At 41.4% G+C, this 220,287-nt stretch overlaps 3 protein-coding genes across 15 annotated transcripts; 1 reads left to right on the top strand and 2 right to left on the bottom strand.

Annotated features, from left to right (window-relative positions):
• Positions 1-7,713: 7,713 nt before the first annotated feature.
• MAPK9 (mitogen-activated protein kinase 9) lies at positions 7,714-57,075 on the bottom strand. 7 transcript variants are annotated; one of them, XM_048860184.2, is made up of 12 exons: positions 56,954-57,075; positions 41,585-41,756; positions 30,313-30,442; positions 25,746-25,804; positions 24,568-24,706; positions 22,960-23,125; positions 21,852-21,923; positions 15,946-16,128; positions 14,522-14,646; positions 13,838-13,901; positions 12,607-12,678; positions 7,714-8,691 (listed from the first exon to the last, which is right to left on the bottom strand). In XM_048860184.2, the coding sequence occupies exons 2-12, from the start codon at positions 41,704-41,706 to the stop codon at positions 8,549-8,551; spliced, it is 1,275 nt and encodes a 424-aa protein (XP_048716141.1). In that variant the 5' UTR covers positions 41,707-41,756; positions 56,954-57,075; the 3' UTR covers positions 7,714-8,548. The 7 variants fall into 7 exon arrangements, with proteins under 7 accessions (XP_048716141.1, XP_048716140.1, XP_048716142.1 ...); XM_048860183.2 differs by lacking the exon at positions 21,852-21,923 and adding an exon at positions 21,441-21,512; XM_048860185.2 differs by lacking the exons at positions 21,852-21,923; positions 56,954-57,075 and adding exons at positions 21,441-21,512; positions 56,564-56,708.
• Positions 57,076-62,202: 5,127 nt separating this feature from the next.
• GFPT2 (glutamine-fructose-6-phosphate transaminase 2) lies at positions 62,203-163,485 on the bottom strand. 3 transcript variants are annotated; one of them, XM_048862436.2, is made up of 20 exons: positions 163,366-163,485; positions 146,243-146,359; positions 77,930-78,037; positions 77,095-77,193; positions 76,023-76,148; positions 74,406-74,464; positions 73,788-73,922; positions 72,725-72,786; positions 70,263-70,342; positions 69,681-69,798; positions 69,072-69,235; positions 68,399-68,494; positions 68,177-68,274; positions 67,658-67,778; positions 67,108-67,265; positions 66,864-66,978; positions 66,022-66,149; positions 65,101-65,268; positions 64,509-64,670; positions 62,203-63,130 (listed from the first exon to the last, which is right to left on the bottom strand). In XM_048862436.2, the coding sequence occupies exons 2-20, from the start codon at positions 146,289-146,291 to the stop codon at positions 63,086-63,088; spliced, it is 2,091 nt and encodes a 696-aa protein (XP_048718393.1). In that variant the 5' UTR covers positions 146,292-146,359; positions 163,366-163,485; the 3' UTR covers positions 62,203-63,085. The 3 variants fall into 3 exon arrangements, with proteins under 3 accessions (XP_048718393.1, XP_074987363.1, XP_074987362.1); XM_075131262.1 differs by lacking the exons at positions 146,243-146,359; positions 163,366-163,485 and adding an exon at positions 91,551-91,722; XM_075131261.1 differs by lacking the exons at positions 146,243-146,359; positions 163,366-163,485 and adding an exon at positions 87,552-87,661.
• A 182-nt stretch (positions 163,486-163,667) lies between these two features.
• Positions 163,668-216,782, top strand: CNOT6 (CCR4-NOT transcription complex subunit 6). Of its 5 annotated transcripts, none has more exons than XM_048862437.2 (13): positions 163,679-163,787; positions 166,122-166,501; positions 194,509-194,622; positions 197,469-197,655; positions 201,240-201,325; positions 202,368-202,472; positions 202,571-202,639; positions 203,359-203,516; positions 203,997-204,151; positions 205,728-205,882; positions 207,048-207,278; positions 209,365-209,567; positions 212,460-216,782. In XM_048862437.2, the coding sequence occupies exons 3-13, from the start codon at positions 194,511-194,513 to the stop codon at positions 212,670-212,672; spliced, it is 1,674 nt and encodes a 557-aa protein (XP_048718394.1). In that variant the 5' UTR covers positions 163,679-163,787; positions 166,122-166,501; positions 194,509-194,510; the 3' UTR covers positions 212,673-216,782. The 5 variants fall into 5 exon arrangements, with proteins under 5 accessions (XP_048718398.1, XP_048718394.1, XP_048718395.1 ...); XM_048862438.2 differs by having other exon boundaries at positions 163,680-163,787; positions 166,127-166,501; XM_048862440.2 differs by having other exon boundaries at positions 163,682-163,787; positions 166,176-166,501.
• Positions 216,783-220,287: the final 3,505 nt, after the last annotated feature.

The raw sequence follows: 220,287 nt of genomic DNA, 5'->3' as shown, positions 1-220,287 counted from the left end.
TGGTGCAAAGGAGCCTCATTGTAAATGACTATAACAGAAACCTCAGCTAGTAAGGTCTATATGGGCTTTCTCCCTTTTTTCCCCTGTGCCAGAGAGGCACAATAGGGTTAGGTTACAGCTCAGGATCTATTTTACTTAACAATTAAAAAAAAAAAAAAAAAAAGGCAGGACAACGATTAGCAAAACTATACGACTTTCATGTGCGAGAGTCGAGCAATTTCAAGTGACATTCTACTTTACAGAACACCAAACTCCAAAATAAAATAATGTAATTTAAATGAAAATCCAGGATTATAACTGGAATGCAGGGTATTGGTTACCAAGTATATGTAACTTCACTTTCATGTGTTAAAGAAATGCTGAACAGTTCTTGTGATTTTTTTCCCCCTGTATGGTAGATTAAATAAATTACCAAAATAAGTGAAACTGGTTGTATTGAATTATTTTGACAAATAAAATATGCAAAATTTTGCATTTTTGGGGGCACAGAATTCCCCCAGGAGTAACCACAATCTGTCTCTCACTGTATATTTTCTATCTGGTAATAATATCCAATTGCTCTTACTATGTCAGGCTGTTCCAATTAATCATGAGAAAACAGTTACAAGCAGTTTCTTTTAAAAATCTCATTCACTGGAGTTCACACTATTAATTTTAGCATTTTAAGAACCACTAGTTAACTGAAATTTACAACTGAATTTTTATCTTACAAAATGACTGGAAGTGTATATTTATCTAGTGCAACAGCCTAGAGTAAACGTGTAACTTCAAAGCAAGAAAACTGAAGACAAAAACCACTGCTGTAGTAAAAAGAAAAGGAGTACTTGTGGCACCTTAGAGACTAACCAATTTATTTGAGCATAAGCTTTCGTGAGCTACAGCTCACTTCATCGGATGGATACTGTGGAAACTGCAGAAGACATTATATACACAGAGACCATGAAACAATACCTCCTCCCACCCCACTCTCCTGCTGGTAATAGCTTATCTAAATGAAACAGGCTTCTCACATTCTTTAAGTTCACATATTTATTTGAAATTTTACAGTGGTTTTAGTATTAATGTTCTAAAATAAGACTTTTGAAAAAAAAAACTTAGAAATCTAAATTTTAGATGAGGCTATAGCTAGCACATTAGCTATTGACAACATTTGTTATGAAAATTCTAGCTTCCTTGAAATCAGTCTGAAAACAAGGAATGACTGCTGTCCATAAAAAATACCTTTTAATTTTCTTGAAATCAAAATCCAGCATGAGACAAAATAGCCACTGCCATTACACAGAACATTTCCCTATTGCACAAGCATCAAGAATGAGATATGGCAATCAAAGCCAAGTTTATTAGGCAGAATAGGCCACTTTATGTATCGATATAGTTAGACTTGAAAGCACATCTCTTCTGAAATCACATACCATACTGTAACTAAAATAAAGGCCATAAACTCTGAACAAGATATATATTAGGGCTTGATGCTATTTTTCGTGATAATTGGTAAACCCATAGGAAGGGCCTATAACACACATTTTGGTGGGAGTGAACACAAATGAAGACTTTTGAAAAAATTCTTAGAGAACAGAAGTTTCAAAATATGATTAGGCAAATGTTAAACATCCACATCATAAACACCTTATACAGAACATCTGCATAAAAATTACACCTGCTAAAACTAAGCAAACACAAACTATTTCATAAATATAAACACATTATGCTCGTGACTGAAATCAGGAAAATCCAGGAAATTCTGTTAAGGCTGATATTTCATCTTCAACTTATTCAGTCATGCTGTAGACTGAATTTCCTGGACTTTACAGTGATTTAACAGCTTTTAGTACAAACTGTCATGTACTTGCATTTGATATCCATTTCTTTTTTGCTTAAAAACTCAGATGAAAACTAGTAAAATCTTTGTAATTTAATCTATAGACCGGAAAGGCATCATTGTACTGGACAAATCAAATTATAGTAACCTTGTGTTCATTTGTCTCTATTTAAGCACATCTCTTACATGAAAGACTAGAACAGCACTTCTGGATCTATCAGTACGTAATATAATTTTGGCATTTTGAGAAAGAGTTATGTATTGATAGAGTTTTGTTTTTAAGTTTTTTATTCATCCAATAAACTAATGGCTCCAAAAAGGCACTAACCTATCATGGAAATGTAAACTACTGTAAGAATTTTTCTTAACTTTATTTGAAAAAGTTGAAAATGCACATTAGCCAGTTTATAGTTTAAGATGCCAGCCATTTGAAAATATATATATCTCAAAAGTGACAACCACATTGCTAATCCGCCAATTTCATTTAAAAAATTAGCACCAATCAAGCATCTGAAATTCACAAAAATATTGCACACATATGACCTTGAAGTTACCATTTTTTTCCTTCAAAGACAGCCGCGAGCACGTGCAGTGTGCTATTATAAAGCGCTATAATTTTAGCTTCGTTTTCATAAATATGGAGAGCAACAAATATTACCATCAATGTTTCAGCTATTATGTCTTTAGCAGGCCATGTGAGAACAAAAAATAAGGTACTAGCTGATTATTGTTCCCGGCTGATGATACTCTAAGCCCCGTTCCCCACTGGAAGGATCAGTGCCTCAGAACAATTTCTTTGGAGCAGAGACTATGCGTGCGTGTGTGTTTGTGCAGCACCTAGCACAATAAAGCCTTGATCCGGATTAGGGTGTATGGACATTACCATAAAACAACAACCCTCCTCTGAAGCATAGCATGCATTAATAGACTCTGGTTTCAATAAAGGACCTAATGTTCTTAGCTGATCCTGCTATTAGAATCAAGAAACTATAATAGCTATATAAACAGTGGCTAGGCAACCATGATGCTAATCAAACCATTTTAGAATTGGGAAATGATGCTTCCTAACTGACATTTTACAGTGCATTAAGTTTTAGCCTATTAAAAAAAGTAAACCCAAATTTTTAAATCTCTGAAAATAGGTTTATGTTTAAAATACAATGCTGATTCAACCTTAATTACAGGATCAAAGAGGAACATCAAGATTTGCAACACGAACAGTTTTAACAGGCAAAACAATATAAAAACAGAAGGTGAAGATGGTGTTTAGAAGAATCCTAAAGTGCTTCAACACTGCAATTAAAACTGTTTTTTGTTGTGCAAAACTGCAAGCACCTTTTCAAAAATTAAGCAGCACGACAGAGTAAAATCTTAAATATTAAATACATCTTCAATATCTGCTTTTTAATTTTGGGACCAAACTAATTTACCATATATTCAGTAAAAGAGCCCAAAAGAGAATCTTCTGTTTTGATTTTGTATTTGATTTTTTAAAAATATGTTTGTTCTGATTACACATCAACACAGCAAGTTTGTGGGATTGAAATCCACAAGCAGAATTATAATTACAAAAATAAATATTGTCATTTTAGAGAAAACAAATACAAAGGTTGGTTGCCTCTCCACTTACCTCTAATACAAATATTAAGAGAAAAGATTGCTTACTTAAAACATATTAACATCATGTAGCTCAAGAGATTTTCAGCATGCATAAGTGGGCATACGAATAAGTTTGATTTGATAGATTTGTGTAATAATGTGTATTTAGAACATCACTATAACTTATGTGATGGACAATCTAAAATATATATAAGATAATGAACCAGAATACATTTACTTCTGCCATACCCGCAATATCAAATTAACTCAAGGACATTCATGGAGAAGTAATGAAACTACCAAGATCAGGGAAAAAGAAAAGGAGTACTTGTGGCACCTTAGAGATTAACAAATTTATTTGAGCATAAGCTTTCATGAGCTACAGCTCACTTCATCGGATGCAAGATCAGGGAATCAGCCATCAGAACATAATTTAAGTCCAAATTCTGCATTTGGACGCAAGTGCACACAACACATTAACTTAAAATGGGAGCCACACATTGCACATCCCAGGAAAGAATCTGGATCCAAGTACCCAGTATCACTAAGTTTAGCATCAAGCCCTGATAAAATCAATTTTATATAGAAAGTAGCATTTACAGACAAAGGCTGCTCAGTGTTTCTTCACTTAAAAGTATTTCCACTCTAAGTTTCACAATTCAAATGAAACACCCCATACAAACTATATTACTGCAAAACTGAACCTATCTGCCAACTTGGTATTAAGTTCAGTAAAGATTTGTCTGCACTTGAGCACCTGAGGAATTTTCTAGGAATTTAAAATGCATGCCATATCAGTACAGTGCACTTCTGCCATATTGAAATGAGTCACTCACTCCACTCTTGGACAATGGACATATAAGTTGTATTTTGAAGTTCTAAACCCCATCCTATTTCTAAAATCATAAGTTTATGACAAGAGTCAAGTAAAACCAGATCCAAAAAGGAAACTGATTTAGCATTAGGCAGAGGTCCATCTAAAAGCTTTCCCTCAGAAAATATTAATAAATTGAAGAAGGAATCATATTTTTTACATAATTTTGAATAAATACCCACATGCTCTTAGGATTTAAAATACCACCACCCCAAAAACAATCTGGTCCCTAACAGGTTTTCATATCTTCACAACCAACTAGTCAACAATTTCTAGTTGAGTCTGAGCTTATCTAGCTTGTATTCTTTGATAAAGAAGTTTAAATCCTTACCAGATATAAGATACAACAAACTTCAAAGGCTTGCATTTCCAGTGGTTAGACTGGTATATTTTATGTGATCTGTGCAGACAAACCTTATTTTGACATAGTGGTTTTTTTTTTTAAGCCGAACAAAATGAAAATATCTTTCATATCAAAGTATTTCCTCAAAGCACAATGTATAGACTGCTCACTCAGCTTTCAAAATGGTTGATTTCTTAGTTTCGTCATGTTTTTGAGGAAAAGTGATATGAGCACAAATGAAATGAAATCAACTTTTTAAAACACACTCCATTTCTGCAATGCCATTCAGTTACTCAGTGTTTACATAATTAAAAGTGATGTTTAAATATAATAATCTGAATATTAACCATTATCCACTTCTCCTTTCAAGTGAGCAGTTAAGTATAAGAACTGTAACTAAGTTTAATCACTTATTTTTAAACATTTCGTAAGTCTGTGTGTGTGAAGCAGTGTTAACTTACATAGAGTTTGTCATACAAAAAGTCAAAATTAATGTTTATAGAATCAATTGGGTTGTTTTTACTTATACAAACACACACTTGAAAACCAAATATTTATAAGTGCAGAAAACTGGTCAACTGTATCACTTCATATATATCAGGGATCGGCAACATTTGGCACGCGGCCCGTCAGGGAAATCCGCTGGCAGGCTGGGACTGTTTGTTTACCTGCAGCGTCCGCAGGTTTGGCCAACTGCGGCTCCCACTGGCCGCGGTTCGCTGTTCGCGGTTCGCTGTTCCAGGCCAATGGAGGCTGAGTGGAATCCAGGATGAACACTGTACACATGCAGGTGAGGCATGCCAAACAGACTAAGCCTAGTGGGGTAAGTTGCTCCTGAATGACAACAGTTGCAACAAAGACGACTTTAGCTTAGTATGTTTTACTTAAAGAGGATGGAAAGCTAAACAAAGATATTGTATAATCTTGAAAAATGACAAGTCCAGCAGGTCGGTCCCAGAAGTTAATCATGGATCTCAAAATATCCAAGAAGAACTTTTACAAACAAGATCAGACCAAGACTGGCAGACAAAAACTTATTAATAAATCATTTATTTTATTACTAAGGTAGCTTAACTGTATTTGCTCTGCAGCAGTACTGTGACATGCAATAAATTCCTATAGAGATTTCAGCCCTTTATACCTCAGGTACAGTGGGAAACTGTTAGGGAACCTTAATGGTAGGTTGCATCATTTTGCACATTTCATCTTATTATTTCAAAGTTCTTTGAAAACATTAAAGCCAAGATTTTCAAAAATAACTAGTGATTCTGGGTATTTAACTTGAGATACCTTAAAGAAGTCTGATTCTCAAAGTCCTGAGCCTCCATCCTTTGAAAATAAGGCTCCTGAAAAGGTATCTCAAATTAGGCACCCAAAAATCACTACTCACTTTTGGAAGTCTTGCATGCAATCAGCTAAGCTAAGCTAAGCTAAGCTAAGCTAAGCTAAGCTATCTCTAGAACAAAACAGCAGTTTTTGGATCAATACACCAGAAAAGCGAGATTTCAATTTTTTTCCCCCCTGAAGTGAATAGGGTGGAAACTAAGCACAAGATAGTTTAAGATCACCAGAGCTTATTCTATATGCTAGGTGTCTTTGAACATTAACACCTCAAAACACCCAGAGATAAAGAGTATGCGCAATTCTATTGTGTAAGAACACAATAAGCATTTTGATCAAAGGTTTGCTCTAATGACAAAATAAGCCAGACAAATTTTGCACATATCACCAGAAACACATGATAAATAATATACCTGTAGTTTTTGAATTAAAACAAAAAACACAAAACTAAAAAACAGTACTTGTGAAAAAAATATCAAAATGAAGATGCTAGATGTGAACTCTAAAGACTTACTACCTACAGCTTTCAGAGCAACAGCCGTGTTAGTCTGTATCCGCAAAAAGAAAAGGAGTACTTGTGGCACCTTAGAGACTAACAAATTTATTTGAGAATAAGCTTTCGTGAGCTACAGCTCACTTCATCGGATGCATCTGATGAAGTGAGCTGTAGCTCACGAAAGCTTATGCTCAAATAAATGTATTAGTCTCTAAGGTGCCACAAGTACTCCTTATCTTTTTCCTACAGCTTATCACTGAGATACTTTTGTACAATTTTCTTGTCAAATTTTTCTGTTCTGATAATTTAATTTGCTGTAGCTTTGAATTTATTTTAAAACATTTATGGGTACACACAGCATTAATAGAAAAACTTCTACCTTTCAGATCATAACCAAGAGCATGCAAAATCATGGGCAATTCTTTTTCCTTTTCCAAACAGCATACTGAACCATTCAGGTCAGTAATATAATTGCTGGTTCAGCGAGAAAGTTGTACAAGTTCTCTTTAAACGTTCGAGACTTCAGTATCTAAATCAACAGCTAAATATAGTGCCACCATGAAAGTAAAATGTTTTGCCTCATCTTTTACATTTTTTCATTACTGTTTTAGTTATAGTTTAACCATACACAAGTACACACATTAAGATCTTTTAGTAAAAGCATTTATTACACTTGTGCGTTCCAAAGCAAACATGCTTTTCTGTTTGCAAATGCACAACAGTATAATATTTGATAACTTAAGCACTATTCTACTGCACACACATTTTCTAACAATTCAAAATATTGTGCAACGGAAGAGGCAATGTCCGTATTATTTATATCTGAAAACTGCACTGATAAACTTCTATTAAAACTGAAGAAGAGCCTCACTGTAAACAGCCTCCCTCTCCTGTGGTACCTTGTTAAAAAATGTAGACAGATTGCTTTTTTAATAAAGAAAGAATTTTGTCTAATTTGGAAGTAGAGCTGAGCTCCATGGATATAAGAAATACTTAAGAAAATCATTTGTCAAATCAGTCAAAAGGCCTATCAAAATTTAGAAGTGTTCACATTGTGGAATGGTTCCATAAACAAAACTAGAAAAAAAAAAAATCTGCAACTATTCCAGGGGTCACCTAGGTTTCAAGTCTCCTCATTGCCTCTTCACTTTATCAGATTTTGCATTTAGACACAAGAAGTGACTAAGGGAGAAGCTTCACAGGACTAATTTTTGTTCTTGAAAGAAAAAGTAGGGAAAGGGTAGTTTCTAAACGTTTTTATTGATAAAAAAGGACCAAAACAATGTATTAGCCAGAAAATAAGGAAATAATTTAGCACTTCACCTTATTTAAAGAGACATGTTGCTTCATCAAGCTAACCCATTCTATCTCCCACTAAAACAACTGAAAGAAGATATTCAGAGAAGCATAGTCACATTCATGGGTAAAATATGAAATGATGGCTATGCTATATGAAGTTCACAAGTTTGTTTCTTCTACAAGAAGATACACAAAATTATTGGGAGGTGAGGAGAGAAAGGGCTCAATAGAAAAACAAAAAAGTGCTATGTGGAAGAACAATTGCCCCTTGAATACAGTACTGATAATTTCCAATATGTAAGGTAACACTCACATACAACATATTGGAGTTAAATAGCGCAAACTTCTATAATCATATTTAAGCAAATTATACGGACACTATACATTCAAAAAACCCACTACAGGGTAATTCTATGCAAAAATGTAATGACCATGTGTGCGTTACAGAAGTCTACTGAATGAGACAGAAGGTCCATGAACTCACTCAGGAGGAGTTATCTGGTACACATGTACTGTAACTGCTCACCTGAAATAGGCTGAAACAAAAAAGCCTATAGTAGTGTCTAAACTGTAAATTTTTCTTCTTTAGACATTGATTTGCTTTCATTCTACAACATTAAGCAGGGAGTCGTATTACAACTGAGTAAAAACACAGGCATTACTTTAGTAGAACATGCAGAACATGGAGTTTCTCTACTTGGTTCCATTAACTTACAAGCAATTCAGGCCAATGGAAACGAGTTTTTTTCCCAGTGTTAAGTCTGCAATCCTGGTTGATCATCGGCATCCTTCAAGGGGTCCTGTCAAGGCATCAAGGCTGCTGTCTGTATCTGAAGCCAATGTTTGCTCAGTTGACATGGATGAAATGTCATTGATAGATGATGACTGGGAAGGACTGGTGCTGCTATTCACTGCTGCATCTGTGCTAAGTAAACCAAGCATAATAAAATCTGAGGCAAGACATTATTGCACATATAGATAATAATGCTTTAGGATTCTTAATATCTCCTTTTCCAGAGTACACAATGCATTAATATTGTATTTATTAAGGGACTATCAAAGTTAACTCAAAATTTGAGCTCACATATCTGTGCAAAATACATGTACCACTGTGTGCCTTTTTCCTCCAAAAAGAATACTGTATCTTTAAAAAAAAAAATACCAGCAGCTCATCACTTCTGAAAAAAATCAGAAGAGCAAACAAGCCTGAGAAGCAGATTTCAGTTTTACATTTCCACAGTAGTGTTATAAATAGTAGGAAACATTGTTCCATGCCCTTCAGATACCTCATTTTGTCATTTTTGTATTTGAATAATTTGTAAGTTTATTCCTTGAGAAGATGGGAAGATCTACATTTCACTCTTAACAGTAATGCTTTTTGCATTACCTATTCATATCAGAAAATTTAATACTCATCAGAACAGTCAAAGCATACAAAAGGTAACCAACACCTCCCAGAATAGGTTGGATTACTAATTTTTTACAGCCACATAACAGAAAACATGGAAACCCCTTTAAGGGGAAACGCTGCTACGCTGGTTACTAAGGTTTGGTACTTTAAAGAGAATGCATTCTGTGATATTTAGTACTCAAGAGAGACCGATGAGTCATGTGACCAGAAAGCGTGTGGGGGTCAGGTGGCTATGCCAGGACTATATAAGAAGCAGCATGAGCTCAGAGTAGAGAGCCTTGTGTGGAGAAAGTATCAGAGGAGACTCCAGAGTTACTTAGGAGGCATCAAAGGAAATGGCCAACAGTAACCTGTAGGGAGCAGGAGTCACTGGGAGGCTCCAGCAACAGAGTCAGACTTAGGACTGTGCGGTCCACAGAGAAAGCAAATGAGATCCTCTACACACTACCCACACCCCAGAGGAAGGAAAGCTGATATCTCTTGCTGGAAGGGACTACATTAGAAGACACTCTCTCAGATTTCTAAACTGCAGTAAAAACATGCATAAGCTACCTAAAATATAATACACTCAAACTGATGATAGATAAGAAACTAGACAAAAATAGTCAAGACGTTTTAAAGTCTATTTCAGGGCTTGTAACTTATGCAGCTCCTTGTGACTATGTCAGAGTTTTAGAGTAAAGAAATGTTATACTGAATCAGGTTAGACTCACCTAAAAATTAAGCTGGAAAAAAGAAAAGTAAGAATCCCTGGAATACCAGCGAACACTGAAAGTTGGGAGGTGGGGAGGTTACTTTCAGTATGGTTGACACATTCTCAGAGCATGGTACTTCATAAAGGCATATCAACTGCTACCAAAAACCCACAAAGAAAGGTGCATCCTCCTCAAATTCCAAAAGAAGTACTGTTGACAAGTGCGACAATAGCTATGAGGAATTCAATTTTAGGGGCAGCACATCAGATACAAGCTTGAATTTAACAGCCTGAACTCTTTCCAGATTACACTAATTCTAATGTAAAACTCGGTATTGGGAAACAGTAAATATTTAACTTGCTAGGATTATGTTGGTTATAATTTTTGAGACACAGGAAGAAGTTAAAGTTTTATTTCAGCCAAAATAGAAGCTACAGAAGATATACTGATTTCCATGATATACATGATTTCCATTTCCATGTGGAGTAAAGTACTATTCAAGGTAAGCAAGCGCACAAGCGTGTGAACTAAAATCTGTGTGAATTAAATTTTTTGTTGGATGAAAAAACAACTCATAGTAGAGAAATACTTAAAGTGTTACTAGAATTTTGCCTCAAAAGTGACACTGGTTTTTCTTTTCTTTTTTTAAATTTCAAGGTATTCAGTATCCAATATGCATCCCAAAGTAAGGTTTAGGGACTTGGTAGGGGATACTGGCATTAACTCTCCAGGAGGAATAGTTGGACAGCCTGTTCTGTTTCCTGAATGTGTTAGAATTAACATTAAGGGTAACCTAACTTTCTTCTTGACAGAAGATTATTGTTAAATTACCTGAGATTTTAGCTTCAAGATTTTCTTAACGTACTCTGTCTGACCGTGGAAATTCTAAAAATATCACTGTATTTACATTGTATGGTAAAAGATACATAGATGTGGAGTAGTTTCTCTTGTGTGTTGGCATCCCCCAGAAAATTGTATTAGTAAATACCTGAAGACAAGATTGATAAATACCTGTATTCTTATTTATACTGAATGAAACTTTTATACTCTGAGGGAACAGTTTCTGTAATTTTGTCAGTATTTTGAACCTACAATATTCCTTTTCCCAATGTTCGTTCTATCAGAGTTCTATATACAATTACATAACTGCTGTACTTGTATTATGCAGTTATTAAAATGTTACACACAAGGAGGAATAATCCCAATGTCATTGAATTACAAGACAACTAGTACTACAAATAAACAAGTTGTGACAAACTATAAAACTAAAGACAAAATTAAATCTAAACATTGCAGCAGGAGATCTTGAGTTACAGTGCCGTCAGCTGAAGAGTACTGGATCCCTGCAGGACAGTTTGCAAGTTTCTAAAGAACAACATTTTGTAGAGCCTGCAGAGTTGTTTTCCATAACATACTTTAATTTATTCCACTTTTCAGCTCAGAGCACATTTTTCACTTGGTCTGGCAGTTTCTTTCAGCTACTAGAATGAGATAAAAACTGCTTCATACCTTTGGAACTCCTTAAATATAAAACCTCCAATAATGTGGGTCTTTACACAAAGATAACATGGGGCATTTCCCTGAACATATTTATTGCAAAATGTAAGGTTCCTCACTGGAGTTCCCTGTGCAGAATATGACCATTTTAGCCTTTTGAATAGACCATAATACTAGCTTCTGAATTTACATGTAAATTTAAATCAAAATAATGTATCCAGCTGAGAAACAGGAGTAAGATAAAGCAAACTCTTTCTAAACCAGAATGGAAGAGCAAATTAAGCTGTTTCCCAGCAAAAACACAAGAGACGACACAATGGGTTTATGAAGAATACAGCCAAATTTGAAGTCTACCTGCTTTTCACATATGCTTTTTCTAGTATCATTTATTAAGGCAAAGGGTAAGGACAATAAATTACTATTTTATTATTTATAAATATAGGAAACTAAGTGAAAAGGATTTACCTGCACTTTCTTTGGCTTGGGATTTAGGATCTGACGAATCACTACCCTAATTAAACAAATTAGTTCCTCAGACCAATAAAAGGATAACAGTGAGTACAACTGACATAGAAAGAAAACAGGGCAAAGGTTCTTCTGCAATTTTTATACTCTGCTAACAAAATCACTACTACCCACCTAACTTAGAAGGCCAAGACAAGAACCCCCACCCAACATCTGAATAGAAGGACTGAAACACTGCTGCAAGTTTCCTCAGTGCATTAGACATTTTTCCAATACAAAACCATTGCAGATACTACCCACTGTACTAAAACCTTTGAGAAGTACAGATCCATTAAACTGTGTTCTATCATACTGCTATCAGTTTAGGAGAGGCCACAAGCACACTGCATTTTCACTTTTAAATGTTTTTAATAACGCCAATGCAAGGTAATAAGGTAATGCCCAGATGTATAACCAAGGACACAGGTTATACCCACAGGTCAGGAGAATGTCTTAGAAAGCAGTGGTTTATAAACAATTTAACCCCAAACAATTATTTTTACCTCTTCCAGTCAGGGAGGAAGAAGAGCAGCACATGCTTCCGCAGCTCACTTCACAGCAAGGCAAATTGACTATGAATCTGGGAGACTGATCAGGATCAAGAGCATTAGACACCAAAACTTTCTGGCATAACTGGATTGTTGATTCTGATTCATGTAATATGAGCGTGTCACCAAACACGTATCAGAGTTGCAGAAAAAATTAAACTATTAAAACCAATGACTAACCTGAGGGCTGATCTTTTACCACACCGTTCTTGCTTCTTTCTTCCCAGTCCATTACTTCTTTGTATATTAATTCTTAAGTAAAAGAGAAAGGGTTGGTAGAGAAAGGTAATATTACAAAAAACTACTTTCAGCCATTTCCTTTTACTCTTTTAAAGGTGTATTTGTAAGTTGTTTAGAGGCACACTTTCCCATGGAACAAACAACTGTTATGATTAATGGACTTTGCAAATTTACTTTAAGAGTTAAAAACAGTTTCAATATTTACTAAAAAGTTAACAGACATTCTAAACACATTAAAGAAAATATAATAATTAACCCATTGTAATAACTTACTGTATGGCTGAACTACATTGAAATTAAACTTTTACAAAGGTCAGAAAAAAGTATGCCAGCTAAAAAACATAATAAAGTAAGTCAGACAACCTGTACTGGAAAAACCTTTGCACTCTTTTCATACCAATATAAATATTTTCATTCATAACTATGATGGAAATTACTTATCTATAAGTTCTTCTCTCTAAAGGTAATATTATGGGCCTGATCCTGTAGCCCTAACTTGTAAAACTAATTCTGCTAATGTGATTGAGACTACTTGATGAGTAAGGACTACCTCTCTTCTTGGTTTCACCACAAGGTTAAGTACACAATGCCATAAATAAGGAATAATTGTTACCAGAACACACAATGCCTTTCATCTTTTTGTGGAAATTACCAACATAGAACCTACTCAACAAAGAAAACGGGTGGCTTAGTAAAAATACACAACTCTGCTAGGCAGGATTCCTGTACTAAAACAGATTTGAGACTAGGTATTGCGGTTTGGAGGGTGGATGGCGTATCTGTTTTGAAGAACTCATGATTAAGAAAAATATAGTAGAGATCCATTATAAACAAACAACCACTTACTTTGGAAGGCTGGTTTCATAAAACAAAAAAAACCACACCACCCACCACACCCACAAAGAGAGCTAACAAAATACAAATAAAACTTGCATTTAGCAAACTACTACTTTCTTCCCTTTCCAAATGTATTGTATACCAAGCTATAATTAACTTCATAATATGACATTTATGATTTGTTGGGTCTTTAATCGTCACATTGCTGCATGCAGTATTGTATAATTAATCTGGTGGGTTCTGATCAGCCATGCAGTGTAGCAGTTACACTACTTTAGTAGTGATGGTTGATAAATTACCACCATCACTGGAATCAGTCATTTTTGGCTGTTACCTTTCCATTCTTCAATGGCATGTTCTCTTTCTTCCAGTTGTGCATCATAGATTTTAGGAGGAGGCTACAAAGAAAATAAGATCTGAAATATAACTGCAGCATTTCATTAGCATAATTAACCATGGTGTCAAAAAAAAAAAAAAAAAAGCAGCTAGTTAAATGTTATTTTTAGTTTCTAATCTCTGGCTGGGTGCCTTGCCAATATCTCCATCCTATCTGTTTTGTAGAGGCGCCTCAGAATTATATGCTCTCAGTTTCAAAACTAAGTAAGCTACTGGAATGATGTACCAAAATTAGATTTGTCAGCTGAAAACTCAATACTAGGTTTAAAGAAATCATGAGGCCTGAAGGAGTCTCAACAAAATTAAATGGTTTTATCCTAAAGCGGATAGGATTAAAAACCTGCCTAAATTACTGTCGCACTGGCAACTATATATCTATGGAGAGGAAATCAGCTGTAGGGGCTGTTTTCAGACCAACAGTAATGCCCCTTCTTGGGCTGTTTTGGAGGTGGTACTTCAATTACTTCAAGCTGCTATCCTCTCAAGATTACATATGTAATCTTTGCTAGCCTGAAAAGTGAGATTTCAACGTCTACTCTTGACCTGACACAAGACACCAACTACTGACTCAAATATGAAGATTAAAATGATACTTTGAGTAGAATTTGTAATGTACACTTACTGCTTCTGCTTCAGCTGGATCATACCAGACCGTGATATATGGATGACGTAAGGCTTCATCTACAGAAATTCGTTTGTCTGGGTCTACTACCAGCATTTTTGATAATAAATCTCTAGCTTGACTTGCTAGAAGGGGGTACGGGAGACAAAAACAGAATTTCAGAAGCTAAAATGCTAAAGTGTAACAAAAAATATATGGTAGAATATATCCTAACAAAAAAAAAACACAAACAAAAATTCCTAAGAAAGTTAATAACTCAAGTAGTTCTATTAGTTAGTTACCTGTAGAATTCTTGGCCTTCAACCTTGTCTCACAATGAACCAAGATTAAACAGGTCTCTTATAAAACTTGTGTGAGAGTTTCATTGAACATTATGCACCAAGATGAAATAGGTGTCCAGTACAACTACACATCTGGCTGTACATATGAAAGTATTAACTCTACTGAGAGAAACTAGTATCTTCAAAAGCCAAATGAAAAAGTTTCTTTTTATTATATTGTTACATATATTTAAAATTAAGGTTACAATGTTTGAAATTAAACATTATTTAATACCATCCAAGTCATGGTCCCACTCTTGCAAATACACCCAAGTAACCTTGCTTGTGCGCCCAGTCTCATTGCAGTACTAGGCCCTGGTTTGTATGGCACTAAAATAATATTTCAAGTATAACAGCATAATCTGAATTTTAAAAATAGGTGTTAATAAAGTTAAAAGAAAGCTTTAGCTCTTGTGACTTATGAAGTCACTAATTCCTTTTGACAGAGTTATTGCTTATGGTGCATTAGATACCTATATCCTTATGGTGGTTTAGCGAGACTACTCACACAAGTGACGTTAATAATACGTATTTGCGGGATTGAGCCCCATATCAATATCAATGTGGTATCACATTGTTATAACAAATTTAAGCTGCCTGCTGCTGAGGCTTTTTAAATATAATTACAGTTGCACAGGGCCAAGAGGTAAATTCAACAGGCATGTCTAATATACTAGTAATTAAGAACAAATAATCTATTTAATCAATACGCAGTTAAAATGAGCATGACAACTACACATGCATATCAATATCAACTAGAGAAAGAGATCCATTTTCATTATAAAATGGCTTTCATAAAAATGTTTTTTTCAGTAAACATTCAAGCCATTTACTGTATCTTAATAGACTGGAATTTTGAGAATAGAATGTATATATTTAATCAAACTATTTTAATGGCAGCAGTAAGACATTTCATGGTGTGCTACCAATGCAGGAGAAAGCAAGGCTACTGCTTTCAGTCTCCTACCTCCTAATGCAATGTAGCGTGATGATATCAGACTATATCACACCAGCATAGTGTCATGTTCGCATTGTCTGCCCTTACTGTATATACTTCAAGTGAACCAATTTAGAAAGACCCCCCCTCCCCTCCAAATATCTTACTTTTTAATTTGTCACGGTCAGATTCCGATGGAAATATCCAATCTGGGAAGAGCTCTTCAAATTTGATACCTGGATATTTCGGTCTGTTTTCTACATAATTCCTCACAGTAGGCTGTAGTTTCTTCATAAAATCTGCTGATGGTGTTCCTAATTGTTCAATAACTTTATTCCATTGATCAATATCTGGATGCTACCTTTAGGAAAAGTAGCTGAAAAATTTCAAATCTGCATTGTGTAAGATATTGCTTATAGAAATGTGCCACAAAGCATTAGTGCGCACTGAAAGTAATGAAAACCTAGACAGTAAGAGCCAAATCTGGATTGTAACATTGTTCTAGCAGCAACAGCATTCTGAGCGGTCATGCAAAGAACAAATTTGATTTCCAAAAATCAGACTTCCAATCCCAATAGTAGGAAGGACTAAAAGTACTGCACAAAGTGTAAATCTCTGTTGAACAGAATCTACTGGCCATTTTTAAACGTGGCACTGACAGGATCCAAAAGGATTGGAGATTGGTGTCCATAATGAAGCACTTTGTTCATGGAGACAGGGATGAGAGAAAGGAAAGACTGGTGCCGAATCTTCTGGACCCAAGAGGTACAACACACCTCACAAATAAAGTTCATAAAGGGCAGGAAAAAGATCAGGACAAACCTGACCAAATAATAACTGCATCACATTCAGAGTGAAGAATTCTGTACAACTTTTCTTCTACTTAAGAAAGTCTGCATCACAGTGATTTTTCATCAGAAAACTGTTTTCTGAGAAGATGGAATGAAAATCCAACTCTACTGAATCATGATGGCTTCTAAAATGTCAAATCTGAATTTTCTATATAAGTGTTTTGTTTTTAACTATCAATTATGGTAGTACCTAACAAGAAGTGACTGTTCTTCAGTCATAGGCTATGGCTACACCACACAGCTTACAGCGGTGCAGCTTGTAGCCACTCTAAGCCAACAGGAGCGAGCTCTCCCATCAATTTAATTAATCCACCCCCAACAAGCGGTGGCAGCTATGTCGGCAGGAGAAGCTCTCCCGTAGACACAGTGCTGTTCACACCAGTGCTTAAGTCAGCATAAGTTACGTCACTCAAGGGGTGACTAAATCACACCCCTGGGTGACATAACTTGTGTCAACTTAAGCTGTAGTATAACCATAGCTTATTAAGAGTTCAAATGTAACTTCACAGGAGGTAACACACTTTTAAGATGCATTTTCCCAACTCTCCCCCTGCCCTCCTTACTATCTAAATGACAACTGTGCATCTCGTCTGCCAAGCAGTCTCATTTATCTGGCTTTTAAAACAGAATTTTGATTAAGAATGTGAATCTCAATTTGTTGCTGTATAAAGAGGATGCTTAAGGAGGAGTTAGGAAAAACAACAACACACAATTTCTATGTTTTATTGGGATTACACTAGAAATTCCATGATTTTTCTACTTATTTATATTGAAAAAAAGTAGAGGAGGGGAAGAACTGAAGCATCTACTCTTCTCTGTACAGTCTGGGGTTCAGATAATATTTGGCAATGTGGCTCTATTAAGTGTTTTATTACATGTTATGAAATAGAAAGCATAACAATGTCTGAAGAGGACTGTATAGATAAGTTATTCTTGTATTATTTCTATCATCATTGACTGTGAAGCAGTTTTTGAGAATTCAGTCCAATATATGAAAAAGGTACATATGCCTGAAGATGCTTGGACAGCAAGTAAATTAATTTATGCAAGGTAGTTTATCTCAAAGATCTGACATTGGAGGAGACATTCTTAGTGACAGAATCACTAATCATTTTCTGAATCAGAGGAATTTGGGATTCTAATGCAGTATTACATATTGCTGAACACCAACTCTGTCAACATTCACAAGTTAGACTTTTAGTTATGTCACATCTAAAGTTTTCTAGAATACCTATTTATGTAGCTGGAGAGTATAACAAAATGGCATGCCTTTGCATAAAAAAAATTCTATTTAGAAATTGTTGTTGGAAGTGCTTAAATTTCAGTTAGTCTGCCAAAAATACAGCCACTACTGAGAACTTTTCATACCTATGATATGCACTGATGCATATTAAAAATATAGACATCTAATGCACAGATTATTCTAATATAATGTATTTTTTTCATGCATTCAAACGGAAAACTGACATCAAAAGCATGGTAAATAAAAAATTACAAAAGTTAACTCTCATGCTAAAACAATGTGCACACAAAAAAAGTTGTTGAACACACACAAAAAATATTGTTCCCACCTGGAAACTGATTTCTGGTAGGGGCTCCACCAAACTACATTCAAAGGGTTGTTTCTCCTCAAAAGTATCACCAAAGTTAGGGCTTGTCTACACTGGCACTTTACAGTGCTGCAACTTTCTCGCACGTTTCAGCGCTGTAAAGTGTCAGTGTAGACAGTGCACCAGCGTTGGGAGCTGTGCTCCCAGCGCTGGTAGCTATTCCCCTCGTGGAGATGGGTTTTTTTTAATAGAGCTGGGAGAGCTCTTTCCCAGTGCTGGTGCCGTGACTACACAGCCACGTTAAAGTGCTGTCATGGCAACGCTGTAACATTGCTAGTGAAGAAATACCCTAAGGATTAATCAGTTAATTGAATAAAACTTCACACCCAGCCCCATCTTTCATAATCCCTACTTCTCTTTCCTTAGACAGTAACAGTCTTAGGAAAATTTAATGACCAACAGTAACCTACCGAAGAACTGAACCGGACCAATGAGTGTTTAACTGGATTTCTCCAAAGGACCACAGCAATGTTGAAAGTAGAAACAAACATTTGTTATGCTCTAGGACTGGGACCACTACAAACCTGGGTTTAATAAGCTATGCCTCGCAGCATTTGAAACACAGACTAGGCAGAAGCTTGATATGTAATGCAAGGTGTGCACAGGATGGTATGTAACAGCCTGGCAGATTTCATCCGCAGAAGCAGATGGCAGCCTCTGGGGCAGAGGCTGTCCTTATCTTACTGATATGAGACTTCACTCCTAGAAGTCCCTGAGTAGATTGTAACACATGGTGAGTTTACCTAGCTATAGTGGATCTATAAGCTCTCTGACTCTTCTTGAAGCTCTGGAGAAAGATAAACAGGGAACTGAGTTTTCCTAAATCCTAACATCTAGAGAAATATTCTAGTCCTCCAAAGTCGTAATTACTTCCAGGAAGACACTGGGTGGACTCTGGTACCTGTTTTCCTCCTCTGCTCCTCACCATTCTGCGTTTGAATTAAGCTGCTTCCTCCTCCCGCTGACTACCTGGGAAGGGGGAGCATTGACAGCACAGAAGATGGAGGAAGGGAGGGAGAAAAAAAAAAATAGTCCTGCTCTCCTTTCTGGTACCTGGCATCATAACAACTAGGAAGAGCAATTGCAAGGAAAGTCCTGCTCAACCCCTGCAATTCTAGAATACAGAATGCACTCTGGCCAGCACCAAGCTGTGTAGGGGTAGCGCATGCTCAACACAGGCAGAATCTTTGGCGAATAAGCCACCAGCCTCTAACAAACGCCTACTGTGCATATGTTAACCATGATTTTCTGAGGCCAAACATGGGTGATTTTTACGCAGACAATCAAAGGCATATCCCTGGCAATAGAGTATCCCTCTGCCAGGGTTCAAGTGCCTGTGCCAAAGGATGGAAGTGCTAGGGATTCTCAATGAAACAGCTGTAAGAATCTAACGAGCAAAAACAATGTATTTTTCTCCAACCTCGTTCTATGAAACTGCTGAACCATTTTAGCTGGAACTTAAAAATATACCTAAGGCAGACACCTGAAATAGAAAATTTCAGCCCAAATGGTTAAAGTTTGACAAAGTTATAAGCAACTAGAAACAGATTCTTAGAACGGAAAACGTGAGGCAACATTAACTATCAGCATAGCTACCAGCAACACCTACAATATAGATAGTACATGCTACATTAAATCTAGATTGGTGGAGCTTTATTTACCCTTCCAGAAGGAAAACTGATTCATTATATACATATTTGACAAGTATGAAAAAAATCCCTTGATTTATTTATGAATAAATTTATGAATAAATCAAGACAGCAATCAGGATAGCCAACGTTAACATGCAAGTGAGAAGATATACAACATACATGAAGAATTGTGTTAGGTTGGTCTGAAGGCTTTGAAGGATAAAACAAATATACAAGGGAAGAAGAGGTGAAAAAAATTGTATATTAATTATTTTGTGCTGTTAAATTAATGCATGTTAAATAGCTGCTGAAGATTAGTGTCATGAATTTAGCATTCAGATTTAAATTTCTGTATTGTTACATATTTATGTTTTTTTATAGGTTTCAGAGGAACAGCCGTGTTAGTCTGTATTCGCAAAAAGAAAAGGAGTACTTGTGGCACCTTAGAGACTAACCAATTTATTTGAGCATGAGCTTTCGTGAGCCACAGCTTCATCTTCATCTGATGAAGTGAGCTGTGGCTCACGAAAGCTCATGCTCAAATAAATTGGTTAGTCTCTAAGGTGCCACAAGTACTCCTTTTGTTTTTTTATAGAGGTTATATTTTCACAGAATCTACTTTATATAGATTAAAAAACTGGGAAAATAAAATTTTATTTATTGATGCAGAACTAGATGTTTCACTTTTCAGTGTTTCATTTTCAGAGTAATTAAAATGGAGAAAAATGTAGTCTCCTTTCCAATTTTGATATTATAAACTGGAAAGAAGTAAATAAGCTATGTTTTATACTTTGCCTGTAGGAAAAGGCTTTGAAATATACTAAATTATTATTAATTTTTTGTACAATATATCTATTGGCAAAGATCATTTAAGTCATCTTAACCAGATGTATTTAATGAGTTAAGAGACCAAGATATCAAGTTTGTAAGAACAAAGTTTTAGAAAAATCCAAGAACAGAAATGTTTCCATAAAATTAAACAAAATTTCAAAAGAAAAAGGTCTTTAATTTTAAATGTACATTCCCCTTCTGCAACATTTGCAACTGAGACACTGCAGCACTGCTGTGTGCTATTATACAAGTACCAAAAAGCAAAAACAAGAACAAAAGAACTAAAAAACCCTAAAAACCAAAGAACTATTGAGAGTAGGATTATTTTCATTGTACAAACACAGAAATGCTGGAAGCAAACAGCATAAATTGTGAAAAGTAAATTTTTCAAGATTTCCTTTTTAATGATTTAACTACTAGAAACACTAGCAAGGAAATTTGCTTTTTAACCTAGCAATATCCTTTTAAAGCTGCAAAATGTGAAGTTGTTAATATGAATAGTAAGCCTTCAAGCAGTAAGAACTACGTTAAATGTTGTCAAGTAAGTAGGAGAAAAAAAAAGAAAGTTCAGCTATTTGGTTAATGACACTAATTTCAAACATTACAATAGATCCATTAAAATATAGTAGTGAAATATTTTGTTTTCTTTTTTATGCTTTTATATACATAAATAGATAAAAATAATTGTGCATCTTTGGTGGATGTGAAAAAGGATTCAAGGATGACTAGGGAAGGATACGATCAGTGCCTTGGAATATCACACAACCTTTCACCAATTCTCCCATGATGCACCCAACTGACCAGATATCAACTGAAAGTAAAAATGAAATGATCAAATTATGAAGTGTCATGAACAAAAGTGGAAAACTTAAAAAAAGCTAAACAAATAAACCTACTATCTACAATAAAAACAGAAGAATGCAGAAAACCAAACTGCTAACAGATGAGTTTCTCAACAGTACAGAACACTGACTTCGCTTTTTTCCTAAGTTTTGCAATTAGACAATAATTCAGTTTTTGTTTTGTAGGCCTTGCGTTTTTTTTTTTAAAACTCCATAAAATGCTTTTCTGATCAGTTCTTAAATCCTTCAATTACTTTTAAATATTTATCATACTTTACAATCCCTGAAACCACTGTGAAGAAGGATACAATCTCTTCCTGGGAACAGGACCTTATGGAGGACCATTTCTGCCATTATGCACCCAACAGACCAGATATCCACTATCATATGTTAGGTGCAACAAGGACAAAAGATTAAAGATTTTTTTTAAATTACAACAAACAGTTTTTTAATTTGTAAAATTTAAACTGCATATTTACGGTTTTACAGATTAGTTTATTATTCTTAATGTTATTTAGAATGTTCTCGTCCAATTCAGGACACATTCTACTACATGCATACTAAACATTTTTTGACCCACACCAATTACTGTACTGTCAAGGGCCCTGTGTATCAGACAGAACCCATCATAACAGCTGACTCAGGAAAATTTTGTGGACCTCTCAGGTTAGAAAGCCACAACGAAGCTTTACACCTCAAAAAAGGTATGCTCCCAGGCCATATAATGCTAATCCAGGCTAAGGAATATGAAGAGAAGGGATGCACTGGGCTGAAGGTCTAGAGTAGAATGCAGGGTATCATCTGAAAACTTTTTTTTAATGAGGGAATGAAATTCAAGGACATTGTCCTTGCTGAAAGTTTTGTTTAAGATACCACTCTGAAACCTGTTAAGATGTATTATTAATACTACAGCGTCCAAAGCGTCTTAGGTGCTACATAGACCTAGGATGGTATAAAGACACTCCCTGGCCCAGAGAGCTTAAATAGACATGACGAAAATGAAGCAACAAATGTGGGGGTGGTAAACAGGGGGAAAGAGAAGACGCCTTAGAGCAAGTTAATTATTTCCTATCGTGGTTCTGCTAGATTTTTAAAATCTATAATTGTCTTATAAACAATGTATTTTTTTTTGAGGATGGAACAACGGTAATAGGACTAAAGAACTATGCGGAGTGCAGCAAGTGAGAATGGAAGGGGACGGGGACAGAGAGAGAAGTAATAGAGAGAAAGGCACCAGGAACAGGACAAAAGCTATTCCTCAAATGTTTAACTCTGTAAATCTCAGTATTCTCATCACCATGTTATACATTACGTTAGCATTAGAGATAGAAGACTTAAAAGTGTACTGCCAGAGAGATTCATCCAAGAGAGCTGCACTTTAGAGAAAAGGTTTAATACTTCATTGCTGCAACTTACCATTCTCTTTGTATCCCATGCCTAGGATAACCTCCGGTGCTCTGTAATACCGTGTTACTACGTATGGTGTCATCATAAAATTAGTACATGCTGTTCTTGCCAGTCCAAAATCAAGGATTTTGAGTGTACAATCTGATTTTACTACTATATTGCTGGGTTTCAAATCCTAAAGAAAAATTATTTCAGTTAACAGAAAGGCTCAACATTCTAAAAGATACCATACGACCTTCCATAAAATCAATGTAAGCCACCACACTGTATTGAACATTAACATCTTAATATACATTTCTTGTGTGCATTCTTTTAGTTAATTTATATACAAATTATATGCACAGAAAAATACTTTGAAAGAGCATTATTAAGATTGCAAAGTCAAGCACTTAAAAGTCAGGAAATGACATAATTAAGGTTGCCCACACAACCTTAATTCAGACCTCTTGTGCATATGCGCTATGAATCACTCTTTAATTACATGATCACATACTACATTTTCCACAGGACCTGCCTCACTCAGTGCAAAGAATGTACCTGCTCTGAGGATGAATCAGGGTTGTGTAGCCAAATTAAGGTTGCATGGGCAATCTTAGTTCAACCATTTCCTAACATTTGAGCATTTGACTTTGCAAACCTAAACTATGCTAAAAAACATTATAGTGTGTGTATAATTTCTTAGGTTTTGAAATCAAACTGAAAAGACAAAAATTCCAGCATGTGACATCATACTGTCACCCACATGGGTCATCACCAGGGTTGGAGCCTTTAGATCTCTACTGCTGAGACCTCTACAGGTAATGGAGTAACCAATACCACCAGTAAGTTGTCATTCTCTATGTGGACCAGCACGAGAGAGGGATGGAACACTTTGCTAGTGGGTTTCACAGATATTTGTTGACAGCAGAGGAACAGTGAGATTAGGGAATCTTGCATTCCATTCTAGAGTTTATAAACTTTCTTTATTGTGTTTTAACAATGAACTTGAAGGAGGAGAGGATGAAGGCAAGAAGTTCCAGGCACATGGTTGCATAGAAGAAATTAAAAGGCAGGAATGGAAGGAACTGGAACCCACAAAGGAGCAGGACTAGTTGTGCAGACTGAGACAGCAAATAGGCCCAACAGAGCTACAGAAAGGCAGGACATCGGCTGTGCAGGGCTTTGAAATTTTGAGCAACCATTTACCGATTTTACCTTGAGTATTAATATGATTGTCGCACGTAATTTTTTAAAAGGCATCATTTTAATACAAATTATTCTCTTGTTTTAGCCATAAGGTTCTTGGAGCATCCTTACTCATGTTCCGTTCCCTATCAATATTAATATCTTGTACTTTATATTTTTCCCTAATTTGTATTTATATTTAGTCTCATTTAACATGGAAAAAAAAAAATCACAGAAAATGCCCTTTTATCATCTGCAGAACTGGTTTGGTTTTTGGAGTTTCATTTATCACATACTTCTGTCTGTCTGTTCTTGAACCAGATATGGTTTTCACATTACTATTAATAATATGAATAAGAAACGGAATACTGATTTACAAGATAACCAAAAGAAGATATAAATGCCACCTTCAAAGACGCATGTTGTCAATGTCACTATCAAAACACTACCTACTCTGTGGATGATACCAGCTGAATGGAGATGTTTGATACCACACAACATCTGGTAGAGAAGGTAGGACATTCTTTCATGATCCAACTCCATATGAATAACCTGGCACAAGTTAGCATCCATCAGTTCCATAACCAAATACCTACAGTATAAAGAATAAAAAAAAATTTTTTTTTCATCTCAGGTATTTTATAACTAACATCAGAGCATATTTTTAAAATAGGACCCCATGCAAGTCACTGAAACATGTGTTGGAATGTTAGTAAAAATACTGAATGTCATAATTTAAGTTGTTTAAAACCACATTCTAAAAACAGTAAAAGTTTGAATAAAAATGAACATATACTCTCTCACAAGAGAGTGGAAATCCATTAAAACCATCAATTCTACCAAACAAAATTTAAGAGCAGGACTGTTAGTTGATGTTGTCTCTCTTAATGTAACCTAGGTACAGATGAAGTTTAAACAGACGTTACACATAGGATAAAGAAATAAACATGTCACATTGAGATTTCCTTTCACTGTGTACTGACTTAACATCAACAAAATTAGGGAAAACATTTTGTGAAATAAAGAACAATGATTAATTTCCAAGTTAATGTGTGATCCTTCTTTATGCCATTCATCATATAAATCCATTCCAAAGCTGCAACACCACCCACATTAGCACCTAGATATCACAGTGATTGGAGCCTCATGAATACTTTGATAGATCTTTTACCACCATATGCAAGGGCTAGGTTAAGAAATGTATTCAGCTTGTCATTGAGGCTGGAGGTACTGGGAGTCTGATGGGCTTGATCTCAGAAAAGCATGTCAGGTTAACCACATTGAGTTATTGGCTTGAAGTGACTTATTTGACTGTCCTTCTTTGTCAAGGAAAACAGCTGTGATAATTACAGATCCATGTGTTGTCAGTAGAGGTGGCAGAGGGCTGATGAAAAGGTAAGCATTCTTTTTACTTTTCCCATTATTTTCTATTACTACACACATATCACAACAACTTTAGTTATAGATTTTCTCAAGGAGCTCACTAACATTTAAAGATTAATTACAGGCCAGAGATTCTATCCTCAGTACCATATTTTTTCACAGCCAGAATAGTTGTAAGAAAGCACAGAATACGCCTCTATATTCAGGACAATGTTTATCAAGAAAAATTTAAGAACTACAGTACTTACACATCTTGAAATTCTTCCAGTGACTTCTGTGGTGTGAATACATTTAACAAACTAATTATCTATAAAGAAAAATAAAACATGAAGAAACCTTAAATATATGAATTTTTACACACTAAATGTAGAGCAAGACAATGTGGTTATTAAAACAATTTCAAAAACGCAGTTTCTCTCTTTTTACACTGCTGATTTACTTTGCCACTCAACTTCGACAGTGAAACTAGACTGCTTTGTTACAAACATATTTCATTGGTCTTATTTCACACATACAAGTACAATACTGCAGCATCTGTGTTGAAGTATCACAAGAGATCCTGTACATTTTTTAAAAGGTCACATTTAAGTTACATGAAACTACTTCTCCTCCCACCCACACATCAAATAAAACCTAAAATTTTGTGCCTAGAATAATAGCTTGGTCATGTATTTTATCACTCAAAAATTCTGATATTTGAGAGAAAAAGTGGTGTGCAAGTATTTTCTATCCTTAGAAAAATGGCTTCCAAATAGTACATAGACAGAGATGCCCCATCAACCTATTTGCTCTATGGATATATCTACACAGCAAAGAAAAATCCACAGCTGGCCCATGCCAGCTGACTTGGACTTGCGGGGCTTGGGGTGCGGAGCTGTTTCATTGCTGTGTAGTCCCTGCCAGAGTCCCAGAACTTGGGCTGCAGCCCGAACTCGGAAGTCTACACAGCAATTAAACAGCCCTGCAGCAGGAGCTCCATGAGCCTAAGTCAGCTGGCATGGACCAGCCGCATGTGTCTAGTTGCTGTGTAGACATGCCTTATGTTTCTGGAAAAAGTTCTCAAAATCCTTCAAACGTTTCATAACAATATGGTCCTGGCATTCATAACCTGTATTCTTGTAATTAGGATACTTAGTACTTGCACCAGTATGATGCTTTAGGTTTTCAAAGCACTGTCAAGTTCAATCTGCTGCAAATCCTACCTCGACACCTCAACGTGACGCACCGGTGACCCTGGCTGTTCGACAGAGATGGTAGAGGAGTGCCTTCTCCGGCAGGTCTCACCATGCTATCAAGGGGTCGGACTGTCAGCCCAGCAAGGAGGTTGCTTCCTCTGTGGAGGGGCGTATAATCCCTCTTTCTGAGGATGTAAGCTAGCTAAGTTGAGGAGGTAAACGCGCCACTGACAGCCCAGCCAGCAGGTGGCTGAAAACAATGGCTAAGACAACACGGAAAGCCAAGTCTCAGTTCTCTGCACGTTCCTCGATCCCCATTCCGAAGGCAGTGAGGCATTCGAATGGCGAGAGGCTGCAAAGACTCTCAGAAACCAGGTCACCAAAAGGAAACCGGACAACTCTCTGAGTGTGCACTTATAACTGCAGAACACTGATAAGGGAGGAATCGATAACCCATCTCATGGAGGAAAAGGCAAAAACAGCCTGCGATGTGCTGGGTGTTTGCGAAACATGACGAAAGAAGGAGCTGGAGGTCAACTGGAGGGATGGAAGCACAGTCATTCAAGGAAAAGGAGAAGGCACGAGGACAGTTGGAGGAGTCGGATTCATCATAAACAAGGAATGGTCTTCTAAATTGTCTCATGCCATTTAAAGTCATTGCGTATTGGGGTGCTTTACCTCCGACTGAACTGAAATAGTACCCTCAAAATCATCCAGATCTATGCTCCCAAAAGTGCACGCGAAGATGATGATGTGGAAGGATTCTATCAGGAACTGGAGCAAACCCTCGCTCAGAGTTCCACATATACGATCGTGATGGGAGATTTTAATGCCAAGGCTGGAAGAGGGAGAGAGGACGAAAAGTTCATAGGAAGGTACAGTATCGGAGAACGAAACAAACAAGGAGAACGACTAGCTATATTGGCAGAGACGAGGAGAATGTTTATTGGTAACACCTGGTTCCAAAAGAAGGCCAACAGAAGATGGACCTGGATCGCACCAAACGCGAAGACAAAAAATGAAATAGATTACTTTCTGATCGATAGACAACACATCGTGCAGGATATTTCAGTAGTGCCATCACTCAATATCGGTAGCGATCATCACCTACTGAGAGCCAGACTCACGTTCACTATGAAGGTGGAGAAAAAGGCGCTGTGAATAGCGAACAGAAGGCACCAACCGGTAGCTATCAACAAGGCAATCCTGAAGGAAAACATTTCTAGGGAAAATTGGAGCCTCCTGGATGACTGTGACGATGATTATGAGAACTTCAGTAAGAGACTAAAAATGTGCGTCAAATCAGCTGAGCGTAAAGACCAAGAAGAGCTAGTGGAAGAATCTCGGAGAATACAAAGACTTTATTGGAGAAGCGGAGGAAAATGAAAAGAAATGGCAGTGACAGGCTTGAGTACTCCCTTCTCTCCAGGCTCATACGAATGAAGTTGAAGGAAGACTTCAAGTTGAGAAAATTTGAACCGAAGAGCTCCTAAAGGCTGCTGAAGATCGTAAAAGTCTCAAAAAATGCAAATGGGAACTGGTGTTGTACAGGTCATCATTATCGGCTTTGAAGATCAGGGACGGAGAATCAGCAACTGATCGAACAGAGATGGAGGCAATCTGCAAGATTTCTATACCCAGCTGTTTGCATCCTGCACAATAGACTACATCTTCACTCTAAATCAACTCCTAGAGCGTTCAAGGGAATACAGGTTCCCTTTGTGCATTGCCTTCGTGGACTACGAGAAGGCGTTCGACAGTGTAGATACTAAAGCCGTTCTTGAAGCTCTTTCAGAACAGGGCATCAGCACGAAATATATTACTAAAGGAAGTGAACTCTGGCTGCAGCATGGACATAATATAATATATTAATAGAATATTAATAATATAATATAATACATCTTATATTTCATGTATTATATGAACTCTGGCTGCAGCATGGACATATCGCTGTTTGATACTCCCCTCCAAATCCCCATCGAGAAAGGTGTGAAACAAGGAGATACAGTTTCACCAAAATTATTCACAGCCTGTCTTGAATTGGTTTTTCGACAAGCAAACTTGAAAGGTGGGACTAATATCAATGGCAAGCAGCTAAACCATCTCAGGTTCGCAGATGATATAGTGTTGATATCCAAAAATACAGCCCAGCTTGAGAGAATGCTTAAAGAACTGAACGCAAAAAGTAGTCAAGTCGGATTAAAAATGTACCGGTCGAAAACAAAATACATGAGATCAGATGTTCTGCCAAGAACCCAAATAACTCTTGGAGGAGAGCAGATCCCAGAGGTTGATAAATACGCTTATTTTGGCCAGGACGTCAACATGCGCCAGGATCAAAAAGGCGAACTGTCGTGCAGAAAAAAAGCTGGATGGTGTGCATTCAATGACAGCAAGGACATCCTCCAAGGAAAGATCAGCAAAACAACTCGAGCAAATCTTTTTAACTTGACCGTGCTTCCAGCGATGTTATATGGCAGCAAAACATGGTCGCTGACAAAGATTGAACATCATCAACTGTCTGTCACACAGAGGGCGATCTGTCACACAGAGGGCGATGAAACGAACATTTCTGGGCAGCAGTCTGGAGTGGGAGACGTTGTTGTTGAAAGCAGGCTCAGCAAAATAAGGTGGGCGGGACACGTGGCCCAACTCAGCGACAACAGATGGACTGCAGCTATATCCGAGTGGTATCGACGAGAACAGAAACGGCCACGCGGTCGGCCTCCAAAGAAGTGGGTTGATTTCCTAACAAGGAGATATGGACAAGCATGGCGAAGGATGGCCAAAGCAAGAGAAGACTGCAAGACAGGTGATTGGCTCAGTCTCAACTGATGAAGGACCGACAGTCTACGCAGTCCAGTTCAATCAAGATTTACACAAATAAAACATAACATATCTTCCATATTATTCAGATAAGCTAGCAGCAGCAGCAGCATAGTACCATCTCACTGTTGCTAACAGGCAAGTACTGTCAAACTATGAGTCTGTCTCAAAGTTTACCCTTGAGCACAGGTTGTTTTTTGTTTATGTTTGTTTTTCTGTTTTTTGTTGTTTTTTTTAAAAAAACACAAACAGATTGAAAGATGGAGGCCAGGAAAAGCCTTCTTGCTTAGACCAGGGGAACTTACAATTGTGTACCACACTGATGTGCAAATCCACACTGAAACACGGTAAGAGAGCCTTGGTGCTAGTATGACTTACTGGGGTAAACTGCATTGCAGCAACCCAGTTTTACACTGGTGCAGGACCTACATTGGGGGGTTCTACCAATGCAGCTGCATTGATTCAAAAACCTCATTCCCCTCCCAAACTCAAAAGGAAACAAAGCACCCACTCCCACCCATAAACCCAAATATGCATTGGGTCTAACTAAAAAAATGTTCTTGTTTAATATTAGACACATTAATATATGTTACCAAAGCTCCAGCACTCTTTCATTGCTTTATATTTTGAATACTTGAGAAAAGTCAAAACTTTTAGAATAGTCTTTGCGATCTACAATAATTTACCAATTCTGACCCACACTTAACCAGTTTTGACCTTTCCATAATTTAGGCTTACTTTAATGCACTCTTGTTCACTATTAGTAAGAGTATTATTTGAAAATAAATTAAATTCTTGAGAAAAATAAACTTACGTTTTTGTGATTGACACATTTTAAAAGAACAAGTTCCCTGTAAGCTCTTTTTGCATGAGTTTGGTTCTGAAAAGGACGACTCAGCTTCTTTACCGCAACATTTATCCCAAGGACTGTATCAAATGCAGCACTGAAAGTTTTGAAAGAAACATCGTAAGTGCAAATATTTTAGGGGAACAAGAAGAAACCAAGGCTTGAAACCATACATATCCACAAACCTGGTCATATTCATTTCTTCTCGTCTCTGTTCACACACAAACAAAACGGAACCTGCATATCTTTTACCAGTGATGACTGAAGAATAAAACAGAAGCCCTCTGCATTTTTATTGAAAATTTCAATAGCACCTTCTCCAAGATAGGGGGCAGAAATCCCAGCATTTTGGTCAAAATCCAACTTTAAGTTGTATTAACCTTACTTGAAATAAAAAGTTTCTCTGATGCTTAATTTGGGTTACATGAGTTTTTCCACACAGTGCTGCTGGCACTACTTTTAGGGTAGATGCACTTCTGTTGCAAATATTAACTATGCACTACTAAAGTCTTCACTTTAAATCCAAATGCCTTAGTGCATCACTTCCCCGGCTAACACACAGGGCTCTGGACACTGAGACCCTTATAGGTATGCAGTTCAAGGCATTTTTGAAGCTTTCAAAATATGACAAGTTAATTAATGTTACTAATTGCGTCCTTCAGTATTCTCTAGCTTTATGATTCATTGGGAGAAGGGCACTCCAACCCACAGACTGAAAAACAGGATTCCTAGATTTTAGGAAGAAAGGTTTCCAGTTAAAAGATAGCCATCTAGATTTGCTTTTATCTCAAGAGCTTTACTTTTTCTTAGTGACCTTCTGCCTCCATTTATATGAGCAAGTTTTGCAGGGGAGTTTCAAATTTTGTTCTCAATAGCCACAAGTAACTAATTCTGAGCATATATGATCCACTCTCTATTTTGGCTGCTCAGTTAGTGCCAATGGATGTTCTGCTCTGCCACATATTTTTCAAATATTTTTAAAGCTATTTGTGAGCAGCTTCTCTTTACTTCTTCCTCTTTAGGGCACAAATAGCAGTAGACTGAAGAACACCATTATATCACTGTACTCCTGCACAATAGTCTTCCCTCTGGTAGCGTCAACATTGAAATAAAATAGCACCTACTCTGTCAACATTAAATCACTACTTCTCCTACAGGGAAAGCAGTATCGTTCAAGAGAAGGTGGGCATGATTATGTGTCCAGATTCTAATTAACACACATTTCTAACCTAAAATTAGAGTCTATTAGCAGTTACCTATTTTATATAACTGCTTTGTTGAAAGAAGTCACCATTATCAGGTAATTTTCAATAGTTCACAGAGCCAAAGTTTGAATATGTAAAATAGAATACATAAGGGGAGGAAGGCAACTGAACAAATGTTTTTAAAATAGTATTTTTTGCCCAGCCAGCATGAATAAGTGGACATTTTTCAATATTTACCCAATCAATAGAACACTGTATTAGGAAATAGGAAGTGTTATACATATTAACTCTGTGAATCAGTACAAAATATCAAATTATCTTAGTAAACAAGTAGGAGTCCACCTTAAAGACTAAACAGATTTATTTGGGCATAAGCTTTTGTGGGTAAAAAAAATCTACTTCTTCAGATGCATGGAGTGAAAATTACAGATACAGACATAAATATACCAGCACATAAAGAGAAGGGAGTTACCTTACAAGTGGAGAACCAGTGTTGACAAGGTCAATTCAGTCAGGGTGGATGTGGTCCACTCCCAGTAATTGATGAGGAGGTGTCAATACCAAGAGAGGGAAAATTACTTTTGTAGTGATCCAGCCACTCCCAGTCCCTATTCAAGCCCAAATTAATGGTGCTAAGTTTGAAAATGAATTGTAGCTCTGCAATTTCTCTTTGAATTCTGTTTTTTAAATTTTTTTGTTGAAGGATGGCTACTTTAAAATTGAATGTCCAGGGAGACTGAAGTGTTCGCCTACTGGCTTTTGTATATTACCATTCCTGATGTCTGATGTGTGTCCATTTATTCTTTTACGTAGAGACTGTCCAGTTTGACCACTATACATGGCAGAGGAGCATTGCTGGCATATATCACATTAGTAGATGTGCAGGTGAATGAACCCCTGATGGTGTGGCTGATGTGGTTGGGTCCTATGATGGTGTCACTAGAGTAGACAGCGGGCTTTGTTACAGGGATTGGTTCCTGGGTTAGTTTTTCTGTGGTGTGGTGTGTAGTTGCTGGTGAATATTTGCTTCAGGTAGGGGGCTGTCTGTAAGCGAGGACTGGCCTGCTTCCCAAGGTCTGTGAGAGCGAGGGATCGTTTTCCAGGATAAGTTGTAGATCGTTGATGTGCTGGAGAGGATTTAGGTGGGGGCTGTACGTGATGGCCAGTGATGTTATGTTATGTTATTTTCCTTGTTGGGACGTCCTGTAGTAGGTGACTTCTGGGTACCTGTCTCGCTCTGTCAATCCGTTTCCTCACTTCCCCAGGTGGGTATTGTAGTTTTAAGAATGCTTGATAAAGATCTTGTAGGTGTTTGTCTCTGTCTGAGGGATTGGAGAAAATGCATTTGTATCTTAGGGCTTGGCTGTAGACAGTGGATCGTGTGATGTGTCCTGGATGGAAGCTGGAGGCATGTAGGTAAGTATAGTGGTCAGTACATTTTGGGTTCTTGGGAGTGGACCACATCCACCCTGCCTGAATTGGCCTTCCCAGCACTGGTTCTCCACTTATAAGGTAACTCCTTTCTCTTCATGTGCCAGTACATTTACGTCTGTTTCTGTAATTTTCACTCCATGCATTTGAAGAAATGGGTTTTTTACCCACAAAAGCTTATGCCCAAATAAATCTGTTAGTCCTTCAGGTGCCACCAGACTCCTCGTTCTTTCTGTGGATACAGACTAACATGGCTACTACCCCTCTGATACTTAGTAAACAAGTGTACTTGGATGAAACAGTGGTTGATGATTCTCAAGTTACTCTTGGGGGAAATTCTGCACCACTGTGCAGTGCAGAATTAATGATCTGCACAGAATTTCCTTTTTCCCTGCAGAATTGGCACTGCAGAACTGCTGGCCTCTCCTAGGGGCCACTGGACCCAGCAGAGCCAAGCTTGCAAATAGAAGAAACTGCCAAGGGGGGAGGGAGAACTGGAGGGTTCCAGACTGCTGTGGTTCCAGGCACACCCTGAAGAAAGGAGGCGGTGTGCAGGAAACTCCGTACAAGCCCAGGACCCAAAAACAGACTGTTTCTCCCTCTGGATCCTTGGGCTCTGAGGGGGAGGGGATACTGGTCTTGGGGCCGCCCAAAGCTGGGCTCCGGGGGGCAAGCAGTATGGGTGGGGCAGACAAACAGGAACAGAGTTATTGTCAGGGTTTCTTTAACTCTCTACTCAGGGGAGAAATTTTTGTTGTTGTCTGTATTGTTACAGATATAGCTGCTGACAGGTATTTTTAAACAAACAAACTACCAAAATAATTGAAACTGGCATGATTATACAGTGTTATTTTGACAAAATATACATAACTTTGCAGATTTTTAATTTTTTGGCACAGAATTCCCCCAGGAGCATCAAGTTCAGTCACAAGTAGATATACTACCCCAACAGCAATGCATTCATGCATGATTTTAAGGGAAATAAAGTCCCTCATTTTATTCCAGAAGTCAGAAATCAGGTGACAAATCTGACAAACTCTCTCCGTAGGGATACAAGCAAGTCAGTAGCCACAACTTTCATCCATTCCATTTTTGCTGATCTACAGGAGGGGCCCTGACAACATATGTCAAATTAAATTGTGTATGCTGTACATACAGCCTAATGAAAGAAACGCGGTCGGCTGCTACAAACAGAAAGAAATGAGTTAAAGGTTTTATGATTGTTTAACCAGTATGAAAGCAGGTTTGAAACTGTAATATATTAAGGAAAACCAAGGACTCCAATACTTAGTAGTATTACAAACTGACACTTAAAAAAAAGCCAAAAGGCCTATACCATAATCAAGTACTCATTTTCAAATGCTCTATAATTCACTATTTGTTTACAGTGAGAAACATCATATAACTTTTCAGACCACTGAGCAAGAAGTATTTTTTCTTCCTTATCATTCTAAATTCGAACACCTAGTTTTAGACTGATTCACTGTAAGGAAAAAACAGACATCTACATGAAAACTGCTACTGGTAAAAAATGTCATGAAAGTCTGATTTTACCAAAATTTGCTTAATTTTCCTTAACACCTGGGCTAATAATGGGAAGTTATTAAATAAGTTTCCTTCCACATGAACGAGATACTCTTCCAACATCCCATATCACACAGTGATTCTCTTACAGATATTTGAAATTAAAAACATCCACCTGTGTGAATTCTTCACAATTCTAATTCAGAAGAAAGACTGTTTAGGGCATTCACCACTGGCAATAGTGGTTTTCTGTAGCATTCTGCTTGAACAGCAAACCATAATGCAGACAAAGAATGCACTTACAGTCCCATGTGAAAGATATCACTAATAATTTTATGATCAGAGCTGCATCAGGAAATACAATAATTTTAAGAAGTGACATTTGTCAGATTGAGAAAAATGTACCATGACTTTTATTAATTTACATCCCCATACACAAGAAATTCAAAATACCAGTTTCTGCCCTTATATAAAATACATACACATCCAGAAGATCCAAGGATTTAATATCCTCCCTGCCCCTACTCTTACCTCTCTCTCTGTCTAGGCATTTATACAATGCTCATTGCTGTGGTAATCAAGTAATACTCTGTCTACTAAAAAAGAAAAATCTATTTGAACTACAGTAGGCTAGAATTAATTTGTACACTGCCAATTTCACCACTTTGACTCTTCCCTCTCCTTTCCAAAAAAGTTTACAAGCCGAAACACAAACCCTTAGGTCAAGTGCCCAGGGTTGTGAGTTCAATCCTTGAGGGGGCCATTTAGGGATCTGGAGAAAACTTGGGGATTGGTCCTGCAGGGGGGTGGACTAGATGACCTCCTGAGGTCCCTTCCAACCCTGACATTCTATGAAAGTGCTATTTGCGATTGTGTTGCTCTGATTATTATTGGGCAAGAATGGTTCTTGTCAACTATCTGTCCTTTACAAATATAGGCTTTTCATCTTCACCATTAATTAGGCACTGTGCCTTTGCTCTCAACTAGTCTGTGAAGGGTACTGGAATGAAAGAAACTATATACAGTAAGTTATTGCATTACATGCCTTATGATCGCTCTCAGTAAAGCATCTCTAAGAATAAATTACTTGGCTCCCATAGTCAGTTTAATCTTAGGAACCTATATGTTTAAGTCTTAAGTTATCTATGCCATCTCTTTTTGTAATACTGTTTAAAAACCATGCAATATATCATTTTGAAACGTTTCTTCTAGTACAGACATTGGCACAGGCAACATCTCAGAAATGAAAAAAGCAGGATCCTCAAGATCATGGCTTAGCTGCCTGAAGGGGCCTGATATAGGAATATTTTTGGAATATGGAAGAAGCTAAGTAGGGAAAATTAGGGAGCCCATGGGGGAGGTGGGAACTTGAAGAGAGCCAGGAAATCAAAGTCTATGGGAAACAGGGTGGATAAAAATCAATTTTAAATGAATAAATGAATAAATAAATGAAATGAAAAATTTGATTTTTTATTTAATAGGTTTTTTCCTGAAAAAGCATTTAACAAAAAAATCCAATCTAAAGATAGTTTTAATTAAGATACATTATAGCTCAAAGATATCTCATCATGGAATAGGGATTATACATTCTAATTCTATAGTATGAGACAATATATTCATGCAATGTTTAAGAAAAGTTTTGTAAATGAGTTTCAATAGTTCATAGATTAGGGACCCAATCTTATAGGGCTCCAGGGGTTTCTGTATAGATTAGTTAGGTTAATCTTTCTATCTACCCAATGGGACTCAGTGCTCAGTATTGAAGATACTATCAGAGATGCTTAGTTTTGCAGTTCTCAGACTGAGAATTTGCGTCTCCAGAGATAACATGCTTGTTAACAGCAAAAAGGTTTTAAAATAAATAAATAATATATAGAGGTGAGAAATAACAGACCTCAACCCTATTGTCTCTCTGCAAATTTGTGTACACAGAGTCAATCCCTTACCTCTCTCTAAAAGTGCAAAGTTTCAAAAAGTTCAATGAATAGAAGATTATTGGGGGTGGAATAGATCTGGACAAGGAGAAATAGTCTGGAGAGAAATATGAGAAGGGAGGGACACAGTAGAAACAAAAGTGAAACTACTGGAGCAGCATATTCCAGAAGTCTTGGAGGTCTTTCTGAGTGTAGCCTTCATTGATTTGAGATCTACCATACCATTCTCTCACTAGAAGGGAAAACCGATAATGGCAGCAGGCCATAAAAGAGACCCAGTTTGGGAATATTTTAATGAAGTTCCTCTACCTGTGGGTAAGAAGGGCATGCGTGCAAAATGCAAACAGTGCAACAAAGAAATGCAAGGCCTGGTTGCCCAAATGAAACAACATCATGAGAAGTGTTTCTTCTCAGGAGGAAGCTGTGATGAAGAAGATGAAAGGAACATGTCTGAACATGCAGGATCTTCAGGTTGGTAAACTTTTTCATTTCATACTTCTTTCTTAATGACTGCCTGTCTACCTTCTGGACTATTCTTGAATTCTGTTTGAGCAAAAAATACAGTTGTTACTCTATGGTACTACCATTTTAGATGCAGTTATGATAAAAAAATAAACAGGCAGATCTTCCTTTTACAATTTCACCTTTAAAGTAGTACTGAGTGTCAGTGAATGCAATGAGTAATACTAAATGAGCAGTATGTAATAATAGTTACATAACTGCATTGACTTATTTTATTTAGGAGAATCCATCCTCAACATACAAGATTCTGAAGACTATCCACCTTCAAGATCACCATAATTTTCTATAGTTTCAGAGTTATCTGCCAATGATAGCATTTCAGGCACATCATGTATGTCACCTATCCACAGTATATCATCTGTAGCAAAAAGAAAAAAAAAATCTCCATCATCCAGAAATAACCATAGATAAGTTTGTGATAAGACCAGCAGATTACAAAAAGAGAAAATTGATGAAAAAATTGGCCGGTTTCTTTATGCAACAAACCCTCCTTTCCATATGATTGAGAACCAACACTTCATTAACATTGTTCAGTCATTAAGACCAAGATACAGTCCACCCAACAGAGCAGATGTCGCAAATTGCTCAATAAAGTAGATGAAAGAAACTGAGCAGTGTGCAAAAGACCTAGAGGGCGAAATTGTTAACCTGAGTCTTGATGGGTGGAGCAATGCCCACAACGATCCTGTTGTATGTGCTTGTGTGACAACAGAAGAAGGGAATGTCTTCCTCGCACACTGCAGCATACCTACAAGAAGTAGCAGTAAAAGCTATAACTGTGAAAAAAAAAATTCAAATGTTGAGTATGCAGCTTGGTCACAGACAGTGTATCCAAGATGAGAAGAAATTTAGAAGAGAACCCCAAGCTAATAACATACGGCTGCAGTGCTCATTTGATGCACCCTGAACTTCAGTGTTCCAGAAGTAAAGGCTAATGTTGTTGAAATTGCAAAATAATTCCATAACAACCACTTTGGAGAAGCTGCTCTGAAAAAAGTGGGAGGAACCAATCTAACTCTCCCACAAGACATGCAATGGAACTCAGCACTGGACTGTTTTGAGCACTATATTAAGAACTGGCCTAATCTGATGATAGTTTGTGAACAAAATCGTGAAAAAAATAGATGGCACTTTCACAGCAAAAGTTCTCAACATGGGGCTTAACAGAAATGTTGAAAACATGCTGAGTACCCTGAAGCCTATTTCTGTAGCCTTGAACAAAATGCAGGGGCATAGCTGTTTTATTGCTGATGCTGTTGAAATTTGGAAGGAACTGAGTGAGATCGTAAAAAGAGAAATATGCAATGACAGAGTTAAATTACAAGCATTAAACATGGGACAAGCACTTTCTCCAGCTGATTTTCTTGCAAATATTCTCAATACCTGGTACCAGGGTCAAACCTTAACTGCTGAAGAAGAGGAATTGGCTATGACATGAACATCCAGCAATCATCCCTCCATAATGCCAACAATAATAAACTTCAGAGCTAAGGGTGAACCATTCAAGAAATATATCTTTGCTAATTATGTTTTAAAGAAAGTCACACCAGTGAACTGGTGGAGGTCACTTAAGCACTTGGATTCAGAGACTGTTGAAGTGATAATCCCACTTTTAACAGCAGTAGCTTCTTCTGCTGGTGTAAAAAGAATATTTTCTTCCTTTGGACTAATTCATTCCAAATTGAGAAATCGTTTGGGAACTGAAAAAGCAGGAAAGCCTGTTCTTCTTCTCCAGATTATGAACAAACAGGAAAATGAAGACGACTGAAAAGCATGAAGAGGTAAACGGGTGGGGTCCGCGCACCCGTGGACGGTGTGAGGCTGGTAGTGGCCCCCGGCACTCCGGGACCGGGTCTTCTTGGAGTCGGGTTGCTTGGGAATGCAGCCCAAAGCTGGTGGTAAACTCCATCTAAGGCTAAATACTGAGTTAGCTGCAGAAGCCAAGGTTTTAAGTTTCTCATGTTGACCTGGCTGACATAGTCTATTTAACTTCTGGGGTTTTTTAAAAAATATTTCATTTAAAATGGTCTTTAACTAAAATAGTTAACAAAAACAATCCTGATTTTAAAAATTTGAATGTTTAACTAAATTCAAAAATTCATATGCTTGTTTTGTTAAAATATTTTATGTTTGTTTCAAATCCCCCCTGATAGGAAAGAGCCATTTGGAGAGGAAAGGGAAGAATATGAAGGGGGGAAAAGAAAAGGAAAAAAAAAAAAAAGTGTGTTGAAAGAGGTATGTAAAACGCTGGTAGATTTAGTCTTACCATAAAAGCTCAAACACATTAATAGTCACAAACTATGAAAGAAACAGAATCTTGGTGGGAAAACCTGAGTTTTATACTTTGTCTACAGTATAAAAGGACAATATGTGATTAGTCCCCTTAAACAGGTAGGGAGGAGAGTTAAAACACTCCCTTAAGGAACCAAGTTCTTTGAGCTCCTTCCAAAAAATCTTTATTTTGTATTTGAGGTTTAAAAGGAGACTCCCTCTACCAGCTAACACCAACAATAGATACTAGAACAAATTTGTTACTTCTTTGCACATACAATATCAACCAAAAGGAAAAGTGGAACAGTATTAACATTGGTTCTTAGTAAAACCTGGGCAACTCTCATTGCTCCTATTCTCATATTGTTAAGGAAATAACTAACTCCAAATCTCCTGTAGTTAAAATGATGAACTGAGTAATGGGAATCCCCCCACCAATTATTCAGAGCTCAACTGGATTTTGACAGATTAATAAACGTTTTTTTAAAATTAACCTTATGATTAACCAAAAAACCCTTTTCTAAAAAGACAAAAAAGCCTATTTCCTGGAAGCTACAACTTTCCAGCTAGCAAACTGGAAGTACAACAGTTAGGGGACCAGATCATTCTTTTGTACTGAAAGCACTGGATTATTACTGCTGATTTTTGGCAAGTTTCCATACATATTTTACAAGATGTAGTTTTAGCTGCTGCTTCTTTAATTGGCAGACAGTTTTCAGAAGATGAGAAATGGTGTCTCTCTGATTTGTATTCCTCCCCTGCCTCTTCAATCCAGAATACTCAGACCATACCATTAAAATCAGATCATCCCTCCTCCTACCCTACAGCCTGACCTCAGCACTGGACCTCACCTTGAGGGAACAATCTGGTTTGTAGCAGAAGGGAAGTGGGACAGATCAGAAATGCACCATATTTAGAAAAGAAAGGGTGGTCATTTCTTTCTTAAATTCCTCATGCCATCTTGTACTAATATAAAGAAATGAAAGTTAACAAAAAAATGTATTAATCTGAAAAAATTTAAACGGTATACTGAAGTTTACCTAATCACTGTTTTAGAGACAGTCCATTATGTCAATGTGGGCAGCCACAAACTATGACACATATTGTTGAGGACTGATAAATGACTCAATTTCCTTGAGGTCTTCATGCCTTGAACATCATTGATAAGAACTTGGCTTTGCTTGGCTCGACAGGATTGCATACACCAAATAAATAAATAAACCTAATCACTAATATCTAACATGTAGTGACTACATATACCCCACTCAAACACACAAATTTCAAAGAAGAATGGAAGTTTCCATTTTTTATTTTTTTTACTTCTTGCCTAATAGTAAGACAATGGCATTTCAGACACATCCACAACCGCTGAAAATGGGAGAGATTAAATAAATTTGTTCCACATACATATATAAAAGGTAGAAAAATATTTTTTTAAAAAATTGTACGTTTAAAGTGTAACAGCCCCAGGGGCTGTTACTCTAACTCAATACCAGGGTATTCCTGGTAATGCCTTTCTGCCCCCTAGACCACTGGTATCCTTTTACAGTTACCTACACATTCCTGCTAGTACCAAATAAGTTTTGCCCAATAAAATATGGGCCTGACAGGTAATCTGGGTAGAGCTGATAGCTGCAGTCTAGAAAACATTTGAAAAGTTTTACCTTTAAGCTGGCCCAGTGCTGTGGTGCCATACAAGAGACTAAGGTTCAGGATCAGACTAACGATTCGCACATCCTGGGGCAGTGGAGGCTGGACACATAGTTGAGGTGACACACCAAGGAAGAGACGGCCAGCCCAACCCCTCACACAGCATCCCTTTCTGGTTAATCCATGGAGTGACAATGACATTGATTTGCCTCATCCTGCCAGTTAATGGCAAGGCACTGCATTGATGGCTCCTAGAAATGGATAGGAGTGATTGGGAATAAAAGGGGGGAGAAAAAGGGGGCCAGGATGAAGAAACGAGTAAAACCCAGAATCTCTCACCATCTCATTGTCATACCTTACACTGTAATATCATAACTACATGGGGAATGTAAGAACTAGAAATAAAAATAAAATGGTTAATGAGAAGGAAATTTGCTACCCATTTTAACAACTTATGCAGATATCTAGAAATTTAAATTTTGTTTCCTAAAACAAAAATTCAGTACTAGAAACTAGAGCAAGCAGGTATTGTAGAACCTGCCTAGTTCATAATCCTGTAGCAAGAGATAAAAGTATTAATTACAACCTGTATTTTATATTCTGGCACCTATATAATTTACCTTTTCATTATACCAAGAGTATGTTCACATTTTGCTTTGTATTTAAAATTGTTTGTGTATAAATAAAGTTTGTATTACTCACCAAACAATGCCCTGCGCCCCAGATCCTATGGGCTTCAATTGTTGATACCGTTTTAGTACAGTGAATGTGGAATCTGCGACTTGAACACTGTAAAAATGACTATCACATTTACTGTCACTCATGTTGCAGAGTCATGTAATTTTCCCCAAGGACCTGGCACAGTTTTCAAGATCTTTAAACACAAAAAGAGATATTGAACAATTGTTTATTCTAACAGGAAAATTCATTAAAATATTTTCAATATTTTCTGTATAACAATTTTTCAATACATATACTATTTAGTAAATGATTTTTTTCATCAGGAATTGTTATTCGTGCTTTGGTTTATTATTAATACATAAGGTACCCATATGCAAGATGGCAAAAATAAATGGACTCTTCACAGATTTAAACAAATTAAGCATTCTTTATCTAGCTACCAGTTCTTGTAAAATAAGATACACAGAAATCTTTATGGATGAAATCATTGCTAAATAGAGCAACTGTTTCCCTCATCACCCCAAGAAGCAACTTTCTTTTGCTGATTCAAAACGGCAGAATTTAAAACATTCCATGGGACTGTGATTTAACCAGCAATCTTTAAGGGGGAGAATGTAAAACCTATATCTGGAGTTGTTATGCTATTACTATTGTATATGACTGCAATCTCATGGCAAAATGCAACATTTGTTTGTGCATTTCAAGAGCAGATAACAGGCATGGAAGTCAGTAACACAAATGAGAGAGCACACTGACTGGCCTGGCAAGCAATGGGAAAAGCCATGATAACAGGAAGAAACAGAATTGCAAAAAGACATAAAAGTGTGTTCAAGGACTTTGAAATTTATGCAGAAAGAAGCACAGAGCCATAAAGGGACTCAGGAGAAGGGATGAGGTGATCAGAGCAATAACAAAAAGAAAAGGAGTACTTGTGGCACCTTAGAGACTAACCAATTTATTTGAGCATGAGCTTTCGTGAGCTACAGCTCACTTCATCGGATGCATACCGTGGAAACTGCAGCAGACTTTATATACACACAGAGATCATGAAACAATACCTCCTCCCACCCCACTGTCCTGCTGGTAATAACTTATCTAAAGTGATCATCAAGTTGGGCCATTTCCAGCACAAATCCAGGTTTTCTCACCCTCCACCCCCCCCACACACAAACTCACTCTCCTGCTCGTAATAGCCCATCCAAAGTGACAACTCTCTTCACAATGTGCATGATAATCAAAGTGGGCCTTGTTTTTTCCTACCCCCCCCCCCAGACGTTCTGGTTAAACTTGGATTTAAACCTGGAGAGTGGTCAGTTTGGATGAGCTATTGCCATCAGGAGAGTGAGTTTGTGTGTGTGTGTGTGTGTCCGGGAAAAAAGGGGGTGGGGGGGTGAGAGAGCCTGGATTTGTGCTGGACATGGCCCACCTTGATTACCATGCACATTGTGAAGAGAGTTGTCACTTTGGATGGGCTATTACGAGCAGGAGAGTGAGTTTGTGTGGGGGGAGGGGGGGGGAGGGTGAGAAAACCTGGATTTGTGCTGGAAATGGCCCAACTTGATGATCACTTTAGATAAGCTATTACCAGCAGGACAGTGGGGTGGGAGGAGGTATTGTTTCATGATCTCTGTGTGTATATAATGTCTGCTGCAGTTTCCACGGTATGCATCCGATGAAGTGAGCTGTAGCTCACGAAAGCTCATGCTCAAATAAATTAGTTAGTCTCTAAGGTGCCACAAGTACTCCTTTTCTTTTTGCGAACACTCTAAAGGTAACTAGTTTGTCAAAAAAAAAGTGTTCTCTAAACTAGCATGTTACCTATTGTCTCAGCTGTTTCATTTACTACACTGATGAGATTAAGACTGATGTGATAGCCTTCTGAATGTATTTTCTTTTGGACATTGTTGGACATTCCAAGAAATTCTGTTCAATGGCACAGGTGTATAGCTAAAAGAATTACCAGTTGGGTTTGAACATTTGTTTTTTCTAAAACCACAAATTTTCACATAAATCTGCAACAAAAAAGTCTTTTGAAAAGCCACGTCCCCATGTTTTAACACATCCAGTTCTGTTTTTGAAGACCGATTATTACTAGTCTATCGATGATATATTTATTTGCCTATTACTACAGATATAAACATAACCAGCAGACACCTGCCTAAGGGCAGGTACGTTCAGTAAAACTCCAGTCTCCCTTCTCTCCACCATATGAACAGTTCATTCTTAACTGGCAGGATTGCAAGAGTTAAATCAGCCAGTCATCTCTTTGCCTCATACAAAAAAGGAAGAGAGGCAAAGAATTTGCAATATAATTTCTAATCAACACAAAATATCCTTAACTGTGATTCACATAATTCTTTGCTGGTACCCTGCAAAAAACAGACAGGTGATAGTTCTCATACATGTTTCCAAGTTTCAGTGGTAGCCGTGTTAGTCTGTATCAGAAAAAAAAAAAAAACACAAAAAAAGTGAGGAGTCCTTGTGGCACCTTAGAGACTAACAAATGTATTTAGGCATAAGCTTTCGTGGGCTAGAACCCACTTCATCAGATGTATGAAGTAAAAGACATAGGAGCAGGTATAAATACATGAAAGGATGTGGATTGCTTTATCAAGTGTTAGGTCAGTCTAACGAGATAAATCAATTAACAGCAGGATACCAAGGGAGGAGAAATAACTTTTGAAGTGGTAAGAGAGTGGCCCATTACAGATAGTTGATAAGAAGGTGTGAGTAACAGTTGGGGGAAATTAGTACTGGGGAAATTAAGTTTAAGGTTTTGTAATGACCCACACACTCCCAGTCTTTATTCAGGCCTAATCTGATGGTATCTAGTTTGCAAATTAATTCCAGTTCTGCAGCTTCACCTTGGAGTCTGTTTTTGAAGTCTTTTTGTTGAAGAATTGCCACTTTGAGGTCTGTTATTGAGTGACCAGAGAGATTGAAGTGTTCTCCTATTGGTTTTTGAATGTTATGATTCCTGATGTCAGATTTGTGTCCATTTATTCCTTTGCGTAGAGACTGTCCGGTTTGGCCAATGTATATGGCAGAGGGCCGTTGCTGGCACATGATGGCATATATAACATTGGTAGATGTGCAAGTGAACGAGCCCCGGATGGTGTGGCTGATGTTGTTAGGTCCTGTGATGGTGTCCCTTGAATAGATATGTGGACAGAGTTGGCACCAGGGTTTGGTCCCTGGGTTCGTGTTTTTGTTGTGTGGTGTGTAGTTACTGGTGAGTATTTGCTTCAGGTTGGAGTCTGTCTGTAAGCGAGGACTGGCCTGTCTCCCAAAGTCTGTGAGAGTGAGGGGCTGTCCTTCAGGATAGGTTGTAGATCAGGGGAGGGCAAACTTTTTGGCTCGAGGGCCACATCGGGCAATACAAATTGTATGACGGGCCATGAATACTCACAAAATTGGGATTGGGGTGGGGGAGGGGGTGCGGGCTCTGGGGTGGGGAATCAGGGCTTTGGGGTGCAGGAGGATGATGTGGGCTGGGATTGAGGATAGTGGAGAGCAGGAGGAGGATCAGGACTGGGGCAGGGGGCTGGGGCAAGGCTGAGGGATGCAGGCTCCGAGCGGTGCTTACCTCAAGTGGCTCCCGGAGGCAGTGGCATGTCCCTTCTCCGGCTCCTACACGGAGACGTGGCCAGGCGGTTCTGCATGCTGTCCCATCTGCAGGCACCGCCCCTGCAGCTCCCATTGGAGCACGTAGGAGCCAGAGTGGAGCCACGCCACGGCTTCTGAGAGCTGCGTTTTGCGGCCCCCGACCCAGCACTTCGGCCGAAGTGCCAGAGCGGGGCCAAGCCGGGTGATGCAGACCCAACCCAGAGTCCTAGCTGGAGCGCCGGAGCAGGGTCGAGCCACGTGGTGTGGCTCGCAGGTCGTATCTGGCCTGCGGGCTGTAGTTTGCCCACCCCGTTGTAGATCCTTGATGATGCGCTAGAGAGGTTTTAGTTGGGGGCTGTAGGTGACAGCTAGTGGCATTCTGTTACTTTCTTTGTTGGGCCAGTCTTGTAGTAGGTGACTTCTCGGTACCCTTCTGGCTCTGTCAATCTGTTTCTTCACTTCACCAGGTGGGTATTGCAGTTTTAAGAACGCTTGATCGTCTTCCTTTCCAAATGCAAACAAATGGACATAATACCAAAAGGACTGAAGGTAAAAAGCCATTACAATCAACATATCACACAGATTATAGTGAGAGATTATGCCACACACACTCAAAGAAACTGCAGAACCACCTGATCAACATCCTATACAGCAAACAAGAGAAGATTAAGAATGAACTCTCAAAACTAGAAACTCTCTTAAAAAATCAGCCTTCCACATAAACTCTTGTGGCTGCACTTTACAAAAACTAGACAAGCCATTTACAACACACATTTTGCATCTCTACAGAGGAAAAAGGACACTAAACTATCTAAACTCCTACATACCACAAGGGACCACAACAGTGCTTCCCTTAAGTCACCTAACAATATTGTTAATCTATCCAGCTATCCTCTTAGCCCGACAGAAGAGTCTGTCCTATCTCAGGTCTCTCCTTCAGCCCCACCACCCACACAAACATGATGCAGTTCTGCGGTGACCTAGAATCCTACTTTCGACATCTCTGACTCAAGGAATATTTCCAACACACCACTGAACAGCATATTAACAAGCAGGAAGCTTCCTACCAACACTACAAAAAGAAGGATTCTAAGTGGACTCCTCCTGAAGGTCGAAACAGACTGGACTTCTACACAGAGTGCTTCCATCGATGTGCACAAGCTGAAATTGTGGAAAAGCAGCATCGCTTGCCCCATAACCTCAGCCGTGCAGAACACAATGTCATCCACAGCCTCAGAAACAACTCTGACATCATAATCAAAAAGGCTGACAAAGGAGGTGCTGTTGTCATCATGAATAGGTCGGAATATGAACAAGAGGTCTGCTAGACAACTCTCTGACACCACATTCTAGAGGCCATTACCATCTGACCCCACTGAGGATTACCAAAAGAAACTACACCATCTGCTCAAGAAACTCCCTAAAGAAGCACAGGAACAAATCTACACTGACACACCCCTAGAGCCCCAGCCAGGGGTATTCTACCTGCTACCCAAAATCCATAAAACTGGGAAGCCTGGATGCCCGATCATCTCAGGCATTGGCACGCTGACAGCAGGATTATCTGGTTATGTAGACTCTCCTCAGGCCCTACGCTACCAGCCAGCTATCTTCGAGACACCACTGACTTCCTGAGGAAACCATAATCCTTTGATGATCTTCCAGAAAACACCATCCTAGCCACTATGGATGTAGAAGCCCTCTACACCCACATTCCACACAAAGATGGACTACAAACCATCAGGAATAGCATCCCAGTTACCATCACGGGAAACCTGGTGGCTGAACTTTGTACACACCCACAACTATTTCAGATCTGGGGACAATTTATACCTTCAAGTCAGTGGGACTGCTATGTGTACCCCCTTGGCCCCTCAATATGTTAACATTTTTATGGCTGACTTAGAACAACGCTTCCTCAGCTCTTGTCCCCTTATGCCCCTACTCTACTTCCGCTACACTGATGACATCTTCATCATCTGGACCCATGGGAAGGAGGCCCTTGAGGAATTCCACCAAGATTTCAATGATTTCCACCCTACCATCAACCTCAGCCTAGACCAGTCCACAGAAGAGGTCCACTTCCTAGACACTACAGTGCTAATAAGCAATGGTCACATAAACACCACCCTAATACTGGAAACCTACTGACCGCTATTCCTACCTACATGCCTCCCGCTTTCATCCAGACCACATCATACAATCCATTGTCTACAGCCAAGCTCTAAGATACCACCGCATTTGCTCCGATCCCTCAGACAGAGACAAACACTGACAGAATCTCTATCAAGCGTTCTTAAAACTGCAATACCCACCTCGTGAAGGGAAGAAACAGATTGACAGAGCCAGAAGGGTACCGAGAAGTCACTTACTACAAGACTGGCCCAACAAAGAAAGTAACAGAACACCACTAGCCGTCACCTACAGCCCCCAACTAAAACCTCTCCAGCACATCATCAAGGAGGCATGTAGGTAAGTATAGCAGTCAGTAGGTTTCCAGTATAGGGTGGTGTTTATGTGACCATTGCTTATTAGCACCCCACTTTTGAAAGAATATCCCTCAGTCTCCCAACCTGAAGCAAATACTCACCTGCAACCACACACCACACAACAAAAACACTAACCCAGGAACCTATCCTTGCAACGGGGCCCGATGCCAGCCCTGTCCACATATCATAGAATATCAGGGTTGGAAGGGACCTCAGGAGGTCATCTAGTCCAACCCCCTGCTCAAAGCAGGACCAATCCCCAATTAACTTAAATATCTATTCAAGGGACACCATCACAGGACCTACTATCAGCCACACCATCCAGGGCTCATTCACCTGCACATCTACCAATGTGATATATGCCATCATGTGCCAGCAATGCCCCTCTGCCATGTGCATTGGCCAAACCGGGCAGTCTCTAAGCAGGGGAGTGAATGGACACAGGAATCATAACATTCAAAAACCAGCAGAACACTTTAAGTCTGTTATTGAATGACCAGAGAGGCTGAAGGTGACAATTTTACAACAGAAAAGCTTTAAGAACAGACTCCAACAAGAAACTGTTGAAATAGTATTAATTTGCAAACTAGATACCATTAACTTGGGCTTGAATAGAGACTGGGAGTGGCTGGGTCATTACACAAATTGAATCTATTTCCCCATGTTAAGTATCCTCATACCTTCTTGTCAACTGTCTGAAATGGGCCATCTTGATTATCACTACAAAAGGTTTTTTTCCTCCTGCTGATAATAGCTCATCTTAGTTAATTAGCCTCTTAGAGTTGGTATGGCAACTTCCATCTTTTCATGTTCTCTGTATGTATATATATCTTCTTACTATATGTTCCATTCTAGACATCTGATGAAGTGGGCTGTAGCTCACGAAAGCTTGTGCTCCAACAAATCTGCTAGTCTCTAAGGTGCCACAAGTACTCCTGTTCTTTTTGCAGATACAGACAAACAGGGCTGCTACTCTGAAAACCATTAAAAAATTGGTTTTACATCTCTCTTTAAGAAAGCACACCTAGGAAATTACATACAAAAAAATGTTAAAAGAATGTTAGTTAGGCTACAAAGTTTCAAGCACTGTGAAAATGTTTAAAAATGCCACATTTACAGTTGCCCATAAAAACCTTAATTCAGCTCCCTTGTGTATATGCATTATGATCTTTAATTACATTATCACACAATTTTTTTCCACAGACCCTTCCTCCCATTCAGTGAACAGGCTGGATGCACCTGGGGGTCAAATTAAGGTTGCATAAGTCACCATAAATTTGGCCATTTTCTAACTTTCAAGTGTTTGACTCTGCAACCTAGTTTAATTTGCTGAAATAGAAATACATTAAAGCAAAAAATCAACGATCTTTTCAAGATTTAAAGCCACTGGAACTGGCCTTTTAAAAAAAAATTAACATTCCAGTTAACATTTAAAAAATGTTAAAATACTTAATTCACTGAGGCTGACAGAATAGATAATGAAGATAATCACTTTTCTCTTGGTTTTAATAGAAAAGCACTCACTTTTAAGCACTGTTTTGGGAATGTTTCATCACGTATTTTAAATGTTTGTGTATATTTGGAGTTTTTGCTTTCAATTGTTTAAATCCACTGTTTATATTTTCTTTATAAACAAACAAGTATATAAAACAATACATTTATATAAAGCCAGCAAAAGTAGAGTGCTTTTCCAGTTGAAATCATTGTGAAAATTTTTCTCTGTCACAGGAAAGATGGCAGTCTCCATGAAGTAAGGTTAAGCTCAGAGCCATCCATATTGCTACAGAAATGTGATAAATATATTAAAACCCAGAGTATATAATTTTTGCTGGTTTTGATATTTTCATTTGTCTGTCTGTGATGTGATAATTTTTGAATGCAGCATCTGATCAATTCCATTAGAGGATACATTGAGCCCCCTAGCATCTGATTAGCAGACCAATTAGCTTCAGCTACTGTCTTCAGATTAAAGAACCCAGCTGATGACAGCCATGAAAATCTTCCAGCATAACATCATTCATTTTAGCTCTGTTCCAAAAGATTTTAAAATGTTGACCACCTGAATGACTTATCCCCCAGATAGAAAGAAACAATACTGGTGAAGGAGAAGATGCAAATAGGACGAGCACACAGAACTCCTTACATGGGAGAGGCGAATGAGGGACCTGGCATGGAGGATGTGACGGATGGGTCACAGAAACCCCCTTGGGACTGCCACCTGATGTGCTGAGACTACCTCTGAGCCCGTTTTCCCTGCCATCTTGGGACTTCAGTACCTTGCCTTGTTGAACCAGACACACGAGTCTGCTCCAACACAAACCCAGGGTCTGAACCATGTGCCCCAAAGCTGCAGACTTAACTGAAAACAGCTTAAGAAGTGCTCCTGTCTCTAGCACCCAGACACCCAGCTCCCAATGGAATCCAAAGCCCAAATGAATCTGTTTTACTCTGTATAGAGCTCATACAGGGTAAACTCATAAATTGTCCGCCCTCTATAACACTGATAGAGAGATATGCCCAGCTGATTGCTCCCCCAGGCATTAATTACTTACTCTGGGTTAATTAATAAACAAAAGCGATCGTATTAAGTATAAAAAGTAGGATTTAAGTGGCTTCAAGTGAGGACAGAACAAAGTAAGTTACCAAGCAAAATAAAACAAAACAAGCCAGTCTAAGCCTAATACATTATGAAACCGATTACAGATAAAATCTCACCCTCAGAGATGTTCCAATAAACTTCTTTCACAGACTAGATTCCTTCTTAGTCTAGGCCCAATCCTCTCCGCGGTACAGTTCTTGTTAGCTCCAGCTCAGGTGGCAACTAGGGGATTTGTCATGACTAGAACCTCCTTTGTTCTGTTCCACCCCCTTATACAGCTTTGCACAAGGTGGGAATCTTTTGTCTCTCTGGGTCTCCACCCCTCCTTCTAAATGCAAAAGCCCCAGGTTTAAGATGGATTCCAATATCAGCTGACATGGTCACATGTCTTGTGAGACCCCAAGCCTTCATTCTTCCTGGCCTGACTCACAGAAAGGCTTGCAAGTAAACAGACCCATTTACAACCAATTGTACTAGTTGATGGGAGCCATCAAGATTCCAGACCACCATTAATGGCCCACACTTTGCATAATTACGATAGGACCTCAAGTTATATTTCATATTTCTAGTTTTAGATACAAGAATGATACATTTATAGAGACAGGATGACCACACTCAGATAAGATTTGTAATGATACCTTACAAGAGACCTTTTGCATGAAGCATATTCTATAGAATATCAGGGTTGGAAGGGACCTCAGGAGGTCATCTAGTCCAACCCCCTGCTCAAAGCAGGACCAATCCCCAATTTTTGCCCCAGATCCCTAAATGGCCCCCTCAAGGATTGAACTCACAACCCTGGGTTTAGCAGGCCAGAGCTCAAACCACTGAGCTATCCCTCCCCAAGTTACACTATATTCACACTCATTAGCATATTTTCTTAAAATCATATGGAGTGCAATGTAACAGAGGGAAAGGGGGAAACAGGGGGCACCATATGGTGGAGAGGGAAATGGGAGACAATGGGCAGAGGCACAGGGATCATACAGAGTCCTGGCAAGGAAGTGGAGGTGGGGAGAAGGGAGGCACACTGAGGTCTTGGTAGGCAGACTCAAGTATGGGAGTAGGAGGAATATGGAGCACAATAGCTCCTGGTGTTGGGGGGAGCAGTGGGAGGGGGGTACAAAGTCCCTGATATGAGGGAGAGGATAGAAGGGTTGCAGGGAGTCCCTGAAATATTGGGGGACAGGACAGTGCACACCGGGAGTTTGTGTAGGGAATGGATTGATGCAAAGAACCCCTGGTGTGTCAGTGAGCTCAGTCCACCAAAGCAACAAAGTGTGCGACCCTGTAGAACAGGCCTAATAGGATTTAAAGAGCTGTTCAAGAGAGTACCTTATTACATCCAGGTACTGTAAGAATACTAAACTTTAAATAAATAAAGAGGAGAAATAGCCTAACTTTCCAAAAAAGTTATAAAGAGAGATTCATAATGAGCCATAAAGAGAATTGTTGATAAATTCAGAATTTTTTGAACAATCCTCCCTCTTCCAAAGCTCTTTCAGATATCCGAGTCACACCAGTGAGTTCTGAGAACTCTGTAAAGCAGAGTTCCAATTTTTACTATATTTTAATTTTCAGACCATTAGTTTTATATTTTGTTTTATGGGAGAGGATTAAGACAATCTTCGTCACACTTTCAAATTGAGGAGGGATAGCTGAAAGAATACAAACTATAAAGTGGGAATTTTTTTAAACTACATAATGGGGGGCATTAGATTAGTTGTCAAAACTTTAAAATATCACCACCATAGTATCCAAGCACCTATAACATAATTTCTTCCCTAAAATTAAGCAGTTTATTGCTGTTCTCTCCATCATTCCCTCCCCTATTTTGCAAAAAGAACAGAAGTACTTGTGGCACCTTAGAGGCTAACAAATTTATTTGAGCATAAGCTTTCGTGGGCTACAGCCCACTTCCATCGGATGCATGCAGTGGAAAATACAGTAGGACGATTTTATATACACAGAGAATATGAAACAATGGGTGTTACCATATACACTGTAACGAGAGTGATCAGTTAAGGTGAGCTATTACTAGCAGGAGAAAAAAAAAATTCTGCAAATTTTAGGTTCTCAGCCGCCCATCCCCTTGAAGAGTCCCCTCTCTTTCTTATTCTCTCTGAGTAAGGGTCGCCACATGGGTAGTTAGTGTGCGGCAAGCAGGTATGCTGTAGATTTATACTCCATTTTGCCATGCACTAAATCTCTGCATGGACAAGCCCTGCAGACCAGAGGAAAGGCAAGGTTTTAAGCATCACCCACCCAATCACCAATCTTCAGCATTTGAGCGGGTGGCAGAACTGTGGTCAGCAACTGAGTAGAACTGACGTGAGCAAAGTTAGCACTGGACAAGGACAAAGTTAAACCCCAAAGAAAAGAAAAGATCACAGCTACTTGTCCTAATTGCAGCAACTGGCTGGGTAACAGGGATGGGACAATTTCCCAGCACACTACAAGAAGGCTATGACAGGGGGAAACGGGCCAGAGTTTGCTGCTATTAGGAGCCAGACCCTCCTTAGGCCTTATCTTCACTGGGAAGAAAAGGTCCTTACTCCTGGGGGCATTCTGCACCAAAAAGTTAAAAATTCTACACACAATATTTTAAAATTCTGCCAAGTTCTGCAAATTTATTTCAAAATACGGACAAACTTTTTTACAGGTAACTATACAGACACACACAAAGATTCCCCCAGGAGCAGAGAGTTAAAGAAACCCCTATGACAACCCGGTTCCTGTTTCTCTACCCCCACTCCCTCCCCCCCCACCCCTGCAAGCCCAACCGGGGGGCCAGACACCCACAACCTCTACCCCTCAGAGCCCAGCCATGGCCCCCCCAGCCAATATACTCAAACCCACTCCCCCACAGAGCACAGCTGCAGGGGCCCCCTAATCCAGATACCCACACTCCCTCCCCTCCAGAGCCCAGCTATGGGTCCCCCTTGCCCAGATACCCGCACCCACTCCCGCTCAGAGCCCAGCCACAAGGCCGCCCCTTGCCCAGATACCCACACCCCTCCTTCCCAGAACCCAGCCATGTCTCCCCCAGCCCGGACACCTGCCTTCCCCTCCCCCCAGAGCCCAGGGATCCAGAGGGAGAAACAGCCCGATGCACCACTCTCTCCTTCTCTCAGGGCATGCTGGGAACTGCAGCTGCCAGGAACACTCTAGCTCCCACTTCCTCTCCCCAGCAGTGACTTCTATGTGCCAGCTGAGCTCTGCTGGGTCCTACTGGCAGCTAGCAGCACTGCAGCCCATTTCTTTTGGGGAAAGGAAATTCTGCATGCATGTTAATTTCTGCATTGCGCAGTGGCACAGAATTCCCCCAGGAGTAAAAGGTGTATTGATAACTAGAGGCAAATTTCTAGTAGAGAAAAGGCAGTTTGTAGTTTTCATACAAATCAGTAGGTGAAGTTAGAGACTAGGCTCGCCCACAGGCTTCAACTCAACCTGCTAACGCAAGTGAAGAACACAAACTGCCTTGTCTTTACCAGGATTTTACCGTGAACTAGCTAACTTGAGTTAAGAACACTTTTTTTCTGATAGCATTAAAGATGAAGCATTAAAGGAAGGAGGAAGCTATGAGCTCAAATGGCATTTTGACAGAATTTGACTGTATAAAACCATCCTAAAATTAAGCTGATTTAGAAGCCAGGATAAAGGCTCTCTGAACTACTGACTGTTGGAAGCTGGTTTGATTAGGGTTTGAGACCACCAGCTTTGTCAGTCAACTAGATTTCTTGACTCTCAAGTACCAGGCTCTTAACTGACAATAGCTTATTTGACCTATCATATATGTCCTGGGTATGCAAAGCACATTCCGTACATCCTGACTGTAGACCAGTATCAGTAGGCCCAACACTGATATGAAAAGTAAAGGACTCCACTGGAATTTAGCATCACATTCAATTTCAAAAAACAGAAGTTTTCAGTTACTGGTGTCCTCATTTTATTTAGTGAAACAATTATCAATATTGAAACAGAAAACTAAGGTATTCATACTATGAAAGGTGGACAGTGATGACAATCTCACTAACATCTTCATAAACTGACGTCTCATGAATCACTATTATATACTACCAATTAAAAAAGATTATACAAAAGTGATAAATATGCACATGGTGCATAAAAAAGCAGCATACATACACTGGGTCGTCCAATCTGAAAGTTATTTTGTTTTCCAACTAGTTGCAACCACAAGAAAAGTTCCAGAACCACAAGGCTAATATAGTATGTCAGATGCAGTAAACTTGTAAATACATTTTAGCTTACATGCACTATTTAAAGTGTAATTACAGTCAGGAGAGTGACGATGCAAAAGTGGCATGTTCTTACTAAACAGATCCATTTTCTGTATATCTTCAAGTCACATCTGCTTACTTCATTGCCATACCAAATTACCACTGTTAGTACTTCACTCTAAATACAGGTCTGGAGAAAGGCGCTTCTACAAAATTGATGTTTATGTTTTTTGTTGAAGAATCTTTATTGCTGGCAATGAAGGGCAAAGATTCTCATGGATCATAACTTGATTTTTAAATCCCAGGCTGAGATTCCAATACTGGTAGTTAGGATAAAATTTGTAAGGTTATAAATGAAAAGACGAATTCACCGAGACAAGAAATGGGAAGTCTCAGTGTCACTTTTTTGTTTTTAACTATCATTTTTTGTACCACAAATGCACTTAACCCTAGCATGTAACTTTATTGGTCCCCAGTCTGCTCTGCCCCCAGCTCTACTCTAGCCCAGGCCCAGGTCCAGCCACTAGCTCCCGGCTATGGCTCCAGCTCCATTCCCAACCGCGGACCCCCAGTTCCAGTCCTGCCTGTGGCCCCGCTTCCAGCCGCTGCCCCAGCTTCAGCCCCACTTCTCACCCATGGCCCCCTGCTCCCACCCGTGGCCCCCTGCTCCTGACCACAGTTCCAGCCCCACTCCCAGCCACAGTTCCGCTCCTGACACTCCGCCGCAAGCCCGCTCCCGGCTGCAGACCCACTCCGGCCCCGATCGTGACTCTGAACACCCTGGAATGTTAGACTTTTTAGAATAAGCAGTTTTTAACCTAATAACCTTGATAGTGAATTAGTTCTTGAAAAGCAGTAAGTTGAGACAGCATCTTAGTTCTGAAGGTAAAGTTCTGTCACTGCTGGTGTATACTGTGTAGCAATAGGCCAGACCAGACTACGTGATTTTAATGGTCCTGAAATCTATTCAGTTGAACTACTATTGAAATCTAGTAGTTATGACAGCTACTAACAAAACAGAAGTAACGTACATAAAATACAAGAAACCAATAATTAACGTCAAGCAATTAGAATGAAATGGTATACACTCCTAGAGATTCAAAAGATCTTCAGATTAGACGTTTGGCAACTAAAGCGTCTAGACTGCTGCAGTGATTGTACTCATTCTCCAAGCAAAGGGCTCGTCAGCAGCTACCTCTAAAGCACATTTTAGCAGCATAGCCAGTGACACCAGGGTGGACCTCAGCAACCCAGGGCTGGCAAGACTTGAGAGGGCTCTCAAATATGTATTTTCTATACCAGATTACACTGCCACGAAGTGATTTAACAGATTTAAAGAGTGGATCTTTAACAAAAAAAATCTTGATTGTGAAATTATTCTGGTTTAGCAAAGAGAAAGTTTAAGTCATATTGATAGGTAAATTTTTAATCACATTTTTACACTTTGGAGCAACACTGCCAATTGACTATTTGGGATGACACCTTTTTCCAGATCAGTCATACTCAATGACAGGTTTCAGAGTAGCATCCGTTTTAGTCTGTATTCGCAAAAAGAAAAGGAGAACTTGTGGCACCTTAGCGACTAACAAATTTATTTTAGCATAAGCATCCGATGAAGTGAGCTGTAGCTCACGAAAGCTTATGCTCAAATAAATTTGTTAGTCTCTAAGGTGCCACAAGTACTCCTTTTCTTTTTGAGTCATACTCAATGTTTGCTGCTCAAGATGCAGGGGGCTTCTATACCGATTTAATGTTCCAGAAACGCAGACTGGCATCCTGACAATAATACACCAGTTGCCCTGAGAAGACGTGCTCCTTTTAAACCAGGGGGCCCATGCACATCAGCAAGACAACTCGACCAACATCTCAGTGCAGGGAACAGTCCTTAAGTACCCGACGTGTCACTGAGCAATAAACGCTGCTCGGGTTCTCTGGGGAAGCCTATTAACAATGCATTTCCCATAGAGTTTATTACACCCGTGGGGATCCCTTCCCCACGCCCCATAGTCCAGCTACTAGCCCGCACCCCCCCGGCAGCACGAGGCTATGGCGGGCGGGCATTCACCTGAGACCGTCTCTGCGGCAGCCCGCAGCGGGACGGAGGATGCGAGCCGAGGGCGCGAGAGGCGGCCGTTTGGCGAAAACACAGCCCCGGCCCGCGGCGGGGCAGCTCCAGGGCCACCGCCTCGGGCCGAGCCCCAGCGGCAGCCCGCCGGGCAACGCGGCGGAGGAGGGGCAACAGGGAAAGTTTCCGGTGACAGCTCCGCGCTGAGGGGAGCGGGCTCGGCAAGCCGGACCCGCACGGGGTGGCGGGCTCGGGCTCAAGTCCCCCTACAACTGGCCCCAAGGCCTGGAGACTCGCCCTCCGCCCCCCTTCCGCCCGGCTACAGAAACCGCCCGGCCGCAGTTTCCCCTTTTCCCCCTCCCGCTGTCTCCTCCTCCTGCCCTCCCTCACCGTCTGCTCCTGAAGCTCGGCGCTTGGCTCCCGCCGCGGTAGCTGCTTCACTCCTCCACCTCCCCAGGCCGCCCTAGCCACAATGGCCTCTCGTCGCGGCCCCCTGACGGGCCGCGCCAGGTCCGGACCCGCTGACGAGCAGCCACACTACCCAGTCACCGCTCAGCGCCTGCCGGCCGGAGCCAATCAGCCTGTGGAGGCGGGACCCTCTAGCCACTACATAAGGAAGAGGAGGCGCGGGGGGCTGCTGCAGTTAGAGGTGGGGAGGTTATGGGGTTGGTTAGTTTTAGAGGCCTCGCTGCCGCCTCGTGCTGATGGCATCGTTCGATGTCATAGTCTCCCCCTCATTGTGATGTAATCAGTGTAATATCACCTCATCCCCCCCCAATGCCATTAGGAGATGCTTGACACCCTCACTTCAGGGTAAAGCACCGTTGTCAGGGCCGTGATGTCAACCCTTCACCACAAACTGCCATGAGGTGAAGTCATGGGGGACCCTCATATTGCCACAAGGTGATGCCATCCCCTTTCCACAGTATCCATCCGATGAAGTGAGCTGTAGCTCACGAAAGCTTATGCTCAAATAAATTGGTTAGTTGCTAAGGTGCCACAAGTACTCCTTTTCTTTTTGCGAATACAGACTAACACGGCTGCTTCTCTGAAACCTCCTGTCAGGATGTCACTTGGTGCTCATTGCATCACAACATGCTGTGGTCACTTTCCATTGATGTTTTTGGGAGATGGTGGGACATGACCACTCTGCCCCTATAGAGGCACTCCAGTTATTTCAGTAACACAGGGTAGCCATATTTAGTTACTACAGAAAAGGGGAAGGAGGTCATCCTGGGGTCAGCCCTCCCCCCCATTAAAAAGATTATGAATAGTTGTAATTTCCAGCATTGGTGTAGAATGCCACATGATTTATGTATTTATTGTAAGGGATGATTTGAGCGTTGAAAGCAAAGTAAGTGAAGGGAATATTTGGGCCTCTCCCCCTGCCCCCCAACAAAAATCTACATTACAAGCCTGCTCTTCTTCCTTCCACACCTCATCCTTAGGGCGGCTTGCTGTTTAGAACAGCTACTGACCAAGAGGGGGAAAAAATCTTGACACAATCTACCCTCAATGCGTGGTGCCTTCTTAGTGATCATTTCCACCTCTACCTAGTCTCCCCTCACTGTAATTTTAAAAACCATTTTGAACACCTGAATTAATGTGCTTTACAGATGAGTCGTCAGCTTGCCTTAATACTGCACTTTTTTGCAAAGAAAACTAGTTGCTCAATAAACAGAAGAGGCCCTTTCCACCACCTGCCAAAAAATTCTGTTCTCAACAGATGCCATTGACATCCATGCCTAAAAAAAAGTACAGTGAAAGTCAAAGGGTTTTGAAAAGTAAAACAAACCCTGCTTAAGAACTATTTATCAGAAACTACTCAACAAGCTATTGTACCACTATCAACCCATTAAATTGTGTAAGTATTAAAATATCTCTATTTAAAAGCAACCCTGCAGAGAGATATCTTGTATGTATATACAAAAAATATTTTCTTAACAAGAATGTGCATGAGCCATTAAAATCACAATCAAAAACTTGAATTAAGGTAATTCTTGAATGTTCTGATGTGACAACCCATTAGAGTATTTCACTCTTACAATTACTACATTCCCTTGAGGTTTATAATAGTTCCTCAATAGTGCTAGTCCAAAACTATGTTTACATAATGTTAAAGGGGGAATGCAACATTTTTGCAAATATGTATAGTTTAAGACAGGGTGGATTTGATTTAAATCACTCATCAGGAAGACGTGATTTAATCATGGTTTTTCTACATAAAAGTACATTCTTGTTGATTGTTATAACCTTAATGCATATTTTTCACAACTCAGAGATAGATGTAAGGTTTCATTTTTAGAAGGTACACACTATACATTTTTAAACAGTGATTTATTTTGAAAACTTCAGCTTAGTTTTACAGCTATATCAGAAAATTAAGGATTGTTTGGTTGGTTATTTCATTTACCAAACGTAATTGAAGCAGATATTTATGAAGTCATTGGGAGGTGAACTATCTGCAATGCAACAGGTTAATCGTAAATATTTGGAGGATTTTCTTCCATGCCGTATTAGGAGAACACCACCAGACAGGCATTTACATTGTTTTATTCAACGAAAACATTAAGTATTCTAGATTTTATTTCTTCAACAGCAAACATAATATTTTAACAAAACAGGCATATGTCCCTCGCTTCTCACATTTATCTCCAGACTTCTTCTCCTTGTCCAGATCTATTCCGCCCCCAACAATCTTCTATTCATTGAACTTCTTGAAACTTTGCACTTTTAGAGAGAGGTAAGGGATTAACTCTATGTACACAAATTTGCAGAGGGACAATAGAGTTGAGGTCTGTTTTTTCTCACCTCTATATATTTTAAAACATTTTTTGCTGTTAACAAGCATGATACCTCTGGAGACACAAATCCACAGTCTGAGAACTGCAAAACTAAACATCTCTAATGGTATCTTCGAGACCAGAGGTGGACAAAGTACAGCCTGCGGGCCACAGCTGGCCTGCAGGACTGTCCTGCCCGGCCCCTGAGACCCCAGCTCCTCCCCCCGTCCCCTCTCCCCCGCAGCCACGAGGATGCACGGGCAGCATGGCTTGTGCCAGCCCACCTCCCAGGCTTTCCAATAAGCCTGCTGCTCTGAGCGGCATAGTAAGGGGGGGGGGGTGGATAAGGGTAAGAGGTCCTGGGAGGCAGATGGGATGGTTGGAGCTTCAGGGGGCGTTGGATGAGGGTGGGGTCCGGGGGGGGGGGCAGTCAGGGGGTGGGAATTGGGAGGGAGTGGAGGCCAGGCTTTTTGTGGAGACACAGCCTTCCCTACCTGGCCTTCCATGCCGTTTCGCAACCCCAGCGTGGCCCTCGGTCCAAAAAGTTTTCCCATCCCTGTTCTAGACTGAGCACTGAGTCCCATTGGGTAGATAGAAAGATTAACCTAAATCTATACAGACCCCATAAAATTGGGTCCCTAATCCATGAACTATTGGAACTCATTTACAAAACTTTTCTTCAACATTACATGAATATATTGTCTCATACTATAGAATTACACTTTATAATCCCTAGTCCATGATGAGATCTTTGAGCTATAATGTATCTATCTTTAAATGGTTTTTGAGGGGAAAAAAAGCTTTATAAAAAATCCAAATAAAAAAAATCAATTTTTTTATTTTATTTTTTAAAGTTATTGATTGTTATCCACGCTAGTTTAAGATCAGAAATTAAAAGATTAGGTATAACTTTCTATATTACCAAAAAAATCTCATTTTCATGTTTGGTATAAGAATTTAAACTACAGATGTAGTGCACTATGAATGGATTTTACTGTATATTGCCTATTTTAAAGAGAGCCACAATATCTGAAGATCAGAAGTCCAGCTTTGAAGGATGACTTGAATTCTATCAATCAGTGAGTCTACTGTGGCTAGGATTTGCCGTTGATATTAACATGCTTCAGCGTAGAAGCTGATCAGCAGCTGGGCTTGAGTTCCCATGATATAGTATTGCAGTTATCCAACTGTACAGGACGATGGGGAGTATTTGATAACAGGACATTTGAGGAGACACTGAGAATTTCTGTATCAAAACAGAACAGCATTCCTGTGTGATATGATACCAAAACATCAAGGAGGATTGCCCCCGCACCCGGTGTAGTTTTCAGGATCTGTGATGCCTGCTCAAGATGAACAAAGTATTCCAAGATTCTTGCCCATAGGGAAAGCTGGAAACCAACTCTTACACCAAGGTCTGCTTACACCTAACTTAATGATGTACATAAACGTTTGTTGGCATGAGTCAAATGGAGGCTGGAAATTTTTGAAAGGTTTTAAGCTACAAATGCAAGTGAGATTTTTTTCTTCACATGAAAGGCATAAATGTTATGACTATAAGTAGTAAAAATGTCTTCTTGTTTAAAATTGTGGGAAACGTCTAACTCAGCCATATCAAAGGAGGACACAATACAAAGAGCTGGAAGTTCAAATGAGAATATAATATTTAGTCTCCTTTGAGGGCTACAACATATCTGCACCCAAAGATTTCTAAGGTGCTTATCAAACCTCATAGATTCCAAGACCAGAAAAGACCATTGTGATGATCTAGTCTGGCCTATATAACCTGGGCCATAGAATGTCCCTCAAATAATACCTAGAGCTTCTCTTTTTAAGATCAAGATTTGATGTTTTTCTAACATTGTCAGCAATGGAGAATCCACCATGACCCTGGTGGATTCTTCCAATAGTAAAATTACCTTCACTGTCAAAAATGTATGCCTTATTTCCAGTATGAATTTGTCTAGCGTCAACTTTGAGCCATTGGATCATGTACACCTTTCTCTACTAGACTGCAAAGCCCATTATTAAATATTTTCCCCCCACATGTAGGTACTTCTAGATTAATCAAGCTACCCCTTACTTCTCTTTGTTAAGATAAGGAGATAAGATTCAAAGAACTTTATCACCATAAAAACATGTTTTCTAATCCTTTAATCATTCTCATGACTCTTCGCTGAACCCTCTCCAATTTATCAACGTTCTTCTTGAATTGTGGGCACTAAATTGAACATGGCATTCCAGCAGCAGTCGCATCAGTGCCAAATGTAGAGGTAAATATAACCTAACTCCTACTCTACTTATATCTACTGAGCTGGATGGTATTTTTGTATAAGTTAATTACTACACATAATTATTAAGCTTACCTTAGCTGTGTATGTACCTCAAAGGAAATAATTCAACTGGGACTGGGATTGTGCTAAGTATTGTACATACATGCAGTAAAAGTCTGCAGTCTAACTAGTCAAGAAACACAGGTGGGAGAAAGGAAAAATTATGCCCATTTTACAAACAAGGAACTGAAGCAGAGAGAGATTAGGTGACTTGTCCAATGCCACACAGAAAGCCTGTAGCATAGTTTAACCCAGATTTTGAAATCCTGTCCACTGTCTTAAGTACAAGACCATTCTCTAAAATGAAGCCTTGGACAGCACTTTACTCATTTTTCATTCTTGCAAAAATAAGTGATTGTTTTAATATTCTGATTGTACAAAGATTAAGAAAATGTATCTGCAAAGCTGGAAAAGCAGATGATATTGTACTGAAGAGTACTTACTGTATACTCATTTCTTTCATCACCAGTTTGGAATGGGCAGGAATCAGGTAAAAAGACTACACACACACACACACAAAGAGTTTACATTCTCTATTTTCTTTAATTGAATAGGAATTTGATTGTACAATCTTTTAACAGAAGCATTGTAACCCACTTGAAAATACCCAGTTCCCTTATTTTGTTGCACAGTACATTCCATGCAGATGAAGTTGGGACTGCACATGAATCAAACTGTTGATCTGGTTTAGGTGAACTTTTAGTAGAATAAATCTGAAGTCTTAAGGAGTCTCTTTGGGAATTTTCAGCCACAGCAGAGGGGTGGGAAAAAGAGGATTAACAGAAATATTAGGTGCAGTGGAAAGTGTCCAGAAAAGCAAGGAGAAAAAAAGAAAGGTGAGGAAGGGAAACCCTCAAAGGCCACAGATTTCCAGTTCAAAGATAAAAAATTTTAGAAAGTGACTCTGTACACAAAATTAATAAATGTTAAATGCCCAGAATTTACATTCTGGGCATTACCAATGCTACAGATAAGAAACATACGGAAAAAAATAATTTAAAAAGCTATACAATTGTACTTATAAATATTTAGTCTTTAAAACTAGTTAAGTAGTGTTGGCCAAAAATATTCACAGTTACTCTGACCAGAGCTGTATATATTATATATATTGCACAGTAGTAAAAAAGTTCATTCATTATACCTGTGTAAACAATTATTTTTCTCTTCTTCTTTGGCAATTTTTAGGATTTAGAGGAACAACATTTGCCAGAAGCAAAAGCACTTGGGTACAAGGCACATCAAAAGCTTTTAAAACAGCATTAAAAACAAGTTAAAAACGGTACCATTAACTGGAAAGTTTTGGGGATCATTCCACTTAACATTATGGAACTATCAATTAAAAACAGGAGTAAAATTTAGAACTTTGTGGGGAAAAACAAAAAACCCACCACACTATTGTGGGTTGTTTATTCCACAGTCACAGATTTGGCCAGATTTCTTGGAAAGTCCACCTGGAACGAACAACAGATTTTCATTATATGGTAGTTAAAGCAATCTTCTACGTTTGTTGAATTAATTCAATTTGTGTGCACACATGCATGCAACAATGAATTCTGCCGCCCATCTGTCCTAACACCAGTGAATTCACAAGAATATTAATTCAAAAAGTTTGAGATTTTAAATCCACAAAAAAGGTCAAAAGCTGCCTTATAATCCATCCCTCCTTGAATATATGGATTACTATGATACTGGGGTGGGAAAACTTTTTGGGCCGAGGGCCACATCTGGGTGGGGAAATTGTATGCAGGGCAAGGGGTTGGGGGTGCACGAGGGAGTGTGGGTGCAGTGTGCAGGAACAGGCTCAGGGCAAGGGATTGGGGCAGAGGAGGGGTGCAGGGTGTATGAGGGGGGCTCAGGGCAGGGGTGCAGGAGGGGTGCAGACTGTGGGAGGGAGCTCAGGACAGGGAGTTGGGATGCAGGAGGGGTGCGAGGTGCAGGCAGGGGGCTCAGGGCAGGTGGTTGGGGGCAGGAGAGGTTTGGGCACCAACCCAGCGCCACTTACCTAAAGTGGCTCTGGGGTGGCGGTGGCGTGCACCAGGGCCAGGGCAGGCTCCCTGCCTGCCTGCGCTGGCCGCACGCTGTGCCGCTCTGCTCCGAGAAGCGGCCAGTACCACAACCCTGCGCAGCCCTAGGATGGGACGCACAGGGCTTCACGCACTGCCCTTGCCACGCCTCTAGGTACCTCCCCGAAGCTCCCATTGGCCATGGTTCCCTGTTCCCAGCCAATGGGAGCTGTGGGGGGCGGGGCCTGGAGGCAAGGCCAATGCACTGAGCCCTCTGCCCCAGGACCGCAGGGACGTGGTGCCGGACGCTTCTGAGAGCGGTACGGGGCCTGCGGCACCACGGGGGGCAGTCCTGCAGGACGGATCCATACCTCTGAGGGGCCAGATCTGTCCCGTAGTTTGCCCACCCCTGCTATGATAAAACACCTTGTCATATAATAAAATTTAAGAGAGGCATTGGAACAGACTCTCCAAGAATGGTCACCATTCAGAGGTCCATATTCTTAGTAAATTTTATGAAAGTGTATCACACATGCTCCTTGAATAAATTTCACTTAACCTGGAAGTATTTCCTGAAAATAAATTGCAGACTTCTGTCTAATGACAGATCATTTGCTCAATTTCACTCTAGAAAAATGGATTTTTTATACTCCAGTTAAAAGTAGCTTAAGTTAGAATTTCAGTACAAACCCCCTATCTTGACTAACTAGAGCACAGTTATTCCCTTGTTAAAATACATTAAGTATTCCCCTCTCTTTAGGCTGGTTGGAGGAAGTTCACAAGCACGTTTCTCTAACTGCAGTACCTAAATATAGAAGACACTTACATCATATCCTCGAAGAACAGCCAGGTGGAATGAAAGCAGCTGTAGGGGAATAACACTCAAGACTCCTTGGAGACAGTCAACTGTGTGTGGGAGCTCAATAGTTTTGTATGCAAATTTTGAACTTTCAGTATCTTCTCTAGAAGACAGAATAATTGGGCGACCCTACAAATAAAATGTAATAATGAAGAGTGGTGACATACAACAACTTTTTTGGGGAGTATGTTGCTGGTTTCTGAAATACCTATAGTATATTTTGAAAGCATTACTCAAACATAAAGAAAGAAAAATGTCAATGCAGGTTTATTTTATAGGAAACTAGGTGCTTGTTTACATGGTGGTATTTTTAATTTAATCTCGATTTTAACTTTAGCACCATATATAGCTTTATTATTATTCCAACTGCATTTTTACAAGTCACTCTTCACCACTGGTGTCAACTTTTAATGTTATATTATAATCAGATGGTAAATGCATCTGATTTGATGATTAGACAAAACCACCATCACATTCTGTTTCTGAAGTGTGATCAGTAGTATCATATTTCAACATGCAAAACATCTCTCCATATGATAGTGCTCACTAGACAGCTTACCTGTCGAGCAATGACCTGTTGCAGTGCATTCTGGCACTTGGTGAAGCAGGGATCCTTCATAATTACCATGATAACAGGCATATGTTTATCTACAAGAGCCAGTGGTCCATGCTTTAATTCACCCGCCAGGATACCTTCGGAGTGCATGTACGTTATCTCCTTGATTTTCTAGAAAGCAAATGTCAGAGCATTAAGGGCAAAACAGGTAAGAACCTCAGAGCAAAAACAGATACAAACGTGAATGTTACCTTATTTCCATGTTTAAACAGCTAACAGGTTAATTCTAACATGCTCTTTTCAGAAATGGATTTATTTCATCTTAAGACAAACTAATTCCCAAACTTATTTTTGGCAAAATTATCTTAATTTCAGTTCTATGAAAGTGGTGTAGTCATTTCATGAGTTATGTCTGACAGAAATCAATGGGAGTCTTTGACTGGGGCAAAAAAATAGCCAGATGGGGTAGGAGTGACTAGGTATAGTCAAAGAAATTTGCAACATAGATTGAGACGTGTTAAAAATGGCCAGAGTTACAGACAGTTCTCAGGTTTATATTTGAGAATCAGTCAAGTCTTTAGAGAATGGTGATCATTTCTGACCAGACATACTGTATCATCTGATAGTCCTAGTGAGAGAGGTTTACTGCGAAGATGGTGCAGCATAAAAGGTTCACACATTTTTTCTCCTTAGCCATACATGTTTTTGGAATTTTTTAAAAATCACTATACATTATATTTGCCGGTATACAGTACATTTGCAGATGGAGCAAAAAAGCAATGGGAAGGGGAGTGAAAGAATTAAAAGTTGATCGCCGAAGTAACTGGTACAGTTAATTCTAATCCAAAAATGTAATTACAGGAAAAAGAAGAAAGCTATATTATATATGTAAATAGGACCTTACGTTTTCAAAAGCATACCCACCAATGCTCCTTCCAGGCAAGTTGCATAGTTATAGCCACGACCCATAACCAAGAGCGATCTCTGTTTGTACAATTCAAGGGCCAAGTCATGTATTTTCTCATCCAAAGACAAGACTTCTTTAATCATCTCTATCAGATAATGTAACAAAAGAGAATGTAGCATGAATGCCATTATTCCATGTTTATTAGCTTGACAGTATTTCAATCTGTTTCAATGAAGCAGTAACAGTGGACTCAATTACATGAATTTAAAAACTTATTTACAAACCTGCAAAGTTATGAAGGCTGGACAGAGACTACTGGATTCTAAAAGTTCCTATTTGATCTAGTTTCCACATGATCCATTTAGTATTTTTAAATATACTTTTATAATTCTCTCCGGAACTTGTTTTGTATAAGCTTGATTTATTTCAGCAATGATTTAAGCAAAATAGTAAATACTCTAAATTACTTTAAAAAGGAACTTATATCCGAAAAAACATTCACTACAATTTACATTAAGAGTAAGACATTTCTCGGTTTTCCAATTTATTTACTTGGTGTCCATTTATATGACAGCTCTGAGTAGAAGTCACAGTTTTCAGAGTTTTACAACTATCAGTTTTCCTTATTATGCATACCTTTCATGAAGCCATAGGAAACAGAAACATTGTAAGTTGTAATGTGATTTTAAAAAGACAGGTAGCAGGAGGAAGGATTATACAGAGACAGACGTACTACTTAAAATCAAGTAAATATCACCACTTTACTTCAAAGAATTGTATTCCAGAATGAGGGAAAATCTCAGTGCACTAATGAGCTCTAATACTTGGAATAGTAAAAAAGTATGAACTTCAAATATACCAGGTAATGTTTGCAGCCCACTGATGATCTCCTGTCTCCTACTCTGCAAAGAAATTCTGTCTTCAGACATCATGAGGCCAAACATTACAAGAGAGATGAACTGGCTGGTGTAAGCCTACAGACAAAAACACAATGTTACTAGACTTGACTGCTAATGCAACCTAAATCTTAACTACCAATATATTAACATTTTGATGGGATTTCCCAGAGGAAAGGTATAAAAAGCCACAGTAAATAGAGTTACCTTTGTGCTTGCCACACCTATTTCAGGGCCTGCATTGATATGTACACCACAGTCAGTCTCCCTGGATATTGAGCTTCCCACGGTATTTGTAATGCCAACTGTTAGAGCCCGACGATCCTTACAATACCGCAAGGCCATAAGCGTATCTGCAGTTTCACCTACAGAACAAGCAGTTTGACATTTAAATTTAAACACAGAACAGCAAGAGCACTGGGAAACTTTAAATCTGTCATATTCAAGGTTACTTCAGGCTCTAACCAATTGAATCCAGTTGTGCACAACAGAAAATGTTTGTAAACATGACTGAAAACATTTACACTGAAACCTCATTTCAGCATTATTCACAAGCTGTTTCTACTTTTGATTCATGCCACTGATTTGAAAAGCAAGATTTGCATCCAATAGAGAGTTCTGATACCTTTAATTATTCTCCTCCATTGTTTTATTTCAAATTAAGACATTCAGACAGAAATAAGTTTTATTTATTGGATTTTTTATACTTTGCTACATGCCTCCATTCAGATAGGGATGAACAGTCAAGGCAACTCACCTGACTGACTTATAAAAAAGGACACATCATCCCTGAACACAGGCGTGTTTCTATCCAGGAAGTCACTAGCAAGTTCCACCATCACAGGCAGCTCTGTCAACTCTTCCAACACTTGTCGGGTCTATAGTCAGTAAGCACAGGACACTTTTTAATACTGCCATCCACATCAATACTTTATAGTTTAAGAGTGGGAGAGGGGAGACAAGGATGAGTATATTTACAAAACTTATTAAGATAAAGGTTTTATTTATTCCTGTTATAGAACATAGGGCAGCTGTAATTACTGATCAGTTTCAATCAGTAGCATCAAGGAGCAGAAAGTTTAATTTCTGGTATGGTAGATCATAGTAAATCTGTGTTAAAACAAAAAGTGTTTAACACTAAGTGTTAGGTGCAGAGGAAAGGGGAAGGAAAGCTACATATACTTTCAGACTCCCATACCAAGGGCTTAAGAAAGAAAGCTGTTCTCTAAACCACAAAGTTAAGTATTCCATCTATTTTAGAGCAGGTTGAACGTACAGCTACTGCAGCATGATAGCTGGTCCCACAGCCAATAATGATCAGTCGGCGGCATCTTCTGATTTCTTTCAAGTGGTCCTTCAGACCACCCAACAGAACTGTAGTCACCCCCAACAAAAAGAAAAAAGTATACTTCAGCAAGGGATTTTATTATTAAGCCAATGTGTTAAAAATGTTTGTTATAAGCCAACAAAACTTTAATAATTAAATATTCCAAGCTACCTGATTTGGTCTCAAAATTCACCCTGCCTCTCATGGTATTGACAACAGATTCTGGTTGTTCAAAGATTTCCTTCTGCATGAATGCACTGAAGTTACCTGTTTAGACAAACACAAAGGTTTCAGTTGTTTTTGTTATTTCAATTATGGAGTCAACTTTTAGGATGACCTGTAGAAGCATGCTGGTTTGGATAAAGCGTTAATGTAACATCTCACCAGTTGTGCCTGGATGGAGATTTAGGGATAGAGCAGGGAAGAAGAGTAGGCTATTTGCTCCATTTAACGGGATTAGTTTTCCCTAAAAAGAACAATCTAATAAATGTGTTTTGGAGGAAGTTGTAAACAGAAATAGTTTCTTTGTAATCAAAGTTCTGATGTGTTGTGTTATAGCTTTGTCAGATCAGTCCAGGCTTATGAGTACTGAACACATTAAAAACTAAACAAAAAAACTACATAGGGCACAAATTTAATGTCATAATCTACAGGGGCAGGTAGTACCATGCACTCTCTATCCTCCCTTTGTTCAGATGTCCTGGGATTGCCAGCTTCCAGGAAGGACTTTAAAGTCATTATATGATCAGATGGCAATTTTCTTGGGGTATAAATCCCCCACACTCCAATATCAGGAAGACTATCCACCTTTGAATAGGCTATATTTGTAAATGTTCCAACTTACCTTTCATGATTTGCTGCAATTCCATCTGCAAAGTCTGGATTGCTCGAGAGGGGTCATCACTAGCCGAACGTTTTAGCCGATGGATAGAAAGTTTCCCATCAGCCACTGCTGCAATGTCATCATCTTCTAGGAAAATTACTCTGTTGGTGTGTTCAATGATAGCACTACAGAAAGACAGGCAAACAGAGAAGAGACAGATTTATATTTGGAACAGTATTTCAGCGGGCAGCAGAAATAGGATTAAAAAACAAAGCTACCCTCCATTCTAGCTACACATACATTGCTGGTAGTTGTGGCTTAAACTCGCTTTGACTACTTGCATTAGATATATTTTACATCAGAGGCAGAAAGGCTAGAGATTGGCAAGCATACACTAGCATACAGCTCAAAAACTGGTGGTGGTCTATTAAAAGCTCTTTCCTACCTATGGTACAAGTTTTCCCATCCTTAACAAATAAGTAGACTAGTTACCAGTTGGGCTTCCCAAATCTCCATGATAGAACAGCCTACCTCCAAATCACAAAAAAGCAGCAGAGAACCAACAGATAAGGTGTCAAAAATTGACTGTCACTGCTACAGGGCAAACCAAAAAATACAAGAGCTCGTTACCTTGCATCAGAAGCGAAGAAAAATTCTACTGCTTTATCTCCAATAGCATGAAGGCAGGTAGAACTATCCAGTCTTTTCATTTGGGTCTTGCATATGTTCTTCACATTCTCAATGTTGCCTAGTGATTAAATAAAATCAGACAAGTCCAACATATAGACCAATCTGAAATGCAGAACCCAACCAGTTTGAAATAGGTTGTGAACTACACAACTCAAGATATCACAAAAAAGCAATGATCACCTTTTCTAAGAGGAAACCTGCATTTCTTAGAATTTTGAGTTGAATACTCTAAATGTGTAATGTAGGACCATGCATTTTGTTCAGACTACCTGGTAGCAAGGAGATACACTGCATTTAAGTAACCCCACTCTCAAATGGACATTAAACAGTAATACAAAATTGGGTATTTTCAGGTAAGAACTCACTTTGAGCATCTTTTGATTGTTTTAAAGTACAGAAGTTAACCTCTTCTCTTCAAAAGGACTTAATGTGACTTAAAATTAATTTATGTTTAAAAGAAAATCCTGCTCTGTATTTGTTACGTATCTTGAAAAACAAACAGATAAGCTAGTTATAACTTACATGTCCTATACAAGATAGGAATCTGTTCAGTGGAAAGCTTGTATTTGCTGCGAACTCCAATGAGCAGAGGACTCCCTCGCCTGTGAATGCAACGATGAGCAAGTTCGCTAGAAAATCCTTTATACAGAGTAGGTTCACTGATTAAATAGACATCTGCAGAGTTGAAAGGCCATACCCCTTCCTATTCCATAGGGAGGCAGATGTTCCAACCCCACTCTTGTGGCATGATATATTAGGAATGATTCAACTGTAACCCAGTTTCCCCACCTACAACCACCCCTCTTATAGGAAGGCATGTTATAACCTTAGATGGTTACATCCCCAGGCTGCCAGAGCAGCAGCTATGGCTGCTGCTGGTGCAGTATCTCATGCCTAGGGCTTGCTTTGCCCTACAGGTCCCGCCCCCCACCCTCCTTCCTGCAGCTGCTGAGTGCCAAGCGCTGCTGGAAAGGGAGATTGCCCTCAGTATATCATCTAGGCTGCTCTCCTCCACAGCACATACGGAAATGTATATGAGTGAATCTTTAAAGCAGTAGTCGGATCCCTTTATACTACACACTTAAACTCTTCTTTTCTACATACAAAGTTACTGCTGTCTCATTTCAGAGGCAGAGAAGTGTAAACCCAATAATCACTGTATAACTAGGGATTTGTTTTGCCTTTCTTCCTCTCAAACTCAGGACCCTAATTACTGTGCCTATGGACTTGTGTGATGTTAGGAGGCAAGGCAAAATTCTATCACTTTTTTGAGCCAGATGGATCATACACCACATTAAGTCACTAGAATATGCTTTAAACCAGTCAATTTTTTTTTAACTTCAATTATAAAGAGTCAGCATACAGATCCACAAGGTTTAAAGAGCTTTTCTCAAATTAAAAACAACTACATTGAGTTCCTCATAATTTTAAAAATTCCCTACATATTACTGTGAACACCCAGTTTCAGAGAACACTAAAATAAGGAATTCAGATAAACACTGGCATGGAAAATTCTGCTTGCCATCACAGTTATAGGATTTTGCTTATGTGTTCCAAAACATAGAGGAGACTTTTACATTAGTTTTTTCATCTCCATGCCTATAGCAAAAGGAATGCCACTGCTTCTGTTGACTACATAGCTGTACTGTAAAAAGCCGTCTGAGACAAGTGAGGTAACAGTTGTGTAAAACATGAATTACCATCTTGTAAATTGCTTGCCTTTGCTTTTTCCTGAAAGTTGCTTTTCCACTCAGAAATAGCAGAGTTTGTAAACACTATCATGAGTTTTGTCTCTTGGACTAGAGCTAGAGATCAGTGTTTGTGTAACATTTTAGCTCAATGGCTTCTAGCCAGCTTGAATGAATATACTATTCACAGTATTTCTTCAGAATGAAGGAAGAGTGCACAAGCCCTTTCTCCTTTTTGGGTCTGTTATAAACAGTAAAGCAAGTATACCCATTAAAAGCACTTTGGATACAGAAGGTAAACGGAGCTTTTCAAATGACACTCTACAGCAGTGATGGGCAACCTGTGGCCCATCAGGGTAATCTGATTGCGGGCTGCGAGACATTTTGCTGACATTGACCGTTCGCAGGCATGGCCCCCCACAGCTCCCAGTGGCTGCAGTTTACCATTCCTGGCCAATGGGATCTGTGGGAAGCGGCGGACAGCACGTCCCTGCGGCCCCTTGCTTCCCGCAGCTCCCATTGGCCAGGAATGGTAAACTGCAGCCACTGGGAGCTGTGGGGGGCCATGCCTGCGAACGGTCAACGTCAGCAAGATGTCTCGCAGCCCGCAATCAGATTACCCTGATGGGCCGCAGGTGGCCCACCACTGTTCTACAGCATACCTAGGAAATTCCACACCTATAGCCCTTCCTATGTGGTGTGTCTGCCTTAGTAAGTTCTTCTCTTGATACAATATATCAATTCCCTATAAAATAACAGAGTTATATGCATCAAGAATAAGTCTGGTTTGTCAAGTTCTGATGGCTTTTCAGTTGTGTTTACAAAATGCTAATTCACGTTTTACACAATTATTACCTCAACAATCAAGGCTGCCTTTATAACAGAGACTTTCAAAATGAAACTCATGAAACAATTTAATCCTTTAGAATTCTGTAGTTTTAGAAAGTATGAATAGTTCATGATCTCTAAAATCGATTATATTTAATGGTCAATTAAAGAAGTGTTCAGAGGGAATTTGAGTTGCAGTTTGCAACCATTATCTATCTCAGCTCAAGAACATACAGGATGTTATGTACAGATGCAGTATTTTCATCATAATATTAGTCAAGTTTCCTTATTTCATTTTTTTCTAACTCTGTTTTCAAATTGCATTTGGTTGAACGCTTATAGTTACTTACAAAATAAAATGGCTAAATACGGAAATGATTGTTCCCATATTTTACTGATCAGAGATTTTATATTACAGACCACCACGAATGAAGAAAATGGGATTTTAAAAAATGGATTTTTGCTAACCTGGTGGCAACAGCTTCACCTGGGTAATGGATGCTCTTGAAAACCAATGCAAAAGCACCTTCCTGGAAACCATACAAACAAATGATTAAAAAAGGGAAAATCCCCCCAAAAAGTTACATGAATGAGTCACATTCTGCACTAATCTGGGCCCCTCTCTTCCTGAGGAGCCTCTTGGGTCTAGCTCATTAGGTTATCTGGAGTCTTTTCCTGAAGTCCGATTGCCCCCTTGAAAGGGTCGGCCAGGAAGTAATGGAATAAATGCAAGGCAGACAAACACGCACTCTACAAACTGCCAGAAAGATTAGAAAAAGAGAACTCTCCCTCTCCTCCCACCCCAAGCCAGACACACAAAAGACTGCCAATTCTCTTCATGAGCAACTTTAAGAGTCAATGAAAACTGACAGCTGTAGATTTTCAGTAAGATTTAGAAATGTAATACAAATTTGTTATGCATTACAGGATGTACATGGGATGATTCCCAAGTTTGTAGGCCAAAGTTCAGGTCCTACTACTTCTTAGTTTCCTTACTGTCAAGTGCAAGTATGGGGCTCCAAGACACCACACTTAGAAGCAGCCTTGTATAAGAATGTTTGTTAGAGAGCTTTGAAGTTGAAAAGTACCATACTGTGCAAGAGCAAACTCCTGCCCCATGTTACCAAGACTATCTCCAGACTCTCACATACAGGGACAATATGAAATAGGCGGGGTGCAGAACTGCTCAAAAACAAAATCTGCAGAAGGGGTGGGCAGTCTATGCAGATGGATTCACCAGTCCCCTAACTAGCTCTGTGTTTTAAACATAAAGCAGTCTAGCAAAAAGCAGCAACACGCCCCTTACTGCTTTAAAATACGGCTAACGAAGTTTGAGATTTACCAAGTTTTTCAAGCTTCCAATGTTTTAATCTAATTACTTGCTCTATAAAAACCACTAAAAAGTTTTTAAAAAAGTTATTTGCAGCATCTTTTAATTAATTCTGTGGGATTCAATAAATTCATGAAGAATATTCGAATAGCACCATAAGCAGTCCCCCTTCACACAGAAAGATGGAATTTCCACACTTACCAGTTGTTGAATAACTCTCTCTACCAAGGCTGAAAAGCTGATATCTTCAGTCTCTCTGTTATCATACATGTATTTGACCAGCTTTGGGATGGTTTCAGTGTCAGTTTCAGATTCAAACTCATAGCCTTTGGTCTCCTGCAATGTTATATATTGAAGGCAAGGTAAGTGTTTTCTTCCTCAGACAGGAACTCAACAAGTGCCTTTAACTGGTGTGTCTCACCAGAAAGATACATATTTCAAAACAGAGGATCACATTGGGCTGGTATATATTTATCACTGAACGAAGTGTAAGGATATAACAAAACAGAATAGCATTATTTTCAAAGGAATATTTAGATAAGAGACTTTAGGTAACTATAACAGTGCAGGGTAGAACATGAGCAACAATGTGTGAAGAGGTTTGCAGACAATACCAGTCATGCCATGTAAAGGGCCAGAAATGCACTGCATTGTATCTGTTCCTGGGTGTCCTTTTTAGGCAGCTTCCATTATAATACAGTTTTTAAATGAAATACTGCATGCACATTGTAATTCACATTATGCAGATGCCATGAGACATGTGTACGTGTTTGCTTGTATTTTCTAGTTTTATAATTATTCAAGTTGTCATAAACTTACCAGAAATTTCCTCAGGTCCTTATAGTTTGTGATGATTCCATTATGGATAACTACAAACTCTGAAGGGAAGATTCAAATTAAAAAATGAATGTGAAACTCCATACACACAAAATTAAAGTCAGAAGCTTAAAGCCACAAAATACATTAGTTACTTCCAGAGCTTTAAGATCAAGATTTATCGCGGAACCCACAGAGTGAACTACAAAATCCTAGGAGTTCTGTTTTTTAAAATACAATCTTATAGGACTTACGTATCAAGATAGTTATACAGCCCTCACCACCACAGTAGTATTGAAGCACTTCCCAGAATAGAAACTGTAAATCTCTTTTCCCCCCTCTTCCCAGCCAGCCAATGGGAGAAACAGCTTGATTGGTTTATAAGGGGAAGAGAAGAGTGTAATCTTCTTTTTCAAAAAGAAGTCTGTTGCCCTCTTTAAAGAGTTCACACTCAATTTCTGAGATTAAATATTGCAACTAGATATTAATATTAACAGTAATCTTTATTAACTTTAGTTTATTATAGACAGCGTTTTGTTAGATATTAACAATTATGTTAAATAGAATATATGAATTTAGCCAGATTGAGCAATGATTAAACCCCTTGTAAACCAATTAAAAATTCACCACCCAAAAATCATTACATTTGTAAGAGACAACAGGCCATTCGGATACTGTAGTCTCAATCAAAGAATGTGTTAGTGCAGCTGGACACTTCAAACAATAAAACAGCTAAGTTTCATTGTTTGGATAGAAGTTTTCAAATAGGGTAACTCCATTTTCACTCCTGGGGGTGACTGACAGTAAGGGAAGATTTAAAAATAAAGAAATTTCTTTAAAAATAAAAACTATTAGGAGCCAAATTTTCAAAAGAATTCAGTTCCCACAATAAGTAGCAAGGTTTTTAAACAGAGATTAGTATGCTGGGGGCTGAGTACTTTTGAACATTTGGCCCATCAACACAGCTACCACCTCTTGCAAAGGTGGATTAACTATGCTAAGGGAAGATGCTCTCCCCACTGGTGTAGCAGCATCTCCACTGAAGTGCTAGGGCAATGCAGCTGTGCCTGTGGAGTGTTTTAAGTGTAGATCTGCCCTTAGAATTTCTAGCCAATCAGGATTCAGACATAATAGATTGCTCAAACTTCATTACGAAAATTTCTAAGCATTTTACAGCCCCCAACAGGCTAAATTCATCCTCAATCTAATCCCTTCGAAATGCAATTACACCAACGATGACTTTGACGCGATAAGATGTATTTCTATATTATGTCCGAGTAGATGGCTAGTTGTACTGAAAATTTTGACACACACAAATATTTATTGGTAGAACAATTTATACCCTTAGTGATTTAATTGCACTTGTTTCTCAAGCATGACACAAATTTCACTTAAGACTATTAGATGCAGGGATGTTTTATTTGAGCAATTACTGCTTTGCCAAATTCAGAAAAATCCACAAAATTGTTCGCTGAAATTTCTGTTTGACAAGGTAACTGAGTTCAGACTATCTGAAATTTACATACATAAATCAGTTTTACAGTAATCCACTGTATTCTGAAGTCTTTGGTGACATTTCAAATTCAAATAGGATTCCAGATTGGTACAGAGAATACCTACCATTCCTTTTATCTGATCTCTGAGGGTGACTATTCACTGCATTGGGCACTCCATGGGTTGCCCAGCGAGTGTGAGCAATTCCAAAATGTGTTTCAAAATCTGCCTTTAAGTCCATGCCATCTTGTTCTATAGAGAGGGAAATCAGTTCACTAACAGCTTTAAATTGAATCTTAAAATCACACAAACCGCAAGATTAACAGAATTTGGTCCCCCAACGTTTTTAGATTTCAGTAGATTAAAAAGCAGTTAGAAGATGGCAAAAAAACCTTAAGTATTTACTTTCATGACACTAAACTTTGGGTGGTTCAAGTTATTGTGATTAAAACCTTTATTTGCTAATGCTGAACCATTTTCAACCAATTCTAACAGTTATGCACGAAGCCAAAAGTTCACATTACTATAAGATACAATGCAGATATATTGAAACGTGACTTCTGCTTTTCATAGATGGAAGTGGAACACGGACAGAACCCGGTCATCAGCAGGAGGGATCAAACCAGGGACCTCTGGAGCTTAGTGCATGAGCCTCTAATGCCTGAGCTAAAGGTCAACTGGCTGTTAGCTAGAGCAATCAGTGTCTCTCTCTCTAACTCTCTCTCAGTGGTGTCAACCCCACTAGATGGGACAGAACTCCACACCCAGAGGGTGTGTGGGTTACAGAAGCGTTATATAAAACTGATGCTGTGAAGACAGCCAGTTGCTTTAGTGCTAATAAGAGCTTCTGTTGTACAACAGTCCATGTTCTGCCATTCCTGCTGCAGAATGTCCATTAAGTATATGACTGCTTGCAAGAGGAAGCTCATATTTCAAGGAGCATGGTAGCCACCCAAAAATGAAGAGTGGACTGAGGCTTCCATCACTTTAACAAGAAGAATGCTGCTTTACACTTGGAGCATGAAGACGGATTTACTTTGTGACAGCCAGTGTGGCTGATCACAGACCACTCACTCCAATCTAATGCCTGTTATACAATGCAGCGATCAGCGGTAATGTTTTCACACGAGTGAGGTCTAAGGTGATATCTGCATACCAGCAATACATACAAAGCCAACATACGAATTTTTAAACTTACTGTGTAACTCCTCATCTAGTGCCTTCACTTTTCCTCTTTTCTTGATTAGTCTGATGTACCTTTCTTTATCTTCGTTATTATTTCCATCAATGGCAACACCTAGAATTCAGAAGACCTATCTGTGAGTGTCAGCTACTTAAGAAATGAATTTAACTAGATGATCATGATGTTCCCTTCTAGCCTTAAAGTCTGAGTCCATAAGAAATGTCCAACCTGAGATGAGACTGACATGCACATGCAAAGGCATGGCTCTACTTCAAAATTAGCCTCCAAAGAGAAACTCTTGAAGTCTATTACTGGACTCCTGTAGATTAGATTAGGGCAATTCCTGTCTCCCCAGTTCAGGCAAAATTCCCACTGAAGTCAACAGGACTTTTGCCTAAGTAAGGACCCCCAGCTAGATTTTGCCTAGTGACATTAAAAAGTTATATGTCATTTTAATAAGCCTCCTTGATTCCCGCCCCCCCTCCAACAAGACACATGCTACCCCAACCCAAAAAAAGCCCCAAACCCAACCCTATAGTGTGTAGACAGTGTTCCCTTATCCTGTTTGCTTTGATTACATGATCTACACCTCAATTATAGGTGAGCACCTGGTTAAATCAAGTGTTCAGCCCTTCAAGTCCTAAGGAAAGTTGAAGATGAGATTAATAGTCAAGATAAATTATTTTGATCCTCTCCTGGCAATGGTATAAAATTAGCTTGAGAGAATACTGTGCAAATCAAGATGCTGAGTTTTGATTAAAAGTATTAGCCATATTATCTTAAATTTAAAGGTAAGCAGTTAGCATCATCCTGTTTACAAATGCTCACATGTACAAGTAAATTTAGATACCTGCAGAGTCATAGCCTCTGTATTCTAATCTCTGTAGCCCTTTTATCAGAGTCTCAAATATCTGCTTCCGAGTCTGAGGTACTCTGTAGTTCAGATAAGCAAAGATTCCTGTAAAACAAGGAGAGAGGAAGGGAGACAGAACAGAAAGCAAATATTTAGTTTGAATCCCTTCAGAAATTGATTTAAAATCCTTTATGGAATTCAAAACATTTATTTATTGGTAAGATTAAACAAACAAACCAACCAACCACGCATTTCCCAATAAAGTCTATGTTTGGTACAGTCATTCCCAGTGGGCTTTAAAATGGGAAGAGAAATTTATCCAACCATTTTAAATGCTGCAAACCAAATACAGTGTTCATGTTCATTAAACAAGTGCACCAGTTCTAAGCAATGCTTAGCCTTTCATTCTCCTCACAGTCATATCCAATTAGGAGCAGCAGCGAACATCAAAAGCTGAAAAGAGTCTTCCCAACACTTCATGATGATTGCAGCTGAAAATGAGAGTATTGTGATCAACTTCATATCTATAACTAAGACATCTGAATACGAAGGTACAACAAAAGGTGACATTAGTAATCAAAGTCAGGGCCCAAAATGCTTAAATAGGATAGGTACTTTGAGTAGTTATCTATTTTTGAAAAGTTTCTACTTTATATGGTGTTCAATGGTCATTTTAGCAGGGGGAGAGAAGAGAAAACTAGGGAAGCAAATACAAAGGAAAGAAAAGACATCGAAAAGGAAGGACAAAAAAGTGAGGGGACAAAAGGACACACCCCCGAAGTTCTCCCTCAACATAACCGGCTTGTCACCCCTGACTCTACGAAGAGTTGTTAGTCCCATTTGTCATCCCACATGCTTCAGGGCTCTGGGTTACTACGTTGAATTCTTTCCTAGGTGTCTGGCTGGTAGGTCTTGATGACATGCTCAGGGTCTAACTGATCACCATATTTGGGGTCAGGAGGAAATTTTCCCGCAGGTCAGATTGGCAGACACTCTAGGGGATTTTCACCTTCCGCTGCAGCTGTGCAGTATGGGTCATTTGCTGCTTGAAACTAGAGTCAATGATGGATTCTCTGTAACTTGAAGTCTTTAAATCACGATTGGAGAATATCAGTAACTCAGCCAGAGGTTATGGGTCTATTACAGGAGTGGGTGGGTGAAGCGCTGTGGTGAGCAATATGCAGGAAGTCAGATTAGATGATCATGACGGACCCTTCTGACCTTAACGTCTATGAGGTCATCTTGTTCAGAGAGCAATCTGCTGTAGAAAAGAACTGAACACTCTGCTCCATAAACAGAAAGACAGAATGAGAAGAAAGTGCACAAGCTGGAATCTCTTTTCTTGAATGGGAGGGAAAGAAGAACAGGGGAATGGGACACCACTAAGACAGGAAGGAATTCTTGATGTGTCAGGTCATTTTCTGAAGGCTGAGGTGAAGCAGAGTAATAGCATAATGTCCCTAATGAGACTGAAGGATAACTGATCACTGATCACTTTAGAGGGTGCAACTATATTCAGTTTTTGGTGTGTGTGTGCACGCGGGGGGGGGGGGGGGGGGGTTTGTTTGTTTTTTTAAGGAGACCTACAAGCAAAAGACAAAACATGTATTCTTGTGACCATTTTTGTTCTAATGGTAGCCTGGAAGGTTTTGCTGTTAAAAAATGCCTTTAACATTATAAATTAGCTCCTGTCTAGTCCAGAAAACCATATCCAGACGAGAGAACTAGTGAAAGTGACATCACAGAGCTAAAGGAGTAAAAGTTGAGCTATTAAGAGAGACAGTTAAACTTGAAAGTATTGTTTTTATTAACAAATACAGAGCTGCAATGACTAATTAACATTTTGAATACAAGAAGCATTTGTTAATACCTTCACTCCATCAATTAAAGATATTGAGAACTCAACATCATAATTTACATATCCCAGTGGTCCTCCAAAAGCAAGGAAGTTGTAGTGAAGATATTATAGTTGAACATCTAGGGACAAATTCATTGTTCGTGTAAATCCAGCAATTTCAAAGAATTTCTACCATAGATATTACAATTAGCCTGATAGCTTTTTAATCTCACATAAACTATTGTGCTCATTAGACTGATCCAGAATAGCATATCCTCAGTAGAACAGTTCTGCACTACAGAATAGAAATCCCTCTGTTTAGTCTCTCTCACCAACAGAAGTTGGTCCAATAAAAGATATTACCTCACCCATCTTCTCTCTAATATCCTGGGACCAACACAGCAACAACAGCACTGCATATATCTGTTTAGCCTAGGCATTTCTAATATGCTCATCATATTAATATCCGGGTGGCAGTATGTGCAGAGAACATTGACACATTAGATGCTTTTTAAAAAAATTTAACTGAACACATTGCAAGTGTTATTCTTAAATGGATTTCTTGGAAGTAATGTCTACAGTTTATTACATATAAAGGCTCCTTAGACTGCGGATTTTTGGACAGCTTTTTCAGACACCCAGTTCCAGTTGTTTGGTGCATGCCATCAGCCTCAAGAGCAGAATTTTTAAATACAGATTTCTTAATAGCATTCCAAAACATTGTTACATGCCTCCCTTTTCAGCTCCAACCCTTCTTTCTATGCCAGATTTCACAACGTATTTAAAGACACCTCAGGCATGTATGTTCAGCGTGGCGTCTTCGTGACTATGCAGAGCTCCAGGAAAAGCTTCCTTTGGGACGGCCTTTACAATGCTACCAGTGTGCTGTAATTGTTAAAGGCTCCTTGTTTCTAGGGAACTCTAGCTATGTTTCTACATATGTCAACTCAGAGGTTCAGAAGCCACTAGAGGCCATTACACTGAAAGTGATAGCTGCACCTGGGTTGCCAAGGAATATATTACAAACTCTTTGGGTATAGGGAAATAATTCATTCTCAAAACCAAACCTCTCCAGTATTTTTTTGTGTTTCATAATTTATTCACTCGTGTACTTTCTTCCCTGAACAGATCATCCTTTTGGCTGGATTTAAAGAGGAGTTGAGCAACATGCAATTAGACCAACATTTTAGTACAGTGTTTTCTGAAAAGCTCGCATCCACTGGAAGCTGAACCAAATTACAGGTTTGACAAATATTTTTACTTGATATAAAGGAGACTTGTGAAACTGATCCCTCTGAAAACCATTAAAAAGTGTTAGCTAGAGGCAATTTCCAACAGAACTTGTAATAAAAAAGGCTAACACATTTTAGCTTAAGTATTATACCAAAAAAATCAAGTAAAGCCATTGAAAGTGATGGTCTCACCTCACTAGCACAATTTAAAAAAAAAATGAAGTGTTGTCCTTGAATATAAATCTGGGGTACAAGATAGAATTGGATATTTTATATCTAACTGCTAATGTTCAAAGTCATTCTTTTGTCTTTTGCTAGAGTATTGTCCTTTGACCACAATACCATGTTGTAACTGCATCACACAGAAGATGAAGCCAGTTATAAACTGTAGTAATGACTGTAATTATCTGGTTTGATCAAGTTACTTGTAGCTGATTGTCTATTCCAGTGCAAAATGGCTTCTGTACAAACAAAACACCAAAATACTGCTCAGAAGTTTAAGAAAGAGCAGAGTTAATCTTTGCTTGAGGCCTCTCCTTAAACCCCCATCAAGAGTCTGCAGTTCTGGCTTTCTCTGGCAGACTGCATGTCATGTGTTAGAAAAAGGATTCTGAGAATTTTCTATTGAAAAACTTCACAAGAATGCTTGTAATTGCAAGATTCCACCAAGATGGGAGCAGCCTATGCTTTGAATTTGACCGAAAGTAAAGGCACTTCCCCGCCCCAAGAGATTAAAGTCCACGTTCAATAGTTGGAGCGAGTGCGTTGTTGGTGCCAGAAACTTAGCTCTGAGAGAAGAAAGTGAAATTCACTTTTAGATGGACTAGAGCTTATTTTACACTTAAAATAGCCAGTCTGCTTAAAAGAGTCAACACTTTTTACATTGCATCCTCATAGGATCGAAACATCACTTTTAAATGTGACAGATGTGGCAGAGACTCTCTCTCCCGAGTGGGTCTCTTCAGCCACATTTGCAGATGCCATAAAAACAAGCTCAGTAAATTTTTTTACCTCTCAGTGGCACCTACCCGTGGTCTCTCGAGACTGACAGATGCCTACTACTACTCTTCCTACCTTATTTTCATGCAACAACATTGCCATTTACGTAAATGGCAATTCTGGCCAAAATTTTCCAGATTAGTCACCTGAAAAGGGTACTTAGGTTTCTATGTAGATAAATTTAGGTACTTAAATTTAAGGAACCGACATTGCAAACCTTTGGCTTGTATGTACTACCTAACCCCACCCCACACATACACAAAATCAGAGATTAGACAAGAAGGTACCACAGTGAATATTTCCAGATTTACATCATTGGAGGAGACAATAAACCTTAAGGGACTATTAATACTTTTTAAAAATATTAAAATATCTGCTGACTGTAGAGAGAATATTGAAAGTGTCCAGGTTTCACAGAACAGCTTCAACATGCCATGTATGTGTTAAGGGGTACGTGACAGTTAATGGGGTCATACATGTTATCCTGGGCATTTTACAGATGCCTCACATCCAGAACAAGGATTCCCTGTCCTCTTCCCCCCTCCCATGGCATTTTGGGACTGAAGTTCCATTGTAAAAATTAAAAAATGTTATATTACTGAAGACATCTGGTACACAAATGCTGGTGGTGGCAGAAGGCGGAGTGCAATTAAATCACATCATTCTCACCATACGTGACTGGTTACTCCCCTTGCCATTTCATACTGAGTCAGTTACCCCACCCCTAAATTAGAAATGTTACTAAACTGCGTTAGCAGGATTAACTCCCTTATTTCCTTAATCAATAAAGCCTGCATACCTTCGGATTAAGTCACTTCCAGTCTCTCAGTTGAATGTTTCTGACATGTCTGTTTACCTAGGGTTGTCTCTCACCTAGGTTGCTTTGTTGTTGTTTGTTTTAATTAAGGTACCTTTTAAGTTTGTTTTGATGAAAGCAACTTAAAAGTAAGTAGATGTTCGAACATCTCCTTGGACATTTTCAAAAAGACAAAGCATTGATTTCTGCTTCAGAGCATAAAAGTTAAGGAGACTCAGTAAAACTCAATTTGAGCCCAAATCTCACACCAAGAACCTTTTTAAAGTTTCATTCAAGTACAGGTAAGTAGCACACTTTTCCTTGTCCCTCAATGGACTCCTCACCTTTACCAAATTCCTCACAAATTTTGAGGAGCCTCTCTACATTAAAAAAAGTTTTCAAAAAAAAAAAATTCCCTCTGTTGCTAAACTGCACTGCATTAGCAGCATTGAGAGCCCTAGTGTATACAGGCTGCTATCACTTTTTAAAGCATCATAGAATCTAGTTTCAGAGTAGCAGCCATGTTAGTCTGTATCCACAAAAACTAAGGAGTACTTGTGGCACCTTAGAGACTAACAAATTTATTAGAGCATAAGCTTCCGTGGGCTACAGCTCACTTCATCGGATGCATAGAATGGAACATATAGTAAGAAGGGGTGTGTGTGTGTGTACACATATATACACACACACGTACAGAGAAGGTGGAAGTTGCCATACAAACTGTAAGAGGCTAATGATAATAGCTCATCTTAATTAGCCTCTTATAGTTTGTATGGCAACTTCCACCTTCTCTGTACGTGTGTGTGTATATATGTATACACACACACACACACACACCTTCTTACTATATGTTCCATTCTATGCATCCGATGAAGTGGGCTGTAGCCCATGAAAGCTTATGCTCTAATAAATGTATTAGTCTCTAAGGTGCCACAAGTACTCCTGTTCTTTTTATAGAATCTAGTCACATTCAAAGCCAGCCTAATCAACAATCTCTGCTGGGTTGGCTATCATCTTAAAGGTCTTGCTTTCAGTAGGAAAGCAAAGGTTTGTTGTAGCATAGACATGGCCTTGGCTAATTCAATACCTACAACAGCACAAAAAGAAAAGGAGGACTTGTGGCACCTTGGAGACTAACCAATTTATTTGAACATAAGCTTTCGTGAGAAGCTCATGAAAGCTTATGTTCAAATAAATTGGTTAGTCTCTAAGGTGCCACAAGTCCTCCTTTTCTTTTTGCGAATACAGACTAACACGGCTGTTACTCTACAACAGCACAGTAGCTCTGTGGAGTTGACACTTCTTACATTGATGGAAGAGGTTTTTCTGTTGATGTAGTTATCCACCTCTCTGAGAAGTGGCCTAGGCCGATGGCAGAACTCTACTGAGTCATGTGAAAACTACTACAAACTGACTTATCACTAGGATTTTAACTAGGGCTGTCAATTAATTGCAGTTTACTCACGCGATTTAACTAAAAAAAAAATTAATTGCAATTAATCACACTGTTAAACAATAGAATACCTATTAATTTATTAAATTTTTTGGATTTTTTTCTACATTTTCAAATATATTTGTATTAAAACACAGAATACAAAGTGTACACTGCTCACTTTATATTATTTTTATTACAAATATTTGCACTGTAAAAATGATAAACAAAAGCAATAGTATTTTTAATTCACCTCTTAGAAGTACTGCAGTGCAATCTCTTTATCATGAAAGAGAAACTTAAAAAAAACAAAATCTACATTTTTGTTTGCGTGCAGTTATGTAACACAACAAAGTAAAACTTCCAAACCTACTAGTCCACTCAGTCCTACTTCTTGTTTAGTCAATCGCGAAGACAAACAAGTTTCAGAGTAGCAGCTGTATCCACAAAAAGAAAAGGAGTACTTGTGGCACCTTAGAGACTAACAAATTTATTTGAGCATAAGCTTTCGTGAGGTACAGCTCACTTCATCGGATTGTTTACATTTATGGGAGATTCTGCTGCCTTCTTCTTATTTACCATGTCACCTGAAAGTGAGAAAAGGCGTTCACATGGCACTTTTGTAGGCAGCATTGCAAGGTAGTTACATGCCAGATATGCTAAACATTCATATGCCCCTTCATGCTTTGGCCAGCATTCTAGAGGACATGCTTCCATGCTGATGTTGCCCGCTAAAAAAATAATGCGGTAATTAAATTTGTGACTGAACTCCTTGGGGGAGAACTGTATGTCTCATGTTCTGTTTTCCCTGCATTTCATGTTATAGCAGTCTCGGATGATGAGCCACCCCACATGTTCGTTTTAAGAATACTTTCACAGATTTGACAAAATGCAAAGAAGGTACCAATGTGAGATTTTTAAGGATAGCTACAGCACTTGACCTAAAGTTTAAGAATCTGAAGTGCCTTCCAAAAGAGGGATGAGCTGCGGAGCATACTTTCTGAATTCTTAAAAGAGCAACACTCCGATGTGGAAACTATAGAACCCAAACCACCAAAAAAGAAAAATCAACCTTCTGCTGGTGGCAACTGACTCACATAACAAAAATCAACATGCGTCGGTCCACACTGCTATGTGTTGTTATTGAGCAGAACCCATCATCAGCACGGACGCATGTCCTCTGGAATGGTGGTTGAAGCATGAAGGGACATGTGAATCTTTACCACATCTGGCTCACAAATATCTTGCAATACCTGCTACAACAGTGCCATGCGAACGCCTATTCTCACTTTCAGGTGATATTGTAAACAAGAAGCAGGCAGCATTATCTCCTGCAAATTGTAACCAAATTTGTTTGTCTGAGCAATTGGCTTAAGTAGAACTGAGTGGACTCTTAGGCTCTAAAGTTTTACATTGTTTTGTTTTTGAATGCAGGTTGTTGGGTTTTTTTTACCTAATTCTACATTTCTAAATTCAACTTTCATGATAAAGAGGTTGCACTACAGTACTTGTATTAGGTGAATTGAAAAATACTTTTGTTTTTTACAGTGCAAATATTTGTAATCAAAAATAAATAAAGTGAGCACTGTACACTTTGTATTCTGTCTTGTATTTGAATTCAATATATTTGAAAATTTAGACATCAAAAATATTTAAATAATGGTATTCTATTATTGTTTAACAGCACAATTAATCGCAATTAATTTTTTTTAATCGCTTGACAGCCCTAATTTTAACTCAAGTGAAGAACAGACTTTTTCCCCTAGGGAAGACACAGCCAAATGTCAAGAGGAGACATTTGGACCTAGAGCAGTAGTTTTCACCTTTTCATTTGCAGACCCCTAAAAAATTTCAAATGGAGGTGAAGACCCCTTTGTAAATCTTAGACATGGTCTGCAGACCCCCAGAGTTAGCAGGCCAAAGGCTGAAAAAACCACTGATCTAGAGCAAAGATTAATAGTGGAGCCACCCAGTAACCCAAAAACAGAGAACCACTGAAGTGGACCACCTGAAGCCTGTTGTGATGAAAGATGTTTGGGGGCAAGCCAGCAAGATGGAGTTTGGGGGAGGACAAACAAACAGAAAGATACGACTGGTCCAAAAGGGAGTTAAGGATGGGAAGCATTACCTATGACAAGCACAAATGGTTAAAAGCCAGTTACACCCTCCCAGATCTATGGTTTACCATCCCCACAAAACAGATGCATCAAGAGCAGAATTCTAAAAAATAAAGAAGCCCAGAGAGAACAGTTGTGGATCAAGCCTGGATTGTCTGTATTTTTAAATAACTAGAACTCCTATTCACACTGTAGTAGGGGTTCTGGCTAATTTTAATGCTATTAAAAATAAAAAAAAGACAGGGTGGGTGAGGAAATATCTTTTCTCAGACCAGCTTCTGGCAGTGAAAGAGACAAGCTGTTGAGCTCTACAGGGTTCTTCTTTGGGTCTATAAATAAATAAATTGGTTAGTCTCTAAGGTGCCACAAGTGCTCCTTTTCTTTTTGCGAATACAGACTAACACGGCTGCTACTCTGAAACCTGTTCTTTGGGTCTGCGGACCGCCAAAGCTGGTCTCGTCCACTAACAGGAGCTGGTCCAGTAACCGATATTCCCTCAGGCACCTGGTCTCCTGGACCAACACAACAACCCTGCAAATTAACAATAAAGTCACTCCTGTCCCAGCAGTTGCTTGCTCCCCTGCTGTCTCCCAGGAGAAGATGTAATTAGCCCCCCCCCCCCACACACACACAGAGTTTGTAATAGGATTACAGATAGGCTTTGTCCTCACTCCCATTTGGGGTGGCCACCAAGGACCTTGTAGCCGGCTCCGGATGGGGGGGGCAAAAACATTCACCTAGCTTGCCCCCGCACCGTAGCATTCTCCATGAAAGCAACAAGCTTTGGGGGTCGAGGGGCGAACACATGGGACTGCTGCCACCTCTGGCTCCAGCTCAGCTGGAGGGAGAAGGGGCGGTGCCAGGCTGGGTGCGAACGGGGAGGTGCCGAGGGCAGAGAAAAGCATCCGCCAGTCCCCTTGCTGGGGTGCGGGCTGGAAAGGAGGTGCCCCCTTGGCCCCCCGGTTCAGGGGCTTTCCGCCTTCTGGGGGCCTTGAGGCCAGGGGGTGGGGGGCTCCCGCGAACGTCGGGGCCCCTGGCAGGATGGAAGGAGATGCCCCCCCCCGTGTTTTCCGGCTTCGGAAGAAAGGCGGGGCGAGGGCTCCCTGCAGAGGGGGCGAGGGCTCCGCTTGCGGGGCGGGGGGGGGTCCCACACCAGGCCAGGGGAGGGGAGGGAGAAGCCGGGAGCCAGGCGAGCCCGTTACTCACCGCACATGGTCCCAGCGCACCGTAACCCTCGTCCCGGGGAGGCGAGCCCGGCTGGAGCCGCGGCCCCCGCTCTTATAGCGCCGCCGGGCGGGCTCCCTCCCTGCTCATTGGCTGCGGGCAGGGCGGGGGGCTGGTCCCGGGGGCAGGGCGGGGGGCTGGTCCCGGGGCCAGCGCGGGCTGCGGACGCGGGACTGTCGGGCGGGGCCGGGGGCGCGGGGGGGGGGGGGTCGTGCCAGGGGTACGGCGGAGCTCGCACGGCCCCTGCCCGGGCTGTGCCCACCCGGGCTCCCACCCTGCGAGCAGCGGGCGCGGTGGGGACTCGCTCGGGGTCTGGAGACAGGAGAACGGGCGCCCGCTGCCCCCGGCTCCTCTTCCAACCCCGCCGCCCGCCCGGCTGGTGGCGGAGTCTTTGTGGAAAGGGGGTGGGAGAGAGGGACTCCTGGGCCTCTCAGGGGTTACCGAAAGCAGGACAAAGCCCTGTCTTGTCTAGAGCCCCCAGGGACAGGACCTGTCCCGGCTTTGAGAGATGGGCACAGACCAACCCCCCGCAGCCCCTGGGGGGTGGGGGGGTGTTTTATTGAAATGGTACATTGCAGTAAAGGAGGACACTGCCAGGCTGAGGCCAAAATTTTAAACGGTCATGAAATTAAAAGAAAGAAAAGAAAAACCGGTTACGGAGCACATAGCAGCCTTGAGCTGATCCATGAGAAGAAGCAGGAAGTAAAACAGTCTATTTTCATTGTCCTTGTTCAGAGAAATGCAGTAAATAAATATGTGATACTTGGAGAAATTAAAGAGATGCTTTTTTTTTCTGTGGCAGAATGGTCCAGTGACTAGTCAATCAGACAACCTGGGTTTGAATCCTATCTGCCACTGACCTGCTGCATGGCCTTGGGCAACTTCACCTCCCTGTGCCTATTTTCCTCTCCCATCCTTCCCAATGGGGCCCTGATTGCAGTTAGAGTCATTAAGCCATATTGTAATATAAATAGTGATAAGGTTGATAGTAGATCTTTTCCAGCTCTGATTAGGTAAATTTGTCAACAAAAATCGGGTTGTGCCAAACTAACTTACTTTGATAGAACAAGAAGTACTTAGGGCACCTTAGAGACTAACAAATTTATTTGAGCATAAGCTTTTGTGAACTAAAACCTACTTCATCAGATGCATGCAGTGGAAAATACAGTAGGAAGATTATATACATACACACACAGAGAACATGAAAAAATGGGTGTTGCCATACCCACTGTAACGAGAGTGATCAGCAGGAGAAAAAAAAACCTTTTGTAGTGATAATCAGGATGGCCCCTCTCCAACAGTTGACAAGAACTTGTGAGTAACGGTAGGGGGGGAAAATAAGCATGGGGAAATAGTTTTACTTTGTGTAATGACCCATTTAATGGTGTCCAGTTAATTAGGCTTGAATAAAGACTGGGAGTGGATGGGTCATTACACAAAGTAAAATTATTTCCCCATGCTTATTTCTTGTCAACTGTTGGAAATGGGCCATCCTGATTATCACTACAAAAGGTTTTTTCTCCTGCTGATAATAGCTCACCTTAACTGATCACTCTCATTACAGTGGGTAGGGCAACACCCATTTTTTCATGTTCTCTGTGTATATATCTTCCTACTGTATTTTCCATTGCATGTATCCGATGAAGTGGGTTTTAGCCCACGAAAGCTTATGCTCAAATAAATGTGTTAGTCTCTAAGGTGCCACAAGTACTCCTCGTTCTTTTTGCGGATACAGACTAACACGGCTACCACTCTGAAACCTGTTACTTTGATAGATGACAAGCTTAGAGGATAAGAAAAGTGGGCTGAACAAAGTATTTCACATTAGCATGGCAGTCAATAGGACTCCATATGACATTCCCAAGAGGAAATTAGAGAAATGAAAATGAGCTGGAACTGTTATAAACTAGATGCACAGTGGCATTAAAAAATTGAAGTAATTAATGGTTAAGTGTCATGTTGGGAAGAGGTGTTGAGTGAGATGCTGTCAGCCTGCCCTGTGTCTAATACCATTTGGCATTTTCATTACTAACTTGGAAGACTGCATAAAGAACGCACTGGTTGGGCCTGCTTGGCTATGCGGCTTTTAAGGAGGTCAGACTAGATGATCATAATGGTCCCTTCTGGTCTTAAAATCTATGAATGGTCCAAACCTGAGCTAGATGACAACTACACCTCTACCCCGATATAACACAAATTCAGATAGAACATGAATTCAGATAGAATGCGGTAAAGCAGTGCTCTGGGGCGCAAAGGGGGTGGCTGTGTGCTCCGGCAAATCAGTGCATCAGTGTGTCTGGCTCTGACACACTGCTCTTCTTAGGGGTCGGTCAGGGGACAGGGAGCTTGGGGGGGGGGGAAGGTTGGATGGTTCGGAGGCTCTGGAGGTGGGGCGGTCAGGGAACGGGGGCATTGGATAGGTCTTGGGAGTCCTGGGGGGCCTGGATAGGCGTCGGGGCAGTCAGGGGACAGGGAGCAGGAAGTGACTATTAACAATGGAAATGCTCAAGGCCAAAGCAAGTTCGATATAAAACAGTTTCACCTATAATGCGATAAGATTTTTTGGCTCCTGAGGCCCACGTTATATCAGGGTAGAGGTGTAGTTTAATGTGTCTTGAACTCAACAAGCTAGGTATAGCAATTCAGGGTGCTGTTCTGGATATCACCTTTTAAAAAAAGAAAAAAGTTTAGGGAATTTCAGAGTACTGTACAGCAACAAAAGTGCTACGGGGGTTGTGGATAGCTGACAAGAAAGGTGCCAGAGAGAGGCACTGTGAGGAAGCCTTTGAAAAGGAGGAAACTGCAGTCAGCGGAGAGATCACCCCAAGCAGAAAACTGCTGAAGCAATTCCTGATGCCACAGGGAGAAACACCCATCAGATCTCCACCCAAGCTATTTGGGGAAGTGCAGTGAACTCCAAGGGTAAGCCTGACAGAGTGAGTGTGATTCAGCAGCCCAGCCAGAGGGACATCTCAAAAACCACTGCACAGATGCTGTACTGTTGGCTTTTATCCCCTTTGAGGGACCCCAGGAAGAAGTTATTCTTGGGTGTGCTGGGGCATTTAACTTTCCTTTTGATCCCGCAGCAGAAGGGACTTAAGAAAGCCTGCAAAGGACAGGGCCCCCTTGCAAGAAGTAAAACTGGGACCTGTCCATGAAGCACCCCAAGCAAACAACTTGGTGTGGCTAGGGTCTCCCACCCTCTGGAAGAAAAACCGAAGGAGGCTCTTTTGTCAGTTTAGGTTTATGAGGCATTTTTACTCTAAAACAAAGGTGGGCAAACTATGGCCCGCGGGACGGTCCTACCCGGCCCCTGAGCTCCTGGCCCGGGAGGCTCACCCCCGGCCCCTTCCCCACTGTTTCCCCTCCCCTGCAGCCTCAGCTCACTGTACCGCCGGGGCAATGCTCTGGGAGGCGGAGCAGCGAGCTCCTGGGGCAGTGCAGCCTGACCCGGTGCTCTGTGTTGTGCAGCGCGGCAGCCTGTTCTGGTGCAGCCGCACCAGAAACCACCGGAGCTCCAGGCAGCGTGGTAAGGGGGCAGGGAGTGGGGGGATTGGATAGAGGGCAGGGGAGTTTGGGGGGTGGTCAGGGGCATGGATAGGGGTCGGGAAAGTCAGAGGGCAGGGAACAGGGGGGTTGAATGGGGGCAGGGGTCCTGGGGGCGGTCAAGGAGAAGGGGCGGTTGGATGGGGCAGGGGGCAGTCAGAAAGGAGAAGGGGGAGTTGGATGGAGCGGCAGGGAGCAGTTAGGGTCGGGGAGTTGGATGGGGTAGGTGTCCGGGGGGGAGGCCATGCCTGGCTGTTTGGGAAGGCACAGCCTCCCCTAACCGACCCTCCATACAATTTCAGAAATTCGATGTGGCCCTTAGGCCAAAAAGTTTGCCTGCCCCTGCTCTAAAAGGAAAAGAAAAAGACAACTGAGAAGAGACCCAGGGCCAAATTCAGACCAGAGTTAAATAAATTCAATGACACTGAAACTTACACCAGGTCTAAAGTAGACACAATAGTGAATAGGACAGAATAACTGTTGCCAACCATCAAACTGAAACCAAATCGGAACTAGTACTCTGAGGGTCAAGAAAGTTTGCTTATTTCATTGCTTCAGGTCCTTGTACTCCCTGGTTCAAGCTGGGACCAGAAATGCCTGGATACCCTGAAAAAACAAATAAAAAAGCTGTTCTTGGAGTATTTATGGTCTGACCACAAAAGCAGCAGAAGCATTTTGAGACAACCAAGATTTCTGACTCCATTTTGCAGATTGAAGAGATTCAGATATTGACCCACATACTTGGTTGTGATGCAGATCAAACTCTGAAGGAGACTTGTATGTAGGGTGACCAGATAGCAAATATGGGGTGGGGGGAGGGGCGTAATAGAAGCACCTATATAAGACAAAACCACAAATATTGGGACTGTCCCTATAAAATTGGGACATCCAGTCATCCTACTTGTATGTCTATTATTAACTGTCTGTAAATACAAGAAAAGATGTTCTAGAGAGGACAGGGACAAAACACTCCCCTTAGTTAACGTGGGCAGACCAAGCACTAATGGGTGTAAACTGCAGAATGGAAAATTTAGGCTAAATATTAGGAAACATTTAAGAGGAGCAGTTAGGTAATAGAACAAACTGCTAAGGGTGGTTTTATAATCACTTTCACTGGTGATACTCAAGGCTAGACTTGACACACTTCTCTGGGATCATTTAGGGATAATGAAAATGCTCTCTCTCTGATACAAGGGTGAATTAGATTACTAAACAGGGGTCCCTTCCAACTCAAATACTCCTGTGATTTTTAGCTGGGTTATGAAGTAATAAAACTCTTAATGACATATTTTAGACTGTTAGTCATTTATCCCCATAAATTATTTACACATTTCCAAGAATTCACATTCTGTAACCAGTCCACATCTGTGGCATACATTTCTGTATTTCCTGATTTACTAACAATTCAGCTAAATATCACTGCCAGATTTAAAGGACATGAAGCATCCTCAATCATGCTCCACGCCCCTTGGCTTTAGTGGGATCTCTGCCACTATAGAAAAATATATGTGAAGAAAGGAAGGACCGATTGGCAAGGGGGTAGAAACAGTGGAGAAATTAGGAGGAACTCAAAGAAAGCATCTTTTACCTCAAAATGCAAACATGAAGAGACTAAAGATTTATGTACCATATTATTTAGCCTGGACTTGACTCAGCCTGCCTCTAACCCCTATTCTTCAACTCATTCCTCCCATCAAAAGCCTAAGGGCGTTAATTCTTTCTAATATATATATATATTTTGTCAGAGCCCATATGTAGGCAGTCTGACCTTACAGTTAGAGCCCAAAGTAGCATCGGGATCAGCATAGCCAGTCAGAAGCCAAGCCAAGAGTCAAATCAGACTCAGAGTCACACCAAGGGTCAAGCTGGAGTCAATAACCAGAGTTAGAGCAAAGGCATTAGGAACCTGATCTCCAAGATCTGGGCATCAGCAGATCCAAGCAACTAATGAATTTCTAAGCAAGGGGCATATGGGGAACAGGAAGCTTTATGCTAAGACGTGACCAGTCAGCAGTCTGCTGCTAAATCAATGGGTGTAGCCCTGTTTGCTGGGTATCAGCTGTAGTTTTCCTGTTTGGCCTTAGAGCATGGGAACGCATCAGGAGAGGCTCTCACTTTGTGGGTTTGGCTTTGAGACCAGTGACACTGACAAATATATACAAATGAATGTGGGTGCTCAGCTCATCTGAGGAAAAACCAACCCTCAGGTGTCTCCTGCTTAAGCCTTCAAAAACAGATGCACCCAAAATCAAAGGTTACACTTTTGAGATATTTGGCCTATGGGTCTGATTCCAATTTCATTTACAGCAGGTGTAAATCACAAGTCACTCCAGAGCGGTCAATGAAGTTATGCTGATGCAAAACCAGTGTAAGTAATATGCTCCCTGGGACTTGGTCCCTGCTGCTATAAGGGTAAGAAGGAAGGCCACATTCTGAATTCCTAACTCAAGCATGATTCCCATTGACTTCATTGCAAGTCATGCCTCAGGAAGCAGCTCGGACTGGCCTCAACATTTTCCCCTAGCACCATGTTGGAGTTCTGCAGAAAATTAGCAGCTAACTTAGAATTCTTAACAGTAAAACTTCTCAGGTTCTGGATGCACTGGGCCAACAAGTTCAAAGAAGGAAAAGCATGTTTGTGTCTGGTGTTTCTCTTGGGCCAGTAATGCATGTGTTAAGTGGTATTCCCTGGGACTTGTTTTAGGGGATAATACATATTTAATGATACATAAGTCCACTTTATAGCTTTAATTTCAGAACCAATAATAATTTACAAGGAAAAGTTAGCCAGCATTCATCACCTCTTCATTAAACAGCTGTTCTTGAAAAACTAAAGGCTGTGTGCATTATGAAAAAGTGCAAAGTATTAAGTCTGTTTTCATAACCGATATTTGTCTGGGAACAAGAATACCGTAACTAGACTTTTAATCAATGGCAGGTTTGGAACTGAATTTTCATAATGAGAATTCCATGCACTCTGCTAGAATGGTGGTGGGGGAACCAATTTGCTAACCTATACATTTGATTTTTAGTATTTTTTCAAACACTAAGATTTTTAATCTGTCATTGGAAGCATTTACTCTTTGGATCTAATTTCTATGGAGCAGCGTAAGGTAATACATTGTGCTTTTAATAGTAATAGCAGCTGCAAACAAGTTAGTGGGGAAGGGCAGAAAAAAGAATACAATGGGTGAAACTTTTGGGATGTTTGAGTGGAACCTGGTAGAATATCTTTTACTTTGATTGGATTTTCTCACTCTCTATGTGGTCCTTCCCAGTTTGGGTTGAGGTGTGTAGACACAGCAACATGGATATTTGTATTCCTGGTTCCTGTGCTATATATGTTCTGGAGATAAATCAAGTCCCCAGGGTTGTCTACTGAGTACATTTCATGAGTACTGAATTCACAGGAAAATAAATAAAAGACAGAGGAGCCACCAGCCCATCATACTTACTGGAGAAAAGATGCCAATCTGAGAAATAAAAAAACCAAATGCACACACACACACCCCCTCCCTCTCCTAGACAGTTTAGTTTCACCGGCTTAGAGGATTTCATCAGCAGAGAAAGAATTGCTTGGACGAATTAATTGTTGGATACGTATAAAGATATCTAGCTTAATTCATACAAGGAAAGTAGCTACACCCAAGCAGACATTCACACCAAGGGACAGGTCACAGCATCACCTCTGACTTGTACATGGAAGGGCATCTTGAAACTCCTTCCAAGGTTCCACAGCAGTCTTGTTGGCAGAGGTCACCTGGGAAACGTGCCAGACCAGCACATTCTGGGCTGCACGGGCTGGCTCATTTCAGGCTGCTAGGCAAAGTGACCTGCGGCCTGTGCAGCGCTGCAGCCGACTTTTCTGGCGCAGCCTGGCAATTAATCTCACCTGTTATTTTGGTATCATTCCATTCTAGTTCCATGCCATTCTTCCACCCGTTTTCTTTATCCGCACAAGCATCTGAATGTTTTTAAACTGGACTTTGAAATTAACACATCTGAGGCTAGAAAACATAGTTCTGGTGTTGGCTGCTGTTTGTTTTGTTTACATACAGCTCTCTGGCAAGAAGTGTCCAGTTTTATAAATCAAAGCTGATGTTCTCCAGAACACACACAGCATTATTTGGACTTACAGAAGCCACATCTAGGGGTTTTTCCTTTTAATTATTGCTCATAAATTTCTTGTGACCTTCAAAATGAAAAGGAGTACTAGTGGCACCTTAGAGACTAACCAATTTATTTGAGCATAAGCTCATGCATCCGATGAAGTGAGCTGTAGCTCACAAAAACTTATGCTCAAATAAATTGGTTAGTCTCTAAGGTGCCACAAGTACTCCTTTTCTTTTTGTGAATACAGACTAACACGGCTGCTACTCTGAAACTTGTGACCTTCAATATCTTATATATGCAAATATTGTGGCTCCATTATCTCCCCTTCTACATTCAAGGCAGACATCCATGATGCCTAAGTGACATGTTCCAAATTTAAAGAAAATCAGACTCAGAACAGAGCAGTCGTCCTTGAAGCTGGTACATTCTACATTATTTGACAAAAATCATGGAACAGTAGCTACAGAGACTGGAAATGGAATACCTCATCCACACATACCACCAAAGAGCTACAAGTGATCAGAGAACTCAACTCAACCAGTACCTGAAAGCTGTCACAGAAAATATTAGATACATGAAGATGTTACTGGACAGACTGCTTATATTGACGGGCACTAAGGGCAATTAAAAACCCACAGTTGGCCCATGCCAGCTGACTTGGGCTCGCAGGTCTCGGGCTAAGAGGCTGTTTAATTGTGGTGTAGATGGTCAGGCTCGAGCTGCAGCCTGAGTTTTGGGACCAGGCTGGGCTCCAGACCAAGCCCGAAGGTCTACACTGCATTTAAACAGCCCCTTAGCCTTAGCCCCCTGAACCAAGTCAGCTAGTCTGGGCCAGCCATGGGTTTTTAATTGCAGGATAGACAGATCCTAAGTGTCCAATCAGCCAGTCTTTGAGGGGAGTTAGTAAGCAGTGTACCTTATGGGCAAGTTATTTCACTTCCCGGTTTCTTGCACTTTTTTCTGATGCCTGCGCTGGTATGGCAAGTCCTATGTTCTTATCAACTTTCAGCACAAGTGTCACAGCATGAAGGGGAAAACATACAGAAACGTGAGGAGAGGGATAATAAGAATGCACTGGTGCCATGGGCCTTACCATTTTTACTGCTCTCACTGTACAGAAAGATAGGGATGAATAAGTTCCGGTGGCATGTAAGCATGTCTGGTATGTGCTCGATAAGGTCTAATTGTAGTATTCATCAAAATGCCAATTAATTGTGAAAATGAGAGTAATACCATCATCTTCTTGGGTGTTTCCCTGATTCTGCTGTCTTCTGAATTGGGCTGTTCCCTGGAGGCACAGCAAATTGGATAGTGGGAATAAGTGGCTCCCTAGTAGATCCAGGAGAACTTTTTCTCATTTGCTATCCAACTTTGTGCTCTTCAGAGCTGCTCCAGCACCTGCCACCCTCCCCACATGCCCTGCCACCTGATAGGGGATGTGTCAAAGGGCAGGGAAGGAGCAGAGCTCTACTATACTGATTCTCCACTGGCATACATCAGAGCAGCCTAAGGGCTGCTCTCACTTGATGTCAGAGCCAGGGCTGGCACAAACTGGCTCTCAGATTTAGGGACCCATAATTGGCTCCCTAGTGGTCTCTCCCCACCCTCCACCAAGCAGACCTCGATCATACAAGGAAATTTATCTGGCCCACAGTCTCTGCTTCCTAGGTAACTTTAACTGCCAGCCTTCCCCTTTCCTTAGCCTCTCAATGCCACCCTAATGCTGGGACCTGCTAGGAGCGGTCAGGGTGATTGGTTGTCTCACAGCAGAAATTCAAAAGGAAAGCAGAGATTGTAGCTCCACTGGAAGCCCATTGTCTGCCACACCTCACAGCCTTGTTCCTCAGCTCACTAGCACTGGCTCACTGGTTAGAGGCCCTTCCCAATCCCTCACGCTAGCTTGCTGCCTGTTCTGCTAGTCTTCTGCATTTTCCTGCCCTAGAATTCTCCATTGTGTGCTCCTCGTGTTCACCCAGTCTCCTGCCCCCCTTCACCATGTAAACATCTGTAAATTAACCAAGCCCCCAAACACACGAGTGCAAGCAATCAAATCTTCATCTAAGACCCCAAAATATTCTGACTTCTAGGAAATAGACTACTTCCAAAAATATCTGTTTTGAAATACTGATAATGCCTTTAATGCCCATATATAAATTAATGGTACAGCCTCATCTGGATACTATGTGCAGTACTGGGGATCACCTGCATCTCAAAATTATGTAGACCTAAGAGGAGGTTCAGAGAAGAGTGACAGGAATGATCAAGATCTGAAAAGATTCTCATATGAAGAGAGATTGAAAAGATTGGTATTGTTCCCCTTAGAAAAGAGTTAAAGAAGAAGGGACATGTTAAATGTATATAAAGTGGTCTAAAGAAGGTAGATCGCCATCTCATAACATAAAAGCATGGGGACTTGCAATGACATTACAAAAGTGGGAAATTCAAAACCGATGAAAGGAAACACTTTTTCCACACACCATGTAATTAGATTGTGGAACTCATTGCTACAGGATGCCACTGAGGCCAAGTACTTGGCAAGATTCAAAGAGGGATTGGACATTTATATGGTTATCAAGAATATCCAGAATTATAACAACACATTTTTGGAAGGGATAGTAAACCTTGTGCTTCAGAGCTAAAAGCAGCTATGGCTCTTACAGATCAGGAGAAGGCCTAATGTGGGGGACAGATTATTCCACATCTGCTTACTGTGGGGTTCTTACACCTTCCTCTGAAGCTCCTGGCCAGTGTGGGAGACAGGATACTGAGATATGTAGCTTTTGGATCCGATCCAGTGTTGCAATTCCTGTGGGCTTATCTACATTACCCGCTGGATTGATGGGCAGCGATCGATCCAGCAGGGGTTGATTTATCGCGTCTAGTCAAGACGTGATAAGTCGACCGCTGAGCGCTCTCCTGTTGACTCCGGTACTCCACCGCCGTGAGAGGCACAGGTGGAGTCGATGGAGGAGCGTCAGCCATTGACTTACCACATTGAAGACACCGCGGTAAGTAGATCTAAGTACGTCAACTTCAGCTACGTTATTTACACAGCTGAAGTTGCATAACTTAAATCGATCCCCTCCCACTCAGCGTAGACCAGGCCTATGTGTCTGTGATAGGACATAAGAATTGCAGGAGAAAATATTTTGAGTAGGAAACAAATAGTAAATTAAATTCATGCCAATGTAAAGTTGAAATGTGTTGGCAGTGCCTGGATTAGATGAGAAGAAGTGTAGTAAAAACTGTTTGAAGAAGATATTTCAGAGATTGTATTGCCAAAATAGTAGATTCTTGAAGAAAAAATTCTTCAGTCAGAAATAAAGGTATATTTTATTTTGGGCAATAAGTGGATGTGCGTAGTTTTGCCTTGGGAGGCAACGTGGATGTGTTGTGTTAGATGCTACTGTTTCCTTAACTAAAGATTTCCTAGCTTTGTAATAGTCGTGCATAACCGCAAGTTAACAAAGTTTTGAATATGTGAAGCCATTTATCTAGTCCTGTACTTATTTTGCTGGCACTGTTGTTTGGTGACTTCTAAGGGCTCGTCTACACTAGAAGTGCTACAGCAGCACAGACACAGCGCTGCAGCTACTCTGCTATAGCACCTGCTTCCTACATGGATGGAAGGTTTTTTCCCCACTGATGTAGGTAATCCGCCTCTCCAAGAGAGGATAGCTAGCTCAATGGAAGAATTCTTCTGTCAGCCTAGCACAGTGGGTTAGGTCGACCTAACTACATTTCACAGTCCTGAGGAAAGTAGGTAGGTTGATCTAATTTAAGTGTAGACCAGGTCTAATTATACTAAGGATTCTCTTGCTCACTAACGGACCCTTCGTCCAACCTGCCCTGCATAACGAAACAGACAGCTGAAAATTAGGGCCTGATCCAGAGCCCACTGAAGTCACTGGGTGTCCTTCCATTGAGTTCAATGTGATTTGGATCATGCTTTTACCAATCATAACGGGAGGTTACCTACAGCAGTGTAAGCCTACCTCAGGTGTTTTAATATGGTCATTTCAGTGGAAGAAAAGTCTGTCTGCTGGTACTAATTGTAACAATCCCCTAGAATACACATTTCAGTCAGAATCCTTGTTCTCAGACTCCCACCTAAATCTAGTCTGAACCACTATCAGGTCCTATCTCTGTCAAATAGTTACTTGGATTGTTCTTAAGGTTTGGCATTAGATATGCTCAACTGTATCATCTACTGCCGTTTCTTTAAGTTTTGTTTCTCCTACAACAGCTTGCGATCTTGTTCTTTTATCAGCTCATTCAGCCGAGAACAGAAAATGAATCACTGATGTTATTTAATGGAACCATTAGTTTACTCAGACTGGAAACCCCAGGAGTTTGTTTGCTTTGTTTTTTAAATTTCCCACCAGAGAGTGAGACTGGCACTTGGTTGTGCAATCTATCATTACACTGCTGAAAAAAGCTTAAAAGGCTGCTTGCAGTTGGTTTTTTCCTTTCGCTTTCAGGTTACGTCTTCTGCGTGTGTGTGTTGGCTGGGCTGCTGGCTGCCGCATGCGCCCAGCACATTTCCCAGACCTGAAGAAGAGCATGGTGTAAGCTCCAAAGCAGGTCTCTCTCTCTCATCAACAAGAGTTAGTCCACTAAAACCAAACTTACTTAAACTGACTGAAAGCTGGAAATTCCGTGCTGGCCTGAAAGGATGCCTTTAACTCACCCCGTCATGTCCAAGTAGTGCAGATCATGTGGGGCCATCTTCTTTCCTGGAGACTTTTCTCAGACAATTACATCAATTGAGTAGTTTCACCTTTTACTCTGTTTCCTAGATTTGTAGGTTCACACTAAACCATTAACATTACATTAACACAGTTTTAATGACAAGAGTTTCTTGTGTTCTTTTTAATTGTGTCTGTAACTTGAATAAAACCAAACCACTAAAAGTGTGCCAGAGATTATTATACTTAAAAAAAGTATAATATTTACCTTGCAGAACAAAACTATGTTGTCTGGTACATTTCTGTCCAAGTGTGAACATGGGTAGACATTTAAGGCAAATCAGATAAATCCATATTTATGGACTTGTTACAAAAGTGAGATTGGATTTTCTTTGTTAGGCCTGTCCTGTAGTAGGTGACTTCTGGGAACTCTTCTGGCTCTATCAATCTGTTTCTTATTCCCACCATCAACCTCAGCCTGTCCAGTCCACACAAGAGATCCACTTCCTGGACACTACAGTGCTAATAAATGATGGTCACAAACACCACCCTATACCGGAAACCTACTGACCGCTATTCCTACCTACATGCCTCCAGCTTTCACCCTGACCACACCACACGATCCATTGTCTACAGCCAAGCTCTGCGATACAACCGCATTTGCTCCAACCCCTCAGACAGAGACAAACACCTACAAGATCTCTATCAAACATTCTTACAACTACAATACCCACCTGCAGAAGTGAAAAAACAGATTGATAGAGCCAGAAGAGTTCCTGAACCTAACCTGAAGGATAACCCAACACTCCCACAAATCTTGGGAGACAGGCCAGTCCTTGCCTACAGACAGCCCCCCAACCTGAAGCGAATACTCACCAGCAACCACATACCACACAACAGAACCACTAACCCAGGAACCTATCCTTGCAACAAAGCCCGTTGCCAACTGTGCCCACATATCTATTCAGGGGACACCATCACAGGGCCTAATCACATCAGCCACACTATCAGAGGCTCGTTCACCTGCACATCTACCAATGTGATATATGCCATCATGTGCCAGCAATGCCCCTTTGCCATGTACATTGGTCAAACTGGACAGTCTCTACGTAAAAGAATAAATGGACACAAATCAGATGTCAAGAATTATAACATTCATAAACCAGTCGGAGAACACTTCAATCTCTCTGGTCACTCGATTAGAGACCTAAAAGTGACAATTCTTCAGCAAAAAAAACTTCAAAAACAGACTCCAACGAGAGACTGCTGAATTGGAATTAATTTGCAAACTGGATACAATTAACTTAGGCTTGAATAGAGACTGGGAGTGGATGGGTCATTACACAAAGTAAAACTATTTCCCCATGTTTATTCCCTCCATCCCACTGTTCCTCAGATGTTCTTGTCAACTGCTGGAAATGGCCCACCTTGATTATCACTACAAAAGGTTTTCTCCCCCGCCCCCACTCTCCTGCTGGTATTAGCTCATCTTAAGTGATCACTCTCCTTACAGTGTGTATGGTAACACCCTTCGTTGCATGTATATAAATCTCCCCACTGTATTTTCCACTAAATGCATCCGATGAAGTGAGCTGTAGCTCACGAAAGCTTATGCTCTAATAAATTTGTTCATCTTTAAGGTGCCACAAGTCCCCACTTTTCTTTTTGCGGATACAGACTAACACGGCTGCTACTCTGAAACCTGTCAATTGATAATACAGGTGCTGCACATGTACAGGTCTTCTGCTGCCACTAATGTGGCTAGCTGCAAGTCTAGTCTCAGCTACAATCAGGGTAAAAAGGGCCCTGTCCAGATGAAGGTTAAAATCATGCTAGCCTCAATCATCTTTTAAAGCATTTGTTGGTAATTTGGTTTGCACAAGTAGTGACTTTTTCAGGGAGCCAGCTTGGCAAGCTGTGCTTAAGACTCCCCCTAGGTGATATGTTGTATCAGGGCTTCAACTCTGTTCCCAAGGGGAAAAAATCTCCATCCATGCTCATTAGGGAAAAGGTACCTGTAAGCGAGTTCGGCCGGGGCTCATCACTCTCCGGGGCAGCGGGGAACCAGATTGCCTCGCTACTTCTGTCAGGCATGTTGGGGAATAGCCTGGCTGCAGGGCCAACAGTTAGTAGCTCAGGCCCTCAGGCGGGGGCTGAGCAAAACAGTTCACTATTAGCACGGCCCAGGCCTGGGTCAGGGCAGGACAACAAACAGTCAGTAGCTCAGGGCCCTCAGGCAGGGGCTGAGCAAAGAGTTCAATAGCAAAGCCCAGGCCCTGGGTCAGGGCGGCTTGGGAGAGGGGGAGACTGCCACCCGCGAGATGGGTGGCAGGCCCACCCACTTCACTGCGTCCCAGCCCGGGGCCCTAGCAGTGGTAGAAGACCCGCTGCTGTGTCAGTGGGGTTCCTGGCCGCAACACATGGACATCGGCTCTGGCGGTGTTGCAGCCTAAGGTCGGCTGCCCCTGGGCTACTTCCTACCTCCCCCTCTAGAGGTACCTGGGTCCGGCCGGCATCCTCCAAGGGTCACACATCATGGGCTCCTCGGGGTAACTGGCGCACCGTTGGCTTGGCAGTTCCTCGGGGTAACTGGCAAACAGCAAGCTTGGCAGCATCGCTGGGCTCGGGCTAGCATCAGGCATGGGCTGGTCTGGCCAGTTCTCGGGTCAGCCACCCATCACCGTGGTCTCCCGGCTAGGAGCTCTGCCACATGCGTCTGGCCTTTCCAGTGGCTGTCTTTCAACTGAGCTCTGGGGTCGGCCTTTTATACTTCCTGTCCTGCGCCTTGACCTCTATGGAGCGGGCGCAGGGTTCACTGGCTCTGCCCACTTTGGCATCCAGAGAGGCTCGTCACTCTCCGGGGTGGCGGGGAACCAGACCGCCTCGCTACAGTACCCAACTCAGGTTCCAGTTATATCATTGGAACAGGGCTGGGTCACATCATGTTTACGCAGATGAAGGTGTGTATTGAACATAAGGATGGAAATGGCCAATATAAGCAACTTCAACTTATTTTCCTGCTCCAAAATGTGATGAAATGTAAAATCTTCTAGCATGTAAAATTGAGTAAGATGAATACATGCCATTTTCACTGTAAAGTGTTACAAACGCCACACGTTCCTGATAGATGTTGGGAAACATTCTAATTAGGAACAAAGCTGCTTCTCCCTTGTGTATTTTCTGTTGGGTGGTTGTTGTTTTTTGTGTTGCTCGTTGTTAATAAAGGATGAGAAGGATAGCTTCAGAATCTGTATGAGATCTGCTCCCAAAGCCATTGTCCTGTCTGACACTGGGAACCAAATTAGAAGGTTATATGAATGCAGGAGGGGGATAAGCGACAGGAGCCCAGGAACAGTTAAGAAACAAAGATCTGCCTTTCCTGCCAACACTCCTACTAAGAAAAAATGAAGGGAGTGGAAAAGCAGACCAGAAATGATGGAGAGGCTGACCTCTCTCTTAACAGAATGTTTTGCAGAGTTTTCCAGAAGACGTCATTTGTTTTTTAAGCTGCGTTACGGTAGAGGAAATCCCAGCTAAGAGTATGACTTAGTGGGTTCTGAGAAAAGGAGGGGCTACCATCTACTATGATACCATGTTTTGTTTTTTTAAAAATGTTGAGTCGTGTTACACTGCATCAGTCATGTTGCTTACAGGTTGTCTCAGAGATGGGTACACAGACTAGGGAAACAGGAGGCGAGGCCTTGTCTACACTACAGACTAAAACCTGTTGCTGGCAAGGGGTTAAAGCTTAGCTGTGCTGAATGTGGCAGGCCTTTGTCTGCACTCGGAGCTGAACAGTGTTCAGCACCAGTTCGGCTGCAACCACTGTGACCTGTCGTCAGCAATGGTTCTGATCTGTAGCATAGACAAGCCTTTATCAAGGGACCTTGAGAAGCCACTTCACCTCTTCATGGCTCAGTTACCACCTCTGTTAAAGAATGGGGATCATGAGGCTTACTCACCCTTGATCTTCGGTTGAAGAGCGCTAAGTATTACTACTGAGTGGCAGTGGAGAGCCTAAGGAAGTTGGGTGCCCCAATGACAGAGAAATTCCCTGAACTCTCTCAAGCTCCTTTGAAAATACCAAAGTAACTTGTAAAGAAACTAGTCCTGGGAATGTTAATCTTGGATTTGCCAGAGACCTAAAGGATTCGGGGGATTTTGGGTATGTGTGAATCACTTCACTGCTCATGAGCAATGCAGCCTATCCTGGTAAAACCGTTATAACAAAACCACACCATGTTTTGTATCATTAAAAGTATGTATTGCCCACTTATTTTATTTTTTTTTTGCCCCCTGTTACTTGAGAGACCTGTCCCCTTCCAATTTTGTACGGTGCTGTTGATAGCTGGCACAGGAGGGCTGGCACTGAGGGGTGTTGGGCCGGTGTCTTATTAGCTACCTCCTAGCTAAAACTTATCAGCTAGGGATCAGGTGATTATAAATCAGCAACTCACTTAGGTGGGCTACAAGAAGGTGTGTGCAGGAGACCCAGGGACAGGGGTGGGAGCTACAGGAAGTGGGTTGACTCCCGTGGCCGACCCTGGAGCAGGGAGATTCCCAGGCAAATGTCCTGTCGGAGGACTGTAAAAGAGGTGCCAGGAGTAGGCTCTGGCAGGAAGCCCTCTTCTGGTGGGTGGGGTATAGAGAGAACAGCTTGTAGATGGCTCTCAGGCCAGTGCCCTGTAGGGTGAGACCATGTAGGGAATAGCTAGCCCCTGCAGAAGACCCAGGGTTAGGGGGAAAGAACAAGTGAGGTGACATTTGTGCCACTAGTTTTTATGTGGAAGAAATAAAGCTGAAGCCTTGAGAGAAAAAAGGGCCTGACCCAAGCTCTGGGTATGGAGTCAATCTGTCCTGGCCTAGGGAATAGAGTTGCTACCCCTGAGGTACAAAACTCAGGACAGCGGGGCTGATCCTGAGCTCATAAAACTGGACAGCTGGCAGCATGTACTGAGCACCCTTACAGATTCCCTGGACAATTACCTCAAAGGGACGATTGCGAGAAAACTTGGACATGGGGCAACCTTACTGGTCTGGAGAGAGGCCTGCAGCTTACAATGCCTCTCAAAATGGCTACAGGTCATTCCTTTTCAGTCCAGCTGCCAAGCAGTTGCACCCCAAGTCCTTCTTTGCCACCTTCTCCCCCCCGCCAATAATTGCGCCATTGGGTTACTACAGTCTAGTCACAGCCCAGAAATTAAGTCCATTCCCTAAGGAGCCCAAGTACAAAAAAAATTATGTTTAATTTATTCAAAGCTACAAACCAGGATGCCACGATTGACCGATAAAGCATCATGCTTCAGACTAGAGCCTGAACAGCACATGTTAAAGTTTTCCACAGAGGTTACATTTTTGTAGGAGTTTTAAAGACATACAATTTACCAGAAAGAACATTGTAGGGAAAACTGACCTAGTTCCACCTCTTCAGCAAATAAATTAACACCACTTGCCCTGTCTCCCTCTCCCAGTGTAATGTGTTAGCATGAACTGCAAAATCTAGTCAAACGGAGCCAGCCTGGTAGTTGTTGATATGTACAGCCCAACAGCTTATTTGTGTCTCTTACATTTGAGGAGAGCTATAGTGAAAATCCTATGAGAAGATATTTTATTTTGAGAGCATGCTGGATTTTTCTGTCCATTCACCATTTCAGTGGAGGAGGGCTAAGAAGCTCTTTGAGATTTCAGCTCTATTTGCTTTGACTTCTTGTAGCTGAGGCAAAGAACTAAAAAAAAAAAAAAGTCTGAACATTTCCACAAATGAATTCCAGATTTCTGGACTGTAAATCCACCTGCATTTTCTCAAGGGTTGTCAACAACTGACCACATCTGCAGGGAGGGCAAAAAAATCCAAACAGTCTTGTTTGTGTTTCTACACCCCATACTTTGGGGATTTATATGACAATATGTTAGAGCAATTAAAGGAGCATCTCAAGTGAATTAGATTCATGGCAAAGTTGTATAGCTACCTTTACAACAACCGACACTGCTACTTGGTTCCACTGTGCACATAGACCCTTCCGTGTGATATATCTTTATTGATTTTACAAATTTCAAATAAATTAAAAAACTAGTGGATGACAAAGCATACTTAGTAGGGTTTGTATCATCTAGTCCAATGGAATATGGACTAGACAGTATCCTTTAATGATGTTAATAGGTGAGATTCCTCACCTGGCTTGTCTAGGCAGCAAGTTTCCATATGGAAAGCCAGGGTGTGAACCTGGAGTGCACCAGATTCCTACAGGGTAACTATAGCACAGCACAAGTCCTGGAGCGTTGCTTGATCTGCTACTGGAACTTGCTGCATAGACAAGGTATTAGTTACACCTGTGTACCAGTATTGGTGTGGAGGGGGTTGCACAGGTGCAACTGAGACATTGGCCCTTTCAACCGAAAGGACCCAGAAGCACTCCAGAAATATTTCAGATTATAAATAGAGTTATAAGTGGTAACCAATTAACAGCACACACACCCTGCCATTATTGAACATTTTAGTGGCCACACATACACAAGTATTCCCAAAGGTGTCAGTAGGAGTATTTGTGTGAATAAAACAAACAGGATACGGCCCCAGGACAAGACATGAAGAATGCTATGTTCACTTGCATCTTATTTGACCAGAGAACCTGGATTAAAACCCTTATTCTTTTGAAAAATGCTATGGGCTCTTTAATAACTGTAAGAGGATCGGGACCTCTGTTTTATGTCTCCTCCAAAAGGCACCAGCTCCTGCAGGATAGTGTTCCTGACAGCCTACTGCGTCATTAGTTCACATACTGACTCTTAGGGAAGAACGCCATCCTTATGATGTGACAGTGCAGACCTGGGCTTGTAACAGCCTTCAGTATCCCTCTACTCCACTGTTCTCATTCAGAGGTACCTAGCTACTAGTGACCAGACTTTTTAGCCTGATGATCTTAGTCACAATGGGGCAAGGCATTTACTACTTTTGCCTCTGCTACGGTTCCTGTAAAATGACTTCTGAATAAAACTGCCTTGTGTGTGTAGGAAGCTTTACTGGCAAGGAAAAGAGCTAGAGCAAGAGCTTGTTCTTAAATGGAAAAATATTTCAGGGAAAAATGTGCAAACTGTCTACATTTCCTAGGTTCCAGTCCGTCCCGTCCCCCCCGCAACTTCCTTGGAAGTGATAGATTTAAGGGCTTACAAATGTTTTCTTTAACCAGCACATGGGAAATACTGAGGCTTTTACAGAAACCTTGCTTTGTACTCACCAGCATCTCTCTTCTAAGGCTGCTCCAGTTCATTCAAAGTCAGACTTGCACTCATTGACAGCTGTTCCCAAACAAATCTTTCTTGCCCACACAATGACATGCTCACATGTGTATATAGTCCTCATTTAGTTGTATAAAAATGCATGTTGTTCAAGTGAGTCCACCAACCATGCGATCCAGATTTAACCTATCCTTATTTACCACTCCAGTCTTCGGGTCATTTGTAAACTTCATCAGCAGTTATTTTATATTTTCTTCCAGATTGATAAAAATGGGCAGAAAACTGGTCCCTGTGGCAATAGGTAAGCTATTGCACTAACTGTGTTTTAGAGCTTTTTACTGGTTGTACATTTTGGGTAGAGGATCTGTTGGGAATGGAATCCTATTCATATGTAGTCTAACGTGCTCTTTGAATGGTCAGTACTAATGTAGCTCTACTCCATATGGACTAAGGAACAAAGTACAATTATTACATTTCTCAGCTTGACACAGCTCTGATCCCAGGAATATAAACCAGCATCTTCCCATTTGCTATTTGAATTGGTTTTCGAGAATTTGGCACAAATTAAGTGTATGATACTATACATGTACTGCATCATCCAGGTTTCCATCTGTCTGTAATACATGCATCACAGAATATCAGGGTTGGAAGGGACCTCGGCGGTCATTTAGTCCAACCCCCTGCTCAAAGCAGGGCCAATCTCCAATTTTTGGCCCAGATCCCTAAATGGCCCCCTCAAGGATTGCACTCACAACCCTTGGTTTAGCAGGCTAATGCTCAAACCACTGAGCTATCCCTCCCCCAAATGTATCACACACCTATGGAAATCTACATTTAAGGCTTTTGGAATGGGTCAAGATGAATTTAGCTGGAGCAAAGAATTCATATGCATTTTTAGTTCCTGAGCCTATTTTAGTAATGAAGAATATATTGAGGGCCATATTGGCCAACTACTTCTATGAAATATTGAAAATAAGACTTTTGAAATCATGTCCAATAGATGCATCTTATCCTCAGTGAGTAGGGTGACTCAGGGGAGTAACTACAGCTTAATTTCTAGACAGGTACACATCTGGTGGTTCTCCATTATGCTCAGTAGTCCATAACCACACCAGGTTATCCCTTTTTACCCCTACTTGGAGGGAAAAAACACCCATCCCCACAAAGCCTCTGGCTTAAAGTGGATGAGAATGGATTTGAAGTCCCTTTTCCCCTCTCCTACATAGAGCTGATGAACTCTTCATATCAGCTACGAAATTGCTGGGTTCTTTTTAATGGTAGGATAATTAGATGCAAATAAACTATCCATCAGCTTTAGCTCTCCATCCCCCATTGTTTGCAAATCGTTCACAAAGCTATATTTATTGCTATGAACATATTCATTATTTCAGCCTATGGATTTGCAAACAGTCCATTTCCACTAGGTGCTCTTCACCATTCACGGTATGCAGTCCCATTGCTGCAGGGCTTCTGCCTGCCTATTACTGCCTCTTGACCAACTGTTAGGACAGGAGAACAATGAACCGTGAACACATGATGCACTTTTCTGGTCTGAGTTTTCCCAATGAATAATAATTATCTGTGCTACTTTGGGGATTCACAAAAAATGCCAACCATCCAGATACTGGACTAGAGAATTGTGTGCGCCCAATGAATAAGAGCCGAGTGAATTAACCATGTTTATTTGAGATTCACTTTTTGCATTATTCATCCAACACTAGTCTCATATCTGTATGCGTGAGTCACTTGTTAAGTTTGTCTGGTCTAGATATAATTTATTTTGATTAAGGAAAAGAAACAACTTGGTCAATTTTATCCAGCACCTGTTCACTATTGAAAGTGAGAAATCCTCAGCACTTTTGCCAAATCATTTTGCAATGACATATACTCATTTACTGTAAAATCCCTTTCTAGTTCTCCCACAAAGTGGTACATCAGAAGTAACGTACACTGTAAAGGGAGCCTAGACAGGTAACATGCGTTCAGGGAAAGATTTAAATGTCAACCCCATAGATTTTTGACACCAAAGTATAAAACTTTTCAAAAGAACGTCACAGCATGTGCATTATGTTCACCAATGCCCCCAGTGGTTGGCAGCAGGATGACTACTGTACTTCTAGGGAATAAGAAAAAGTTATTCATGATAGGGATCAATAAATATCCATGGAAATGCAAAGATGAACCAGATTTTATAATATTAAAAAAAAAAAAACACCAAAACTTTACTCTGAAACAATCCCACAAATGTTTCTAGCTTCTCTTGAAGCTTCTTCTCTGCAAACTATTCGAACAAGCTTTGAGGGGCATGTCCAATGCACCCTAAAACAGTGGCATTAAAGCAATCAAATCAAGCTAATTTATCAGGGGACATGCCTTAATATATCAAGCCTGCTCTCTGCTTAGGAATTCCAAAGGCAGAGCCATCTCACAGGGTTGTTGTGTGGATAAATACACTAAAGATAACGAGGTGCTCAGATACTCTGGTGATGGAGGCCATATAAGAACATAGGTTCTTAAAACTTAGATTCATATAAGAACTCCTGATTCTGACATACTACGTAATCTTGGGTAAATCACATAGGCCATCATCATACTGTGAGCTCCATGCCCAATTAAGTATTGTAGGATTGGGGCCTTAGCCCATGTTTGTGATCAGTGTATCCAGCTATAAAATGGAGGTAACACTCATCTCACTCATAGGGGAGTTGTAAAAATTCATTTTTGTTTTTAAAGTTCTTTGAGGCCCTTGAATGAAAGTTGTTACCCCTAGACTGATCACGCAAAGTATCTCCTTAAACATTCTTTTTTACAGAAAGGACTGAAAGCAAGAAGTAAAACAGTCTAATTCTTTTCTAGCTACTCACTCCCCGGGCACACAGACATCTGACTCAGAGGCTGCCTGTAAGATGGGCTCACATAAGTATCGGTAACAGATAGAACTCAACTAATACAGATGAAGTAGTATTTGGAAATGATAACTGTGAAACTCCGTACCAGAGGTAATTACAACTTCTGTCTTGTATAATATGGAGGTCCCTGTGCAAAAGTCAGCTCAGCAATAACCAGAAAGAGACAAAATGCCTACAGAAATATGAAAGACCAACCCATGACTATTAACCAATCAGTTTCCAATGCAGATTCAGCAAATCTGGACTGATGATTATGTTTCACAAGACTGGAGAGAATCCATCCAGCTACAGGAAGAAGGCAATAAGACTGTAAGAACCACAAAAGCATACAGTCTCTTTCCTCGGTATTTCTCGGTAATTACTTGCAGTAGTGCTGTTAAATTGTTTCTGGATTCTCAATGCAGGAAGCGTGCATCAGAATCAAGCTGGCTGCCCCAAGAGAATGGAGTGCACAGATTATATTTTCCTGACTGTTAGGGAGCATTGACTTGGTGTTATGCTTTCTGGATCTAGGGTTCAGCACAGGGATACATGGCTTATCTTTGGAGTCCTTCTATCATCAGGTACTTGAACCTTGCAGCAAGAATTACACTCCACCTTCATGCTGGCAGGTGGATTCAGTTAGCGCAAACCAGGATATAAAATAGGCTTGATCCCCTCTGGGGCAGGGAAGGGCCTGCAGTGAAACCCAGCTTAGGAAAAAACTTAAGGCTAAAGTTTATGTTTTGTTATTGGCTGCACAGCAGAATGGAGTAGGCATGGGTATGTTCTGTATGGAGTGGACTGAGAACTCTACCTACCGGCACTGTCCTTATGACTCTAGAGCAGGGACAGACATCCTGGCCTAAGCTTACCAAAATTACTAGTTTCAGAGTAACAGCCGTGTTAGTCTGTATTCGCAAAAAGAAAAGGAGCACTTGTGGCACCTTAGAGACTAACCAATTTATTTGAGCATAAGCTTTTGTGAGCTACAGCTCACTTCATCGGATGCATACTGTGGAAACTGCAGAAGACATTATATACACAGAGACCATGAAACAATACCTCCTCCCACCCCACTCTATGCTGGAAATGGCCCACCTTGATTATCATGCACATTGTAGGGAGAGTGGTCAGTTTGGATGAGCTATTACCAGCAGGCGAGAGAGTTTGTGCGCGTTTTGGAGGGGGGGGGTGAGAAAAACCTGGATTTGTGCTGGAAATGGCCCACCTTGATTTTCATACACATTGTAAGGAGAGTGATCACTTTAGATAAGCTATTACCAGCAGGACAGTGGGGTGGGAGGAGGTATTTTTTCATATTCTCTGTGTATATAATGTCTTCTGCAGTTTCCACAGTATGCATACGATGAAGTGAGCTGTAGCTCAGGAAAGCTTATGCTCAAATAAATTGGTTAGTCTCTAAGGTGCCACAAGTACTCCTTTTCTTTTTCCAAAATTACTAGTAATTTTTGGGTGTCTCCATTTTTAGGTGCTCAACTTGAATTGCCTTAATAGTGCCTGAGTCTCAGAAGCGCTGGACGCTCACCCTCTGAAAAATCAGGCCCCTTTACCATGTCCAAAGTAGGACATCAAAGATTGCTAGATGACATCACTGGTTTTGCAGCATGGTATTATCTTGAGCATCCCATTTGTTACATGGAGTAGGATAGGATATTGCCCAGACTTAAAGGCTTGTTACATAAACATAGGCACCAGATGTACAGCTAGGAATGAATTGTGGAGGAAGCTGTGGTGTCTTCATCACTGCCTCCCTCAGCAGAGCTAGATTTTGTGGAGGAACAGTCAGACTGTACCCGTGCATACTGACTGGCGGAGAGCCTCCTCTTGCAGCGTAAAGGATGTCAGCAGTGTTATTTAAACTGACAACTGCTTTGACAGCAGTTCTGATTCCCATAAAAATGGCTTCTGCCTGGATCTTTAGCCTTTCCTTTAAGTCTTCCTTAACATTGTCATAGCAGAACGTGCTGGTGAAAGCAGGCTGTAATAGTGGACCTCTGCTTTCCATATACATCCAGACTCAAACACACACACTGAACCACAAGTGCTGCAGTTGGGGGTCATTTTCTCCCCTTCCATCTGGTTTTTCCCCACTTTTCAGGGTTAATCCTAACATCTTCAGCAGCAATCTAGTTGCAGTGTGTGACGCAGCCAGTGGAGTAGGGTTCTTATCAGGAATGTCAGGCAGAGTCCAAAACCTGAGCCCCTGAGCAAAGTTACTTCACTGGCCATGTTAACTAAGACGCTCCTAAGTGTTTTTTCTTGTAACCAGAGACTCCGCAATGTTGGTTTTCATCTGTTTCTTAAGTAGCAGCAGAAATGTTTTGAATAAAGCAGAGGAGATTTGTAAGCCTTCTGATTATATTCAAGAAAGACAGACTTAAATTTACCCTTAAAATGACTTATTGAAGTCAGACCTGACCCACCAACAAGCTCTCTGCCCCAACCCAGCCCCAGGACTCTGCTACAAAATTGCTTTAATTATAAGCAAGAACAGCAGAAGTTCTTAGTTCTTTGATGCAGTATTTTTCATTGCTTAGACAGGGAAAGCACTAGAAAAACATTATCTGTTCAGAAATTAGTTGATTAAAACTGATTGGGGAATAAGAGCGCTTTCAGGTTGGTACCTGAAAGCGTGGAGTGAGTTAGCCAACGTCTGTACCGCAGCAGCATGATGGAATGAGGATTACCTCATTGACAATGGATTTCAAGTGGCAGTTTGCTTATTTAGGGTATATTTACACTAAAGGATTACCTTTAATTCTTTTCTTTTTGGATGGGTTATACCGCTGGGTGAACCCATCAAGGAATGCTTCGGGATGCCAACTCATCACTCCACTGCTGCCATCAACCACTTTTGGAGAGATGAAGCAATTAAGGAATTTCTGCTTCAGAAGTGGCTTTCCTTAGTCATCTCTACACACCTCTGGACCATGAGGTTCAATCAAGCCTGAGCTATTTCACACAGTGTACTACTATGCTAAGGAGAGATATATGTTGTAAATGTTGTCCATATATTCTAATATGGATAAAAGGTGACAACCCTATGACAGAAGAAATAAATACCACCTCTAAGCTGAATCACACAGCGACAAAATTCATCGTGGTAAATTGCTGCTCCAGCAGAAGGTTATGTCACAGTGCCTAACTCACTTTCTATTTTGTACAACCAGCTTTTTTCTTGTTAACACCAGAGTCATTTATTGCTCAAGTCCAGTTCACAACATGGGCCCAGTTGCCTCGGTAGCATCACATAAATAAAGCATCTTCTCCACATACGATACCCCCTTGCTACATGGGAGAGTCGGAGGGGTCAGCAGCCAGGGTGTCATTTTCCCTGCCACCCATACCCCAGCAGAGATCTCTCTGCAAGATCTGGGACCTGTGGTTGGGAGGGGGAGTTGCACCCAGACCCAGGGGAAAGCCAAAGCGAATGGAGCCTGGAAGTCGTATTAACTCTTTCACGCCCCCTCTGTACTTGGGGAAACACCTTAAAAGAAGGTCACAGGGATGCCAATGGCTAGGAAAGAGGTCGGTAAATCTCTGGTGTCAAGGAGCCAGAAGGCAGGCTAAGGACCACAGAGCCACAGGGCAAAGGGAAAGTTCCATGTTCTGGAAGGCGGCAGCAGCATCAGACGCTTAGAAGAACCAGAAGCGAAGGACTGCAGGTCAGGCTGCACTTTAACAGGCTCTTCCATCGCACCTTGCAACTACAAGAGGCTAAAGACCTGTGGCTGCGGTGCAAGGCCCTAGCGGCAGTGAACTACATATCACACCACAGCTTCTGTTTTGCATATTGTAATGAACTCTCAGAGTAGCAGAAAGTGGGCTTGGAAGTAACTATATTAATATTGCTCCACGACTGAACTGGGCTAAGGCAGTGCACGTACTTTTCTCTCAGCCATTCTGCATGTAGAGGACAGCCCAGATTAAAGGGGAGGTGACAGGGAAAAGACATCAGATATTCACACCTGTACAGCATCCCCTTAATGAAGTGTGGCAGAGCTCTGACCTTGTCCCCGTAAGTCCTGCGCTTCCAGGCGCTTTATAACTAGCTTCAGAGGCTCTCTGCAACCCTCCACATAGCCCTTTTCATCATAAGCCAAAAAGGAGGTTGGTGAGAGAATGCCCACACTCTCTGTTGTCCCTATGGGCTTATACTCAAACAGTTTAGCCTTCTGTCCTGACAGAGGCCTGTCTTTCCCTCCCAGGAGGTGTTTCTGTAGTGGCAGGTTGGGGGGGAACCCAGGCCTGCCCTCTACCCCAGGGACCCTAATGGTAGCAGCCAACCTTTCACTGCCAGAATAGCTACATTTCCCTGGGCTACTTCCCCACAGCTCTCCCCCTTCTTTTCTTCACCCTTACCTTGGGGCTCCCTCACCAATGGCTTGAGAGTATCTTCATTAACCAGCCCTTCAGCCCCACTTCCTTTCCTCTGACCCCCTAGCTCTCCTCAGCCTGACTGGAGTGAGCCCTTTTATAGTATCAGAAGGGCCTTAATTAGAGTCAGGTGTTCACATTACCTTAATTGCCTGACCTGACTCTTTGCAGGTTAATTGGAGTCAGATGTTCTCATTAGCCTGGAGCAGCCCCTGTTCGGATCCGTCAGGGAACAGAAAACTGCTAATCCAGTGGCCAGTATATCTGCCTTCTACTGCTTTGTTGTACCCAACTGGCCTGGGTCTATCACAGAAGTTAGGTCTCTCTCAAACACAGTAGGGTTGTAAATTAACCCAAAGGGTTAATTCTGCTCCATGTATTTCAGTAATTCTCATTGCCAGTAATAGAAGTTTTGCCCCTGGTGATAAAGTGAAGTCACACTGTGGGCTACAGACAACTTAAGGATTTCTTCAACTGTGATGCTCTGCTGTGTGTTGTCCTGCTCTATGCACTATTCGTATTAGAATCACTGGATAATGTATCTTAGCAACACATAAATGTATTTGAGCTTTGGTTGCTTTGCACTGGAAATCATGGTTTAGGGTTAAAGTACTCCTCCCAGAGCAGTCAGTCATGAGGTAGTGTCTGTGACGCATGAGACATGATCCAGTCACTGTGTCACAAAAGGGACAGTCTGGAATTAACTTTTACTCTTTCAGTGTTGCAATTTTCTGTATGCTTAGCGTTGCTTAAAACAATAGTGTCTACTCCCATTCTGTTGGCTTTTAGATAGAGACTGATTAGGGCTGGCTAGAAACCAAGAAATACATTTTGATTATTTATTTTCATTCCAATACGGAACAAAGCAAGACCTTTGAGGGGGAGGGGAGAAATGTGAAAAAAAAAAAAAAAACAGCGAAAAAGAGCAGTCTGGAATAGCCCAGTAGTTAGGGCCCTGACCTGGGATGTAGAAGGCACAACTTCAAATCCACTCAGGCAAAGCAGGGATTGGACGTAGGTCTACCTCTCCCAACCCAGCTGAGTGCCCTAACTGACCAGGCTGCTGGCTAGTTTGGGGTAGGCCTCTCTCCCTCCTTTCTTCCCTCCCTCTCCCCAAAATCCATCCCGAGAAACGTTTCCAGCGAAAGTTTCATCCAAACAGCTGTGTTCCTGTGGGAAAGTCTGCTTTCAACAAATCAGTATTTTCAGATGAAAAAAACATTCAGTCCAGAAGTTCCTAACGAGCTCGCAGAGAGAGAGCACAAACAGTAGCCGTTTTATTTAACATGGTCTGTAAAGAACCATTCACACCTATCACTGAGCACATCCTCAGCATTGTCGAAAATAGTGACAAAAACATACCTGGTATGTCAGTGAGATAGAGGCAGATTAAGGTTTCCTGGGGCCCTGGGCCAGAGCAAGTGGGGGGCCCCTTCCTCACCCCTTCTGCCTGCGGCCCCGCCCCCATTCTTCCTCTTCTGCCCGCGGCCCCACCCACAGTCCCACATCTTTCTGCCCCTTCCCCAGGGCCTGCCCCTGTTCCACTCACTGTCCCCCTATTCTGCCCCCCCCACTGCAGCCCCGCAACCCCTTTTGCTCCTTTCTGTCCCCCCTTCCCCGCAGCCCCAAGACTGGAGAAACTGTGTCCCTGCCCCACGGCCCCAGGCCACACCGGGGAGTGAGAGCTCCCTCAGTCCCAGGGACATAGCGAGGGTCCAGAAAGTGAGGTCCAGCACAGGGACTTCCCCTGCCGCCCTGCGGCTTCTGCCAGGGAGGGGTGGGGGGCACTGGGTCTTTCCCCGTTTGAGGGCTTCTGCCGGGGATGGGGCTGCTGGGGGGGGGGCTTCTCCTGTCCCGCCCACTCAGTGCTGCTGCTGGGGAGTGGGGTCGGGACACGAGGGCTTCCCCTGCCTCACCCGCATGCCCGGTGACCAGGGCTCCAGGCTTCAGCCAAACAGCAGCCAATTTTTTCTGGGGCCCCAGTTGGTCAGGGCCCCTCAGCATGGGCCTGGTCGGCCCAGTGGCTAATCCGCCTTTGCAAGACTACACTGAGGAGGAGAGGACCAGGTAAGAAGACACTGTTGTCTGATATAAGCAAAGCTACGGTGGCACTTCCAGAGATGGTTTTAGAGTAATAATACAGCTTAGAGTAATGTGACATTTCTGTGCTGGGTGGGGCGTATGGTGCTTCATTAATCATTTCTCTCTCTGGAACTACATAATTAAAAAATTGAAAACAGTTGCACATTGCGTAGTTTTAAAGAGCTTTGCTGCCAAATGGCACCAATGCTCTGTCATATGGGAGCAGCCTAAACTCGCTGTGTGGCTACAGCTGGCAAAGGGTGCATTTGTGTAGCTTTTCTTTCATTGCTGGAGGTCTTTTTCAGCTGAAAATGGATGTGTCCTGATCACTCTGAAAACCTCCCATTTCCTGCTCATCCTGTTAACGACTGTCTGTACCAACTCTCCTTGGTGTAGATACAGTCTGTCCTGGCAGAGATAGTTTTCTCTTTCACAATGTGATCATCAGAGACCGAGAGCTCTTATAATCATCGTTGTTCAACATTTGCCAATTTTGTTTTAAATAAATAGCGAAGGTGACCTTAGTATTTGCAGTATTTCCTGGTGCATATCGGGGGGTAACGTAGAGAGAGAGAATCTGAAAATAGTGAGATCATCTTGTAGAGATATATGGCAAAATTACCAATTTGTTTTAAAGGTGACCATTGTACACGCTTGGACTTTGCACATGCAGATTTTTACATTGTAAAAATTATGGCTCGGTGATGAGTTAATTATTTTTTAAGGGCGCAGCCAGGGTTTTTGGCTACGCCACTGGCATTTCCTCTCCCTGCAGAAGGTATTTGTATGGGAGCCACATGGGTTGTGCAGATTGAGGGGTTCAGCACATGCCGTAGCCGTGGGAATCCTTCCTCCACATTCCGTAGATATCCCCAGCACATAGTCCATTGCGGTAGGCTGTGCGTTGGTGGGGAGTAGCCAATTTTCTGCTCCCACTGAAGTTAATGGCATTTGGCATGGACTTCAATGGCAGCAGCAATCCTTTCGTTTTCCCTCCACACCACGAGTGTGACTGTCTGCATAGAAGCTCCCAAGTCAGTTTTGCAGCTGGCATTTCTGTAACTGACTTAAAAACAGGAGAGTCTTTGGTTTATAAACATGCAAAATAAACACAGATTTCCTTTGTTAAACTGAAGGCAATAAACTTGTGTTACATCAGTTTTCTTCATTATGCAGTAACAGCTCAGAAAATTCAGTCATGTGTGGTTTAGCACATTCTGCCTTTAATGCTTGGGTGAAAAGGTCCCAGTGCTGCTATTGAAGGAAGCCAGTCTTTGCACAATAGCTATGTACATATCTGCTTGAATCAATGTAAACATAGATGATATGTGCCCAGCCCATAAAAATACTAGGAATTATAAGGAAAGAAATGATATAGAACTATAATCTCTCCCGTCTACAATATGCAGCTACATCTGTGTTGGATCAGAGTTTGGCTCCTGAGGCTGGACTTTCAGAATATTTTGTTCCTATTTTCACTGCCTTGGGGAATTGGAGAACACTTCTCTGACTTTCCACAAGCTCTTCTCTTTCTATTGGAAGGCTCTCAGCCGGGGGTGAGCAAACTTCACCCGAGGGGCCGCATCTGGCCTTTCAGACATTTTAATCTGGCCCTTGAGCTCCCGCCGGGGAGCAGGGTCCAGGGCTTGCCCCGCTCCAGTCAGGGAGCAGGGTTGGGGGCTTGCCCTGCTCCTTGCATATTGTGGTTCCATGTGGCTCCCAGAAGCAGTGGCATGACCCCCCTCTGGCTCCTACACGTAGGAGCAGCCAAGGGGCTTGGCACGCTGCTCCCGCCCCAAGTGCCGCCCCTGTAGCTCCCATTGGCTGGGAACCACGGCCAATGGGAGCTGCAGGGGTGGCACCCGTGGATAGGGCAGCATGCAGAGCCCCTTGGCTGCTCCTACGTGTACCACCTGGAGCCTGCACCCCTGATCCTCTGGCCCAGCCCATATCCCCCTCCTGCCCTCCAAAGCCCTTGATCCCAGCCCAGAGCACCCTCCTGCACCCCAAACCCTCATCCCCAGCCCCACCCCAGAGCCCGCACTCCCAGCTAGAGCCCTCACCTGCCACCCACCTCCTACCCCAGCCCGGAGCCCCCTCCCACATCCTGAACTCTTCATTTCTGGACCCACCACAGAGCCTTCACCCCCCAGCTGGAGCCCTTACCCCTCCTGCACCAACCCCCAATTTTGTGAACATTCATGGCCCGCCATACAATTTCTATTCCCAGATGTGGCCCTTGGGCCAAAATGTTTGCCAGCCCCTGCTCTCAGCCCTTACAGCTTTTTAGCCCTACTTATAGGTAACTAAGAGGGTATTCTGCATGGTTTCTTCGTTTTTACTTCGGGGCTATCTCCTCTTCTCTCTCCTCCATAAACTCAAACTTTAGCATGGGTATTCAGGCTGCTCTTCCACCACTTCAGAGCCCAGCATATTATTATTATTTATATTATCATAGCCTAGGAACCTCAGTTGTGGACCAAGAGCCCATTGTGCTAGGAAATTGACAAACAGAGAACAAAACGACAGTTCCTGCCCCAAAGAGCTTACAATGTTTAGAAGTTGAATGGAAGAAGTAATACTAAAAAGAGGGTCTAACTTGGCAAAATGAACCACTTAGACATATGGTCCTCTTACCTTAGGGGTTGTGTGGGGTGGTCTGCCAGCAAGGGCAGATGCACCTAATGGGCAGCCCATCCCGCAACCTGGCGTGGCCCTTAAGGATTTGGAAGCATCCAACAGATATTGAGGGAGATGTAAGAGTCCTGGAAATGAATGTTGCTTGGCGGAGAAATCTTGACAGTGTACCTTGAATGGCCCCAAGCCTTGCAGAGGGGGTGGGGCAAGATCCTCTGACCCAGCCAACTGGGAAGGAGTTTTAGGAGAAGAGGACCAGCATAAAGGCTGCCTCCCACTTCATCACAGGCAGACATTGGTGAGAGAAGGCTCACCTGCTAAACCCTCCTGCATGCAGAGGTGCTGGAACAATCTGTATAGTGGGGGTGCTAAGAGCCATTGAATCAAACTGTAAACCCATATGATGGAAACCACTTCAGCACCTCTGCCTGCATGGAAGGCTAACTTGAAAGGGGGCTCAGCTGAAGAGAGTTGGCAAAAGCCTTGCAGCTGACTTAAGTCACAACCGCAGCTCCAGTGAGAGGGCTGGGAGGGAGGTAACCCCTGTCTGGAGGGGGTAAAACTGATTAATCTACCACAAAGAGACCTGAGACATAACCAGAGAGAGGGCTAAGGGGGAATTCCCGCTTGGAAGAGTTCAAGTAGAAGGACTGACTAGTCCCAGGCAAATGATAGAGGAGATACTTGTCATAGCCATGATGCTGTGAGAGAAGCTAGGAGCAGCTTTGAGGAGGTACCAAGGTAGGTGGGAAAGAAGAAGTAGTGAGGACCTATAGATTCCAGGTGATATAGTAGAATCTAGAGACCTGGGGGGAAATGTCAACAAGTTGGGTGAAGATAGGAGCAGAGTAGGGGAAAAGGTGGAGGGACTGAAGGAACAATCCTTAGCTGACTAAACAGGTATCTAGCCTGGAACCCAGAGGAGAGGGCAGGCCTGGGTTCCCCTACCCTTCCCCAGACCAACAGGGAAGGGGTACAGGCATCCGGAGGAGAAGAGGCCAAGTCTCAAGGATCTCCGATGGAGATTGATAGTTGGGCTCAAAAGCCATTAGACTTTGAGGTTTCCTATTTGGGACTCTTCTGTTAACCTTGGAAGGGGAATAGACTCAGCTGTGACCTGGCCAGAGGGCTAGGACACGTATAACAATAGACCATTGTGGCACCTAAACAAATAAAGGGGGTGCTAGACTGAGAGAACCCCTGCAACAGGCCAAGTGAAGGGACTCTGGCAGTGAGAGTCATGATTACAGGGTGCATTTCACCTCCAACTCACTGTATATTAAGCAAATTACTAGTTCCCTAGCAGATTTTTTCAAAGCACAGCAGTGCTGAATAAAGTTTACATAATATGCATAAGCTAGAAATTTATAAAAACTAAGGCTACGTTTGTGTCACGTAGGTCATGGAAGTCTCTGCAGGAGTCTGGAGCTGGCAGCCAGTGGGGCCCTGGCAGGGCACCATCGACAGGCAATAGCAGCGACAGGCCCCCCCCCGTGCAAAGTTACAGTGACAGGTGACAGACTCCTAAGGGGGCCCTCCTCAGGGTTCCAGCAACGAGTGACAGTCTCATGCAGGGGGAAGGGGACGCCTCCGGCGAGTGGCTGGGGGTGTCCCATTCTCTCTTTGGGAAATGTGGTCACCCTGCAGCTCCCAGCTATTGTGAGCAGAGGGGGGGCCCCTGCAGCTTCCAGCTGCTGCAGGCAGAGGGGGAACCCCACAGCTCCCAGCCACACAGTGGCAGGGGAAACCATTGGAGACACAGCAGCAGAAGTCACAGACAGGTCACAGCTTCCGTGAATTTTTGTTTATTGTCCGTGAGCTGTCTGTGACTTTTACTAAAAATAACCATGACAAAATCTTAGCCTTAATAATAACTTATATGTGATTGCTAATTTATTAATCAATAGAACTAGAAACACCCCAGTCCTTCAGGATTCCTCAGATGAAAATTGTTAATGAGGAATCAACTAGGCAGGATTTTTCTAGAGCAGTTCCACAGGGACCAGTTTTCTGCCCATTTTTATCAATCCTCTGGAAGAAAATATAAAATCACTGCTGATGAAGTTTCCAGATGACCCAAAGACTGAAGTGGTAAATAAGGATTAGTTAAATCTGGATTGCAAGGTTGGTGGACTCACTTGACCAACATGCATTTTAATATAGCTAAATGCAAGGTCATACATCTAGAAACAAATAGCGTAGGATACGCTTACAGGATATAGGTCTGTATTGTGGAAAGCAGTGACCCTGAAAAGGACTTGGGGGTCATGGCAGAAAACCACAGAATATGAGTTTCCACTCCAGTGCAATGCTGTGGCTAAAATGGCTAATGTGCTCCTTGGGTGTACAACAGGGGAATATCAAGTAGGAATAGGGAAGTGGTATTACATGGCATTTGTGAGACCATTACTGTCATAGTGTGTCCAGTTCTGGTGTTAAAACTTTAAACAAAAAGCTGAAAAATTGAAGAGCATTCAGAGAAGATACACACATATGATTAGAAGACTGGAAAACATCTCTTACAATGAGAAACTTAAGCTTAATCTACTTAATTTATTGAACAGAAAGTTAGTAGACAACATGATCATTGACTACAAGTACCTACATAGGGAGAAGATATCAGGTGCTAGTGGGATTTATAATGTGAGAAAGGCCTAATGAGATCCAGTGGCTGGAAGGCGAAGCTGGAAAATTTCTACTATGGTCTGTGTTTATACAGGAGACCAGACTAAATGGTCCCTACTGGGCTTTAATGTAGTGATCTGTGAAATGCAACTGGGTGTGGAAGCTAAGATTTATAATCCATTTTCACAGTAAATATAAACAATGTACATCTTTCCATTTTCCTATTAATGGACAGATAGATGTTTTTGCAAGCCTCACATAACACTAAACTACTTTACTAGTATTCTACCTTTCCATTCAAAGCCAGCAGAAGACAAAAAACAAAGCAGACTGTAAAACCATGCAGGGATCAAAGCACCGAAAGCCCAATGGATTCCCTGTCCAGGAGGAATAAGCTAGTGACCATTCATCCTGTGGAACCGGAGAACCTGTGCAAGTAATTGATTTTTACTTCTTCAAATCCCAGACGATCCTTGTGGTGTGCTAGCCAAGCACCTCGGGCCTGACTGCATGGCTCAGCTCATAACCTCACTGGCATCTCCATCACTACCCTGTTTCGGAGAACACTGTCATAGTGGCAGTTACAAAATGCAAAGAGCAGCATTAACTGCTATACAGATTTCTGCTTTGAAATCCACCTTTTAGAGCCAGCTCCCCCTCAGCACCCAGATCCACAGTTCCTTTTTTCTTCGCCTCACTATCCAATATTTTTTCCCTTTCTCACTATCCAATATTTGCAGAGCCTCAAAGTCATGTTGTTCCAAGGAAGGGATTTCCAGCAGTTCACAGCGAGGTAGGGATTGAAGCATGTAGCCATTGCTTCCTCCCTTTGGCTGTTTAGCCCCCTTTACACCCCTTGTTGTGCTCCTTTGCTGGTCTCTGCGCTTGGGTCCAGAGGGAAGCAATTGCTCATTTACATTGTTATGGAAGTCACATAGTGCGTGCCAATAAAGTCTTGTTTAGAAAGCTGGTCAAATACAGTCTGTAATCTTTAGGAGGCTTGGGGCAGCTTTGTTCCCTCCCATCCGTCAAGTGGCAGAAGGCTGGATTAATTTTCCTTTAGAACCCGATGTGGCTGACAAAACAGTTTATTAGTGCGTAATCCGAGAAACTCCCCAAGATCGACGTAGACACAGTGCTAGAGGGAATGCTCATTTCAGTAAACAAATGGTGTTCCCTGCAGAACTCTTCTGGCACAAGTGTTTATCAAGAATAGTCAGGGCCTTGAGTAGCTACAAAAGAATGTGTAGGAGTCAAACGTACAAGTAGTTAGCAAAAATTTATGCTTTTAAGATTGAGAAACAGTAAAATACTCTATAAGGAAATCATACTTCCTACAGAGGTCCAGTGGTTACATTACTTTGAACTATCAGATATACCAGACGAGCGCAAGAAAGCTTGTCTGCTGACATTTGTTTCCCATTTTCTTTACCTTCTGGCTGTTGCCAGTAGCTGAACATTTTAAGGAATAATCGTATAACAGAACTATATACGATGTTAGACATGCAAATGTTTCTCACATGCACTCCACTGTTAGCTGTAGTAATTGCATTGGGAACAGGTAATGGATGTAAATTCTTGGTGTGATCTGTTGTATTTTTTTATACAATGTTATAGGTCTACAGTAAGTGATGACTGATGAGGACATGGGAACTGTCACATAGCATTGTAACAGTATATACCTGTACATAGTGCTAGAATTTCAACTGTTTAACTGTAAATTGTTTCACTGTAATATTATGATGGATTCTAAATATCTTGTGATCTGATAATGCACGTTTGAGGGGTTTTTTTTCTCATCTTATTTTTTCGGTTCCCCTGTCAGTTGGAGAACTCTGTTCTTGCAAGGGTGTGTTCCTGATTTAGAGATTGTTCTGTGCGTCATTTCCCCATAGAGTAGATTCTGTCTTCTTCTTCTTCTTTTTTTTTTTGTGTGTGGGGTAGTGAGACATTATGGTGGTTAATGTTTGTTTGGATTTGTAGATTTTATAACTTCCTACACATCCTCTGTTTTTAACAACTGTGTTTACTCCATAACTTGCAACTGTGGCATGTTTCTAAACCCAATAGCAGATTTATTGCTGAGTTGCAGTCCTGATATATCAATTGTCAAGATGCCCTTTATATGAAGGAAAATCCCTCACCCTTTGAAGCCCACCTGGGTTTATTTGCCTTTCTGAAAGAGGAAGACAGGCAGAGTAATGTGGCAACCTACAGAATCTGCCTCACTCAATAATTGACCTACAGTTTAAGTGTCCACAATTCATCATTATAGCTATATAAACTTCTGAGTTTGGCCCTGATCTTAGTGCAGAATTGGAATCTTTGATAGCGCAGAAACACTGAATCACTTCCTGGATCACTTTATTCACTATGGGCCATTACATTACTAAAACTTGTCTTCTTGGAGGGTAGTAATTCTGAAAATTAGATTAGGCTGATGTTCAGATTCTTGTGCTATTTACAATATTTAATCTTGGCAGATGGCAGCATATTTTACCCATAAAAATCTCAGGGTGTGGGGCATACCTCTATGTACTGCAAAGCCACAGAATAACATGGCAGAGATAGACCTCAGCTCAGAATTACTTTCCCTTTCTTGTGTCTCTGAACAGGAATCAAATTCTATCATGAGACCAATAGCAAGTTAATTGAAATAGTATTGGGCTATAAATCAGAGCAGATTTTGGCTCTCTGTCTACAATGAGAAACATTTTGCTTGTTCAAATGGGCTTCCCATCCCATATACCCTAGGGTATACTGCATTTCATGAGATTTACTAGAATTATACAACCTGAATAAGATCTGGGACAGTAGGTAGAGTCTATGAAAGATGGGGAGCGTCCCATCTGATTTATTTCACTTTAACAGATTATAATTTAGGAACGGAGGACACAAGTTTAGCAAAAAATACCAAATGAGACTCTTAGCACAAATCTCACGCTGAATTCAAGTAAGTTCGCAGAGGTGTGGCTGAGTTCTGTACCTGCGTCCCTCTTCTTTGGCTCAACGCAGCAGTACACTAGGGGAAGTGCAATAAGAATCCCCTAGGCCCCAAACCTTCACCCAAGGGTTGTGGTGGATTTTCCATCACTGACAAGGTTTTATCTGAGGGAAGTTCTCTGGTCTGTGTTATGTAGGAGGTCAGATGAGATGATCACAATGGTCCCTTCTGGCCTTGGAATCTATGAATACTGTGACTGTCCAGTTGGAACAGGGGCTGGACACTCCAGGGAGATACTAACCTGTAGAGAAAGTGGGGCTGATGTAGGCCTAGAGGGGACTGCTTGTGTTGCTGTGGCCAGTGAAAGCTGATCCCCAGCAGGCACAGATAAGACTTCCTCACACAAAGTGCAGGTGGTAGTGAGGTGTCTCACAACCCTGGGTACCCCAAGAAGTGCTACAATGACCGTATCCACATCCCTTAAGTCTCTCCTTTGTTAAGCTACCTCAAAAAATGCTGCTAACTGAATAACCAGTGCACCTGGGATGAAAACATGCACATGGCATGGTCATCACACAAAAAATCTGCCTCCAAGGGGCTCTGCACACTCCAACAGGTACTCGTTTATGCAGACTCAAATCCTTTTTATTTATTACTAATTTTTCCCTTTCATGGCTCAAGCAGCAGAAGACAGGTAGGAGCACATGGAGCATGGCCAGCCTGAATTTGCCATGCTCCATGTGAAAAGAGTGGGGTGTGTGTTAATGCATCAAAGAAGAGTGGAGTTTGATTTGGTCATGCTTTAGGCCTGAGTAGTTAGTAGAATGAATATGACAGGTTTCAGAGTAACAGCCGTGTTAGTCTGTATTCGCAAAAAGAAAAGGAGTACTTGTGGCAGGTGCCACAAGTACTCCTTTTCTTAGAATGAATATATTACCCTAATGTAGAATTCAGGTGACTGTGGTTAGTCAACAATGGGTTTGGAATTTAGACTTCACTGCAGTGAGGAGTAATGCAGACAGGGATGTGTATCTCCCTTAATTGATGCTCACCACTGACAATGGTCAATTCAACTGAAATCACTTCCCAGCTGAGAGCAGGTCGAGACTCGCACAACAGTGTAAACATTTCATTCCTCCATGACAGTCTAATTAAATCATTAATCAGCTTGCCTATCGACTGGTATTGTGAAACATGCTCCCATGTGGTGGCTTGTGGTCAGCTTCTTATTAACTGGTCGTCAGCAGATGCAGCCTGCATATCCTTTGAGGTTAAAGCCTTGGTGTATTAGCTTGACGGTGTCTTATGCACAGGCTGTATTCTTTAATATGAAGTTACTAGGTAGAGCATGTGCTTTCAACATCTAAACCAAGCTTCATTATAAAAATACTTTCTTAATGTTTGTTGAACGTCTCGAGTGTCTTGTAGATGAACTCGGCACTGAACTTTGTGACCAGTAAGCCCTAGAGACTTATTTGCAAGCTCCACTGAAGTTTCATGCTCCTGTAGGCCTCTGAGTGTACATAAGAGAAAAAAGGCCAGGGAAAGCTTCAAAAAGGAGCAGAATTGCTTGTTACTGAACCAGCCACTGATAAGTTGTGTACTCTGCTCCTCACATGCTGCAGAGTAATGCTCCATTGCTGCTCCCTCCACCCTACTGTCCAAGGGGCTCAAGAGCATGGTCAGTGAATTAGTTGCTCTTACTGATGCTCTCCCCACACGGGGAAGGCATGGTGTCTGCAGAAATTACAAACAAATGTACCGCCGTGAGGAGGCCTGTAGCAACCATGGGATAGTTCTACTGTTGCTCTACTTCCTGTGGAGGAAGGATATCAGAATACATAGGGCTGTGATTCAGGACTGATGCAAAACTGATTTCAGAGGGATTTGGGGGAGCCAAGGGGGCTGCACGCAAACTGTATTCCGGAGTCAGCCAGGGACTTGAATGATCCCCAGAGCAGAGCAATCCTGAGGCTGTTTTAACTGACACTGGGCTCTGATGGAGCCATCTGGAATGCACTTCAGCCACACCTCTGTCCCCCTCCCACTTGAAGGGGCCCCTTCCCTGTCCAACTAACCACTTCCACTCCTGTCCCCAGCCACTCCCTGGAATGCCCCTGCAGAAGGGCCTGCAAGGGAGTCATCACAGGCGACAGACATTACATGTGGGCAGAGACCTCTTTTGCAACAGGGGAATTCAGCCCACTTTATGGCCCCTTTCCCCAGAGTGGTATAAAGGGACCACAGAGTAGTGCAGACTCTGGCCCCATCTCTTACAACAGCCACAGGGTAGCGCTTGGAGGTGAATTCTCTGTCGTCGATATGTAAGTAACATGCCTGACCTTCAGAGGCTGTGCAACTGGCAGCTGCTGCTGACTTCAGGGGAGTGAAGTGTTATTAGTACTTCAGCAGTGCAGGCAGAGAGAGATTGCCATGTACGGTTACCCAGGGTTTGCACCAGGGCACAATGTGGCCCTTTCAAGTGAAGAATGAGTCTTTTTAAAATAATCTCATAAACGTTGAGAAAAATGTCCCACTGCATTCTGAAGCTCTTTCAGCCCACAGCTCAGCATAGGATGACCACATAATGACGGCCCAATTGGTTCCAGATGCTGTGTTTCCTGCAGGGGCTGACACACACAAACATCAATGAAATTGCTCAGTCCCAAGGGTCTGGCCATAACCAGATTACTACCAACACCAGAGACCGATGTGGAGGAAGAGGGACCATTACCAAATCCATGGCCGCCTCATGGAGCTTTCTCAGGTTCACAGTAGAACATTAAGTTCTGTGTATCTACACACTGTTGCATAATAGCTCCTAGTGTGTAGCACATGAAGGGGACACTACAATGTGTAGCAGGAGGGACCATACTGCCCCACTCCCAGTACTAAGAACGTTAGAACTTTCTAGCCACATGTCGTTGCAACAGTCTCCTCACCCCAGATTTCACTACTGCTGCTGACGCGTAATTTACTAATAAAAAAAAGGTGGAAATCTATTGCTGCTTTGGGTACAGAAATATTGGTCTGACTATATATTATGGTTCCATTTATAAATTTTATAAAAGGTTAATAAATGATTACTATATTTTAATAAATGATAAATTGTTTGAGTCCAACAGATGAATCGGTTTTTTATAACCATCAGCAGCAACTTCTCCTGATATGCTTATATCCATCTACAACACATATCCCTCATGTCTGTAATGTGCAGGTAATATCTGTTAATCGTTTATTAACCCTTTATAAATGGAACCTTAATATAAAACTATCACATTACACTGGCATCTTCCGCTAGACCTGCAAAACCAATACTGTACCACATGAGTGGAAATCTCTCATGCAGGGGTTGGATTCTAACCAATCCCATTGGTATTTGCCACGTGAAAGAGCTCTAGCAGGACCTCTAGCCAGGTCAATGGAAAGGTCATTTTATTATATCCCTTATATTTTCACTATGGAAGGGTCTCCTACACTTGCAATAAAATATTAACTGCTTTAGGCTGGGATGTTCAAAAAACCTAAGACATTAGGTACCAATCCAATGGGATTTGAGTGCCTAACTCCTCCAGGCGCCTTCCAGAATCCCAGCCTTAAATTGATAACAGTATGAATTCCACTGTCATAAGGTGTTTTGTTTACATTGTCCTCTTAACTTCCTGTTTAATAATCCTTTATAGATGCCAGCAAGGAAATAGGACCGTAATATTTAAAGGATTAAGAATTAGCCATATTTTCTACTTGTTTCAACTGAACCAAATGTTAAGTACATTTTAGTTTAATATTTCTCCACATTAATTGTCATTGGCTTAAATCCATAGACAATCAATGCAATCTTTAAGCAATTGGACCTTTACCAACTCTGTAGACAAGGGGTAAAACTGAGTCCTGATAGAAGCTGGTGAAACTCCAATGAACTCAGTAAAGATATACTGATTTACACCGTGGCTCAGTTTGGTCCCAGGCACGGAAGCACAAAAAATAGACTAAGACATTATACAGTACGAGTAAGAAGTACCGGTAGCCCAAATCCCTGACTAAAAGCTGCATCACCCATGTGGTCATTATTACAGTTTAGTAGCTTAGTAGGTGTAAAATAAATCTCTGCTGGCAGGAGCCAGAGCACTTTTAGGAGAAGTCCAGGGACACAGCGCTAAATTACGACATCAATATTTGCTTATTACATGAGTGCATCTCTGAGAGTCTTTATTACAGAGTATTTCTGCTTATAGTTAAGTACCTGAGAGGGTACAAGGGTGTGGGGGGAATCACAAGAGGTGTGAAGCTTCTAGCCTGCCAGAAAAAAATCTAATTGAGATGGAATTGAAATGCTCACCCACCCACCACTCTCAAACCTATATTCTTCAGCCATCACTAAAAAGCAGGATCAACCACAAGCCCGCCCCGAAAAAAACAAGCATGGCTCCACTGCATTTCCCTGACTCGCCGTCCCAGGTACTCATTCAGCCTGGACTTACAGAAAGTGACGGGCTTTATAATCAGAAAAGGTAGGCGTTACTGTTCTATACCAACAATGCTTCACAGTCATTGGGCCAGATCCTTAGCTGAGTTCCCTTCAAATTCTGAGGCCCACCACTCCCATTCCTGCTCCCCGGAGTATAAATTACAGCAGGGAACCAAGAAATAGACCCCCAAATGAAACAATTTTTTAAAAGGACCAGATCTCAGTAAGCACGGCTCTGGGCCACTGCCCAATTTAGTCCATCTCTAGCTGAAACATTTTTGTGGGCAGGGAGGATTTATCCCTTATTATTTGGGCAACATTCTTCCCTGATTTATGCCCTGTCCAACCGCAGTGATTTAAGTCACAGCAGAATTTGGCCCTTGGACTTCTGTTTCTGTTGCAAAGTAGTGCATTTCTTGGGAAAGAATCCAGTGTCAAAATGTTTCGGGGGTGGGGGGAAGAGGCGAAGTGGTGGGGCTAGATGAAACTAAGGGCATGGCTACACTTGCAGATGTAGAGCGCTTTGAGTTAAACCAGCCTTCATAGAGCGCAGTAGGGAAAGAGCTGCAGTCTGTCCAAACTGACAGCTTCAAGCGCACTGGTGTGGCCACATTTGCGGCACTTGCAGCGGCATTGGGCGCGGTGCATTATGGGCAGCTATCCCAGCATGCAAGTGACTGCAACATGCTTTTTAAATGGGGGTGGAGTGGGGTGGAGTGTGACAGGGAGTGTGTTGTGTGTATGTGGGAGGAGAGAGTGGGTTTTGGGGGGGCTGAGAGCATGTGAGCATGCTGTCTTGTAAGTTCAGACAGCAGCAGACCCCCATTCCCCTCTCCTCTCTCTCACAAACAGCATTCCACACTAATGGTTGCTTTGTCTCCGAGCAGATAAGCATGCCGGTTGTCAGAAACGGAACTTTCAAAGGGCATATCCACATTCCTACAGTGATTCAAAAACAATGACAAGAGTGGCCACTTGACTTAAGGGGATTATGGGACGTTTCCGGAGGCTGATCAGAGTGCAGTAATGCAACACCTCGTCCACACTGGCGCCACGGCACTCCAGCGGGGGCGCAGCAAACATTATCCACTCGCCGAGGTGGAGTACCAGCAGCGCTGTAGCTGCGGAGTCAGAGCGCTCTACATGCCTTGCCAGTGTGGACGGGGAGTGAGCTAGTGTGCCCGGGGCTCCTTTATTGCACTATAACTCGCAAGCGTAGCCAAGCCCTAAGAGAGGTTAATTCTCCAGTGGATCGTACGTGCAGTCCACATTCATTCTTATAACCCCTTGTCCAGTCATACAAACCCTTAAACATGCAAAGTTAGGAACAGTGTCCAGTAAAATTCAATTCATTTGATTTCAGTGCAAAAATCTAGACTGTCTTGATCAAGGGCTTGATCCAAAGTGTATTGAACTCAACGGATCAGGCTTTGGATCAGGCCCCTGGAAAAAAGCAGAGCAGTGGCTCCATTTGCTTTATAAATTCCATCTGAGAATGCAGTGTTTTCTGAAGGAATCTGATTCCTTGGACACAGAATAATTCTTAGTGCTCTGGACGGATGTTCCATTCAGTATTCCAGCTAGTAACAGTCACTCTAGGTACAGAAATGATTACACGACTGTGAAGAGCTCCAAATTTTGAAGACAGTTACTATATCTCTGTCAGGGTTTCCTAACCTACTCACTTATGTCAAACACCCTGACATTCAGACCTTTTGTAAGCTCAGTGTGTAAATGAAAGGCCAGTTCCAGGCAGTTGACAAGGAAATCAGGAGACAGAGTTAAATAAAGAATTCAAGCAAAGCGTGTTTTGGTTTTGTTTTGGTTTTTTAAAATAGAAAACACACAGTATTACATGAAGTTTAAATCCTTTCCCAGACACTTAGTTAAAGAGGTTTAGCTCTGGCATCTTTACTAATGACCGTGGATCATTTTATGAAGTTGATACATTGTTCCAAACCCTCACTGTTTCTATTCACAAAGGAGCCATTTGTCTTTAGAACCAATTATCTGAGACCACTAGTATTATTGACTGTTTTGGGGGAAAAGGAATGGCTTTTTGGTGACTGCTGTATTTGTATTTCCACCAGCATTAACAAACACCTTAAGATGGATTGTCTCTTGAATTCTGGGAGGGGAATAGGTACCTTCTCACCTTCCATCAGGTGATAAATCCAGCTTTTGTGGAAGGTTATAGGTGATCCTTAGTAGGACAGTTAGATACAGCACATAGATTTGTATTTATTTTAACTACAGAAGAAGGAGGTGGAATGCAGATTTTTTGGTCTCCAAGATATCTCCATCATTATAGCAATGGTGGGGAAGATGTACATTGTTGGTTTGAGTTCAGTGAATCTGATGAAGCTTTGGATGGACAGGAATAGATGTATGCCTACATCCCAACTGATTTAGGTGACCAGTCTTGCACCTTCGATGGAAATGGGGTAGGATTGGGGCCTCGATGCCTTTTGCTTTGCAGTTGAGTTTGGTAAGAGTTGATGAAGACCCAGGATGAAATCTTGTCCCCATTAAAATCAATGGCAAAACTCCTATGATCTTTATTAGAGTCAGGATTTCATATGACTATTAAAATCCAGTTAGTCAGCTGGTCTTGAGTGGATGTGGCAAATATTCAAATTAATTTAAATTAATTCAAGTGTAATTTGCTGCATTCTCAATATTAATAAAACCTCAATTGTAAAATGGGAGCATCTTAGGCCAATAAAATCCTAAAGCAAGTTCAGTTAATACAGGACAGATGTTTTCCTCATTCTGGCTGCTAATATTTTACAATGATGGAATTTGTTCCTTCTTTTTAATTAAAGGAGAGCTAGTGCTTGTGGAAATGTGAATAAGATCTAGAGTTGGCAAAGGATCTTGGATCACATTTTGAAATCAGTCTTTTTAATTTTCCTACTCAGTGCTCCTCAGAACCCTAAACCAACTTTGCTGTTTTTGTAATTAAATATAATGCACCCAGTTATCAGCTCAGTTGGAAGTCACTCAGCTTTGCATACTCTGTGATTTGATTGCTTTATGGTGGGGTAGAACTCAGGCAATACAGGTTTGGGTTTTGGTTGGATTCGTTTCACCTGCTTGAGAGCAACTGGGAATAATTTTCTTTAAGTGTTACACTTTGTCATTTTACATCAGGTAGGACCATGAAACTTTCACTTAGTAACATCCGTGCAGTAAACGAAGCTAACATGCTCGGAAGGATAAACAGTACACAGGAGCCAGTCCAGTGTTTCAGTTCTGTATGGTTTTAACTTCATGAAGGGCGGCGGTTTAAATAAAAAAAAAAAAAGGGCAAGCATGGTGTTCAGTGAGCATCCTTAATAGGATTTATACGACTCTTCCCCATTGCAAGAGAATGCAGGTAGAAACTCTTTCCGCATTGTTCTGATAGTGATTGGGGGCGGGGCGGGGAGGGGCAAGTTCAAACAAGCTAAAATTTCTGCTAAGTTTCGATAACTTCATTTTTTGCATCTTTTATGCACCCTCTCCACTGGCAGCTGGCTTCAGGCAGGTTGGAAGGAATGAAAGAGCCTATTCACAATTCTCCCCCTCCCCCCGGCGCAAGGAAGGCTGCCTCTGAGGGAAATAGACAGATGGAGGATGTTTCTTTGTGTGTGGTCACCTTTCTCATTATAGCACCAGGACTATGTTGCTGGTCTGAAAGAGAGGAGAGGCAGGCCTAGGAGAGTGAGGGAAGAGAAAGGGAGACTAATAAGAGTTATTAAGACAAATGCTGGAGCAAATAAATACCTCCTTCTCCCTGCCAGTGCAGAGGCGGTTGTGGTCAACTGGCAGGGAACAGATAAAGCCTTGGTTGGGTCATGATGGATAAGGGAAGTGCTTGAGGGATGAGGAGCGTGTGCTGCGGCGTGTGTCTATGTCTCTCCTAAGGCTGTAATGGGCTAGTTTGGGGAGGGAAGGGCCAGGAAGCTGGTTGGATGGACAGCCCCTTTTGGGATTGAGTATACCATTCAGTCTCTGCAGTTGAACCTCTGCATCCTACTCCTGGCCGTGTGTGGTTGTCTGAGTGAATCCCTGGGTATGCTAGGAATCTAGCCAGTTTGAGGGGGTGGAGAAGAGATTTTCCCACCAGACAAGACTGGTTTATGTCCAGTTAGATTTGTCATCTCCCCTACAGCCTGCCAGGGCTGGCCAGTCAGTTTGGATAGTTAAAAGGAAAAGGACAAATACACTTTACACGCCCCCCACCCCCGAAATCCCTTTATCACAATTTGTTACCCATATCTAATGCAGACAGACTGAGCAAGAGGGGTCAGCCAGCTCCTGCGTAAACCTAGACATGGCACCCAGGAGGCTACTGAACCCAGCTCAGCTTGTTTTGAGGTGAGGTTTGTCTTAAATCTCGTACAGACTAAATCAGTTCTTATGGATACCTGCCCACCTACCTAAGAGGAGTACGTAAGGGATTCCAACATGGGCTAAATCCCTGACAGAGGACTTGGGGGTTCTGGACTTAGTGTCACCTCCCCTCTCAGTTAAATTGAGTAGCCTTACTGCCCTGGACCCAAATAGCAGCCAGGTAGTTGAAGGGCTGAGGGAGAAAGGGGAGCTTTCACCCTAATCTTTTGAGATTAGTTTCAATTGTGGCCTGATATATTGTCTTCTTCCTTGTCTGTCACATATTTCCTGACTGTCCAGAGCAAAAGGAGATGCTGTGTAAGCAGGTAGATGACACAGGTGACTAATACAGCCCTGAGAGAAGGTGCCGTGATGTAGAAAGATTCATTTCTGAGGAGTGGTGGGTGAAATTCTGTGGACTGTATTGTGCAGGAGGTCAGACTAGATGATCATAATGGTCCCTTCTGACCTAAATATCTATGAATCTATGAATCCAGATGCCGCAGAACCTTAAGAGATGGCCACAGGGCATCTGCACAAGCAGCCCATGGACACACAATCCCTGCATCATTGAGGTAGGGACTAAGGACTTGATTTTCAGAAGTGCTGTGCAGCCCCCACTCTAGCTGAAGTCAAGGGGCACTGATGGTGCTCTGCACCTCTGCAAAATCTGGCTCAAGTTGCTGTCTCTCAATTTCATTTTAGAGCAGGAAGCCAAAGCAATGGGATGACGCACCAAGAGAAAGGTGCAGCAGAAAGCATGACGGAGATTTAAACTGGAACATCCAGAATTGTTTAATAAAGGTTGGCAGCTTGAGACAGATCTCATTCCTGAGACTGCCTGAAAGATTAAAGAGGTGGGTAGTGAAAACTCCCCCCGAGAGTTTGTGATGCTTGAGGGCTGTTTCCAAGGTGATCTAAACTTGAGAGGCTGGTGATAAGACTTGAGAAATAGAGCTAGATAACAAAAAACGATCACTAGATGTATCTTTGAACGTACAAAGTGTTCTTGCCCTTATTTTTATGGGGGAAGAGCAGAATCTGCTGTGTAAATCCCCTGTGGTTCTTCTCCATACCTATTTTATGGGTTTGGGGATAAAGTTAAGAAGTTCAATTTATCTTTCTTCCTCACGTAGTGGCTGTTTTTATAAGGGTCAGCTTAAGGAGCGACAGTAGCAGTCTACTGCGACTGCCCTTGAAAAGTGCTACTAAAACATCACAGCTCAAGGAGGTCACCCTTAACCAATGAAAAGAGAAGCTAGTCAATGACAGCATAATTCATTTTTAATTTCCCTCTGAAAAAATGACATTTTCTCTAGTTTCAATCGGTTTTCAGAGCTGCAGGAACCAGCTGCAATGGTAGTTATAGAAAATAAATGCCAGTGACGGACGATGCGTACATATGCCAACCACCATGTATACAGCCAATTTACCCACCTTTACAAAGGTCTTTGAGATCCTCAGAGGAAAGGTGATATATTAAATGCAAATTATTATTATTGCTCCCACCCCCTCCCTTTTTTTTTAAAAAAAGGAAAATATTTTTCCATCCTTCTTTCCTCACTTATAAATATGGAACAGAAATAATTTAGCCACTTACTCAGAATGAGAAAATTAAATTAAGTGCAGTTGCATCCAGTTTCTAAGGGAAAAACTTTGGGTACTTTAATAGCTTTTAAATTAGCTCCATATGGATGAACTAACTGCTCAATAAGTATATTTCTGGCTTTGAATTAGCTTGAATGTCCTGCAGGCTAATAAACTAATTTGATCAAATTATATTTTTAGATGCAAAAAATCTTTACATGCTGTCTAAAGCACCTGAACTCAAAAGCTAGGTTAAGAGTTAAACTGAGTCACATTGGAAAAGCAGTGACTATGAGGTGATCTAATAAATTTCCAGAACTAGAAAAGGTGACAGCTCTAAAGGCTTGCACACATAAGGAACTAAAAAATAACTGGACATACAATTGTAATGGTATCCCATATGTTAAAATTTTATGAGTGATAGTTGAAAATTTTTGATCAAATCGTTTTTAATTTAAAAAAAAGCATTTATTAAAAGCAAAATTTCACCAAACATCCTACAGGTTTTTACGAATAACCTATTTTTTAATTGAACCGGAAAATGAAAAATTTTCATTTTCCAGATTTTCCTCCCCTCTCCAACCCATCCCCGCAGTAGCAAAATGGAAGATGGAGGAGAAGAGGGAGTAGAGGAAAAGAGGAAATAGAAAGAGTTGGGAGGGGGAACAAAACCCATAAATTTTTCAAAACAAAAAGATCATAAACTTCAAATATATGAAAAAAACTGTTCCTCTTTGAAAACTGTGGCATGAAAACAAATTCAGCATTTTTGGAATTTTTTTTTTTTTGCCAGCTCCAATTATTAACTTTTCTGGCACCATCTGGATTTTATGTTTGGTTTCCTAAGGACAAGTTAATTCAAGGACAGAGGGGCCTGGCCCAGTACCTCAAACCTACTGTCTAGGTTTTGAGGCCAGTTAGAATAGTTTTCCCTCGAATGCTTCTGTGTGCCATTGGGCAAATCACTTAATCTCTGTGCCTCTGTTTCCCCATCCACTCTTTGTTTAGATTGTAAAGGCTTTGGGGAGGAAACTGTGTCTGATGAAGCGTACCGCACCTAGCACAAAGGGGCTCTACGCTTAGAGCTTTCAAGCTTTACTAAAATATAAATAATTGGCTAGAACAGCAGCACTCTTTCTTCTCACCTAACACCACAAAATGTAATTGTCAATCAAATGACCAAAGCTCTTTACAATGCCCACCATGCTTTCCCTGACAGAAAACCCACCATCAACTGTCTCTCAGTCAACAAGTTTGGACACTCCTTCAAATGAAGACTCAGCTTCACTGGAATGGTATTTGTAGCTCCCTCTTATTCTCACAAACACTCACAGGAGCTCATTTTTGTTCACAAAAGCATGTGGAAAGGATGTGTGATGAGCAGGTATAGCAGCGGAGTTTGGTATTTAGCATAAATGTTCTTTTTCACAAGGTTTGCCACACTGTAGCCTGCAGGGAATACCTATAGCACCAGGAGACAAACAGAGTATGATAGAATTTAAGAGACACCTAGACTTGTTTCTGGAAGAGGAGGGGATTAAGGTATGAAATGAAAGCAGCAGATGAGATTAAAGTACATGGAAGGAAAGTGCAGACATAGTGAGTCAGATGCCTTTTCCCTAAAACTTCTCATCTCCTCCAATATTTTTTTTAAAAAACACTAACTAAAATCTACCCAGCTTTAAACTTCTTCAGATCTGTATTTGCTCCTCTCATTGCTGTTTGCCTAATAGGCACATTTATCATTTTCAAAAAGCTAGAGATTTGCAACCTTCATAACATCTGTCTGTTTTACCATGTCCAATTACCATGGAAATATGAAACACAACCCTGTGTTATTCACAGCAAGATGACATAGCTATTCTTCTGAAACCCAGATTGGATGTTAAATAGTTCAAATCATACACCCAACAAATCTGTGTTCCACCCATGGCCCAAGCTGCTGCACCCAGTTTGTCCAATTGAAAATAAAGCCCTAGCCAAGTTTTAGTTTTATTTGGGGTTACGTGTTTCACTGCAAGTATTACAGTAGTGCCTGGATCTTAGAGCTGGGTAGATCCCAGAAAAGTTTCCCCTAACATTCCCTTGATTAATGAAAACATTTGCACTGGCAACCTGATTCTTAGTGTTAAACTTACCACCCAGGGAACAGAAACAGAGCTTCATGTCCAGTCAACACTGCATGAATTTCGTATCAAATAAATCATTCAGCTGAACTATTCACTCAGCTCTAGTCCACAAGGGATTTTTCAGGTCTTGCTTTCAGGTTAATGTGTTACTTTGGAAATAGTGTGATATTAAGGTGCAAAAGCCCAGGATTTTTAGCCTAAATATGTGCAGAGTCAGTGGGTGAGCAACCCTAAAGGGTGTGTCTTCACAGCACAGTTATCTTGAGTCATAACTCCATCATTACCCCCAACTCAACCTCCATCCACACCCAAAAATCTCCAACCCAAATGAAGAAGTGCTTTCAGCGCAGGCTAACTGACCTGTTGGGGCCAGGAGGGATGAATCAGTTGCTGCTCAAATGCTGTTGATTCTTGAGTTTGTAAAGCAGTGGGGAGGTAACAGCCAGAGTTACCACTAATCTGCAGTTAATTCAATCACTCTGCTGATCCAGGTTTCAGAGGAACAGCCGTGTTAGTTTGTATTTGCAAAAAGAAAAGGAGTACTTGTGGCACCTTAGAGACTAACCAATTTATTTGAGCATGAACTTTCGTGAGCTACAGCTCACTTCATCAGATGCATACCGTGGAAACTGCAGCAGACTTTATATACACACAGAGAATATGAAACAATACCTCCTCCCACCCCACTGTCCTGCTGGTAATAGCTTATCTAAAGTGATCAACAGGTGGGCCATTTCCAGCACAAATCCAGGTTTTCTCACCCTCCACCCCCCCACACAAATTCACTCTCCTGCTGGTGCTAGCCTGCTGATCCAGTCACTCTGTGTTGCTAATCAAATCCCCCTGTGTAACTGCAGTGTGGTTGCTCCCACTTAAACTAAGCTAGCTCAAGTACAGTAACATGCTAATTTTTGTAGTGTAGACAGGCCCTGAGAAGCACCAGACAACCTTCTGCTCTTATTTCCCCCTCCCATACATCCACCTATCACTGAATCCTCTTTATTGTATTTCCCCCTCCCAACCTGGCATAAATAACCCAGCCACAGACACACAGTCTAACACCTGTATTTACTCCCAGTGTCAACATGCTTAGAGGCACTGCAAACAGCTGTCCTCTGACTTCACTCCTGACCTGGACAATTTCCTACTCTCAGGAGAAGCATGGGAAGAGCACAGAGAAATGAGGTGCCACCCACAAGCCAGAGCTATAGGTGCAAATAGCAAACTATCTGGTTGAATTGGCTTATGTCCATCTTATATGTGGAAGAACCCTGCGACTGCAGTGTCGACATACCCTAAGTATTTGTGGCTATGGGGGAGCTCCACCCTCCTACTCATTCAGGCTTTTGGGAGATTAGCAAGGAGGAATTGAATGAAAGGAGACTATTAGCTGTCAGCAGGGCAGAATCCTGGATTCCAGGGGGTCCTGCTGATGTGAAGTGAAGCTAGGTCTTATAAATTTGGGAATACGTGTGTATGTAACATAAACCACTACATTACCTAATCCCCTTGCCTGCAGGCTCAGCCGAGAGGCCAAAGATGGAATGGGTCAGGAGACTGAGCTAATCTCTTATGCATAGTGGAGACCCATCCAGGTTAAGGCTGAGTCAACGTGGGCAAGCAGTGTGAGAACTAGTCCGTCCTTCTTGGCAAGTAGGGGAAATTGTGGGAAGGCATTGGAGGACTATCAGCACTTGAATGACTTAGCCTGCACCCTCATTGCAAAATGGATGGGTTACCAGCCTCAGAGAAAGTGAAACCTGGTTTCAACACCTCTGGATCAGTTCCCCTGGGCTGAAGGCACCACTTCAAATGAGAGGTTTTTGTATGTAGACAGTGGTGTTGAGAGAGGACTAGGTTATGGGCAACACTCAAATAAGAGCCCAGGTTAACTCTGCAGTGAAGATCCTAATCAGGCATAGGCCAGGCATCTTTCCCCAGCGCTAAATTCACACATTAATTCTGCAAACAAACCTTTCAGAATCCCTTTGAACACTTATTCATTGGAAATTTTGGTGCAAATAAAGGGGGGGGAATGAAAGATTTGGAGGAAGACCCAAATACCAGAGCTTAACCTCTGAAGATGCATCAGAAATCATCTACAAGAGAGAAGACAGGCACTTGCTGTATAGGGGATTCCATTGTTAGCATGGGTTGCACCTATTGCCTTCAGCCCCTCATGACAACGCTTTTCAGATAGCCATGATTCACAGCAGCCTCTAGTGGTGGCATTTGGTCACTGCAGCATTTTGATTGGGTTAATTCAGCATTTAGCAGAGCAAAACGTGGCCTTTTGGTTCCTAGGGGTTTGTGTATGAATAGGTTTGTTTGGATTCTTGTGAATTTCCATCCTCTAGAGTTCTCTTATCTCACATGTGAAACACAGAGGGGACAAAGGATGAAGAAGGACAGGGGTGACAGCTATAAGATCACGTGGTTACTGAGTTTGGGCATGCACACAGTTGAATGAGTGTGTGTATTTCAGTAGTGCCCAGAGGTCTCAATCAGGATCAGTTCAAGACCCCATTGTGCTAAGAATATATAATGTAAGATGACAAACGACATGAAAGATGGGGGCAGAGGGATGCAGTCAAATTTATAAATATTTTAATACATATACATTTGCTTTGTTGTTCAATAGACAAATTCAACTCCCCGCATCTCAGCTCAGCCATCGTTAACTGGACATTTGAAGGAGAAGCCTGGAAGGTGATCGGTGCCTAAGGGACAACACAGGAGGCATGGAGACATTTCAGTGAGAATCTGACAACGGTGCAGACAAGAATGATATCACTGGTGAAGCCGAGAAGGTGTCAGGGAGTGGGGAATGTGGTATATGGAAAACTGTATTAAAATTGTATTGCTCTGACTTAAATGCTCAGGGATTTCTTGGTTCTGCTTGTAGGCTAGAGAGCTCTGTAGGGAAGACTGTCATAGTGCAAACACGAGTCAGTTAGAAAGTAGCCAGCTTGTAGTAAAGGAGGGTGAGTTTCAGAGCAGCAGCTTCTTGGGGTGAGTTGTGCCTCTCTGTTTTAGTGAGCAGCCTGTGCTGTGTCTGTGGTTTTGGTTAGTTGTGTGTTCTCATTCTGGATTCGAAGAATAAAAGTAGCATTGCTTTGCACCCTTCCAGAAAGGGACAACAAAATAAGGCTACGTCTACACCACACAGCACTGGCAGCAGTGTGCCGTGTACATGTAGTTACATGCCGCAGTGAAAAGCAGGCTGTGTCCACACTGCAGTGGGTAGCTGCTCATGTCAGTGAAAGGCTCTGGTGGAGGGGAGGCAATGCGGAAAGGTTGCAGCAGCTGCCTGTGTCTTTCCCTGCGGCAGGAAAGGGCTCCAGCAGCAGGGAGGTGGCAGAGCCTTTCCCTTGCTGTGGGAGTCTTTTCCTGTAGAGGGGAAGCAGTGTAGGTGGGGAGGCTTGGGTGAGTAAGTTCTAGCATACATACCCGGACCCTTCAGGTGTGGTTTTACTCTACTTGCCTAAGCCACGCCTCACCAGCTACACTGCTATTTATGCCCATGCTAGAGGGGCTAGACAAGTACATACTCTACATGCCTCCGAAAGCAGTGTGCAGTGTAGACATCCCCTAACAGAAGGAGGGAGGGACAGTGTTGTGAAGGGCACTGAAGCGTGTGCATGTGTATAACTCCTTTCCAAGTATTAATAAGGCCTGAAGCAAAGTTTGATATTTCTTTAAGAATTAACGTTTTCCAAACTGGTCTTCCTCCTCAATGAGATCCCTTCTTGGTTTCAAATAACCTACTATTAAGCAGTAGCCTGTAAAATGGGAGCTATGGACAGCACCTACGTGGTTTCCCTTGAAGGCTGTAGTGATAACAAAGGGTTACTTTATCTTTCCCTTTGTTATAAGTTACATGACTGAAATAACTGCATTAAACCAGAAGACCAGCAATGATCCATTTTCTGGCTGGCATTTGCAGTCTCTGGCTCTAATAAGGGGCGTAATGTTCTCTCTGCTGTACTGATTGTGCAGATGCTCTGCAATGTCACGCTGATCTTCGTTATAATAAGCGTTTAGCAATTCATATTTAGTGTAAATCTTTCTTACTAGTGTATTGGTGATATTCATGTGTGTGTACTGTTGTTACGTTGTTTATGCGTGTATCCTTGTTTCCTACCACTGACACTGATTATCTGCTCATCACAACTAAAAAATAAAATGAATGGGACGATTGGAAGACAGATTTTCAGCATGTTGGATGGAACATCATACCTCTAAAGTGCCTGCGCCATTTCCCGCGGGTTACAGGCAAGCTGAGGGCTCTGTCCGATGGTATGTTAAATCAAAGTCTGCCTAGTCAGCAGATGTTTCCAAAGCTGGATATGGTCCAAATGCACCGTGCACATCATTTTAAATTGCTTTTTCGTTTTTAAAAACAGATAGTACTACCCAGTCACACACCCAGCATCACTTCCAGAGATAGGAGGAGTCTGACAGTCTCCCCGTTCTCTCAGTACTCCTTATGAGTACCGTAGCCAATCTTAGGGGAGGCTGCCCAGTGCAGTCATGGAACTAAAAAAAGCCACAACCACCATTGGTTATGCCATTACCTCTGATTAACTGACTCTGAGACTAATGCAACATGTTACCAACTAGTGCGACTAGGTGGATTTAAATTAGTGATGGCAAAACCGCTGGAGGTTCAGTTTGGATAATCATCCAATATATACTGCTTTGCCAGGAAGCGCATAAGCTCCCTCATCTCTTCTGAGTGCAATTCAAGCAAATCAAGATCAGCTGTCTGTGTGATATGCTCTAGCTCAGCCATGTGTTATGGGTTTGATGCAGGAGCCACTTGGTAAAATTCTATGGTTGTGTTATGCAGGAGGTCAGACTAGATGATCATAATGGTACCTTCTAGCCTTAAAAATCTACCAGTCTGTAAGTTCTTAATTGAACCATAAAGCCAGTCAGCTAGTCTGGGTCCTGGCCATACAGAAAATAGTTTTTCCCACCACCGCAGCTGAAATCTATTTGGGCACAAATATAACAGGCTCTAGCTGTGGGCATCTGAGTGTGGTAGCCAGGTGTTCTCCATGCACAGCCCCAACTCTGGAATTAGCTCCCTGCACTGATCTAAGAGAGCCTAATTGCTGGCTATTAGAGCGTGGGGCTCGGCCCATGTCTTTTCTCATAGTTTCATCACGGAAAGGGAGGGTGCTGGTATTTATATTTTGGACGGAATGTTTCTCCTCATATTTTTGGGCTGACTAATAAAATAGTGTTTTGATTTTTTTAAAATTAAATGACATACATGTGAGCCAAGATTTGGTAACTGGGTGCATTTTATAAGATAAGTAAAACATTTTCTGATTTTGGTCACAACATTAAACTAAACCACTAATATATGAATAAAATACTCCACTTCCTCTTATGGATTCCTTAAGACCTAATTCTCCAACCATCAACTGGCTAAAATCCAGTGGTTTATCTCCTCCCACATCCACAGAAATCCTAACTGGGTTCTTGTCTATTTCAGACTTCCTCCTAATACTCAAAAACCTCACTCCACTGTTCCCATCTTTGTCTATTTTCCAGCTCACTCCCTATCAATACATTTCAGGGAGGAAGGACAGGGGGTAAACACGAGAGAGGAAGAAGAGCTATTTAAGCAAAAGGATAATGCTGCCACAAACACAAAGAGAAATAAACTGGCCATGAATGAACTGAGGCTGGAAATTAGAAGGTTTCTAAGCATCAGAGGAGTGGGGGCAAATAACTTAACTAGTTTTTAGATGGAACTTGACAAATGCACTATTTCAAACTATATCAAAACAGACTGTTACTTCACTTGCTGCATTATATGAGGATTTTGTTCAGTCCATTCCACTCTGGTGAGATATAGTTTGTGATAAGGCAAGTGTACTCCTCAGACACAATTGTTGAAAGTGACAGATGTAAACTCTAGTAAGGTCTGCATAGAGAAATTCTTCTGGATCATTCTGACCCCTCCCACAACATCAAAAGGCTGAAATGAAAACCTCTTTAATATGAGCAAAATAAAGAGGACCTGAACCTGGAGTCGTTATTCAGGCAGAACTCAATAGAACAAGACTGCCACTTGAGTGTAACTCTGGCACTAGAATTCACTCATGGGGAAAAAAAACCCTTCCCACTAGTTCTGGCTGGACTGCACTAACCTATTCCATTGTGGAAGTTCCAGATACGTTTTTAGCTCATTCTTACAGTTTCAGCTGGTCATGTAGGTTTTAGAACCGAACAACAAATCTAGTGTTGCCTAAGGCTTCTAGTTCTGCAGCTGAAACCCCCAAAAACCAGGGCAAATCAAAACCCAACTGAAGGATTCTAATGAAGTCTACTGGAATTTTCACTTGGGAGTTCAGGCAGGGTCTGCAAACTCCAGTGCTTGGTGTTGTCTGCCATTCAGTGGCTCAGCTGTAGGGTGGACTTCACACCCACAATATTTTGGCACCTGAGGCAGGGAGCTCAAATGATGCCCCCATGCCCCCTTGCTTGAGCCAAAACTTTGAAACTCTGGGACCACAGTCTGGCCCCTGAGGCGGCCGCCTCAGTTCGCCTTAAGGCCAGCCCGGGTGGACTTGTCTCATTAGGAATGATCTCCCCTATATCTAGTTATTATACTCTGTATGTGTGACATCTGCCATCTTGGCTGACATATCAGTAACTGAACAAGGAATCTCCAAAGATAAAAGCATTGCCTTCTACAGCTTGATCTAAAGAGCTGGGGCTGTAACAGTTTTGTATTCTCTGAAGATCAAACACAGAGGGGACCTGTAACACACACGCACCGGTGGATTACACATAAGCTGTGCATTGCTGAAACTAATTGGAGTTCTCGCTCTCTAGTCATCAGCATTTCTAGGTGAGCTATGAGAGTGTCTCGCTCAAGACAGTTCTGCAGTATGCAAACTACAACTATTCAATTCAATTAGGTTCAATTAGCAGAGTTTGCAAACTCAGCCAACAGTTTGAACTCAGTGAGCCTTGTGGATATTAAAACAACAAGGAGTCCTTGTGGCACCTTAGAGACTAACAAATTTATCTGGGCATAAGCTTTCATGGGCTAGAACCCACTTCATCAGATGCATGGAGTGGAAAATATAGTAGCAGATATAAATATCTTTTCATGTGCTGTGTATTTATACCTGCTACTGTATTTTCCACTCCATGCATCTGATGAAGTGGGTTCTAGCCCACAAAAGCTTATGCCCAAATAAATTTGTTAGCCTCTAAGGTGCCACAAGGACTCCTCGTCATTTTTGCTGATAGACTAACCTGGCTACTACTCTGAACCTTGTGGATATTAGTACCTCTGTTGCTGAATATGGGGTGATGTTTATTTGGCAAGGTTTTTACAGTTCTTCTGCATGGTTAGAAAGGGTGCACATGTTAAATGCAGTGCTTAGGTTCAAATTAATTTATACCACCAGGTATAAGTACCAGGATTACTCCAGTCCTGTCCTTATGCTGATGTTTAAACATATTTCAGAGGTGATTTGCTGTAAGTCATCCATCTCTCACATCCAAAAAGTTTGCTCAGTGGAGGCTGGGCCCATCCTGAATACAAACACCCTAAAACTTTGAGAAAAATTAGACCGAGATTCAGATTTTAGATCTTGACCCATCCATAGTGTTTCTGTATAGAGATCTGGATAGTATTCTGTCCTTTCAATAACATTCAGTCCAGCCTAAAAGTCCATGTGTTCTACTTTATTGACATTACACAACCAAGAACTGAGAGATGATTCATGCTAATTGAGTAGTCTGATGACGGACCTGTTTAAATGGATAGGGTGGATCTTCCTTTGTCATCACAATGAAGGTAACTGGCAAGACACTGGAGAGACGCCTGCATTGCAGCTGGTCAAATGCACACCCATCTGTCAAACATTCTCAAGGGACTTTCAGAACCAGCACTGATATTTCTAATAGCACCACCCTTCCACGAACAGAATGCTGTAACCATGTATCAGAATCTGGCTGATCTGCAGTGAGCCCTTGTGGATTACTGCATTGTTTTTAATTGCAAGCAAACCACATACTACAGGGGAAAAAGGTCATTTAATCACAAAATAGACCTTTTTCATTTAGTTTGACAAATGTCATCTAGTTGGTAATTTTTATAATTTCACAGTGTCGCATACTAGTACATATACTGGGTTTTCATCTGACTTCTGAGATATATGCAATCTAACTACAGGATTGTCCCTGCCATTAAACTTTTGTTGAGTAATAGATTTACCCGGTGACTGGAACACAACGTTCATATCCAGCCCCTTTCTACTGGGAAATGGGATGAGATTTCAGGGAGAATTAATCATTTTTAGATTAGCAAAGAGGGAATTATTGAGGTTTACTGGTAAAAGTATTAATGTATGGGAAACTTTTGGACATATAATAAACACCAGTCTTTGGCATGTTATTTTATTTTCAGGCCTATTTAAAATCATAGGGACTTTGGCCCAGATTTTTAAAGGTATTTTGGCATTGCTGTGCTCGGCATTGCAATACCTAAGCCTCACGGTCAAAAGTGATTTAGACACTTTGGCACTCAATGAGATTTAAGCTCCTAAGTTCCTAAATCACTTTTGAAAATGAGACTCAGGTGTTGCAACCCTGAATGTAGCAATGCCTAAATATCTTTGAAAATCTGGGCCTTTGGTCTTAATTACTAGCAAAGTGACTAGCAAACTGGTTCAAATATAGTGAGAACTGACCTAAGCTAACACCCAAAACAGGATGCTGGGAGATTCAAAAAAGTTAGGTTAATTCTTAAAAAAAAAAAAAAAAAAGTCCCAAAATGCTGCAGAAGAAAAGCTGTCGGTATTACCTGACAGATCAAAAGCAGGAAGTACTGGAAACCTCATAAGACAATCTAATGAAAGCAGATTTCCAGCTCAACTGTGCAGACTCAGAAGGTTTAAACAGTCAAAATAAGCTTACTTGAACCACAATTCTGAACGTTTGCAGCTTGCTCAGTTTCCACGTTCATAAAATGATGGCATTTCAATTCTTTTCATAGTTATTTAACTTGCTGTAGCTGAAAGCACTCAACCACCTGTAAAAACAGGAAAGGTAGGAGAGGGCTCAGACCTCCAGTATGCACAATAACCATGTCCTAGTGCAGCTGTGACCCAGGCAGAAGCATAACTGGCTCCTGTTCACAATGGCCAAACGATGTCAGACCCAAGTTTGCCAACTGTGAGCACCTCTAATGGCCATTTGAAAGCCAGCATATAGAAAGCCGGACGAGACACCAGTCCTTTCATTTTCTTGGCTAATGTGAAAGATAAAATGGGGAAGTAGATTCAATCCTATCAATGCACAACATTCTTGGAGTTGTTTCAAGTCCTGTAATCTGAGCTCTATAATACAATCAATCAGCCCTAGCCTCTGAGCAACACAAAGTCTAGGAGACAACTTGACTTTTATCCATGTAAGTTATGTTATATCAGTGCTCTACTGCAGAACTTCCCTGCGGCATCTTTCAACCATTGTTAGAATTAAGGAGCTACAGTACTAACTCCCAGGAGTTAGGCTGCCCGGCTAGTTAGCACAACAAATGTCTAGCTGTTGCACCAAACAAGCTGATTTTTCAGGGCTTCTGCATCCTAGCGCTTACGTCCCATACAGTTTTGTCATATCTGAGCTCTAATTGCTTGTAAATAAAATCCTTGATAGCTCTCTCCAGATCTCAGCACGCACACAGGTGGCATTGGAGAAAGTGAGTATTATTTCAATAAATGGGGTCCAGACACAGTGCTTTGGCAAGTAGGTAGGTACTGGAGGGGATAATGCCTCAGACCCTCCTGTTCTGTCTGTGGCATGCAATAATTTAGTCTCTTCCAGGCTGTAATACTATGGGCCAGTTCTGGTTGTGGGCTTGGGGTAAGGGTGGCGCTTAGAGGCTTGTGATATGCAGGAGGTTAGACTAGATGGTCCGGTGGTCCCTTCTGGCCTTAAACTCTTACCCTCTCTCTTCAGTAACAAAATAGAGATGCCGTGGGTGGAACTGACATAAGCCATTCATTTCCCCCATATGTCAAGGGCCAAAGGAAAGATAGGTTAGATTACCCTAAGTTCATTTAAGAACATCTGAAATATTTTTCAGAGTATGCTGGAACACACAGTGTTAGTGATAACCCTAGCTGTGAAAAAGATATCCACACACCTTTATCAGAGCTGACGTATTTCTAAAGACATCAGGATACAAAGTATTTCCACTCAAAACACCTTGGAATAGATGCATTATGGAGACACAAGTTAATTTTGCTGAGCGCTTTAAGACACTTACATGTACCTTTCAGATAATGCTGGCTCTCTTTCATCTTAACTATTTTTCCACAAGGAAAAAGAGGCACCTTATTGCTAAGCCTATCTGGCTACTTGCCAAAGAGTTTACAGTGCTTGTATTCATTTCCATCTTGCATGGGGCAAGGGAGGAGGAGTTCCTTATGTTTAATCTGCCAACTGGTGGCTAGACACTACAGCAGACTCAACCAATTAGCAGAATACGTCCATCTGCCCCACTAGACTTGCTGTGTGCGCATCCTATGCACTATCACAGCTCAAACTGGAGCTCTGCTGATGTACGCAGAGCCAGTTTTTCACATGGGCGAAAAGACTATTCCCCTTCAGCAGAGCTACTAGGAGCTGCACGTAAAAGCTGCAGTCTCTCCTGCTGATCTATAATCTTTTTGTTCAGACTTGTTATCTTGCCTCATCATGAGGCTCTGTGGGTTCTGCTTACTCAGCGCTAGCTGTATCCTTCCTAAGGCAGGATCACTTCTATATATATATATATATATATATATGCAAGCCAGGACTTGCTCTTTCAGCAACATTGGATTGGAAACCTCTTGGTGGAAGGAAATGGTGACATGTAGGAACATCAGAGCTAAAAAAAGGAAAACTCAGAGGCCCTACAGAGAAATGACCTGAGTTTTTTCTTTCCCTGTTTAAAGGATGGCTGGCTGGGTCTTTGGGAAGCCTGTAAAAAACAAAATGAAGTGAATATATGCTACCACCTGCTGGCCAGTTTTGGAAAGAGACGTCTCCCTAGGACACCTGCTCTGAATGCCTTTTGCACAGAGATGCTACCTAGAATTCAAACAAGAAGTTATGGACAAAATGATTATATCATTCCATAGGAAACTCCCCCACTACATTAAGAGAATGCTAAGGCTGTACAGCTACAAATTCAAGAGACAGGAAATGCCAGAGTTAGACAGGTTTCAGAGTAGCAGCCGTGTTACTCTGTATTCGCAAAAAGAAAAGGAGTACTTGTGCACCTTAGAGACTAACCAATTTATTTGAGCATAAGCTTTCGTGAGCTGCAGCTCACTTCATCGGATGCATTCAGTGGGACTGCTAGAGTGTTTTTTTAATAATTGAGCTTAAGCCACAGAAAGTCCTTAGCATGGAACCACTTATTCCAAAGCATGGACCAAAGTATACAGATTGCAGACAAACTGAAATGGGGAAGGGAATTAGTACCTGGCAACAACTGCCTCTGAACAAGGCTACATACAGTGCATTGTCCTGTGTACACTGGCATAATATCGGAGGGCTGCTGCTATTTTAGACTGGCAGCCATTACAGTGAATGGTAGCAGAAAATCCATTGTTGTACAAGGCACTTAGTATCCACACATTCCTACACCTTTCCTCACACCAGTCCAGAGCCTTGGCACTGACTAAATTAATCATGCAAGATGGACAAGGACAGCTGAACCTACTAGAGCTGGATGGGAAATGGATTTGAAAAACCCTCCCATTCCACACTAGGACAAAACAGAGACTTTTTGAAAATGTTCATTAAAAATGAGGGGGAGAGAGACAGAAAAGCCAGGCCAGAAAAGCCAATAGCCCAGTGGTCAGGGATGTAGGAGGCCCTGTTCAACTCCCTGCTCTGGCTGAGTCAGAGCAGCGACTTGAACCTACGTCTCCCTGTTCCCCTAACCACCTGGGTATGCTATAGCGGGACTCTCTCCATGTCTCTGGTAGAGCTGTTTCACTTTGTATAAATAATGACATATCCATTAGGCCAGCGAGATGGACTGAGTAGGGCACTAAGGTGGGATGTGGGAAAACCAGGTTCAAGTCCTTGTGTCTCCCACATTCCACCGAGTGCCCAAACCACTGGGCTAGTCATTCTCTAGCCTAAATAATATTTAATTATATCTATAAAGTGGACCAGCTCCAACAGGAGAGAGAGACTGACTCATTTCATATCTTGGTGGTTAGTGAACTGGGTGGAGCAGGGACCTGAACCTTATCCCCAATGAGCATCCTTACCACGGGGCTGTTTCCTCCCCACACTTGTACTTGTTGACACCACTTTTGTCAAAACCACCCCTTTCACATGAAAAGCTTTGGTTTCCATGAATTACCATTTTCCAATGGAAACCCACTGTTGAAAAATTCCCAATCAGCTGCAGACCATACTCCTCAAACATAGCACTGTGCATCTGCATCTCCTTCATGGCTGTGGTGAATGGGTGTTCAGTGCCCAGCACAATGCAGTCCCAACCCTTACTGGGGCCTCAGAGCACTCTCATAACAAATATGATGTAATAAACTGCAAAGTGGTGGATTCAGTCTGTGCACTTGGTCAATATATAAAAGAGTATTCTAGGTGAGATGATAGCAGTTCCTCACATTTCTTTGGCCATAATCCTGGCAATCAGGCAGTTAAGTGAATTGTCCTAGCTTCAACTTTTGTAACCATGCATTTCCTGCACATGCAGTTATTGTATGAACATAACAAGAGAAAACCGAATGGTAAATCTGTAGACAGCTGATAATCCCGATATAGCTTGGTCCCTCACCCATATTTAAGTCTGGCATCCTAACTAAATATTAGACTCTTGTACATAAAAGGGCATAGGTTCAAAATATTCCAAATCTGTTTATCTCCTACTAGGTGTCTGTCCATAAGTGCCCTCCCTTCATCCAAACGTTGAGAGATTCAACACTCCCATGTCTTATTCAGGCACTGTTTTTTTATAAAGGTTAAGCCAGCCAGCCAGCGATCAGAAATCATGCCATGTAACATAGCATGAATAGCAAATTCCAAATACCAGCTACTCAAAGCAGTACTAGCTGTGAGCAGTTCCTGAACAACCCCATAAGCTCAATTATGTTCGTAAAAGTCAGTTGCTGTTGAACAGTTATGAATAATTAGGAGATTGGGAAAGCCTTGATCTGTTCCTGGGCAATCTGTAAAGAGAAAATATGGCCAAATCCAAATAGTAAATTATTCACATCGAACAGTTTGATCAGTTCCAATAACTGATTTGATTTCAGCATGGGATGGACTTTTGTTTAGAACGAATAACTCCCTTGCTTTTCCCAAGCCTGCTCACAGTCTACATTGAAACTGAACTTCCACCACCTTTATTTTTTCAATGTGTTTGGAAATGAATTGATTTATTTTTAAATACACATGTGAAAATTTGTCTCCGTTTAGCCTGATAACATCTTTCATGTAGCCAAGGTACTGCTGCAGTGACTACTGACATGTAGGAAAACCCCTCCCCCCCAACATTCATGTAAACAAGCCAACAAAAAAGGTCACAAATGCCCACAGAAAAGCAAAAAAGGGTACAAACATAGTCACATCAAATAGCAATTCAGATTTTACAAATATGCTCTCTTTAATCATGATAGGTATCTTCCGCCTTTTCAGCCACCTTTACCTACTATAATGAAAAGAGCAAAGCAACCTACGCTGAAGTACAAATGAACAGCATGTGCAGATCCTCTTTTTAAAAATAGCTTAAAAACATGACATTGAGATTCTACAAAGCACTCCACACCTATCTGTAGAATTAACGCAGTAAGAGGATGGCTGTTCAGTGCACTCATAGCTTGAACTCTTACTCCTTGCTATTCTCAATCTGTCACTTTCAACAATCACAAGCAAAAATAACTCCCCCTGCCAGCTGTCTCCATGCTGCACTCACTGAGCACTTGCCAGCTCACCAGAGCATGACTTAAATTGTAAGTCAGAAGAAGAAATACTCTTTGCAATAGGTGCATTAGTGTGAAGTTGTTAGAATAGACTCAATTCCTTTAGATTAATTCTTCACCTACTTTTTTTTTTTTTTTTTTTTTTTTGTAGTCCAAGAATACAGGACACTCGGACAAAGGCCATGTCTACACTACAAAATTATGTCAACCTAACTTACATAGGCATACAGCCACTGCAGTTATTAAAGCGTGTATGTGTGTGCACACTTGGCCCCTTGTGTTGGTGGTGTGCATCCTAACCGTGAGCGATTGTATCAATTGTATTGTCAGTGTGGGGCACTGTGGGACAGTTCTTGAAGGCCATTAACAGTTGACATAAGCAAGCCACTGTCTACACTGAGTCAGTGCGTCAACCTAATTATATCATCTGTCTGTGCCGCTCAGGAAGGTGGTGTTACTAAATAAGCGTAGACAGGCACACCAGCGGGAGTCAAATTTAAGTGAAGATATTTCCACAGCTAGGTTGACGCAAGGCAGCTTACATTGACCTAACTGCGTAGAGTAGATCAGGCCAAAAGAAACAAAGACCTTCCCACAGCAGATCAGACTACTGGTTCTGGCCTCTAGTGGTGATAAGTACTTGATTATTTCAGAAGCCAAAAAAAACTGAATTCATTGAGACAATTATGTACTCCTGTAAATGTGCAATAAAAATTTTTCCTGACTCCTGTAGCGATCAACCTCCCTGAAGCATGACATTAATTTGATTTTTAAGCAAGCATAGTCACTAAAATTATTGGTCATAAAGTTATGCAGTCTTTTAAAGTTCTGCTACAATAACTGATGCTATGCGCTTCTGCAGCAATAAATACCCTTACCTGTCCCCTATTCGTCCTACTGCAACCACTCAACATTTCACACTAAGCCCCTTCCAGCTTTGTACTTTCATCTGAAACATGTCAACTATGCTGCACTTCAGAAGGGTAACTTCTAGGAGGCATCTAGACACTGGTGGTCTAAAGAATTCTTACTGGCATCATGGAAATGAGGGCAGGACCTCAGGCAGAAGAAAAGGAAAAGAAGACAAGGAAACAGTGTAACAGGTGGAAGGATTGATCTCTGGAGGAAGGCTGAGAAAGCAGTTTGAGAAATCCAGTGTGAGGGCAAATGGGATCTCAAGATGAGGAACTCATCTGGGCAGTAGGGAAGTATCTCAATGTCACCCTTGTCCGGCTTGTCCTCGTCCTTTCCTCCACAAACGCAAGTTGACACCACACCATTCTATTTTGTTGTGAGCATGTTCTTTCCATTTCTAGCCAAAGAGTTTTGTCATGGGATCGGCCCAGTGCATTTTTGGTCTGCACAGCAGCTGCTTGTGGTCTCTGGGGATCCAGTCACTGACGATAGACAAGTGTGTGCCAAAGTATGATCTTGCCCTCCCTGGTCTCCCAGGAAAGGCTAATGTCAACTCAGAGAAAGAGAGAAGGAAAAGTTTGGGCAAAGCAAATATCTGAACTTAACTATCAACTACAAAACACTCAGATTTTATAAGTTATCCCCCCAAAAACCCCCTAAAAACAAAACAAAAAATCCAAAACCCACATACAACACAACTCAGCAACCAAGAGTACGCTGCCTATAGGCTCTATCTACACTGCAGGTGAAAGTGTGATTGTATCACAGGTAGGTATTCCTGTGCTAGCTTTAATCTAACTAGTACAGGTAATAATAGAAGTGTAGATATAGCTACATGGCCTAACAACCCAAGTATGTATCCAGGCTCCCTAGGTTTGTACTTGGGCAGCTAGCCTGTGCTGAAGCCCCACACTGACACATCTACACGGCTATTGTTACCTGTGCTAGCGAGATTAAAGCTAATAAAGGATGTTTACCCATTCTACAATTACATCTTCACTTACAGTATAGACATATCTTTAGTGTTCTCAAGATTATAGTACACTTTCTAAATATTATTTTCTCACCACTAATGGCTATTTGTGCCCCAACACCCCATTTGATAATGATATTGTATATATAAAACTCAACGAGCTAGCACTAAGCAATATTTAATACATTTTGAAGGTACTAACAGTGCTACAGAAACTCTATATACAAATAATTGTGGCCTTATGCACCATACTGATTTGTTGAATCTCCATAAAATTAATTGTAAAAAGAAATAAAAGGAAGCTATAGAGATTAACTACAAAAGAAGACAAAAAGGCTCATCTGGCGTAACAGATCTTTGTGCAAACAGATTTTACTTTTAGTCACAAGATTAAACTTGAGTGATGAAGTTACAAAAAGCAGTCAGAATATTTAATTAATTCTAAATGTTGCATAATGTATAAGGGGTCAAGTCATACTAGTGTAAACTAAGTTCAGAGTCCTCCATAACATAACAAATGGACCCCACATTCAGGAAGAGCTTACCACATCCTCTTATGACATAGATGGCCTGTCCAAAGACACATGATTTGCATATAGATTATACATAACATACGCACAAATCAATTGACTCACCACTGAAACAAGATAAGGAGGACTTGTGGCACCTTAGAGACTAACAAATTTATTTGAGCATAAGCTTTCGTGAGCTACAATAAATTTGTTAGTCTCTAAGGTGCCACAAGTACTCCTTTTCTGTTGAGGATACAGGCTAACACGGCTGCTACTCTGAAACCACTGAAACAGTTGCAAATTGGGTGGAATGTGATAACTGTACCCACACACAGTAATATAACAGCAGCTGAGGACAGTGAAAAATATTGAAATGCAAGGGGAATTTAAGTAGCTAGAATCTACCTTGACTTGAATGGAAACGGGATCTGGCCCCAATTTATAACTCATGCAGGACACCTGGGTTGACATACTTCTGTTTCCTCAAAGAGAGCATCTCTAGCAGCACAGCGTTATAGTGTTACGCTGGAGCAGTTGTTCAGTGCTCACTGAAGAAAAAGGACCACCTTCTAAATCACCACCATCTTTTCCTCTAGTTCCACACAGGTCTTTTATCCAAGTCCTGACCTGACCCAACCCTGCTTAGCTTACAATATCTAATGAGATCATAGCCTGCAACAAGTTAACCAGTTTGAGTTAGATTATAGTCCCAAGCACTTTAGGTTTATGAGGAGAATGCTATAACAGTTTAAGCGTCTCAATTAAATTAAGAGCTAGAAAAGCTTTTATGAAAGAGAATTATTGGGTGGAGGGGACAAAGGTGTTAGATCAAAATATCGTGGGGGCATATTTTTAGAGAGCAAAATCATGTTTTGTTTTGTTTCTTTCGCCATGCCCAAGTGGAAGAAACCTTCCCATTCCATAAGCTGTTTGAGATCTTGGCACTCCTGAATATTGTTCTGACAGTTATATGAAACTGACTAGGATCATACATGAGGAGCCACTGCAGGGAGAAGCTCTATGGTGCAGGAGCACAGATGGGATCAGGTTTCCAGTAAGTATTTTTCTGCTGCTAGAGAAAAGGGTGGAGAGAGAGAAAGAAAGAATAAAGATTAGAAATAAAGATAGGGAGACAGAAGAGTGTAAAAATGTGTACCTAAAAATAAAAAAAACGAAAAGAAGAGAGGGAGGACTAAGAAACAGGACTAACTATATGGCTGGTCGCTAAAAGGCCTAAATAAAGCCTCCTTTAGAACATCAGTCTCCTCATCTCCAAATATGTTTTGGGAAATTATCACCCTCAGACAAAACTACTAATACTTAGTACTTATATAGCTGCCTCCAAGTATATGTAGATTCTGAAACACTGTGACAGATTGGTATCATTATCCCTGTTTTACATGTGGTGTAACTGAGATTAGGAATGGTTAGGTGTCTTGCCCAAGATTGCATAACTAAGAAACTCACAAAGCAAAGAACTTAATATGGATTTTTAAAAGTGCACCCATCCATTGCTCAGTACATCACATTAAAAATAAATCCTACCAAAAAAAAAAAAAAAAAGTGAAGAACTCTCACTGTAACTGTTAAAAGCACCATGCAAGCTCAAAGGTTTAAAGCAGGGATCGGCAACCTTTGGCCCACGGCTCGCCAGGGTAAGCCCCCTGGCGGGCCGGGGCAGTTTGTTTACCTGCCACGTCTGCAGGTTTGGCCGATCGCAGCTCCCACAGGCCACAGTTCACTGCTCCAGGCCAATGGGGGCTGTGAGAAGCGGCGGCCAGCACATCCCTCTTTCCAGAATTTCAGACTATCATAAACAGCAGGGGCCAAGGAGTGAAAAAGCTTAATGACCAAGCAACCAGTCTTGCATTCCTTTCTAAACCCATTGAATTCAGTAAGGAGTTCTGGCTGAGGAACAAATGCCCGGTTAGCATTGCAGCCTAAGAGAATGGTCACCTGTTTAGAGAAGAGCAAGGAAGAATTAGGGATGGAAACTTCAAGACAAAATCTGTAAAACTGGAGTGATAATTTGTAGTTAGGAAATGGAAAGCAAACCAACAGCAACACATTTAATATGACTATGACAGCTTCCTGAAGGTATTCAGATGTGACTCTGCAGGTGGGAAGGATGAATAAAAAGCACAATGTTTTTATTTCTAATATTTTGTTACTATAGCATGGCAAAAACAGATATACTAGAAAGCATTAGCAAGTAAATGCTTCTTAGCCCTGCAAGCGTTCAGGAGGAAAATAAGATTTACTACATGTTTCTAAGCTGTTCCAGCTCCAGTAATGGTGCAACATCCATGTCATTATAACAGTGATCTAAAGACAATACATGTACACATCTAGGATGGTGGTAGAAGTCAGCACTGGCATCTGTAACTGATGAAAAGGAGTTAGAAATTCCTGCCTCTTTATGGAACTTTTCATACTGTACTTATAGCACAATGATTTATGGAAAGAAGTAGCCGGTAGCTCTTATGCTTTTGAGACTTTTCCATGTTAAACTTGCTGATGTATTTATCTTATATTTATATAAACCCCCTGTCAAGGTCCCTTCCCCACTCTGAACTCTAAGGTACAGATCTGGGGACCTGCATGAAAACCTCCTCAGCTTATTTTTACCAGCTTACGTTAAAACTGCCCCAAGGTACAAACTATTTTACCTTTTGCCCTTGGACTTTATTGCTGCCACCACCAAGCGTCTCACAAATATATAACCGGGAAAGAGCCCACTTGGAAACGTCTTTCCCCCCAAAATCCCCCCAAACCCTACACCCCCTTTCCTGGGGAAGGCTTGATAAAAATCCTCACCAATCTGCATAGGTGAACACAGACCCAAACCCTTGGATCTTAAGAACAATGAAAAAGTAATCAGGTTCTTAAAAGAAGAATTTTAACTGAAGAAAAAAAGTAAAAGAATCACCTCTGTAAAATCAGGATGGTAAATACCTTACAGGGTAATCAGATTCAAAACACAGAGAATCCCTCTAGGCAAAACCTTAAGTTACAAAAAGACACAAAAACAGGAATATACATTCCATTCAGCACAGCTTATTTTATCAGCCATTTAAACAAAACAGAATCTAACGCATATCTAGCTAGATTACTTACTAAGTTCTAAGACTCCATTCCTTTTCTGTTCCCGGCAAAAGCATCACACAGACAGAGAGAGCCTTTGTTTCTCCCCCCCTCCAGCTTTCAAAGTAGCTTGTCTCCTCACTGGTCATTTTGGTCAGGTGCCAGCGAGGTTATCCTAGCTTCTTAACCTTTTACAGGTGAAAGGGTTTTTCCTCTGGCCAGGAGGGATTTAAAGGTGTTTACCCTTCCCTTTATATTTATGACACCCCCCCAAAAAAAACTATGTTAAAAGAATATTAAGATTGCAAAATTAAGCACTCAAAGGTTAGGAAATGCCAGAATTAAGATTCTTTAATTTAGCCCTCTTGCAGATATGCATTATGATAATTCTAAATTACATGATCACATACTATTTTTCCCATCAGGACCCATGCTTCATTCACTGCACAGAATGGATGGTGCTCTGTGAATAGGCAGCTATTCAATATTTCTGCTTATCTTCATCATCCAATGAGTGGCCCCATGCATTATTTACTACACACTATTAGTGCTCTCAAGGTAGTTTTTTAGTGCTTTGCCACCATTAACGGACTTATCTTCACAAGACCCCTGTGAGGTGAGATAATCTTGCTATCCCCATTTTACATATAGGGAATGGGACAGAAATTAATTAATTAATTAATGGGACAGAATGGCCAAAATTGTCAAATGTCAACTAATTTTGGGTACCCAATTGGAGTAGACTAAGACCTGATTTTTCAAAATAGTTAGCATTTATTAGCACTTTATATTTACAGAGCGGCACTTCCACTGAACTGTTGCCAGTGTCAGTGCTCAGCTTTTCCACAAATCAGACCCTTGGTGTCTCCAGTTGAGTGCCCAGAAAATGACAACAAGAGTAACCACTATGTGACTCGCCCAGCATCCCATAAGAACTCACTGTGGCACAGGCAGGGATAGAGTCCAGTTTTCTAGGGTAGCAATCAACAATCTTAACCATGAGACTTTCCTTTCTCTCCTGGCCTCATTCACTATATGCTTTCCAACTTCTGCAACAAACGAACGAGTTGTACAGACAACAGCCTCTATCATTATGCAACCTGGATTCATTCTCAGAGCACAGTCCATCCTGTGGAAAAAGTAGTTCAGTATATGATCATACATAGTATATAGTTCAGTATATGATGTTCATTACTGTGGAAAAAGTAGTTCAGTATATGATCTCATAATTAAAGCCTGCCTTAATTCTGACATTTACTGACTTTTGAATGCTTGACTTTGCAACTTGATATTTTTTTAACGTTGGAAATTACACACCAAGAAACTAAATCTTTAAAAAGCGAACTGAAAGAACAACTTCTATCACGTGGAGCCATACAGACCCCCAATTTCTCTCATCAACAATGCTGGGATGCTTAGATTCACAGCACAGTCCTCTGCTACTTGAGTTCATCCTGCTCATTCCCTCTTGCCCATCTCCCCAGCCAGCTTCTCTTTTCCCTCTCTTCCTCATTCATCACCCGTTGCATTCCAGACAAGAAGTTCTTCTTTCTCCTCTGCACTGCCCAGGTACAAGCAGGGCGAGCCACTGAGAGCATAGCAGAGTTTCCCTGCTCTCAGTTTCTGTATTCAGCATCACAGCAACTCTCAGGAGCCAGGAGGCACGAGCGCTGTTCAGACCTCACAGCCCTATCCTGGAGCGTGCTCAGTCTCTCTCTAGGGATAGTGCATGTAGTCCGATCTACAGTCAGGAGCTCTGAGGGGACTGAGCACACTTAGTGCAGATAAACTCTACCGAGAATTATTTTGGGGAAGTTCTGTGGATTGTGTCATACAGATCATACTAGATGATCACAACTGTCCCTTCTGGCCTTGGAATCTATTAATTTAATGGCCAAGCAAGTCTATACTTAACACATGCAAATGGAGATTTTTCAAAGGCTTGTAATTTTGGCCAAATCTTGGAGTTTATTCAGGGAAAAGCAAAGCTACACATCCCAGCCACAAAAGCAAACCCCTGCCAAATTTCATACCCCCCATCTAAAGCACAGAGGTGCTAGAGCTTCTTACACAACAGCTGTAAGAATTTTCAACATGAGCAAAACAATGTATTTTTCCCTAACCTTGTTCTTGGAAATGTCTGAAGCATTTTTTTCTGAACTTTCCAAAAATATTTAGCCTGAAGCAGACACAGCACAGGAAATTTCAGCCCCAATGGTTACCATTTGGTAAAGTTATAAGCAATTGAAAACAGAATCTTACAAGGGGAAATGTTGGGCAACCTTAAGTATAGGTGGTGCTACCAGGTCTGCCTATGATGTAGAACATGAGAACCAATTAGCAATTTTCCTTCTGAAGCAATAGACATAATGAATGGGAACAAAACCTCAGTGGGGGACAAATGTAATTTGTCTAAACAAAACAACCAACTCTTGCATTAATTTGACTCATTTAAGCTTCAGGATACTGCTGGCCTGAATTCAGGAAGACTGATTGTACTCCATGTAACAGCATTGCTCCTGAAACATATGAAAAGGTTTCTGAGCAGGTAAAAGATTAATGGTACGGCCTGTCTTTTGACTGATGAATTTATAACCTTGAGCAACAAGCGCACTCTCATATACTATATCTGCCATGTTAGAGACAAAGTGAAAGAACCTCATGTTACAATCTCAGATCTCATTAAACATCCAGACCAGAAAGTTAATACTGTCACTAACCATCTGTTCAAATGTTTGCCTGGCTACAGTTCTGATTATACTTATGTGGAGCAAAAGTTAATCACATGTACAAATAAGTAAGAGTACTCTTGGGGAGGAAACTCAGTGTACCATAACAGTTTCTGGTAAAATATGTAGCTGACTTTGCTCTTCTCTGCAATTTCAACCCCATAATCAAATTGACTGTTAAAAAATTGCATTGAGGTCAATGGTGTAAACCACTTTGGAATCTCTGAACAAATGTTTTTGTTTGTTTGCTTTACAGCCAATTAAAAATGTCACCAGAGAATCAATTTGAATTAGATCAAAGTTTGGAATATGCTAATTTGCTGCATCTTGAACTGCAAGTCTGAGACCACTTGCTAGCATTCAGTAGTAGTACAGCACAGTGAATTTTGCAAGCATTTTGTAATTACTTCTTCTGATGGTCAAAGGCCTCAATCATCTAAAATTCACTTATTTTTGCCAACTGGTCTCTATTTGAAATGATCATGGCAACAGTCAATGGATTCTTTCCCTATCTATTTTTAAATGTGTGACAAAATAGTGTTTGTAACTCAGGAGACTGTATAATCTACAATCAGAGTGATGGAAGTACCAGCTTGCCCCTTTGCCCCAACTACGTGCCTAATCTGGAGGTGGCAACTCCAGAGGTGAAAGGAGGGTCCAGGTTCCATTGCCCATTCATGGTCTTTGACCTCAGAAGGCCAAGTGACATAGGTTTTGGCAATGTGGACATTTTTCAATGAGAAATGGAATTGGAAAAAATAAGGCAGACATTAGATGATAATGGACTTTTGGTCCCTTTTTAACTTGTGCAGGGTTTCAAACACACAACCTAAAGATGAAAAACTCTACACATTATATCCTAGTATCAGTCCTCAGGTATGCAGTCCCCCACAGCTATTCATAGCTCTCTAGCCTAACTCCTCTAGATAAGTAACAATTCTTGGAAAAACCTGTTATGTATTTGAAGATTTATGACTACTTTTGCAGACTGAGCTCCAGACAGATAGATACATTCTATGGGTAGCTGGTGATCAGAAAACAGTCTGAGAAGTGACGTTACATGAGCTTGAGCAATAAAGCAGCTTTCTGATTCAGAATCCTAAAATATACTGTGAGTAGGTCCGAAATAGAGAGCCAAAGAAGGAAATCATTAATTTGGATCTATTACTAATGTGATGATTGCTAAGTCTGTCACCAAGATTATGTATGTAATAAGTTTTATGGTCATTGTTTTCAAAGCATATCACGTGCATTGCTCAGAAGCAAGCTGGGGAATGGTCCCTTTCTAGTTCTTTTTACACATTATATTACACAAGAACAGTCTTGTTTCACATCCACGGAACTACAGTTTGCTTTATTTTTTGTTACATGCCTCTACTTATATGCGACATCCTGCCTGTCACTCAGACCTGTAACCTCTAGGTCCTCATACCCAGGCTATATCTAATTCTTGCAGATTTTTTCTGCATAACATCTCTAAGATACAGCCTTTCCTATCCATCCAACTAAAACTCCTGTCCAGGCTCTCCTTATCTGGTGTTTTAACCACTGAAACATTCTTCTCTCTGGACTTGACTATTGCAACCTTGTCCTACTCATATCCATTCAATACTGATAGAAATATCATTTTCCTAGCCCGATACTTTGACATAACCCCTTTTGGATCCCTCCACTGGACCCACTTTTCTATTGCATCAAAAATAAGCTACTTATCTTCATTTTCAACGCCCTTCATGGCCTATCCCTATCCTGTCATATTATTCACTATTGAGATGTCAACTTCCACCTTCAATTGCCAATGATGCTAGCCTCAATCACATGTGTGTTAAATTTTCAAACAGGCACCTTCATGCTTTCTATCATGCTGCCCTCAGACTTGAGAGGAGCTCCTCCACCAGCAAAAGGATTATCCTGCTTCAAAGCCCTACTTAAAATTTTATTTTCCATGATGTGTACAAGAAACTTGACAACAGCCAGGCTAGTGGTGTGCTGTTTCCTTGTACTACCGTCTGTCAATCTATATCCATCTGTTCTCTCTTGTTATACATAGGCCATGTCTACACTAGCACTTATGTCACTCATGGGTGTGAAAAACACACCCAAGCAACATAAGTTTTGCCGGCATAAGCGCTTGTGTGCACAGTGCTATGTTGGCGTGAGACACTCTCCCGCCAACTCAGCTATCACCGCTTGTAGAGCAGGCTTTATTATGTCGACGGGAGAGCTCTCTCCCATCAGCATAATGCGGCTACCTGAGTGCTCTCACAGCGGCACAGCTGTATCAGTACAGCTGTGTCACTGTAAGCTTATAAGTGTAGACATGGGCTTAGACTGTAAGCTCTTTGGGGCAGTGACAGCCTTTTTGTTCTGTGTTTATACACCACTTAGTACAATGGGGTCCTACTCCATGACTAGGGCTCCTAGGCACTACAGTAATACAAACAACATACTGTATGCTATTCTTCCCCATATCTGAATACATATGTCTCTGCTAAACAGTTCCTCCTATTGCTTCCTACACCAAAATTTTCAAATAAATTGCTAACGTTATATTTTTAGTTGCAGATAACTTGCAATTGATTTAGCAGGCCTAGAGGCCACCAGTCAAGGATCTAGCAAATGTACATGCATAGAGCAAAAAGACGGTTTTCCTTATGTTTGATTTCTTGGTCATACTTCTCATGCTTGCATAAAGAACTTAAACTTCTTTTAAGGGCTGTCATTACTTTTTGTTAAAATACTTTGTTCCTCATGCTATTTACTTTAATAGTCTTTCTAGCCCTCATATCGTGAGCTTTTTTTTTTTTTTACAGCCAAATACCATTTCCCTTACTGTATCAGCTTTCTATTGAAAATGTATATCAGAATGCTAAAGCCTATTAACATTTTTGTTATTTTTTTAATCTGCTTTTCTGTCCCTTCTACCAATTATCCCCTCTCTCACGCACAGTACCCTTCAACTTCAATCCCATTCACACCCTCACTCCATCTGCTCCTCCAGCTCCCCAATGATCCTCCATCTTTCTGCATATACCCTAAAGTACTCCTCCAACCCACACTATTTCAAAGTTCTCCTCCAACCGTACACACCCACCAATGCCTCTGTCCCACTGCCTTCAAGGAGCAGTGGGCACTGTCTGGGGTTCTCTGCTAGGTGTTTCCCTCTGGATCAGTGCTTTTGAACCTGTGACCCTCACTCCCATCCCTGTTTTTTCATTTGTTGTCCCCCATAATCTTTTGATGCCTGGATTCAGTGGCTTCTCCCCATAGGCTGGGGGAGGGGGGTAGAGACTATAGGTGTGGGGATCCGCTCACCCCCCAGAGCCTCAATAGGTGTAGTCATCCCTCACCAATATATTCCATTCACCCCACCCATCTCTTCTGCCACCACCCTGCCAGTTTGCTGTTCTGCAACTACTTGTGCCCCCTACCTAATCTTCTTAACTGCCCTGTCAACATGTAATCCCCATGTACCCCCCTAAACTGCCCCCAAACAGATCCCCCTCAATCCACACTACCAGATCTCCTATCAACCCTCCCCCCAAACCTGATCCAATCCCCCTGGCAGGCACACACCTCCAAACCCCACCTCGAACATCTCGACCCCCCTCCCCAACCTTATCCCTTATCTCTTCACACCCAATTCTCTGCAACATCCCACATTCAGCCCCCCCACCGACCCGCACCTCCTTTCAGCCCCCCGCCAGATTCCCTCCCCAATGCACAGACCCCTGCCTCCAGATCCTCTCCCCCCATAATTCCCCCAGGGCTTGCAGCCCCCCACCCCGCCCAACCCCACCGGCCCGTATCTCTGATCCCCCCCCACCCAGCAGCCCTCCCCTTCGGACCCCACAGACCCCTCATATCCCCCCACTTCCCTCCCTCGGAATCTGCGGCGGTCCGGCCCGTTTCGCTCTGGGGGAAGCTCCGAGCGCGGCGCAGGCCCTCAGCGGCCTCGCACCACTCGCGGCGGCGGCGGCGGCGGCGGCCGCGGGGCGGGAGGCGGCGCTCCGGCAGGCCCAGCAACGCCGCGCGACTCGGCGCGAGGCTTCTTTCGCGCAGCCAATGGCGCGTGGTGTGCGGTGAGTGTGGGCGGCCTCAGCGGGCGGAGATGCTGGGAGGCGGCAGCGGCCTCCCCGCTGCCGCCATGATGCTTGTTTGCTTTCAATGCGTGTGAGGGGAAGGGGGGGGAGGAGGAGGCGGGGGGGAAGCTGCTCTCCCGTCCGGCCCGCGGCAGGAAACAAAGAGCCAGGCAGGCAGCGGAGAGAGGGCGGCGGGGAGACGGGGATGCTGCAGCCACAGGTATGGGGAGGAGCGGGGGGAAGCGACTGCCGCCTCTGTGGGCACCCCGGGGCCTTCCCTCGAGGGGGGCTCTTGTTCTGGGAGTCGGGCAGAGTATTACGCGGGGGGGGGAGGGGAAGGAGCGAGTATTATTACTCCGGAGAGGGTATTATTGCGCTTGTGGGGGAAGGGAGGGAGAGAGTACTGCTGCTTTGAGGGGGCAAGGGGCGGGTATTACCGCTCCGGGAGAATGGAGGTGGGGAGAAGCATTATTGCTCGGGGGGAGGGGGAGAGAGACGGGCGCCCCTAGGTTGGGGGTAAAAGGGATGGGAGTACCCTGGGTGGGTGCAGTATTGGCCCGGGAGGTGTGGGCAGAGAATGGCTCATTGGTTTGGAGGTGCGCTTGGGTTGGGGGCTATTGTTATGGAAGTTGTGGGGGGTAGTATTGCTCTGAGGGTGGAGTAGTATTGCTCTGGGGCAGGGGAGGAGGGGGAGCTATTGGTTTGGGGGAGGGTGGATGGTAGTATTGCTCGGGGGCCTGGGAAGTAGTAGTGATCTGAGTTGGGGGTGTTACTCCCTTAGAGGAAGTATTAACGCGTTGTGGGTGCTAGCTGGGAAAAATGGGGGAATGTTTTTGCTCTGAGGAGCAGGGGGCTCTATGAATACTCTAAGTGGTGGGGAGTTTTGGCTGGGAAGGGGTATTCCTCTCACAGGGCTGAGTGAGGAGAGGGGAGTCATTGGGGAGGGGAAGAAAGGGTGGGGAAGCATTATTGCTTGAAGCTGGGGGGAGGCTCTCAAGGAGGGGGGCTTGAGTGGGTTGTTGCTGTGAGAAACTCTGGTAGGGGCTTATTTTTCAAGAGGAATTAGATGGAAGATTTATCCACAGAATAAGGGAGCTGAGAGGAAAGGGGCCTCCTTACCTCAGTAGCTTATTGTACCCCATATTTATTTGCATTTAGAAAGCAATTTTACTACTTTAGGGTGGATTTGCAGTGAGAGGAAAGAGGGGAGGCTTCTTTCAGAGGCGTTAGGTTTATTATTCTCTTTTCAAAGGCATATATGCATTGAGAAAGCAATTAAGAGGCAGTGACAATGGACTTGAAATTAGTATAATGGCATCTGGAAGTTTTCCTGTGTAATTGAGTTTAAAATAATTAAACATAAAGACAGAGGGAAATGACATCAGTCTGATAATTGTCCATCTACAGTCAGACCACAGTTTTCCATCAGTCTCCCCCCCTGCATTGAGATACTTTAATTCATTTAAGCTGATGTATTCTTTTTGTAAGTCTTGTTTTATGAACAAACAAAACTGGCTTGTAAACAAAATCTGTTTTCTGTTGTGAGAGAAGCTTACACTTGCATTTGCTGCTGATGGTCTAAAACTGAGGCCTAGCTGGCAGGGAGGCCACAGCAACAACTGCTTAGATCTGTCTGAAATAGAAAGGAAAGAGTGTTAGACTGTGATTGACAACCCTGCTGTCCAATTCAATGAGTTGGGAGGGCAGGACTTGCGGTGACATGCAGGTAAGTGGCTGGGCCAGGGAGACTGTGGGACACTCACACATGTAGGGGGTAAACGGGAATTTGGATACATATCTCTCAGGATTACTCCAAAGACAAGTTTATGCAATATGCTTACATGAAGAGATGTGTGCATATCTTTAATAATGGAAATTATAATAATATCCAACTGATTAGGTACTAAGCTCTTGAGCAAGCAATTATTTCTGTAATTGGTGGTTTGGGGGGAAGGATTGCTATTACATTTGTCAGACTCTGGGACAAACATGCAGAGAGTAAGCAGCTGTGGACTAGATGCAAGACCTACTTTGTCTACTCTGCGTGCTCTTAAATGTGAAGAATTTTAAGTTGCTATGTGTCCAACTGGCCAGGTTAGCACAACTCTTACAGGGCAACTCCTCATATTTTGCCCCAAATTTAGATTTTAGAAACAAACTTTTACATAACCTGACCAATAATGTCTCTACAAATTAAAAAAAAATTCCTTGTGAAACTGGCTTCATTGTCCCATCCACACTTCATATGGGGGGGAAAAACAGAAAAATGGCTTAAGTTTTCTTTTGATCTAAAATATTAGTGATGTAGAGACAAAAATTGCATGAATATGACTCTCTAGGATAACATTTGATTTATAACAAGTTATGGCTCTTCAATTGTCCTTTGTTTAGTTTCAGGGGGTTATTTTATTTATCTGGATTTCACTGTTATGGGTAACAGATACAAAATTAAAAGGATTAAGGAATACCTGTGATAATTGTCTGGTTTTAAGTGTGAAGGTTTGCAAGTGTTGACTGGTAATTTTATTGTATCTTGCATTTTTTTTCATCCTAGAGCAGGTCTCGTAATTGGGAATTTATCAACATTTCCACTGGGGTAATTTTACAGGATTATCTGCCCTGTGTTCTTCCTGCTGGTTCATCTGGACTCTGTGGAGTTTGCTGCTAGCAATGAAGCCTTCTGTGGGGGTTTATTCACGCTATTACTGAAATGGAGCCATTCGCATTTGGATTAACGCTTTATTCACTTTCCACTTGAATCGCTTGGATCAGTCCATTTATAAAAAGGAGACTACTATGCATCTTTTTTGTGTTTGCATATTGAAGTTGAACTCTGGGTGCATCCTTGATGTGTTCAGGCTGTTTACTTTGCTTGAATGTTAGAGGAAGAACTGAAATATAAAGATAGATGAGACTATAATACTGCATGGGCAGGTAACTACTTTTGGTATTTTATATTTTCAGATCTTTTCTTTTTAAAAAAAGAATGTAGTGTCCCCAAGTTTGAAGAAGTCTTGTTAAACTGGGTTCACAGTGGTAAATGTTGGAAATAAAAATATTGAGATCAGGATATTCTAGAAGTGAGCAAGAAGAGAACTATTAGTAAACCTGGTGTATTGTTTATAATGGAGAAAGCTGCTTTGAAAACTAGAAGAAATGCTTCCAAGGTTACAAGATTTACAAAAAATTATGCACCTCACCACAAAAAAGTTTAACATCCTTCTAAGGCTATGTCTACGCTGCACTTTCGTGGGTAAAACTTTTAGCACTCGTGTGTGAAAAAAACCACATGCCTGACTGTCAAAAGTTTTACAGACCAGAAGTGCCGGTGTGGACAGTGCTTTGTTGGTGGGAGACACTCTCCTGCCAACAAAGCTACCGCCCCCGTTTGGGGTGGTTTTGTTGGCTGGAGAGCTCTCTCCCGCCGTGACTATGCTGCGTGCCTTACAGTGGCAAGACTTTAGCGACACTGCTGTAAGCTGCGCAGTAGACATAGCCTAATACAGTAAGCACTGCTATCACTTTATAAGACACTATCATGTATATAAAATCCCAGCTGCACAACCTTCTACTTCCAAACCCAAGAAGGTGAGGATTTTTGTTCATAGTGCAACATGCATTATTATCATAGTATTATCATAATGCCTAGGATTCCCAGTCATGGAGCAGAACCCCATTGTTCTAGGTTCTGTAAAAACACAAGCCAAATATAGTCGCTGCCCCCAAAAGATTGCATACTGTTTGCTCTGTTTTTTCTGCCAGCAGAATATTGTAATTTACAAGAACTCTGTTAATCTTGTCATGTAATATTGGTGATACACATGAATCATGGGTAACTTGACATTCCTGGTCCAGACAGCCACACTAATTAAGTGTGGGTTCGCAAAAAGAAAAGGAGTACTTGTGGCACCTTAGAGACTAACCAATTTATTTGAGCATAAGCTTTCGTGAGCTACAGTATGCATCCGATGAAGTGAGCTGTAGCTCACGAAAGCTTATGCTCAAATAAATTGGTTAGTCTCTAAGGTGCCACAAGTACTCCTTTTCTTTTTGCGAATACAGACTAACACGGCTGTTACTCTGAGATAAGTGTGGGTTATGTGTGGATTTGTGAAGGAAGTCTCCATTTTTTCTTTTGAGTCTAGGATTGTATATACAATACCCGTTACATAAGTCATTGCTATCCCCATAGATTTCCTTTGCTCCTTGCAATTTTTTTTGTTGTTGTTGACAAATGTTAATACTCAAAGGTAACAATTTGTCATGATGTAGAATCAGTTTGAGAAGAAAATACTTCAAGCCTTAAAACCTGATGAGAATAGCCTTGTAGTTCAGGCAGCAGACTGAGTCCCAAGATCTGGGTTTCATTCATAGTTCTGCCATAGACAGAGGTTATACCTTGCCTGGGTCACATAGTGTTTTTTTTATTTTTAACTTCAGAACAAATTACACACTCCACAAGGGAGTTCTTAGGCTAGATTCAATAATGCTTGTAAAGTCTTTTGACGTGGAAGCTGCTATGTAATTTTGAAAGTTTAATAGTAAAGTACACAGAGTAGACTCAAATTGAACCTCTGCAGTGTTTAGTCTAGCCCTACCTGACATAGTGTTATGCATTCTTTCTCGTAGTCCAATTTTGGTGCGTTACACTTGGAGGTGTGATCATTTTATAGATCTCATAAGTCATAGCATTTATTGTAAGGTCCCATGTTTTAATTAGGCTATAAAAGTTCACTTATTCTGAAAGTTGGCATGTATTTGTGTACACACACACAGTTTCCATGTTAAGTGAATTTCCGCAATTGAGTTAAAGCCTTGAAAATGTATGTAACAAATGCATAGATGGAGGTCGCTTATCAAAAGCTGTTAAGATGCTTTAAGCTTTCAGTTTTTAAGGGATTAATAATTATAACTCCAAAATAGCTTTGATTTTTTAAATTTTTTGCCAACTGCCAGAGAGAGGTCTGCAAGATAGCTTTTTTTTTTTTTAATAAATTACTCAAAGCCCTTTTGTAAAACTGCTGCATAAATGGCTGTCTAAGAGCATGGGATTTGGTGGAGCTGTCAAGAAGGGACCAGGCAGTGGCCAAGAAAGATTAAAAAAAATAATAATAATTGTAAACAGCGGTGAAGAGGCATTGGAGAAGAAATGCTTGCCCTATTGGAACAGAGCCCATGCTGTAAGAGAGATTAGGAGCTCTGCAGAATAGGTTCCTTCTCTGTGGAGCTCCTAAGGTTTGTGGGAGAGAGGTTTCCCAACAGGCACCTTAGGAGCTCCACTTGAAAGGAGCTAGGCCAGCATGGCACTTCTGTACATCTTTGTTTTAGCAGCTAGCGAAGTTCCTGACTTGCAGAGTTTCCAAGCTCGGTAAGAGAGAGTTCTGCAGGACAACCGGAACCTTCCTACTTCAAGCTTGCTCCAGTGGGTTTTGACTTCTAACAGCCCTCTTACTGCAGCATCTCAAACTACCTCCCTCCCTCAACTCCTTCCTCTGCTGTCATTAGGGGAAAGAGGGGATTTGATAGCAGACTGCAGCTGGAGGAGTTTATAGAATGTGCTAAGTTAGTCTGAAGTAGGGTTTATGGCATCAGGTTGCTTATGTGGAAGGGGGTTATTTAATGTGCTGCACCATACCTCAATACCAGGACCTTGTTGCATATTATAATTTAGGTTTAATCTGTAGTATATTAAAAGATCTTTTAGTCTTACTGCTTTGGATACTTTGGGAAAAACGAATGACTTGAGGCGCTAATCCTGCAAGTTGATCTGACTTCCGTGGAACTCTACAAGTGAAAGGATCTGCATAAGCAGATCAGCTTGCAGAATCAGGGCTAATACACTACATTTTAAGAATTGACTCCAGCGAGAAACTGCTGAATTGGAATTCATTTGCAAATTGGATACTATTAATTTAGGCTTAAATAGAGACTGGGAGTGGCTAAGTCATTATGCAAGGTAGCCTGTTTCCTCTTGTTTTTTCCTACCCCCCCCCCCCAGATGTTCTGGTTTAACTTGGATTTAAACTTGGAGAGTGGTCAGTTTAGATGAGCTATTACCAGCAGGAGAGTGAGTTTGTGTGTGTATGCGGGTGGGGGGGATGTGAGAAAACCTTGATCTATGCAGGAAATAGCCCGACTTGATTATGCAAAGAGTTGTCACTTTGGATGGGCTAGCACCAGCAGGAGAGTGAATTTGTGTGGGGGGTGGAGGGTGAGAAAACCTGGATTTGTGCTGGAAATGGCCCACCTGTTGATCACTTTAGATAAGCTATTACCAGCAGGACAGTGGGGTGGGAGGAGGTATTGTTTCATATTCTCTGTGTGTATATAAAGTCTGCTGCAGTTTCCACGGTAAACATCTGATGAAGTGAGCTGTAGCTCACGAAAGCTCATGCTCAAATAAATTGGTTAGTCTCTAAGGTGCCACAAGTACTCCTTTTCTTTTTAAGAATTGACTGGTATTCATGAACAGACTTTATTCCATATGTTTGAGACATCTACAAAGATTGGAAGGCCTGAAGCTAAACCAAAACAAAACTAGGACTGACTGTATATAACATTATCTGCATTGTCTGACAGGGTAAGTGGGTAACCACAGTAGCAGCTCCATAGCTAAGATTAAGACATTGTTCTTGCCCAGCTTTGACCATTAATGGCTATTTAACTGTCGCTAAAAAACTTTTTTTGAAAGTCTTGCAAATGTAGTATTATGCTAGGGAAGGCTATTTTAGGAAAGTTTGAGATTACATTTCGCCCACTCAAACAGGTTGGCTTAAAGACAGATTGTGGCACACGCTTATTCTTATAGAAAACTTGCTCACGGATCTAATTTTTTTTTTGTGAGTTCATGAAGCCTGCAGTAGTTAAATTTTTTTTTACTCAGTAATTCTGTATGAGAAAACTGTAATCTGTTGGTTACTGTGCAGGAGGGAGAGGTGGCTTGACCTAAGAGAAGGTAGTGCTGCCTGGATTTCTAGTGCTGTAGTTTGGAACATAACAAAATCCATAAATAAGACATCCATAGAGATGTTTAACTGGGTGTGAAACTCAATGCTTAAGGTAAGGAAAGGTAAGTAAAAATAATCACAATATACCATGGTGCTAGCTTCATGGTCTTAGCCTGTTGTGCTGTCAGCTTCAAGCAGTAATACTATGGTTAGAATGTTACCTATTTCATTACCACTAATGCACTTTAATAACATTTAAAGATGACGAACATGGAACATCTAGCATGGCTTATAATGGAAAGTTATGACCAGCCTCAGCAAGGGAAACATGACCCTTTTCATACCAGAGAGGGGGCAGATAAGAGCTAGGCTTGGTTCATGCTGAAAACTTGTATCAGCATATCTGTGTTAGTCAGGGATGTGAAAAAAACCACACCCCTAACCGACATAGCTATGCCAACAAAACCCTCAGTGTAGATGCAGCTATGCCGAGAGAAGACTGCTTTTCTTGACATGTAGCTCGTGTTGTTGCGGGAAGTGGTATTCCTACATTGATAGGAAAGTCTTGCAGTCAGCTGTGTCAACATAGCTGTGCCGACATGGTCTCTGGATTGTAGACAGCCATAGAAGCTTGGTGCTCCTAAGTCATGTTTTAAGGTTTTGTGTGGCTTTTCCATGTATCTTAGTTGATAAACCCTGGCTGACTGAAAGGGAAGTCTCACTGTTAACTGGGGAAGGTGGCACAGCATTTGCTCCCTATTTCAAGAAATCATGTTTTCATTGAATTTTGCAATTTGCAACTCAGATGCTATGATACTTTACCTTATAAATGTGTAATCATTTTCTATATTCTTGAGATGTTTTGATAACATTACATATTTAGTTTAAGATATATTGCAAATGCACCAGCTTTTCAGTAATTTTTATAAGGATAATTGGTAAAGTATTTTTTGTACATAAGCTAAATATATATTTACATAAGGTTTTAATGTCGCCCAAGAAGCTGTTCTGGTTTAGTGGCTGTATTATAGGCCTGTATGTAGTATTAAACTGAGTATAAGCCACTGATTTAAGAACTGAAATTACAGCAAAGTAGACTTAAGCATCTTGGTAGGGCCAGCCCAGCAGTCTAGTTGCATTGCACTGCATACTCTTTTGTTGGAATATCCTGAACGCGAGAGAGAGCTTGGTCCCACAATTCTTGAAAGTATGGGAAGTGGAGTGGCCCCTCTGTCTCCAGGTAGTTGAGCAGTGGTGTCTAGTTCAGGAAAGAGCATGTTCACCCCAAGTACGGTCATTACAACACAAGGGTTTGAGGGAGGGTTGTGAAAGTTGGGGTATTCTAGGGATTCTCTACCTCGCCTTGCCTTAACCATAGAGAATCAAAAATAATGCAAAGAAGCCTTTTAAACTTCTAGTTTTTGGCTTATATTCTAGAATATTTGTGTGCATTTTGTGGCAGAATAAAAGGATTAGTCTAATGTTGATATTTTTTTATCTGTTTTGCAGCTCTCCTAGTGTTCAGCCATAAGTGGTTTCCAATCTGGACTTGACTGGGAGCATTGCAAAGCTGATGACAGGGGGTGCAAAGTCCAGAGCAGTGTGAAATTTCCTTACTTTTTTCTGGCAAGTTTTTACCAGTAAATATTTTGTGTACCGGAAGCCTTACTGTAAGCTAACTCTCTAAAGGATTAGATGTGAAAGGGTACAATTTCTTCATTCAGGTGATGCACTGGACAGATCGTTCATGTAGTTGATAGGTGCACATTGGCTACTGAAGAGTCAGTTTGTACATTTACAGAATTCATTGAATGCACAACCATCAAGAGGCATTCTTTTCCATGATCAGATCATACGCAAAACATATATAAAGTATTTGCAAGGTTCATGTTTTCAAGGAATGAGTTAGAGGCTTATTGATTTACTTTGAGGTCTGAACAATCTGTGACCACCCTGATTCATTGCATCAGTATATGGCTGTTTTTCTTAAATAGCAGTTGGTGGCTAGGTAGACAGGATATCAGCCTCTTGACTATTTCTACAATATGAAATGCCGTTGGTTTTAGTGTTAATATATTTAGTATTTGTCTGTGGCAGCTGATGAACATCTAGGCCAGGCGTGGCCAAACTGTGGCTCATGAGCTGTATGCAGCTCTTTCACAGTAAAGTACAGCTCCCGGATCCCTCCATACCCACCATTCTCCACCTACCAGACTGGGGGCAGAGCTCAGGGCTTCTGCCCTGCGGCAGAATGGTGTGACTAGGGGTTCTGCCAGAGACAAATGCCGCCTGTAAGAGTGCGGGTGGAGGGGGCACAATTTAAAGGTTCGGCCCTCCCAACAGCTTGAGTCACACACCCCAAAGCACGCTCTCCCTCTTTCGCTCAGTGGCCCCTCCCTTCAGCTCACGGGTGTTAGCTCTGCCTGGAGAGGCAGAGGCAAACAGCTTGGAGCTGCAGGGAGGGGTCTCTGCTTTAGCTCCTTGGGGAGAGGCAGCAGCAAAAGCAGATGAAGCCCCAAGGCCAGGCAGGTGCTTCCCATGGGGCTGAAGGTCTGAGACCCTCCTCCCTTCAGGGCTGAAGCCCCGGGCCCCAGCAGGTGCCTTCTGCAGAGCTGAAGCCCCAAGCTCCGGCAGCTATGCCCCAGCTCTTGAACTTCTGAAGACTGTCATATGCGGCTCAGAGAGTCAGTAAGTTTGGCCACCCCGATATAGGCCTTTATGTAGGTACCTATACCTTCAGATCAGCGGCACTGCTATGGGTACCCGCATGGCCCCACAGTATGCCAACATTTTTATGGCTGATTTAGAACAACGCTTCCTCAGCTCTCGTCCCCTAAAGCCCCTACTCTACTTGCGCTATATTGATGACATCTTCATCCTCTGGACCCATGGAAAAGAAGCCCTTGAGGAATTCCACCATGATTTCAACAATTTCCATCCCACCACCAACCTCAGCCTGGTCCAGTCCACACAAGAGATCCACTTCCTGGACACTACAGTGCTAATAAACAATGGCCACATAAACACCACCCTATACCGGAAACCTACTGACCGCTATTCCTACCTGCATGCCTCCAGCTTTCACCCTGACCACACCACACGATCCATCGTCTACAGCCAAGCTCTGCGATACAACCGCATTTGCTCCAACCCCTCAGACAGAGACAAACACCTACAAGATCTCTGTCAAGCTTTCTTACAACTACAATACCCACCTGCGGAAGTGAAGAAACAGATTGATAGAGCCAGAAGAGTTCCCAGAAGTTACCTGCTACAGGACAGGCCTAACAAAGAAAATAACAGAACGCCACTAGCGGTCACCTTCAGCCCCCAACTAAAACCCCTCCAACGCATTATTAAGGATCTACAACCTATCCTAAAGGATGACCCAACACTCTCACAAGTCTTGGGAGACAGGCCAGTCCTTGCCTACAGACAGCCCCGCAACCTGAAGCAAATACTCACCAACAACCACATACCACACAACAGAACCACTAACCCAGGAACTTATCCTTGCAACAAAGCCCGTTGCCAATTGTGCCCACATATCTATTCAGGGGACACCATCACAGGGCCTAATAACATCAGCCACATTATCAGAGGCTCGTTCACCTGCACATCCACCAATGTGATATATGCCATCATGTGCCAGCAATGCCCCTCTGCCATGTACATTGGTCAAACTGGACAGTCTCTACGTAAAAGAATAAATGGACACAAATCAGATGTCAAGAATTATAACATTCATAAACCAGTCGGAGAACACTTCAATCTCTCTGGTCACGCAATCACAGACATGAAGGTTGCTATCTTAAAACAAAAAAACTTCAAATCCAGACTCCAGCGAGAAACTGCTGAATTGGAATTCATTTGCAAATTGGATACTATTAATTTAGGCTTAAATAGAGACTGGGAGTGGCTAAGTCATTATGCAAGGTAGCCTGTTTCCTCTTGTTTTTTCCTACCCCCCCCCAGATGTTCTGGTTTAACTTGGATTTAAACTTGGAGAGTGGTCAGTTTAGATGAGCTATTACCAGCAGGAGAGTGAGTTTGTGTGTGTATGGGGGTGGGGGGAATGTGAGAAAACCTGGATTTATGCAGGAAATAGCCCGACTTGATTATGTAAAGAGTTGTCACTTTGGATGGGCTAGCACCAGCAGGAGAGTGAATTTGTGTGGGGGGGTGGAGGGTGAGAAAACCTGGATTTGTGCTGGAAATGGCCCACCTGTTGATCACTTTAGATAAGCTGTTACCAGCAGGACAGTGGGGTGGGAGGAGGTATTGTTTCATATTCTCTGTGTATATATAAAGTCTGCTGCAGTTTCCACGGTATGCATCTGATGAAGTGAGCTGTAGCTCACGAAAGTTCATGCTCAAATAAATTGGTTAGTCTCTAAGGTGCCACAAGTACTCCTTTTCTATTTAGGGAACTGTATTTAGTAAGATGAGCTGCTTTATGGCCAAATTCTGAACTCCTTACTCAGGCAAATTGCCATTGAAGCTATTGGTAATTTAGCTGAGTAATAACTGAGTACCTAATTTTACCACCCTTAATCCAAAGTTGTATCTTACTCCAAAGGTGATCCCAGTGTAATGCAATGTTAGCAGAGTCAGGCTGTGTGTGACAACCTCAGACTTTGTCCGTTAGTAGGAAGAATTTTAGTTTTGTAGATGCATAAAGGCAGTGGTGAGCTGGAGTCCGTTCGCACCAGTTCGTGCGAACCAGTTGTTAAATTTTGAAGCAGTTTTAGAACTGGTTGTTAACCCGCTTCCCTGCAGGGGGTGATGAGGCTTTAATAGGCTCCGGCAGGGAAGTGATGTAATTCCTCCTCTGGCCGCCGGGGGCGCTGCACTGCGGGAGCCATGTGGGCTGCCGCGCTGGGCATGAGCTGTGTTGCTGCTGCTGCTCCTGCTCCCCCGAGCAGGAGGCCCTGGGGCTCCCGCTGCTGCCTGGTGGGTCCCTGGCTGCTCTGCTGGGCCTGGGCTGCATCCTGCTGCTCGGGCTGCTCTGAGCCGCTCTCCCTGCCCACAGCCAGCCCCTGTCTCCAGCCACCCCCTCACTCCCTGCCTTGCCCGCGGCCAGCCCCTGTCTCCAGCCACCCCCTCACTCCCTGCCTTGCCCGCAGCCAGCCCCTGTCTCCAGCCACCCCTGCCCTGCCCGCGGCCAGCCCCTGTCTCCTGCCGCGCCCCCTGCCCTGCCCGCGGCCAGCCCCTGTCTCCTGCCGCGCCCCCTGCCCTGCCCGCGGCCAGCCCCTCTCCTGCCCCTCTCTCCTGCCGCACCCCCGGCCCTGCCCCTCTCTCCTGCCGCACCCCCGGCCCTGCCCCTCTCTCCTGCCGCGCCCCCTGCCTTGCCCGCGGCCAGCCCCGTCTCCTGCCGCGCCCCCTGCCTTGCCCGCGGCCAGCCCCGTCTCCTGCCGCGCCCCCTGCCTTGCCCGTGGCCAGCCCCTGTCTCCTGCCCCTCTCTCCTGCCGCGCCCCCGGCCCTGCCCCTCTCTCCTGCCGCGCCCCTGGCCAGCCCCTGCCCCGCCCGCAGCCCTTGCACCGCATGCAGCCAGCCCCTGCCGCAGCCCCTGCCCCTCCTGCAGCCAGCCGCCCCCGCACCTCCTGCCCGCAGCCAGCCCGTCTCCAGCCGCCCCCGCACCTCCTGCCCGCAGCCAGCCCGTCTCCAGCCGCCCCCGCACCTCCTGCCCGCAGCCAGCCCGTCTCCAGCCGCCCCCGCACCTCCTGCCCGCAGCCAGCCCCGCACCCACCACCCTGCCCGCACCCCCTGCCCTGCCCACAGCCAGGCCCTGTCTCCAGCCACCACCGCACTCCCTGCCCTGTCCGCACCAGCCCCGCACCCACCACCCTGCCCGCACCCCCTGCCCGCAGCCAGCCCCTGTCTTCAGCCACCCCTGCACCCCCTGCACTGCCCACAGCCAGCCCCTGCTGCACGCACCTCCCTGCCCAAAGCTAGCCAGCCGCGCACCCCATGTCTCCAGCCAACCCCTGTCGCACCCCCCTGCAGCCCTGCCCGAAGCCAGCCAGCCCCACACCCCCTGTCTCCAGCCAGCCCCACACCCCCTTCCCTGCCTGCAGCCAGCCCCTACCTCCAGTCAACCCCTGCCCTGCCTCCAGCCAGCCCCACACCCCCATCTCCAGCCAGCCCTGCACCCCTCTGCCCTACCTGCAGCCAGCCCCTACATCCAGTCAGCCCCTGCCCTGCCTCTAGCCAGCTCCGCACACCCTGCCCTGCCCGCAGTCAGCCCCGCACCCCCTGCCTCCAGCTAGCCCTGCCCCACACCCCTGTCTGCAGCTGGCCCCACGTCCACTAGTGCCTGTACACCTGCTTCAATGAGGGGGGCAGGGAGCAGCTGGGACCCACACATGTGCACACCCTAGGGTGAGCAGACAGCAAGTGTGAAAAATCAGGACGGGGGTGGGGGGTAATAGGATCCTATATAAGAAAAAGACCCCAAAATTGGGACTGTCCCTATAAAATCGGGACATCTGGTCACCCTAGCACACCCCAGGGAGTGGCGGGGACCCACACCTGTGAAACGGAACTCATTTCTAGTTCAGGCCCATCTTTTTAAAAAAGAACTTTAGGCAGGGTTAACACACGCCCGTATTTTCCTGGACATGTCAGGCTTTTTGGTTCTTAAATCGCTGTCCAGCAGGAATCCTGTCCTCCCGGGAAAATATGGATGTATGGTAACCCTATTGGTACAAAAAATACATACTGGGGCACATCCCTTAAATCAGAACTTTTTATAGAGAACCGGTTGTTAAGATTTTGGCAGCTCATCACTGCATAAAGGGTACATACAATAAGGGGTCTTGGCATTTAAATGCCAAATATACTGCATGTATACTAACTATGATTAACTTGATTGGATAGGGATAAAGAGTTATTCGGTAGTTAGCCCAAATATAAATAGAATTTGCTTTGAGATAGTCCATATGAAAATCAATAGGCTAAATGATTTCTACTCAGGCCATCTCACTTGACAGTCTAAAGAATAAGAACTGGTATTGCGGTCAGGTTGTGAAATTGTTATTATAATCATCCTTTTCACTCAGCTTTTTCAGATGATTTCCAGCTTTTCATTCTAATGTTTAGTCTCAAATATGCATTTTTTTCTTTTGTTTTTTGAAGTTTCAGAAAAATCTGTTCAGCTGTGTGGATTATTGTAAGAAGAAAATTTTGCACAGTTAAGACTATGAATTTTATGCAGGGACTGTATCTTCCTATATTTTTCTACAATACCTACTGCAAGGTACTGATCATGACTGGGGGTTCCACAATAAAAATATTAAAATAATCAATACAACTTTACAATTTCAGGTATTTTTCATATACAACAGCTTTAACTAGCAGCATCATTATATATACCATTGCTGAAAATTAAGACTCATATAGCTACTTTAATCATCCTTGGCTATATCTACACTGCAGTTAGACACCTGTGGCTGGCCCATGCCAGCTGACTCAGACTCGGACTAAGGGTCTGTTTAATCATGGTGTATACGTTCAAGCTCAGGCTGCAGCCCAATCATCAACACTGCAAGTAAACAGCCCTGCGAGTCTGAGTCAGCTGGCATGGGCCACCAGCGTGTTTTTAATTGCAGTGTAGACATAATCTTAAAGCCCTGTTAGTTATTACTCTGAATCCTCTTTACGCCAGGTAGGCTGTCCCGGGCAGGCATGTGGTATGCCAGGAGAATACCTCCAGCATAGTAATGTTCTATTCCCAGCTGCAGAGCTGGCTTCTTCAGCTGTGTGCTACTTCTGCAACAGCCCCAGGTGAAGGGGACGTTCTGAGGTGGAGCAGAGAGAGGACTGATCAGGAAGGGAGGTGGTGTGGTTGAAGCAGAACTGCACCTCAGCTGTTCTGCACCCTGCGGAGCCCCATTGGGGCTATTTAAGCTGGGCACAACTTGACTGCTGTCATCTGAGCTGGGGGCAAAACTGGCTCACAGCCATTGAATAGGAAAAGTGAAAACTGGCCTGTCCTGGCACCAGTGAAACCATAGTGACTAAATTAGGAGTTTTTCAGAACTTCCAGGCTTCAGAGATTTTATCCTTTAGTTTGTAAAACTCTAAAATGTTTCTTGTTCCTTTTAAAGGAAAATGATGGCTTTTTGGGAAAAGGCAAGACCTTATTTTCCAATTGTAGAGTTTGCATTCTGGATTTTTGTATTGAAGGAAACTACTCAAATTTAAAATGGAAAATTGGTAGGGTGTTCCCTGCAGGCTTGATTTTATTAAGAATATGCTCTCTATTTGCCTTCCCACAGAAGGCCTTTAAAAATAAAGGTGACTCAAAAGCACCAGGGAGATATACAAACCTAATAGGGAACATAGCATTCTCAGGAGGAATGAGTTGTGGACCAGAGGCCATTTTTAATATGTATCTGATTGGATTCTGAGTGCTTCAGACTTTATGAAACCTGCTGAATAAGGCTTAAAGGTGTGCTGAGTAAGCAGAACTCCACCCCCATTGAAAATAGCCTAGGCTTATGCTAAGAAAAGTTTTTTTGGGGGCTTTCAGCATAGAGCTGGGCTCTGTGTCTTTCAGTTGGTGCTGAAGGCTCATTGCAGCTGACTTCAGTTAGATTTTAAGTACTTTACAGAATTTGTTACAAATCTTTTAAGAATCTTTAGGTTGCAAAGAAATTAGCTACATAACCTGTTTTTATGTAATTGTAAGGAAGTATGTAAATTTTAGAGTAGAAAAATCAAATCACTAGTTTTACATAACTAATCCTATTCTAAACTTGTTTGCAAGAAACAAGGATGATAGATTCTTTTAGGATTTTGCATTTGTATGTCATTGTTAACTCTTAATGCAGTGATGTATGTGAATATAAATGACTGACCTGGGGTATGTCTACACTACAAGTGCTACAGCAAGGAAAGGGTCTTCTCCATTGCTGTAGTGAATCCGCCCCTTCAGGAGAGAGTAGCTAGATCAACGGAAGAATTCTTTTGTCAACATTGTGGTGTGTATCCCAAAACTTAACTACATCTCTCAATGGTGTGAATTTTTCATGTTCCCTAAGTGACACAGTTAGTTTGACCTAAGTTTTAGGTTTAGACCAGGCCTTGGTCAGCAAGAAGAGGAGGTATAGCTTGTGGTTTTGTATTGCTAGGTAACAGAAAAATATGTTTAAAAATTATCAGAAGGGATACCCTTGGACCACTGACCAGGTTTGTGTCAGATATAATTGACAGAAGATTCTTGAATAGATTATACTGAGGTTTAAATTCCAAGTGGGAGCAAAGGAATCTTGCATTTTCTCGTACTTTGTGGTGGTTAAAAAATTCCTTATGGAAAAATCCTATGGAGGCATCACACTTGTGCTGCTTCCATATGCTGCTTCAGTAGGGTCTATAGGAGCAACAATAATCGGATGATGATTGCATCAGTTTCATTTACTCGTAGCAACAAGTGACATTTAGGTTAGACAGTAGGAAAAACTTCCTGACAGTAAGGGAGGTTGTGGAATCTGTCATTGAAGGCTTTTTAAGAACAGGTTAGACAAACACCTGTCAGGGATGGTGTAGAGTAATACTTAATCCTGTCTCAGTGTAGGGGATTGTAATAAATGACCTATTGAGTTTCCTTCCAGTCCTACATTTCTGTGATTCTGGCCAAATGAAGAATTGATACTGAATTCTGGAAATACCTGAAATCAGGCTCCTTTATCTTGAAGGAGAACTGCTGGAGTATAATATCTTTTGAAATAGGAGATATCTTTGGCTACCAGTTCAATTAATAAAAATAGCTCCCAGGAAGGTAGCCAAACCAAATAACCACACCTCATAACATCAAGGAACTCTCTCTTATTCCTGTTCTCAGAGAGAATGTGGATGAAACTCTTAACTGAGAATACTTATTTTCAAAGATTTGGGCATTTTTTTGTTATCTGGCAGTCAAATTGCTGAAGCTTACCAGTTTTGTACTGTGAATATTAGAGACTTAGGCGTTACGAAAATTGTAATTTTCTAACAGTGCCACCACTTTCTCATGATCTAGGCAGGAAGTAATGAACCACAGTGCAATTACTACATAAGGAGGGAAGGGGACAGAAAACGAGAACAGTCTTCTAGCTTAGTGTAATTTTTAAAATTCTTGTTTGGGGAATGGATAGAGTGAGCCTATTCATAAAACAGGAGTGAGAATTTAAGACAGTGCTGACAGAAGAAACTCAACCTGTTTGGGCCCCACAGACTACCTTTTTAGTAGAAAGCAAATGCAACACAGCATCCCTAAAGATGCGGTGATGTTTACATTATATCTTAAATATTGGTCCTCACCGCTCAAGTACTCTTCCCCAATACAATGTATAGAAGGCGTTCTCCAAAGTTGCAGCACATGATTTACCTTCCGTTTAAAGAGGCTAATTTTCAGAGGTCCTAACAGGTAGTTTTTGACCCTCTTAAGTAAAGGCTAACAGTTTTAATTTGGCTATATAGTTTGTTGAAAACTACTGTCATGTCTTTCAAATGATCTAAAAGCAATGTACTTTGAGTTCAGTTAAGATTTTGATTTTATTTAAATGTTAATATTTAACTAGAGTCTGGATGATGGGAATGGGAAAGGACCTTATTTCACATTTGCTACTGCTTTGTGGGTGGGGATAGATTTCTGCAAGATGTGTTTAACAAGGCAAAAATACTATTTGGGTATGTCTTCACTATAAAGTTAACTCAGGAGATCAGTGCTCGGGTCTGAGTACCCTGCTTAATTTACTTTACGGGTGAGCAGCCATATTGCAAAGCCACACTGGAGTTACTGTGTCCTCATTGTTGCTACCTGTGTGTGTCACTCAGTCTTCTGGGGACATATTCCCCCATATCAGTAAGCTGAGCCACTCTGTGAATCTTTCCCAGTGAATTGTAGGATAACTGGTCTGTCCTCCTGGACACATGGGGGTGTAATTGTAGGAAGGCATTGGAAAAATACCAGCACCTGGATGATTTACTTTGCATCATCACTATAAACTGGGCAGGTTACCCACCAGAGTGAAAATCCCACTCAGGCTTTAGCCTGCGGGCCCAGATGAACCTGCCAGCCCAGGTTGAAAACACCATATGTGTGAAAGGGTTTCTTCTGTGCATGGTTGGGGGATTAAGGGCAACACCCAAGAGCATAAGTGAAAAGTTACTCTGCAGTGAAGACACATCCTCTTACTGTTGATGCAAGAAAAGCTTACTTTTGTAACAGAAACAGCTGGAACCTGTTTTCAAATGAAAGTTTGGATTACATGGGAAACGGTTGTTACCAAAGTGACAGGTTTGCAGAATTTCCACCAGTGAACGGTCTTGTCTGAGCTTCCAACATCAGTGTTTGATGAGAACTACTGTATGTCACATGTACCATCACTCATTTTCTGATGTAATCTTTAGCCAGTATGAGGGTTTATAATCATTAAGAAGTAATGAAAAGTTGCTTGTACGTTTCTATCTTTTAGCCGTGAAGAAAGTCATTTACTGCTGACATGGCCCTCCAGCTAAGCCCCCAGTATCCCCCTCTTCTGGGTTATTGTCTCTTCTCCCTGATGCTGGATTCCTTCAGCAACAGCACTTTTTTTTTTTTTTGTCCCATCACACCCTTCTTTAGCCTCTTGAGTAGTGGCATCGTTTCCTTCTACAACCCTCTTTCAGTAGGGCTGCATACACTACTCAGCAGGCAGCTGCCAGCAATAGCCTCTTTCCTCTCCCATGACTCCTTTTTATCCCCCAGCATGCCCTAGTTCTGATCACTTGACTCCTTGTCAGGTGACTACTCATTACCTGGACTTGGAGGCATGGCCAAAACTAGCACAGGTGCAGCTGAGCACTTAACAAGGCAACTTACCCTGTGACAACTCCACTGAAATTAGTCACCAAAAAGTATCTAATAGCCTTTTCCTGGCCTTAGCTCAGAACCAGTACTTTCCATCATCATCCTTCTCGACCTGTAAGCCACCTTTGACACTGTCTACCACAGTCTTATTTGTGATATCTTGTTCTTGCTTGGCTTCTGTGACTCAGACATCACCCGGTTCTGCTACCTCTCCAATATATCCTTCAGAGGATCCTTTCCAACCCCCTAAAATTCAGTGGGAATTTTGTCCAAAGAGCGTCATCTTTGGTCACCTGTTCTTCTCCCCCTGCACCTTGACTCTGCACACACAAGATCAACTATAATCTCTATGCTGATGATTCTCAAATCTACCTTTCTACTCCAGACCTTTCACCTTCTGTCTAAACTAAAATCTCAGCCTGTTTCCCTGGCATGTCCATGTAGATGTCCAGCCATCAGCTTAATCACAATGTAGGCAAAACGGAACTCCTGTTTTTCCCCCCAAAGTCCTCTGCTTCTTTCCCTCTTCTCTCAATCACTGTGGATAATACCACTACACTCCTTGTCACTCAGGCCCATAATCCGAGTGTCATCTTCAACTCAGCCCTCTAGATCCTCATCCAAGCCACATCGAAATCTTTCCAATTCTTTCTGCATAACATCCCTAAAATATAGCCTTTCCTATCCATCTGCACAGCTGAAACTCTTGTCCAGATTGTCGTAATCTCTTGTCTCGATTATGGTAACGGCCTCTATTCGATCCTTGACAAATGCAGTTTTGTGCTGCACAGATAACTTTCCTAGCTTGTTGCTTTGACCATGTCACCACTCTCTTTGCATTCCCCACTGGCTTCCCTTTCTATGTTGCATCAAATATAAACTACTTGTCTTCACTTTTAAGGCCCATTGCCCAATCCCCGGGCTATTTATCATAACTCACATGCTATTGAGATGTCAGCTTCCTCCTCCAATCAGCTAGTGATGCCAGCTGTCATCACCCACTTCTTCAGTTTTCAGAAGAGTCCATTGTGCTTTCTCCCATGCTGTTCCCCCTGCTTGGGAGGAGCTCCCTTTAAACATCCACAGTACTACCCCGTTGTCCTTCCTTAAATCCGTCCTTAAAACTCTCCTTTGCTGTGATGTCTACAAAATACTTGACAATGATTAGCTAATTTGCTGTGACCTCTGCCTAGCATGCTGGCCAATATTGTTTCATTATTTCCTTGTGCTGGTCTGCATTGAACTGTTGTATCTTGTCATTCCTTAGATTGCAAGCCCTGTGGTGAAGGGCTGTCTTTGTTCTTTGTTTATACAGTGTCTAACATAGGGGCCCTGGTTCATGACCAGGGGTCTTGGATGCTACCACAGTAGCCATAAATATAACATTCTGCATATTTTAGGGATCTGTAACATTTAATTCTAATGTTTACATTTTCTGGATTGCATTATCTGTTTTTTGTTTTTAATATATTAGTGGTATTGTAAATTTGGAGTGATGTCTGTTAATATTGTTTAAGCCCATCCCGATCATATCGTATCCTCAGTTAACATACTTACTAGCAGAATCCCTTATGAGATAAATTTTTAGTACAGAACTTGGCAGAATCATTTTAACTATTACATTCCCATGAAGTGATTCCATGGTGGGATCAGATATTACAAGCAAACAATAGTTCGCTGCTTTAGAATATACATATGGGGAAGACTCAGCTGCATCCAAAATTGAACTTTATTGATGAATTATGAACTGAAAATTTGATTTCACTGGACTTTCGTCCACAAACTTATCATAGGAAATTATGCTTTTGTTGACTGATTCATTAGGTTAAAACTGTGCTGCTTAGAGTTCCAGTATTGACAGCCCTTCTACTGTTGATTTACTGATGGAAAAATTGACAGTTCTTAGCTATTTAATACTGTGGGGTTGGATTCCCTAAAGGGTTGTGCCCCTACAAATGCATTAGTGATACAGAGAGCTGCAGCAGGGAATGAAAAAAGAAAAGAATGAGACGGTTGAGATAAACTGGCAAGAAATTTTTACTTGTTCATGTCATATGTCCATTTCTCTCTGATAACTGTCCATTGCTCCTCTGTAGCAGACTCCTCTACAAATGCTTACTACCATTATGTAACCACATAAAATGTTGGTATATTAAGAGCAATTTACAGGAGCTGCTGCTGCCTCGGGGGAAACTTTTGAAAAACATATTAGCAATATATACTTGAGCTGGTTCTAATAGGAATTTTTGTTCTTGTATTTAAAGTTACAAGCCTTTGACATCACTTTTGATTATAGAAAAGATTGCCTTGTTGCAAATAGAGAATTATGACTTAACTGCTTTAATTTTTTTTCTTTATCCCTAAGAATAAGACAAAAGGATAAAACATACACATTTTCAGTAATAAGTGTTAATGCATCTTTATGGACTTGCTGTTGCCATACAGTATGTGGTTCGCCACAGAAAATCCACTACTTGTAGAGTACTACAAATAAAAATTAAAAAATATTGAACTGCTAATACTAAACATAACGTTTTGATTACTAATATAATACTCAACAGAGACTTGCAGAGGATTTTTATAACAAGTACTTGTGCCTTTTTGAATCTTTATAGTGTTGAGACCTGGGAGATTTCTTTGGTTTTCAAAAGTTTTTGTTTGTTTTATATCTTGGAAATACCAGTAGTAATCAGATCTGTTCCTCCCTGGTTTTGCTGGAGCACTTTTTTATAGAGGTCTTAGGCATTTTGAAATCACACCTTAGTGGAAGGAATCGTCATGTTGAATCTTTAAGACAAATATTTATCTTAAGTGCTAATAAGCCATTCGTCTTATAGCTATTGACAAAAACAAAGTTGAGTTGTCTGACTAAACTTCTCCATCTGTTAACTGCTCAACTTTCATCCTCTTGTAGTGTTTCATTAGTTTTCCAGTAACCAGAATCTTCCAGAGTAGAAAAGACCAGGATTTATAGTGTGTGATGGGACAAATAGGTCCTACGCTGGCAAGGAGAGGGTTAAGGAGAGCGTATGAACCCAGTTGGCCTCACCCTGCTACACCTGCATCAAATGTCAGGCATGGAGAGGGGAGTTAAAAGTAGGAGAGTAGGCCCAGTTGCAGACCAGAGACTGAGCTAGCTTGCTGGCCGGATAAGCCCTTGCTAGAATGGATGACCAGACCATGGGGGATTGGCAGAAGCTTAGACTGTGTGAAGATAAACCCTAAATAGAAGGGTGGTGCCCCTTGGATGACCCTGTTTTGTGTTGTGGCTCTTGAATTCCTTTGGACCTTAACACCCTGGAAGGGATGGAACTGAAGTGTGACTTGGCCAGAGAGCCAAAGCACTGCTACCTTGGATTTCATGGACACAGTCACATTCCAGCAGAGACCCACAGTTGGGTGAGTTGTGCCCTGACAGGCCACAAGGGGATGCCACAGTTGCAACCTGTTACAAATGTAAACAACAAGCAGAAACTTGACAAAAACCTTTCAGGTCTTTATACCATCATAAAGCAGCTCAAAAGGAAGGGGGGGCGGGGGAAAAGCACATTTTCCTTTTTGCAAGTCACCTTTAAGGGTGTGCTGTCTTTAGCTTCTGTTGTTACATATGTCGAGTTTCTAAAAGTAAGTTCAGTCAGCCAAGCTTCTTTCTACTTACTTTCTGTTGGGCACCTTTTCAGTAAAAGTAATGAATATTGGCAAATCTTCACCTTAGAAGCAGGTCGATAGCCTTTTTATTCAATAAGGTCGATAGCCTTGTTATTCAATAATACGTCTATTTTTTATACTTCAGACATACTTTACAACCTATTACAATACAATTGAAATGTTCCGCTGACTACATAGTAACATGTCAGCAAATATTCTAACTCCGTGTAATCTCTGAATATTTTTTTTTCCAATGGAAATGTCTTTCATTTGCTTTAAAGAACCTTATCCCAATATAGGCAGCAAAATATGGGATGCTAGCATTAAAACTAAAAGGGAATATTGTCACACTTTTTTTTACTCAAATCAGACTTGTAAAATGGTGAAGCTGGTATGGAAAGTCATTCAGACACATTGCCCAATTTTTAAAAAAAGCTATAAAATAAAACCACATTATTGATCAGAAATTTTAAAATAGCCATTTTTATTAAGACACACAAACTCTTACTAGATCTGCTGCTTATAATTAAAATACTATTTCTGGTGCTGTGCTGACATTAGAGATGCCGGTAAACAAAGGCTATGGCAAGTTTAACTTATGACTGTTTTTAACACTTGCTTATTCTTGGAACAAAGGAGGAAATAAATTCTTGACAAATGGAATATTACAAAATTGGGTTTGGAAACAAGTTGTTTTCAAACTTCTAAGAGAATATAACAATTAAGAGCATGAAAGAGCCCTAGGTGGCAGATGGGATTGGTAACAAGATATACAGGTTCTGTTTCTGTGCTGCTCAAAAAGAAGGGGGCAAAGAAGGATTTCTGCCATCTTTGCATCATCCAAGATTCTGGACTGCTTCACATGCTGAAATGGCCCCCCAGGCATAAGTTACAGAAACTTCAAGCAGCTCTAATTCACAGCAGCCCATGCTGAGCTGCCTGTGGGCTGTGGTACAGCCTAGAGTTCCCATAATACAATGTACTATTGGCCAAACCTAATCTGACATTCTTCCTGTGCTGGTGCTTGAGAGATGGGCTGCTTAAGATAGCCGTACGCTCTGACTGCACAGGGAGAATTCTCCCTGTCTCCCTCCCTTGTATAATTAGATTTTATAATCCCTATTCCATGATAAGATATCTTTGAGCTATAATGTATCATAATTAAAACTATCTTTAGATAGGTTTTTTCCTAAGAAGCATTTTTATAAAAAAAAATCTGATTTAAATTAAAAAAAAACATTGATTTTTATCCACCCTGATCTCAACAGAAACAATTGAGTGGATATGGAGAGTGTCAACCCTTTAGTGAAGGGTTTGAGACATTGCTGGGCAGCGGAGTCTGTAGTACAACTGTTCCGTGAATGGAATACATTAAGAATTTCAATTGCCAGTATAGTCTAGCACCTTCCACAAACATTAATGGCCTAATTTTCAGAGGTTTTAAGAACCTGAGATTCTGAATTGACTTCAGTGAGAATTGCTAGAGTGAGCACTTTTGAAAAATCGTGCCATAGATTCTGTCCAAGTAAATTAAACATTATATTACAGGAGGTGCTGGCAGTAATGTCTATAGTTAAAGTTGCCTGACACTTATCTTTATAAGACCTTTTCAGTTGCTTAAAGTTTTTGTTAAACTTTGACCATTCAGACAGAAATGTTTAATGCCAGGTGTCTGTATTTAAAAAAAAGAAAAACTTAAGTATGAGCTAAAACAGTTTAGCCCTTTCCAAGAATGAGATTAGGGACAAAATACATTGTTTTGCCATGCTAAAATTCATCAGCATTTTCATCGAGAAGCTCTAGCATCTCCATGCTTTGGAGGAAGGGTGTGAAATTTTGGACTGGGAGTCAACCTGTTGTCATAAATGTGCCTTTTGATGTCCTGTGAAAAACTGCCCAAAATTTGGCCAAGTTGTTGGCTCCTAAAAAAATACATTTATACATGCTCAGTAGAGACTTGAGAGTTTGGTAGGTAAATTCTCCCAAGACTTCATCTGCACTGACCATGATTAAGGCTACAATTTATTTACATTTTTAGTAAAAGTCATGGACAGGTCATGGGCAAGAAACAAAAAATCACAGCCCATGACCTGTCCATGATTTATACCATAAATACCCCAGATTGAATTGGGGTGGGGGGCAGTAGAGGGCGGGGAAGTACGCGGGTGGGGGAGCGCTTCGTCCACCGCCAGGACTGCTGCTTAGGTGGTCCCCGGGGCCTCCAGAGCAGCAGCCGGTGTGATGGGGCTGGGGTTGCTCCAACAGCGGCTGTTGTGGCTGACTGCAGGGCTACCTGACCGGCTGGCTGCAGAGACATTCCAGCAGTGGCCAGTGTGGCTGTCCCCAGGGCTGCCTGAGCAGCTGGTCCAGGGCCAGCTGCTTGGGACGCCCTGAAGTCAGCCACACTGGCTGCTGCAGAAGTCATGGAAGTCTCCGTCCGTGACTTCCGTGACAAACACTGAGCCCTAACCATGATCCTATTTGCCACCATACTGTGTTTGCACTGTCCTGGAGCGGTAGGAGTTGAGCAAGAATTTTCCTGCAATTGCTCCTCCTAGTAGCCAGGAGCAGCTGTGGCATTGGGCACCATATCTGAAAGCAGACTTCCTTCTGTACCTGCAATGTTTCTCCTGTTGGTGCCCAGGCAGCAAAGCGAAATCAGCTTCTCTGGAATGGAAAGGAGTGAGAAAGTGGGTAGGGAAAGTTGCCCAATCCAGAAGGAATAGGACCTGGGTTGTAGGGAACTGGATAGGAGCTGAAGGTGGGGAGACAGGAGCCGGGGGTTGGATAGGTGCAATGGGAGTTGGTATCCTTGTGTTCCAAGCCTGTCCCCAGTAGAGCATGGTCTCCTCCAGAACCCAGAAGTCTTGTCTCTAATCTTGTTCCATCAGGAAATATTTGTGAAACCCACTGGCAAAGTGTCTCTCATTCTCTTCTAGTGTCTGGTTCTCAGAACATAACAGCCTGCTACTGGTACCAGATAGTCCATTAGTCAGTGCACAGGATAGAGCATGCTCTGGGGATGAATCAAGGTTTTATAGTGAATTATGCTGTTTTCTGTAGTACCCCTGCCTCATTTGTTTACAGAAATTGGAAGATACATAGTGAATGAGGCAGGATTACAGGTAGAGAAAGGATCACCTCATGATTAAGGAAGATGAGTCCCTTTCTGAAGAACTAGATTCTATTCCTGTCTCTACAATGGAGTTCCTACGTGATGATGGGCAAGTCACTTAAACCAGACTTTTCACAGGTGGCCACTGAATGTCTGATGTTCATTTTCTGGATGCCCAGTATGGTACAGCTGGTACCAAATTTGCAGATGTGCCAAGTACTCACAGTTGTGTGCTGAATAGGTATTTTACCTTTAAAAATGCTGAGCACTCTGAAAAATCAGGACCTAGGCATCTCAAGCTGAGCACCCAACATGACTGAACACTGACAATTTTGGCTTTAATCTCTGTGCCTCAGGTCCACAGCTGTAAAATGGGAATAACTAATATCACCCGGTTTCACCAGGGTGGTGTGAAGATAAATGGATTAATACCTGTGAAGCGCCTAGATACTACAGTGAACACATTAGGAAATTAATTTGTATTCAGCACAAGGTTTGGGTGGGATCTGTTTAGTAAAACCTGGGGCCACGCACTGAAGGATGATTAAAAAAAGATATTAAAAATTGAACTACCCCTTCACAGATTGTTGTGCGATGGTTCTCGGGGTACTCAGGAGGATTCACTGTGAATCACCCCTGCTTCCAGCAAGGAGGAATCTGTGTGGTTGCTGGATGTCAGCTACCTGACACCACCAGCATTTCAGCCACTCAAGCTCTCTCCTCTGGACAATGTCTGTCCTAACTTCATCTTGCAGGTTAACAATAAGTGCACTCCAATCCCTTTTGAATTGCATCCCTGTGATATACAGCCCCTGACACTGGCTACTCAGAAATTTCAGATCTTCTGCATCCAAAGGTGCAAGTGTACTGTACCCAGTTTTACCTTAAACCACACAGCAATTGTGAGCACGTAAGTAAACCTACTGTAGTTTTATTATAAGAGTGAATAAAGATATAACTAGAAATGAAATAAAATGAATGGAAATAAAAGCTTTCAATACAAAATCATAGGATACAACCCTGGGTCTACACTTATCAATAGTTACCTTTCCTATATAATAAAGTAGGTTTTCCCCCAAAAGTTTAGTCTTTTGCAGAGCTAGCTGGTGTCACAAGAACCAAGACCCAAATGTTCATAAAAGCACCCAGGTTCCCCTAGACATTGCCTTAGTGAAAGGACCTAGAGTGCTTCTCTTCCTCCTGTGTTATACTGCAAATAGCCTTTTGTTTCTTCTCACAGCCAGGTTTAAGTTCAATCTGTAATGTTCCTTTTTCACCTCCAAGAGGTTTCAATTGTTTGGTTGTGCCTCTGATGGTTTTTCATGGATAGTTTTGGGAGGGAGCAATGCTAGTCAATGCTAGCCTTGCATTACCTGACCTGCTGATTAGGGAGGAGTGACAACTCCCTCCTGCTTGAGTGGGCCATCACTGTGGTACTTCACCTCATGATGATTAATTTCTATTCCAAGTCCATAAAGCATACTTTGAATATAAAAAAGTGTTCCTTAAATATTACCCATACACGCATATCACCAGGATATTGAGTCTTGACAAGTTATGAGCTTTCTGTAGATAACTCATATAATATCCCTTATGAATAAATACCCTCCAAGATACATGTTCGGTGTAATGAGTTTGTCGGGTTTGAGGTTTGTTTACAAAGAAGAGGGGACCCTCTGCCAAGGGGATGTTTCTGTCTAAATAGGAGAACCACTGCAAATTATCAAGTGAAACAGGCAAAGAATGCATCATAGAACTGTTTGTCAATGTATTTTGATAATTGTAAATTAGTTTTACTGAGTTTCTTAAAGTACTAGTAACTGTACCGTGATGTATATTTTGTAAAAATACTGTAAATAACAAGATCTCACTACAATGAGCCCTATTAAATCCTTTTTAGTGCTAATAAGTAAGGCTAAGATTTTGTCTCATATTTTTAGTAAAAGCCACGGACAGATCCCAGCAAAAAAAGAAAAATCCACAGAAGCTGTGACCCGTCCGTGACTTTTACTAAAAATATCCATGACAAAATGGGGATCTGCGAGCCCCCACACCATCTGAAGTGGGGCAGTGGCTCAGGGGCTATGAGCCGCCTGAAGCGGGGCAGCTGTGGGGTACCCCTTCCTCCAGCAGCTCTGGAGGTCCCTCCCACTACCTGTGGGGGCTGGGAGCTGCGGGGTGCCCTTGCCACCACTATATCCCAGGGACCTCACCGCCCCTGGCGGCCGGGAGCTCAGGGGTTCCCCTGATACCCGCGGAAGCCAGGAACTCAGGGGGCAGCAAGAGGCGGCGAGGGTACTCCACAGCTCCCTGCCTCCATGGGTGGCAGGGGACTCTGCAGCTCCTGACCATCGCAGGCTGAAGCCACGGAGCCATGTAACTTCCACCGACCTCCGTGACAAAATCGTAGCCTTACTTATAATTATCTATTTCCTGAGCCTTTTAAGTTGATGAGTGGAAGTTTACTGATAAGCCCAGTAAGCAGAATGTAGGCCCTTGCTAGTTAAGGGGTAGTTGTTGTTGTTGCATGCTATCGGGATTGACTGCTCTATTTTAGTTGTCTTCCTCCCCGCTAATCTTTAAGAAATAATAAAATGAGTAGAACAAAAGATTGAAGAGAGCCCCCATCTGCTGCTGCCTCTCCAGTAACTGGACTCTTTAGGTGCTGGAAGTTTTTCCAGGATTTTGGGGACTTATTTTGTTTGTTGAGTTAAGGAAAATAAAAGTAGGTTGAAGAATCATTGTCTAGTAAAGATAAATAGAATGAAGTAAAGGGCTGTTCATTTATGTTGTGGCATATTCTTAACCTCTTCCTTGGCAACAAATATTGTTAGGGAGGGGGCTTCTTCGACACTGTCCTATTAAATTCCCTTAGTATGTGGCTCCCTTGAAAGGGAATGAATGCATCCACCCTTCATTGCTTTTCAGTGACTATTTATTTGAAAACTAAAAGGGGGGATGGGACTCGAAAGGGGGCCCTAAACTACTTGCAAACCCTCTCTGGGGAGGTTTCACAGCTGTTTCCCCTGCCTGTCTCTGCAATGCATTAAGAGCATTCTCCATTAGGGAGACTATACTGGCACAGACTATACTGGCCATAGCAAACCTGTAGTTTAGATGTAGCCTACGCTGATGCAAAGGGTTTTTCTGTTTGTGTAGTAACACCACTTGCCTGAGCAATGGTAGCTGCATTAACAGAAGTATTCTTTCATTGACATATCTGTCTCTGCACTCGGGGTTAGGTTAAATCTAAATCTTCCCATAACTCTTCTTTTTAAAACACTCTGTTGTTCCTGTTCTGTGGGCCTTCCTGTACTTACGGTTTAGATGGTGGGCTTCTTGAAGCAGAAACTGCTATATTTTTGTGTTGTAAAAGAGCAGAGAGTACTATTGGCACTTGACAAATAGCTAATAATGATATTGCATGGGATGGCTCCATGCACATTTTGAGAAATGGTATATAAATTCTCTGGTAAACTACTTGACTTGATTTACGCAGTGTGCCATGGAAAATTTTGCAGTACTTTGAAACTTCTGCATAATCTTCAAGTAACTTCAGAAAGTATCTTTTTAATTAAAATCAGTTCAGTATTTTTGTAGCTTGTTTTGGAAATAAAATAAGCTCGTATTGTTTTGAGTTTATGCTAACAAAAAATGATTTTGTGCACCTTAATGGGGATGGGGTTGGGGGAAGCTAGATAAACCTAGGACAGTGGTTCTCAATTTATTTACCATTGTGGGCCACATCCAATAATTTCTGTATGGCCCTGAGGATGTCACGTGGGCTGTAGCTCTGTGCTGATTGGGCCGCAGGTTGAGAACCACTGGACTACGATGTATTGTGGGATTTTGAAACCAAAGAGGATGTGCTTCTCTTTCTTTCCTCCTTGGGGAAGGAGCGGTGAGGGGGGCACTAGCAGTTTAGCATTTTCTTGAGGAGCGAGTGTTTCTTGACACAGCTGATCTACAGTTCCCTTCCCTAAATACACACCAATGGATGTAATAAAAATGGATAAGTACCTTAGTCATGTTTGTGTTAAAATTAATAAGCAGCGAAGTAGTTAAGTGTTGGGTTTGTTTATTTATTTTTTAATTTTCATTGAAAGATTTCAGTGTTAACACCTGTTGAGATGGATGAAAGAACTCCTGCATCACTTTAAATTATCTTTTCATATTTAGGCAGGCAATATGTAATGGTTCAGATTTGAAAAGGTACTTTTGCAAACATAAATGAATTAAACAAAACAAAAGCTTAACCCTTCCCTGGCATGGTGGATACTGTGGCCATTCGTAAATTGCAGAAAAAACAGGGTTCTGGTAACTTTTGTGTATTAATGTTTCTCTTCCCATTTCACTTAATAGTTACTATGAGAAACTGTTGTTGCTCATAATTCTTGAAAATACATTATGAATAAGTGCAAACATCTTCGTTATTCTAAATAGTATCAGCCAGTTCAGAAAATTGCATAACATAATGCTGTTTGAAATGTAGGCCTGTCCTTTTCTTTGAACCACTTAATACTTTAATACTTAATAAAGTAGACTGCTTATCAGTGGATTCAGGATTTTTAACATAATAAAAAATAACACAAAAAAATGGAAGCAGGTAAAAGGCAGGGATGTTGGTGTCAGCACAACTGTATGTGCTGAGCAGTAGTTAAACCTAAGAGAACAAGACGACAACTCTTGAGTTGTCTTGTTTAAACATATTCCTATTTATACAAGCCAAAATACTGAGGAACTTTCTAATCCTGCATTCTGTAACAAGAGAGTTTCACTGCATTCTAGCAAGACCCTGGCTGTAGCAGGCTTTCTGGGTTTGATTGGAGGGTTTGCATGTGGTGCGAGGATTCATGAACATTGGTTCATCTTTGTGAACCCACCCATCCTCAGGATGATGTCTTCCCAATTCTTTTACGTTGTGCCTGCAGGTCATCTTAGGCCTGGTCTAAACACACAATTTTCACCAATTTAACTAAATATGATGATCCAGTTTAGTTAGCAAATTAAGTTAAATCAGTATCAGAAATTCAAAAACAGATTTTCAAAGCATCCACACAAGGGGTTTGCACCGATTTTATTAAATTGAGTTGCATACAATTGGTGCAATTTTTGTATGGAGACTGGGCCACCTTCTGCTATTGTTAGAAGTTGCAGTAGCCTGTGTTCTTTTAGGCCGGACTGTCTGTCTCTCTTCCCCTCCCCCCGGTGAAGTTTGTGACATGACAGAAAAAGTGTTGCCTCAGACTGAAGAGTTGGATAGTACATGTAGTTAACATGACATACTCTCCATATAGAAGTAGTTCTTTAAAAGAAGAATCTCTATCTAGAGTAAAGGTAATATGTTTGTTAAATAGAATAATATAGCAAAGTGGTATTTTTCTGTTCATTTCAACAGGAATGCCCAAAGAAAAGTACGATCCACCTGATCCACGGAGGATGTACACAATTATGTCCTCAGAGGAAGCAGCCAATGGAAAGAAGTCAAATTGGGCAGAGTTGGAAATAAGTGGTAAGAAATGGAGGAATACTGGTTATGTGGTGAAATGAGGATTTGATTTAAAATTTGAATACTCCTACTAGCCATCAGATAAACTTTTATCTGATAGATATTCCCTCACAAGTAAGCAGGGTTGGGCTACATAGGCTTGGTATTTGAATAGGAAATCTAAGGAACACTAAGGAGTTACAGGAAGTTGTGGTGTTTATTAATTAGGATGCATTCTTCCTTCTAGTAAACTGATGCCCAACATGGTACTGGGAAATGCTGTGCAGCAGTAGATCTCTACAAATAGGAGATAAAACTAAGGTTGTGACCGCTTTGGGTCATTAAAGATTCCTGGGCACTTTACATACATGTTAAAAGTGTTTCAATCTGGTGCCTTGACCAAAATTGGGCAATTGCGTTCTACCTGCTTGAATTTTAGGTTAGCTAAATTACGTTGTTTCCTCTCCTAAACTGTTTTATGATAGTGCTGTTTGACAGGTCACAGCTGCTGCATTTGAATGGCTGATAAGGTATTCCTGTACATACTTAATATTTCCAGTTAAAGGACTTGATCCTGCATCCCTTACTTGAAGTCAGTTGGAGTACATAGGAATGACTTAAGTGTTTGAGGGCCTGATTCAGGAAAGCACTTTAGCATGTGATTAAGTGTTTTCCTGACTAGGGGCGCTCTCCTCAATTAGGGCCTGAGTAAGTGTTGTCAGGTCAGACTCTGCCACCAAAATGATAGTACCTTTTTACTGCATATAGTTGCATTTGTAAAGCACTTCAGGATCTCTTGGAATGAAAAATGCTATACAGATGTAAAATTATTGTGCTGGAGTGAGTCATAACAGCGTAGTTAATGTTGATGTAGAAGGTTAAGTTAACAGGAGCTTTTAAACCTTTGTTTTATGAAAAGTTACAATAATGGCAGAAAACAAAACAAAATGTAAACTTTGAGTTCTGTTTGAATTTTTCATGCTGGTTTGATACAGCAGATTCAAAAATTACTAGCACCCCCCTTTTTAAATTTTTTCACTGGATTGTTTTATCTTTTTCAGACCCTTTTGCAAGAAATAGAAAACTCTAGCATCTGTGTTTTGGTCTACATGTTTCTCTGTATGTGCAGATTAATCCAATATCAGTTATTGTTTGTCTCTCAGTTGATCACTTTTTCTCCATAACTGAAAAGAAATGTGCTGAGATGTACTTGCCATCTTTAGCAGTAATAATATAACAGGCCCCATAAGTAAAATCTTCCTCATGTGCGACTATGATTACACAACAGTTTTTCCACTAGAGATCAGTCTACGGTACACTACAAACGTTTGTAGTCTAGAATAAACTATTTAGCAGTATCCAGATTAGTCTTTACAAAGGTGTTAACTCAGAGTTAATTGACAATCAGTCAATTCAAGGTTTTATGTATAAATAGATATAGATGCACATAAAATATACTTGTAGACAAGCCCTGTGTGTGACACTATCCCACCAATCCCTTGTAGCCGAAGGGAAAATTCTGAGTTGACCAAGGGGAGACCATGAGTTGAAATCTCATCTGTACTGGCTGCGGTTTATATTCCATGCACTGTTCTATACTGTCAGTTGAATTTACCTGGAAATCAGTATTGAAAGTTTAAAATATGTGTTAAAAAAATTCAGTGTGTTTTCCTTGTAACTTGTCTGTCTTTATGTACCTCCATGTAGCCAGGATTTTTATTCCTAGCAGGAAAAATGTTCAAATTAAGCTGAATAACTTGACCCTTCTTTCCCTCCACTCACCCAATGCCAGTGGTGAAAATTCTGGACACACTTAAATAAAATAAAGAAATAAAAGTTAAAGGAGGGAAAAATACCATTTTATCTCAGTTCATCTTTTCGTAGGAGGAAGAGAGTTTAAAAAAAAAAAAAAAAAAGGTAATGAGCAAATACATTTGGAGTATAATTATTTAAATGGAAAGAGTGTTTAACATTGGCTCATAGATGACTAAATAGACTATAAAAAGTCTGTTAAATGCTAATGAGCCTATTTTGCCTCTGAGGAAATGATGTTCTGATTTTCCTGCAGTTCTCTTGATGCAGTCTAGATGGTCTTTCTGATTGAAGGGTGGGAAGTCAGCCTTGCACGAGAAATGTCTCTAATGATGTCCCTTATGATACTTCAAGTTCCTGCCATATGGAGGGGTAGATTGCTTGACTTTTTAAAATGAATCAACATTAATATCCTCCATTTTACAGAAAATAGGTGTGCTTCTTGAGCCCATGGCCATAGCCAGTACAGCTTTTAATAGAGTGCAGTTTGGGGACACGTGTTCTAAAGTTACTGTTATAGTTACAACAGGAATAGCACTGTTGAACACCAGAAGAAGCTGCTTGCTCTTCTTTGTTGAACTAATGGCATGAAAGAAAGCCTTTTTATTTAGAAGATGGTGTGTGAATAAGGGCAGACCGCAGAGAACCCTCTTCCCCTTCAAAGCAAGAGCACTAAAACTTAAAAGGTCAATTAAAAAGTGCAGTGTTTCACTTGAAAAACACATGTAAAATACTCAATGCATGATCAGTTCATAAATCTGTAAATTGCTTTATGTAGCACTTTCAGAAAGGAAGAGGATGTCCAAGGCTTAAAGCATGGGCCCAAAAATGTCGAAAGATCACAGGCAAGAAAATTTAAAGGAAAATGTATTTGTGCCATCAAAATGTCATGCAATTAGAGGGGAGTACCTTCTATGTAATCTTTCATTTTTAACCATATTGCAGAAAACTCTAAACACTGTTCAAATAAGATGTCATAAAATACTCATTTAATGCTAAAATCAGATGTTTGAAATGTCCAAAGTTATTTTTATTTTACTCCTGTGTTTCTCTTACAGGGAAAGTAAGAAGCTTAAGTTCATCTTTATGGTCACTGACCCATTTGACAGCTTTGCATCTCAGTGACAATTCCTTATCCCGTATTCCTTCAGACATTGCCAAGCTTCACAATCTGGTATATCTGGACCTGTCCTCTAATAAAATCCGTAGTTTACCAGCAGAACTCGGAAACATGGTGTCACTCAGGTATGGAAATTGAATTTCATGTTCATCTGAGACCCCAGCGGAAATCAGTTTCAGGTTTTGGCATGATTCTGTTCTGTAGCTAACCTAAGCCAATATAAACAGTTTTTCTTAATGGTTGGAGTTGTAACTACAGCCCTAGCACTCTTATCTTTGCCCTGATCCCCAGTTGCTCCATGCAGGAGTGCACAGTGAGCTCCTACAGAGCTGAGCATGGTGGCATGCACCTTGCATGGCATTGCTAAATCAGGTTCGTTCTCTCTCACACACCAAACCCCCTCTCCCCAAATCCTTATGCAGGGGTCCTGCTCTTGAAGAATTGTTGACATCCACAGAGTTGGTGCATGAATTGCCCCTTAATTCATGGCAAGAGGAAAAAAGGGGCCCTAGGCACTATAGTAATACAAATATTACATAATAATAATAAGAGCAGACTAAACATTTCTAAATAAAGGTAATCAAAGAAAGTTAGTGGCTGTTTTCTTCATCTTAAATTACTACTCTAAGAATTTAATTTTATGACCATAGTTTTATAACACCCAAAAGATTTGCATAGCAACAGATATCTTGGGGGGGGGGGGGCGTTCTCCTTTAGCTAGCCAGGTGGATTTTTATGCTTTCAGGTTGAAAGGTATAGAAGAGTCACAAGGCTAGGGATAGAATAAGTTAATTAACAAATTCTTTTTGGAAGTAAAACATATTAATGTTATAGCTAGTTGGATTTAACTGGGGCCACAGTATTTAATTTTGTTAATGGAGTCCTCTTCTTCGATGGTGGTGGGGAAGGGCAAGTATTATGGGCAGATTTCTCTTGCCCTTAAAGGGTAATATTGCCAATGTATAAACAACCTCTGTGAAGTACTGTATGTGGGATTATCGTACAGTACCAGTGTTTGACTCCCAGACTTTCAAAGTACAGTTGCGTTTTTAACTGTTTTGAAGTCAACCACAGTTAATTTTGTTAAATCTAAAAACCCGAAAATATTGAGACTTCATATAAACTTTATTTAAAAAAGAACTTGACGGCCACCATAGCTTTTATATTACACCTGCATTGGGATGATAGGCTAGGTTGCACCTTGAGATACTAATAATTGTATTTTCCTCATCTTTGGAAAAATTCCACCCTATTGAAAAAATTAAACTAGTTGATTAAAATTGAAAGTAAGCTATCAATAAATTCTAGAGTAGTTAAGCTCTTAAAGGGCATAGCTTGTCTAAGATCCAAAGTCATTGAAACAAATTTTGTATGCATGTGACAGGGCAACACAATGGGAGACAGTGAACCAGCTGATGGAGAATGATCAAGTTGCCAATCTTTGGAGAGAGGGAAAAAAAACTATCACAAATTTTTCTCCAACACAACTGGGGAAAGATTTCAGGGAGCTTAAATTCTTTTGATTTGTTTGGAAGGACTAGTTTGACTTGCTATGATCCTCTGTGCTGCTTAAAGGGAGCTCTTTGACACCAAAGAGCATTAACCAAGATGAGATTAAACTAGACAACTATCCTTATTCACTGTGAACTAGGGAAAAAAACCTCAGTGATTGCTTCAGCTATGCTACTCTCCAAATTTAACATTTTTCTTCAACAATTTATGAAAACTGTACTTTATTTGTTAGTGGAATTGTAATCTATACCTAGAGTGAATCCCGGTGAGCACCTTGAACCAAGAGCTCACCCATCCCTTAAGAGTTCTGCAAAGTTCTCAAAAGCTCTTAGACGAAAAGATACCTTCATAAAGAAAAATGTATTAGTTGTCCTTTAGGGTCATGTAGAATATTATTCCCAACCATGTAGTAGTCCAGTGGTTTTCAACCTGTGGTCTGTGAATTCCTGGAGGTCTGCAGATTATGTCAAAGGTGTCCCTGAAAGGTGACTATGAAAATGAAGTTTCAGACTCCAGAAAAGGCATTCAGTTTTTTCTGATCAATCAAAACTATGTGAATACCTCTCCCTACAGATGAAAACCTGGAATTGTTGTCGTTATCATAGAAGCCCTCAGTTTAGCGTCCTTTCTCCCGCTGTGTCAAATGTCGTGCTGAGCCGAGCATGTGCAACATTTATAGTTGAATTCTGTTCAGTCAGTTTTCAGTCTACGGATTCTATAGTAGGGGTCCACAGACTACAGAATTTCCAAAGGGGTCTGCACCTCCATTTGAAATATTTTAGGGGTCTTCAAATGAAAAAGGCTGACAAACACTGTGGTAGTCAAATAAAGCTTGAATGACTTAGTCTGGTGGTGGGAAGTTGGTAGGGTTTTTGTTTCTAAATCTCTTTCTCTCTCCCTCCCCCTCCCCACCCCCCAAGCAGTATATGTTACTGCCTGGAAATCTAGGAATGGAGTAGGTGGACCCATGGTTTTTTCCTCCTAAAATGTCTACTTTTATCTATGCTCTTTTTAAATCTTGCAAGGAATGGCTAGGGAATTCTAATCTGGCAGAATCAGATGGGTAACTCTTATGTAAGGCTTATGCAGTCTTATGTAATGATTGTGACTGTATCACAGATTTTAACTTTATACCTAAATTGGACCATTTTAGGGCTGGTCTACAATGAAAAATTATTGGCATAGCTATATCTCTAAGGGGTATGAAAAATTTACATCCCTGAGAAACGTAGTTAAGATGACTTGACCCCCGATGTAGACAGCGCTAGGCTGATAAGTGAACAAAAGACGTCTTCTAACTACTGCCCCTCAGGGAGATGTATTATCCATAGTGATGGGAGAACCCCTCTCGTTGCTGTAGTAAGTGTTTACGCTGAAGCACTGCAGCACTAAGCTGTAGCATTTTAAGTGTAGACATAGGAGTAAGCAAAAGGCATGTTATCAAATTCAATTTCTCTTCCCCTGTTGGTTGGGCTGTTGGGACCTGCCAACTTCTATTTCTCCCAAGTAAGAAGGCATACACAGTATCTCAACAGTAACGTTGTAAAAATAAACAATAGAATATTACTTTTTATAGGCCAGAAGCACAGTTAATTTAATGGATTTTTTTATGTGCCTGATAGCCTTCACATAATATATCAACGGATATCTAACTTCTGTTGACAAAGCAGTGAATTATTTTGAAAAACAAAAGTTAATTGGAAAATTATAGTTTGCTGTGATGTGTTAAAAGAGAGAAAGAGGGTTAGCAGCATGCTAACATGGTAATATAATAGCCATAATCGTACTGGAACCTTTTTTTTGTTCTTGGTTTTATTTTAATGGCTATAATCTTATTTTCTTAATTTTCCTTTAAACTTAACTCAGCCATTTATGGTCCAGCTTGTCACAACTGTAATTGCTTAATTTCTTATAATTCCTTAATATTTTAATTATCACTAACCTTTAAAAAAATTATGACCATGTAGGTGGACTCTCCACCCCCACTATCTTCTGCTCGGTACTTAAGACTTAAATGAGCTTTTTTTAGTGTGTACAGCAAGATGTCCCTAATCCTTGCTGACTGTTTAGTCTTCCAATTTTTCCAAGTAGTGGCGTGCTAGTTTCTTTCTTATAGTGAAACTGTTTCAGCAATAAACAGTTGATCACAAATACTGTTTTACTTCCCACTTCATATTATTCTGATTTTTGCCCACAGGGAACTCCATTTAAATAACAACCTGTTACGGGTTCTACCATTTGAGCTGGGAAAACTATTTCAGTTACAGACATTAGGTCTGAAAGGTATGACTTTTTTACCTACGTTTTATGTTTTGAACTCATTCTTGAGCCACAGCTGTTTTAAGCTACAAATTTTATGAAATGTTACCAAATAGCAGCTGTTGGTTTAGGAATTTATTCTTCTCTTTTATAAATATATTGAGATTTAATGAATCTGGCCCAAAAAAAGAATGAAAAGTCAAGTTCATTTTCTGGTTGCCTACATGGAAGTTAGATATAGCTTTTGATTAAATCTGGCCTAATTGAACTTACACTGCAGTTATGGAACTCTTTCTACTCCAAAAGGGGGATCAACTGGATACCTTTTTTAGGATTTTGTACTGCTCGTGATCACCATAGTATCTGACTGCAAATAGCAATTTAAAATTGATTTTCAAAATTTTGGGGCCAATACTGTAAGTGTTTGGCATGTAGATCTACTGACTTCAGTGGGAGTTGTGTGAATGAAAGGCTTGCAAGATCAGGCTCTTTCTACTGAGTATGATGCTTATAAACTGCATTAAATCTCAAAAGTCTAATATTTATTATGATTGGACAATTTTACTGTCCTCTATTTGTGTGAACTTTTAGCATTTGACTAAGTAGAGTAGCCCCCTTAATTAATCAGGCCAGATTTTCTGAGATTTGGCAGAAAGATACCATATTCTAGAGGTAGATGTCCAGCAGGAAATCCTTTTGGCCTAGGGGAGGCCACTCTCTTATGAAATAAAACTGGTGGAGATTGCTCCTGCATCAGACCTACTCCCACCACCATTATAAGTGTGTTTGGAGAGGGGCAGGATGTGACAGAGCAAAACTTCACCATGACAGACCCTACACTAGTGGAGGACTATTAGATCCAGTGATGAAAATTAGAGCTGCCCTTCTAGAACTCAGTTACAGAAGAGAAAGTAAGTGTTTGCAGGAATGGAAAATTGAAATAGTTCTCACTGTTCTGCAGTCATATATCCAAGACTTTAAATACCCCCCCCCCCACACACACACACACATACTCACACGCATCATTTTTCTGGTTTAATTTTACCTTTTGTAAACCTGTTTGCAGGAAATCCACTTACACAGGATTTACTGAACCTCTACCAGGAACCGGATGGAACACGAAGGCTCCTAAATTATTTGCTTGATAATTTGGCAGGTACTGCAAAAAGAAGTAAGTGATCATTCCTGAAATATTTATTTATGCCATTTAAAATAAATACGACTACTTTACTTTGTGTATGTTTTTTTTTTTTTTAAATGTTCTAATAGTTTCAACAGAACAACCACCTCCAAGATCTTGGATTATGTTGCGGGAACCAGACCGAACAAGACCAACAGGTAGCATTGCAATGACTCTTTATAGATTTTTTTTTCCCCTCCCCCCATCTAAAATCACTTCACCATTACCATCTGCTGAAGTATTTCTTTTTGATACTTAAACTAAAACATCTCCTACTCACTGATGGTAGCCAGCGAAGGCATTCCTACATCAAAGAGCACATTTGTCTGAGGAATTAGCCACTTTTTACTTTTTTCTTAGCTACCTTTATCTTTAATTGGATGACTCACAACTAGAGTTGAACTAGTTATTCAAGTATTTTAAAAGTAGCTGATCAATTGTAAAATATTAATTGAATGATTGTTGAAGAATCCAGGAACAGCAGAAAAGTTCCCCCTGATTTTCAACAAATGTAGAATAAAAAAAATATCCTGGACAATCAGAGAATATTTATATTTAAAACTTGTAGCCCCAAAGAAAATCTGCGGAATTGCGCTTTACTAGTTAGCTTAATTCTCAGTATAAACTGCCTTTGTCTGCTATTCACCATTTATATCAGCAACATATGGAGGTTTTTTTAGTAACCTGTTAACAATGAGTGCTGTATGCCCAGACAAAAGGAGTGGCTGGTTATTTTAGAGAGAACATGTGATGCATTTTTCTGTAGGGTCAGCTGTTAAGCTATATATTTGAGTTAAAGCACTTGAAGTGGAAAAATGAAGAATGTAATTGTGTTTTTTAGTAAAATGTATCAGTAATTTAAATTATTGTTCTGCAGCCTTGTTTTCTGTCATGTGTTACAACGTACTTTGTGATAAATATGCCACCCGACAGTTATATGGCTATTGTCCATCATGGGCACTGAACTGGGAGTACAGAAAAAAAGCCATTATGCAGGAAATCTTGAATTGCAATGCTGACATCATAAGTCTTCAGGTAAATGATAAATTCATTTTTTCTTTTGTGTTCGCTTGTATTGACTCTTGTACATTACATTCATTAAAGTAAACTTTATTGTAAAGCAATATGTTGTAATTTAGAACACTTATTCATTGCTTGACATCAAAAGAATGCTTTTCAACCTACACAGTTGGAACACTAACCAGCAGCTGCTGATCAGAGAAATGTGTTGAAGTGTGTGTATATATAATCTGACGCATGTTCAAATAAAAGGCATGAGATAAATCATATCTGGGGATTACAGAAATTTATTTATATCTCTTGCCTTAAAATAGCAGTATGGCTGTCTTATGCGTACGTTCCTTGATTTATCTAATTTTTTTGAGTTTCCAAAAGCCAGTTTGGAGGTGACTTATACTTTCTTCTAAAAGAGGCTAAATAATATAGAAGTTACACCAGTCTTCTGTACTCTGGTGGTGCTAAACAAATACAGTGTGCTGTCTTATAACTTTACAGGAGGTCGAAACTGAACAGTACTACAGTTTTTTCCTGGCAGAACTGAAGGAGCGTGGCTATAATGGGTTCTTCAGTCCAAAATCTAGAGCTAGGACAATGTCAGAACAGGAAAGAAAACATGTTGATGGTTGTGCAATATTTTTCAAGACAGAAAAGTAAGTGTGTTTCATAAAACCTTCTGTTGTGCCGGTTTCCTTTTGCACAATTCTTCTGGGTCAAATTTAGGCCCTAAATTGCTGTGACAAAGAAGTGTGTCTTTGTGTGGGACTCCTATTCTAACATTGTTGGGGATAATGGGAGGAGTTCATACTCCTTGGGGCCTTTTTAGCCAGAGCTAAACACTTTTTTTGCATATCTGCCCCTTACGTGGCAACTCCATATTTTGTACAAAGTATTCCTACCTCTAGAAGGAATACTCTGCACAAGAGGTACTGTGTTGGGCACGACTAGTCTGAGAAAAGCCCATATTAACAAAGATCTTTTAATGTTTTGTTGTATGAAAGCGAAAAAACACTAACAAATAAAAAGAAATATAAAGGCAAGTACAATACAAGTATCATGAAATATTTTGTATTTATTCACTGCTGATGGTGTAAAAAAGCTCAGAAAACCCCCCAAAGCGTAGGAAAAAATAAACAAAAAATAGGAAACATGGGAAATGTGACATGTAGAACACACACTTCAGGCAAAAGAAATGTCCATCATAAAACAGTGATACCTGTCTAGCTCTTCAGCTGCTTTTGCAATGCTAATCTGAGATATCTTCATGCTGAAGGTAAAATTTGCTCCATTGCAGATCCACTAGAAAACTGGTTTGAATCGGTTGGAAGCAGCATATCACTCTGTACTGGGGAGACCTTCACAATGAAAATTCAAGCAAAAATTTCGCCCTTGAACTCTTTCAAATCCAAATGCACTCCATCTGAGACAATAGGAAAAGACTACAGTCTTTAATTTATTTCTTGAGTGAAATTGGACTGAGTCATTTTGCGTTCTATGAAAAGTGAGACACCTGTCCTTATTACCCAAACCGTTCCTAAAATAGAAGCCTAAACTTTAAAAAATGACTAGTGATTTTTGGGTGCCCAAATTGAGAGACCTTAAAGGGACTTGATTTTCAAAAGATGGGAGAACTCAGGACTTTCTGAAAATCAGGAGCTATTTTAAGGTGTCTAAAGTCAGGTACCAAAAAAATTGAGGCACCCAAAATATTAATCACTTGTGAAAATATAAGGAATATATAGACAGTTAATTTTTCCATCTCTGAAACAGTGATTGCCCTAGGTATCTAAGTCTTTAAGAATTTTTCTGTGTTCTGCTGTGTCCACAAAACAATGCAGATGTCCGCTTCAATACACTCTGGTTCAGAATCAAGTGTTGAGTCACTCTCTCTTAAGCCTGCTAGTTCAAATAGATCAGGAGAAGGAAAATATCTTCTTGTATTTAACATTTTTCTGAATAAAGTCTGAAAGAATATGGGAAGTGTTGATTTTGGGAAGGAGGGATTAATTTAAATCTGTTTAAGATGGAGTGCAGATAAAAATTGCTAATGAAATTATATCCTCCAACTTCAGCGCCGCATTTTTATAAAGCAGTAATGTGACTGGCTGAGATTCGTGTAACTTAGTTTACTTATATCCTCTAACAAGTTTTAATTAAAATGAGGAAGAAGCTATAGTATTTCCTATGTCATATGACAAGTTAAGAAACCACACAATGTTGTTCTTTCAGATTCATCTTAGTTCAGAAACATACTGTTGAGTTTAATCAACTAGCTATGGCAAACTCAGAAGGGTCTGAAGCGATGCTGAACAGAGTTATGACAAAAGATAACATTGGAGTGGCTGTGTTGCTGGAGCTGCGAAAGGAATTAATAGAAATGTCATGTAAGTAATTGAATCCATTTTTTTGACAGGATTGTAATACAGTATGTTACAGTCTCCAATACAAATGAAAATTTTGTTTCAGTGCACTGGAGAATGGAAAACAACATTCCACAAATAAACACCATATCTACAATTGTGTGCTGAAATTTTTGGGGCAAACTTCATTTAAAATAGAATTTGGGGGAAAAAATTGAAATGGCAAATGCTAAATCGAATGTTTGGATGATGCATGGTTTTTAAAAATTGGATTCTCCCCCACCCATTTTTTATAAAGAGAAAGCTGAAGAATTGAGGACAAGAGGGGAAATTAAGTTGGTGTATCTGGCTGGAAAAATATAAAGTGCCATTGAACTAGCCAGAGGTGGTTGTAAATTTCTTGATCATCTGCATAATACTCTGTAGCTTGGTAGCTCTCTGTCATGTAGTGCTTATAAATTCCACGTGCTCTTGCCCTGGATTTCTCAGAAAAGTTGAGACCTCAATTGACCTTGGAAATGTCTCGGTGTGGCCCTATTTAGCCTATAGTGCTTTATTTTCTCTATTATAGTAAACTTTTATTAACAAAGGCATAAACAAACATGCCTTTAATGTGCGCTTGCAGGGGGATAAAAGGTTTGTAATGTGCATATGTGAAATTGCTGAGTTAAAAAACATAATTCTTAAAATACTACACTGATTTTGCTAATCAGGGTGTGGTGATTACTTGGACAGTATTGCAAAGAATGGAGAAAAAACTCTAATTTTAAAAATATACTGTGCGTTGGTTTTCAACATGACTATATACTAATAGTAATGGCATTTTCAAACTCACAGTATTTATTTGTACCATCTCATTCTTGTTTTTGGTCCTTTTTAATCTGATGTTATCCTGGTGTTGGAAGTAGCTGTAACCAGTTTAATTGCGGTTGCACAGCCAATAAAGGAAACCCTCTTCATTTCTTGGCAATAAAGAAATAGGTTTAGCTTACAACTTTAAAAATCCCTTCCAGTGACATTTTCCCCCCTCACGATTCTGTTTTAAGGTTGGCCAAACTTAGCATCAACCCTATTTCAAATCTGTCACTTCTTAAAAATCATTTTTGGCTTATAATACAAGCCATCTAGTAGTCATTAGCTGAATTTGTTGCAGACACAGCAACTGTAAATACTTCACTTCCAATTTTAGCTGGAAAGCCACAACTTGGGATGGAGAAGCAGCTAGTTCTTGTAGCTAATGCACATATGCACTGGGACCCTGAGTATTCTGATGTGAAGCTGGTTCAGACTATGATGTTCCTCTCTGAAGTAAAGAACATTATTGATAAAGCCTCTCGTAGCCTCAAACCTGGACTTTCAGGAGAACTTGGAACCATTCCACTTGTACTGTGTGCAGATCTCAATTCTCTGCCAGATTCTGGTAAGAACAACAAGTTTACTTTTTTAGAACAAAATGTAAGAGATGTATGAATTGAAATTCAAAGGTCTTCCTTTTTAAAAGAAAATATTTTCCGTGTAAAAACATAAGATGCTTGAGATTTTAAGATAAAGTATCGTGGATAGTAGGGAGTCAAGAGATGATAAAACTACTCCATTATAGTCCTGGAAGGATTCTGCGCCACTGCACATACGCAGAATTCATGTCCCCCTGCAGATTTCTTTGCATCCCCACAGAAAATGATGGGAAAGCAAAGGGAAGCCACAAAAGCGGTCACATGCCCCTCCCAAGCAACACAGGTGTGTGGTTTCAGGCGCCCTGAGCAGACGGCAGAAAGGTAAATCACTGTGCGGGTCAAGGGGGCTTGAGACACCCCGACTGGTGCCAGGTCAGACCCACCCCCTGTCTGTCCAACTCCCGTGCATCCAGACCTCCCCAACCCTTCCCACCCCCACTGAGCCCCCTGCACCCTAACCCCCATCCCACTGAGCCTCACCACACCCTCCCACCATCCCTGCACCTGGGGCTGGGGATGCCTTGCTGATGGCTCCTCCCCTGTGCTGGGTTCAGCTGCTAGTCCCAGCTGGGCTGGGGATAGAGAAAGAGCGCACTTCCCCTGCACGGAGTGGCCAGGGCCAGGGCTGGGTCAGATCCACTCCCAAAAACCTCCCCCGGCTTCACCTCCAGCCTTCCTGCCCCCATCATCTTCAGCTATGGAGAGAGGGGTCACTGTACAGGGACCTGCTCCCCTGTCTGCCCAACTCCTGTGTATCCAGACCTCCCCACACCGAGCCCCCCGGACCCACTGAGCCCCACCATTTTAAAGTATTGTATGCAGAATTTTAATTTTTTGGCACAGAATTCCCTCAGGAGTTATTTGATCTGTAACCTCATTGACTGTAAGGTAATAAATATCTCTTACTTTTAATTGAAAGCTTTATTATGTTGCCCATAGCAATACAACACTTTAAAAGTGAGAGATTGTAAATTCTCCTGCTTAAAATAATCTCCACAGAACCCTACTTTCTGCTGCTTAAGTATTCCAGAACCATTGAAATATAAACCTTCAGATACTTCATGTACAATGCACATGCTAGCAAATGCATGATAGTACTGGACCCTTCCTTTCTGCTACTTGCTGATGATGTATAGGGTTTTTCCCAACCTTAAGGACACCCTCTGATCCTTGCACTCTTTTTAGTTAATGTTTTATGGGTGAGATTCTGTATGACCCTCGGGAGATACACACGCAAGGAAAAGTGCCTAAGGAATCTTTCTTCCCTCCTGTTCTCCTTTCCGTGGGCAGGGGCCAGTCATTAATAAGCCTGACTTTCTCTGAAGGTGCTCAGGATCCACAACTCCAGTGGAAATCGGTGGGAGCTGTAGGTGCTGAGCACCTCTGTGAACCTTATCCAGTGCAGCTAGGGAAGGCAAGGAAGGTATCCTTGCCAATGGCTAATGCAACAAGTAGTGCTTACCTCGAGCAGGAACAAAGATGGGGCCAAATATCTGCCTTGGAGCAGAGTCTCAAATCTCCAGACGTAATATGTCAATTGGCATCAAGCTTTCAGACCTATTTTCAATCTGTCTTCAGAAAAAAGTCATTCCCCTCACTTTGAGGATAACCTAGTTGTATCATCAGTCTGTTGATTAGTGAGTGCTGAGGAGCAGGCTGAGAAGCTGCACCAGGGCTAGTTTCAGTGGTGAAGCAGGGCTGGAGTTTGAGCACCAACAGAAGGTGGGGGTGAGAGGAAGCTGCTCATTGCCTTTGCTGATGTTCTTTGATTTTTTTCCATCATTTAGGGTCTTATTTAATCTTGTAGATACTTCTATCAAAGAGTGTGCCTTTACTTGACTGATACTTGCTCTTAGTGAATGGCATGGCACTAATATAGAAAGTCTTTGAATATGTTATAAAAGTCATATTGACTGTGTGTATTTAACTTGTTGCTTGTTTAAGGTCCAGACGCAATCATGAATGAAAATAGCAGTTCGTTTGTTTACATAAACCTATTAACTAAATGCATAAGTTGGTACCTTTTTTTCCCCTCCATGCCCCTCTTAATAGGTGTTGTTGAATATTTGAGCACTGGTGGGGTGGAAACAAATCATAAAGATTTTAAGGAACTGAGATACAATGAAAGTCTTACCAACTTCAGTTGTAATGGAAAAAATGGAACAACGAATGGAAGGATTACGCATGGTTTCAAGTTGAAGAGTGCCTATGAGAATGGCCTAATGCCTTACACAAATTACACATTTGACTTCAAGGTGAGAATTTTGCTATGTTATAGCAGGGTTCCCAAACTTCTTTTCCCTGAGGCCCACCTTTGCAGGCGCAATAGGCACTGCGGCCTACTATTCACACAAGTCTGTCAGGGAGAGGGGCCCTATGGGGAGTGCACAGTCCCTCTCCTTAGCAGGAACCAGGGCAAGCTATAGGACAAAGGGGCCAGGAAGATGCCACAGCTAGCCCCCCCCGACACCCTCTGCCTCAGTAGCCTGCTGAGTGCCTTGAGATGGTCACCTGGCATCCCTGCCCCCATCACCCACCCTCGCATGCCTCACAGGCACCCCTTGCCAGGGAACAACAGAAGGGCTTGGGAGCCGCCAGTTCTGGGCAGGTGCTCAGGTCGGGCCTGGCCATTACCTTGTTGGTCCCGATGATGGCATCCAGGCAGAAACAGTGGCACCACCAAGCCCTGGTCCTTGGAGGCGGGGGGTGGGGGAGAGTGGGCTGCAGGGCCGATATTCCAGGGGGTCCAACAGCCCCAGATCGCGGGGTGTGGTGGCTTGGAGTGGGAATAGCCACTGGGGTTGCTGCCTCTGATGGTTAGTTTTACAAATTTACATTTAAAAATACAGTAAACCAGAGAGCACTAATTCTTTCATCGTACTATAAATCACGATTAGTGTTTCCTATTTGCAAGGTAATAATGGTGTCTTGGATGTTTGTTCTTTTTTTATAAACAGGAAGCACCCTTAGGGTATTATGTGACATATTTTTAATTATCCCAACTAACTAAAAGGAGAACATGGGGTGTTAAGCTTCTGAATGAAACAATGTTATTAAATAACTGCCCACTGCTCTGCATTGTTCCCCTGCTTCGTTGCAATGTGGAAAATTATCAACACTTCCTTACTCAGGGAAAGCAAAGATGGTTCTCTCCCTCTCTCTTCAAATCTGATGTGGCTTGAGGCCCTCTAGTTGAGCATTATTGAGTGTTTTACATACAAGCCTTTTTAAGTTTCTCCACTCTTGGAGTAGAGCCAACACCAATACCTTACCCCTAACAAAATGAAGAATTTGTGGTTGAGTATTTGCGCTTTCTGGTATCTTCCTTGCCTTGCTCCTAACAATTCATGGAGAAATGGTGACAGTAATTAGTAAGTATCATTTTTAACTAATATCATTCCCTTATATGGTTTAAGGGATGTGTTTCCTTGGCGATAAAAAACATAAGAACGGCCATACTGGGTCAGACCAATGGTCCATCTAGCCCAGTATCCTGTCTTCCAACAGTGGCCAATGCCAGGTGCTTTAGAGGGAATGAACAGAACAGGTATTCATCAAGTGATCTAGCCCCTGTCACCCATTCCCAGCTTCTGGCAAACAGAGGCTAGGGACACTTCAGAGCATGGTTTTGCATCCCTGCCCATCCTGGCTAATAGCCATTGATGGACCTATCCACCATGAATTTATCTCTTTCTTTTTTGAACCCTGTTATAGTCTTGGCCTTCACAACATCCTCTGGCAAAGAGTTCCACAGGTTGACTGTGTGTTGTGTGAAGAAATACTTCCTTGTATTTGTTTTAAACCTGCTGCCTATTAATTTCATTTGGTGACCCCTAGTTCTTGTCTTATGAGGAGTAAATAACGCTTCCTTATTTACTTTCTCCACCCCAGTCATGATTTGATAGACAATCATATTCCCACACTTAGCCATCTTTTTTCCAAGCTGAAAAGTCCCAGTCTTAATAATCTCTCCTCATATGGAAGGTGTTCCATATCTCTAATAATTTTTTGTCATTTTCTGCACTTTTTTCAATTCCAATATATCTTTTTTGAGATGGGGCGACCAGATCTGCACGCAGTATTGGAGATGTGGGCATACCATGGATTTATATAGAGGCAATATGATATTTTCTGTTTTATTATCTGTCCCTTTCCTTATGATTCCCAGCATTAGGCTGCATTGTTTTCCTGCTTTGAATATGACTGCAATTTTACCTAGAGACCATAAGAACAATTGTCTTTGAGACAAATTAAGAACAAAATACTTGTTATAGAAAATAGCTTGACACCAGTGTATTACCTCTAATCAAAAGATATTTGATACTATTCTAGAGAGAAATTAGAAGCCCTTGATGATATAGGGAGGTATCAGGTATCTAATTGTAATATTTGGCTAATGGTGGATAACTGGAAACATTATTCTGAATTTGAATTGGAATAGCAGAGCAATGACTAATAATTGTTCGATCTTTAATTTAGTTATCACTATTCTGGTCCCAATAACGTCAAAAGGAGTTTTGTTGTTGATGTTAATGAGACCTGTATTTAGCTCTTAATGCCAAATGTAAATAATGAAGAGCCTGTAGCAATAGTCATTCTCAATGTCTTAAACAAAACATTTAATAAGAGGTAGCTAACCTCTCTCTCCAACATACTGATTGTCACAACACATTATGGCAAAACTGCACTGAAGACTGCACAGTGTCAATTCCAAGACCCCCATCATAAGGTGGCTGTTCCCATTTTAGTGTTTTAAAATGCAGTCTGCAAGAGCAAGGAAGGAGAAGAGTAGTCTCCCCAGTGACTACGGTCACCTCTAGATCTGTAACCGTTCTGAAGTCCCTCTTAAACAAGTGGGTGGGGGATGTCTGAAGTGAAATTACCACAAAGAGGAGAGGAGAAGTGACCGAGGTCCCAGTAGACACTAGTCTTCCCTGACCCATAGTAGGCAACTCTTAGAACAGACCATAAAGGGGAGACCGAAGTAGTGGAACAAACTGTACCACAGGGAGGTAGCTTCCTAGCTATTTGGCTTCAAATAAGCAGCTGAAAAGGTGTCTGTAATACTATACTTAAATGTTGTCTTTGAAAAGGCATTTGGCCAAAGGGTGGTGCACTAAGACACTTCTTTTCCCCTCCTATTTCAGGGTATTATTGACTACATCTTCTACTCTAAACCTCAGCTAAATATACTTGGCATTCTTGGACCTTTGGATCATCATTGGTTAATAGAGAATAATATAAGTGGCTGTCCACACCCACTCATCCCTTCGGACCACTTCTCACTTTTTGCACAACTGGAGCTTTTGCTGCCTTTCCTGCCCCCGGTAAATGGAATCCATCTCCCTGGCAGGAGGTAGTCAAGTACAACTTAGAGGGCAACCTCAATCTAACTTGTAAAATTGTAAAATCTGAATATAGAGGAGTGAGGTATGGCCAACAGGGATTTTTCTTATTGATCTTAATTTTAAATCTAATTATTTGATAAAGACATAGTAAAAGCCAGGTGCTATCAACAGACACAATTCTGAGCCCAATATACCTTATATACTGTTAGACAGGAATTGGTGCATATGCACTTTTCTTTAATTTGTTACAATTAATCGTCCTGTTTCTTCTTCTATCCAACATCACACATTCATGCCTTGATATAGAGAGTTGTTGTACAGGATATTCTCTTTGCACAGATCTCTGTAGCGCTACTTTTTTGAGGCCAGTAGTAACATCGAGAACATTCTTCCGTACTTCACTCCCTCCTTCTTCAGACTTGCTTGTAAAATATAGAATTTGAATTTAGCCTTTATTGATTGTATATGAACAACAGAAGACCTGATTTATGAGATTTTGTACTTTAAAAAAATCAGATTTGGAAAATGATTGTATTGTAAACTAAGGCTAAATTTTTATCTGTTTTCATGTGTTATAAAGGCCAGCTTGTAAAAGAAGTTGCAACAGGTTTTCTCTGCTAATGATTTGCACTTGTTAGGGTTTTGTTAGCCCTTTTGTACTACTTTTATTTTCAGTTGAGAACATTGCTTTTTAAATCTAAGTCTGTAAAATATTGGCAAATTTCTTAACTAAATACATGCATTTGTCTTTTTGAATTAAAAAAGAAAAACCATAAGGTTTTCACAGAACAGACCAACTAAGCAGTGAATGATGAGTAGGTCTGTATGGACTGAAAGTTATTGTTGATGTGTGTGCATTTTAATATTTTTATCTCTGATTTTTGAAGTAAAATTGGGGATGCTTGTGTACAGCTTCTTTTTATTTTAAAGGCTGTTTGTCCTATCTGCACTGTGCCTGCTTAAATTTGTTCTCACCTAGCACTGCCTGTGCATGCAGAGAAAATCTGTGCGCCTTCTTTTATATTTTTTAAATAATGTTAACACTTGTGAAAATTTTATGAAGATACTTTTGTATAAGCTGTGGCATCTTTATTTCCTCTTGAAGCATTGAATACACACTTTTTGAACATGTTCAGATTATGGGTACCCAGTTCTTAGCTTCTAATACCTAAGCACTGCTTCTTTCAATGTCATCGCACAGTGCTATTTTTTTCACAGAGAAATACTATCATGTGAATCCTTTTCAGTTTAAATGTGTTCCTCAGTCTCAGAGACAGTATCATTCCTTGAAGAAAAAAATTACATTTTCTGTTTATGAAGCAGTGTAAATTAGATGCATTTTCAGTATAGGTCCCTAAGATAATTCTTCAGATCATTTTTAAAGTGACCAAGTCATATTTTAAAGTGTCAGGCAAGACAAAAGTTAAATAGTGTACCTTCATAGTGCCATTAATGTCATAAAGCCAAGTATAAAACAGCTAATAAATTTAACTTGGACTTATAAAAGGGAGAATTTATCCACTCCTCCTTAACTAATACACTTTCAAAAATCAATGTAATTAATTGAGAGAGAGGAAGCTTGGTCTAACTGCTTTTGTTTCAACTGCAGGCAGGGAAGCAAAAGGACACTGAGCATTACGAGCAATTTCTGAATATTATAAATTTTTGTATAGAGAATGAGTTAGGTAATAATGATTCAAAATTTTATGAAGAGAAAATTGTCAGCACTTAAATGTGCTAAAACCATTCTGTTTTAAAATAGAAGTAAAATTACAAATTGTTCTGATCTACAAAATGTGTGTTTTAAATTTCAGTAGGAAAAGTCTTGATCTTGAATCCTTGTCTGGGACCTGATTTTGTTGTTTTGTTTTTTAGTTGTGCAAACACCAAACATGTCCAATTTATAATCAGTACATTGAAATGCTGGTAGTATTGATGTAGTAGATTTAATGCTTAGTGTTATTTTTTTCTGTTTGTTTTTTTATTTTGTTTTTTGTAAAGTGTGAATAAAAGGTGTTTTACTCATGTTTCCTTAACAATGTGTTGGTAATGTGCATCATGACAATTTCCAGTGATGATGAGCCAATTTAGCTTGTCAAACTGAACAAACCTATTTTTTTTTCCTAATCTGGATTATATAATAGGTCCAGAAAGCTTTACAGAAGGGGAAGGGAAGCACTTACTCATTTTGTATTTCTGGGAAATAATTTACTTTAATACATGCTGGAGCTTGAGTGCACTTGTTAGATTCAAAAGGTTTGAGCTTTACACAATACCGTTTCACCTGTATTTGGTAGTCTTTTAAATATATTTGAATTTATGGCAGCCTATTAAAACATTATGGCCCTTTGTGTGTTGAAGACACAATTGTTCTTCTCTGGACACACTGCAATCTATGGGTCAGTTTGAACGACTTTTCTCCATCTTTTAGAGTAATCCTGTATTGTCTGATCTAAAGCCCACTGAATGTAGTGAAGAGACTCCTATTGACTTCAGTGGGTCTTGTGTCAGACACTACAGCATATTTGGCATAATTTATATCGCTCGGGTGTGAATAAACCACCCCCCAAGTGACATAAGTTACACCGACATAAGTGCTCATGTGCACAGCACCGTCATTAGCTTCTGCCATTCGCGGAGGTGGTTTTATTATACCGATGGGAGCGCTCTTTCCTATTGGTTTCAGCGTCTTCACCAGACATGCTGCAGTGGTGCAGCTGCATTGGTACAGCTGTGCCGTTGCAGCATTGAACATGTAGACATCCCTAACAGTTGTGACTCTGAAGCCTACTGAAGGAGAAATTTTTTAACGTCTAGGAAAAGATCAGATGCACCAATACTGGACTGATGTAAACTTCATTAAACAAATTTAAAAGAAATATTTTCCTGTGTTAAACAAATCTCACTCAAACTTCTCAGTTTTCAATTGCAACATAAACAAAATAATGCAATAAACTATCTTTATTTACAAAATGCAACATCTTTGCATCATAAACTCTGACATAAAATGGTTAGTTGCAATACTTTTATTTAAGGTGGCTTTAGATGTTGCCATAATGTACCTTCAGTGTTGCTGTTGTAAAAGTACATAACATAAAAATCATAGACCATTAGGTTGAGGTGTTTCATTCAAGTTAGACCAGATATTTTGGGGCCATCTTTTTTTACCATTTGATGAAAACCTCAAGTATGGTCTGCCATTACTTTGGTAATTATTTACACGTAAAAAAGAATTCTGTGCATCTAAATTTAATTTGGGGGTATACTTTAAAGAAGTAGAAACAAATACAAAACATTGATATACAGATTGCAACTTTAACATATATCAGAAGTAGGCAAAGAAAAACCACTAGGAGAATGTTTGTAATTATTTTGTCCCGTTGGTGGCTTCAACAAATTTAAAAATGGCTAGCATTTTGACAGTAAAGCTGATTTTGAATTCAGAATACTGTTGCATACATGTCGGGTCTAACTCTAACAAAAGAGATTGTGTAATTTCATCTAGGATATAAGCTTAGAAAAGTAGCTTAAGGTGTCAAATTTGCATTTTAGCCATGCAGCAAAAAAAACCCAAAACCGTACATCAGACAAAATAATTACAACACCATTTAAAAGAAACAAATCACACTGTAAAACTTATGAATATTTCAATTTACTGCTTAAGTAGAGTTGCTCTTTCATCCAGCCTGACACAGTATTTTTAGTATATGTTAACTGCTATTCTTTTTTGTTTGCATAAATTTTAACACTTAAGTGTCTTGGTATGTTTAAGTAGTGTCTAAAATAGAATATCTTAATCTTTATTCACAGTACTTCTGTATAAAGTGTAATGCACTGGACTAACTCTTGTTTACCATTCATTTAACAAAAACCAGCACATTATCTGCACTAAGCTCAAAGAATGTTGCATTTGTCAATAGGCAGCTCTTTAATAAGATAAAGGGGGAAACTGAATATGGTCTGATGGTAAACAAGGGCTTTTACTGTTCTCTTCAGTGGAACTTTCTTCTTGGTCAAATTTTAACTAGCTAGTATTATATTTATATACAGGGTCTTCTTTTTTTCTTTACCAATGTATTTTCCTACTCATAGCTGACCAATAAATTCAATATCTGTTTCAAACCTTTTTGCAGTGTAATTTATATTTAACATTTTTATTTCTAAATGCTTCATAAAGTTGTGTGAATAGTTAAAGTAAATTTAAAATAGTTTAAACACAAAACTGACGTACAGGAAACTTTACAATCCTGTAGAGACTTTTGTATTCTAACTGCAAGCTAGACACTGATTCACATCTTCTACTTTGGAGATTCACAAATCAAAGCCATGAATACTAACGCCTGCAGACTTTGTGGAAGTTCGTCTCCAGATCTGCACTCTGAAGCTTGCTCTGAGAGGCTGCACCACAACCCCTTATCTGAACACCATGCCAGTTTAAGACAGTTCAGATTTAAACAAGACAGATTAGGCCAGGAATGCAGTAAACTGTAGAATATGAAAGAACTACAGAAATATGTCTGTCAGCCAAGTGCAGTAGGAATAAAGAATTTTTGTAAACATTGAGTCCCTGTCTCTACTGCTACAGTCACCACAGACCCATTTCTACTTTGGTTTCCTCTCTCCATCCCGAGCCCCTCGGCATAGCCGGGGGCAAAAGTGTTCTCCAGTAGAAGAGTTGTTTGTTGTTTGGGTTGGTTTTTTGTTTTGTTTTGTTTTTGCATAGGGTGGCCTCAAGCAGCAGCACCACTAAACTTCTCTATTTTAAGCCTGAAACATGAGTGATAGTGTGATCAGAAAGAGCAGCAAATTGCCCAAAATATGACGATACGCTCCAGACACTGATCCTGTACAGTTTGCAAGGTTTTGGTGCTATGGATGAGAATTTTAACCAGGCAGTTTCCCTTAGGCCTTCACATACAGACAGATTCCATAGGCAGGTTCCAAGGCAGAATCAGATGCAGGCGCAGCCTGTCAGTGGTAGAGACTGCTTGCACAAACCTGTTGCATGAGTCTTGGTACTGTCCTGGTGTATACTCAGATGCAGGAGAGGTACAGTGCATGCAAGTCACAGACCTGCAACTGATAAGGTAAGCGGGGGTCAGGTACTCTTTCCCCTGTTGGTATCTCATGAGCTTCCTCACCCTGGCGTGGGTGGGTAGCCTTGTAAGTCTGCTGCGACGGAGACCATTAAATAGACGGCAGGTTCCCCTGAAGATCTTCCATTTCTCAAAATAATGATAGCACTCATAGAGGAGGAAGGTTTCTTGGCACTGCAGCATTGACAGTATTAGATCTGTGCTAAGATTAGCCTAGGAGTAAGAGATCACAGCTACATAAATGCACAAAACTAGTGCATTTGGATTTAATTTGTATCCCATCTGAAGGCAGCCTAGGGTTGGGTAGGCCAGGTAACTGGGGCATGCTTACAAACCAGATGAGGGCAGAGGAGAGTACTGCATACGTTTAAAGGTTCAGGCCTAAAGGAAGAGATCCTGATGAAGCTGGACAGAATTAAAGATACAAAACTAGAATCGAAGCTAATGTAAATCACTGGTGTTCCATTTGACCTAGGTGAAGCTATGACCACTTAAGCTGGGTGAGTTGCAGTAAGCCAGGTGCTCTCAGAAAGTTAAAGGTACCCTACTGAAAGCCAGATTCTGAGCTTCCACCTAATGTCTTTTCATAAAACATCAATAAGAAGTCTTTGACCTAGGCCTAGGGATAAAAGAAGTTTCTTCATCTTCTCTTGGTAGCATCCTAGACTTCAGAAGGATACAAAATTAGGATCACTGGGAGGGGAGAGGGAGAGTGGGCAGAGCAAGCAGACACCAGCATCAAATTTTTAAACCACTTATTGGATCTGCTGCCTGTTTTGGGGGTCAATAATAATAAGGAACCCAAACATAAACTGGTGTCTGGACTACTGAAATTAACAGATGAAACTTTATATCTGGCCAGGACCAGTACAAAACTGCTACTAAACATCACTTGGAAGTTTCATTTGTATGAATTTCTTAATATAACTTTTATGGTTATTTTAAAGTTGTTAGGGGTTTTTTTTGGCTAGTTACTTCTGCTAATAAAACAGGTTCTTTATTTCTAGGGTAATTATTTTTCTAATATGTTTTTGAATTAGTGAAATTGAGTTTTAATACAACAGCTTAAATGTAGTGCAATCAGATTTCCAGAGTTCAAAACTAAAAAGATATAAATGATAAATAGGTACAACAGATGTTGATAAAAACACTGCTGTTTTCAAGAGCCACTTGCAGCCCCCCTCTCTATGTGGCTTAGCAAAAAGGGAAAGTGAAAACCTTTGTTCCAGAAAAAGTGAGCCAGGTTCCTAAAGCATTATGTGTATTTTGTAATCAAATAGGTAAGAGTAGGAGCAGTTTGCAGTGCTCACCAAATCCTAAATTTATATGACTGACACTTTAATGTTGAACAAAACCCTGGAATTTTTGTGCATACACAATTCAAAATTAAGGTTATGTGATTTTTATTTGTTCAGGCCCCAGTCTTGCAATTGACAGTGTGGGGGTTACGTCCACATAGTCTGAATGAGTGCAAGGCGGGCCTCCCTACGCAACTTTGCTAATCCACGTCTCTTCTGGCCAGCAACACCTATGTTGTTCTATTACTAGGCTCTAAAAAGCAGAGGTTTTTTACTTGTCCCAAACTGTCTATAGCAATGGTCCCCAAACTTTTCAGGATTGTACCCCCTCTTCTCTGTTTGTGCCCTCCCCCTCAGGGCTGGAGTAAGAGGGGACAGGCTGAGGCTACAGCTGCGGCTTAGGAGTGGGGCCAGGACTGGAGCCAGAAGCTGGGGCTGGGGGTGGGGAAGTGACTGGGGCTGGGTGCGGAGCCACAGCCAGGCCAAGGCTGGGGGTAGGTCCCGGTCTGGGGCTAGGGGCAGGGCCCAGTGTTGGGCCAGAAGCTGGGGCTGTGGTGGGTTCAGGGCCAGAGTAGAGCTGGGAGCAAAGTGGGGCTGTGTGGCGTTCACTCCCTGCCCTGCATAGTGGCAGGCCAGGGACCCAGCTGTGCTCCCCTCTGTTCCTCTGTGCTCTGCTAGGGGGGTTCACCCCACAGTCTGGGGACCTCTGGTCTACTGGGTTTTTGTTTGTGAGTGAAAAACACGAGAAGTGATTTCTTAGGGGATGTCATAGACTGGCTGGCCCTGAAAGGGAGTCAGGCTCAGCCTTGCCTCTCAGACCTAGCAGTTAACCCCCAGCTGCTCCTGATCTGGTGACTCAATTACAATTATTAATCCCAGCTGTGAAAGGGTCAGGGTGGACTAGGTAGAGAGCTCACTGAGGGAGGAGACCTAGGTCATGAGAGGAACAGGGGGAGTTCTCTTCTCTGGGAAGGAGAGGGTCTGTGACAAACAGGGAGGTCCCTGGGAGACACTGAGGGAATCCCTGAGGAGGGAAGATAGTGGGGAAGCCTGCCAGGAAGAAAGGCCTCCAGGGAAAAAGCAATGAAAGAAATCTGCAGTGCCCAGGACTTGAGATGAAGAACAGGGAACTTTTCTATTTGGGGGGGGGGGAATGTTTTGTGGTTTCAAAAGGGGCCTGAACTAGATGCTTCTCAGTTGGAGGGTAAATTGTGCATGGTGGCAGTCTACAGG

This window comes from Caretta caretta, chromosome 8 (assembly GCF_965140235.1).
Source record: "Caretta caretta isolate rCarCar2 chromosome 8, rCarCar1.hap1, whole genome shotgun sequence".
Taxonomy (NCBI): Eukaryota; Metazoa; Chordata; order Testudines; family Cheloniidae; genus Caretta; species Caretta caretta.
Note: the sequence above shows the minus strand (reverse complement) of the source record. Positions and strands in the feature narration are given on the sequence as shown.

Excerpts from the sequence above, each read along its gene's own strand:
- MAPK9 (XM_048860184.2), bottom strand. The coding sequence starts at position 41,706 with ATGAGTGACAGTAAATGTGATAGTCATTTTTACAGTGTTCAAGTCGCA. Across the intron at positions 24,707-25,745 it reads CTGGAAGAATTTCAAGATGT|GTATTTGGTTATGGAACTGA; the intron begins GTAAGTACTGTA and ends TTTATACTGTAG. Across the intron at positions 12,679-13,837 it reads TGCCATTGAAGAATGGAAAG|AATTAATATACAAAGAAGTA; the intron begins GTAACAGCCAAA and ends CTTTTACTTAAG.
- GFPT2 (XM_048862436.2), bottom strand. The coding sequence starts at position 146,291 with ATGAACGTGGAAACTGAGCAAGCTGCAAACGTTCAGAATTGTGGTTCA. Across the intron at positions 65,269-66,021 it reads CTTGCCTGGAAGGAGCATTG|AAAATCAAGGAGATAACGTA; the intron begins GTGGGTATGCTT and ends TTTGCTTTCTAG. Across the intron at positions 64,671-65,100 it reads AACAGGTCATTGCTCGACAG|GGTCGCCCAATTATTCTGTC; the intron begins GTAAGCTGTCTA and ends TTTTATTTGTAG.
- CNOT6 (XM_048862441.2), top strand. The coding sequence starts at position 194,511 with ATGCCCAAAGAAAAGTACGATCCACCTGATCCACGGAGGATGTACACA. Across the intron at positions 194,623-197,468 it reads GGCAGAGTTGGAAATAAGTG|GGAAAGTAAGAAGCTTAAGT; the intron begins GTAAGAAATGGA and ends TTTCTCTTACAG. Across the intron at positions 204,152-205,727 it reads ATATTTTTCAAGACAGAAAA|ATTCATCTTAGTTCAGAAAC; the intron begins GTAAGTGTGTTT and ends TTGTTCTTTCAG.